Below are 263,359 nucleotides of genomic sequence, written 5' to 3' on the forward strand. Positions count from 1 at the left end.
TTTAAAGTGAATCAAATTGATTCAATTGGATATTTATTAGAAAATATTTGTCTTTGCTATTCTTATCAGATACATAGATACAATGTGTATTCAAAATAATAGTGACTATTGAAATTTATTATTTTCGCATTCTTTATTTAATACAATTCTTTTATTTTAGATTTATATAAATTAATTGATCAAAATTTTACGCTATTGTAATTGTTACTATTGTTATTATATTTATAAAATATCTTTCACATTTTTATATAGGACAGGAGTGAAAATAAAACGGAGGAGTGTAGTTGAAACATTTATTAAACGGAATAGTATAATCCCACACAATTATGATATAGAACATTGGCATAGTTTTGTAAGGCAAGAAACCCGCTATTACTGCAAACTGCGAACAAAATCCGATATATGAAAATAACATTAAGTAGAACAAAATCAACGATCAAGCTATATAAAATGTTCACTGAATTGACTTACTAACGCACCGCCCAAAGCCACACATTGCGCAACGACAAACTGTCTGGACATAAATGCGATGTGGCTTGAGTCGGAGTCCTACGACAATTCTATTATCAATTGTTGATTCACATTCATAAATGTTTTTGGTTTTTTTTTATTGTATTCAATTAAATTATAATCTAGGTCTAAATAAATACACAATTCTATAAAATATGTACAAATAAGCAAACTTATCAATAAAACCTATTTTTAAGATCTACTCAAAAAACAATAGTTTTGTTATTTATCATTAAGAGCTGCTTGATTCCAACTATGTACAAGTATGACGTTTTGAGGTAAACATTATTTACATGAAAAATCTTTTACAATACAATCGCTTCCAATAGATTGAGATCGGTTAGTAAAATACGTCCATAGTTTTCTATATCATGTGGCATATGAAACTTAACAGTTTATGAAGTAAAATTTGCTGCATGTCGCGAACGATAAGTCGATAAATAAAAAACGATCACAAAATTCGCATGTTTAATGATCTGACTTGTGTATAAAAAGAAACAAATAATCTAGTATAGACTACATTCTATATAGTATGTAAAAAAATATTTCTTCTAAAAAGATTTTTTTTTTGGCTATTCAAGACTTCAACCAAATCAACAACTTATGCTAAACATTCCAAACGTGCAAGTTTCTATGTGAAATCAACTGTATGATTTTGGGGGAAAAGGGTCACCAGTTATTAAACCAGTTGTATATAAATAAAATAAGTTAATAATAGTGGCTCTCAAACCAGTTGTATATAAATAAAAAAAAATCTTAAATTGCACATTCAAATTACGGTACTGGTTTGTTACCCTCTAGCCGGAATCAATACAAATTGACGATTTATTCGGATTACAGGTGATTGTTGATTTGAAGACGGAAAAGAATAAACCAAAGGAGTAAACAAAAAATTAATGTATATACTAAATATTGCAATAAAAATATGATGACGGGGAGAAAGTTACGCCTTGTATCCAAGATACGCCGCGTTAAAAAAACATGTACATAAAATTGAACGTAAAGCTTGAGAAAGGGACTGCAGACGTTTCTTAATTTGTATTTACATGGGGGAGAAGTAAAATAGCGCGACGACATCACGATTCGCCGTTGCCGCTGTCGTTGTCGTCTTCTTCCCCATCGTAATCGCTGCCCGCCGATAGATCATCATAATCTTCGTCGTAGTCGTCGTCGTAGAAATCTGTCATTTCGACCTGCGAATCGGCGGCTTGTGGTTTCACGTTTGTCTTGATGCAATAGTCTTCCAGTGTTAGCGGCACCTGGATACCGTCGCGTTCGGCCTCGGCGCGAGCCGCCATCGCTTGTTTTCTGGAAAATTATAAATAATATTAGTTAATTAATACAATATATACAAATGTGATACATTCAAGATGGACCTATTTTTTTATATTTTTATGAACAATAGCAGATAATAAAAATAAAATTTTTCTCCATTGAATTTAGCATCCTTAGATTTTATAAAAAAAAATATTGCAGCCAAGGAGCTGGTGTTAAGAGTTCAAGATCACATTCTTCTAATCAATTTATTTTTTTTAATCTACTTTATTATGGAATGGAGTGCCAAAATATATGAGATACATTAGTCCTTACAAGCATATTTCTGCTTGTTAAAATGTTTTCAAACATGTATGATCATTAGCAAATACAGTGCATCACACAAAAATGAATTGTCACATTTTTGGCACTACAATTTAACCTATCTATAGACCTTAAATTTCACGAAATAATTTTGAATACTTACAAAAGCAAACATGAATTTATTTTTTCTGATCAAGTTATCAATATCAAAAATAACTAAGAATATCAGGTCAATCAGACAAATAAGTTCCTTTTATTTTGTGTAATACATTTACAATGGTGGAAAATAGTATGGTATTTATTTACGAATGTTATTTAATGTTTTCCCTAATCTGTTGCAAATTTGAACAAATTTACTTTCGTCACTCCAAAGGATAGTGTGTCATTTTTCCGGAATCCAAGACAAGTGAGATTTTGCAAATGTCAGACGGGACCTTGTTTTTCTTTTATAGCAGTGTTTTTTTAACTGCAACACGGTCATGTAGTCACGCATCAATAAGGGAATTTCTCACTGTTCTGCTCCTACCACCTATAATAAATTATCGAAATTTCCTCCGTGATTTATCTTAATGTTTTGTGAGAATCTTTGAGGGAGAGCCTTTTTATAATGTTGTCTATTTTGGAAGTGTTTTTTCGTGGAGTTCCTGGCTTTAGTCGATTGTCAACACCACCTTGAGTGTGGAATATAAACCAAATCATCGAAACAAAGTAATATTTAACGTTTTTGTCACATTGGGCTCATTCTCACAAAGTAAGTAGTCCAAATGACCACAAATTAAATAATAGTCCATACTTTTTCCAAGTCAAAAACGTATCCTATAAAAAGACTTTCACACTTTTTTCTACACTCTAGTTTAATAAGCACTCAATTAATTGTCAGAACTAATACTTCCCTGTCTGATTTAAGTTTTTTTAATTTTTATTCCATCGTTTTACAGGTCAATGGAATAAATTCATCTGAAGAGTGTTTTTTAATTCTTTTCATATTTTTTATGAAGTGTAGTATATACTTGTTTGTATTTGAATACGAAATTCAATGACGTACACATTTTTTCATGCAAAATATCTTCTTTTATAATCATAATCTAATCAGATTTTTTACTATTAAAAGTTATCAGTAGCATAATACAAAAAGCAATTTTAAGATATTATTCATTAAAATATAAATATAAACAAAAATGGAAAATCTGAAAAATCAATTATAAAAAGTATTATCATTTAGTTTATAAAAGTAGTTAAAAAACCGTAACAGAAAAATACCTAATAATGTTTTCATATTCTTTATCGCGGCCCTTGGAGTCCCTCCAGCGTCTATACATGACAGAGGCATCAACGTTTGCAGGACTATAAGTGTTGGGCTCGTTGAGCAAAGATATCACGCTGAGCAGGATTGTCCTGACGTTTTGCGTTGGGTTCCAGCGTTCGCACGGCAACTCACCGGACTGTGGATCGTCGACTGGTGGATGGAGTATACTGATACATAAATCACCGTTCTGAAACAAAACCATAGAAATGTTAGTGGTAGTCCTCATGAACTTACAACAAACATTATGTACCAATGGCAGAAAACATTACAAGATTTACGAAAGTAACTAGGAGACTGCTTTAAACTCCACTGCCGGATTTTTAATAATTGTGCAATAAATGGGAGCACTGCTCAGGTATCAGGAAACAAAAATACTACATTTCTTTGTAACGTGTCATTAACAATTTGTTACACAATGTATATTGTGTTTGGCTTTCTTAAAGCGGTAATTAAACTTTTAAACTCTCTTAAACACATTCATCAAAAGAAAATTAAAGCAGTCATAAAGGAACACATACTTAATTAGATGCTTCGTTTGGACGTAAGTAAATTTAAATTATGTAATCAAACTGTTTAAAAAGAAAAATTGTAAATATGAAAATCTCTGACTCTCGGGCTTGTTTTAATAAGGAAATAATAATATAAATGTAAAAAGGCCTAAGGCACATCTGAATTAATTTAATAATCCATTGTTCCAGTATGTGAATGAGGAAGAACATAAAGGGTTAAAAATAAAAAGGGTCTAAGAGATAACATTAATTATCCAGTAGTTCCATAACTACGTTATCATTTAGACCCTTTTGTTTTTTACCCCTTCACACATAAACAGTGTAGCCCATTTAAAAGTAAGACACCCGCATAAAATTTGTATTTTTGTCCGATTCTGACAAACTTTTTTTTCAATTGTAAAGCATGAAAATATGTTCTTTGTAGACAATTTTTTAACCCAAACCTAGCCCTAAGGGTTATTTTTTCGACATGAAAATTGAAGAAATCATATTATTAATTTTTTTTAGAAAATCTAACTACACCAATTATTTATTTAATCTAGTAGTTTTGATTGTAGGTTTGTCAAAATTGAACAAAAAACACAAATTGTATGGTGTCGGGTGTCCCGTTTTCCAATGAGTCACACTGTATATAAATCAATATTTGTACGTATGATCTGTTCAACACTTTTACCAAGTTTAGTGTCGTTTATTTTACTTTAATTAGAGATTCATGTAATTGTTGTAGGATGGACTAAAATAGAAAAAAGTGTGTAATTAATGCATAAAATGTATCAATATTTAATTCAAGCAATCATTCGTCAATCATTCCCTAAGCAGGCAGACGACGAACAGCGGCCGGTAACCGAACAACCCCGTTCATTATTCAGGCCCCTCATTTTAGGATTTGGTTCGGCGAACCGGCGGCGGCGGCTGCTGCAAATCGAAGGTCGTTAGCTCTTAGCACGGCGCGGCGGCGGACACCTTGCGCCCGGTGTGTCCGGCCGACCCCCGGGTGGTGTCAATGTTCTCTGCATGTATGTATGCGTATGCACGTTTCGTATACTATGAGAGACTGGTCCGATGTTGCTCGCGCCCGTCTCCCGGCCCGAGGCGGCGTTTTATCGCTGCGTTCGGCTTAACGAGGACCCCGGTCCGGGTTTAACGGTCCGGTCGCAGCGCCATTGTACGGACGGTACACGTCGCTGCGACCGTTCGCAAGTCTTGAGAATTAAGCGATTGTGTCGGATCAATTTCGACTTCCTCTTTGACGAGCACATGCAGACGGTTTATGTGATGACCATTGTGAGTTTGACGGTTCCATTCAGCGCTCGGAGCGTTCGCGGACGGTTCCAAGCTGATTGAATGGTCGAAATATGAATCGGAATTGAAGAGGACTTCATTCAAACTCGAGCATCTCCACTTTTTACATGAAAAGGGAATTATGAGGATTGCGATATATATATTTCCCGGATTCTATCGATTTTCTCCATCATACTCGTTAAAAAGCGAATCCATTCAATTTAAAGCTACATGTAAATATCGATCTTTCACGGTTTATGATTTTTCACGTTAATATTTTATCAAATGTGTAAAATAAAATGAATGTTATTTCATGTTCATTTTCAATTTTTGATTTCTGTAGATAATTAAAAGCTTACGCTAAAATTTCTCTATAAAAAATAAATGTTGATTCAGATTTGTATGCTCTTCGAAATTATTTTAATTTATCTATACTAAACAGAGTTAATTTATCCGGATTTAGGAGTCGATAATTACCGTAACAATTATATCCAACATATTTTGTTAACATATACGTATATGTTGACCAGAAATTAATTTAATTCATTTATAATAATCAAGGTGGTATTTGTATCTTGATAATTTTCAAATGATAATTACATTACAATATTGTAAAAAAATTGAACTGGATATTTTCTTAATATTACGTAACTTTTCCATATATTAACTTAAAACATTCCCATTAATAAAGGATCTCTTATCTTGAATATCGTCATATTTATGTCGCGATATTTCTCAAGTGATTATCACAAAATTGAATTGGGCATTTTGTTCATATTTCATAAATTGTATACAAATTATTTTAAATCATATATATTAGAGTTCTTTTATCTTGATTTTTATCGTAATATTTATTTATGTTTTGATAATTCTCAAGTGATTATTATATCAAAATTGATACAGATACGTTTGGGTATATTGTCTATATTTCGTAAATTGTTTAGAAATTACTTTTATTCGTCCATACGGACCAATTTATTCACTTATCTTGATAATTATATCAATATTTCAATATTTATATGCCTTAATTAAAATAATCAAGTCCAAATTAGATTATTAAAATAGATCAAACATTATTGCATTCCCTTAAAATTTATCTAAAAAAATTCAAAAATAGTATTCCGAGGAAAAAATATCCATACTAAATAAAACACTTTTATTATTAATTTTGAAAATATATTCTGGCTTGTTTAAATATTTATATTCAGTGATGGCCATAATTATAGAAACTTATTATTATTTTAAAAAAATTATTATTATCATTTTCAAGAAATTGTGTTCTTGTTGGTTGTCTATACTGAATTGTGTAAATTTTCTTTGTTTTGCATTGGACAAAATTATAGGAACATTTCGTTTAGTAGAGGTATAGGTAAGTTAAAAAGTAATTTTATCTTGAATTTAATGAATCAGGACAATATTTTGACATTAGTTCTGAAAAAAATGATAATTCAGGTAAGTTAAAAAGTAATTTTATCTTGAATTTAATGAATCGGGATAATATATTGGCATTAGTTCTGAAAAAAATTATAATTCAGCGTTTTGAGGAGAATAAAGAGTAATTGGAGTTCTTCAAAATCAATTGTTCCTCAAATTATCAAATAATATAAAGTTATTAAGCAAGAGGAATGTACTAAAAATTCTGGACGAGTATGGAAGACCTCCACAAAAACGGATAAATGCATAATTCGCACAGCTAAAAACAAAATAATTCCAAGTATCAGTTCACACAAGTCTCAACGTATGAAGCGTTTTATGTATAAAAAAATTAAATATTGCCGAAACCATACCACTACGGAATATTTTGCAATGTGGTAACATCCAAAACACAAGTCTAAGATGGTCACTGACTGGTTGTGAGAACAAAACATGGATGGCACAGACATCAATTCTCAATCCTATCGGAAACTTATAGTATGATCATGCGGACAGGCAAATAAGGTCAATCTATCCAAATTTAAATGAACTCTTTGGGGCGTTTCAGGAGGTTTACAGAAATATAGATATGTCTCATATTAATCAAAATGGTTTGAGTATATGCCACGAAGATGCGTCGAAATAATAAAACAAAAGTGTAACAGAAAATATTAAGAAGTAAGGAAAAATAAAAGTGTCCACCTCAAAACCAATAATTATACGTAGATTCATTTAAGAAAAATATTTATTTTTGTCATACAATGATAAGGATAAAGGAAAGTAAATAATATGTTATACATATGCTCTGATATAACGTTGTATTCTTAAATTATTTTAATTTTCACAAAGTTCATATAATTATGACCACTACTGTACAAGTAGTTGTTATTATGTAACAAATACAAAAGAACTCTCATTATAGCTTCTATATTTCGTACTATTAATAATTAATTAACAGATTATAATCCCAGTTTGTCTTTTATGTAATGTTAATTTTTGAAAAAGAACGTACGTCGTATTATCAAATTATTTTCTTAATTATTTAGGTTCGTAATACTGTTTTTGTTGATTAGTTTAAAAATATTAGTTAGTATTTATTAGTTTTATTAGACAATTTACAAATTATTTAAACTATGCAACGTGTCTTTAAATTATATAAAATAATAGTTTTGAATACAAAATTTAATAATAATCTGGAGAAACATTTTGAATATTCTTGGAAATTTATAGAGAATATCGAATCTGTCAGAACCCGATCCTATCCAATAATCCATCAGGCGGCCTCAAGCACAAAAAAGTTATGGTGTCGGGAGCGTTAGCGATAAAAATAGAATGGGACATTCAATAATAATGACGGATAACAAAACGACGAAACTTTTATTTTCTTTTCAATCAAGTGCCATTGACGGCCCTCACGTTTCTATCGCCCACACGGCCACACTTTTAAGCGTAGTTAATCGTCAGCGATGCAACTTTGACATTTACCGTGAGACTTCACGTAGCACACGTCACCCGCGACGCCCACGTGTACCAGATAAAGACACGAACCAAAGCATCGATTACTGACCACGGATATTGCACCGGGATGTGCGCCGAGCCACATGAACACATCCTGACGATGACATTGTATGTAAAATGCAATTTGCGTTCAATTATCTCGGCCTTACAACGACATAACGATCCGTTTTCGTTGTTTTCTCCACCCCGTTCCATCGTCTCCCGGTAATTCGTGCATCTTTTATTGAATCGAAAGGCGCCCCCATAAGTGAAACTATCGATTCCGTCTGTCCTTGTGCTTATCTCCCGTTGTGGGGGCCTTAGGGGGGCGAGTCCAAGTCGAACTTCAAAGAGAACGACAGTCACTCGATATTATCGTCGGATTTGATTGAAATTAAGATGTTGTTTATTGAGGTTTTCGTTGCAGACTACGGCAAGAATAATCGGAATTGTTTTCAGTTAATATCAACCGTCAATATACATTAGGGTTGTGTCATAATTATCGTGATATTTATGCCTTGATAATTATCAATTGAAAATCATATCGAGATTGATTAAGAATTTTTGTATTTTCCCAAAATATGTCCAAAAAATCTCCAAAAATGGCAGTATCAATTAAACTTTTAATATATTTTGGTTGAACTAAAAATGTATATATATTTTATAGTTATGATGTAAGAAATGAAAATAAAGTTTTATTACGAACATTTACGTTTCTCATTAATAGTTTGTTTCTAAGTTTGTCTTTTTTAAGACTTATTAATGAATGTTCGATAAAAATTTCATTTAAAACAAAATATGATTTCTCTATCATTATTTTCCCTATGTATTATTTTACTTTTTTTGGTTAATTAAGTTCAAAATAATTGTTAAATTTTTTAATATATTGATTTTTAATAATGAACAACCAGTAATGATTAATTATAATAAAACTATGTAATAAAGAAAATTAAAACCTATTTCCATGTAATAGCTAATAATTTTAAATCTTTATTAAATAGTTCACCGCAAATAAATTTACTGGTTTGATTTCTAAGTGTAATGAAAAGCTAATCTGAGACACCATAGTTATGAAAATATTTCAGAAAACAGAGGGCGTTACATTGACAAAGGTCTGGAAGACCACCAACAATAACAAAATAAGAAAATTAATTGAACGTTGCGTTGTATATAATCGAGAAATCTAGATGTTGATTAAATGGTTTACCACAAATACGTTTACAGGTTGTAATTGTAAGTGAAATTAATAAAGAACCAATTTGTGAAACCACAGTTACGGGACCACTGCGGAGATTTCACGTAGCTAGAAGAGAGGCATTAAACATTGAAGACGCTCGAGAATTCTAATGATTATTATTATCCATTATTTTTTATATGTTCTTGCTTATTTAAGTTCAAAATATTGTTTTTCTTGATTTTTTTGTTTATAAATAGTTTTTTTAATAAAGAACAACCAGTAATGATTAATTATAATAATACTGTTAATAAAGAAAATTGAATCTAGATAATACAACATAGTTGCTGATAAAAATAACAACAATCTATGATGAAAATTTCATGACTAAATAAATTTACTGGTTCTATTTGTAAGTGAAATTTATGAAAAGTTAATAAGTTAATTTGTAATACCACAGTTATGAGAATACTGCGGTAATTTCAGGAAACAGGAGGCGTTAGACTGACGATGGTCTTCCAAATTAATTGAACATTGTGTTGTACATAATCGACAAATTTAAATGTTGATTAAATGGTTTACCACAAATACGTTTACAGGTATTTTTAAATGTTTCTCCAAGTAATTTTTAAGAATTGGTAAATTAATTTTAAAAAATTGGGAGAGATGCTAAAGAACATTTTCAATTAAACACTTAACGATTTACGATTCTTATTAATACTCTGATTTTAAATTTGTCTTTTTAAATGTTAACCAATGAGATATTATTTTACATAGATATATTTATTTTACTTTATTATTTATTTGTCCATAATGTTTTTGTTTATTTTTATTTAATATTTTTTTCAGTAATGATTAATTACAATATAATAATATTGGTAATAAAGAAAGTTTAATCCAGATAACACAACAGAGTTGCGGTTCACTCTAGCAACAATCGATTAATGTAAAAGAATCCGATGAAGATCTGAAAGAAATAGTTCACCACAAATAAATTTACTGATTCTATTTGTAAATAAAACTAATGAAAAGCTAATTTGTAATACCACAATTATGAGAATAATACGATGACTTCAAGAAACAGGGAGCGTTAGACTGACGAAGGCCTCGAAGACCCCAACAATAACAATTGAAGAAAATTAATTGAACATTGTGTTGTATATAATCGAGAAATCTTAATGTTGATTAAATGGTTTACCATAAATACGCTTTCAGGTTGTAATTGTAAGTGAAATTAATAAAGAGCCAATTTGAAAAACCACAGTTACGAGACCACTGTGGAGATTTCTGATAATGAGAATGAGGTAGGTTAGAGACTGAAGAAGGCATGGAAGACTAGGAACAATAACAAATGAAGAAAATTCCTTGAACATTGTTTTGGATGTAATGGTAAATTCTAAATGTTTATTAATTAGTTTACCATAAATAATTTCTAAGCAACAGTGATAAGAATACAAAGGATTTTAGAAAATAGGAGGGTCAGTCCAATAAGAATAATAATTGAAGAAAATGTCTTGAATAGCGTAGTGGTTGTACAGACAGTAATTGTTTGTTTTACTAAATAGTTTACCACACATAAGTTAACCGGTTCTAGTAGTAAGTAAAACTAATGAAAAGCCTATTTGTAATGAAACAGTTATACAGTATTCTCAGAATATTGCAGAGATTTCAGGAAACAGGGGACGTTGGAAACTGAAGCTCTAAAAGACCAGTAACCATAATAAATGAAGAAAATTTCTTGAAAATTATTTTTTGATATAGTCGAAAATTTAAAATATTTATTAAATTCTTTTCTAACATATTTTTAAGATTTGATAAAATAATTTTAGAAATTTGTTTTAATTTCTGATAATTATTAGTAAGTATTAATCTTTTATTAATAAAATTAATTTAAATATGGCTTTGAGAAGCAATAACTAATATGTAATAAGTTCAATGTGTTATTATATTATATTTCAAAAACAGATTAAGATGAGTGAGTGTGAGTGTTTTACATGCAATTTATTTAAAAATTCAAAAATGCAGAAAGACACATTGAATAATGCTTCTTTCAATAAAAATATTTATCTGATATTTATTATAGATATCGAATTTGTGAAGAACTCTTGTGATTCATAGAGGAAAAACAATTTCTGTTTATAATTGAATAGGATATCAGGTTGTTTATTACCCAGGATTTAATGATGTTATTCTCAGATTTTCATAACAAATTTCCTAGTAATTATTTCATATAAAGAATGAAACGCAATAATTTCCCAAGTGGTCAATAAAAATCGCCATGAATAAAATATTGGTCCTTAAGTACTATTGAGATGACATTTTGTATGCTAATTGACAATAAAATGAATAATGCACGTTCCACCTCCAAATCGATTTCCTTTAATTATAAAACGGCAGTTTCCCTATTACAAACCAAACAGTGCAGTCCATTAATTAACTTAAAAGAGAGTCAATTATGCTTGAAACGGTCTATCGATAGATTTCCAGGAAAATAATAACAATTGTCGTAAATTCATAATTGCAATGAAAGTACCCTTCACTTGCAGCAAGAGCAGCAAAGCAAACGAATCGGAGTGAAACGTGACGACCACAAAATAAACAGCGGCTTTTGAAGCCGACTTATTTATGTTAGTGCCGTCGAAAAATTAGGACGTCCAAACATCCCCCGGGAGACGCAACCCTTCTTTAGTGGGTCACCGCAAAAATAAGTCCGGGCAACACGGACCGTTTGTCTCAATTACCCCACTTTCACCGTCGTTCGCGTCGTCACTCCTCCTCCCACTCAAAGAATGAAAGAACAATAAACGGGATCAAAACGGGAGAGGTGCGGACGCGTTTCGTCCCGTGGAGGAGGTGAACGAACCGCAACCGCACGGACGCGATTTCACGAACCGCGAACGCAACGACACACAATGGATGCGAGCCGAGAGACAAAGAGTCGCAGGCAGACGGTGGCCGGGACCTTGAGGTGTGATTGCCAAAATAATAATAAAATAAAATAAAACGACGGTGACAACGACGACGGCGCAAAATTAACATGCGAACAATGAACGCGGCGGCGATCCAGAACTATTGGGACGAGCGGATAATTGATGCGGCAGAGAGAGTCCGGACACGGTTCGGTCGAAGTTGGCGAACTTACTGGGAAACGGGTTATTTATAATTTGTGTGTGCCGTGTTGTCTAGTGATCGAGTGGAAGTTTAACCTCGGTATAAAACACACACACACAAGTAGTTCTAGAAAGTTCTTACACATATCGCTGTGTCCATTGTCTGACATGATTCTAGGAAAACAACTATTGATGATTCGATAATTTCCAGTTATCGGCTGAAAAAATTATACCTAGTACCCATAATCTTATTTCACAACGAATTGTGACTGACTAACTGCAAATACCATATTCTTATTGGGTTCCAATAAATCCCATAGTTTCAAAATTATTTTGCAATTAAATAAAGAAAAAGTTTAATATATGTGATTAACAGTCTCATTTAAAAGTTCGCCCAGTAAAAATAGCACTCAGCAATTGACGTTCCTAAACTGTTTAGATTCTTAAAAGTAAAATTTTGATAATCTCTTTTTGAGTTTAAGATTAAAAGATTCAAAGTATGGACCAAAACCATCTCTGAAGACACACATCAATGAAACAGAGAATGTATTTATCCATAATTAAAAAATAGAATTTTCAAGCACGTTGTGGATATAAGAAGGAAGTTTGCAACTTCTGTAGTCAAATAAATTACAATTGGAATTACAAATTGTCGAGGACGACCTTCTAATAAGGTCATGTTCAGTCCAATATTTGTGCAAATTTTTTTAGTATTGTAACTATTCTGTTATTTTTTTTTAAATATTTGATTGTTTATTATTTTTATATAGTGTTTTTTAAATTTTATTATTAATTTGTTATTCTCACCAAAGACTTAACATTTATAACTTAATATTTATTATTTTTACTGGGTCTTTATCATTTTTAAGACATGTCTGAACCATTACCATCTTTGAAAACACGAACCATAAAAGAATGTAATTATGTAAAAAAGTCTTTGCAAGCAAATCGTGGATAGGGCTGAGCAGTAAGAATGCAGTTATTCCTGAAGTCCCATTGGAATTAAGACTTTGAGCACGACCTTTTAAATAGAAAATGAAGTTTTCATCCAATAATTGTGCTGATTTGTTTAATTAATGCGTTTATTTAAGTAACTAGTTATTGAATATTTTTTACAACATACAAATAAATTATTTTTACTGAATGTGTTTATTATTTTATAGTCTAACATAAGTTAATATTTTAATTGAGAATGTATTACTTTCCTTAAACATTCAATAAAATAAGGAGATAATTAATCAAATATTTATATATAATATTTAGCATTTAATTAATTGATGTTCAATGTATGAACTAACAATATCCTTGAAGACACGAATCGTTGAATAAAAGAATGTAATTATGTACAAATATTTAAAAAAAAGTATTTGCAAGCACATCGTGGATAGGGCAATAGTAAGAAGAATACAGCTACTCCTGAAGTCAAATCATTTCCTATTGGAATTAAAACGTAGACCACGACCTTCTAAAACGAAAGGGAAGTTTTAATCTAATAATTGTGCTGATTTTTTACTAGATTAATTAAAGTGTTTATTTAACTAACCAGTTATTGAATACTTTTATTTTTTATAATATAAAAATGATTTTTTACTGAATGTGTTTATTATTTGTGTATAGTGTAAAAGAATTTATTATTGTTAATTTATATCTTTTATGAATACTTATCATTAGTAACTTAATATTTTAACTGAAAATGTATTAATTTCACGAAAGCCTCAACCTTTACAATTTCCTTTAAGTTTCAATAGAATAAGGAGGTAATTAATAAAATATATGTTTATATATAATATTCAGTATTTAATTAAAAGAGATGTTCAATATATGAACCATCACCATCCCTGAAGATACGAATCAATGGATAAAACTTTAATGTGGGTGAAAATGCCCTCTTCCTGTAGTCAGATCATTCCCAATTGGAATTGAAAGACATCCACAACGACCTTCTAAACTGAAAGCCTGTTATTGAATGTTTATTATAATATTAAGAATAGATTATTTTTACTGAATGTTTACTATTTGTACAAAGTATTAAATCATTTTATTGTTGATTTATATTTTTACATTAGTGACTTAGTATTTATTATTTGTCCTGGGTGTTTACTACTTTTACAAAGATTATTTTTTAGTTTACTTAAACTTTCAATAAAATAATAAGATAACCAAATATATTTATTTATATGTATATAACAGCTTTAATTTTGTAGCGATTTTAATTTCATAACAAAGCCCTAAACGGGTGAATCATAATCTCAACAATCAAAATCTACAAGTATAATTACCTAAAAATTGATAAACTGAACAAAAAAAACGGTACATTAAAAATTTGAATTGTAGATAACAGGTATAATGAAGTACTGATAAAAAATTCGCACTGCGAATTGGACCAATGCATTGCAAAATTTTGAGACAATTTGTTATTGTAATAGTGTCACAATGTAAAAATACTCATTGTAAAATAAAATTTCTTATCAACGGTTAAACTTTTTTTGAATACCCCCCAAAAGTTAATAGATTTTTATCAAAAGAAGACAAAAATTGCATTTACTGTTAAAAAATTAAGTTTTCCACTGAATTTAGCACCTCACACTAAATTGTGTATCTGATCAAATAATCTAACTTTTCACGGAATTAATCTGAGAATATCAAGTAGTATCAGTTTAGTACTTTCAGAAGTGTATAACTGGATGAAGTCATTAGTCATCAGACAAAATTGAACAAAGAATTAAGCTCTGAGAACTTTAGTTTGCTATTTGCTATTCTCAGATATATATTTTTAATAAAGATGCATTGTTTTTCTTATGTTTTGCCGGCCATTAATTAATAAATTTAATTTATATTAATTAATTTAATATTGGATCATAAATAAAAAAGTGTTGTTAAATAGATCAGGTTGTACGTTACAAGACAAAAAATGCTGTAATTATAATAGATAGTTCATGAAAATGGACCAACTACAACATTTTCCAATTTCACTGGACAAAAAACTGCATTGTTTTGCAACCGAATGAATATTCGAAGTAAAACAAAGCATTAATTTTCCATTATTCATTTGATGTTACGTATTTAGGAACACACAGGTATTTGTTTACACATCAAATTGCACATTACTGCGAATATTATTCGGTGCCATCATATTTCAACGACAATTAATCATCCTCGTTTGAAATTAATGCTCCATCTAAAATCAGTTGAACAATGATAATTAATTTGGACGTTATCGATGATTTGAACACAAAATTCGTTTCTATTCTACAAAGAGCCACCACGTTAAAATTATACGAACAATCAATACGTGTAATAAGGGTCTCTCTTGTTTTGATCATTTTTAAACCCCTTTCATCACAACCCGGAAAAAAATATGTATGGATGATTACAACGTTAACACGTGCCATCGAACGATCGAATATATAAGTATAAAATCGAAACCGATTAAATCGCAATCCTCGGAAATTTATTCTTAGATTATTTTAGTATACACATTAAATAAAAAAACATGTTACATATATTTTTTAAAACCAACAAAGGAAAAAATAAAATGAAATTAATAAAACAACTATTACACCTTTGGGAGAGATGGAATAAATTCTAAAATTACAACCAACAGTAATAAGTTGATTTAAATAAAATTCAATGAATTCAATTTTTAAATTAACTAATATTTAATAAACAGATTATTTGTCTATAACGATTAATTAAGCGAACAAATTTATCAATTAACTAACTTATGCACACATTAATATTTAAGTGAATATAATTAAACGATCAACCAGAAATATAATTACTACAAACACTTCAAATTAAATGTGTAGGATGTACTAAAAAAAACGCTATAGATTTTCATTTAACCAGTCATTTTCTTTCGATTTTCCGTCGACATTTATGTGTCACTTTTAAACACGCGCCCGACAATTTTTTGTCGCCTTTCTCTATCGCTTATCGATACACGAAACGTGAAAAATATATCTGATCCATTTGTTAAAATTGAAAGCGAAGGACACAGTCGTATCGATTGACTGGTGATTAAGCCTCCTTATTAATGAAAATTGACTTTATTTACGTGATCATAAAAGGTATTAAGGATAATTTTGTTTGCATCACTGAGAGACAAAATTTTATCCATTGCTATGAATAAAAAAATATATTATTTTACAACCATCATTTACATACTGACAACGTCGTGTAAACCTGACCTTTGCGGTCAGGAAACTATAACAGGAACCAACTTAACATTCTGACCATTTAAGATGAGGAAGCGGGTTTTACGTTCGCACACGCCGCAAAATAAATTGCAAAACGAGAGGTGTATTAACTCCGTAAATGGCAAAGACCTCGCTGATCCATCCTCATTGATATTGTGCGGCAGAAAACAATCTCCCTCTATTGCTCTCCGCCGACTTTTTGAATTTGACTCAAAATCAAGTGAATAAATATATCATATACAGTTTACCTCAAAATGGAAATACCCATGTATGTACTTTATCTATAACTTGGTTTTAATGAATAATATCACAAAAAATTAACAAGGAATTCCTAATATTTTTAGGAAATGAAAAATATTTCTTATTTCTTGACTGGAAAAAATGGAGTGTACAGAAATTTTATTGTCTCTTTAGAGACATTTTTCATTAAAGTAGAGTAGAGATAAAATAAATTTATATCTCATACTACACTGCTTAAAATTACAAAATAATTACAGAATGTTAACTCCTCCATAAATCTTTTCAGTTTCCATTCTGTACTCTCACGTTTAATTCACACATGCCACTATAGTCAAAAGAAACATACTTTAGCACATATACTCAAATATTATCTTTAATTGTGAAAAATACTACATATATATTTCTAATATTTGAAGATATAATTATTTTTTGGGTATTTAAAAACATATTTTTTAAAACATATGGTTTATTCAAATATTAAATTAATGATATTAATATTAAAAAAATTAATAATGACAAAATATTTTAAAATAATTGAATATAAATAATTACTATCTAAATAACTCGACATTCGTGTAGGCGTCAATAGGATAACATCTTGCATATCCACTTTAGACATGCAAGGGCGTGAGAATTAACTGTCTGTATTATACCCCATATTAAAATTAAATTAGTCGGTGATTGATTTGAAAATTAAAAAACCAAATACTGTAGAAATATGTGCTGTAATTCTTCAATTAGATGACAATATACATGTTTATAGTTGTGTACATTAAGCAGCAGATCAATATAATTTTTTCATTAATCATACACAGCAAAAAAATTAATAATTCAGCGTTACTAAAACCGAGAGAAACAGTCGAGTTTGCTGTAAGTTTACGGCCATATAATCAATCATTTCTCGTATTATTAAAAAATTTAAAGAAACAAAGGAAGTGATAACTACAAACCATATTGGGCAAGTTCGAAAAACTTAATAACTGAACTGAATAATTCAAGTGAACGTAGAGGACTTATTGAAATTAGTTCAAGGACTACGAGAGAAATGTTAGTGGATAGGGGTTGGTTTGGCCGCAGGCTTGCAAAAAAACGGTGCTTTCTAGAATGTGAAGGTTTGTTTAGCACAGGATCACGTTCACTGGAACACAAAATGGAGAGGGCAGGTATTTAGTTTTCTAAAATTAATTTATTTAAAAATGGCGGTCCTGCTTATGTTATACATTCTACAAGGACAAAAGTACACAAAAAGTTTGTTATACCCACAATAAAACATGGTGGCCGTTCAATTATGATGATGATGCTTCAACTCTTCTGACGTGACTGAATTTATGTACAGGGATATATTAAACAACAATTTGCTTCCGTATAATGAAGAAATTGTGCTCTTAATAAATGTGTTTCAACATGAAAACGATTCCAAACACAAATACCAAATTGTTACGGATTGGTTAAAAGACCAAAGCATTGATGTTTTGAATACGCCGACCCAATCTCCAGACATTAATCCTACAGAAAACATAGGGGATCACGTTAATAACACAATTTTACAAATTTAAATCAACTCAGCACAGCAATTCAAGAAGCTTGAAGAATTACAGTATTGACCATAATTGAATGAATTGAATTTTTTAATTTTATATATTTTGAAATGTTCTAAATATAATAAACAAATTATATATTTTAACCACTCTGTATAGTATTCCGAGAATTGAATGAAATTTAAATTTTTTGGTTGGAGATGTTTTAAACCTTCATTTATACGTCGGAATGTGTTAATAACCTCATTAAAATGGGTAAAGGTAAATTGGTTGGTTTGGAGTTGCGTAACAAAATATTATATTTTTATAAAAGAAGTATTAAGCAAGTGAATATTTCGAGGCGTTCAGAATTAAGACTCAACATTATTTCGTGAATAATTCGGAAATATAGTGACATATTACGACCTTATAAATTTCCAGGCAGACTAAAAAAACACCAACGTCGGGATAAAATTTCTGATTTTATGAACATTCATGGACCATTTGGGATTTCTACTAAGACGTCGAAGACTTTTGGATTCTGGCTCTAAAATGTTGTAGGACAGCAAGGAAACCACTTTTACGACAGAGGAACACCGCGGCCAAACTACAATTTGCCCAAGAGCACATTGGGTGAACGACTGGAATTGTTTGAAGTGACGAATCCAAGTTTAACCTGTTTAACAGTGATGGTATTGTTCATGTTCGGCGTCCGAAAGGTGAACAAATGTGAATAAAAAATATATAAAGTCAACTGTCAAACATGGAGGAGGATATGTGATTGTATGGGGGGGTGGTTTTCTGCGTTGGTAATACACCATATAGTAATAAAGTGGCCTGCAAAAAGTCCCGACTTTAAACCGATTGAGAATCTGTGGGAAATTCTTGAACGCAAAATCAGGGATACTCATTTATAAAAAGTATTTTGTCAATTTCAATATAAAATTTTCAAAAACTCCAAGTATTATGGTCAATACTGTATACTCAGAAAATGATCTAGTCTTTGCCATAGAGATGGGCCCAAATTATAAAACAAAAAGGATATTATGCAAGTGTCAATGTTAAATTAAACAACACAGATTTAATTATTAAAAATCCTTTTTAAAATTAGTTCCTATATTAATGTCCAGTCCAATTCAGAAAGATTTTATAGTGTAAGAATATAGTATTTTTATGATACTATATAAAAACAACAATAGTAAATTTATATTGGCTAAAATATTTAACAAAATTGTTATAATAATGACCACAATTGTATATCTACAAGGACCAGGTATAATGAAGAAATTTTTTTTCTAAACTTTTTCCAGAAGAAATTACAGCTCCTCAGCCTTTTTCATTTTTTCGTAACCTTCGGCTTTTGACTTTTGTCGTAATAATACAGTAACGTAGATTCTGATGGATCCTCGTTTTCTCACTATTTTCTATACCACTGAATATTTTTAACTATTAGACTTTTCATATTCTTTGTACAATTTAAAAAATGGTACTTTTGATTAATTTAGATTATCCCAGCTGTTTTTGAATGTTTCAATTTAAACGTTTGAAGAAAGTTAAAGTGATTTCCATAAAATACAAATTCAAACAGGTATGATACGGTACTTTTTATTAATTTAACAATTAAATTTGAGCTAAGAATGAAATAACCTTTCCATTTTAAAGAAACCACTGCGTATTTCTAACATAACAACTAGTGAAGACGAAAGGAAAATTGTTGACAAACACATATAAAACGCAATGTCAACCATGCACATAATTTTAATATTCACACAATCGAATAACAGGTTGGTAGATATCGAATTTGCAATGACCCACCTCTACGTATAATTAACAGGAGTCATAGAATAATTTCTAGACAAAGAACAATTTGCATTTCAGTTGCCCAATGAATTAATGTTAATTGTATTCGCACACATTATGCCAACCTGTGCGCAACATCATCATAAAAACAAACGATTGCACCAGATTTGGGGGCGGCATATTTGGTAACGTAAAGGCCGCGGATTCGCTCGCGTTTTTTCTTTTTTATTTTGTATGCACATTAGATTGTCGTGTTGCCGCAATCTTCAATGTTTACAAACCCGGTTGTTTTAATTATCGCCGGTTTTATTATTTATTAATAACAAAAATATCAGAAAATGAGGCAACGTTATTGGAATATACGGATTGTTTACAAAACCGCTAATTCAGTCGAATCACCGTCAAACGTCACCACCGCGTGGTTTCCAAATCGTCACGGACGTCCAAGATTTGGTAATGACCGTAATTTCGGCGAGGTAATTAGAACTGTCCAAAAAGATATGAATTGCCCGACGCGGTCCGTTTTGACATCGACTTTCTACCAGTTTTGATTTACACAATTTTTAGTCTGCATCGACCAACAATGCGGAGAACATTGATACAGCCTTGAGAATAAATAATCGTACACACACAGACATGGTCCGCGTCAATTCCGCAACCGAACCCGTTTATCAAACGTAGATAAGAGTTGTGGGTACAAACCTTGCCGTTGTCGATGCACGGCGTCGAAAACAGTTTCGATTCCACATGTTCGATGTGAAAAAACGGGCACGTGTGTCGGGGATGGAGCCTCCCGCACGGATTAAACACATGCAGCCGTCGTTGGCTTGGGCACTTTTTTTTTTGTAAATTTGCGAGCGTTTCAGATAGGGTTACGTACCCGGGAGGCGGCGCAGATGGTCGATGAATGATTTTGTCGATTGAATGAACTCACTTTTTATTTATTTTTTTTCTTTGGAACCGTTCAATTGTAACCAGGCGATGTGGAAGTCCTGGCGAATAAGGGCTAGAATAATGCGTTTTCTTTAACGTTAAAACAAAATAAAATATTGTTTGTGGGAATTTCGTGTTCTTAAACTCTCTTCCAATGTCAATAAAAAATTGTTTATATATTTTTTTTTGGTACTCGATTAGCTGCTAATGTTGGAATATTCAGAATCTTAAAATATTTTTTAAGAGGTTCCATTTTATTTTTTATATATTTCTCAAAAAAATTTAAATAAACCAGAAGAAAATAAATAATCTTTTTAATTTAAATGAATTTACCCGTATATTTGGCATGATTAAATAAAAAATAAAAGATCTCTCTCGATCTTTTTATTTGGAATTAATATTTTCTGTTTTTCTTTATACACTTCACCACCAGACTGAGAATAAACACATTTTACTTTGTTATTTCAAATACGACCTCACGTATATTTTTAGATTTTTTAATTGAGTATAAAATTCAGAGTATATGGTAACGATCATACCATGATCTATGTCTAAATTTATTAGTTTTTGAATTATTAATATTTTCGTTAAAATTCATGAAATGTAAATAAATGTCAATTAAAACTAACTTATAATTTTCTTGGTACTAAATTAACTGTCAATGTTGGAATATTTAGAATCTTAAAATATTTTTTAAAAGGTTCCTGTTATTTTTTATATATTTCTCTAAAAAATTGAAAAGAAAACAGAAGAAAATAAATAATAACTTGAATCTTTTAAATTTAAATGAATTTACCCGTATACTTTGGCATAATTAAATAAAAAATGAAAGATCTCCCCTCCATATTTATACTTGGAATTAATATTTTCTGTTGCTCCTTATACACTTCACCACCAGACTGAGAATAAACACATTTTACTTTATTTCAAATGCGACCTCACTTATATTTTTAGATTTTTTAATTCAGTATAAAATTCAGAGTATATGGTAACGATCATACCATGACCTATGTATAAATTTATTAGTTTTTGAATTATTAATATTTTCGTTAAAATTCATGAAATGTAAATAAATGTCAATTAAAACTAACTTATAATTTTCTTGATACTAGATTAGCTGTCAGTGTTGGTATATTTAGTATCTTAAAATATTTTGAAAATTGAAGAGAAAGAAAAAACAGAAAAAAATGAACAAGTTTAAAAATTTTATTTTCGTTGAAATTCATCAAATGTAAACAAATGTCAATCAAAAGTAACTTTCTTGTTACCAGATTAGCTGTCAGTGTTGAAATATTTAGTATCTTAAAACATTTTGAAAATTTAAATGTTGGAATATTTATTTAGTATCTTAAAAAATGTTAATAAATAAATTTATTTTAATTGAAATTACTTATGTATGTTTTTGCATAATAAAATGAGAAATAAAAAATCTTGATTAGATTCATCATTCCTTATACTTAAAATTAATATATTCCGAGGTATTTGTAGTTTCCCATATACTTATAATAAACCACTACGATTGTGAAACACACTTTACAGTCATGAGACTTCATGCGAATTACCTTTAGTTCATGTATCTATCTAATATGGACTGACATATACAGTTTACACAAAAAAAAATCCGTTGAAACAATACAGATCTAATGAAATTCCAAGACCGATTCCATTTCAAACCGTCTTAATTGTTAATATAAAAAATAAACTCTAGAAACTCTCTGACTCAGTTTGCTCATTGATTGCTAGGTAGAAACCGTCTCCGCACGAAATTAAATTCTTACCAGTTAAATGAATCAAACTCCAAGAAAAGTACTTTGTATAATATGAAAAGTTTCGATTCACTTAACAACCACGAAATATTTATTAGGGTCAATGACTAATGGCCGGGACTGAAATTATTGATCAAAACCAAATCTATTTTCGTACATACACGAACGCACAGAAAAACTCCCCCGTCCGATCAAAACCAAGATACATTTTCCCGGTGCAACGTCACAAGCCAAACAGAACAAACAACAAACACAAAGGTTTTCAAAGGGCGTCGCTTCTTTCTACGCGACAACGGCATCGAAAAAATCAATTTCCTTAAAATAGAGGCCAGTGTCAAATGGCGACACTGCCGCTATTTTTAAAGCCACCGCGAGTGATCCGTACCGTTTTCATTTTTCACGACCGAATCGCAACGGTGTCTTTTCCAAGTGGCCGGCCCGGTAACGAGTGGGAACCGTACGGCAAATCATGCACCATGCAAAATTCGATGCGGTCCCGCACCAAATGTCACACGAAAACGAGACCTTTGCAGCAAATGCAAAGCGTCACGGGGCCCGGTCACGATGAAAAACCCTCGAGGGGGGCTTCCCGAATGTTTTGAACGTCTCCGATGTGCCTCACGCCGAGAACGCCGCGACGGCCCGGCCCTCGACCCCGATTTGACTAATTTAAACTTTTAATCGTGGTCGATGTACCATTATGCCGGATAACTGCTAAATTATCGTCCAACATGTTACTCACATGCGGTTATCTGTCGGAGACGCGGACATTGTGTATTGTTACGTGGGGGTGGGAACGTTTGGCGATTTTGTCCGATACACGGCCCGACTACTGGGAAAATTCGGTTTTCTTTGTCGACAACAGAAGCCCATGCGACACGTGTAAATCATTTTCCTTTAACTACCCGTCATTCGCAAAAAAAAATTCCTGCAATTCAATTGAAAAGAAAACATTTTGCATAGAATGCTGCAAACGCAACAAGCCATTTTCTCACGGGTATCAGTTGTTGTTCAATGTAAATTTTGATAAAAAACAGGGATACTTTACAAAGATTAGATATGGATTATTTCTATATATTCTTTCGAATTGTATTACCCATTTTGGTCATAATTTTATATTATAAAGCACTAAAATACATTATGTATGAAATTTTAAAAATTGTCTTTTTCGATCAAATATAAAATAAATAAATTTTGGTAATTCAGAAGCATTTTTATATACAGATGGCTTTTTATAGTGCCTTAAAAAGTGCATAATTTCATGAAAAACTAACGAATTTTCGTCGAACTTTATTTTTATGTGTGCAATAGTTCTTTCAATGGAAAATGACAATAATTAGTCGAAAATTATATATAATTTTTTAAGAATAAATTAAATTTCTGACAATATGTTTTTTTTTAATTACTTTTTTTGTCAAATTGTTAAATATAAATATAGTGGTGATAATAATAAATATTAATAATAATTAAAGCAACTTATTAAAATATATTAAAAATATGAAGTGTTCTAGTCGAAATGGGTGCCAATATCTAGAATATTTATTGTTTTTTTTTGTTATTGTTACATCTACTATACAAAATTTAATTTTAATCTTTAAAAAATTGTATACTTTTTTACTTTTCAATGGACCTTTTACTTTATGGTATTTATTTAATGTTGATTTAAATTCATTATGTATGAGCTATTCTTTGCTTATTATTATAATTATTTAATTATTGGTCGAAGTAAAAATATTAGAGAAAAGTAGCTACGTAAAATTTGTCTGAGTTCGAACAAAATGAAAGAAAATCAATAACTGGATAATTTGAATGTTAAGAAACAATTTAGCGTTAACTAAATTTAAAGCCAACCTGGAGGAAATGACCAGACTTACAGAGGCACAAACCCTAGTTTCTAGTAAAAATGTGGAAATCCAATTTTGTCCTTCTTATGATCACATTCACCGGACCACAGAACAGTGGGGACGAGTAGTTTTGAGAAAGGAATCTAAATTTAACTTATAAAAAATGGAGGTTCTGCTTATCTTAAACATCCTAAAAGTTGAACTACACAAAAAGTTTGTTATACCAACAATGAAACATGGTGGTGGTGGTTCAATTATGCTATAGGGATGGTTCAATTGTTCTGACGTAGACCTTCTTGGACTAATTTATGTACAGGGATGTACTAAACACCAATTTGCTTCCATATATTGAAGAAATAATGCTCTTAATAAATATGTTTCAATATATAAACGATCCAAAATGCAAATTCAAAATTGTGACGGATTTGGTTAAAAAACCAAAGTATCAATGTTTTGTCTTGTCCGTTCCAATCTCCAGACATCAACCCTATAGAAACATGTGGGATCACGTTTATAACCTAATTTGACATAAAAATTTTACAAATTTAAATGAACTATCACAGCAATTCAAGAAGCTTGAAGGAATATGTAATTGTCGTATATTCGAAAAATGTTCGAATCTACGCCATGGAGACGGGCCAAAATTATAAAATCAAAAGGATATTTTACAAAGTGTTAGTGATAAATTAAATAACACAAATTTGATCATTAAAACTCCCTTTTGAAATTAAAGTTTCTATATTTTTGTCAAACTCAATTCAGAAGAATAATGTAACATTTTATAGAATAACAAAATATTGGTTTTTATAATACTGTATAAAAACAGTTCTAAATTAATACTATTTTTTATCAGTCACATTGAATAAAAAAGTTATACTAAAATATTTAAGATTTTAAAAAGTTACTATAATAATGACCTCTGCAGTATATTTTTTAAAATTTGAAATTTTAACAATATAAATTGAAATATTAACATGATATAACAATAATATATTTATTTATACAAGTGAGAATAAATTCACGGATACGAAGCAGTGCTATCGCATACATTATTCTCCAATTTAATAATTTTTTTATAACTACCGTTTCACAGAAATTGAATAGTGACGTCTCTTGACTTTGATGTTCACTACTCTGTATTTCTTAAATATGCTATTTTTGTGACAACATTGCGTGTTTTCTTTAAGTAGAAATTATTTTGATTTAGATACAAAATGAATTGTAGAAGTCTTACACTATGAAAAATATTGCAGTAGAAAATTAGTATCGTTTGTAAAAAAAAAAAAATAAATAAACAAAAAAGTTACTACAATTTTTTGAATCTGGCAAATGTTAGTTCACAGATACCAAAGTATGGTCAGTACCAAGTAACGTTTTTAAAAAATTGAACTTCAACCAATTTAACACATCCTGTAAATCATAAAATTAAAACTAAGAGCTGTATAATAGATAAATATTGTAATATGCAATAATTACAAGATTATACAACATTAAACAAAGCCAAGCACATTTGCCAGAGAAGATTGGACATTTTTAGACGTCAACACCCATTTAATACAAATATAAATATTCTAAGATCGCGACGTCAATTTAAAGAAACAGAAAGAAAAAAAAACCGACTGACCCCAAGATTAAACCTTGAGGGGCAACGTACTCTCAGCACAGAGATTAATTATGTTTGTTATACCTTCTTGTGCATAGCACAAACAACATACGTAAATCTGATCCACGAAACATTCAACGTTCTCAGCAACAACTTTTTCCGCCGTCACACCAATCTCAATGACACACGTACGTAACTCATCCGATAATTGAATTAGGTCGTTGAATTATTGCCAACCCGATCATCGGTCGGTCAATCGAACAATTCACATTTTCTCAAGGAAACGGTTTTTCTGATGACGTCGTGTGCAAGTGGCGGCTCGAGTCGGTTACTTGAACCAGTGAAAGTTGCCCAACACATTTTTAATTAGACCGTTAATCCAGTTAGCCGTTCTGTTCCGTCCGAAACAATGGCGCGACGAGTCACGCACCGAATAAAAGAAAATCATATTGTTACGATTTTAATGGTTTTACGAATTTTAATTTGAAGGGGGCTGCACCCGGTGTCGACGAATTAGACAATTTTAGGCAAAAATAAAAACATTTTTAGGTACCTAAGGATTATTTTGATATTAACCATAAAAATAAGGCGACAAAAAATAGATTATTAGAAATCCATAAAAATTAGAGAGTTAAACTCAACAGTAAAACTGTGATCCTTAGAAAGATATACATCAAGATGAAATCGAAATTTCAATAGAATATTAGTTATTAATTATTGATAATTTTGAGAAAGTTTATAAACAAATGGGTTAGAGAGTTGAAAAATAATCCGATCGATTTGACAAGATTAAAAAACAATATTATTGAGGTCTTGCCCAATTTTTTGACCGGTTTACCCGAAACATTGTGCGGATCCGGTCGTACATTTCATAGAATATTTATTAAAAAAAAAGTAAGTTGAATAATTTTTTATTCATACATTTTTCTTACAGCAAACAAGGTAATTTATCAGAAAACAAAAATAGACTTTAAATACTGTATTATTAAGTGAGGGTATTATTAGGATTAGATGATATTTCTAAAAAAACACTGTTAGTAATTAATATTTATAGAGAGTCACACAAATAAATTGAAATACTGTAGTACATATAAGTATAGCAATCTATAATACCTATATAAAATAAACTGTGCCACAAAATATTTATCAAAGTTTTTTTAACGTTTTCTGTATTATTAAAAAATTTAGAAAACTGTCCATGTAGGAGCGCAAAAACTTTGAAAGAAAATCAATAACTGGATAATTCGAATGTCAAAAAATAATCCAAATCTTAGGGTCAACCGAAATTAAAACCTATAAGAAATGGGATTTGCTGAAATTAGTTCAAGAGTTGAGAGAAGATGGTTAATGGACTTACGGTCACATTCACTGGACCACAGAAGAGTGGACGAATATTTTAGTGACCAAACTAAATTTAATTTTTTAAAAAATATGATTCTTATGTTAAACATTTTACAGGGATAAAACTACACAAACAGTTTTTTATTTTATTCTTATGGAGATATTAATTCTAATTATTTATACAAGTGTGAATAAATTCACGGATATGAGGGCGTATATCACATAAATTATTCTTCTTTTCAATGATTTTTCTGATAAAAATGTCAAATTATTGACCCATCGCATTAGTATTTCACAAAAATTGAACAGTGACATTTCCAGTTTTAACTTTGAAAATCAATATCTTTATTTCCCAAATTTTTATAACACTACCATTGGCGACGAATATTAACAATGTGCCATTTCGAATAAAATACAAAAATTAGACTCACCTCATAAACGTTGGGATGCCATACTTTGGTCAGGAATCTAATTGACGGCGGTGAATAGGGATAGTCTGTGGGGAATTTCATTCGGGCCTGAAACAAATGGAAAATGTCAAAAATTTTCTGGTAAAATTCCGAATTTCAACTAGGCGACACAGTTTACCGCTTAGTTTGACACAGTTTAACTCTCGAGCCGTATCGCTAGACCTGTTTTACGTTTCCATCAGATATATTAATTGCGTACGATTTTTACAGTTAATACGAATGATAAACAGGGGAACTCGGAACATCGATTTCAGCACAAAGTGTTAACAATTAATTAATTATTGGGTCGTTAAATCAACAATCATGTACCACACAGCAACTAGTCCATGCATGTAATCAGTCCGTGCCTGTGACCTATTTTCCACCCCCCTTTCGAAACATTCTTCGATTCATATTAATCGGCCGATAATTGCGCAACGAGGTCTTAAGGAAACAATGGCGTATTGCACATGGGACCGTTCATTGTCCACTCGCCTGAAATTAAACAATCCCGGGAATTGAATCGACGAAAGAGGACAAATCCGGCACGCGGTCCCGGGAATTGGGTCAACACGGAAACATGATTTATCCGGCCGCGGAATCCGGGGCTCATTGCCAAGAATGAATGCGAGATTATGACAATCCCGAACGTGTGAAAGCTGTTAATAAGCTAAAAGCATATTAGTCACTTCGAACTAACAATTCATGATTTACTTAAGGTGTGATGCTGAGTCAAAACAATGATAACAAATTATTATTCCACTAATTCAAAAGCTTAAATTCATACAATGGCGACGCACTCAAATTAAAAACATTAATTAAAGTTAAAATTCAAAAATATTTCTAATTAATAATTAATAAACAATTTGTAGAAGTGCAACTAGACGAGGTTAGTACTAAAATGGGAAAAAACAAATATTGTAACTAGAGAAGCATCAGAATATTGTAAAGAATTTATTAATTTTAAAATGGGTTATTAAGAAATGTAGAAGTCTTAAATGAAAATTTGTTCCTAGTGTTTCATATTAACAACTATATAAACTTTGAACACAATCAGAACATGTTGAATATTTTGAAAGCATGTGTCAGTGTAATTTAAGATTCATTTTATTTAAAAATAAACATCTTGACTTATCAATTGGCAACAATCAAATATCAAAATTTTCTGATAGTTATGAACAAAACCTGTCATTTTTAACAAAATAACAAACTTAAACGCAGGAAATGGTTTAGACATAACTTTGTTAGTTGATATCAGTCCTAGGTCCTGAAAACCTTTCGAGGTATGAAATAGTAAAACTACAAAATGTAATTACCAGTTGATAATTATCAGTAAATACTGCCAAATGATATTTCAAAATATTAGGGAAAGCTACCATATGCTGAAGAAAATTTATCTATTTGGGGAAGTTTTAGCAAGATATCATACCAAGCCCAGGAAATGGTTTAGGGACAACATCGTTAACTGCATTTAATGACCTTCATGCCTATTGAAAACCTTTTGAGATATGTAAAAATAAAATTACAAAACTGATAATTTAAATTTAAATATAATAAATAAATTGAATAAAGTTTTATAGACTTAGAATTGGCTACTGGAAGATGTCTATTTAATAAAGTAAAAATATAAATTATTCAAATATTTATATTTAAAAATTTGTTTTAATTAATACGTGGTACAACAATTTTTTTTATAATTTATTTATGTTGCCACCCTTTTTTAATTTGATAAATTTTAGCGTTCTTTGGGATATTAATATACTTAGAAATCAATTGAGAAAGACTGTGGTTCTTTTTTTTTAATAACTCTTGGATTTTCTACGATTGATACGAAGGTTGAAATAATACTAATTACAAAAAATAGACATAAAACGCCAGCCAGAGAAAGTGTAACTATTTCGCCAACGCTTTCCATTATGTAGATAGATACAGTTGCGCAGAAAAGTAACGAGAACATCCTTTCAACTGAACTGGACACACTTCCTTAAATTATTATTTAATTACAGTATTAGCCTATAAGATTTCAACTGATTCTAATACAATTTTAATTAATTAAATGTTTAATTCAATGGGTAATTGATTTTCTAAACTATAGGAATTAAATGATACAATAAAATCAAATATATATATATATATATATATATATAAATTGTTTTAAAGGGAAAAATAAAAAATAGAATAACACCAAAAGTTTAAAACCTTACCTTTAAAAACAGGTAAGTGTCTGGGTCAAAGAAAAAAATATGTAAATGAAATGCACAATAAGAAGTTTTGACAAAACACGTTAAGTTTGTGTATTTATTTTTTATACAGTATATTTACATATTAACAATTATTAAAAGTTTTTATAAATAAGTTCCAAGAAATTGTTTATGTGCGTCAATGTTTAAATTACAATATTTTATATTAAAAGCATGTTCCTACAGGGATTTGGAGAATAAACCTGTTATGTATAATATTTTGATACCTACAAATAATATTTAAAATCTTCATTTGGTTTTTCTGTATACTAAATAAAAAAAATTGTACATTTGTAACAACTCGTATTTTTAAATTAAATGATGAAAAATGACAAAATGAAGCTAATTCTATGATTATTAAGAGTAAAAATATAAAATGTATTAGTCCTAAGTAAAGTAAGAGGCTACATATATTTTGTAAACAATCCGATAAATTCTGAATGAATCCTTCAAAATTTATCCAAAATACGTTTCTTCCTTTTTATGTGTTAAAATAACATTTTTGATTTACAAAAACACACATACAGTGGGACGCTTCCAACAGATTAAATACGCATTAAAAATTATGCATATTCATAATTCTGCGAAAATATTAAAAATAATATTAATTTCACGAATTTATTTTTTTAACAATTAATCTACTAATAATACTATAGTAATACTAATACCCAAATTTTATTTACTTCTATCAGTCCATCATTCAATTGAAAGCATATATTTTTCCTAAGTTATTTTTGAAAATTGTTGAAAATTGACATGTGCTATTTCTGACAGTTTATTCCCTGGACAAATTTAATAAAATTCAAATGGGTCATGCTGTATATTTTTGCAGTACTGCATCTCATCGATTGTTAAATAGATTACAATCAAATTGACCATTAATATGAGATCTTTATTAGTGACATTCTTAAATATTTATATATACATCTTATCACATGCAAAATATATTAATGCAAGTACTTTTTTTATAAATTATATATATATTTTTAAGTACATCAATAACAATCGCAATGTATAAGTTTATTTAAACTATTTGTATGCTTCGAATTCCATAGGATAGTGATTGGATATAATTTATCTTGTATAGTCCATTTTATTTTAATAAATTTAGCTTATAATATACATACATGTGGAGACAAGATTAATGCAAATACATATGAAGTGGTGGGTATAATAAATATTAGATTAAATATGACTTAACTCTGTATCTATTCGATTCAAATAATAATATGAACAATAAAGCTCACATATTGCTTTTTTTCATAAAATTTTGATTGTTTAAGTTGTCTGAAAGCAAAACTAAAATGTTAGATTTACTGTAGAAAGAAAAACTAGTAGAATTTTCTGTAAATAATGCTTATTAAAAGCTGTTTTTATGATTAATTGTTTAAAATATGGAAACAAACACTATATTTTCAATCAAAACATTTTTACTGACAAAACCCAAAGTAATTAATGATTTTTGTCGTGTAAACACCACAAATGTTCCATGTAGTTATAAACATAAATATTTCATACGAAACGACATGTGTACATGAAAAAGTATGATAAAAATCAATACAGTTCGAAACGAAAATCTAATCATTGAAAGTGGTAAAAAGTGCAAGTGTGTTATTAATAATTTTGCAGTTCACACAAACGCAACTGCTTTTGCCGTACGCAATCAATCGTTGAAAACGATAATCGAATCCTGTTTATTTTTGTTGCTCAGTGATGCACACAGAAAATCAGCTATTTACAAGGGAACGGCGAGATAACACAAACGGTAGAACGCAATTGTCTTGTGCGTTTATTTATATTCGCAGAGTAATTACTTACCTTGAAGCAACCACCCATGTACAAGGTATCCGGGGGTCCGAAAATAGCCACTTCCCATTCAAAAAGATTATCCTCATTGACAAGTTTCACACGGAATCCCTCGACGGGCTCCTCGAGCAGGCTCTTGTACTCGACGGCGAGGGCACGCAGGGCTCCGCTGGCCAGTTTGTTTGCCATCTTTGCTACACAATCCGCGTTACGATTGTCCACTGGTTTTGAGTTCTTTTCAAATATGTTCGAACGTCGACGGATGGACGATGGTCGTGCTGGAACGGCGAAACGAACTAAGACGCCATTAACACAAAATGTAAAATAAAACCCGAGAAACGTTCGCAATTAAAACTGAAACGTCAACTGGACCAGCCAATACTGACAGAGGACCGACGTGAGATGTCTTTGTGTCAGTAATTTGCTCGTTTTTTATTTTATTGTCAGTCTTCGTTCGCGGAACACGCACTACTCACCACGACAGACGCTGACGTTCGAATGTTCCCTGACCAAAACAAAGGACTGGACGGGGAGATGGAGACTTCACGCCGCGCCGCTTTGTCAGATTATGAGAAAACAGCTGTGTGTTGGCAGCGTTGCCTAGTTCAACGATCAATTTGTTGAAGTGACAGCGTTTGTTTGGTCATTTGTTTCTTTGTCTCTGCGATGATCATTTTAAGAAATATATTATTAAAAATGTTATTATTGTCCGGTCTTAATTTTATATAATCGGAAATTTGAGAAAAATTACAATTCGGCACGAATATAAAACAAATATTCTAGCAAAATAATTTAAAACTATTTCTATTTTAAAGTATGCAAATCAACTTTTGACAGGTAAGATACTAATTCTTGAAAGGAAGTCCCAGATTGTACCTACAAAAATTATATTAATGTTTCTTAGGTCTATCATTATCATTTTAGAAATGTACTCGATACTTTCGCTACAGCCTATTCAGATGAGGCAGTAGCTATGAAAATGATTTTATTGACATTGACAACGTTCATATTAAAAAATACATTTTTTAGGTTTTTATTCTTTAAAATAGAATATAACTTAACATTTAAACAAAAGTAGAATGAATATTTTGTGCGCAAGTACTCCATAGCCACTTTTAAATGTGCCAATTCGTTTCATAAGTAAATTTCGAATATTTATATTTGGTTCCAATATTCGCGCATGCGCGGGCTATTGTTCCAAAGGTAGGGGAGCTGAGGCATGCCTCTACTCAATAAGATAACTCCAAATACGAAATTACCGAACGTTGTCGATTCTTCAGTTTCAAAAACTACTTGATCGCGTGCTTGATGTTATGTGGATTCAGTTGAGGAATGGTTTTTAATAGTTCAATTTTATTTTATTACGATATAGCGTCAATCAATAATAACATGAAATAATTTGTTAACATAAGAAATGCCGTTGAATGGTGAATGTGCATTTCCAGTTCAAATTACTATGACAAAATGTTTATTTTTAAGGAATTAAACAGTCCAATTCCTAATTTGAGTACACACTTTAATAAATATTAGACAAAACAACATGGATTTAATATATCTCGGTACAATAATTTTGATTGGCTAACAAGAAGTATAGTAATGAATAAATTATTTTGCTGGCCATATCTGTTATTTTCAAAAGGTAGTGAAAATAGTTGGTATAAAAGGGTTTTTTGATCTTTAAAAATCTATTTAAAACTAAATTTACATGACAAAAGCACTGATTATTCGAATTGTATGTTGTTAATTATAGCTAAATAAATATAAAATTTTATTCTATATATAATGTACTCCACCAGACTCAAACTTCACATGCCTCCATAGAGAATAAATTAATATTATTTTAACAGTCAATATTAAATAAAAGAGTAATAGCTATTCTATTTATAATTTTAATATGCACTAGAAATATTGTTATTATTAATTAAAACAATTCCTATTTTAAGGTAAGATATTTTAAACTGCGATGAATCAACAATTAAAAAACACTTAATACAATGAATTTCATCAAAAAGTGGGACAAACGGATTCCGAATAAATTAAATGAAGATAAAAAATAGGTGTTTGACAATTGTTACTTCTCCTCTTACACAATAAAAACGAGCCTTTTATTGATTGTATTGATACATGCGATGAAAAATGGGTTAATAACGACAATTCTGTCCAGTCTGAACAATAGCTTGCAGCTGACAAACCTAGTAGAACAGTAGTTTAAAAAAACGTTATGGGCAAACTGGTAATGCCAATATATGTCGTATATATGGCCGTGGTTGACATCGAGGAAAAGATATAACCGTTTCATCCAGGCTTCCTGTAGATGTTGAAATAACCGTAAGTCAGAAGGTTGCGTGGAGCTGATCTTAGAACCAGAAGAGGTTTTCAACATCTTCTGTTAAACAGTGAACATAGGATGGATTATCGATCATCGTCTATAAACTGGATCCAAACAGAGTAATTGTTTGTTGTTCTAAGTACACATTATATCACTCGGATAACCGTATTTGGACATGGTGCGAACGTGGTGAGGAATATCGAAAGCAAAACATGGGCCTTTGGAGGTGGTTTTGTCACCATGTAACACTTATAAATTTGGCAATATAACACAAGATTGCAATCCAATTGAACACGCATAGATCGTCTTCAAAGACAAATTTATATTGGAAACCATTAAGTCCGCAATTTGGAGGAGCTTGCTTACAAAAGAATGGCTAGCTATGGATTAAAATTTAATCGTTTTCTAATTTTGAGTATCCCAAGGAAGGTGGAAATTGTTCGTAGATCAAGGGGGGTCGACCAAGTACTGACTGGAAAATTTAATTTAATTAATTAATCTTGTTTTATTTATTTCTCAAGGGATTTGATGATATTATTTTATTGCTGGTTAAAATGTTGTTAATGCAACTTATTTTGGTTATAAATTGGTTGAAATAGGAAATTATTTTATATTCTCAAAAAAATTTTCTCTAAGTAAATTATAATTTTTTAAAAGAAAAGTTTCTTTATACAGGTCCCCCTCAAATTCAACAATAATTAAAACAATTAAATACACTTGGAAATGAATAAGACTTTTAATATGAAAATATAATTTTAAATTATTTCAGATTCATATATGTTATAAAAAAAGTTAAAAAAGACTTTTAACGTGAAAATATTTTTATAGATTTCCCATTTTTATAAAGATGTTAAGTCATTTATAGAATCACATAATATAAATATAATTTACCTATACTTTTGAAAATGATAGTAATGTTGCGAAATTTAGTCAAATCTGACAACAGAGGTCTTGAAACAAAATGCACATGCGCAACCGCATTCGATAAATATTTTAAGTTCTTCTGGAGACTTGACAATTCATTTGATCGATTTAGTTGATTGTTTAATTACGGAGTTAATACAATAAGTTGTTAAAATATTACTTTGAAAGTCGAGCACTGTTGGCACACATACAACTATAGAATACCAACGTAGACCTGTACAAGGCACGACCTTGATGCCAAAATGTACAAGTGTACATACACAGAACACCCAGTACATACGTCATGGTAGTACAATATATGTGCTTATGTATGTATGTACATACATGTATAATGATGACGTATTTATATACTCTTGAATTGTTTACAAACAGCGACTATAACCTTAATTTAGGTTAGAAATTTGACCAATTTCTTACATATTTTTGTACATATTTAAGATACATTTATTAACAATGCATTCTAATAAATCTTTAAATCAAAAATAATTCCGTCAATTCCGTCGTGGCCATCAACTATACGGCAGTTAGAGCGACTATATAGATAGTCGATAAACAGTTTTGAGAATAAACATTCTTATATAAAGCATTAGGTAGTTGGTTACTTATAGCCCATAACTGTATTTGTTCACCTTCAGTATAATTTACTTATTAAAATTTAAATTTTTCAGTGGATGTAATTGAAGCAATAAATTAAAAACTTTTTATTTAATAATCACTGTATGGCATCATTTTGGTACTGAATATAGTAAATATTATTCAATTATTACAACGTTAAATATGAACAATTCGTTTTATTATTTTATTGTAATTTTGACATTATTATACCTGGGTAAAGTAAAAAACAAAAAGATATAATTTATGTAATACTTTATTAACATACGACAAATCCATATTTTTTTACAAACAATCTGCAAACATGAAATTTCACAACCTTTTTCAAGAAAAACTGTCATTCTTTAAATGAATTGCCTCAATTTTAGTATTAATTATATCTTGCATATACAAGTAATTAGCAAACATGCAATTATAATGAAGGGGCAGTTATAATTTTCTATGATCCTATATGTGTAGATATTATCCTTTTTCCTTATTTAAGTATGCTGTGGCGTTGTTTCAGACAATTAAGTCATGTCTGTTTCTGAAATGATTAAAATATCTTTTTGAAAATTAGCAAGCCATACTGTTGTTGTTTAATTTAAATCTATAGTGATATAGTTCCAACATTAATTCCTTACAATCTTTTGTTATAAATAACTATCCAATCCCTTTTTGGAACATGGACCATCAAGCCCTTAAAAAATATAATCAATTGAATCTCTAAATTTTAGTGAAGAAGTTACTTAATATGTTCCATAATCCTCAATATATTGTTAAGATAAATAATTTTTTGTTGCCTAATATTGCCCTAAAATTTAAAAGTAATATAAGTCTAATTTGAATTCAAAGTGTTTTGTTCTTGTATCTTTATTTGTTATACAATAATAGTGAGAAAAATAGTAAGTACTATACCAATAATATTTCTATACAATCATCACTGATGAATGCTTTCTTCTTTAATTCATTCATTATCACCTCTAATCAAGATGCTTTTGTCTCCTTTCATTGCCTGATTATTCAGCATCCATTCTTTTCACTTTATACAGAATATTATAATCAATCTTCATTTGGTGTTCTCCTAATTAAATAAATATGAATAGTATATTTAAAATAAATTTTAAATAATTAAATAGATCTTTTACTTACAGGTTGTTTCAGGTATTTAGAACTGATGGGACATACTCTTTATTTATAACTACAAGTTTGCATCCAAGCAGGGGGAGTCTTGTTAAATAACATACCAAATATTAAAAAATAATAACCATATTCATGTTATACTCTATCGTTGTGAGACAGTTATAATAAAATTGTTCATTATTTTTTGTTTTCTTCAAGTACACAAGTGAATAAGTTCTTTGATAAACTCAATATGACACCTTGTAACCAACATGGACAATGAGCTCATGTGCCTTATACATAAACGCTAATATATAATAGAACTATTTGGCATTATTTGAAAATGTTCAAATGTGTTAATATTAAAATTTGCAATTTTGACTAATTAATATCAATTAAATTATGTGAAATGTTCAGATTTATTATCACAATCGTTTTTGGAATATTTCAGTTCAAGAACTTACTATATCTTTTCATTATTATTTTTTAATTTAAATAGAATACAACCTATTTAATTTAGGGAAAATATTTTCTTTAGATTATCTCTTAATGTTGAACGTGTTCTTTCTGATCCCAAATTTGTCCATCTTACAACATTCGCATCAGCATCGTTGAATTCAATGTCTGAAATATCTTAAAACGAGGCCGCTGCGTCTTTGCCGCATTTATTTAATCTGTGTTTTTATTAATATGTTACATCGTATTTATATTGGAAATTTTCACAGGTGGTTTCTAACACTTCTTAAAACTGTTTTCAATACAATACAATTTTAAAAGTAGAAAAAAGTAATTTATACCTACCCCCAAAAATAATTGCGTCTGATAAAAACCTGCAGATTTTAAAATGTAATATTTATTTCATAATAACAACTTATTGTTTTAATGATACCTGTTTATTAATACTTATTATCAATTATAAATAATAACTTGTTTTATGAAACCTAAAAGATTCTTAAAAAATTTTATTTTCAAACCAATGCAAAAGTTTAAATATGTTTTTATTAATTTTTAGGGAAATGTATATTTAATCTTTATCAATACTCGCGTTTTATTTACGATCTACTTATTAATACAAAACAAACAACTAAACATCTAGTTGTGGCTTATAAAAGGAAACTTGATTTTTACATGAATTTATTAATCCACGTCGTTTTACTTCAACCGCTTCTACATTCTTAGAATTTCTAGAAGTTATTTTTTCAATTTTCATGGAATGGGTGTAGTACTGCCACAAATGATTAATTTTCGACAATTTTTGCCTCGTTTAAAGACAATTCAAATCGAAAAAATATATATTATATTTCAAAAATTGACATATCTACAATATGACTTGAACAAAGTGTCAAAAATTGTTGATTTTCGTTTCTCGTCATTGTGGTGAACTAGTTAGTTTTGGTCATATATTTTGTTTCAAGTTTATATAAACAATATGACTGTGCCGGTGGACGTGGTTATTGAGAGTTTTAAAAACATCATAGACCGTCTCTCCTATATATCCGAAGATTTGGATGGAGCAAAATTCATAGATATACACCAGGTACACAAAATTCCTGACACATTCTTTGTGCTAGATGAAGCCAGATGCAAGATTGCCACCAAACTGCACATTATTCCGACAAAATGTTTGCCTATAAATTTATTAGAACTTTCCGAGAGATTCAAGGGCCTGACAATGGAAGTTAGAAAGGACTACAGAACCTTTAAAAATTTTTTGAAGGGTCAGACTCAGACAGACATAGACGGTGAGAACATCCAGTATACGTTTAACAAAGTGCTGAGTGAAATAGACGAAATCCAAGAAGAAGTTTATGTTGTGATCAATCGCCTTATAAGATACGTCAATATTCGTCAGAACGCAATAATGGAAGTTATGAATAATATAAAAGATAACTCTTATTGCAGAAAGTTGCACTTTATGGATCAAAGGCAATTTTTTTATCTGCATAATTCTTATTCACTGATTGATAAACTATTTAATACTTTGCATGATACTGTTTCCTGTCTCTGCGATGGTTCTTCTACTGATACATTGTAAATAATTATTAATATTAATAATTACACATATTGTTTTCTGTTTATGTTTTGTTTTATTTATTTATTTATTTTTTATTTCCATAGTTAATTTCGAAGCAGGCTTTTGCATATGCTTCACAGAGTATATTCAATTGTCGCAGCCATCTAACGACTGATTGGAGAGTTACAATACGTCAAATGTTGGTTTAAGATGAATGTAAACTTTTGTAGGGGAAGTATTTCTAGAAATTTGCGAAAATATAATGTAGTGTTGAACAAATCTCTTTTAAAAAGCAATCCCGTACAAAATCGGCATATTTGCTACTCTCCGGTAGCATTTGAAAAGTCGTTCCTAACCTCAAACCAATTGTTTCTCACACCAAAGGACCATGAAAAAAGGTATAAAAGCTTGTCTGAAAGTGTCAAACGATGCTACAGCAGCGAAGAAAAACCCTCCGTCAACAAACTTCCACCGTTAATGAACTTCCCGAAAATTGTGTGGCCTTCATTAGTCAAATCGATCAGAAACTTCATACTAGCCACTTTTATAATCAAACCATATCTGGACCGAGAATTTAACTTGCCGGACTTCATAGCAGGTTCGAAAAAAGCTGTTGAGGTTTGAGTTTGTATAGTGTTTTGATATTGTTAATAACTCATTATTTTAGGTTGTGTCCCACAAACTCTCATCGGGAGAATTAAAGACTCTTAATGGATTAGTCACATCAGATATACTTCCCAATTTGCAGGAGAACATTTCACAGATGTCATTATCTCAGAGGGAACAAATTGCCATAGATATGGAAGATATATATTTTGTGTTTCCCTACCAGGTTCGTTCTTAAATTGATTTGAACATACTCCTATAAGTTATTCTGTATTTTAGGTGGGAATCATTTTTAATGACGAAGATGAAAGCACTCAAAAACGTTTTGTCGAAATTACAATGGTGTATCATACATTGAAAGGTTTGGCTGCAATGAGGAGTCGGGGAGAAGAGCCTCCCCTAAACATGGGCATGCTTCCAGAATACCAAAATAGGATATCAATTTGTAATTATCGTTTTATAAGAGAATTTACTAAAGGCGTTGAAAGTGAATGGACTGTGAATTCGTTAAATCATTTTAAGCCTATTGATGATCAATAAAGTTTCTGTTATAGTAATATTGTTTTCCCAATAAATTTTATTTGTATATTGGATATTAAATTTATATAGTTATAGTAACAGTTGCTTTGAATTATTAATAAGTAAGCAAACTAATTCGATTATAAAGAGAGCATTTTTACTAGAAAATGTTACATGTTACAATAAATTAACTGGTTAAAACTTGTAAATGTAGAAAAATTAGGCGGGAGTATTGTCTTCGTCATTTGATGAATTGTCTTTTGGATCACCCTTATTCGAATTGACCGTTTCAGAATCGGAGGTCGAAGATGTTATATTCTCGTTTGAAGACATGGATCCAAATATGTCCATTAGCAATTCCGCTCCGCCCTTTTAACATTGCTCAGTTTGTATTTGAGCATCTTTAAGTTGTTTTAGCTTTTGGCGCAATAATCCGTCATCATTTTCGCTTGAGGACGATTCGTTATTTGTCTGCAACTCTTTCTGCGGTCCATTGTTTGAAGGTTTTGAGTGACGCGGCTTGACTTTTGCGTCCGGCGTATCTGCCCGTTTTACTATTATTATATTTTTCCTTTTTGAAGTGGAAGATACGGGGGAACGGCTGCGCGCTTGTCTCATGACGCTCTTGTTTATGGCTTTTTGAAATCGTCTTGCCCTTCTCTGCAATTCATCTCTCATCGCTTGGTTTCTCTTTTTCTCCTCTTCATTCTCTTTAACCAACCTGCGCTTGCCTTGAAATTCATATGTTGGTGTCTTCTTATCTGCCATAGTGCGTGATTTGGTCTGCGGAGCTGCTGATTATCTGAATTGAAGCTTTCACTAAATGACTCTTATGACATATATGACAGGTCGTAAATAATAATGAACGAAATGTCGCCATGGTTATTAAAATATTTATTTTGTTGAAGGGATCCAAAAGAAATAGACAAAACATTTTTTTAATACTTCGGTGTTCAGCGCCACTCAAATTATGAAGAGTGTCTCAGCAGTTAGAAGTACAGTACAGGCGTTCCATAAATTATAAACATAAAATAATCTATAGTTTTTTTAATTTTATTTAATCTTTGGTATACATCGTTTATCAGTATTGAATATGATTTTAATGTATATTACAATTACAGTTTTCAATTACATTTATATGAATTATTACTTCAATATTAATATATTTGCGATATGTAATAATGAAAACATTTAAGCAACATTAAATATTAAGGGAACGCTGTAACGCACACAACAATCTTCATTTATTTTACTTGAATTAGTAGGAATTACAAATGATACGAATCAAAATAATATTTAATTTACAACATAAGGAGACTTTTAAAATGAAGTCAACACTATGCTGTAACAGATTTATCCATTTCCGAAATAATGACATTTATGTATCGATAAATAGAAATGTGGGGAATATTTCGCACGATAATTTAACAATTTTGGACAAAGACTCTTCTTTCGAATGTATTCAGTTGTGTTGGGTGTGAATGAAATATAGAATACTGTATGAGATTGTATATTGTATCTTCGCTATTATGTATGTAGATGTTGGAGAGATCAACCAATCTGGACACAGCAAATTGTTTAATAAATTAACAAATAAATATACCATTATCTAGCAGTACTGATTCTTAGAAAACTTATCAAAGTGATTGGAATCATTATTTTATATACAAACGTAGAAATTCTTTTTTCTGATTTATATTAATTGCATCGACAAATTTGTGTTTTGTTTAACCGTGGTAAAACATAATTTAGAAAATTATGCAGAGTTAAAACAGGGAGTGTCGAACTCCCAATTATTTTTAAAATAAAAAAAATCTTTCAAATTAAAAATTAAGTTTCACCTTTTTCAATAGCTCCGTACATACTTTTAAAAAGTATATAATCGTTTTTATGTTAAAAATATAAAACCGTTTTGGGTAAATTAATAAAACAAATTGATTCGTTAAAATTAAATTATCAATCTAATTTTCGTTTTAATTTTTGTATATTGTCAATATGCAACGCCATTATAGAAATTTACCTCGTGTTGAGTATACTCATGCTGTTTATTAGTGGAAGAAGGTTCAAGTTGTCGCAGCCCCAGGATGGATCCACTTTGTCGTGGTCCTGGGGCTCAGTATCACTCTACAAACCAGTGGCAGTGGGTAGCTACCGGATCCAACACCGCAATTTCAATCCATCCCCAGAAAGATTTCGGATCTTCCTCAGATTGGTCTTGCTCTTCCGAATCCAATTGACAGGAGGCTGGCATCTTTGCTAGTCTTACTTCTTCTGGTTCAACAAACCCGTATAATATAAGTCCTGTTTCCCCCATATATGAATTATCATATATGAGACATCATGTTTATGATCTTCGGATCGGTGCCCGGAAAGGGGTTTTTAGATTTTACCCTCTTTGTCCCAAAAAAAAAGTTGTCGCAGGATATCCGAAATGTTTAGTGTGTTTCATACATCAATTTCACGAATGTTACGATGGTATTTGGAGGCTTTCCACAAAACTAACAGTAACTGCAACAATGTTACAGTCGCAGTTAAAAAACGTGGTAGGTACTGAATCAATTTCACTACGTCTTAGGGAAGATAATTTACTACCATGTGTTCCTGCTTGATACGCAACATTAACCGTGGATCATCACGAAACATTTCGACGGCCACATGATATGCCCAATGTAACTACCTTATTTGATGGAGGCGTAATTATGGTGTGGGGAGGCATTTAGTTAACAGCACGTACTGATTGTGTGTTAGTTGTGTTAAATAGTGGCAAACTTGCAGGATAATGTTTCACCACTGCCATGTAGCCCAAAATTATCTTGTTTCATTTCGAATTGGTACAGCTCGCTCACCAGACCCCATCAACCGTATGTGGCATGATTGGAAGACGATTAAGGGACCATCCAAACCGTTCTGAAGACTTGGAGGAACTGGGATAATCTTGATCAAAACGAAATTCGAATAGTGATTTTGAGTATGAACAGACTGTGTGAGATTATAATTCGAAATAGAGGTGGAAATACCAAACATTAAATAAAGTACATTAATTTATATAAAAATCGAGTTTTATTAATTTTTCATTTATTTAGAATTATACTATTGTTGTTTTTTTTTTATAATAATTCAAAAGGAAACAAATTTCTATGTAAAAATATTAGTAGTTTAGATCTTAATATTTCCTATTTTCAAAAATAATAACGATCAATTATAATTGATGTGGTGCGTTAATTTTTTGTAGTGGTTTATTTATTATATAATATATTATATGACAAAAGTGAGAGAACTTCTGCATAATATATTATTAATTGATTTATTAACATTACATTATTTTAATACATGTAAAAGGGCTAAGAAGTGAGTAAATATATTAAATAATTATTTTTATAGTAAATTATTATTAATTGCTATAAATATGTTTGTATCATTATTACATTTCATAAGCTTTCTGTGGATGTATTTATTATTCTTATTTATATATTCTTTACTTCATTATTAATTTAATTGTATATCAAAGTTTACCGTTAAAATGTATTAATAACATAATAAAATGTAATAATAATTATAATAAAACGAAAACTTTACTGCGTACATTGTAAAAAGGGTCACGGGATAAATTAAGTATGTGAATAAATTTGAAACGCATTTGCGCGTTACAAGTTCATAATTTCCCGCACACAATACCCAAACAAAGAAGACCTCGATTCGAGCGCCCGCGTGTTATGCAACCAATGGTACACACGCCCGTCGAAATCTCATTCTCCGTTCGAATTCAGTCGCAGGTGTTCAGTGGTGTCCGATCGGAGCCGTCGTTTCCGATTTCCGCGCTATTATTTACCTCGACCGTTCTGCATTGGCACGTCCGCCGTGTCTGTCGCACTGTTGAAAGAAAACAAAGAAAAAAAAATAAATAAATAAAAATAAAATAAACGGACCGCCGCACCGAACGCAGTTTTCGATTCGCAGCCGTCAGTCGAAAAGAACGCTGTCTCAGATATCGACTGGCACGTCCAGTGATGATCGGTTCGACGGCGTCGTGTCGCGACAGTCGTTCAGTGCAGTGAATGAAGTGCAATCATGGCGAATCCGAGGAAGTTCAGTGAGAAAATCGCGCTGCACACGCACCGCCAGGCCGAGGAGACGGCCCGTTTCGAACAGATAATGAAAGAGGTGTCCGACGCCACGGCCAGGGTACGTAGAAACGGTACGGCGACGGGGCCGCTGGTCCGGCCGTGCCGCGGGTTCGCAGCTCCCGCCGCTCCAACGGCGACGTAAACAACGTCGCGTCGGAGCCCCGCACCGTCGGCCGCCGCGGGCCCCCCGACGCACGACACGGACCGCACGGACGGTGTCGAGCGACACCGTCCCCGGTGCCGTCGACACACCGCCAACAATCGATTCGCCACCGAAACGGTTTTTTGACAGAAGAAAACAACAATATAAATATAGTACATGATTTGCACAACCGCCGATTTTATTGTTGCAGCGAAATGTTGACGAGTGCGTTTAATTTGTTTGTTACTTGAAAACACGTGTTTTCGTCCGCGGGGGGGAAGAACGGTTTTGGGCGATTTAACGCCGATTGTAAACACTCCGTCCACCAACATCATTCCAAAATACACCGCACGAATTCAAAGATCAAACGATACATGTTCCCTCGACTCCGTCCGTTATCTTTGCATTTGTGTTGTTGTGTTTTTTCCGAACGCATTGCATCAGTCCATATTACGAATATAGTCGGTCCGAGACCCCCAAAAAACCTCGTTTACATAATGTCTTATAAGACTCATCCTCATTCTTGTAGTAAAACCATCAGAGTTAAAAATAATTCGTGAATGAGAAACTACTTGTTTATTTAGCTAAAACAAATATTTATACTCTCGTCCCGCACTCATTGAACCTGGCCGAATGTCTGTACAATTTTTTTTTTTTTTTTTGACTAATTTCCATCGAGCAATTAATATCCCGCTCGCAACTAATGAGTAATCGAGGAATCTACGCATATACGTCAAGAGGAAATGCAAATATGCAACTTATAAATACAGTCTTCGTAGTCCATTGTATTCGTATATTTGGTTACCACATGTTAATCGTTTTTGTATGTTTTCCCACATGTAACAGACGTTGTTTAGTTTGGCCGCAGACGGATCTAAACTGCTTAGCATAAAAAGTAATTTAATTACTTACCGTTATTGGATTCCAATTGACAGACGCCGATGGACAAAGGGCTGGTAATGACAGACTGTTCTCGAGTTGCAAACAATTTTTCCAACCAATATTTAATAACATATTTCCACGATGTATGATTATTTATATGTATAATTTTTATTATTCGATTTGTTAAGTACTTGGCTCAATATGTAATAAAACAAATATCATTTTTCAACTAATTTATAACTGCGCATTTATTACAACAAATTAATTATTAACAGATTAAAATTAAGTCGCAATAAAATGAAAATTATGCCATACATTCATCAAAAAGTCTTGTGATAAAATTTTTTAGTAGACTTGTCTGAAAATGTTTTATTAAAATTAGAAAATAACATCATTATAGTAATTTAAATTTTATAACACAGTAATGAGTGGGTTTTAATTTAAACAAAAAAACAATGCACAAAGACTAAAATGTTCAGCGTAACATCACTTTTATGTATTAAATTCTTAATTAGCACAGATAAAAGTAAAATAAACGTTCAGGGGTATAATTAATTAATTTTAATTCGTTTCGGCGAATTGTTATTTTTATATAATTATATGTTTTAATATTTTATTAATAATTAAATAAGTTTATTTGTTTTTGTAATAAATTTTAGATTATTTATGAATTAATATAACATATAACATAGTTATAATTATCAAGGACCTGTATGTTTATACAACTGCCAACAATAACTTGATAAAACAAAATCTCTGCAAACCAAAATTTGAGACAGTGCAACAAGCATTCTTTTGGAAAAGCCCTTAACAAATACCACATTAAAAACGTATAAAGATAAGTTATCGAATTACGAAATGAATGTCTTATTTATTATTTTAGCCATTATAAATTGGTAGCACGAAATCTAATAAGATAAAATTCAGAAATAAACAATTGGAAAAAAATACTAAATGTGTACATTTTTATTTATGTATAAAAAATAAAAATAATATTCAATAAATGACAAACATTTTTTCAAATATTTCTACCAAAACTGATCATGTCTTCGTGTGACAATATTCTTATTATAAATAAAATAATGCTAGAACTTAACGGTATATTGTTGTTCAATTAATAAATTAGGCATATTTAGATATTTCTAATTTAAGAGAAGTGTGGCTCATTTGAAAGCGGGACATCCCCATAAAATTATATTTTTTGTCCGATTTTGATAAACTTTTTTTTTCAATTGGAAAATGAAAATATTAATAGACAAAATATTAGGTATTTTGGTTCAAAACCAAAGGCATGAAAATTCTAGATATCATACTAACAATTTTTTATAGCAAATCTAAGTACACCTTCGGATTATACGGTTTTTAGGAATTTATTTTTTTATGGATTAAACTGTCAAACATAGTACAAATTATCATATTTTTCAACAATATTGGAATATTAAATTAGAAATTTTTTAGTATGATTTTTTTAATTTTCATTCCTAATTCTATAGGTTTTGGTTTTGGGTCAAAAAACGTTACAATTTTTATGTTAGTACATATTTTCATGCTTTACAAAAGTTTGTTAAAATCGGACAAAAAATACAAAATTTATGGAGGTGTTCCGCTTCCAAATGGGGGCCACACTGTATATTTTATGCCATTCATTTTATATGTTTATTTCCACATTTGACTAAAACAGGATAATGTAACGTAAGACAAAAATAAAAATAAATACGTACGAAAAACTAAAGTGTGACCGGTCTAACAGTAAGTAACGTTAAGTAATAATTTTGGTTAAAATATAAAAATAAAACTATTATTGTCACATTTATCACATTTCCTAGTTTTGCCAGGAACAGTTATTTGTTTTAAATAACAATTTAAAATTTAAATTAACTCTTTAATATGTTAAAATAATGCTAAATTTGTTATTATTAAAAGATTTATTTTCTAGTATTTTTCTAATGAAAATAAAAAGTTTGTATTCTAATATGACAACTTACCTCTTCAAATTGCGTTACAAATAGGAATAGAACTACATACATATATTTATAGAATGTGGTTACATCAATATTGATTTAAATATATTTTTACAACTTGCCACATAGTTTACAATTGTTGCAATATTTACAACTAGTTTTGTTTAATTTTACATACATTTTTTGGGATCCAAGACTTAGCTTTTATTAATGAGTTTAAATAATATTTTTTATGATTATAAATAGATTTTAAAAAGGGAAGTTATAAGTAGAAGATATATTTATTTATATTTATATGATTTTTTAAGTTTTCCTACTCAGTATATATTACTAAGTTTAATAATGATTGTGTTATATGTTACAAATATTTTATATTATATTAAATTTATTATTGTAAATTATTTCCCAAACATTGTGAACTAATAATTTTGAATGATTTTTTGGATGAATCATTATCATTTTGTGTAATCTTACACCTGGTGATGTCTATTGGAATTTGCATTTACATACATATATTTATTCATATTACACAAATTCTAAAAAATATATTTTACTGTAGTATTTACATATTACATCCTTGAACAAAACAACACAGGAAACTATTAAAGATGTAACTTCAAGTTCATATTTATTTAATATATGGCGTTTCCTTTGTTTACTTAATATATTTGAGAATTTACCGTTTTTTTTTTAATATAAAATTAAATTTAACATTTTTATTAATGTCAAAAATGAAGTTGTTGATTTGAAAAAAATCGGCTCTTGTATATTTATTCCATTTATATAATTTTAAATTAAATATTTTTAAAAAAAAATGAGAGAAACGTTAAAATTTAAGATTAATTTTTTGGCCACACAATTAGAATTTACATTTATTCTTCAGCCGAAAACAGTGACGTGATCCGCGAATAAAATAAACATAACCTGTCAAGCGTACAACCAAATTCACATTTATGCTCGTAGATTCAGATAAAGTTCATGGCAAAAGATTTTAATTTATTTCTTGAAGATGTTTTCCCACTTTGTAGGTACGCATTTTAAATTAAACAAAGGCGGTAATAGAAACTAAATAGATGTAAATGGAAAGGAAAAGTCCTTTTGTGTAACCAGCAATGCCACATTAAAAGTTCAAGAAGAACCGATGCAAAATGGAGCGGCGTCAGCGGATTTTAATTTTGTCTTAATCAAGTTTATCGATTTTGTTCTAGTTTATCGTAGTTCGGGCCGAAGAATTAATTAAAATTATATTAGAATTGTGAAGTAAAATGCCCGGTTATCTATTAATGTGATCGTTGGTACACGGCTAGAATCTTATCTTGAAGAATGTCGCAAATTTTTCGTGTTACACCGAAAGATAATTTTACACTCTTATCATGGCAATATCAAAACTAGAGCAAATAAATTTATTTCTGTTGACAATGGCTTTGTTAAATAAAATGTTAATAAAAAAAATCGTTGGAATTTAATTAAATACAATCTGCAACATTATACACATCTGTTATATAATCTGTGTTATCTTGAGGTTCGCAAGTGAATTATCTTGTTTGACATCAAGGGACGCCCTGGGGAATTTTCATGAACTTGTGTGTTATTTTAGTGACACATAAACACAATTGCATATGTGGTTAATTAAAATTTTACTCTGCACTAAATGATTCAATTCATCATAAACTGTGTGGATTTCGTGTATAAACAATGACTTGTTGAAAAATGATTCAAACGAACGCGAATTGTTCGTAATCTATGCGAGTTATTGAATTTCTTTGTTGTCGATTCGCCGTTGTGAATTTTTCAGTGAGATAAACGAAGCCACTAATTTTGAAATCATTCAACAATGTGTTTGCCGTTAACAATAAGTTGTGTTTTCCGATTGTTTAGTCAACATTTAATCTACAAAAGTGTGTTTTCTGGACGTTATTATTTTAAAATACGTACCATCATGTTTTGCAACACCTCAGAAATGAACCCGCTTAATAAATTGCGGTTGTCACAACAAAACAAGTTGGCAATCAATGTCAAATGTTTAATAAAGATAACATGCAAATTTGGACCCACCGACTGATTATTATTTCCCTCAAACGCCGAAAATTGTGTTCGTTACATTAGTACTATTTATTTTATTTTTTTGTTGTGGTAAAACTTTACCTTGAACCATTCCATCGTTCAATCCGCCCGAAATTTACTTGCCTACCGGAAAATTAAATAAATTAAATTAATGGTTGTTCGGGTCTATTGAGAAATCGTAATAAATTGCTTTTTAATGTTGTTTTCTTGGTTCTACAGTTCGTACTTGAGCCGATCCATAAAACTGTGTATTTCATTACGGATTGTGGCAGCTTTCAGTTTCTTAAAGCGTTCGTTTCAGCTTTTCGACTGCGACGGTTAAATTGGCGTGAAACTATTAAAACCGTTTGTCGTAATTTATATTTGCATTGAACAGTTACAGAACATATTGTGTTGCAAAGCGTATAATCACAAGTTGATAAGCATTGTTATCGAATATAAATAATGTAAATATCAATAAAAATTGTAATATTAATGTATGTAAATGATTCGCTGCGATTATGTGTGTAATACGATATTAAAAGTTACAGAAGTTACATCTAGGATCAATAAACATTGTTCCCGTAATACGTATCGATACGGACAGTTAAAATGCCGTAAATGAACGGTGACCGCACTGAACGTGAAGTGTTTTCATTTAAATTGTGCAGAAACATACAGAAGTCGAAAGATTTTATGTAATTTCCTAAAATCAACTGATAAACTTAATGTAACTTTGGTAACTAACATTCCTAACCACTGACTATTTTGATTCTAATTTTAGATTGCACACCAAAAATGCGGAGTACGTTCGGAATGTCTTAAAAATCACGTCTCTAAATACTAACCTAATTGATATTATTTAGTGAAACTTTTGTAGAACGGTTCTCTTGTTGTTCGTGCAATGTATAAATTTTCTGTTTCAAATAAAAACTGAAATTCATAAATCGATATTAATAATTTACAAACATGCATTAAAACTGCTACGAATTATTGAAGTATAGTTAGTGAAATGTTCCAACGTTACACATGGTTAATTTTGCAGTACGTATAATTGTTTTATTGAGTTGTGAAAACATTTTTCCACTAGGGAAATAAGTCAAGTTGTGATCAAGTGTCTTTACAATTTTTAGGAGAAAGTTCTCGAAAATAAATTCGTGTTCACCATTATTTTGTAAGAATCACCTTGATATAAGAAATAAAAAATAATTGTTTTTGTTGTATGGTCCAATTATTATAATAAGCATGCAAACAAATTGTACAATTTATTATTACAACCCTACATGATTTTTCAAGGCTGGAATTAAACAATTATTAATAAAAATAGAATAACGCCACACCTAGATATAATTGATTTATTTCAAAAAATTTTGTAGAAAAATATTAGCCTATTTCAGAATATTAATTGATTAAAAAATTAAAAAAAAAATCTTAAAGCATAAATTGTCGGAAGCTAATAACGAGTCGGACCCCCTCTTTGACCAAGACACTCATTGATGCGTCGTGGCATCAATCTAATGAGATTATTGATATTTTCTTGTCGTATCTCATCCCACACGAACTGAATCTGACGTCTTAGTTGATTAAGAGTCCGTGGAGGGTGCTGTAAATTCCTTAAGCGTCGCCCCATCATATCCCACACATGTTCGATTGGGGAAAGGTCTGAGGATCTGGGTGGCCAAGGCAGTAAATTCACATGGGAGGCATCTAAGAAGTTTAATGTATTCCTGGCAATATGTGGACGGGCATTATCTTGTTGAAAAATTAATCAGAAATCTCTTCTTATGTAGGGATGAAAATAAGACTCTGAAACGTCATCCACATATCGCTGGATGTCATATTGCCATTAATAATAATTGAAGGTGATCTACTACCATAAGCAATAGCACCCCATATCATTAAACCCATAGTGTTTTCATAACACATATTCATATGATGCTGCACAGCAAAGCGAGGATCACGTCTTTCTCCACGTCGCCGTCTTACTAACACATGACCATCGTGTATGCCCAAGCAAAAGTGTGATTCATCACTAAAGACAATGGAATCCATTCCTCATCCCACTGTTGACGTTCCATACACCTGTCATTACAATATTCACATTTCTGTTCAAACGCCGCTCTATTTCTCGACAGGAAATTTTTGCTTCATCCAGGTTCGCTATTACTACTCTATTAAACTCGTTTAATTGGCTAAAATTATTTCTTCCTCATACTCTAAGCATGTTAAACATTTAGTATAAATTATCAAATTTTATGAAAATATCTGAATGCGTTATGGGAGTTGCTTTTTTTTTATTAATTATACTATTTAATTTAAATGTTGGAAACTATTTTTTTGCCTCGAAGAAAAAACTAATTGAAAATATACATCACTGAAATAAATTACAATATTATTTTTTATTTATATTGTTGCAGGGTTGTTAAACTGAATTATATTTAAATAATCGATACATCTAATTATAAGATGAATAAATAGTTAATTTATTTTTCTACATAGTAAATTTATTTCAATCGAAGCGGGGAAATGTTGATTCATAAATAATAATCTTTTATTTTTTATTATTACAAGCAAATCGACCATATATTGAATTTTGCACATCATTTATCAATGAGAAAAAACTAGACTAGATATTAAATGAATATAAAATAAATGAGATGAATACAATGAAATAAATAACAACATTTACTTATATTTATCAATGAAAAAAACTAAACTGGATATTAAAATAAAATATTATTTAATTATTAATGGCAATTAACACACATTAAAAAGTTGAACAGAAAACACCAATTGAAAAAAGATTTAACTGAAATAAATAAGGAGAATATTTTTTATTTATATTATAGAAAGGTTGCTAAACTGGCATTTAAAATAAATAATCGTTACAAATAAGATGACAATTATAATTAAATAAAAGTACAAATCAACCATTCAATTTTTTTTCAGTTATTATAAAGATTTTTGTATGAAAGAAAAAAATTAGTTGAAAAAATAGTAATGAAATAAATAATAAAAATATTTGTATTATTTATATTATAGAGTTATTAAACTGATATTAGAATTAAATAATCGATACATCTAATTAGATGATTAAAAAATAGTTAATTAATAAAAGTATTAAAACATTAATAATTTATTATTCTGCATATACAATAACTTTGGACATGAAAAATCTGAATATGAAAATAAAATAAATTATTATTATTTAAGTATGAATTGCAAAATGATTAATTAACACGGATTAAAATAATTTTTTTAAAAGATGAAAAAAATTAATTGAAATAAATAATATTTTTTATTTATTGTAGAAGGGTTGCTAAACTGATATTAGGTCTTTAGATTTATTATTGTAATTTATTATTATTATTTATAATTGATACAACAAAGAAGAGGTTATATTTTCTAAAAGTTTTTGATTCATAATTAACAAAGTTTATTATTATTTATAATGCAAGTCAATCATATCCAATAATTTTTTTCAATAAACCAAAATAAAATGTTTTTAAAAAATAGTGAAAATATTAATTATGGAAGAACAAATATAAACTTTAATGAAATAAATAATTAGAAAATTTTTATTATTTATATGGTAGAAGAGTTGTTAAACTGATATTAGATGAATGAAATGAATTAAATAATGGATAAATCTAATTATCTGATTATACAAAAATATTAAAATATTAATAATTTATACATATGCTACATAGCATATTTATTTTCAGTCGCAATAGGGAAAAATGTTGACTCATAAATATAAATATTTATAATAAAGTTTATATTATTAAAAGCAAATCGCACATATACAATAAATTCAAAAACAAGACAGATATTAAAATAAATTATTATTATTATTCAATTATTAAGGGCAAAATAATCAATAAACACACATTAAAGTTTTTAAAAAAATTCTAAAATAGAATTTATCACAGTTTTCTGTGTATCAAAAAAAAAACTAGTTGAAAAAATATTTAATTAAAATAAGTAAGAGGATTATTTTTTATTTATATTATAACTAGAAGGGTTGTTCAACTGATATCAAAACTACAAATTCGATATAATTAAGATGAAGAAATAGAAAAGTAATACAAAATATTAAAACCACAATTTATCAGTTTGTCTGGCACATAATGTTTATCTTTTGTCATGTTTTTATAAAAATCCCAAATTATAGAAATTATGAAACTTGTTGAAATAAATAACATAATTATTTTTTATTTATATTTTCGAAGGAATTTAAACAGGTATTAAAATAAATGATACAACTAAAAATAACCGGTACAACTAAAAAATAATAATTATATTATGCTACTGAGTGTATATTAATTAATTTTCAGTCAAAATGGGCTAAAACTTTTGACACAATTTGCCACAAAATTTCCAATAACTGAAAAACTAGACATTGTAAAATGAAATAAATTATTAAGTATTATTATATTGCCAAATTTATATCAGGCTGTATGTAAAAGCAGTTTTGCGCAAAATCTGAGTTTATTTACTGGTAGTTACCGTGTTAAATTTATCTGAAGCTACTACGTCGCAATTAATTTGCATTTAATTAGTAAATATAATCTTTGCATAAGAAACTAATCGATTGAGTGGATTCTCTGTAGAAAATCCTTCTAAGGAAGTTGTTTCGTCGAAGTTTCCAGTCGTGTAAAAGAGAGGTCGCAAATTAATTTAAATTTAATTGATTAATACACATTAAATTTTTGTTTCGTTAATTTAAACCGAGTTTACATATTTATATATTTAAATAATATTTAGTGTTGAATTTCTTGTTAATAAACAACCATATTAACAATGGGAGTGTCACAATGAATCACTGATAGCGAGAAGTCGGTAATTCCATTTTGGTTTCCTTGATCTTCTCAATACAACCGACATTGTCTCATTTACACATAGTAAAATAAATAACAAAATATAAAACATGCGCGATTAATAACGATTTGCGGTGACAAATAAATATCCTGTCGTTGACAATTTGTATCATTTCAGTGCGCATTCCTATAAATAACGCGGCTAATAGTCCCACTGACAGGACAATACCGGGTCTTGAAAATTCGTAGGTGGCACGTGATCATCAGTCCCCCAGTTTCGATCGGACCCCGTTTTGTCGTTAATCGCACGTTTGTCGTAAATTTTACGAGAAGATGCAAACGTGCAATATTTTATTTACGGATAAATCATTTCGTTTTGTTTTGTTTGTCTCCTTCTGTGTTGAAACACTGAATATATAGATGCGAAACCGGTACTTAACCAGTTTCAAAAAATATGCTGCAACACATCTGTGTTTATGAAATTGAGCTAAATCTCTGTCAAAATTATATGATATATGCTTAATGATAATGTTAATTAACTTTTAAATATTATATTGTTGTTCTACATTTTATTAACGGTGTGGTCCGATTAAGATGAGTAACAATTCCCTCACTCTTTTTATTTATTTAAAAATCGATAATTTAGAAAGTGAGAATAATTGATTGATGATAATAAACAAAGTTTTCCATTGAATTTACTATACTTCTAATAAAATTAATATGAAATATAAAATTTAATAAAATTTATAAAATTCACAAAATTTAAATAATAAATTTATAAAATTCATGAAACTTATTATTAAAATGCATGAAATTTATTAATAAAATTCATAAAATTTATGAAACTTATTAATGAAATTCATCAAATTTATAAAATTTACGAAATTTACAATTATAAAATTCATAAAATTTGTAGATTTTCTAAAATTTTTTAATTAAAATTAAATATATTAAATTCATAAAATTTATATAATTTATAAAATTCACAAAATTTATAAAATTAATAAAATTTATAGGATTTGTAAAATTAATGAAATTTATAAAGCTTACCAAAAGCACAAAATTTATAAAATTGATGAAATTTTTTAATATCTATAAAATTTACATAATTTACAAAATTTACAACATGTACAAAATGTACAAAATTTATTAATAAAAAAATTATAGAATTTATAAAATTTACAAAATGTACAAAATTTACAAAACTACAAAATATACAAAATTATCAAAATTACAAAATTCGTGAAACTTATGATTAATTAAATAAAAATTTAATGTAATTAATTATATTTATAAAATAAATTTATAAAGTTCATAAAATTTATGGAATTAGTAATATTTAAGAAATTCATTTTAATATTTACAAAATTCACAAAAATTATAAGATATATAAAAATTACAAAATTTATAAAATAAATTTATAAAATTCATGAATTTATGAAATTCATAAAATTTACGAAATTTATAAAATGCATAAAATTGTAAAATTTATAGAATTTGTGAAATTTATAAAATTTATGAAACTTATAGAATTTATAAAATGTATTAAATATATAAACAATTTTACAAAATATACACAATTTACAAAATTTACAAATTTTTCAAAATTTATATAATTTACATAATTACAAAATTATCAAAATTTACAAAATTCATGAAACTTATGATTAATTAAATAAAAAAAAGTATGGAACATTTATGGAATTAGTAATATTTAAGAAATTCATTTTAAAATTTATAAAATTCACAAAAATTATAAGATATATAAAAATTACAAAATTTATAAAATTTATAAAACAGATTTATAAAATTTATAAAATTCATGAAACTCATAATTAATGAAATTCATAAAATTTATAAAATTTACGAAATTTATAAAATAAATTTATAGAATGCATAAAATTTATAAAATTTGTGAAATTTATAAAATTTATGAAATTCATGAAATTTATAGAATTTATAAACAATTGTAAAAAATTTACAAAATTTACGAAAATTACAAAGTTAACAAAATTTACAAAATTATAAAATTTATAAAATTCATGAAACTTATGATTTATAAAATTCATGAAATTTATAAAATTTGTAAAATGTATGAGATTTATTCGTAAAATTTATAATATTTATAAGGCTATTAACAAAATTTACAAAATATACAAAATTTATAAAATTCATTCAACAGTTTAATTCCTACAATTAGTAGGAACTACAACACAAATTTCTTAAAATTTTGTAAGTTTTGTCCAATATTAGATAATCACACACAGTCTGTTATACACTTTTAAATATATTTTAACAAGCACTAATTTGATAATTTAGTTTATAATATTATTATTATAAGTTTATTAATGAATATTTTAATTGCGCTACATATTTAATAATATGCAGTATTTTGAGACATGGTAAAAGTACCCAATTTTTCTTATTTTGTAACATTTATTTACTTCTATTAAAATCGAGTAACAAATAAAAAATTACGGGACTGTTTCTATCTTAACACATTGTATATTTTAATTAACAAAATAGAATGAGTTCCCGCTTACAGTTCGATTCATAACGGCCTTCTGAAACTCAGTTGCTGGTTTAGATAGAAAATCCATACCTGAGTTGTTGCGAAGTTATTTTAAAAACTGTTTTATAAAACCCGTCAAGAAGATAAAATGTATCTTTACATGTTGTTCTGCATTAGACTCCCTCGGATTAATTACCTACTAACAATGTTTCAAAGTTTCCCCCGTTGCCCTTGTTGCGGACGGGGGGTACTTTGTATATACGTCATGCCAAATGCAATAATCAAAGAACGCATGATCCGATGGTAAATGGTAACACAACAAACAAACGTGATTTGATTATTCCGTAGATGTTTATTGAGGGTGTTGCCGATATGTGCTGGTTGTGTTAAATTGGTTGGAGTATTTCAGGTGGCGCCCGAGCGACGCACGTCGTCGAATAAAAACACGCTGCGCATCAACACTCAGGCCCTGGGCACGTTCCGGGGGGGCTCGTTGCCGAACGTGTCTGCGGCCGAGGCCCCCCTCAAGCCGAGTGCGACGCCGCCCCAAAAGAAAGAGCCATCCGCCAAGGTGACCTTTCTTTACGACCCCATGTTTTCTTCTCTTTTCATTTTTCGTTTTTTTTTATTTAAATATTTTTCTATGTTGGGAGTAACCGCTTTCTGATCGTTTAAGGGAGATAGGGAAGTGGAGGCAGCTGGTGAAGGTGAAGTTTATAGTTAATGAGATGTGGTTTCATTCACTTTCACATGGTTTTTGCGTTAAATAATCTGTTTTAATCTATACCCACTGATTACTGGTAATGTAATTTTAGAAAGTACAGAAAATTGACTTGCGATACATATAATTAGAAATAAAAGTACAAATCAACAGTAATTTTACGGATGAAAATACAAATAACTTCTAAGACAGTGGATAAATGAATATTTAATCAAATACCCTGTTTAATAAATGTTGGTTTTCCCTAATTAACAGTGTACATAAATACTATTTAAATGCAGTCTGGCTCATTTAAAATGCCAATACCTCAATAATAGTTTTATTTTTTATAACCTAATAAATAATATATTAAAAGATGGCACTAAAGAACTCTTTTTTTATATCAAGTGGCCGAGGCCACTATAACATTTTTGATAGAAAAAACAAATTAGAAAAATAATATTTTATGAATAAAATATAATCTCTATTGAATTAAATTTAAAAATTTATTTCTAACTAGAAAATTTATAAAAAATAAAAAATAGTATGAGGTTATTTTCTCAGGTGAAAAGAAATATCAAATTATTGTTAATATTTTATTCCATAGTCGAATTGAACAGAATAAATAAACTTTTAGAATGTGGTGGTTTTTATGACGCATTTTTCAATATAGAACTTATTTCACTAAATTGTCATTTTTCTCTTTTTTAACTGCAAATAAATTCTGTATTATACGTCTCTAGAATGATACAGCAAACAATTTTTATGACATTCATATTTCATTATTCCTCTTTTGAGCCATTCTTTATTAAAATTCGCCATATAAAAATGAGTTTCCACCTTAAATTGACTACACAAAAAATTTCTTACATGGGAATTAAAGAAATATAGGATAAATAGTACATAATTAATGTCGTCAAAAATTTTTAACAAATTATCAATTATCCAGTAAAATTTGACTAATGTTTCATATTTTATTGTTTCTAATGAGTTGAAATACAAGTGAGCTATAACATTTTTTATACAAAAAAATTAGAAAAATTAATTAAGGCATTTTTTTACAATAAAATAAAATCTTCATCGAATTACATATCTTATCAAAAATTATTTCTAAATTGAAAGTTCTTAATTATCCAGTAAAATTTGACTAATGTTTTAGTCATATTTTATTATTCGTAATGAGTTGAAATACAAATAGAGCCTGTGTATTATGATAACAAAATCGTCTTAGTGGATTTTGATAATGATTCAGAAATAACACTTTGTAAACATTATCTGTCATAAATTTTAAAAAAACATTTTCGTCACAATTATGATAAATTAAAATTTACTATTTTGTTTACAAGGTTACGTATATTATATGTAAATAGAGTGTATGAAAATCATGATACAAAATTGTACTATTAATTCTATAAGTAAATTGGTCTAAACTAAATATACATATGTTTGTTTATTAAGAATTGTGACAATATTTAATGATTCAGTTTTAATGAGATTAGGCCGTGCCAAAACTAAAATTCATGAGAGGTCTCAAGAAATATTTATCTCTATTGTTGAGTTAAATTAATACTGTTAAATTAGATTTGCTCAGATTAAGAAAAAACAAATTAATGATATTTTTAGTATTGTTTCTATGTTCCAAGTTCAATGAGCTTTTTAACTAAATATCCGAGAAATAATACAAGTGTTTCAGTTATAAAAGTTGAGCGCAGTGCAATCCGTTTACTATCGAAATGTTATAGAACGACAATTTTCTTGGAGTGTCTCGTAAAATGTTCAATACACGGAACATTTCGTATTAACCGTAATTGAAATAAGCTGCCTCCACTTAGAGCATTTAATTATTTAAAACGCAACCGTTTTCATAGTAAAATCAATGAAAAACCGTTTAAACATTCCGGCGCACGGTGGTGCACACAATTAAATGAAACACATTTCGAACGAGACGGCCGTGTAATTGATCAATCCCCATACTTACACGAAGCCTTCAAATCGTTTATCGTTTCTTATTGACCATCGAAATGGGGGCGGGGATGGTCGTGTATGTAGTTTTTCGTCGTTAATTACATAAGTGGTTACTCCCTCGATTTGATGTTTTATTGGCTGTGAGTAGTAGTAGTTTTCATTGCTTTGTATCTTTTTTTTTTTAATTCGTCTAATGCTCCACATTCTATTGATTGTTATGGCACGTACGAATTTTTATGTCGTCCAGGCAATTTAGTGTCGCCTTATAACAACGTCGGACAAAAGGAGCCGGAATTGATTGGAGGTTTAAAGTGATTAGGGAGTTGATCCTTTTATCCGACGCGGCGTGCAGTTTTTCTTTTTTTTTTGTGAGCTGCTGATGTTTCCGATAAATGTAATTTAGTTTATGAAACTAGGTGTAGCCAGTTAGAATGGATGCACCAATAGCATGTTTGGATTACTTAAATTATTTTTGCTCGGTTGGCTATACACCATCGTTGCATGTCCTTTTGTACAATTGTATGGTTTATTATTTTTAATTCACCTTTAAAATAGAACACAACTGAAAACCGTCGTCTACCACTAAAGGAGAACAAGATAAATTTCTTGTTATTATGCACGTTGGTAAATAAACACGACAGATAAAAGATGAAAGAAAATTTAATTAAAAGTACATAATTTGTATTTCTACTCTGTAGACATTACTTTTAACTGACAGCATCAAACAAAGCCAGTGTAAATTCTTAAAACTTGATAATTTGTGTACTTTTTAATTAAGATATTGTGGTGTTCAGAAATGTTTATTTAATTAAACTGAATTGCCTTTAAATATCAAATTTCTGTCTATACATTTTTGTCACAGATTACATTTATAACCTGTGTTTTCGTATATATGAGTTTGTGGTTTTGTTCAGTAGTTTCGTACTTATCTGATAATAATTCTTCATTAGTGATTAAAATTTGGTTTTAACATTTTTGTTGGAATTAATTTTATACAATTTGAATGAACTCTTTAACAACAATTAAAAAACGTCATAATTTTTAATTTTTTCAATTAATAACAGTGAAATAAGTTAATAATAGAGTTGATAATATCTTAAGACAATATTATTGACATTTAAAAAATTATTTTCATTTATTAAATATATTGTTGGGGTCAGTTTTCCTAACTATATTTGGTTTGAAAATATTTATTTATCTTTCAATCAATTAAAGTGTATTAAGAACAAAAATATATTAAAATTTTTATTATTTCAAATATACAGTAAGATCTTAAAAAATCTTCGAATCTTATCTAAATTTTACCAATTTGCCCATTATGAACTATTTTTAATTAAAAAGGTTTTTAATTAATTTAAAAAAAATAAACTTGAATTGAAGTTTTAGGTCTCTTCTATCTATAAACGTTGTGCTGTCAAAACAATTTCTTAGGACAGTATACAGTTAGATCAGAAAAGGTTCCTTCATGGACCTCTAATAAATACCCTGTAAGGTGTCAATCTAATTAAAATTTGCTTTAAATATGACATGTTCCCAATTACCCAATATCATACTATAAACCAATTTTAATGGAAAGGTGGTTTTCTGACACTTTGGTTGAAAGGTATTTTTATTTTCTTTTTAATGCTACTTTGTTAGCTAAAATGATGAAGTTTTAGATGGACTACTAAAAATATTGCATTGTTTATTACTAAAAAATTCGTTATTCCTAAAAAAAAAATAAGTATTACAGGTCAATATTTATGCAACACAGACAGTTTACTATCCCGTTTACTTCTGAATTGTTGATTTAATCAATGATAGTTATCATGAGAGGGAGATTTCTGTGATGTCACTGTGTATTAGATTTATACTGAATAATTTTATTTTCAGTATCCATTACATCGTTTCTTTGTTTATAATTTAACTGGAAATAAACATTTTTGGTATTTTTATCATTGAAATAACTTGTGAAAAATTGGGAATTTTTTCATTTAAGGAGATAGAAATCTTAAACTTTATCTGTTACATTCTGATAATCACAGTACTTTTTCAGACTCTTTAAAAAATATTTTAATAATCCAATTTTAAAAATTTAATATAAATCAGAAGCATTTTCTATTCAAAAATGACATTTAAATTATTATTTTGACGTGTTTTTGGAATATAATACAATTTTATGATAATTAAGGTTATTTAATTTTGAATCATGTGAATTCGTTGTTGAAGATATATTTAATAAAACAAAAATAAAACTAAAATCAATTTTCAAATAATTTTCTTTCATGATTTATCAATTATTATTCATCTAACCAAATAATTATTTAATTAAAATAACATCAACATATTTTATCATATATTAATTTTTTCTTCTTAAGTAGAAGTAAGAATCGAGGACATTAAATTTAATATTTAATCTTAGTTAATTGTATTCAATTTTTAGTACACCATTTTTCAGCTTGAAAATTTCAAGCTAATGAGCGTCATTTATAAAATTGATTTTATTTGAATCTTGCATCATTGAATACACAGCTTTAAAATGTTGTCCAATTATTCATTGACGTTTTCATGTTATTGACTTAAACCAGTTTAACTCATGTATTCAAGAAAAGTTTAATACAACGTTAAATGTACAGACTTAATATTGATAATTGTTAATCACAATTAAACTCTGATCGACGAGATATTAATTTTGCCATCAAAAGTTTATCTTCCGGTCCTATTGTCTTAAATTTCCAATGCACAATTTGAATATCGGTTTCAGTTCAAAATCGAATCACGACACGCTTGCTAATGCGGTTTGGCGACTAATAAACATTCAATACACACAATCAGGCATGGTCAACATCGTTACCGCTTCTCCATTTCATCTTGCCACCAATTCAATTTGCAAATACGCGAAACTGTAAAATAAAAATCCTTCATTTCAAATTACATTTATCGACCGTGACGAAACCCATACCGTTGTCGTTCACTCACGAAACCGAAGTTTCTTTTTTTACTTAACTTGCATCTCTTTCGCAGCACATTCGAAAACGTTCGAAACGTGCGTAATTGCCTTGTTTCTCGTTTTCTTTGATTCGAGAGATCCGTGCGAGCGTTTAAAGTCGAGACGATGAGCGACAGACATCGGTCCGGGCATTTTTCCCGGTGGCAAAATGCATGTGCTCTCGCGCCTTCCTTTCGCAGGATTGTGCAAAGCGGAGCGCCCTAGCTAGAGCTGCATTGCGACAAATGACCGGCCGTGCAACACTCTTCGTCCGTATGTGTATGTATGTATGTATGTATGTATGTATGTGTATGTGTGAATGCGCTGCAACGGCCACTTTTTCAGGTTAATCGTCGCTCATTATCGATGGATATTTAAGTCGGCGGTATGACAATTAAATCGGACTTGATTGATTTATTACTGAATGCGGCGTTAAGATGGGCATGGCATGCATCGCCATGGTAAAAATAAGGGGCCGCCTGTCGCGGCAGGAACAACAGGAAGCGACACTTGTTTCTGAATTTAAAAATATGATACACATGTTTAATTAAATCGTTTTTTTTTTTAACAGAGAAGAGGCGACTTTGAAAACAGAACTATCGGGAGTGCAGTTTGAATTGCGACTGCATAAAATGCAATTATAACTTTCAGATTAAATAATATTTGCTCGGGACGTTTCTTCCGACTGTAACTAACGTGCATTCCTTTTTTATTAATATTTTTTTCGCTGCCTGATTTCAGTTTTGTCAATTATAACTTTTTTAATTTATTTTTAAATCACTAATTGAAAACGTATCTGCAAACTGTAATTCTTTAAATGTTCACAAACATGACCTTTGCTAAGTACCAACTTTGATACAATCACGTTACTTTTAAGTCAACAAAAAATTACTTAATTTTGCATCGTAATTAATTGCAGTTTGGGGACAAAAAATGGATGAATAACTAAGAATTTCAAGGAGTATTTTGTTGCTCTATATATTCGGAGAGGATTTATATGTGCTTGGGCCTTCTCTTTGAACTTTGAAAACTGCAAAAAATATTACACGTACAAAACAAATGACCTGCACCTTGGTTTGTCATAACATGTGAGTCACAAGTCAGTTTCACAAAAAGAAAGAACTTACTATTCGTTGTTAAAATTTCACTGACATAAATCTTAAATCGGCATCAGGTAATACGATTTATCTTCCTTTTATACTGCTCTTTCTTTGTTTCTAGATATTCTCGAAATGTAACCAACATAAATTATGTAACATGGCATATATATAAACTTTATATAGATTTGGCAATAAACATGATAAATAAATATTAGGGCTGGATCGATCCTTTGGCCGACGACGATGTTTTTTTCACTTCACACTGCTGATGATGATGATGGTCGATAGATTTAGAAAGCTAAAATAGGATCTAATTTATATACAAATTACGTGTTATTATATTACCACTTGAACGTAAATATCTTATAAAAGTAATCAAATATTACAAATTGTACAAATTTACCAAAAAATTTTGCTATATACATTGCAAATTACATTAATTGGCAAGACAAGCATTTACCGAGTATGTTAAAATAAAAATAAATTGCACATAAGGTAAATGTATAAATTACACATTACACAACACATTTCAGATTATTTTCGTCTTCGATTATTTTTATAAAAGAGAAATACCAAATGGATAAATATGAAATTAAATTAAAGTCACACAGATGAGATTTTCAGAACTGTTTTATACACTTTATTAAGTTAGAAAAAAGAAAGTAAATTTTGATAGAGTAGAACTGTAAAAAATATACATATAATATGAAAATAAGTAAATAAATAAAATAAAATATATAATAATAAAATAAATATGTACGTATATATTTTTTCAAATCTGGAAGAATATAGTATCTTAGTATTAATATAAAATGTGGTCCATTCAATTTGGAAGAATTCCGTGAAATGTTGATTTATAAATCAATTTTAATATACAATGTACTCAAAATATAGACAATAAAAATTTTATGTTGTTCATAAAAAATATTTTCTGTATCATCCACCAAGTATTATAAAGTAAATAATGTTGATTATGGTAATTTTTATGATAATAATAAAAAATTATAATTATAAACAAATTCTTAAATATGACATTAAATTCAAACGTGTAGCTTTGGATATTTTATTAAATTAAGAAAAAAATGAGTAATAAATATTAATTAATAAAAGTAATAATTTTATTATTAATAATAAAAATAGAGAATAAAAATTCAATATAGTCCATAAAAATTATTTATATATCATCCATGAAGAATTAATATAAAAACTGTTAAAAGTTAATTAGTACAGTTTTTATGACAATAAATTAATCAAATCATAGAATAAAATATTAAATCATGACGGTCACAAGTATTAATAAAATATTAATTCTTGGTACTAATGATATCACAAATTTAGTTTATTATTCTAATCTCCACTTAGTTACACATTTTAAAAGATATTATAGACAGTTTTGTCATTTTGATTTAATAATTGCTTAATTTTTTAAAGATACGAAAAATTATTTAAATTCACACGAAATATGCTAAAACTTTATAACCCAATTTTTTACCTGATTTACCAGGAAATTCATCTAATATAGAAAAAAAATTAAAAATTGATTGAATGAATGAGAACGTCTGATAGTTGATATTTATAAATATTAAATTGAGTAAAATTTCTTGTGTATTTGAAAACTGTCTTTGATCACTTTAGAAATTGTACAGTTTGGACTCGTCCGATAGTAATAAAAATAACAAACAGGTTGATTAAACTATTAAGAAAACATTCCCATGCAAATTTAAAAACAGTTCTGTTAGATAAAATATGTGTATGCAATTACATAAATTAAATAAGCAGTAATGAATGTCCGATAATGGCATAACAAATATAAATATAGTATAATGTTTATAATTGCCATATACATATAAACATATATTTTTTTTATATATTTCGAAAACTGGAAATGTGAAATACATACACAAATTAACATAAAACTAGATCTGTGATTATGTGAAATTGATTGTAATTTGTTAGAATTAGTGCATAAATCATAATTCTAATTTGAGAGATTTGAATGTTATTCCGTATAAATTATTTCAAACGCCTTGAGTTGCATTAATTTTAATTTTTTTTAAGTTGTTTAATTACAAGGATACGAGTATACTTTATAACCTTGAAACTATTTATTGTAACAAAATTTACGTTATATTTACAGATGTATGTATGTTTGTTTTTATTGTACTATTTTTTGGAAAATATTTAGTAATCGTTAAAAAATTAGTTTGACTAAATTTCTGGATTTTAGAAATAAATCTAAATATTGTTTAGACCTGGCTAAATATATATTTTTAACACAAACTGATAATTACAACAATTATTGTTTATTTAAGCTAATTATAAATTACTAAATTAGGTATCTGTCCAAGGCTATGAATAATCTTATTTTATATAGAAATCTAAAATTGTAAAAATGTAAATTAAAAATTATAAATAACCATTAAAATTAAAAAAAGGTTTATGATTTAAGTACTGTTATTTGATATAAAATGCGCTTGATAATTTTATTCTAGTAAATATATACTTAGAAAATGCAGTAGAGATCCTTGTTCCTAGTTAATTTGAGTACAAAGATTAAATTTGCGTTACAACTCATGTTATAACTATATTTAGTCATTGTGACGAAAATAATCTAAAAAGAGTGTTTTTTTATCATTAATTTTCTTATTCTATTTCAACAGAATATTTAATTGCTTGGTAAATATACAATAAAACGACGAATTTCCAGTTTTAGTGTTCTCGGGTTTTATTGATTCGGTTCGTGAACAGTTTCCACACAAAAACTTATAAGTAAGTAAACCCTCATCTCATTGTATGGCCTCTTGAGAAGGATCTCATGGATTTCCTATCCCTTTAAAAGCTTTAATATCAATCGCATTATAATAAAAACATCACAATTTATCAACACACAATCTCCGTTGGCGTGAATCCCAATTCAACTGAAAAATCACGAAACACCGCAGCTTTTTTATCACCGCTGAACGCCCGAAACAAAAACACGAACCGACCTTGATAAGCTGCTGGCATAAATTCAATTAATTTATTAATTACGCTTTGTCAAGTTCTTTGCACGTGTTTGAAAATGTGGCGAAACTATGCCGAATTATCCGGTACATCCATCTCAGTGCTTTTTTTTGTTTTCGAGTACAGTATAAGTAAATTTTCCGATGCCGATGGCTAGTTAAATTAATCGACTATGTATTTCTAGTTTATGTATAAATTAAATACATATATATTTTATTGTTCAAGTGTAAATGATTTATTATATGGAATAAATATAATATTAAAATATTAATGTAGAAATCTGTCAGAAATCTTTATTTTATATAACTTTTCAAGAATTTCGAGTAGTAAGCACACTTAATTCCCTTCCCATCCCTTTAGGTGGAGCAGAGAAAAGAGAATTTATTTTTTTGTTTAAAATACGCTTCAATTGTAAAAGATCAAACAGTCGTCGAAAAACTTTATTCATTTTCATATTGTGAATAACTGGATAATTCTTAGTATGAGGGTATTTGATTTATCACCCTAGTCTCATCGTCTTTCAATAAATATTACTGCTTAAAATGGAGATGTTCAACTTCAATCGTTCTTATTCCTCGAGTAATAAGAACGATTGAATAATAAAATCGCTTGGTAACATTGCAAGTGGCAACACAAGTATAAAATGAATATATCAAAATAAAAATAAAGTAAATGTATAAATTACATAGTATAATATAAAAACAAAAATTACAAATATATACTCCAGTTTTTATAATAAAGACATATTATCACACCTAATATTGAGAACGTTTTTTTAAAAATATAAAATAAGATACAATCATATAGTTGATTAAAATCTTAGTTTCTAAAATACTAAATTAATTTGTTAAAAAATTCAAAGAATAAAAATATAGTAAATATATAATAGTAATATATACACATATATCTTAGAATATGTTTCATAAATAATGAAAAATACAATAAAATTATGTATACAGAAAGGTCGATTCAAATAGAAACTTTGTGAAATATTGTCAAACTAATTAAATTTTGCCATAAAGTTGATATGTGCCAATTTGGTCAATTTCATTATGAGTACTATTTTTTTATGTAAAAAAATGGTATTGTGATATTTTAACTCATTATTTAATGCTGTTTTTCTGGCTAAAATGGAGTCAGCAGTTACAGAGTGATGATTATAACAATTTATTAAAATATAATTAAAAACTTGAAAGAATATCGATAACTGGATAATTGGAATGTCAAAAAACAATCCAATCTGATAGTGAACTAAAATTAAATTCAACTTGAAGAAAATGGGACTTGTTGAAATTATTTCAAGGACTGTGAGAAGATAGTTAGTGGGTGGGAGTATATTTGACGCCAAACTTACAAGAAAAACCCTGGTTATGAATGTGAATTCCAATTGACTTGCTTAGGATAACAGTGACTGAACCATAGAACAGTGGGGAAGAGTAGTTTATAGTGACGAGATTAAATTTGATTTATACAAAAATGATGGTTTTGCTTATGTAAAACATTCTACGGGGACAAAACTATTGTTATACCCACAGTGAAATATGGTGGTCATCCACTATACTATGGAGAAGCTTCTGTTCTTAATAAATGTTTTTCAAACACAAATACAAAATTGCGACTGATTGATTAAAAGACAAAAGCATCGATGTTTCGTCCTGCCTGTCCCAATCTCCTAATATCAGTCCTGTACAAAACATGGGAGATCACAATTTTAACCAAATTCGGCATAAAAATTTAGCAAATTTAAATGAACTCATGAGAAGAATTGAAGAAGCTTGGGGGAATATAGGCTTGTCGTATGCTCGGAAAATCATAGATGCCACGGAGAGGGACTAAAATTATAAAACAAATAGTTAATCTAAATTAAATAACATAAGTTGTACTATCAAAAATCCCTTTCAACATTCAAGTTGCTATATTTACGATCAGCTCAATTCAGAAAAATGAGTAAAACATTTTATAGACTAAGAATGTAGTATATTTTATAATATTTTACAAAACAGTAATAGTAAATTAATATTATAATACAAAATATAAATAAAAGAGTTATTGTTAAAATATTTAACATTTTAAAAAGTTTCTATAATAATGGCAACTACTGTATTTTACATGTAGAAGGAAACTACTTAAGTGAGTTACTCGTAATGTAAGAAAAGCAGATACAATGCAGTTTATGCAGAGTGTCTTTATTATTGAATTATAATTGAATTTTTTGATAAATTGGGCTATAAAATTTCACGTTTCAGTTCACGGAAGTAAAATCTAGTTAAAAATTGTTAGTACACTCAGCGGTAATTCAATCAAGTAAATCAAATAAAAAACCATCGGCATAAACATTGCCGACGGCAGATGGCGAGGCCGATGGTGGAATTGCTTGGCCCATCGGCGCTGATTGTATCGGTCGAGCCCTATAAATGTGTATTTACGTTTGCGTCGAACACGCAGAGCAAAATATGCCGAACCAATATTAGAATTTGGTAATTACTGATTTATGTGTAGTTTTTAATTCCATGTTATTACATTATCGCTTCTTATCAGACTCCGTAATTACCTACCGTAGCCTTTGGTCATGTTTGTGTTGCGCTCTTTGTGTACATAAATGTTATGGCAGAACCGTTAATAAATCATCCGCCATTAAAGTTTATTTTGATCTTTCACGGTTTTATTTATTTGCCTTATTTCAACTTGTTCCAAAACTAATTAATCATGGTGCAACCACATTTTTATCGTCTCACAGGATTAATCGACCCGGGGAGTTTTATTTGCTCCTCTTTATATCTCGGTTGCGTCTTCAACTTTTGAAATTCCGTTCTTCGTTATGAAAAATATTCGCACGAGCAACAACAAAACATTAGTCCATTAACTCATTGACAGAAATTTGCGTGTTGTTTATACTCTTAAATTGTAGGGTAATTATATTTTTTGTAGGTAATTGTTGTGACTGTGCAACGTTAACTTTTCTTTGGACTTCATTTCGTTGGGAGAATATTTTCATTTGAGAAAAAACGTGTGAATCACCCGAAATTCTTGCTGATGTTGTTGTTGTTGTGACCTTGGTGCCTTCACCAAAATTTTCGAATGTGCACACATTTCTCCGTTTCGGCTGTGTGTGAACTTTGACTCTGATTAACATTCAATTTCCCTAAACATTCGATTAGGAAACTATTAAGTATTCAGATCAACCAACACGAATCCCGTATACATCTATGATGTTTACGAATTGCGATAGATATATATATATATATATATATATATATATATATATATATATATATATATATATATATATATATATATTGTGTGCGCATAAAATAGTTGTTATTTAAACTATCAAGAGACAAACACAGATGGAACAACCTTTTCGTGTTGGTGATGTCATTCCGGTTGATTTGTATTCTTTCGTCGTAATTAATATGGACAGTTTAATTCGGCGTTTTTAAGTTGCCGGTTGGAGTCTCGGAAAACTGGAAATACATTTCCATTAATTAACAAAGATCCGCTTAATCATGACGGGGTTGGATTCTAAGGCGAAGACACAATTGATGAGTTTTGTTCAAATTGGTGCCCATTAATACTTATATTGTTCGCGGTCCTTGGTGTTATAAATTACTTAACTAAAAATTCTGTTTCGAGGCGACCATTAATCATCGTGAATCTTTAAGCTTTTGCGACCGATCGGGTTTACTATAAAGTCATGAGATTTGATGAAAATTGTGTGGCTGGTTGAGGCTGTCTGTGTGATTTTTATTGTAACTGTCAGAGACCGTTCAATAAATAAACCGTGGAGTCTATAAACAAATCGTGAGAAACGTTAAATGAAAACAAATCACACATGTGCAAAAAAGGAAAATAAACAAATTAAATCACTGAACAATGTTCAGTGAACATACGTTTTGCTTTACTTTTCTTATATGATTACTTAATGCGTCGATTATGTTTCCAATTTTGGACAAAATTCCATGAGTACTAGTTTTTTTTTGTTATTGCAGTCATGGAATAAATAATTATACTTTGTGTTGTAACCAAAGTAAAACTGATTGGTCTGTTTATTTTGTTCAAATAAGAAAGGAGGGAAAGGTGGCGAATTATTTTTAATTCATACGTGGATACTAATCACATGGCAACTAAAAACTAAAAGTTATATGTAAAATGTTTTGATTCGATTGCCTTAACCCTTGAAACACGGAGCGGAGTCTAGCTTTACGGTAAAGCTACGCCTCGCACTTTAAAAATAAAATAAAAAACGGTTATTTTTCGAGCCCAAAATTTTTACTTTTGGGTAGAAATGAGCCCATAAAAAGTCCGAAATTTCAGTACTGAGAACACTTCGGAATCGACAGAATTAACCGTGTAATGTCAATGAGAAAAGTGCAAGTACATAGAAAACTTAAAAAAAAGACATTTTTTGAGCTACATTGTTTTTCTTTCAACCATTCATTAGCCTATAAAGAGCCCGAAATACATGCATGTAAATTTTTTTTATTCGATAGTCCCCTCGGTGCGGGGTGTAGCTTTACGGTACAGTTACACTCCGCATTATAAAAATAAAAAAACGGTTATTTTTCGAGCTCAAAATTTTTACTTTTGGGGCGAAATTAACCCAAAATGAGCTCGAAATTCCCATGTTATATTGTTATGCCATTCTGGCAAAGTGCGGGGTGCAGCTTTTCTCACCTTTATTTTTAATTTTCTATTTTAGCGTCGTGTTGAAAATGTAAAATCATTTTTTTAATAATATTTTAAACATAAAAAATAATAATGTTATTTATAAATTTTATGGTAATCTTTAAAAATGAAACAAATTTTATTATTAAAGAAAATGTTTTACTTCTTCAATTTTATTAAAATAATAAGGAAGAAGAAATAATAATTATTCATTTATATAATAGTAAACATTGCTTATGTAATATTAAATAGCAAACTTTTTATATCAAATCTACACCGTTGGATTAAGAATTTCCTGAAATGGATATATACTAAATTTTATAAAAAAATGTATTCATAATTCTGTGCAAAATTTAAAAATATAATATTCTTATGAATTTATTTTTTTAATTGTGTAGACTACAACAATATTGGAATACTATACTACTATACTTAAACCCTTTAGGTTTTGGTTTTGGGTCAATAAACGTGACACTTTTTCACTTGCATACTTTACATGCTTTATAATTGAAAAAAAGTTAAAATCGGACAAAAAATACAAATTTTATAAGGATGTATATAATTATGTTGAATAAGCAAAAGAATGATTTAAAAATTTTACAAAAAATGAAAACATATTAACTCAATATTTTTAAAATTTATAACAGAAGTTGATTTTACAATATTATAGCAGGGTACATTAAATTTTATAATAATATTAGCAATTATTTATGTTTGAAAATTATATTATTAAATAGATTATTATGCAAAATTAATTCTATGTATTTTCATTTTACTAGTTTAATATTATTTGAGTAAAATAAAATATAGGTAAAATAGAATACCCTCATTTAAATTTTAATGTTCATAATATTGATGTTAAAATTTTTATACAATCAATTATTTAAAAATATTAAAGAATAGTTACATAAATGCACATTTAATTAATTAAAAAATAAAGGCAAGTGAATTGAAATTATAGATATTTTCAGTCCATAAAAATTGTGCTACATCTGAAAGATTTTAAAACAATTTCGAAGGGTAGTATACAGTGAAAGTAGTCCCTGCCTAATAACTTTTTTACACACCTCGAATAAATACCCTGTAAAATACTGTCAATTTAATTAAAGTTAGTTTACACGTTCCAAACTACCCACTACAATATAGGCACTATCAACCAATTTTTGCTTGTTAAAATTATAGTCTTAACTTATATAGATAACGTTAAAAAATAATTTAATTTATTTATTAAAAATTCGATTATTACAAAATATATAATCTCTGTCATAGAAAAAAATATATTGAAACAATTTTACGTTTTCTAATTTAAAAATTGCTAAAAAATATTTATCTATTTAAGGTTTATTATTCAATCAATCAATTATTAGAATATTTTTTATAAAAAAATAAGTGGGACATTTTTTGTGCATTTTTTTTATAAAATGTTCAGTTTTATAATTTTTTAATATAAAAATGTTAACAATAGATCTACTGATACAATTTTTATATTATACATAAAAATAAAGTTTATTTACATTTACAATTCATATTTTCCAAGTAGTTTGATTTAGATACGTGCAATACTTATTGTAAATGTTCGTTGAATAGCTAATAGTAGGAATGAACGATTTGTAAGGCAAAAAGTAAACGTGCCATATTTTGATTTCCAGCCAAATGAGGAGCAACCGGTGGCGTCGCGATCTGTTACATACAGGGCGGGAAGCAGGCCGTCGCGCAGCCAAACCGGACCGATGAGGCGACCGCACGATCGCCGCCTAGACTCATCACCATACTCGAGCGGTCCGTTCCTCTCTCCGCCGCCCGACACTAGTTGGCGCCGCACCAACAGCGATTCAGCTCTCCACCAATCCGCCATGCAGGTAATTCGAATGGGAACATTCATTTTTGGGAACGTTTTTAGTATACCATCCTGAATACGATGTAAAATTTTATGTATTTACTATTTACTGATTAATATTAACACACTATAAGCGGGTCGGGTAAAAATACCCGTCTCGAAAACTGTTGATTATTAGCTGGTCGGGTAATTTTTACATTTTTGAATGTACTTTCTTCAAAATCGGTGTGAGATAATTTTACTCTATTGGTTTACATACGGAACTGAAAGAATTATCTCTTATTTTTTGTTATCATTCAACAACTTAGTTTGGACTATTTTGCTGCCCGCCTATAGTGTGTTAATTATGTAATAAAATTCATCTAGTACCTAGTAGATTTATTGTTCGCGTTTAACATTTTCTAATTAACATTAAATCAACTATTTTCTACAATTCTTATATTATAATTATTTTTGAATAGAATTTTCGAGATAAAAAATATTTAAAATTTAATCAAAATACATTTAATTTGTTAATTTTCAAACATTGTTATGACAATTATCAAGCCACATAAAATATTTTATTTGCGTCATCTTGATATATTTAATCAATTATCTAATTATTTTAAATATTTCTTGCTTACGATATACAAATATTACAAATTAAATTTTTATGTGGAAAAAATAAACATAATATTTTTTTTTATGAATCAAATAATTTTCTTACATGAATAGTTTTGGAGTCTAATACTGAAATGTACTTTTAATTTTACAAGTTTTCATTTATTTTTATTATATTATTATTTTAAATGTCAAATATTTTCCATAAACCGTTTTAAATTATATTTTCGTTCTACATTAATTAATTTCTTTTGTTTGCAATTTGTTAATGAATGAAATGAAACAATGTTTGTGTTTTTGTTATTTGTTATTTATACAGTGAGATCGTAAAAAACTCCGCCCCTGATAAATATTACATGCACCATCACCAATTAAAAAGTAAACTATATTCTAAAACATTATATTAACTTACATCATTATTTCGTAATTAACTTTAATTTACACTAAACATTTATTTGATATTTAAGATATTTGAATTTATTTACATGTTTATCTATTTGTAAAACAACATTTTAAAATTTATTTATCAAGTTATAATAAATAAATAATACAAACCACTTTGATTGGATTTACCTCGAAAAATTTAATAAATATTTTTTTAAATTTAAAAAATGTATAGACAAATAAATAAATGTTATGGAGGCCATTTATAAATGCTAATTACGCTAAATACGAGATGTGGTTCTAAAATATAGTAAATCTTTCATTTTATGCATTGTAGGAATAACTGAATAATTTGAAAAATTGTTATATCAAAATATAAACGTATATGAAACATTCGTTAATCTGTTAAATCTACCGATCAGGAATTGGAATATATCAGTGTCAATAATTTTTTTGTTAATATGATAAAACTCGACGCATATTCGTATAAACGTAATCAACTGATCAAATATTTATATTGCAAATTTTGAAATATTTCAGTGAATTGTTTGTTTATCGGACCATTATAATTGTAGGGAATGAATGCGGATAGGAACGACGGTTCGAGTAGAGGGTGGATGGGACCCGTAATGAACGGACCCGATCGAAACGATGGCAGACCTAGGTCTAGCTGTGAAGTGCCGCGTGTACCTGGAATCAAGTGAGTATCGTGATTCCCCAGCAACATTTTCAAAATATGTTTATACGAATATTTTTTCCAGCATATTTCCGTCGGCCCACGAACCCGGAATGTTCCAAATACCGATTGGCAAGAACACCGGTTCGTTACCCGATCTGACGAACGTCGATTTCTCATCACCCATCCACGCACCACTCGATCAAGATCCTGACGGTTCATCCCCCTATAGTTCTGTAAGTATGGATGCGGTAAACAGTAGGTAGATTTGACATGGTTCTTCCTAGATTAGCGAGTACTCCTTTTGTCGCTAGAATTACAAGCAATACGCAATTCACCCCTACCAGGATTGTTGCATTTTGTTTTATTATCCACGTGGTGGTATACAGTTTGATTTTCACCTCGTGGAACTTCGATGATATAATAAAACAATGTTTGAAGTAGTGTTTTGGACCCCATTACGTAGACAGTTCCGTGTTTGTTCACAGAGTCCTGTAAATACGAGCCCGTCGACATTATCCCCCACGAGTATACCTCAGGGTGTACGACCCCAGGGTCGGTTTCATTTCACGCCAGTATCGCACGCACATTCGGTACGTTTGTTTGTTTTCCATTTTCTGTCTATCTTTTGTTGTTTTTTCTATTTGATTTTACCTCTGTTATTTCCAACTCCCTTTTGTATATGCAATTAACAGATTAAGAAACAAACATTAATGTTACCAGTGAAAACGTTATGTTTCTTTACTGATTATTGTATCAATATTTTCCTTTTATTGTTTTCGTGTTTTCCTCTGCTTGTTATTTTATCGATGTACTTGCGGCCATGCTTTTTCCTATTTTTATTTTGTTTTTATTTATTTTTTGCATGTGTTTTGTAAATCTGTTGCAGAATCATTTGTCAGTACCAGTAAATTCTAGGTATCCTAGGCATCCGAATAAGGTTTGTATGCTGTTTTGTTTTATTATTATTATTTTTATCTGCATGAAAATTACAATGTTTGTGAATTATTGTGTGACTAATTATTGTTTACTCGAATTTATATAATAATATAATGAATGTTTTCAGAATGTACAGTTAGATAAGAACATAGCGTTAGATGGATCTGATTTCTCCACACTAAGTAATATAACAGGAATATATCACCAGCAATGTTCATCTACATCAACATCACCAACGGTAAGATAATGTTCGAATGATAAAATCTGCGATTTAATCGAATCAATTCTCATAAGGTATTGAGTGTTCATTTTTATCAACCATTCACAAAGTGCACTTTATTTTTGTTTTGGAACTATATTTTCTACTTCCCATTGAGATTTACTAAATACAAATATTACTTGATTATTGTTATTTATCTTCCAAGAAAATCAGGATTCTAAAAAAATCTGATACTTCTGATAAATTTTATCAAAACAATTATTTTGCTCATTTTAAAGAGATTTTGCATAGTTAAATAAAATCTAAAAAAAAATAAATTTCTTTAATTCATTCGCAAATTTTCTTTATTTCAAATTATGATGACTAATTAAAAAAATATAATATCAATCATCTAACTATTGATGATGAGATATGCTACATTTACCCTTTTAATTTTTTTATGTATTTTTCATTATTACTATTTCTATTACTTAAATTGTCAGTTAAAAAACAAAAAACAAAACAGAGTTAACTATTTATTCAAAAAGTTATCCATGCAATCATTACTTAATATTGGTACCCGGATAAAGTGAATTCTTTTTGTTTAATCTGGATCTAAGTAATTCGGCAGGCTCCTTTGGGAGGTTCAGTTCACTTATTAGATTGTTAAGTTCTTGTTGATTAAATGGTTGAGGACTTGAAAATCTGCTTCAAAATCGCATTTTCTCCAATAAAGTGCACTTTTCGGGAGTGGAGGAAAACAGTAGAAAAATGGGAGTGATACATTTTTAGAATGAGGTAAAGGTTCAGTTGTTGAAAATAAATTGAGATGTATTTACTTAAATCTATTTTTTCTGTTAAAACCTTTGATATTTATGAGACAAAAATAAAATAGTTACTCATTATCATTAATACGCCAAACTGTAGATGCTGACTTTCCCACAGTCCTCTGTCTCAAATTGTCAACATATGCTTTAAATAAAAAATATGGAGCCTAAGTTTTATCCCAGTCTCCCAAATGAATACCAAGATATACTAGATAAGTGTTTTTTACAAAGTTGCAAATATGTTTTCTATTTTCTTTCAAATTGTACTCGTAACGTATATAATGTATGATTTACATAGCTATGTCTGCTTGTCTATGCCATGATTTTGGTTCAGTGTTCTAATACAATACCAAAAGTTTACATAAAGTAGTAGCATAACTTTACTCATCAAAACTCAGTAACAAACTAAGCCAGGAAACAGAGGTGGAACCTTAAAAGACATTTTAATTTCTTTACCAGAACAAAATTTAATTAACCTGTGTCTCAAAAACTAGACTTAATAGACAAAATTTGATGGAATTTTTGGAATCAGCACATTAAATATATATCCTAAATAAGTCCTTTGTTTCCACAAAAATAATTAAATAATATTAGTTTCGTTTAATATATGATGATATTCTTCAAATTCTCTTGGAATTCAATAGATTTGAAAATATATCCTTAGACACTTAAAACAAATTAGAGGTTTTTCAGACGATTTTAGAGGCAACTTGATACTTATACAGGCGCAACTGTGTAATAAATGATAATTATCAGCGAACCCTGACTAAAGAATTAATGTATCCTTACAGTTACAACAAGCGGCATCGTACAGAAGCCCCAGACCCAGTCCGCAATCAAGCCCCAGTCTGGGCGGCAGACATTCGGCGCCCTGCAGTCCCGGCGCTCCCAGTCCACTTTCCAACGACTACTCGATATTCAACCAAACGACGCCCAGCCAGTTCCAGCAACAGTTCGATCAACTGTCGATGGTGAGTAAGTGACGGAAACGGTCGCCAGCAAATTGCTAATAAACTTTTGTCTCGTCATTGACATTAAGCTCATCCTAGTCATTTTATAAAATAACAAACAGGACAGATTATAACTTACTAGCAGGGTTCAATGCGGTAAATAAACAATTCAGTGTTTGGTTTGGTTCATAAATTTTTTAGTACGAGGTGATTCAAAATTACCGGTTTTTCAGAGTTGTTGTACACGTTAATATAATAGGCTCTTAGATAATAACATGTTTGAAGCACCCCGTAGCAAATTATTCGTTTGTGTGTTTTTTTTTTCGGATGGTTTATGTTGTTTATTTACTAAATTTAGACTCTGGGTGACGTAGTAGAAGGAAAAGTCTAAAGCAGCCTTAATACACACATTGTTATATTGTTATGCTAACAGGGAGTGGTAAGTCATGTTTGTTATAATTCATAGTCATTGAAGGAAACCGAAAGTAATCACAACTTCACGATTACACATCATACATTATCTGTGCGGCACTCATAGTGTTAAATAGGCAAAGTTTATCGCTGGGAAACAATCGTACAAATTATGATTGTTATCTGGCGGGACAGATTTTTGTATGTTGTGCTGTTTATTGAAACGCAAATTGGAATAGGTTAAATATTATGTAGAAAACCGCTTTGAAGGACCCTAATAAAATAGCTTTTACAATTGTTTTAACGTGTAGAAGCTACGTTTATTACATGGATCTTGAATCGCTGTATTTGGATTGTGTCAAAGCATTCTTAACAATGCTTTTGGTGTAATACCCAAATATATTTGATGTGAAACATAGTTGAGGGTTTTAAACATCATTTAATCATAGCTCAGCCTCAATTATGTGTTATCATATTCATTATCAATTAAATGCTGAAATTGATAGTGTGTGAGTGCTTAAGCATGAAATAGTTTGCATTAATTTCCTTAAACCCAGTAAATTTATTCAATGTTTATCATACACATATTATAAATGCTAAATAAGAATCTGTCTATTAATATAAATGGTTAAACAGAAGCCTAATGAAATTTACAATGTAATAAGAAATAAAAGTAAGAGTGCAGAAGGTTTCAACATTCCATTTCCCTTTTTTTCTATTTTTTTGGTGGTCTTAATTTGGAGATTGATGCAATACCTTTTTGTTAAGTACTAACCTCGTGACGATGTATAAACGTTAAGAGTTTGAAAGCGATACATAACAAGAAAGAAACCCAGTGTGCATGTCTTGTGGTAGGATTGGGCGCAGCTGGTCGCCAGTCTGCTGGAGTCGGGCTGCACCTGGAGTGCGCAGCTGCAGGTGACTAACCTTCTACTTTCATGCCGATTTTTTATTAATTTTTATTGAATCGAGACTTTTAAATTGTCTATTTCTTGATTTTTTTTTGTTTTGTTGAGCTCAGTTTTTCTACTCTCAGTGTGGCTTTGCTTTGTCATGCGAACGGACTTGTGTTACTTTTCAGTTGACTACTGGTTATTTGACATGTACAACTCATCTGGCATCGCTTGGATTGTTTGCCAGATGAGTTAGCAAGTGCTTAATAAATGCGGCTACTTTATCACCTAATTCGCTGTCGTACAGTGAATGCGGTGATGGAATAAGATTGACGGGATGTTTCTTCGTCTTCCGCTTATGTTGTTGCTGTTACATTTTGTGGATTTTGTTTTTTGATGAATCAGGTTTCATTAAACAGCTCAACTTGTTTGCATGCGCATATTTTTCGTATTTGTTGGCATGTCTTAATTTCATTTTCATAAATCGTTCATGGACGGTGATTATTTATTAAATGCATCTCAATCAATTTTACAGATAGCGTTTTGTTTCCAAATTTAATCCATGTTTTGGTGATTATTAAATTTGGAACCTGTGTAAATAGATTATTTCTAGCAGAAGAATGTTTTTTATTTATAAGGATGCTTTCTACTTTAATAATTCCTAGAGTTTTATCAACTACAGTCGAACATCAATGTGAAGTATTAAATCTTTAAATTTGGAGCGACTATCTCTCATGGTATTTTATTTTTGTATTAAAACTCTACATGTTTGAACCTTGACGATCATCATCAGGGACTTTCTTAAAGATTATTTATATTTAATTTGTGTTGCTGATGACTTCTAGAGGTCAACAAGGTTTGAGGCTTAAAATAAAATTAAAACAGCAGTTAGAAAGTGCTTTTTTGTTTCAGATCATCAGAAAACATGTTAAAAATAATGTTTAATAATGATTTAGGTTAAGATTATAAATATATTCCAGACTTATTCACTTTTATGTTTTGACTGTGTCTAAGAAAAATCTTTAGAAAATCAAGAAATTATCGAGAATTAATATAAAATCTTTTGTATATATAATAAAACTCGACAATTTCTTGAAATCCCCTAAGCATCACTAGTTGAATTGTCCAGTATCGTCGAATTAAACACGGCCTTTACATAGATGGACCCGCCTGTGAGCAACATGTCGTACGTGGACGCGAGCGTGGGGAACAGCGCCGTCGACTCGATGGCGCAGCACCTGCAGCAGTCCGCGCAGGCAGCGGCACAACAACAACAGCAGCAGCAGCAGCAACAGCAACAACAGCAGCAACAACATCAACAGATGATGCCCCACGACGGCGGCCCGCTGGGCAACATCGATCTAACCAACTCGGATCCGTACAACACGTCACCCTCTCATCATCTAGTTTACAACAGCAACTCCCCCAGTTTGCACACGCCCAACACCCCCAACACACCCACGGGCATACCAAATATAATACTGACCAGTGAGTTTTATTGATTAAAACGTTTATTTACATTGAATAATTGTATGTTTTTTCAGCGGTGGACGATGTTTCACGCCAGGACCTGTCATCACACCTGAGCACCGACTTTTTCGTCGACGATTCAATACGGGATGACCTCGGCGTCCTCGACTTCGATGGTTATCAGATGTTGAGTAATCCCGGCATTACGCTTCCGGAGAGCGTTGAGGACCACTTCCGTCTGGACCGATCGTAACAAGTAAGACAACCTAAAAAACCACAAAACAATGTACATTCTACTATACACGAGGGACTTTTTTTAATTAATATAATTGTTAATGTTACCGCGAGCTTTGTCTTCGTTTCGGCATCTCGACGGGTATGCGACATTGAAAATTTGTATTTTTCATGTAAAATCAGTTTTGTAGCAGTTTAATAAAAGTTTATTTTTTAATTGTGGTGGGCTGTTAATGGTATTCCTGTATTTTACCCGAGTTTTATTCAAATTTAAATGGTATTATGGGCTATCGGTAATAATACCTTGACTAAACAATTTGCAATAATTAATTTTTAAAATATAATTACTAGAATTGCTGTCCAAAAAGTGTTTATTTTTTAGTAAAATTATAATTTTTAAACCATTTTGGTATCACATACTATAATTAAAGCAACATTTTAAAAAGGACAACTCAATAGTAGATGAGGACCTAGCAAAAGTAAGTTCTTTCTTTTACACGTTGACTAACACCCCGACATCATTATCATTCATTATTAACTGCTTCATAGCATTTCTTCGTTTATAAATTTTCAGTGTCATTTATACCTCTGTGATTATTTTTCCTTAACGGTGCATCTTTTGTTGCAGGAGTTCACTGCCGATTGTAATAATTGAATTGGTGGGAAGTAAAGCGTTTGCAGCAGACAATTTCGTGAACGAAATCGGAATATAAAACTGTACGTTCAGTGAGATTATTTGTAGGACAAAGTAGACAAAGAAAACAAAAGTACAACTGTTGAAACGCAGACGGAAAGAAAGTTAGGCCCGTACTTGACTATTAAAGATGATGATCATTGTTATATAGTTTTTGGTTACTTAATAATTTTAATAATAATTTCTAATTGTTTTAGGCATATGACGAATTATTACCACAAAAATATTCAAAAACATCAAATTATTCAAATTTTTTTAAATAATTTGATAAGTTTTTTTAATTTTATTGCTTAATAAGCGTTGCTTATACAGTTTTTTAGATTTTTACTAAATTAAGTGTTGTGTAATTCTATACTTTTTAATTAATATTATAATTTTTTTTTTCGTTGTACAACTGTAACAAACACAATGATCATCATTGACACTAATTCTTATCAATAAATTTGCATTTGCAATTATTTCAATATGTAAAAAAAACAATTATATACAAAGAAAGACTGATTGCAGTCCACGACTGTTAATAACGAATTTTGGAAAAAAAAAAATAAATCAATTTGTACCAGAACTTGATTTTCGTATGTCCGTTAGCATTGTGAATTTCGTTCGTGACTAAAGAAAATATATCAAAATTGATGTGTTTTTTGTAAAGTTTATTATGTGATACAATATTGCCAAAAATGTTATTCGAGAGAAAATCATATGATCAGTTTTGAAATATTTTTATTTGCAGAAATATCTTATGACTTTTGATACTCCTATTTGAGTAGTCATTGTAAGATGTTCTGAGTAGTTTTGTAATGTGTCATTTGTAAATTTTTGAGGTGTTTGTACAAAGATCATCGTTTCACATTGCAACCCGTTTCAACTAATTTAAGATTTAAAATAAATATATTAAGTTGGTGGTATTATTTTAAATCTTATATTTTTCTATTTACTGTACATATTGTGTAAATGTAGATTTTTTTATTTACTTAGCAACGTTAAGTGCAATATTTTTTACTGTTAAAGAATTTTATATTAAAAATATAAGCTGTTAAATCATTTGAAATTTTATTCTAATGTGTTTTGATGTCATATAATCCTATATAATGTGTATATTATTTGTTTATGTGTTTCGCACAAGTACACGAATCCACAATTTAATTACTGTTTACTGAAATTTAGAACGGTTAAAATTAATGTGTCGCAAAAGTAAAATGTAGCTTTCCTTCAGAGGCAGTCCATAATTCATTCTGCATATCACTCTGCTGTTAAAATACAACCTCTAACACCAATTTCTACTGACATCAAAAAATTGTCGAATAATATATTTTTGTAGCGACTTTTTTAGGGAAGTTTACAAAACCCAAATCGCATAGCTTTATTTATATGTTGTAGTACATTGTGGATTCAATTGTATCATTTCCTGATAAACAGAGGAACGGAAAGGACTGCATAGTATAGGTAGATATACGCACAATATCCAAAAGATGTTTCCATATTGTATACATAACTTTTTTTTATATTATACTAAAAAGTTTTGTAACGATGTGAAAACAAGATAAATTTAAAACAGTGTCAATTAATTAAGAATCCATATGAATGTAACTACCTTAGCCTGACAAAAGAAGACTAATGAATATCACAAGTGCAATAAATATTTTAGGCTGGGATATGCATTTTTTTGTTTGCATTTGTTTCTATTTAAAAACATCTTGGGGTTTGTTAAGAAATATTTTTGGGATTTTCAGAAAGCACTACTGCATGGACATTGCTGAAGTACATTATATACGAGTATGATAAAGGCATAACATTTGTATGCGATTCTTGATTAAATTTTTCGATTTTTGTACAGTTAAAACTAAATGTCTAGATGGTTCTCTTTGGCATCTCCCCTTTCTATATAGCAATTTGTATAGATTTGTAATACGAATCAATTGCACTTATCAGATACAATTTTTCCCTTGTGAAATTGTAGAAAGATTTTTTAGCTAATAAACTTGTCTGGTCCATATTTACACGTGCCTATCCACTAAATTTCGAAAATAGACGCCAATGTGAAAGTCATTCTAAAAGATTTTTTGGTCTTTTGACCAAATATGTTATGTTGGTATGTAAAAGGTGTATTGGTTTTATAATACATCCATTTTTAATTTGTAGAATTTAAAATATTGGTGCTATTTTTTGAAAAATGGAAATAATAGATACACGAAAATTCGTCTAATTAGAGGATTTTCGTTATCACTTTATGCCATGACTGACATTTGCTTTAATTAATTTTAAACGGTCGGTCATATTTAAATTAAATTATGATTTGCTCAATTTGAGGTTCTCTTTTACAATTTATAATCTCATAAAATTAAAGCTAGGTACAATTTTATACTTTCTTATTCAAGTAGAATTTACCCTATGAATGTGAAGATTTCATCATTGGACCGAAGTCGAAAGGTTTTAGTTCGTAAGATATCTGTTTTATTCAATGTAGGATCTACGCAGGCATAATTGTAAATATGTTTTTCATTTCCGTCCTAAATTGAATAAGAATTTTATAGGTAGTATATGTGGGAAAACATTTTCATCTGTCTTTAACAAATTTTGTACATATACGCGTTATACATCTCAATTTCCATTACATTTGTATTTGAATACATTTTAAAAATTAGTTTATAAAAATTTTATTCAGACACAAATGTCAATTGTTGCATGCTTCATTGTTATTTTTTTAAATTTTAAAATAATTATACATCTTGATTTTTTATAATGTTGTTTTATTCCCCTATCCTTCTAAAAAAGTACTTGAATTGATTTAATTAAGAGTACTGTAACTGGGTAACAGACTCTATTAGCTAGTTAAAAAAGTATTATCAAGCTGAGTCGGATTTTATACTACATTTTCTGATTTTGACTACGTAAAATACAGTAGTAGTACAGTAATATATGTATATATATATAATATAATATATATATATATATATATATATATATATATATATATATATATATATATATATATATATATTACTGTACTAATGTATATATATGTTAGCTTACGTCATCACCTTCACCGATGGACCGATGCGACGTGCTCACATCTATTTAGACTAGTTTTGTTTTATAAGCAAATCTGAAGTATTTGTTTACATTTAATAATCGGGGCAGTTCTTAAGAAAGAACCGAGCAGTCAAGCTTTAGATGTCGAGGGTTAAACTACGTTTGTTGTAATAAAGCGTATTATTGTGAATTTAGTGTTTTAATCAAACTAAAAAGACAGATTAACAGTCGCTAATCTATCATCAGAAGTGGGATAAAGGATATCTTCTCGTGAATTATTTCCGGAAGAAAGGACCTAAAAAAAATATTTTTTTTTTTTTTTTGTGTTTCTTTGTGAACGAACAGACAATAGTGAAAAACACAAACGCGCAGTGAGTCCGAACGTTGTGAACATTACCGAAAGTGCATCGGAGAGAGACTAGCAGCAAGAAAGTAACAACAGATTCCAAAAACAAAACATGGAAATTTTATCGACAATGGCCAACGCCCAAACTACTCAAGCAACATTGAAGATGGCTGCGCAGAAGGTTTAAGTGTGGCTGCAGCGCAGTTTCGACTTGTAAGATTTAGAAATTGCATTTGAGGAATATGACTTGAATTTGTCAGGAATGGACGAGTGGGTTACGAAAGAAATAAAAGAACAACCGAATGCCGTTTGATCTCATAAACTCTCCATCAGATTATCAGAGCGCCATCGTTAAAGCCCTTGGACCACTTAAAGACGATATTACGTTTGTTTATGTTGATGATGTGTTTTGCCCTGCTCGACCCATTCAAGAATGTCTTAAGAACTTAAGAAAGGACATTGACGCCCTTAAATATACAAAAATGTAACTTTTTCCAAACATCTGTGAAATATTTAGGTGTGATCGAAAAAGGACTGACTGGATATTTTAGACATCTTGTGAAAAACTTTGGAACTTTAACAGCACCGATATTTACACTGTTACGTGAGGAAAAATCTTTTGAATGGACATGTAAATGTGAAAATGTGCGATTGACTTCTTATCCGATTTTCAACATTTTTGATCTGGAATTGTCAACCGAACTACATACAGAAGCAAGTTCGTTAGGATTAGATGTCGTTATTAGCTGTCGAATAGAGGAAAGTTGAAACCAAAGTATCACGGACCCTTTGAGGTAACGCATTGTTTACCTAATGAGAGGTACGCACTCCGAAGGATTGGCAGCCGAGGTAGAACTACAATAGCGGCACATGAACAGTTACGAACCTGGCCAGATACAGAAATTCGATAAGGTATGATGGATATAGATTTATTTAATAAGATTGATGTGTGAATGTGTGTAAAGGTCCCTGCTTAGTAGGCTACGATTAAGGTCCCTGCTCGGCAGGCTATTTTTAAGGTCCCTGCGTCGCAGGCTATGTTTAAGGTCCCTACTTTGCAGGCTATGTTTAAAGGTCCCTGCTCCGCAGGCTATTTTTAAGGTCCCTGCTCTGCAGGCTTAGATTGTTGTGTTCTGTGTCTGTGAGACAAGCGGGTAATAGACCTGGTAGTGGTTGAACCGCCTCTGAGCTCCTGGCTAGAATATGGTATCTTTTGATAGCACTTGAGAGTCATGGGTGTAACAGACCTGTTGATGGTTGAGTCGCCTCTGTGCTTCTAGTGGTTGTTAACTGTGCCACATAACAGTCTATTTTGTTAAATGAAATAAGGTTTAGACTTAGTTCTTCGAATATATTTTGAGCTTGTACTGCTGTTATAATGTTTACAGATTACCGGTGTCAGGTGAATCTTTGCAAAACTGCGGAAGGTGCGAGGACGCCCCACATGTCAGGAAGGCCGTGTTAGCTTACGTCATCACCTTCACCGATGGACCGATGCGACGTGCTCACATCTATTTAGACTAGTTTTGTTTTATAAGCAAATCTGAAGTATTTGTTTACATTTAATAATCGGGGCAGTTCTTAAGAAAGAACCGAGCAGTCAAGCTTTAGATGTCGAGGGTTAAACTACGTTTGTTGTAATAAAGCGTATTATTGTGAATTTAGTGTTTTAATCAAACTAAAAAGACAGATTAACAGTCGCTAATCTATCATATATAATAAAAATGTGACCTGAATTTATTGTATTTTTTTGTTATTCTTGTATCTATTACGCAACTTGTTAATCTAACTTTATTTTTTAAAAAATTGCGTATTTTTTTATTATTAATAATCGAAATTACATTTTACTTTTGGTCATTCATTGCTCTTTGTGAATTTAAATAAATTATTTATTTACTAGCTACCTTTTGGTTATTATAATTATTTAATCACTGGTTGAAGAGAGAGAGAAAAATTATAATTCAGCCTTACCAAGACTGAGAGAAACAATAAGAGACAATAAGAAATTTGTCCGAGATCGAAAATTAATAAATATCACAACAATTCAATTTTATCGTCAACTGAAATTAAACTCAACAACAACATGGAGAAGGAGACTTACTGGTATTAGTTCAAAGATTGTAAGAAGATGGTTAGTAGATGGGGGTTTGTTTGATCCTAGACCTACAAAAGAAATCCTGGTTTTTACTAAAAAGTCTGATTATAACTTGCTTGGGATCATATTCATTAGACCACAGAACAGTGCTTATGCTGCTTATGTTAAACATCCTTCACACACAAAACTACCCACAAAGTTTGTTATACCCAAAGTGAAATATAGTGGCGGTTAAATTATGCTATGAGGATGATTCAATTCTTCTGGCGTAGGCTCCTTAGACTGATTTCTGTAGGAATATATTAAAAACATACTTATATATAAATGATGTCGTCAATAAATGTGTTTCAACATGAAAACGACAGTAAACACAAATTCAAAATTGTAATGGGTTGACTAAAGAATTGACGTTATGTCTTGTTCACCTTAATCGCCAGACATCAACCCAATAGAAAATATAAGAAATCACGTATATAATTAAATTCGGCACAAAAATTTAGAAACTCATCACAGAAATTTAAGAACCTTGAAGGAAACCAAAGTTGTATATTCGGAAAATGGTCGACTCTATGCTACGGAGGCTAAAATTATGAAACAAAAACGATATTATACATTACATTGTTACATCATTAAAAAACCTTTTCAAAATTAAAGTTGTTATATTTAAATTCAGCTCAATTTAGAAAAATATATTTATAGAATAAGAAAATAATAGTTTTTATAATACTGTATCACATTTAGAAAATATATATTTATTAAATAGTTTAGACATAATTAAAAAAAGATGATATCCTTGGTTTCACATATCCTTCTCTGACTAATTCCGATTTTGCTTAGATGGACAGAACGGACGAAAGTGAGTCAGACGACGTCGGGGTGAAACACGCTTAATATCAACCTCAGTTTGATATTAAGCGACATGTTCACCGAACAATGGGCGTTATGGTATGAGGTGCTATTGCTCATGGAAGTAGGTCACCTTTAGTCTTTATTAGAGACAACATGACAGTGCAATGTTATCTTCAGGAAGTAGTGGATCCGTATGTTCTTCCTTATCTTAATCGGCCCAAGGATCCACTATTTCAGCAATATAATGCTCTGCTCCATGTTGTCAGGTTTAGTTTAAACTTGTTTGAAGAGACCCATGTGAAACTGATGCCATGGCTAGCTAGATCATCGGTCTCGTAAAACATGTTTGGGATATGATGAGTAGAAAGCTAGAAAATTTACCCCACCCCCACGGACTTTGGAGGTTGTAAGACATGAAGTACAGGTAGCTTGGTATACTATACCTCAGGAGGAAAGAGACCATCTCATTGAATCAATGCCAAGACGTGTTGGGGAGTGTTTAGATAACTTCTTTGATATTTTGTTTCCAAATTCTAATCGTTTACTCCTTGCCATAACATCTATGTTTTACCAAAACAACAATTTCAACACTCCCTTCTTGGTGTTCCAATTTCTTTGTCACTGAGTATACTAACTGGACAAAATTCAAATTAAATCCTTTCACGAGATATCAAAATATTTGTTTAAATTTTGTGATATTTTGCATATTTCCGTTCAAATCAATCAATTGATATTTCATTAGTTCAGTAACTACATAATTTAGTATCGCTAGACCCATAATTGAATGGATCGTTTAAAAATAATCATAATTTTAAAAAAGAAACAACAAATGAGAAAAGAATTAGTATTAGTTTTTGTATTCAGTGCACACACATTACCTTAAAATATGTAGGTAGAAAGTTACTTTATTCTCGCTGTAAACTAGTATTACTTGATTCATATCAATATCCATAAATAGACAAAACATTCATTTATATTGGAAAATGTTACATTAAACAAAGGATCAATGATAGGTAAATATTAGTTTCGATTTTTTATGGAATATAAACATTTTTTTATATCATTTTTTTAATTTTCATTCAAGACAAGCAACTTGTAAGAGAAATCGTTTAAAAAATTACAACTATTTGAAAAAATAAACGTATGTTCAAAAATATATTAAAAAATACCACAGATTTATTTAGTAGGATATAGTAAAGTGAAATCCAATGGTTGATTTGGCATGAAATGCTAATACATATTTACTTTTTTTATAAATAAAAGAAAGATTTTCACGACCCTGTATAATATCACTAAGGTAAGCATCAAACTTGATGTTGAACTTACAGGACAAATGGAATTGTCATAACATACATCAAATTGACGTTTACTTATTAATATACAAACCGTTTTAGTATGAAACTAGAAAGTTTGATGTTTTATCTAGTACTAATGCCATTTTTGAAGAATATCATACTTTCTAAATCAATTCCGAATGAGTCTAAAGTAGCTACTGATGGGTAAAATGAATGGGCCAACATTTTTTCAAACTATATCGTGTGATTTCAGTTTCCAATATGCAGAAAACTATGAATTAGAGGAAGAACCGCGACAATCCCTGCGACAAATCCGAAAGTCACATCAAAATCCTAAACGTTACGCCATTGTTAAAAAACGATCTCTTCGATCGAACTCTATTAATCACAAAGGTTTGAAAAAGAGAACCTGTGGAATAATGTATCGTAATAAAGAACCGATTGGCATTCTTCAGGTATGTTTAGCATTTATGGTACATAAATCATTGAAAATACAAACAATATTTACAGCCTTTTGAAGAGTCCTACAAATTACTACCCGTAAATAATCAAAAGATCAATTTAGAAATTAACGACTCACCATATAGGCAATATTTTAATGGTCGAAATTATGAAGAAACGGATGAAGAAAATTATCAACGATCCGAAGACGCTGTAAGTGACCAAAGATCAATCACTGATAAACGTAATGATACACCCAAAAAAAAACGACACATACATGACGTATTTCGTTCAGCTTCCAGTTTCAGTGAACAAGCAAGTGTAGAAGATCAATTAAGAGATATATTACAAGACATGGGTTTAATAGATTACGAATACGTACATAAAAGAGAAGTAAAAGAAGATGAAAATTTAGAAAAAGGTGATAATTCTGTTAACATGGAAAAAGGAAGTAACTCTAAAGGTGAAACAAAAAGACATAACAGAAAAATTTCCCAAGAACCTGTTGAAAGTAATTTCTTTGTCGAAGATGATGTATCTTTTGAAGGACGAGATGGAAACGTCCAGAAACGATGTCAAAACAATAAATTTAAAGAGCACAAACGCAGTTTGAAGCGTTTAAACGAGGACGCAAGATTGAACGCTGAACGAAAATTAAATTTCCTCCTTAATTCTGTGAGGTGGAAGAACCAAAGGGGTTCCAGGATGCGACGGGAAGGTTTGAATCACAGACAAAAACGTAATGATACACAGCCCCAGAAGACTTTGAACCATCCTAGCCCGACTATTATTCAAAAATTTAAAACGCAGGAGGACAGTGATTTATCTGAGTACGAACAGCGTATACAAAGACAAATCCAACAAAAAATAAATGCCCTAAAAGAAGAGGTCAAAAGAGAGATCGCTTCGCTGGACGGACAAAATAGGATGAAGTCACAGGAAGTCAATGAGTTCATTAGAAAAAAACGAGAAATAGGAAAACGAAGTAATACGTTGATGGATGCGGAAACTATAGATTTAAATCCCGCTTTTAATATGGATCAAGATATAATACCTAAAATTCGCCGACGAAGACAAGCTGATTTCATGCCAAAGGATGACTTTTTAAGAGATCTGAATTACTTAAATATATCAACTAACGGTTCGTGTGTACAATCGACTGAAAATCCTTCAGCAACACAACAGTGTGCTAGTCTACCAAGCTTAAACATTAGTGAGCCTGTAATTATTCCTAACCAAACTTCAGGCGAGTTTCCCTCAAGTACCATTATATATTCCAGGAATATAAAATGTAACTCGAATGACGCCGATGTAAACATCACCTATCTGAATGGTCAAGAAGATATTCACATAAGCATAAACACATCAGTTCCGTCACGACAAAATAAACGACATATTTTCGATAGTTACCCAACTCCTGAGAAAATCGACAAACTCATACAAGAATCTAAAATTACCCATATCAATTCTAATATTCCAAGTAACGAGATCATGGGCATTCAGCAACCAAAATATGACAGTTTTGATACGGTGGTACACCCAGCTAAGAAAACTGACATCTACGTAAACGATGGACTCCCTTATTACATCAGAAAACGTTCGTGCACTTCGGGCAATTGTGGTAAGACAAATGCTGGAGAGAACTGTGACTGCGGTACTCCGGGTTGTTTGTGTAGAAAAGCCAGACTGGCTGTCAGAGACGACCGGAAAGTCAATGAACCAAGATATGATCCCGAGTTGGACGCTGCCGAAGAGGGAGAAGAGGAATTTGAAGAAACTTATTACGATGGAGACGAATACGCTGATCGAAGGGACGCGAGAAAACGTGTGCTAAGGGGTGACAAAGCGGCTGAATATTACATAGACATGAACCCGGAGATATATAAAATTACCCAGTTTAATGTGGTAGATGGAGATGAGTATGAGGAGATGGATGAAAGGAAGAAGCGCTACGACGAAGATGATTTTGTGGCATTACATGGTGGAACGGCTACCAGAAATCATATGGAAATCAGATCTAAGAATGGGCAAATTCATAACAGAGTTAGGCGGAGGATCGACGACGAATCGAATAACGATCCCATACAACTTATAGACATGTCCGAGGAAGATATTTTCGGAGCTTTGCCTCAAAGCTTCGATGGAGAATTGAATCGCTATAAAAGGGTAAAATAGGGACATTTATTTTGATGTCTTGGAAGTTCATTTTTGACAAAAGTGAAAAGGCGCAGTAGCTACCTTAGAAATGTAAGTCAACACATGGATTTTATGATGGAAAATATATTTATTTACATTGTGTATTTTTAGAAGTTAAGAACATATACATATTTCATATTAGTTTTAAATATATATTATACACATAGATAATGATTTTATTAATTCCAAGTATTTAATTTTAGTTTTATTAAACCTATATAAATATATTTTATTTATTAAGAGTGTAAGTTATCGGATTCTATAAAAATTAATTAACCCAAATAGATATAATAGATAAATTTATATTAAATTCATTATTGTTAAAAAATTTCAAAAATATATTTTAAAAATCAATATATAGAAGAAATATTATTAATTCAAGTAATAAAAAATTAAATCACTCACATCTTTTTATATTAATATATAATATTATATATTTTATTTATTAAGAGGGTAAGTTATCGGATTCTATAAAAATTAATTAACCCAAATAGATATAATAGATAAATTTATATTAAATTCATTATTGTTAAAAAATTTCAAAAATATATTTTAAAAATCAATATATAGAAGAAATATTATTAATTCAAGTAATAAAAAATTAAATCACTCACCTCTTTTTATATTAATATATAATTACTTTTCATGATCCAGAACCAAATCAGATGTTCTCTCTGACGTACTTTTAAATACATAAAGTATTTGTGACAACTATTTATATAATGACATGTTTAATTCAACAACTACCAAAAAAGTGACGTGTTTATTGACATTAATTTTCGTTTTAATATTGTCAATATGATGAGTGTATTCAAGTTGTTTTGTTAGTGAAATAAGATTGAAGTTATCGCGGGATAGCCGAAAGGCTTGATATGTTTCATACATCAAATTTCCGAATATTACAACGGTAGTTGGACACTGGTGACTACAACTGGAGACCAGAACGAAGCAGATGTCGAACTACAACTCCTTCTGAAGATTATTTTTGAGGTCTTCAACTTTAACACAACGGTTTATAACCACAAGAATGTTACAGTCGCAGTTGTTTTAGAAAATAATAAGGATCAGATAAGAAATTCGAACACTGGTTTTAAGTATGAACAAACGGTGTGAAGCTAAAATTAGAAATAAAGATGGGGATACCTAATATTAAATAAATTTCTTTGCTTTGTATAAAAATGGAGTTATATTAATTTTTCATTTTTCTAAAATGTATTTTTAAGATAATTTAAAAGGAATACTGTAGTTTATTTCGATATTATAAAAATATTATAAGAAGAAAAAGACCCACTTTTTTACCAAGACATAAGTTTGGAAATCCCATAAATTTCATTTATTTTGACTATGTTCCATCTACATCTAGTATTGTTTGGCTTCTCATTGTAGTGTGCGAATTAAAAATTTTGGTTTTAATTATGCCAAAGCAAAAGCAAATCCTAATGGCCTTACGAAAACAAATTGTAGACTAGGAATGAGGGTATGTTGTACAATCGAATTTCTGAAATTATGCACATCAAAAATGGGACTATATCCAAAATTGATACCTGTGGATCTATTGTGGATCGTCCTAGAGTGAGCATACCTCACAGTACGGATTCTTGATAGGCGCATAAAGCGTATATCCCAGAAAAATCCCAGATTGACAGCCAGTGATATCCATCAAGAATTACTGCAGGGTAATGTACAAAATTTTTTCGCCCAGTTCTGTGCAAAGAAGACTGCGAAAAAAGGGACTGTTTGGAAAAAATCTGCAAAGAAACCTTTTCTATCATAGAATAATAGAAAGAACAGGCTTAGTTTTGCAAGAGAGCATCTTTTGTGGTCCAACGAAAAGTGGGAATTGGTGTTATGTAGCGGTGAAAGTAAGTTTAATTTATTTGGAAATGTTTGCAAGGCAAACCAATAGGCAAACGGTTCCATCAAAAATACCAATTACCTACAGTTAAACAGGGAGGGGGCAGTGTTATGGCATGGGGCTGTTTCAATCGACTTGTGATTAGCTCAGTAGTCCATAGTACCGAAAAAATGGATCGATTTGTTTTGATGCTACCTTTTGCGGAGGATAATATGCCACTAAGATGGTTGTTTCAACAGAACAACGATCCCAAGTACATAAAAGGCTGGTTCGAACAAGAAAAAGTACCAGTGCCATTAGAGAGAGGCAGTAAACAAAGCTACTGAAAAGGCTTTAAAGAAAAGAATTTATTGCAAAACATTTACCATGTCACTAGGACGCATTATATTAACTGCTATTTTATAAATTTTTTTTCAAAAGGAAATTATAATTTACTGGCTAGTAATTAAATGATGTTTGTGATGACCTTGAACGGGTCATGTGAGATTATAAATTATTTAAATAAATATGCGAATGATTTATGTAATGCACACAGAAATGTAAATGAAGTCATAAGAATTGTTGAAGTTTCAAATAATATTATTAATAATTGTATTATTTCATATTACCTACTTGGCCCTTTCCAACTTTTGTCTTCGTTTTCCCTTTCATATACAACATGAGGAAAATTTGAAATTAGTCTCAAAGAGGAGAAATGTTAATTCTCTAACTACTGAATAAAATACTTGAGTACAAAATAATAGTTTATTCACGTTTTATTTACATTTCCCTTTACACCCACTTCATATAAGACGACTTATCTGAAGGTGCCTTCATGAACAAAAGTATGATACTCCACAAATTTTCATTTACATTATAAATGAGACTTGGAGTTGGAACACTCAAATACAACACAAAAAAGGAAAACAGTAAATAAATAAAATAAAATACTAAATTATAAATTTATTTGGGTTTTATACGTTCAATACAAGCAATAGTAAGCGGATTCACTTACAAAAATAAAAGATTCAAAGCAAAAATAAAAATATATATGTATATAAAACCCGTACCGTAAGCTTTTAATATATTTTGCAATTTTATTGCCTCTACCGTCCGAAAAATAATACATATTAAAATTATTAATGAATAACAATAAACAATATTATAATATCACAATGTTAGAATGTTAGATTAAACAGTCTTTAAATTATGAAATGAAATGAAAAACTAACTAATTTATTTTAGTTGTCACGGGTTTGTAGAACTTGTGAGACTTGGTGTCCCTGGTGTGCACAAACGGACCTTTGGGGACGTCCACGTATGTAGCTGGGCAAGGACCGACATTTCTTGGAGCATACTCCTTTTTATATGATGTCACTACGTGTACATTACTGTCACCTAGTGTGATATTCGAAACGTTGGATCTTCTAGTCACTCTCTCGACACGCTGTATGTTTTGCTGTTTAGTAAATTCACCGTATGATTTTGCCTCCGATTGTCCATAGAAGTGTCCTCCGACTGAGAGATTGTCTCTACGCACAATTTTCTGGGGTCTGTCGACAACTTGGTAGGTAGTTGTGTTCTGTAAGCTACGTCTGTTGGTCGCATTAGACTCCAGATTGGATCTGTGCATAGAGCTCAGACTGTGTCTTTCTGTATTTGTTACAGTTCTTCCTTGATCGTGCAAGTTACAAATGGACTTTCTCATGTCCAAAGCTGCAGAACTTGTGGCGTGTAACGCTTCAGTTGAAGTATGCAAACCTTTGCGGTGTAAAATCTGGTTGTTGATTTCTTCGGATGATAACACGCTCTTTCTGTGATGATTTGCCTGTGAAACATGTTTTTCTGTATGTTGTTTGTTCACATTGGTGTGAACAATGTTATTGTGGACCACATTCGTAGTTTGATTCGTAACGTGTGTTTGAGACGAGGATTTTTGAATTTGGTTTGAACCAGTTACAACTTCTTTGTGGATATGCTGATTGCGGTTGACTACATTGCGATTTTCAATATGTTGCTGGTTTTGATGAACATGAGTTTGTGATGAAGACCTGTGGACCTCGTTCGTTCCATTTACGACTTGCTGAGTACCTCCCGTGACATTCTCAGTGCCATGTCTGGTTGTCGTTACTTTCCTTGTTGTCACAACTACAGTGCCATCGGCCAAAGTTTTTCTATCGGTGGTGACATTGGTAGATTGTTGGCTCTTCATATCTCTATTATTAACAACATTGGTAACATCCTTCTGTTCAACAACATTTTGCCTTTTCTCAATAACTTTAACATCTTTGTTATCAATGATCTTTTTATCCACAATTTTAACATCTTTGTTGTCAACCACTTCTTGTCTCCTATCAACTTTTCTTGTGAATGTTTTGTAGTTGGTTTGGTTGGTGGTTTGCATGTTTGTAGTATCATCGCCCAGTGTAATATGGGACTCCATATGACGACGTCTGTTGACAACTGTACGTCCAGATGGTGTGACGGGACCCTCCTTCTTTGGAGTCTTTTCAAAGGTTTCCTTAGTGGTAGTAACAGTCTCCATACGACCAGTTCCAACCTTCAGATGATCTTCGTGTTTCTTAATCTCGGCCCTCTCTCCACGAACAACTGTATATTGAGATTTAGCAACAGTGGTATCCTGGAATTCGCCAGTAATTTTGAGATTATCTTGAGGTTTTCTAACAGGAGCTCTTTCGCCGCGTGTTGGTTTAAAATCGTCTCTGCTCTTTGGCGTGCCAGTGAAGTCTCCCTCGGGTCTAAGATTATCTGGATGCTTGACAATCTCGGCTCTCTCTCCAGGACCATACTTAGGTTTAGTGGGAGTTTCAAAATCGCCTTCTGGGCGCAAATTATCTTGTGGTTTCTTGGGTGTTGGTCTTTCACCTGGTTGATATGGTGATTTCTCAGGACGATCGAACGATCCTTCAGGACGCAAATTGTCATTGTGGCGAATTGGAGTTCTTCTTTCTCCTGGACCGACCTTACTGGGAGTGGGCCTTTCGAAGTCTCCTTCAGGGTGTAGATTGTCAGGGTGACGAATTGGACTTCTCCTTTCACCGGGGCCGATTTTACTTGGTGTTGGTCTTTCGAAATCACCTTCTGGGTGCAAATTATCTTGAGGTTTCTTCGGAGTTGGTCTTTCAGCGGGTCTGTATCCAGATTTCTCCGGCCTTTCAAAGTCTCCTTCTGGATGTAAATTATCGGGATGACGAATTGGTGTTCTTCTTTCGCCAGGACCGATTTTACTTGGAGTTGGCCTATCAAAGTCACCCTCTGGTTTAAGGTTGTCCTTAGGTTTTTTGGGCGTCGGTCTTTCAGCTGGCTGGAATCCAGGCTTTTCTGGTCTTTCAAAATCACCCTCTGGTCTAAGATTATCGTTATGTCGAATAGGCGTTCTGCGTTCTCCAGGTCCAACCTTCGATGGAGTGGGCCTTTCAAAGTCACCTTCAGGTTTAAGATTATCTTTAGGTTTCTTCTGAGTAGGTCTCTCAGCTGGTTGATAACCAGGTTTCTCAGGACGATCGAAATCACCTTCCGGATGTAGGTTATCATCATGTTTAATTGGTCTCCTGCGTTCGGCAGGTCCAACTCTTGTGGGTGTAGGTCTTTCAAAGTCACCTTCTAATTTCAAATTATCTTCGTGTCTAATGACTTCGGTTCTTTCTGTTCTAGTAACGAAGTCGTCTCGTTTTCTGTATTCGTTGATTTCACCTTCCATCCTAAGATTATCTTCACGGATGATGACTTCAGCACGATCTCCTCTAACTACCTTGAAATCGTCTCTTGTACGAACATCTGTGAATTCACCTTCCATACGTAAATTATCATCGCGTTTTATAACTTCAGCTCTATCAACAACCGTAACTTTCTTAAAGTCGTCTCTACGGCGGATATCCCATTCACCCTCCATTTTCAGGTTATCCTCACGTTTAATAACCTCAGCTCTATCGACCACAGTGACATTCTTGTAGTCATCTCTTCTAGTTATATCCCATTCACCTTCCATACGAAGATTATCTTCTCTTCTCACGACATCGACACGTTCACCACGTACAACCTTGTAATCGTCTTTTCTGATAACCTCCATTTTTCCTTCGGGTTTGAGATTATCATCATGTTTAATAGGCTTACGAAGTTCGCAAGGTCCAACTTCAATAATTTCTGGCCTTTCGAATTCACCTTCTGGTTTGAGATTATCCTCGGGTTTCTTTTGTTTTGGTCTCTCTGCTGGTTGGAATTTGGGTTTCTCTGGACGTTCGAAGGTGCCTTCTGGGCGAAGATTGTCATCGTGTTTGATTGGTGTTCTTCTTTCAGCAGGCCCGACCTTTGTTGGTGTGGGTCTTTCAAAATCACCCTCTGGGCGCAAATTATCCTCGGGACGTTTCTGTAGGGGTCTTTCACCGGGTTGGAATTTAGGTTTTTCTGGGCGTTCAAAGTCACCTTCTGGACGGAGATTGTCGTTATGTTTAATTGGAGTTCTTCTTTCAGCTGGGCCAACTTTAGTAGGAGTGGGTCTCTCAAATTCTCCTTCGGGTCTAAGATTATCCTCTGGACGTTTTTGTTTGGGTCTCTCTGCAGGATGGAATTTCGGTCTCTCTGGACGTTCGAAGTCACCTTCGGGCCTGAGATTATCATCATGTTTAATTGGAGTTCTTCTCTCAGCAGGTCCCACCTTAGTTGGAGTTGGCCTTTCGAAATCACCCTCGGGGCGGAGATTATCCTCTGGGCGTTTTTGTTGTGGTCTCTCTCCAGGTTGATATCTGGGCCTTTCTGGTCTTTCAAAATCACCTTCAGGGCGAAGATTGTCATCATGTTTAATTGGAGTCCTCCTTTCTGCTGGTCCCACCTTGGTTGGACTTGGTCTTTCAAAATCACCTTCTGGTCTGAGATTATCCTCAGGACGTTTTTGTTGTGGCCTTTCTGCAGGTTGATATTTCGGTTTCTCAGGCCTCTCAAAATCACCCTCGGGACGTAAGTTGTCGCCATGCTTAATTGGAGACCTTCTTTCAGCTGGACCAATTTTGGTAGGACTTGGTCTTTCGAAGTCACCTTCAGGTCTAAGATTATCTTCAGGACGTTTTTGTTTTGGTCTTTCAGCAGGTTGCCATTCATCTGGTTTACGTTTTTCAAAGTCACCTTCTGGGCGAAGATTATCTTCAGGACGTTTTTGTTTTGGTCTTTCTGCAGGTTGCCATTCTTCTGGTTTGCGTTTTTCAAAGTCTCCTTCTGGGCGAAGATTATCTTCTGGTTTCTTTGGTTGTGGTCTTTCTGCAGGTCTGAACTTTGGTTTCTCCGGTCTTTCGAAATCACCTTCTGGTCGTAAATTATCATCGTGTTTGATTGGAGTTCTTCTTTCAGCCGGACCCACCTTTGTTGGAGTTGGCCTTTCGAAATCACCTTCAGGTCTAAGATTATCTTCAGGACGTTTTTGTTGTGGCCTTTCTGCTGGTTGATATCTTGGTTTCTCGGGTCTTTCAAAGTCTCCTTCTGGGCGGAGATTATCACCATGTTTAATGGGACTTCTTCTTTCAGCTGGACCAACTTTTGTAGGTGATGGCCTTTCAAAGTCACCTTCAGGTCTAAGATTATCTTCAGGACGTTTTTGTTTTGGTCTTTCAGCAGGTTGCCATTCTTCTGGTTTGCGTTTTTCAAAGTCACCTTCTGGGCGAAGATTATCTTCTGGTTTTTTGGGTTGTGGTCTTTCTGCAGGTCTGAACTTTGGTTTTTCTGGTCTTTCGAAATCACCTTCTGGGCGTAAATTGTCATCGTGTTTGATTGGAGTTCTTCTTTCAGCTGGTCCCACTTTAGTTGGAGTTGGTCTCTCAAAGTCACCCTCTGGTCTGAGATTGTCTTCAGGTCTTTTCTGTTTAGGCCTTTCAGCAGGTTGCCACTCCTCAGGTCTACGTTTTTCAAAATCACCCTCGGGGCGAAGATTGTCTTCTGGTTTCTTCTGCTGTGGCCTTTCAGCTGGTTGCCATTCTTCAGGTCTGCGTTTTTCAAAGTCACCCTCTGGACGTAGATTGTCTTCTGGTCTCTTTTGTTGTGGTCTTTCACCTGGTCTGTATTTGGGTCTTTCAGGTCTTTCAAAGTCACCTTCAGGCCGCAAATTATCGTCATGTTTGATTGGAGTTCTTCTTTCAGCTGGTCCCACTTTAGTTGGAGTTGGTCTCTCAAAGTCACCCTCTGGTCTGAGATTGTCTTCAGGTCTTTTTTGTTTAGGCCTTTCAGCAGGTTGCCATTCCTCAGGTGTACGTTTTTCAAAATCGCCCTCAGGGCGAAGATTATCTTCTGGTTTCTTTTGCTTAGGTCTTTCTGCAGGTTGGAATTTCGGTTTTTCTGGACGTTCAAAGTCACCTTCGGGCCTTAGATTATCATCATGCTTAATAGGTGTCCTTCTCTCTGCGGGGCCTATTTTAGTAGGAGTTGGTCTTTCAAAATCACCTTCAGGTCTCAAATTATCTTCAGGACGTCTTTGCTGTGGTCTTTCGCCAGGTCTGTACTTAGGTTTCTCAGGTCTTTCAAAATCACCTTCAGGACGGAGATTATCTTCTGGTCTAACCTGTTTAGGCCTTTCCGCCGGAGACCACTTTTCTGGTGTCCGTTTTTCAAAGTCGCCTTCAGGTCTAAGATTGTCCTCAGGTTTCTTTTGTTTTGGCCTTTCGGCAGGTTGCCATTCTTCTGGTTTACGTCTTTCAAAGTCACCTTCTGGACGAAGATTATCTTCTGGTTTCTTCGGTTGCGGTCTTTCTGCAGGTCTGAACTTTGGTTTATCTGGTCGTTCAAAATCACCTTCTGGTCGCAAGTTGTCGTCATGTTTAATAGGTGTTCTTCTTTCAGCTGGTCCAATCTTTGTTGGAGTTGGCCTTTCAAATTCACCTTCTGGTTTGAGGTTATCTTCTGGCCGTCTTTGTTGTGGTCTTTCAGCAGGCCTATACTCTGGTCTTTCTGGCCTTTCGAAGTCACCCTCTGGACGGAGGTTGTCTTCAGGTCTAATTTGTTTTGGTCTTTCGCCAGGAGACCATTTTTCTGGAGTACGTTTTTCAAATTCACCTTCTGGTCTAAGATTGTCTTCAGGTTTTTTCTGTTTCGGTCTTTCAGCTGGTTGGTAACCTGGTTTTTCAGGCCTTTCGAAATCACCTTCAGGACGAAGATTATCCTCTGGTCGTTTTTGCTGTGGTCTTTCTGCCGGTCTATATTTGGGTTTTTCAGGTCTTTCAAAATCGCCTTCAGGTCTTAAATTATCTTCTGGGCGCACTTGTTCAGGACGATCAGCTGGTTTGTATCTTGGTTTTTCGGGTCTTTCAAAATCACCCTCTGGACGAAGATTATCTTCAGGCCTTATTTGTTTCGGTCTTTCAGCTGGTGACCATTTCTCAGGTGTACGCTTTTCAAAGTCACCTTCTGGTCTCAAATTATCTTCGGGACGTTTCTGTTGTGGCCTCTCACCTGGTCTGTATTTCGGTTTTTCTGGACGTTCGAAATCTCCTTCAGGACGTAAATTGTCCTCAGGTTTGACTTGTTTCGGTCTTTCACCAGGAGACCATTTCTCAGGAGTACGTTTTTCAAATTCACCTTCAGGTTTAAGATTGTCCTTGGGTTTCTTGGGAGTTGGTCTTTCAGTGAGTTTAGGCACATAATCTTCTCTAGACTTGGGAGTTCCTTCAAACGGTCCCTCTGGTCTGAGGTTATCTTTGTGTCTAACTACAGTTTCACGAAGATCTGTCGTATCGAAGTTTTTGTAAATCTCTGTGGTAGTGTCGAATGTCATATCCCCTTCTACGGTGAGGTTATCTTTTCGCTTGGTGATATGGGTGCGTTCTACGGTAGTGCTGTAGTCGACGAACTCAGTTTTACTGGTGGTGTCCGAGATAAATTCTCCCTCTACCTTGGTGAAAGTGTTTCTGCGTACAGGACTTGGTCGCCGGACTAATTCGCCGGTGAAGTCAGTTCTGGTAGTGGTTTCATCTAAAAAATATTTTCAAAAATTGTTTTATAATATACTGTGCATACTATGTTATTTTACCACAACAACAAACAAACATGAATTCAAAAAATTCAATTACTATTATCTTATCTTATCAGATTTATAAGTTTTACATCACTATTGCGATTCAAAGACATTGGAATCTATAACACATAAATATTTACTATTTACAATTCTTTTGTGATATTGTGAACATTGAATCAGTAATAAGTAAAAACAACTATTAACTATAGATAAGCATACCTATAAATTCGCCTCCTGTGGTTATATTGTCCCTGGGACGTTTCTGAACTGGCCTCTCGGCAGGTTCCCATCTATCGGGCTCGGGAACCTCAAAATCTCCTTCCGGCCGTAAATTGTCCTGGGGCTTCTTTTGTTTTGGTCTTTCAGCTGGTTGATATCCTGGTTTTTCAGGTCTCTCGAACTCACCTTCAGGTCTAAGATTGTCCTCCGGCTTTTTCTGCTTTGGACGTTCGGCTGGCCTAAATCCTGGTTTCTCAGGCCGCTCAAAATCACCCTCGGGTCTGAGATTATCTTCAGGCCTCTTCTGCTTCGGACGTTCTGCAGGTTGGTAACCAGGTCTTTCAGGACGTTCAAAATCACCTTCAGGCCTAAGATTGTCTTCCGGCCTCTTCTGCTTGGGACGTTCCGCAGGTTGATATCCAGGTCTTTCAGGGCGTTCAAAATCACCTTCAGGCCTAAGATTGTCTTCCGGTCTTTTCTGCTTGGGACGTTCTCCAGGTTGGTATCCAGGTTTTTCCGGACGTTCGAAGTCTCCTTCAGGCCTGAGATTGTCCTCGGGTCTTTTTTGCTTGGGACGTTCTGCAGGTTGGTAGCCGGGTCTTTCAGGTCGTTCAAAATCACCTTCTGGTCTGAGATTATCTTCCGGTCTCTTCTGTTTCGGGCGGTCCCCAGGTTGCCATCCAGGTTTTTCGGGACGTTCAAAGTCACCCTCCGGTCTGAGATTATCTTGAGGCTTTTTGGCTTCGGGTCTCTCGCCGGGGCGCCATTTCTCTGGAGTGCGCTTTTCAAAGTCACCTTCCGGTCTGAGATTATCTTCCGGTTTTTTCTGCTGTGGCCTTTCACCAGGCCTGTATCCCGGCTTCTCGGGTCGTTCGAAATCTCCTTCCGGACGAAGGTTGTCTTCTGGGCGTTTCTGCTTTGGCCTCTCAGCTGGTTTCCATTCCTCCGGCTTGTATCTTTCGAAATCACCTTCGGGATGCAAATTGTCCTGAGGCTTTTTCGGTGTTGGCCTTTCGCCTAGATTAATAGTTTATTTAGAAGATAAACAATAAAATTGCCGTGTAATTCACTTACCCGGTTGCCATTTCTCTGGGGTACGTTTTTCGAAGTCACCCTCGGGTCTAAGATTGTCTTGGGGTTTCTTTACTGGAGCTCTTTCGCCTATGGATCAATAAAATTGGCAACCATTTTTTTTAAATTGGACTATTATTTCTTACCAGGTTGCCAGGGTTCAGGTTTTCTTTTCTCGAATTCACCTTCAGGGTGAAGATTGTCTTGCGGTTTCTTGATCGGAGCTCGTTCGCCACGTGTCGCGTTATATTCATCCTTGGGTTTGCCGGTCCACGGTCCTTCGGGATGAAGATGGTCGTTGTAGTCTTCAGGGTTATGTGGACAACTGTGACGACTGGAATAAAGAAAAAAATATAATTAAAATCGAATAATCAATGTTAAATTATAGAAATATAGATTATTTCAGCAAGTGTAAAATAATAAGGTATATTGAACATGAATAATTACTATCGTATTGAAAATAAATTCCAGGAAATGTCAGTTTCAGTGAAAATCGAAATCGAATAGGTACATTAAACATTTTAATTCAAAACATACTTTGTCAAACCATTTGAATATATAAATTCTATATAGAACACAAAATATTGACGAAGTAATTTTCACTTTTTCTTGCATTATTAAATTTTATCTTTTATAAATACATGATATATAATACAATAGTACAATTAATTATGTTCAGATTTAATAACTCATAATTAGTTTTTCATTATCCAATAAGACGTAAATTAAAGCAAAACACTTGTGAATTAATTAATAAGAAAGAAAAGTTGAAAACGAATTAATTTCTCAATCACATTTACTAAGCTTTATAATATAATCCAATTTAATATTTAAATATTTTTATTTTGCATATAATAAAAATAAATAATACATGTAGGTATTGTATACGAAATTCATGTAATATAATAATAAGATTTGTTCCGGCAGTGAATAATACGATTAACCTGAATCCCATTGTGAGAAATTTCACAGCTTCACATCTGTCATGTGTCTTGTTTTTCAGCAGTAATTTCAACAGTTGTATTTTAATATTAATTTTCTTACCTCTTAATAGTATTGCTAATTTTTCTTAAGGCACTTTTATTTAAGTGTCGTAACCAATACATAAATTAAAGTTGTCGATAAATTTTACGATAACATAAAGAAAAGACAAAAAGCCTTGACTAATAGGACACACTCGAATTCGATTATACGATTAATGGGCACATGTCACATTTTAATGGGTCCATTCAAAAACACCGCAACAATAGGAGACGACGCTCGACGTCGAGTAACGTCGCGGGACGTACTGAAGCGGGAGCGTCGCGACGTACAAGGGGGTGGTTCGAACTGACACACTGCCCTACAAAACGCCCAATCCAATGCGGCACGGCGGGGCGATATCATCGCACGCGCCTAATCAATTTGTTAAGATTATCAAAAGCGGTTATCAAATTCGTAACAGACAATTCGTGACCGGTATTTTTAGCCGGGTCGAGGGTGGACTGAACCAATACTTGTTGCGGGATGTGAAACGTCCCTGGCACCGTCTTGACCAGTTCACCTTTGCAACCTCACATAATTTAACCGGTAATTGCTTTTGTTTGGTACGGATTTCGTTTTGTGACACATTTCACGATCGCGTTCGATCATAACTAAAACAAACATTGTTTTATTTTTGCTTAAAAACATTTCCAGACATGGAATGTTTAACATCCGATAATGAACACTATTATCGTTGGCGTGTTAGTTGCAAAACACGATTTGTTTAATTCGTTCATTTGAACACAGTATGATTCGCACTGGATTTCAATAATTAACCTTAATTATTAATTCAAAGAGTACGAGACTGTGAGTCCCGAGTTTTTCTGAGGGTGCGCTCAAGAAAGGGTCGGTTTAAGGCAAATATCACCAGTAGCTTAAAATAATTTATTACTTTTACGGTTTATTTTTAGATTATTGATCAAACTTTTAGTTGTGTTGGAAGTGTCAGTATTAAAATTTGGGACACAATCACATTTTTCTTTTAAATGTAGAGAAAACTGCGGTTTGTATGTGCAGTTATTTTTCAATTGCTGTTTGTGATTTATGCAATAAATTTAATTTATGAGGTTAATAAAAATTTTTGTTATTCGTATGTCATATGTATAGTTTTTGATAATGTCTAATGTGCGTGTGTGTTGTTTGTATACTGTAATATTTCAACTATGCTCTATTTACTAGAATATTGGGAGGTCAAGGAGAAACCATAGATGGCCAGGCTTGTAGTCGGTTTCAGGAAACGTGTTTGGTTTATTTAATCAGTACAGGAAAAATATAATTAGTCATTATACCACAAGTCCACAAGAATTATTTCAATATAAAATTAAAATTTAAAAATGTTCATAAACATTCAACAGGTGTATCGATTTTAAAAATTTAGAGACACTTTTCTGATTAAATAATTTCAAAACATTCGTTGGATAAGTTTAATCTGACGAATTCAATGTCATTATTAATCAGTTTTAGATCACCACATTCAGTGTTTTTATTTATTATTCGATTTTAATCGACAAACTCTATGTATGGGATAAAAACAGTTTTCAAAAAATAATAAAAGACTCACTTTTTATGAAAACAAAGTTTTCCACTAAAAAGGGTAATTTGGTAATAAAGATAATGAAAAAGTTTCTTAATTTTAACATGTAATGTAATTTATTAGTTGCTCCTTCAAATGAGCACAGGAATATTTTAAATTCTACACCACAAAAATAACAACTTCCAGGTTACATTTTAAAAATAAAAAATCATGCTAATAAAGACATGAAAAGAACTTTTGATAAGATTCTTCCCAAAAGAACGTACAAAAAAGTAGAACAGCTTTAGAGAATGAAAGGGGAATAGTCCTTATATTCTGAAAAATTACAATTAAGCGAAAGCAAAGAAACATTGTCTTGGTACTCAATAAAATGAAATGAAACTCATTTGAACTTCCATCAGGAAGCAAGATAATAGAAGAAAATTGAAAAAAACAGAAATTAGATCTAATTTTTTGATATCTCCTCAAGCCATATCTAAAATAAACAGTTCAAGTTTGACAAAAAAATAAATAGGTTTTTAGATATTTTAAATGAGTTTAAGTCTATATAATGTTTAAGGTATGGACCATTGTCATCCCTCAGGAAGTATACTCCTCCTGAAGTCAAATGATTTCAATGAAAAAGTTGTCCAGAACAATATTTTAACTTGAAAAGGAAAAATTTGACCAATAATTATGCTTATTTTTTTTTTAGTTTAATAATGAACTAAATAATTTAGTTACCATATACATCAAAATAAATTTTATATTAATAAATTATACATATTTTATGTTTATAATTTGTAAATAGTGTCAAATAATTTTACTGTTAGTTTATAATATTAATAAAAATTAAAAAATAGGTTTTCAGAGTTTAAGAGTGTAATGTTCCAAGAATGGGCCACCAGCATCACTTAAGACAAATCAATGGATAAAAGGAGAGTGTCATTAACCACCATTAAAAAATATATGTTTGTAGCCACGGTATGGATATGGCTAGAAAACTGAAGTACACAACTACTTCTCATGAAGTTATTTAAATTCAATGAAAAAGTTGTTGAGGACGACCTTCTAGCTTGAAAAGTTTGTCCAATAATTATTTTTTTTTATTAACCTAATACTGAATTAAATCGTTTAATTAAAATTTATATGAACTAAATGGTTTTTATATAAAAAATAATTTTACTGAATGTTTATTAATTTTACATTGATTTAAATAATTTTAGTATTAATATATATTTACTGGGGAAAATTAATAAATAGGTTATTAGATTTTTTAATGAGTTCAAGACTGTAATGTTCAAAGAATGGATCAACAATTTCCCTAAAGATAAATCCATGGATAAAAGGAGAATATCATTATCCACATTTAAAAGAATATATATCTATTTGTAGCCATGTTATGGATGGAGGGCGACTTTCTAGCTTGAAAAGAAAAAATTTGTCCAATAATTATGCTAATTATTTATTAGTCTAATACAAAATTAAATCGTTTATTTAACATTTATTCCTGTTAAATATATAAAAAATAACTATTTTTACTGAATGATTTACTTAGTGTTAAATAATTTTATTGTTAATTTATAATAATTACTAGGGACTTAGTACTTAATATTTTTAGTGAATTTATTTTGTTCTTAAACTTTCAATAAAATAACGATATAATCAAATGTGGAATACCCATCGTTTAATTTGTATTTCAAAATTGGTGCATATTATATATTATTTATTCTTGATAAAACTTTATAAGTAGGATGATAGAAAGATGTAGGAAACATAGAATTTTTATTGAATCTATTGTGTATTTCTAAGTAAATTGGTTAAGGGAGTGTTTCTATCTTATGTGGGCCATACTGTATTCCCCTTATTTATTGCGTTTAACAGTATGATAATAACACAGTTTTCAGTATAGCAGAAATTAGCTACAAAATCAAACATCTGCTATGCTATCTACTTTGTCAGTTAATTTACGAACGACCCATAAAATTGGATTAATAACTTTCCTCACAGAGATTTTCCGATAGAGTTTTTTTTAGAAATGATAGTTACTGTAACGAATTGCAATTATTACATTGACCTCAGAGTCACTTGGCAAGACTAGCCACCACGTAAATAACGCTATTGTGAATGTGGAATGGGCGAATGTGCTTCGTACCAAGTTATCATAAACCTCAGCCACGAGTCAATTTAAATTTCTGCTCGCATGCAACGATTAAAATTTATCGCCTGCATTAATTACCCCTCGCCAGTTGTCACTTTAAATTGAATTGTCGTGTCTCCAAGTCTAAATTTCAAATGTATAACTAAACAACAAATTACGTCATCGTATTTTTAATATTCCAGAGTAATCATTACATTGATTTCCCTCTTGTAAGGTAATTGCGGTCCGTTAGGTGTCCTCGTCCTTGCAATTGTTTTCTCGGTACTTGCCGCCTCGTTTCGAAAGACATGGAAAACGAACAATCGAGATAGGAAATATATGGGATTTGTGATTCATTTGTATCATATATTGTGGGTGTGGAACGATCAAGTAGGTTGTTATGCTGTGGGCCGACACTGAAGGGGAGTAGGTGCAAGGCAAGTGTAAAACTCTGCCATGGTAATATATTTATGATCGCCGCCATAAAACGCTATGAAAAATCAACGAGCATATGAGGAATTTTACACTTAAAAATTATAAAAAATGGCAATTGCCACACCCACCTTTGTGAAATCAATGAACTTATTTCGTAAACTAGTATTTGAAACATATTATAAATATTATTAAAAATAATATAAACTGTTTTTGTTTCCTTTAAAACACAACTCCAGTTTTAAATGTAAATACAAAAATAAATAATTCTGATAATCAAACTAGAGGGTTTAATATAATATATTTTGAGATAAATTTAACACAGAGATGAATACCGTTTTAAACACACACATATAAAATAAATAATATTAAGACGACAAATTGTTACAGATTCTTTGTGGAAGATGGTTTGAATTCAGTCACACAATACATACACGTGTATGTACTTGTTATGTATGATTATGCCACAAATTTATGATCGAATGCATAAACATGCAAACAGATCACCAAGGTTTTTTGCCAAATTCTGAGAAATTCGTACAATTAAAAAGATATTATAAACACAACAATATCCAGTTAACATTAAAATTTATCCTTGCTTTTGCCACTTTATAAACACGTTAATAGCACTTTTTGTATATATCAAAACTGGAATAAAAAAAACCGCTCTTAATTAAGCTAAATTTTAATCGGAACAGGACTGGCCTTCGCATAGATGAAACTCCACGCAACATCAAAATTTGTCGTTTATAGATGGTCTGAGGTCACCTAATTAATGGAATTAAAATGACATTTTTGGTATTGCCACTGATATTACTAATCAACAAGTTTTAAAACTGCAGTTTTGTCTAAAATATGTTCGTTTTGTAAAAATAAACACATTTTTTTACGTTTATAGATACAAGATAATCACCAGGATATGGTGGTTTCAATAACAATTGAGCATTATTTTGATAAGGAGTGATAAGCGGTGATCAAGTCGGCAGTCTACCGATGGTGTTTCGATGCAGTGGTTTAATAAATTCATCTCCCATTTTATGTTTTAAGTTTATCGAAAATTGCTTCATAAACAAGCATGTATTTAATTCTAAGTTATGGCGATTCTGTGAATAATTACAATGAAGGTAAGTAAGTTGCCAAATAAGTCATCATAATTTAGAATAAATGGTTTGATTAGAATTAAGTAATGATCTAATAAGATGGCATAAAATGTTTGGGATTAATTAAAAATTAAATCTAATTGTCCCCAAAAAGTAGCACCTGTTAAATAAACTAAAGTGGGCAGTCGTCTTAATTCTGTAAAAATACGACAAAATTATCAACGTTTCAAAATGTTATTATTTCATCACTTTTATCGAAAATGAAATTCCAAAACATATGAATTAATTAGCTTATTACTGTTACGTCTTTCCCATAATTGTACTGATAGTCATCTTTTGAGAGAAAATGTACCACACAGAATACACCTTCATCAATATATTTTACTTCTTATTTCACACTAAAACCGCATATTTTATGGTTAATTTCAGACATACCATTATTTCTTTTTTTGTTGGTTTCTTCCCTTTACGTAAATATTCTCCAACACTAACAACCTGATACAAAAAGTTTTTTGAGTTTTCCTCTACCTTATGTGGAAATCTGTTCTGTTTTTAATGTAGCTTCTCAGTTATTATTAAAGGGATATTGTGGTAGGACGTGGCGATGGTAACATTGTTTGAATGAACTTACTCATTTCCTATTTTTTATTTTATGGTAATGTAAAATAACTTTATAAATAATTATTTATGCAATTATAAATTATATTTATTCTTTGAACAATTACGTCATCACTCCAAGGGTCAATTCTAACTTTTAAATTAAGGTAAAGTTACCAACCACATAAGTAATCATAATTTAGACTAAGTAATTTCATTAGGACTTGTTAATAAAAGTGCTGATCTAATGTTTATGACTCTAAAACAAAAGTTTTGGAGGTGAATTTTAATTACCTCCAAATATAGTTCACAATATTTAAATTATAACATTAATAGTTATCTTGTGTAATTTAATTACACATAACACCGAAGTAGATAATTACAATTGTAAGATAAACAGCCAATTTATCAAAGAGCGTCCTATTTGTAAAAAAAAGGCAAGTTATAATCGATAGGGAGTATTTCTATAAGCAGAAATGACGCGATTTTCCATTAAATCGCAAATTGTATGTTAAACAACTAATTATTTAAAGTAAAACATACATTAATTAAAAAATAATGAGTTAGTTGGTTATTTTTAAAATTTGTTGTGTTTCGGTCACCGTTTGTTAGGACCTAACTGTCTGCTGTGTACTAATTATTGATTAATATTAAAAAATTAATAAATCGTTTACTTAAAACATAAATTGTTCTGTGTTGAGTAATATTCTATAATTGTTTTAATGACTGAACAAGGTTGCAAAAATTATCCACCTTCAAACAATAATTTAACAGTTATTTTTCCTTAATGTTTTATAATCTCATGACTTTCTCATTCTCATTTTCTCGTTTGAATAATAGAGTTTTGTATGTTGCCCACAATAAACGATGATTACTTTCATAAACCCCAATTAGACACTAATTTGGGTGGCCAATTCCTTCATTGTTTTTAATAATTAGTTATGTGTTTTTATGCAGATTCGTGAGTCATATTTGTCTTTCGATAACCTTATCGAACTTATGTACGTACGCTAAATTCGTTGCATTTTAAGATAAGTATTTTAAATTGTCTGACTACCGTTGTTTTGTTGCTGAATTTATAACGCTGATGTCAGTTTAATTGCGTGATTTCTTCTTAACTAACTAACCAGCTAACAAACAATAAACAGTGTCACATTGCGAGAGTGTGTTGACCACTTTAAGTCAACCTATCCTAATTGAAACACTGCTGAATAAATTAAGAACTTTCTAAATTAGCCAAGATTAAGTAGCATGCGTTTATAATTGGCAAACCGATCAAAGGATGGGGAAGCAAGGTTTTTTATAGGATTAATCTGTTGATTTTACGATGTGCGACAGGTTTTTGCCGAGCACAAAAATTAAATTGTCCCCGTTTCAAAATGTCACGTCTATATTTAAACCCGAAATGACAATTTCCGGAAAAAAACAATCGCCACATTGGTTGAATTGATGGTGAACAACATAAAATAATATGACCTCAGAACGCAGAAAATAACTGGGAATGCAATTATCTAATAGACGAATCTTGATATCAATTGTGTTCTTGTGGGCGGAACGGGATTCATTAGAATTGAATGAGCGTTATTCTTTTTTAATTGCGTCTGATCCAGCGATTGTAATTTTCAACGATTTACACGTGGTGCTAAGATGTTTCAAAAACATTATAATTTCACTGTTAACTAAAAAGGAATAAATCTTCGTTTCGTCTGTTTGTATACAAACGAAGGTCAACATAATATTTGGATGTCCTCGGTAATTCTAAATTGTTATTGTTATTTCGTTTCTTCTGAAGAAAACTGTGATATGATAGGTAGATGCATCAAGATTATTATTAGCTGGAAATTTGTGAAGAGAAAACAAAATTATATATTATATATTATAATCCGAATAAACATCGTGACCTTGTGCCAGATAAGTTTTTTATCAAATATTGACTATCTTCACTGTAGTATACTATGCTACACTATACAGGGGATTCGTCCAACAGATTCATTGGATGTAGTTACCTATTATCTACTTACTTAAAATACTTTAAACATGATGTCACTTCCGGTTGTTTTTTTTTCAAATTACTCAAACTCCATTATATTAATATTTTAAATCGTTTTCCATTTTTTCACACAGAATGACTAATGTTGAAAAATTCATCCTAGTTATACAAATTAACAAAAAAATCTTTTATTATGAACCACTAAAATAGTATTTCAAAACATTAAATAGAGTGTTTGATGTTTACTTTTACATTCGATGCAGAATTTTATTCTATATCAATCATCAATAAATGCACAAATGTGTTCTTTCAATATTTATAGATATTAGAATGTCTCAAAATCCTTTTATAATCATATTCATTAGACAATTTATTTATTTTATTTTTTATTAATTATTATAAACAATTAGGAAGACGTATTAATTTTAAAAAATAAAAATATTTATTTATTTTTATATATTTAAATTATTTTCATTATTCATATTTTATTAAAAAATATGTATAAATATATAAATTTTAAATCATTTTATAGCTTAATTTCCCTAAAAACTTTTAAAATTTTTTTAAATTACTGAAAAAAATATATTTAACTATGAAATATAAATAAAAAATTAATCTAAAAAATCTAACCACAAATTATGGCAAATTAAATTATTGAAATCGAATAAAATAAATAAAAATTTTGGTTGCTACATAATTATTGTTAAACAAAGATATTAAATTTTACAAAAAAATAATTTGTGGTAAATAAGAAATACATAATTATGTATTGTAATAAAACTTTTAGCATATTTGGAAACGATGTTAATTAATCATTAAATATAATATAAATAAAATTAAAATTATTTAAATTTCTTTTTTAATTATGAACTAGAAATCAAAATTAATTCTATAAATATTATAATAATAGAATAATAAAAAATATATATTTAAATTAAATAAATAATTAAAAAGAGCTTTATTAATCAAATATTATTTATGAATTATTAAACATAATATAACATAATAATATTAATTTTGTTGGTCCTTTTATAGTTCAATTTAATTAAGATTAAAATATTTTAAATTATGAATTAGAAATACAAAATTTTATAAATATTAAAACAATAGAATATTAAACAAATAAATATTTAAATCCAATAAGTAATTAAAAAGAATTTTAACATGTTTGAAGATTAAATAAAATGAATTATTAAATATGACATAAATATTTAAATTTAACTTGACGTTTTATAGCTTAATTTCTTAAAAAATATTATTTTTTTAATATGTAAAATTTTAAATATACAAATACAAAATTAATTAATTAATAGAAAATTTAAAAAAAACACTATTTATATTGAATACATAAATAAAAATTGAAAATATTTTATTAATTAATTGTCAAAGAAAATATGTATTTAATATTATGTAGACATAACAAATAAAATTATTTTTTTAAATAATTTGTTTTTAATTATAAATGAGAAATTCACTGCTTTGCGGTTTTACTGATCATCTTCAACCACATAATGGTATGCATGGTAAATAACTTTTAAAATGTTTAATTAACGAATTCTTAAATATAATACAAATATTTGATATTTGTTTGTCCTCCTAATTCTCCCAAAATTATTAAAATTTATTTAAATAAATTTCTTTAATATTTAACTACAAATTCAACTTTATAAATATTAAATAATAATAAATTAGTTTTAATTTTAATTAATTTATCATTACTGTAAAAAAAATTTAATTGTCTCTTAAAACATAAATCTATTCTATTTTTATAAGAATTATTTGTTTTCAATTCTAAATGACACATGCTTATTTATATTTGATCTCGTTGTTAGTCATTGCTTTGCGGATTTACTGATCATTATTAGTCACATAAATATGCATGTAGTAAGACTTTTAAAAAACCATAAATTGCATTGTCTCGTCAACATTGTTCTTGGTAATGTTCATATTATTATGTGTCAGTATGGCAGCTTTAATCAAGTCATTATTGTATCTTGAACAAATTAAACAAGTAGTATTTTTGGATCTCATTTCAATCTTCCCACATTATTCCCACATCAATTCTCCTTTAACCGAACCTGAATGTAATTGGAAATCCTTTGGAGCTGTGTTGTTACATATATATATTTTTGTTCCTGTTTTCTTGTGTTTAATTCTTTTCTGACATTCATCCCACGGTTCCTTCCTTTAAAAACACTTGTCGGCCAGGTTGTGTGTCTCGTCGTGGGTGAAATCGGCACAAAAGCCATATTTCGTCATCTCCACCACGTAAAAACAGCATTTATCAAAAAACAGGCCGGACAAACCGGCATCTTTATATGGTAAAGTCTGGCGGTGACCTCAGCGTTGTTGAGCCCGCGTCCTTTGCGGTACCCAGACAAGTATGGCCAGGATTTTTAAAACTAATGTTTACCTCGCCTTGGCCGGTTAAAGAAGGAAAAAGATGAAAGTGTGTGAGGATTTTTTGTTTCTTTAAAAAACTTCGTCCGCATATAATTTCAATGGCCTAGATATGGGTGTTACGAATAAGAGATTGCACGGCTTTTTCAATAGGAATTACGAGCGGTGACTTAATGACGATAATGATAATTAGAATTGCGTTAAGATTTGATGTTGTGGCAAAACGGACGGAGACAAGAATAGCCGTCTTCAGTCGGTTCGTTCGCACCTGATAAAGAATGAGTTGCATAATGGAGAAAGTGGAACTCATATCTGTTCTTAAATTGAGAATGGCAATTGTTATACAAAATCATTGTCGGATTCTCGACTATTTCAATAGTAATTATTCCGCTGCCAAAAGAATTTGCATTTCGTCCGTTACTAGTTGCTTTCGTCAGTATGTTTGTGTGACCCCGAAACATTCCATAATTTACGTGTGCGACTTAGTGTTGATGTTATGATAATTTACTTTAAAAATTATGCATGTTTCGCTAAATATGAGCGCACAAAAGCGGATGCAAAAACAATTTAGTTCTTCAAAAAGGTTTCGCTTCTAAATTCGTGGCACGTACTACATAAATAGATCGTCATTTGACCCGTTTAATCAAAAACAGGCCACATGACACTGACCTTACAAGTGAATTTAGTTAACAGTCCGTAAAATTGGACACGACACACATGAATGTCGTTTTTATTGTGATGTATGAATAGTTCGCGAATTATAGTTTATATATGCACCACGAGGCCCCTTGCAGCATGTAAACACGACGACAAAACCGCGTATGAAATAACAATTTTCATCGGTTTCAATGCAACAACACCAGGCCGGGGACAAAAGCGGTGTTTGCTTGAAGTGTGGGCGATTTTATAGAATTTAAAACTAGTTACACAACAAGATAATTAAGATCCCCAGCACCAAGATCAGCCAGGCGTAGATCCTCGTCGTGAAGCGCGGTCTAAAATAATTCAATTTGTCGGTAAAAACACTGTTTCTTTTCAATTCGGTGACCCATTTTATCGGATTCGATATTGTTGTCGACACAGATTGACGTTTCACTATGCCGCAATTGAAAATGCATCCAAAATATTTTTTAACGATGACGTGGAACATCGTTTAGAAACTCAAAGCTTTGTGTTGTTTTGTTTTGTTTTGGATGATGATTTTTTTTTTAAATACATCTTTTATTGTGTCGCATTTATTTCGCACACTGACATTAGATATTAGAATTGATAATCCTGGAGTTATTGAACTTTTTATTACACATGTTAATTGGTCAGTTCCTTTTACGAAATAGTTTTGAAGCAACGGTTTTTTATGTGTCATCTGTACGTGATAATAAATTAAAAATAATTCGCAGAGGAATACGACTGTGAAATTTTTTCGTAAATTAAATAAGTCTACAATTGTTAATGACCGTCTGAGTTGTTAAACGCAAACCTATAATTGCTTAATAATATATTTTGAATGTGTTATCGACATGTTGTACACTGACATAATGTGATAAAAAAGTCTACACGTATAGCATTTTATAACAATTTAAGTAAAGTAAAAATGTTGAGCCCACCACACGCCACAAAATTAATTAGAGCAAATGGCCATACAAAATATCATTTGATCTGGGAAAACACAAAACAATAACATTGTGAGCCCAGTGAATGTCTTTAAAAAAACTGATACTTTCCCGTGAGCCAAGTAATAGCAGTGTAATATGGAACGACGAGTTGAAAAAACCGTAATGTTGCTCGCTGTTGGTGTACAAGCCGGCCATAAGGAGGCAAACAGGTTTCTTGTTTAATGCATACTAAATTGGCAAATATATCTGTGGATGATGTCATCGGCGTCAGCTCTCGACAACATTATGTAACCCAGACTGGTACGGTTTCATAGAAATTGGTTCGAAATTGTCTTGAAGGGAAATGAATCCGTGTAAAGTTTACGTTCTATTAATAGAAAATGTCTGTGCAATTGAGGAAACTTATTAACATTATTATGAATTTGATAAGAGAAAGTTTTACACGAGATTAAACATGCTCAATTATTCTGAAATTGGTCGCAAAGCACACATGGTCACTCTACATCTCAGATTCAGCACATCTGATCCAAAAGTAGGGAATTTAGACACACTGTGAATATATTTTTGTATACATACCAACATTTTTAGTAGTTCCACTGTTTAGTTATCAGTTATGATTTACACCTCCAATTACAGATAACACATTTAGTGATAAATTTATAAATGAAATAACTCAAGTCAAATTTGTTTCCAAATAGAACCCACAATAAAAAAACAATATTTTTTGTTTTCAAAGATTAATAAATTAATATTCTATTCATATCATTAGTAGAAGTAGACCGCAAAATTCATTAAATTTTTTTGTTATTCAGTATCCAGAGGCCGGTGATTTTAAGAAGTAGAACTAAAATGTTTGTCATTGAACTTTGCAATATTTATTTATAGTCAACAATTTCAAACATCCGTTTCCCCTTGTAGTTTTTTTTTAGAAAAAATTACCTCACCGTTTAAATAAAACAGGGCAAATTGTTTCGACAGTGACAGACAGGATAATAATATAAACGCGCCTTTAAATGATCAATACAGATATTACAGTGTCACTAAAAAACTCTGTCGAATAAAAAATGGATACGACAGTTGTAAACACATCAATATTTACGTATTTAGATTTTCAATGGGTGCTAAATATACCAGCGAAAGCCAAAATAAAAAAATCAAAATTTACTCACCCACAAGTGCACAGTTCGCAGATGCATTGTTCCTTCTCTGGCGGTTTGTAGTGCCTTTCGGGGGCAGGCTCTTTGATGGTTTTCACAATATTAATCACCTTGTTGTCAGTAACCCTTTTGATGTTAGTAATGTCTTCGACTTCGTTCTAAAATTGGGGCGGGAATTAATCAATAACTAATAAATAATCATACTAAATCACTTACAATTTCTTTTACGTCGAGTATGTTCTCGTTAATTACTGTTTTATCGTATCTGTCCACAACATCAACATTTCTAATATCGGTGAATTTATTAACCGTGGTGTCTTTCACGTCTCGGATGTCGGTTATCCTGTTGACGGTAGTGTCCGTTACATCTTTTACATCAGTGATATAAAAATTGTCCACAACTGTTTTTTCGTCCACAAACGTCTTCGAGTCCTTTATGACGCTGGTTTTGACATCGGTAAAACTCTCGTTGATCTCGTAGTTGTCCACCGTGGTCACATCTCTTGGTCCCTTAGGTTCTTTGTCGCCAGGTCTTCTTGGTTCCTTATCGCCAGGTCTTTTTGGTTCCTTATCGCCAGGTCTCTTTGGTTCCTTTCCGTCAGGACCTTTTGGACCTTTTCTGTCGTCTGGTTCCTTGTCATCAGGTCCTCTGGGTCCCTTTCCATCTCTTGGCGTTTTATCATCGGGCCTTTTTGGACCTGGTTTCCTATCATCAGGGCCCCTTCTATTAGGCCAATCTTCAATTGGTTGCTTTAAATCCTTTGGTCCCTTAGGTTTGGCACTGTCGTAACTATCGGTGATGGTATAATGTTCTACAGATTTTTGATTATCCACAAATGTCTGTGAATCTTTTATTACAGTTGTTTTCGAATCAGATAAATTGGTTACGGACTCATAACTTTCAATAACAGTGCGAGAATCCGTAACTGGATATTTATCATCAGGTCCCCTTGGTCCTTTCCTGTCAGGCCAATGTGGTTCTTTATCGTCAGGGCCTTTAGGGCCCCTTCTGTCGGGCCAATGTGGTTCTTTATCGTCAGGTCCTCTGGGGCCCCTTCTGTCTGGCCAATCTGGTTCTTTATCGTCAGGTCCCCTTGGACCCCTTCTGTCTGGCCGACTTGGTTCTTTATCATCGGGACCTTTTGGACCTCGTCTGTCTGGAGAAGTATACGGTTCCTTATCACCGGGACCACGTGGACCTCGCTTTGGTTCTTGATCATCGGGACCCTTAGGGCCCTTGGGTCCTCTTCTTTCGGGGCTCTCTCCTAGTTTTCTTGGACCTTTGTCATCTAGTCCTTTAGGTCTGTCACTGATTGGATATTTGCCGTCTTTTGGTCCCTTTGGTTTGGCACTATCATAACTGTCAGTTACTGTGTAATGTTCTACAGAGCTCTGATTATCGACGAACGTCTGCGAATCCTTCGTAACGGAGGTCTTTGAATCCTTTAAATTAGTGACGGATTCAAATGTTTCGACAACTGTACGTGAGTCAGTGACAGGATATTTATCTGTAGGTTGTCGTGGTCTTGGTCCTGAACGACCGTCAACAATTATGGTTTCATCGATAATTGTTTTAGAATCTTTCGTAATGTTGGTTTTTGAATCTCTGACATCACTTCGAAACACTTCACTTGTAGTAACGTCGCTAGGTTTAGATGGTTCCCTAACAACTCTGGTTTCTGTGCTGATTGGTTTTCCAGACGAATCTAGGATTGTTATGGTTTCAGTTATAACATTGTCTTCGTATGTGGTGGATCCTTTGAAAACAGAAGTTTTTGAATCAGTGGTGGAACTAACATTTTCAATCAACGAAGTAGCCTCAAATGTGCTAACATCTCGGCCGGTTTTGTCTAAAGGACGAGAAGGGTGTGATTTATCCAGCGGACCTGTAGTTTTTCTAGTTGGACTTTGAGGTCTTTTGGGATATCCGTCCATGGTCTGAGTAATATTTTCATTTATTTCGGTCAGAAGGAATTCTTGCACATTTTGGGTGGGTTTCCTTCCTGTTCTTGATGGTGACTCTGGTCTTTCAGATTTTTTAGAAGGAGATTCCGATTTTGGACCTTTTTTTGTCGGTGAATCAGGGCCAGATGTTTTTCGAGAGGGAGAATCTTGTCTTGCAGGTTTACCTGGGGATGATTTCGAAGGAGAATCAGCTCGTTTTGGAGTTTTGTATGGTTCTTGTTTGTTTGGTTTGGTAGGTGTTTCGTATATGAATTCACCGTTCCAACCAGTTTTTCCGTAGTTTCTGTCGTACGAATAGATAACATCCTTTGATTCAATAATATCATCCTTTAAAATTGTTCCTTTAGAACTAATAGTGTTTTGCACTGCTTTCGTATCGTAAACATTTTTTACAACAGTACCTTTTGAATCTGTGGAATGACCATAGAAATTTCTTGAATCTGTTGTAGTTTGTGCGTTGCGAATTTTAGAAGTGTCCACGTAGTTTTCATCTACGTAATAAGTGGTCGATGAAACGTCACTTCCCGAAGGAGATGGACCTCTTTTCGAAGGGATTGTGTATGTAGAAGATGTAACATCACTTCTTGCTGGTGATGGAGGTCTGTCTGTTTGCACGGTGAATGTAGAGGATGTGACATCACTTCTGGCGGGAGATGGTGCCCTTCCTGAAGGAGATGAACCCTTGTATCCAGGTTGTTGTGGTTTTCTCGTAGGGCTTGTGGATTTTCTTGGTTGACTGGGTTTTCCAGCTGCGGGCATTGATTCAGGCTGGTTTGTTGGTTTTCCAGCTGCTGGGGTTGTACTGGATGGAGTTCGTGGTTGATTTGTTGGTTTTCCAGCTGCTGGTGTTGTTTTGGACGGAGTTTGGGGTTGAACTGATGGTTTGCCCGCTGCCGGTTTTTCATAAGTGAATTGTCCATTCCATCCGGTCTTTCCATAATTTCGGTCGTTCGAGTAAATAATGTCAGTCGAGTCGATTGTGCTATCTCTTATTACGGTGCCTTTGGTGCCGATGGTGTTTTGCACAGCCTTGGTGTCGTATACATTGGAAACCATAGTGTTTTTCGAATCTACGCCGTGTCCGTAAAAGTTCTTCGAATCAGTGGTCGTCTGAGAATTACGAATTTTTTGAGTATCTACGTAATTTTCATCTACATAGTAGGTTTTGGTTGTGGAATCTATTACGTGTTCATCAGATCCATAGAAGTTTTTAGAATCGGATGTTTGAGTTCTTCTGGTTTCGTCTGTTAATTTTTGGCTTTTGTCGTGAAATATTTTACTGTCGTCAATGATAACAGTTTCAGAGGAACCTTTGAAATCAGTGCTATCAGAAATTAAATGAGTTTTCCTTTTGTCAATGTAATCGGATTTATTAGTTTGATCCCTGTAAGTAACTGTTGAGGAACTGCCAGGAATGTTTTGAGTATCAACGTCTGTAAGAGTTTTGATGACGTTACCCTTGGAATCATAGTAAGTGGTAGTTGTGGTGATTGTGCTGGTACTGCCTAAATCTTTTGACGTTTTAGAAGTAGAAGCTGTGTTGCTGGAATGTTGAGTTTTCGACGATACATCTTCGCCATAGAAATTACTGGAATCTGTTTTGGTATGTTTAGATTTGTTTATATTTCTTATGTCAGTGTCGGTTCGCTCTGAATCTAAAAAATGGACCGTGGTGTCTCTTTTATTGGTTTTATCAGTAATTCTCTTACTTGTGTTGTGATCAAGGGTATTTTTGTCATGAGTAATATAAGCGGTGGATGAGTGCTGGTCACCTACCTGGTGTATTTCTCTTACGGCTTCTGAGCTTTGACTTTTTGGCTGTTGCAACTCCGGAACTGCAGTGTCATATTTTGTTGAGCTGTCCTTGGCCTTCTGTTTATAGTGCACCTCTGGAGTGATATTGGTACCGCTCCTGGTTGATAAAAATTCGTCATTACTAGAAGAGGTCGCATGGCCAGATTCGTGGTGCTTCTGATCAACAATGCGCTCTTTGCCATCTACAATTTCGATGACGTAGGAACTGGAAGAACTTTTTTGCACGGAAGAACTACTTTGATGTGAAGAACTAGTGGATGATTCCTCGACAATTGTGCCGCCGTCTTTTTTAATTAATTGATTTTTTCCTTTCTTACTTGTTGGTTGTTCCATGATGAATTTTCCATTCCAACCAGAATCATTTTTATTGTATGTGAGTTTCAGTTCTTCTAAGGGTTCAGTCACTGTGTACGTGGAACCCGAAGCTTGTGACAAGTTTGAGGTTGATTCGTTAAGTGTGGAACTGATTTGCTGAATGGTTGTGGAATGATCGATATTGGAAGACGAGTCTTGAGCAACAAAGTGTCGGTATTCGGTAGAGGTTGCGCCGGTGTCTTTGTAAGTTGTAATTTTTTCGCCACTACCTGTCGGTAAAGATTCTGTGACGGTGTATGTGACTACATGGGCATTAACAGGAAGATGTGACACATCTGAGATTTGTAAACTAGACGCGGAAGATGATTTTGAAACTGTACCGGCAACTTCAGTCTTCGTGCTGGACGTACCGACGACTTTTGAAGTTTTTGTGGTCTTGGAAGTGCTCGAGGTGCTGGCTACAGTCGTTGAACTGGAAGAACTAGCGGCATTAGAGACCGAAGATTTTTTCTTGGTCTTTGTCGTAGTTGAATTCTTGTTCACAGTCATTTTAAGGCACTCGTATAAACACTACTAACGATGAATAACTAACAATAAATGTAGCACTAGTGAGGAGCGGTCGGTGCGTTGTGTAGTGTTCGCGGTCGCGTTGAGATTGTGAGTGAAGAACTGTGTGTGGTTTTAGCTAGTACGGTGAATTGGTGTCCAGTGTTGACCGCGAACCACAGTAAACGTCACGGGCTGCTTCTCCCACGTTGTGTAAATCTTTTACTTATATGGAGACTGTGAGGTCTTTCGATTCGTCACTTTCTCGGCCGCTGATTAATGCCCGACTTTGTTTGATTTCGCTAAACCGTCTGTTCCTAGATTCGCGAGGTGACTGATAAATTTTAATTTAGCCACAGTGATTATTAACTAGTTTGATTTATTAAGTGGTAAATATTATGTAAACGCACGATTATATGAAATATATTGTGTTTACTGTCTATAGGAGAAGGCTATAATTGTCAGACGTTTTGATCCCACTTGTTCACAAAAACTGTTGTTAATAAATAGTCGCTTAACTAAAAAATAAATATTGTTATTCGTTGTACGGTTCAAAGTATTTTTAAACCTAAAAACAATTTTAATATTCACGTGAATGTAAATATTTATCCTTCGTTGTGTTATTTTGTTGTCTGAGTAATATACTTTATATATAATAATTTTTTGTTGCAGATAATTATAATTCACTAAAATATACAGATTACGATGTTCGTATTTAAAGTATATCCATATTTTATATTTCTATGTGCCTTATTTACACGAATTATAAAATAACTAACATTCATTATTCGCATTTTAACGCATAATGTCAAGGTCATTTCTATTTTACAATAATATTCATTTTTCCTAAATTAGATAAAAACTAATTTAAAAATAAAAGCCAATTTAAATTTATTGACGCATAAAATAAGATATGCTGTTAATGAGCGAGATTAAATAAAAATGTAATTTTTCTTTGGAATGTTATACTAAATTTTGTATTATATAAGTAATTAGTTAATTTAATTTTATCTACACCTACATTTACTGTATGGACATTAAAAAAATAAACACAAAACAAATTAAAAAAATAAAATGTTCGAGATTTTTTTTCTTATATTGAAAAGGAATTGACGAAAAATCCTTTGTATTCAGAGAAAAATATATCACATAAAAGATTAAGTATTTAATATGAGAAATTTACAAATCAAATGTAGTGGAGGTAATAATAAATAAGGAAAACTTGAAAATATTTGTCATTGTTCATAAGAATTTAGAATTTTTTTTATCTGATCAACATGTTGAAAATGTCTGTCTGTTAAACCCTAGAGAAACCATCGTTGCAGTCGTTTATTATTTTTATAATCGTTCGTATTTGGTATGATTTCCTACGCATAGAGTGACTCAGAAAAATACAACTCGAGTCTAATGATTCAGATGAACCCGATTGTACATTCTAGAAAGAAATTACTTAACATTAATTTTAGACGTAATTAAAATTTTTGTATGTTGATATAAATCAATGCCATAAAAAGAAAAAATATTTCAATATAATTCCATAAATTCAATTTCTTTAATATTTTCAAAGTTAAGTGATTAAAATATTTTTATTAATAAATGAGCGAAATTTAATCAGTGGTAAATATTTATTTCAAATCAGTAAACATTTAGCTAATTTGTTATTTATAGATTATTAGTTATGATGGAAAGAAATTACATACTTATTTTACTTTCTTAATTGTCAGATAAGTGCTTCCAAAAAGTTCATATCTTAAAATAAGCAATATTCTAAATATAAGTACTAAACTTTATTTACGACATAAATAATAACAAATTTTAATTAATCTCTCTAGTAGCTTTCAAATCTCTGTTGTTAAAAAATTGGGTGATATATAAAAAACTAAACACGTTGCAGCTTTTTTCTATTTATTTATTTATGTTCTTCTATTTAACATATATTAATAGAGAATGGAGTTATTACATTATACAGGGTGTTAAAAAGAGTATGAGGAACTTTAAAGGAATGAGAATGGTCTAAAATATAATTAAAAGACTTATTACTATATATCATGAAAATTAGTTTTATAATAGGAAAAATGCACTTCTTGTGTAAAATGTACTTCCGGCAGCAATACTATTCATTAGATATCTTTGCTTATTTGTGAAACTTTTTTTTCATGTCATGTCTTAGACTATACCAGAGGTGGCCAACCTTTGAATGATTATTTGTGGCTCTCGATAAATGTACTCGAGTTCCTTTTTCATTCCAGAATTATTAATAATTTTTAATATTCAAATTCAATACACATATTTCATACTTTTATTTAATGTTTTCAATCAATATAATTTCTGTAAACAATTTTTTTAATATTTTTTGGCGCACCTTTTAATTACTTATTTAATTGCGGCACGCGAAAAATTTGAAATTTTGAAAAATGGCTCTGAGTATCAAGGAGCTTAGGCATCCCTGGACTATAGTATGTCCTTAAAGTTTGACATTTTTTTAACACCCAATACTACTTTATATGTAACCAGGAATTTAATGATATTATTAATCTATTATTCGATTATTCTAATTTACAATGAATACCATTTGTTTCATATACTGAACGTAAAATAATAATGTAATATTTAATAATTATTATTATTAAAATACATTTTGGTATTTATAAAATAAATATTTAGTACTGTAGAGATGTAGTTTATGTGAATATGTTCATTATAAATTCGAGTTAGTAAAAGTACATTTATAAACCATTAATTAACGTCAAATTTCGGTTTTTGGGAGAAATTAAACACATGTTAATAAATTATTTATTACATTTACATATTGGTATTCATATAATGTGTATGCATATATATTAAAAATTCGAGTTATTAAATTGTAATATATAGGTTTCAAAAATATTTTTTGCTTATGAGTAAAAAAAGACTACAAAATTATTATATTAATTTCAAGATTACAAAAAATTAAAGAGATGATTAGATCTTTCTAATACTCAAACTATATCACAGACATTTTATATTATACATAATATATATTTTATTATTTTTTGCAACTTTAAAATTTTAATACATTTTGTTATAGGGTGGTCCAACCTAATATAAGAGTCGACGACTTTAGTCCGACAGAGATTCATACTACTTGAATACTTACAACTACAATTACATTTAACACAACTAATTCATTGCAGTATATTGACATGATTTGGTTTATTACATGAAAACCACCCTAAGTACTAATTTTTTATAATTCTTTTTTATGCACAACATTTTACAATAGGAACACACCATAAGAGGGAATATGTTATATTATCAAACACTGCAGTATAAGTAGTACTTTTAAAAAATATATAAAAATAGTACGAATTAATCCCGCACAACTCTTATAAATTATGCTTAATATAAAATTTGTCCTGACTGTACAGAAAAATATTAAGGCAACATTATTCGAATATATCTATCGAGCACATGTCGTGAAACTTGCAACATGACCACTAACTAAAATGTGCAACAATATATCATCACGTAAATATAAAAAAAAATTTGGATGTCCGCTTTCAGCGAGATGTATAATCAAGGACTACCATCACTCTATATACTAGTTTTACCCTTGACTAGTGCAGGCTAATTAATTATAAATATAGATATATAAATTGTAAGAATATAAAAATATTTATTTCTAAAGCACATGTATATATGAAAGAATTTTCTTCTGGTCACTCTACAAACATTTTAATACTACTTTAATTAGCACAATACGGACATTAATGTATTGTACTAAAATTTTGGGAATCGTTCATTTAAAAACAGAATCAACTCTTATATTTCATATAAACATAAACGAATTAATTCGTATTCAAGTTTAAAACATATAGCTAGAAATTTACATTTACATTTCAATATTATTATAAATTTTATGTAGAACTTTAATGAACAGCAAATATATACTGAAAGATTTGGAATTATAAAATTGCTGAGTAGAGGGAAGAATTTATAATTAATTTGGTTATTCAAAATATATGGCAAAAACATTAAGTAATTAATATCCCAAAACCAATAAGTTTCAAAAACACGGTAAATACGATGTATGTCGGATTATGGAATAAATTATCTATCTAAGATTTTGCAAGTTGTGCCAGCATTAAGCATGGTATAACACTGATGAAGAAATTTACTCCCGCTAAATTTAAAATGATTATCCTTTATACAACCTAGAAAAGGAAGTTAATTAGTTTAGTAAACAAAAATTAAACCATTCCATTACTATACAGGGTCATCTTGTTCTCTAGCTACATTAAGAAACACGTCTTCCACTGACACTTCATTGATGGTGTAGTCTTCAATTTCTTCATCATATTTACTCTTAATACTCTCAATTCTCTCATATATTTTACCCAACGTCCAGTTGTCTTTTACGGTAACATGAAACTCTAACGTATCCTGCAAAATTTTAAATATTCAGCAATTATCGCACATAATGATATGGAAAACTCACGTGATGATTATCTCGTAGTTTTCCTTGGCCAAAGTTTGCTATCTCTGTGATTAATTTCTCTGCTAAAGAATCCGAAACATCATTTGTAGCTGGCGATGATGCGCTATCCACTTCGTCGTAAGTTTTATGCTTGAGATTAAACGTGACTATGTAACCGTTTATTTCCTTCTTCAACTTTCCAATGGTAGCCTTCTTCCTTATGGTTCCCTTTTTAAGAATCGCCAATCTACAAGTACAGATAGTTTTTTTAAAGTATTCGTTAACTTTTTGTAAGATACTTACTCGTCGCACAGAGCTTCGCATTCGTCCATGCTGTGTGAAGTAAGGATCGTTGTTAAGCCGTTTTTAAATTGACAATTCTTGAGCACTTCCCAAAAGTTCCTTCGACTTTTAGGATCGACACCGCTGGTCGGTTCATCCAATAGGACAACATCTCTAATGCCAATAAATGATGCTGCGGCACACACTTTCCTCTTGTTACCGCCACTGTATGTCTCGATAGGTTTATTGGCATACTCCTCCAGATCTATAGATTATCCGTTCATTGAAATTAAATAAGGAAACTTTTTAACAAATAACTTACCAAATATTTTTATAAACGAATCCACCGTCTTGGACACATCTTTGACGCCTCGTATATATGCCATGCAAGTAAGTAGCTCCTTCGCAGTAAGGGTCATGTTAAGCAGATCAGCCTGGGGACAGTAACCGAGCCTCTGAAGATATGCGTCCCCACACTTGTTATCAGTGTCGCCTATAAGAATTTTTCCATTTGGATGGTCGTTCAGCATTTCTCTGGTGATTAGACGGAAGGTTGTAGTTTTTCCGGCTCCGTTCACGCCTAGGAAACCAAGACACGTGCCCTTTTTCACTTTTAAGTCGTTGATATTTACTATCATCTTGTTTCCTAATTTCTTCTGTAACTTTTCGGCCTTAAATGTCACGTCTGAAACATTTAATGTGAGTTACTATTTATTATATTTAGTCGGATTTGTTGCTTACCTTTGGGTTCAATACAGCTAGGGGCATCTGTAGCATCAGGACAACTTCCATCTAAAATACAGATTGAGTATATTATAGTATTTTTTAAGTTATTTTGAAGTGGTAAAACAATGATTATTATCTATAATACCTTTTGATAAATTAAAAATTTGCAGCTTTATTCTTTCCATTATTCGCTGGAATAAAGTATCCAAGAAAACATTGATGGCCCAATAAACTACCATACCGACAATGATCAAAGTTATGTCTAATGTTATTGATGTTTCTGGACCGAAATAACTTAAATACTCGTCACATACGAATTTCCCCAAATTTGCTAAAAATAATAACATTTAATTATCAGTTGCTTTAAAATTTAATTGGGCTTATATCATTTAATTAACCCACATGGTGGCCCATTTAAGATGAAGAACATCTCCGTAGCATTTTTATTTATAACTTGATTTTAATAATATTATTTATTACTTATAACATTTTTAAGACCAAAAAATGAAGAAAATTGATTATTACATTAAAAAAATAATTTTATAAAAAATATTGAATATTATAAATGTATGGCGAAGATAAAAATCACATTTTTAAATGTATTTCTTATAATCAAATAAATCATGGATGTATCATAGTTATATAAGAATCGACATGTTTATGCTCTTATTATTTAATTTATAAAAATAGCGGTGATGTTTCCATCATGGGCCATACTAATTTAACAACATTAATTCGATTAACATCTAAACTTTATTTTATCATCAGAGGGAAAAGTTACCGTTTTAATAATCTTACCACAACAAGGATTATTTTCGTTCCTCAGACACTCTAACCGTTTCTCCGCACTAGACATCACCTCCCAGTTATACAAGCGTGTTGTTTGCTGCGAATAAAAATGACTTAGTTTTGTATAACCGTATGGCGGGCACATAATGAGAAACACTTTGTCTAATGTATCGCTCATGTCTTTCCAAAACTTAGATGTCGCCAATGTTAGCAAGCTGACAATCGTGAATAGTATGACTCCCATAAACAGATTAAGTATTATGAAAAGGGCTACACCGGCTGACAGCGTCTTCCTTCTGCTAAATAGGTACGCATAAGGTAAACTAGTTACGCTTAAAAACCAAATCAACAAAAAGAACATGCCTGTAAAAAATGAATTTGAAATTAAAAATGAAAACATATTAATCATTACAACGTACCAAACACACGGCCGTGGTAAAAAATATTAAATTCGAATCCCAGTTGGAATAGTTGAATGAGACAAATGGGAATCATTGCTACGAGAATTATGATCGTATCAGTGAACCAGCTAGAAAGCCAGTACTTCCATGGTGGTATGCCCGACATAAATTGGATCCTTGTAAACTGCATGATCATTTCTTCAAATGGGAAAGTCAAAAATGGACAGAGGAACAAAATAATCCCCAAGGGAAACAGGAACGACCAAATTATTTTGCTTTGGGTTTCGTTTAACATTTCGGATTCATCTTCAACGACCAGAGGTGCCATGGGCCACGAGCTGACTGATATCGAATAGTCGTCGCCGAGCATAGTCTTCGCTAAAGCGTTAGTTATTAGATTCACGGACACAGGAGCACTGTGCAATGCGTTCAGTGAGTACAAAGCTATCATTGTGCTTGGATTGTAAAATTCTGCTCCCACAACAAGATGCTGTTTATAGTAGTCGATATCTGAAGTTCCTAATCGAATTGCAGCTGAAAAATTTAATGATTAACTTTAACAATTTTAAAAGAATTTTGCTTACCGTCATCGACATTCGGTGTTGGTTTTGGATGACTTCCTCCTTCCTTTATAAGTCGGTCGTAGGTACCCGAAATATTTTGCAATATAGGATTTTCACGGTAATGATAAAAAACAGTACCTTCCCCATACATTTTTAAATTTAATTGCAGTTTGTTCTCGTGCTGAGAGAGGTCCCCAAATAAGGATCGTTGGCATAAAGAAGTAATTCCTATTAGCAACAAACTTAATAGACAAATCTAAAACAAAATAAAATGTATTACTTGTTATTACCCATTTACTTTTTATCTAAATTTGTTCGCTTGTCAAATTACCATTGTTATATATTGTAACCATTTCCTTCGCAAACAGTAAAACCGTTTAAATATCATAGGAAGGAAAAACATTTTTTTGCCAAATTTTACACCTTAAATATAAATGAGTTATAAAGTAGTTTAAAAGATTTGATGAAGTCCTTACTTATATCATAATTCTTATCCAATGTCGTATGGTTTGCTTCATCTGTTTCATCAGTATCCATAGACCTAAAATAGAAACGTGTATTTTAAAATTCTTATTGGAAAATGTTGTTAATAGGACGGGAAATATGCGCAAATATTTTTTTGCTTTAATGAAATATTTCCTATTATGTTTAAATTAAAAATTCAATAAACTATTGCGGCAACCTTTTAGTAAGATTATCGAGTGGGGCATTTAATGTTATATACAAATTGTACTAAATATTCCAGCAACACTGCAAAATTTTCAGCAGGGTACTTACTTTAGATAAACATCCTCCAATTTTGTAAGCGTTAAAGATTGCCCTTCTATTTGCAATTCATCTTTCTTCTTATCTAGTTTATTTAGTAGCTCCGGAAAACGGTTCTTATCTTCAATTCGCAAGTTCAGTGTTATCTTATTGCCATAAGCTGGTAACTGTACAATATTCATTTCCATCTCGTTAAGTATTTTAGTTAATTTGGCTTGGATACCATTTCGTTCGTCATCGTTCTTGCTTTTTAGTGACAACGATAAATTGTATCCAGTTTCTGAAATCCACATGATAACAGATTCCAAAAAAACATAACATTCACTACAGAATAAAAAAAATAGTCTTGAAATAAAAAAATACTTAAGGATTATTTTAACATAAAAATTTCAATTATTAAGTCAGTATCGGATAAAAATAAATATGTTCTTACTCTGAAAAAATAATAAATGGTTTAAATTCGACAAAAAGTGTGTAGAATTTCAACTGTCATAATATGTAACTCTGTCTGTTTCAGTCGAACGTGATGTCGATTCAGAACCCTTACTATAAGTAAAAGCAAAAAACACAAAAGTAACATTATCTAAGTTTATGGTCCAAATAAGTAAAAGAGTAAGAAACCATTTCCATTTTTTGCTTATAAGCTATTACAACATATGACTTGAACATTGAATCCTTGTGATCAAAACTAAATGCCCAACAGTGACCAAATTATGTATCACTGATGTGAATTATATATATGATTACATACTGTATTTTCTTTTCAGTTCATGCGGCGTATCATGACAGAGGACCTTGCCATGGGACATTATCGCAATTTTATCACCAAGGACGTCAGCCTCCTCCAAGAAATGGGTGGTGATCAGAATAGTTTTGGATTCACGATCTTCCTTAAGCATGTTCCAAATCTCTCGACGAGACTCCGGATCCATACCGGAAGTCGGTTCATCCAAGATGAGAACTTTAGGATTTCCAATAATTGCCATAGCTAAACAGAGTTTACGTTTCATTCCGCCAGACAATTTACGCGTCATTTCGTTTCGTTTGTCGTCAATGTTCAGTTTCTTCATAAGAACGCTTGCCTGTGACTTGGAGGATTGGTAAGACATACCTTTCAGCTGAAAATTACGCCGTGGAATTATGATTGTCGACATATTTAATAAGTAAAAGACCTACCATAGCGAAAAAAATTAAATGTTCTTCTACTGTGAAATCTCTAAATAGCAGATTGTGCTGGGGACACAATCCAAGGCTTAATCGGATTTCTTTCATATGGGTCTTAACATTCAAATCGTTGATGTAAATGTGCCCTTTTGTTGCGTCTATCATACCGGTCATCATGTGCATTACTGTGGTCTTGCCTGCGCCATTATGTCCCAGCAGCACTGTTATCTGGTCTCGGTCAATGTTCAAATTTAAATTATCTACAGCTGGATGGCCACCAAACATTTTAGTTAAATTCTCCAATATAATGCCTGGCCTTTTGTTATGACCATGTACTGAAGCTCTTGGGACCAGTTGACCCTCTTCTGCTTTGTGGCTGTTCACTCCCACGCTCGACGATTTTGACGTTATCCACTACAATACAACTTGTTTAAAACTGCTATACAACTTTCACAGAAAAGTATATACATATATAGAAAACTCTACAACGATTATTTTGCTCTAATTGCACAAGTTATTACCTGTTTCAAATTTTGGAAGGGATAGGAAAACTGTTTTCGAATGCCATATTCTCCAGGGTTTATGTTATCGAAATAAACAGCCAAGACTACGAATATTAGCGTCTCAATAATGAAAAGGGTTAACACAGCAAACATGCATATCTCATTTTTCTCATTTAATGGTTTGTTAAACAAATTGTACCATTGAAGTCCCACCTCTGAAACAAATACAAATATGGTTAATGAATTATTGTAGTAAAAAATATAGAAAAGTACCTTTTGTCTCAAATTTCTCTATTATCTTGTAACCCTGACCAAGTACTATATTGGGAAATATACTAAAAAGCAATTTCAAATAGATGTTATCTCCATAAGCTTCCAAAATTTTTTCAGGAATAAAATATGAAAAGATCCATAGTAACATTCCAATTAACATAGCTGACGTTGCTGCAAAAAATAATTATTTCAATACTATATTATATTGTATAGTATAGTATATACTTTTAAAAAATTAATAACATACTTACGTTTACTTGATATTGTACTGATCACAAAGCAGAAACAAATAGTGCTAATACAGTACAACATTAAGAAGATAAAATATATTATTCCGTTGGTTAATTCAATTGGCGGATATTCAGTGCCCCAAAATGGTACTTTCATTAGAACAGTTATTATAATGTTGGAAATAATCACCGGGACTAGACCATGCACAAACCAACCCACCCATATAAGCCAACTTTCCAATCCAACCATTTTTTGTAATTCCTGAAAATAATAATTTCTCAAAATGTATATATTTACAAAAAAAAATATCCTTAGAAAGTTTGCATAGCAATATGGCCAAATAACAAGTAGTGAATATATTTATTATCAATTTGCTGACAAAATTTTAGGAATTTTGTAACATTCTATGTTAATTCTCAATAAATTACTTGATGAAAATAAGTATAAATTAAGCGAGCTTGAGTGTTACTAACTTTTTCATTACTGGAACTATTCCCAGTTCATAAATTTAATTGTTTCACATATATTTAGCTTGCATAATGTACAATGATGAACTTCTAACTGTACCAAACAAAAAAGAAAACAATCCACGTAAATTTCTGCATAATTTGAAACAATCACTAACACCAGCTATTCCATTCAAAAATAGCAGGGCACAAACGTCCATAAATTTCAAAATTATTCATTCGCCAAATGAGACATATGGACCACCACCAGGCACAAAGAGGGTAACTTCCATATAAATTCAACAATTCACATTGTAAATATAATTCTTGTATAGGATTTCAGCGACCACAAACGATGTATTTTGACAACTTCCCACGATGAACCAGTCGGATGATTTGAAAATTTTTTTTTTGTCTAGACCTTGTCTTGCCCCTGCTTACCTCTATCTTGATCTAGTTCTGCATGGTGACGTTTTCAATGCGGACTTCGTGGATGTGTTGTAGTAGCCTCTATGGCACTAAATTTCTAAGGTAACCAAGGACACGTATGGACAGCAAAAAAATTTTCATGAATCTGCGAGATCTATACCCACTCCTTTGGACTTCCTAGACATGTAAAATTTATATTGTTGTTGTTAATTCAAGTTGTTTCCATATCTTCCACGTCTTCATTCAATGGATTTAATGAAACAGCTGTTTATGATAGTGTTCTACAATAGCCTTTTCCCCAAGAACGATTGGAAACTATACGAAACCGTCCTTATATATTCCTATCCGGTACATTGCATTCTCTAACAATAAAGATTTTCACAAAATGCCAAGAAAATTGTTCGAACGAACAAAAATATATATACAAAACATTGCTTTAGGAACACCAAATTACAATTCCATCAAAATATACAATCATAACCAGAATTAAAGAGGTCGCTAAAATGGTAACTGATTTTAAAGACTATAAATCCCTGAGCACTAATTAATTTAAATATATTCAAAAGATAAAATCTTCTTTTCAAACATTGCACAAAGAGCAAATTGTGAATTTGAAAGAAATAATCATTGCTGGACCTCACGCAGTCTTATCACTGTAGTGAGGTCTAAGGTTGCCAACAATAAATAATGTACATTTCAAGAAATCGCTAAGATCATCAATACTACATTAAACTGTTAGAGTTAAATATAAATAATATAATAGTACATATAGAAAAAATTAATGATATAGTGCGTCTATGGTTTAAAAATTTTTCGATGGATAAACGCCATTTTCATAGAGTAAAGATTTGATTTTTTTTAAACAGATATTATTTTAATCTTATTAATTTTTCATATTTTTTATTAGAAATTATAGTGATTCACAAATTGTAAATCGTTGTCACGAAATTGAAATTTTACTCTCCAATTTATTTTCCCATATTTTCAATGAAATGTTAGTAATTGTTTGGAATTAACATAGTATTAAAAGTAACTATAAAACAGAGACTGATTATGAAGGAAAAATATTTTAATCATCAAAAAAATATTTTAAGGATGTGGTCTATGTATACATACACAACTAAGCGTCCGCTTTAGATTATTAATTTAAATAACTAACTAAATCAATTATGAATAATATGTTACACTAGATAAAGTTAATTATTTATTTATTCTTTAATTCTGAATTGTCTTTTACTAAACAAAATTTTATTATAAACTTTAGATTAAATGTAAAATTATTTGGAGTAAATTAAATTAAAAATACTTCAACGAAATCGATATGGAGTAACATACCCCTTAAAACAACACAACAAAAATATTTGTTTTTAATAAAATTTGGAGGGCGTTATAAAACCCTTACTGGATTGAACACAAAATTATTCACAATAATTATTCTAATATCTGAATGCATAAATATTTCTCCAATTAAAATAAATTGTCATTAACAATACAGTAACAAATTCAATGTCACAGTAGTTAGCTAGCATGTCTAATTTTAGAATAATTATAGAGGATATGACGCAATCTATCTATCAGTTCACATAAAATTAAATTATAGGTAGTTTCAAAAAGAAAGTCAATAATTTTTGATTATTTTGTACACCCACATAGTTTGACCTTGTGATAACTAAACTGAATAACAGCTATGTATAACATATCTTTCTATTTATGTGTACAAACTTATTTGTAAATAGGAGAATCCCCGATTAAGCATGTTACTCACCTTTATTCCACTCCGCTTTTCCTCGACAATTCTTTGCACAACAGCAGGTATAATAAACATGAAACTGATGATGGTTATTAGAGGTAAAAAGTCTCTATATATTTGGGATAGACCAACATCCTTGACTCGGGGTGGAAAAGCAATACCCTTGGTTAAAAGTTGAACATTGAGGGGCGATTTCGAGTTTTTCTCTATGAACGCTTTATCCAATGCGTATTGTACAGTTAGAAAACCGGAAGACCAGTAATTTGATTCCAACTCTAAATTCAAAATGTAAACATTTTGGTTTTCTACTGTTTTTGGGCACTTACCCGAAAATCCTCCATAGTAGAGGCGATCATTCATCCAAGGCATAAACTTTAAATAATATCGTAATGTGTAGTCGAAGTTTTTCGATATATTATTAAACACTATCCCGATTATACGTGTATGGTTTGACCTCATGTGGTGTTTAATCATCTCTTCTTCAGTGGCAAATGATAATACATCTGTTGAAAATAATTATGATTTACTTTGAGAATAATACAGCAAGTTTCAATGATTTTACAATAAAATAAAAGAGGGTAATATAATAAAATGCAAGTGAAAATTATATTTACATATTTATTTTAGAATGCAGTATGTTCTAGTCTGAACAAAAAATCTGATACTTCTTCTTCAGCTTCTTTTATAAATCATGTTATATTAGTCATAAATATAACAAAATAGACATAAACAGCTGTAGCATGTATCATAAAACTCTTAATCTTTTATTATAGAGTAATTTGTTAATATATATGAAAAAATCATTGTTTAATCAAATCAAAATAGCATTTTAATCAGTCAGTTAATTTTAAAAATCACTACTACAATTAATATTTAGAATCGGTTCTAGAAAGTATTTTTTAAGATATTATTTGAAAAAATTAATACTTTTTTTAAATACAATATGTAAACATGATTAAATAAGAAATTGAATTTGAAGATTATTGGTATATTCTTAATTTCAAGAGTTCAGAAATTCAAATAAATTGGATAACAAACTTACTGCTTGAAGGCATCTCAAATGTCTCTTTGACCATCTCAATAATATTTTCAGTGTCATTGTTAACCGGAGCATAGTAAATTTTCGTTTCTGAAGTCTCTATGGCTTGTAAATCTTTATTGGTATATATTTCAGCAGGTACATTGATTTTACTTATTATTTCTACTTTTGCTCGGCAAAATGCCAGTAAAAGAAACAGCAGAAAAGGTATACATATTTCAGCTAATGTTAAAAGATAATGCCGCTTTCTAATTAAGTAGTGTTTCCATAATACCACAGTTAACCGCATTTTTATGCATTACACCTAAAACAAATTTAAAATTGTTACTTATTTTCAATTATTTTGCGATTACTCACTACAAACGCATGCATACGCCTCGTGAATCACGATTATAATGAACTGTGTATACGGAAGCGACTAACTAACAAACAATACCCAGTGCAAAGTTTCATGTCAGTGCTGTCACAATTTACAGTAGGTGTTCTAGATATGAACCATAAAAACAAAAATAGAGAAACAAAGATTACCATAAATATATATATAAAAATAAAACTAGGTCTAATTTAAACATGTATGATCGGAAATACGCGTATACAAGGTTGGAAAATGTAATTTTTCAGACACTTGTCTGGATTGCTACAATTTTATCACAAACACGTCACAGAGTTTTGTGAGGTTCGATATTTATGGAAACTACTAATCGTCAAATTGCGCCGTTGCCATTCAACGAAAAACTTTGAGATGGGATTCTTTCACCTTTTAAAATAATAATTTAATTCTAATTAGATTTAAGTGTGTTTATTCAAATATATATTTTGTTTTTAGTTTAATAGTAGTTTTTGTTGTTCTTTAGGTTGCTTCAAAATTGTTATTAAAATATTTTTATTAAATACATTCCCTAATACAGCAAGATTAGAAACAACTGGCAATGCTGCTTGAATGTTATGCAACCATCAGTACAATCACTTCACTTCTCTAAAATGCAGCATTACTCACTCTTTGGGCATATGAATAATATTATTGTCTTTAGGTATGTGCATGAAAACCAAAATAGAACGGAATTCAACAGAATTAATCTTTGATCCGCCGTATTAAATTTCGACGCGTAATTGATGATTGGCGTCATCTGTAATAAAAGAAGTCATTCGGTAAGATTTAAATGTTTGATTCAAGTACATATTTATATTGAATATGATCACTTGATATTTTCAAATAATATGATATTTTCAAATAATTATAACAAATATAAAGGTTGTGCGTTGCAGTTTGTCTCCTTCATATGTGACTATGGCTTCAACTTTACTTTTTTAATTGAAAATATATAATTTTATAAAAGCATTTTAAATGTTACATCTACATGAAAATGAAATCTTGTGAATATATTTAGTTAATAAATCTACTATTTGAGATTTAGTATTCACATATCCAATATATATTATTTACATTATAAAATGATATTGTAAATTTACATGCTTAGCAGAATATATTAAGAAGTCATCAATATTAGGATAAAGTTGAATGACAGGTATAACTTATAATATATAATAAAAGTATGTAACAGATATTTACTAAATTGTATTGGATTTAAAATCCTAATACTAAATTGTCAATATAGATCATAGTAGAAGTGTCTTTTATTGTACAGAAATTTCTACCATATCAGTAACACAATGAAAAAAATAAAAATTATCCATATCCATAAAAATTATTGTTCTTATAGAATTAATTTTTCAACAGACATCAATGTTCGTGTGATTGAACTTTATAAAATTACTGTAATGTAAATTAATATCGCTCGCAGATTGTGTAAGTCATTTTTGAATTCTTGTGCGATTGTAGCTGAAATTTCGGAGGCGAATGTTTCAACAAGGATCATTCGTCGATCTTTTGCTGAAGCAAGTTTACCTATAGGAAGACCTGGCAAACACAGATTTCCCGTAAAAATGTACTAAAAAAAGTTGATCTGTGCCTAAAAATAACTTCATTGATCAATCCAACCAAAATTGGAAAAGAGTTCTATTGAATGACAAAGTTTCACATGTTTAAAACTGATGTAATGTATTTGTGTTAGTGTGATAAAGAAAAGTACAATGACATGACAACTTCCGCAGAGTGCAATGTGCCACTAAAATTTAAAAATCATGATCATTATATTCAAACTGTTTGAATGTATGTATGTACGAGTTTATCCCTTCAATTATGCCAATGGTGTCAACCGGCGGCATGAGGAGCTGTGGTTTTTCTTGAAAATTATTTGGATAGAGAAATTTTCAAGTTTCATTGTATAATACACAAAGAAAATCATGCCAAAATTCGAGCGCGGGCATTAAATCGGAGACAATTTCGACTTTCTAGAGGTAGTACTCTTGATAGGTTTTGGAATCTTAGAGAGACTGTTATAAAGTTTCTAGAAGACAAAAATGAACTCCTCAATGAGTGCTCACTTCTAAAAGACTGGTTGTGAGATCTTGCGTTTCTGGCAGACATTATATTACATTAAAATTTACTTCAGGGCAAACAGTGTATTTTTCCGATGTTTGATACAACAGTGTCCTTATTTACCTAACATATTACAAATCAGTTTCCCACCTATTGTTAAATAGTTAAAAAGAAAATTTTATAAATGTAAATTTTGTTTAATTATTTATTATGGGGTCCAAGCACAACGGTGTACTTTTCTTAATCTAGTGCTCTAGTTCTACATATCTATGAAGCTGGTTAAAATAGACACCTAAGACATCTATAAGTACTCCGTTGCACACTCATCAGAGATGGACCCCTGACCCAAAACAATGTGCGACAAGCGCCATGAACAGAATATTAGCGAAAACGGATGAGATGATACAGTGCTAAATTCTGTAACATGGCGACCTCCAACAATCGGATGAAACACAAAAATGGAATAGTTGCCAGACAGAACACACCACACCTTCACCCCTGTGGAGACATGAGATGTGGCGTACCTTGTCGCACATTCGACTGCGCCACTGTACAGCCGAATGACACGTTTGTTTGCAGGATTTTCGTCGATTTTGTTCTGCAATTGCTGCTGTAATGTCGGTGGATTTTATTATACTTGTTCACAAATTTGGATTTTAGAAATAAAGATTTCTTTCTTTACATTTATTAATTTGAATGTTAAAAATATATTTATTTTTGGCTCATTTGCTCTAATTACCTTTTTTTAATACATGAAATGTTGTTTACATTTATGTCTATTGAATATACACTCTTTCAAGAAATTAATGCGCCACCTATAATTTTGTAAATAAAATTTTCTATTTAAGTACTATCGCGTTCATAAGTGGTCTGCCACTTTCCGAAGCGCTTGACCTCGACCGTCACATTCTGTTACAGTCTATTATTTCGGTCCGCGTAAAAATTAAAAACTGAATCTGAATAAGTTTTGACATGGTAAAAGGGGTATCGATTTTACAAAACAACATGCTACACTATAAACAGGGTTGTAAGGATTGGATCACGGCAAATTATGAACTAATTTTGTAAACATTAGTTATTCAGAAAATATTTGTTGTGTTTTGTTGAAATTGTAATGATAACTACAATATTTTAAACGATTATTTAAATAACAAATATTAAATTAATCTTAATTAATATTATTTTGATTTTTTACTAAATAAATATTTTTAAAAATGATTTAAAATAGTATTTGAGCTAATGTGATATATTTTAAAAATATTTAAAAGATTACATACAAGAAATAAAAATTAACTATTTTCATAACAAAACCAAGTATTTACGATATATAAAATAGTGCATATTAAAACATTTCAAATGTTATGAAATAATACACACAGTTATTTTTTAAAAACTTTATTTTATGGACAATTTTGTTCTTAATTTTTTTATGTAGATTAAAATTAAAAGAATAAAATAACAATAGTTATTAATAATATAACATACATTAACAGAATTTGGATACATGAATTCAAAAATGACACTTTGGTTTGTTCAAAAAGATCCTCACTCTTGTTTTTCGTTTATTTGAACATTATTTGTTATTGTATCTTATCCATGATCCATGATTTGTAATCTGTTTCTATAAATGGTATTCTTTAAATGTCCAAACAAAATGTAGTCCAAAGGAGTTGAGGGGATCTCGGTGGCCAAATTTATCTACCAGTGGCTCATCAGAGTGTTCTTCAAGAAAACGTTTATTTAAATTGTTTGAGATTCTGTACGTAATATTATACAAATATATAGATATTTGAAAAAAAAAAAAATAAATAAATGGAATTACTAAATTATATACTACTTAATTTTTATTATAATTATAATATTTATGTGTATATGTGCATTTTGTATTCGGAACGTTACTGCTGTATATATTAGACGCGAAGTAAACAAGTGTTTCTTCTTGTCTTTTTTATATCGCATTATTAAAATTGAATATGAGAAACTAACTACGAATCTACAACATTGTTGTTGATACATAATTTGAAATTAATATATGATATATAATTCACAAAATTCATGTCGCGTTTCGATTCGAAAACCAATACGTAGTTAAACTAAAACGAGCACTCGTTCCTAAATCTAAACTATCTCAGACCCCAGAAAGTCGGTTTGCAGAACGGCCATAATGTTTCCCAGTTCACAATTCATTTTATAATCACAAAATTGTATTTATTTTATTGTATGGAACATTCATTTGCAATATAAATTTTTAAAATTAAAATACTTGATAACAAATGTTATATTATAATGAAAAACCTAAAACATTAAATTATATATAGAGATTCTCTTCCTTCGCTACATATAAAATTCACTAAACTCGAGATCTTTTTAAAAATATCATGCAGTTTATCCCTGAACTATATGTAGAGGCTCTCTTCCTCCGCTACATATACAGTTCCTTAAAAAATAAATAATAAAAATAAAATTGTTGTACCAAACCGAAAAACAAAAAAAAAACGCACCCAAACTTTCAACAAAGATATACAACACTGGGGACATAAACATATTCTCCCAATTTTAGTTCTTACCGAAATATTTAGCTCTCTAGCTATTTCAGAAATATTCTTTCCTTGTTGATTTAAAAAGACGATTTTAAGGCGTTTTTCCTCGTTTAAATTCATGTTCGCTGTACAAAGGTTCGCATTCAATTGACAACACATTTAGGAATCGCATCTTACGATGTGGTGGGGAGTCGGCACTGCCGAGACGGTAGTGCACGGTAATACAGAATGTGACCGTTTACGGCCTGACGTCAGGAAAGTGGCAGACCACTTATGAACGCGATAGTACATTGCCTGTGTCAACTTTGAAACACCCTCGTATATGACTTTTAAAAAATGTGTAAACGTTTACACGAGTTCTTTTGTTATTTGAAATATACCGATTCTGGTAAATTAGCACGCGCGTCGTTTCGTTAGAACTCATTTTCTTTTTAATTTAATTAATTAATCATCCCTATTTTCTTTTTAATTTTCGTTAATTGTCAATATGCAACGGCAATCTAGAAATTTAACCCACGATAAGTGTGCCCAAGCGATTGTTTTAGTGAAAGAAAGTTGGATTTACTACAGAATAGCCGAAATGTTTGGTGTATCCCATATATCCCTTTCCCATGTTACATGGAGACTGGTGACCATGTCAGGGTAGAATCGTGTTACAACTCCTGCTCAAGATCGTTTTTTGAGACTTTCATCTTTAAGACAACAGTTTGTGGCTACAAGAAGTTTACAGTGTCATGCCATATACCCCTTTTATAGTTTCAAATTTTTTACTAATGCAGGATAAATACATACAACCCATATTGTCCGAAATTGTATTGCTGACGTTGGGATTAATATTATGACATGGCCATAATTCAGACGTTATCCCAATAGAACATTCAAAATGAAATTTGAACCCAAATTTTGAGTATGACTGTTATTCGTAGTAGAGGTGGTAATATCCTATATTAAGTTCAAATTTTTATTTTTTATAAACATCAAAATTATTTAATTTTAAATTTTTTAGAAAAACAATATTTTTTTAAGAATTTTTGTAACAATTATAAATTAAAAGCTATTTTCATACAAATATACAAAGAGTGTATACTTTATTTTTCCCGTTTTCAGAAAATTTTAATGATAATCAATTATTATTGGCGTGTTGCGTTTCTTGGAACAGTGTATAAAAAGTAAAATAAATAAAACAAATTTTATGTACTGACCGTCTCACCAAACATTCAAATAATATTTACTGGTCAAAATATAACATTGGAAATATTTTTAAATCTGTTTAATTTAGGAAATTCAAATTACCCACATTAAAAGACGAATTAAAAACATTATTCTAAACGTCAAGTATACATATAAAACATTATAGTAAATTATTATAAATTTTAAATTATAAATATATATCATACATCTAAGAATTTCTATAAATAGGGGTCACACGATAGACATAAACACAGTCATAAACACTAATTTAATTAGAACTGAAATTGGTTCATGATAAGTGATGTAAAAAATTTTATAATAAATTCAGTGCAAGGACATTTAGGTTACAACTATCGAATCATAAGACGTCAACGAACAAAACATGTCATCTTCTCAAAATTTGAATGAACCTTCAAAAACGGGGAGTTTAAGCGATAATAATATAATTAACTATGGTAAATATTTTTGATACAACATATTAAAAATCAGTTGTCCACTTATTGCCAAACATAGTTTAAAGATAATTTTATATGTAAATTTTGTTTAATTATTTGTTATGGGGTCCAAGCACAGCGGTGTACTTTGTTAATCCTAGTGCTCTATTTGGCATTACTTCTACATAACTACGAAGCTAATTAAAATAGACATTTAAAACATTTATAAGTACTTCGTCGCACACTCATCAGAGATTGATCTCTGTCCAAAAACAGTGTGCAGCAAGCGCCATAAACAGAATATTTGCAAAAACAGATGGGATGATACATGCTACATTCTGTAAAATGGCGACCACCAACAAACTGATGAAACACAAAAATGAGTAGACGGAACTCACCACATCTCCCTCCATGGGAAGAGGAGAGACCTTGTCGTACATTCGAGTCTAATGATTCGAGTGGACCAGTCGGTGGATTTTATTATACTTGTTCACAAATCTGGATTTTAGAAACAACGAATTTTTTCCTTACATATATTAATTTGGGTATTTCGTAGTTAAAAATATATTGATTTTTGTTTCATTTGCTTCAATTACCTATTATACCTATATTTGTGTCTCATTTGCTCCGTTCACCTTATATCTGTGTTTTTCCATTTATAATTTTAGCTAGCTTCCAAAATGACTCGGAAGAAATGTATTGCTAAATATGTACAATTTTCAGCTATTTCAACTGCATAAAGAACTTGAAATCAGTCGATTTTAATTAATAATCTTTTAAACTTTAATCAGTCTTGAACTGTTGTATATAGGGCTCAAGTTCAGTAAGGTTCAGTAAGTCTCAGTGCTGCGTACAGCTGTACCGCAGATACAGTTGTACTCTAGATGTCGCGCCAGCCCAGGTCTTATCTAGAAGGATCAAAAATGGGCACTTCTGGAACCTCCAGGAAAAACCGATCCCTTAAGGCCCAGCTCAGAGCCGCCTTCACCTATACAAACCAGAATAGAATCGACCCTTTAACTAGTCAGACCTACCATTTATACTAACTATTCAATAAACATATCAGCGTATTCTGTGTCATTTATACATTAGTGTTGTGCAACCCCCGGACACAACACTCAGGTTCTGCAAAACGCCTCTGAAAATGAATGAGTTCTTCTTTTGCATAGATTACATACTTTAGTAATTAAAATTAATTCAATGAAATACAGATAACTCTCAGTTAACCGATTTTATAATACATTTATAGTAACTGTAAATGCAGGCGCAATGTTTATTAACGCCTCTACTTAATTTTGTTCATCCCTGATTAGTTTCTTGTCCAGTCAGTCCTTATAGACTTCACATGTCGTCGAAAGAGAACGTTAATTTCGAGCCCTTGGAGGTCTTTTTCATTTGGCTGCAATATTCTGCCCTGAATGCGTTTAATTTGCAACATTCCATCTGGAAAATCCAATTTATTTGTCGGAGGGTTCATGTGAAATGGAAGTAGTACTATTGGTTGCATACATATAGTACTTGGGTGAAGTCATCGGAAGTGCTTAGCAGGGGATGGTACTCGAACCGAGGGTGATGGTAGAGAAGACCTGCAAGGGCGGACAGTTAAGGTCCGTCGGTGTCACCGCTTTCATGCGACTCTATATATAAAATTATGGGAAAAACGATATGTCATGCTCTCAAGATAAAGAAACATGTAATATAGAAGCTGGCCAATTTACTGTTAAATTTTTAATTAGCCAACGTTGCAACCCATATTACATTCCTTATACTCGTAATTCAAATAGAAAAACATTATTGTAGAATTATTTGCTTATATACAGAGTGTACCGAGAGGGTGTTTTTACCAGACATTATGATGGTCGCACACCTTTACAATTCACTTAAAAAGTGTCACAAATCTAAAAATATTTTGAAAAATTCTAATAAAGCATTGGTGTTCTTTTCTTGACCGTCACAAAACATATGAAGAAAAGCCTTACTTTTATTTTCAACTATATAACATTATAGTATTCTAGTTTTCTTTTTTTGAAATAAATTTAGTAGAAAAAATAATTTTCAATATTTAATAAATCGTATATTTGCGTACTTATCTTCATTAAGATGTTTCGTCATATTTTAATTCCTCCTGCATCCTGTGAAAGTTTGTAACCCTTTTTTAACACCTTCTATGAACTTACTTTTCAATTTATACATATACAGTGATGACATACTGCCTATTATTGCAATATACTTAAGAATTAGAGTGACTGTGTTAAAAATGTTGAAAAAGTTTGTTGGACAAAATTCATCAAACGTATGTTGCTCTTAGTCATTTATCTTGATTATTTCTAAATTAATAGTTTTTACTATTTTTTTTTTTAATTATATGATATAACATAAACCACTTGATAAGGTTAACAAATTATTTACATGAATTCTTAAACAATTTCAAAATCTGTAGACAGATTTGTTGTATGTATTCTGTGTTGTATGCTCATAAGGATAAAAAATGACTTATTAATCAAATAATTTTACTAGTTTTGCATATAATGTTTCTCCCAAAAATTTTATTTATTTTAAACAATTCATTTAAAAGAACTTTCCTTAAAAACTTGATGTTATTTCAACCTTTCCACTTTTGTGCAATTAGAATTAATTTCGTATCAGCATTTTAATCAATAAACGTATAATTAATAATTCTATTCATTTATGAACAGCTTATTAGAATATTCGGATAGAATATCTAATATATATTATTAATAATTATCGTAAAAGACTGATGAAAAAGCCACACATTAAAAAAGATTTACAACTCCAGTTCTAAATAATTTATTTGATACTATAAAATAGACTAAGAATAGTACATACTACCTAATATTTTTTAGTATCAACATTTAGACAAAGATAAATTCAAGTCAATTAATTTATTTTTGATGTAGTGAATCGGTAGGAATTTCATTTGATTTGATCTCATTTGACGCCTCCAAAAATTGCTCTATATATATTTTTAATATATGTATATAATGTACTCGGTCCAAATTCTTTCCTTCACCCTGGTCCCTAGTTCGAGATCTCTTTTTATGTAGGGATTAAAATAAGACTTCACATATTGCCACTAATGAAAATTGAAGGTGACCTGCTTTCATAAGCAATAGCACCCTATACCATTAAACCCATATTGTTATGAATATGACTCTCCACAGCAAAGCGAGGATCACGTCTTTCTCCACGTCGCCGTCTTACTAAAACATGTCCATCGTGCATGTCTAAGCAAAATTATGATTCATGACTAAATAGAATGTGATTTCATTCCACATCCCACTGTTGACGTTGGAGCCTATGATTTGCTGGTAGAAGTAAGTCCAAAATGTCTAGACCAAAAGACCTTATACGGATTTAAACAGATCGAATACCAATTGGCCTACCTTCACCGACAAAAAATTCATCAGCAAGCATCCGCGTTCAAATCATCCTGTCCTTTACGACCAATAATCTAAGACGACGGTCTTGAGGCTCTGTGGTAGTTCCGGCTCTTCCGGAACCTCTTGCTCTGCCTCTTCAGTCGTCTTGACTAAAATTATTTTTCTTCATACATTTATTATAAATAACTAAGTAAAACAAATTGTGGCAGAAACGCTTGTTTGAGATACCTTAAAGATATGAAGAAAAAAGAACAAAAAACCTACAATACGTTTTCCGATTGACTTCAAATTTTAATCATTTCTTATTTCATTAGGTACCGAATTTTATGAAAATAACTGAATGCGTTATGGGTGTTTTTTTACAGTTAGTATATATTTTTGAGTGAAACAAATTAAAACGCAGCAAAAAAGCAAATGCTTTCATTTTTATCACAATTTTAATAAAAAAGAATCGTTTACTTGTGTTGCTAAATATTTAAAAAAATTCAAAAATTGTAAAAATGACAATATTTTTCTCTACATAGTATGGAGATTCAACGGGTTCCGTTGAAATTAGACTCGAAATTATACGACGTCCAAGGGTGACAACTTTCAGATAAGACAGATGGATAGTAAAATTGGTTATGAAAAATACATAGATAACTGTTAGCAGCCGCAGGAGCCATTATTAAGGTACACACAATGAAAAGCGTTTGATTCGTCTGAATCTTGAGAGAGACATCATGCCCTACATAGGCAATAAAAGTCGCGCTACGGGATAATTTATGATTGGGTGAGGGATGGTGATTGGTGAATAAACACTGTTGAATTCGAGTCTGGAGAGACAGATACACAGCAACGAGTTGCTTTTGTTAGTGAAATGGTTCCAGAAATGTTATGTTTTAGAGTAGAACCTTGTATGGCAGGGTGTTATAGTTCGACCTATTTTACATCTCAATTTAACATTTATGGACGGCAAGGCCCGCTCACCTCGAACACAAGCGATCGTAAACGTTGTTAGATAAGGTGAAATTGAAAAAATTGACTGTTCACCACTTTCCCAGGATATGAACCCAACTGAACATGTATGGGATTACTTATCCAGATTAATTGAAATGGTTTAACTGCGTTTAAATACTCTCTTGAGTGATACACAGGCGTGTAAATACTTTATTACAAAATAAGAGTGGAAATAAGAGGTACTCAATTAAATACTTATCACTCTTTTTAATACAGTTCGTTGAAGGTGAGGATATTTTATTACTATTTTTTAAACTTAATAACTCTCTATTTGGTATTAATATTAAAATGGTTTAAGGGTATTTTGAGCATGTGAAAATAGTTTAACAAGAGGTACAGTATAAGTTTTTGTCAATTTTAAATAAAATTATAGCGTTGTACAAGACTGAAATGAAAATATCGAAAAATTTAATATTTGATATAAACATCTGAAACAAACTCATTTCGATGTAAAAGTCAGAAAAGGTTATATAAATAAAACAAGATGGTTGATTTTCAAAATATTTTATCAATAATAGTACTATTTAGTCGAAGCTGCCATTTAACAATTGTGAAGTTTTGCAAAAAATAAACTGCCATCGGTAAAAGTAACTATACAAATAGACTGTTCCCTATATTAACAACTACTTTAATGTTACAGTACAAAAATATATTTTCGGTCTATTGTAAATATTCTGAAAGGACACTTTGAATTTTGTAATGTTCAAGCTACAGATTAAATGAAGAGGTACAAATTCCTAATGACAACTTCAAAAATACTGATTTCGGAATGTCAGTTTTAATTAAATAATAAAAATAATCTCAACAATAATTAATAAATATTTCTTTGTATAAATATATCAGCTGAATGATTGAAATGAATTAAATAAAGAATGATGATCAGACGAATTATTTTACCAGCCAATAAAATAATTCAATGTTGGGAAAAATGGAAATAAATTAAATACTGATATATTTACGTACGCGCGATTTTCATTTAATACTATGGTGATGTTCATATGTATAACTTTACATGTAGGCAAACGTTGTTTAACGTCATACATGTAGTCAGATCTAACTTTATCACTAAAACTAACAGAAATGTTTAAAATAGCTGAAAAATACTCCCAGATGAAAAATATATCAAATTGATTTGATTGTGCGCGACAGTTAAGCATTTCACGTGAAACTGACATATTTTCCATCCTCACAATATGAATTTAAATTTACATAGACCTGATTCGATAATGAATATTTGAATCTAAAGTCGTTCCATACAATTAAACATGGAACGACTTTAGATCGGATAATTCAGGCTACACCACTGACTTATAAGGGTACATAAAAAAAAATCTGTCAAAATATCTAAAATTATTTAATACATTGCCTATGGTGAAAGGAGACTAGACTTATTAGGACAACGCTGCGCGTTTACGTACACTCAATATCCGCTCAAGTACTCGATCGTTCTGTTAAATTCAGGCATCTCATCTGTCAATAACAAACTGTCCACACATCCTTGAAAATACTTGGTTGAGAAGCATTTGTTCCTAAACAGAGAAAACAACATTTTAGTATGTGCTGATCGGCCAACAGTACGTAGCATGCAAAGGACGGTTGCACCAATCCAAAAAAATCGTCGATCTCGTCGAAAAATCCTGGAAAAAATTTCTCAAAAACTTTTTTCCATCAAAAACGTGCAACCCCAAAAAAAGAAAAAAGGACTAGCCGTGGGTTCATTAAAAACGGGTTGGGTTAAGTGGTTGTGGGATCTTATTTTTAGGTTAGTAGGGTTAGATTTAAAAAAATAAATAATAAAGGTTGTTGCCTTCTACCTAAAGTTTTGGGTCAGCCCCGTGCAACTGTTTTATCCAAGTTTGCACTTGTTCCATTTCGTCTTGAAGTTGAAGTGTATCGAGGCAGCCTTTGAAGTACGATGTTGTGAAACAGTCTTTTCTGCAAGGAAAACAGTAGGTGTGTGCGTGAGTAAAGAGGAAAAAAAAACAAAACAAACATTATTTGAAACAAAAAGTAAAATAAAAATGTGAAATGCGGTGCAACCACGATGTTCACTTCAGGTTTGCCCTGAACATTGTTTTTGTTTTATTATTATTATTCTTTAAATGTGGAAAAACAATTTCAACTGAGTAACTTATTTCATTTCGTCTGTATTTTGTGGTAGCTTTTGAAGTACCATGTTTGTCAAACAATCTTTCTTGTAAGGGATGAGTCAGGGGGAAAAACGAAACGAAAATTCATTGAAACAGAAAATAAACATTATTAATGAATATTAAATATTACCCTGAACATTGTTACGTTAATATATTTTTTTATTATTATTTTTTAAATGTCGAAAAATAATTTCAATTGAGTAATATTTTATTTTGAAAAGGCTATCATTTAATTTATGACGTACAATTCTAGTAAATCTATTTTCAATTCAAAATAAAATTAAAACTATAGTCGTAACTATTAAAGCAAATTTATACCAGAAAACAAATTGATTCTGCATCCAGTACAATGAACGTGGACCTCGTCGGTGTCTATTTATAGACTTCTAGAATATCCGTCCTCAAAAATTCCACATTTCTCACCCTTCCCCGAATCCGATTAAAAAAAATGTGGCGAATTAGTAGACGCTGGTATGTTACTAAAACGCTGACTGACTGTCTTGCATTCCGGATACGGTCGAATGTTATTCGTAACTGACAGGTACGTGGTACCTCGTTTCATACCCGGAATTATTCGAAATTCAATTAAATGCATTTTTATGTTATTTTATACATCCGGTAGATGTTTGCTAAATGTAAACTCGGCCTTGTTAATTACTTTTATTGTATGATTAATTGATTGTCTTTAATACAATCATTAGAGCTCACTTAATAATTACTTAATTTTATTTTATTATGTTGAAATAATGAATTATTTTGAATTTAATTGTGATCGTTTTAAAAATATATTATTTGCTTTTACATGGGTAGTATTAGTTGTAATAATAAATAAAATATATTAGGGATTTAAAGAATATTATGGTTTATACCACAATGAGGTGTTTTGTATGTATTTATAGATTATCTTTCTGCTTTTAATATTTAGTTACACATATAAACAATAATATAAATCTTATCTTTATCTGTATCTTTATTGTTCTCAGAATAATTAATTATTTGTGTACTTATGAATGTCTCAGTTATAAGAGTGATAAATCAAAAAAAAAAAAAAAAAAAAAAACACACACAAAAACACTATAAACACAACAAGATTTAAATGTCGTGTTCATACGAGAAAAAATATCGATGTGCAGTACTGCACGAAGGCTGAAGTGAAATTAAGAATGTCTCAAGTGCCGCGTTGCAGATCACCTGACAGATGTTGCAGATCAGACCACATCTCGTGACGTCATTAAGAATTTTCAAGAAATCTTAACGGAGAAAAGAGTCTCCCTGAACCACTAAGCACTACGACATCGATAAATACGGTTTCGTCTGTTTAAGCTGTTAAGGGACCGGCGGTACCAACCTGCATAAGGAGTGTACTTCAGGCTCCCGGAAGAGACTGTAGCAGTCCTCGCAAATTCGGTCCAGCCTGGCGAATATGCTCTTGTCGTAGACGCCTTGGCACTCTATCGCGTGGAAGGACCTCTTGGTTAGATGGTGGGTCAACAGGGGCGACCGGGACGGGCTACCGACGACCACTTGGACGACCAGCGCCAATGCCATGCACACTCCCACGATCTGAGTGCTTCTTACACTCTGTGATAATGGGTGACTCATCTGGAAAAATGATAACGTCTCATTCAAAAACACGCTCGCACACTGACTCGTAAGATTATTCCGACTAGAGGGTCCCTCTTATTTTAGCCCGGTGCGTTTTGTTATTTATTGTCGCGTTGTCTGTTCGTTTCACCGAATTATTTAAATTACAACTGTTTTTTTTTACTCTCAAACATGAGTAATTTTATCTTGGGAATTATACGGCAAGGTCCTGAGCATTTTCGAAAGGAACAAGACATCGACCTCGAATACAAACCGTGTAAAATGTTGTCAATCTAATTATATTTTGTAATAAAGTTGTGCCAAATTGAGCACTACATATCAATTATATTGTTAGTTGTGCTTATAATAGTTAAAAATTAATTATACAAAACTAACGCTTTCTTTGTTCATTTTATTAGGGTTATAACTTTAAAAAGCGAGTAATACTATCATAACAATAAAATAAAGAAATAATTAAGAAGTAATAATAGTAATTACTCTAAAAACAAAAATAAATGTTTTATAACAAATACCTGTAATTTAACCTTACATCACACGCTATCGATAGTGTTAGCTAATATTTATTTATATTAAATTTTTTATTCTTATTGGAAATATTGCTCAGATATTTATATTTAGTTCTATTATTTAACATAACTAACACTTATTTATTATGTTTGCTGCTGTTTATCGGATAAATTAAATGTAATCATTTTTGAAATTTCAGTTTCTAACTAAACAATAAGTTTCTAGCTAAACAATATTTCTAATATGAATAGTCCTTTCTTTCTACGATGGATGTTTCCAATTAAAAGCATATTCGAGACATTTACCATATTTTTTATTATAATCTTCTTGTTATATTATTTAAAATGAAGTTGTATCATTCAAAAAGTTAAAACTCGAAAACAATTTGGCTGTACAGAAGTCGATAAACTTAGGATCAAAAATAGTTTTATACTGACATATAAATATTATAAATATAACATAAACATTATAAAAAAAAGTTAATCTAACTTATCATTTAAAAGCAATGAAAAGCAATGTTGAAAACAGACAGTCATCAAAAACCATCAAAGGGTTACCACCAAAAATCCGCTTCTGCTTCAATTAGCAAGACATTCGAGTTACCAAAACTGCCAGTTAACGTCGGCTTACCGAAGTTATATAATAAATAAGTATGTCAAGTATATATATTAGTTTTAATCATGGTTGGAATGAGTCAAAATCATAACTTGGCGTCATAAGTATCATGAATGGTAAAATAAAATTTTGTTTTCGTGAGTTAATTAACTTAAATATTTAAAATATAAATAGAAACGACAGTTTTGTATGAGCATCAGACAATTTTCTTGGAAGTTCAGAATCTCACTATATTTAACAAACTGCATTTACGGCGGATTGCATCATCACTGTTCGGCGTAACGATTTATCTTCGCTAGCGTTAAATTTTGTATTATTAACTGAAAAAAAATTAACGATTTTTAACAAATGTTCGCGGCAATTGACTCACAACACATAAATTACAATTGACGTATGTGTGTTCCTATTAGAATTATTAGCTTAATACAAACATTATAATTATAAATAAAACAGATTTTGCGCTTTTAGGAAAATGACGCACCATTCTAAAGTTACCCAGTGGCATGATTCCCATGAATTGCATTTTTTTAACGAGATGTAATGGGAAAATAATTTGTTTTATCTGGAAATTATTCTAATTGGAACCATGTAATTATTTTGTTGTATAATGTTTGTTCATTTAATTCAAACGTAAAACGGTAATTTAATATTTTAATTACTGACATGTCGATTACGTACGTTATTTGTATTCTAAGAATTGGCGAATGCGCCAATTTGATTAAAACCGTATGTTTTTTTAGAAAGCTGACAACGCAACGTTTTACTAATAAAATGTTATCACAATATTATATAAACCAGTTCTTTTGAAGCATTCAGTTTGAATGCAAAGAAACATTCGTTGTGATTGCGAATGGCGCATTTAAAATGTTTTATTATTACTTTATTTTTTTTGACACAATGGTAGTTAAAAAGAATTTAAGAAACTAGATCGTTAAAAATTAAGCAGCGTGTAGAATGCGTAACGACAAAAAGTAATAGTAAATTTAATAGTGAATATGTCCCTGACTATGTTCAGTGCAAAGGATATGTATGACCTAAAAAGAGCAAACAATGTTTCGTAAAATTGTCTTGGACAGAACATTCTTGACAGTTCGCTAAAAATAGATAGAACCAGTTCAGAAAGATCAGCTCGGTGCGATTGTATTGTTGGGGCGGTGCGAACAGGTGTTCGCTCAAAGACAAAAACAGAAAATTGTTATTATACCAGTTTACTATCTCATGCTTAACCGTTTTATTTATTAAACGATTACAGATAATTTCTGTCGGCTTTATTACGTTTTCTTTCTCGAGTTATGTCCGAGCGGTTCATACGTGCAACTCGAACCTACAATATTTTATTGTTTATTGTAGAAAGTTATATGTGCTGCTAGTAGTAGTCGTCGGTCTCTTTAAATTAAAACGCGGTATTTTTATGCCGTTTTTACAACGACAAATCGTCGAACTAACTTGTTACTTTCAATTTGCGTTCGCATTAAATTATTGTTGGCCAGTTTTGTCGGCCGGCCACACAAAGAAAAAAAAAAGGAACCAAAACTGAACAACACGACTATTGGCGCCCAACTTGGGACCACATCAAAAACTAATTAGCCCATAGTAATAATTTTATGACGCCATTTAACAACTGTTTGGTTACATATAACTGTAATAACAAAAATAACATTTTATGAAGAAATAAAATTGTCCATTTAAAATAAATATGCGTTATTTTTATGGTCCAGTAAATGGGTATTTTAGGCTCGTATTTCGCTTTTAAATGAGTTTATTTATTTTAAATTTGCGTAGATTCGTCGACATTTTATGCATGTTTCGATGTATAATTTTTCCTGGTTAATCACCTTTTTTAAAGACCAATTTTTATTACCTATTTTAATATTATTTTTTGAACTGTAAATATTATGTTATTCAACATATTGCGTATAACTGAAATGTTTGTTTACCGTATGTTTAAACATTTTTACAACGAGGCGGCTTTTATTTGAAATTAAAATATATTAGAAATACGTGTATTATTATTATTAAAATTGTTATTTTACTCTTATATATAATTATTAATTTGTATTGTATTTTTGAATTTTACTTTTTAATTCTGAGCCTAATTTCAAATTGCTTTTCTATGTATCTGCATTTCTTTCCAAATATTGAATGTTTCTTTTTTTGGAAAGTAAAATGTATATATTATCAACAAACATAATTTTGAAGTTCTTGTTATACACATTAACAAAAGAGTATCATTTTAGGAGCCATTAAGCATAGTCGAAAATATTTAACAGGCTGTTTGGCTATCCTATATCTACAATGAATATTTTCAGAAATAATACCAAGAATTTCAGATTGATACCTCTTTTAGTTCTCGATAAACGTCAAATGTTTCAGTTAGATGAATTACCGTGTATATATTTTTATTTACTAGATTCTTGAATTTTTCTGTGTACAATTAAATAACACAAACTCAAAACAAATAATCAAATTTTAAGAGAATAATTGACAATTGACTGATAAATTTTGATTTTTTTTTTAATAAAACAAGATGTTAAAAGATTCTTACAAACAAATTATTGACTATTAAAACATATTTAATTTATTAATGTAATCGAAAAAAAAGAAAGTTGATTAACATGTTAAAAAAAATAAATAAATATGTCATCTTTAAAGATTTTACAAAAAAATATTAATTAGTCTGTGGCAGTATTAAAAATCATATTTTTCTAATATTTAGGATAATTATTACAATATTTATAGAAAATAAAATTGTTGATATAATTACGTAATTTATAGTAATTTCAAAACAAATAGAATATTAAATTTTGTTTTTTTATTATTAGATAATACAATTTTGTGAAATTATTCATTTTTAATTTCCCTTCTATATTGAAATTATAAAATAATAATTATATTTGAAATATTTTTTACTTTAAAAAAAAGTTAAAATATTCTTACATACGTTTTAACGATCATTAAAATGAAATTAATTAATATATTATTAGATGTAATAAAATATTCTATATTTTACATTTACATATCTCTTTCGTAATAAACTACGCACCGTTTAAATAGTTTAGGAACTTTTATTATGTTCTTTTTAGATATAATTAAGTATATAAAATAAGGATGTTTCTTTTGGTATTGGCAAATTATTAAATTGAAATTAATTAATGTATTATCAGAAAATATAATTTTTATAATACATTACAAATAATTTAATTAGGTTAGGAACTTGAAAGACAATTGCATTATCTTAAAAAATTTATAAATATTTTTTACATATATGTTTATAAAATATACTACTATTTTGAAATATCAGATTAATTGAATGTATTGTTATACTATATACTGAACGTCCCAAAACTATGTTAATGAGTATTTAATTAAACTAAATGCTTAAATAAATTCTCTATTCAATGTTATTTTGATGGCTTAAATCGGACAAGCTACATTACATGATTGTTAATTGTGTTGTGGTTACTTTTTAAGACCTCTCTGTATATTAGATTCTAAATTCAATAAGTCTATTAGTTGTATATCTTATTGAAAATAGTATGAAAACATTTAATCAAGTAGTCATACGATTTAAATTGAATTTTAACTTAAAATGTTCTTAAAAAAATAAACATGTTTTAACATTAAATTAAACAGATAACACATTATTTCCCACGATCTTTATGCATGTCATTAATTACGGTTGGCAAATCCAAATAAATCATTAACAATTTCGTGGCACTAATTTACCGTTTCATATTCGCATCGAAAGGAATAACCGACAAAGCACATACCGAAATCGCAACGCAACAGAAGAAACACACCTACCTACTACCTACCAATGTCGGGGACAGAGAGAAACGTGGTGGCACTATAATTTCGGTAAGTTTTTGAGGCGCTCTGTATTTAGCGCGGACGAGTCCTTATTAACGGGGATTGTACGTGAACATATTCAGTTTGTAATCAGGCAAATCGTACGCTTGTTAAGTAGCCACACGGTGGTCCCGAGACATACGAACGAGATGAAGTCATAATTTGAGTCGTTCGGTATTTTTATTTTTTGTTTCCCTTTTTTTTTTTTCTTTCTTTCTTTACGTTTTTGTTTTCTTGTGGTCTCTTCTCTTCCTTCGGTGCGATCGCCCGACGCGCACACAGCCTGTGGTTATGTGCGATCAGTTTTATAACGTTAACGAGCCGCCTTTATGTGTGTGTGTGTGTGTGTGTTTGCCTTTCTGGCAAACATAAAACAAAAGTATTGAATTAAGCGTGATTACGGAAAAAAAGAGACACAGTCATTTTGTGACGTCGTCATTATAATCCACACGAGGACGATTTACGTCCGGGAAGATTGCGATTGTTGTTCGTTCGGGCATCCATTGAGCGTACAATTGACGTCTATTTATGGATCGCGTCCGATTTAGATGTTTTGCACATTACGGAACATCGTTTCATTCAATTCAACCCCCCACAATCCCGACGGCCTGTTAACGGATCGCATCGAGCCCCCATTTCAGACATGTTTTTTTCGATTTCTGTTGGTTTCGTTTCGCAAATAACAGTCGGAGGTAAAAGGGCACCGCAAATTAATGTGTACGTTCAACGATGAAAGTTACGTGTTGGCAATTAAGGTTTGCAACATTAAAAGGCGTATAATTGTTATGCAAAAGCCGAGGAGGAAGTGTACGGATTCTACGATCCGGGATCGATAATTGAACGTTTAACCGGAGCTGAGCCGAAACGGGCAACAATTAAGAATAGCAATTGCAACAGGTGTTTATTGTAATGAGTTGCAAATACTATGCCAGTTAATGCGAGTTATTTTTAGTCGTCTTGAAATATGTGGGATCTATTACGATTAATCGTTGTTACATAAAAATTAATTTATTCACTCTACAATTATGTGTGGAGCGTTCTACAATTAGATGGGTGGTAAAAAAACTGATATAAATACGTGTTCCTTTGTTTGCAGATTTTGTAGCATCGTAATTGAAAATTCGATTTTAATGAATAAAAAAAATAATAAATAAATGGATCATTATTTTTTTTTATAATTAGATAATACAAATTTGTATAGAAACATACGGTGTGGGTTAAGATAAAATATTCCATGTTTTCTAACTCACCGGAAGTCTCTTATTCTCATATTTTATAATAAATATATTTTTTTTATAAATTAAATTGTCATTGAAGTTTTTATTTTTCAAAATGGGTGTGTTGTGTAAAAATTTGACAAAAAAATATTCGATATTAATGAACAGAAATAAAAATTATATTTTTTTAATGTAGATACTAATAATTATTAATAATATTTTTGGAAATTGAAATTGTTGATATAATTAATTACGTAAATATATAGACAATTAAATATATCTTCTTACACTTAAATAATCAAAATTTCATATTTCTCTAATGTGTGTGTTATCAGAATATTTATACAAAATAAAATTGTTGATATAATTATGTAATTTCAAAACAAATGAAGCATTAAATTTTATTATTAACATTACACATGTGTTTTTAATACTAATTTTAAATTTAATTTACAAATATATTTGACAACAACCATTCTTTAAAAAAAAATTAATTATCTCTTCAGAAAAGTGTTTTTATATATTATATGTTTTCTTATTCATCTAATTATCTGAATATAATTAACCAATTAAATTAGGGAAATTTAAATTTGATCAATGAAATTTAGATAAAAAATTCGCATTTTAGTAAATTTTATGGTTCCATTTTATATTACAAAATCTTAAATAATTTTCATTATATTACAATGACAATAATATTTAGTAATTATAAAATGTGTATTAATAATATTATATTATAAAATGTTTATTTGAGTATACATCCAAATATTATGTAATTCATAGTAAATCAATTATAAACGACAATTAACAAATTATATTTTTTATAATTAGAAAACACACTTTCAAATATTTAATTACCATTTGTCACCCGGATCTGTTATAACAATTTATGTAATTAAAATATGGGAAAAATGTATTGCTTTTTTCTATTATTTATTAAATTTAAGTAATTTAATACTTTTCTCAAACAAATTTAGGAAATATGAACAATGTTTGCATAAAAATCAATTTCTTTTATTTAAAATAAAGACATATACTTTTTTAGAGACAAGAAACAATTTTTTCACTTGTTTTAATATTTATATTATATCTATTATATACATATTTATAATATATTATAAGTTTGCCAATAAGATCGTTAATAAAAATAAATTTGTTGAATTACTTATAATTCTTATATATTAACTCCATATTATATTATTAATAAATATAAAAATTTCAGTTTAATGTTGAAATATTCAACGAATAATGAGTATTTTAAAAATTCTTGTTAAAATACTAGATTGCAATGTAAATTAAATGAATAAAAAGTTTATTCAGAATGGGGGATTAGTCCCAGCCCTAAAAAAAACTTCCATCAGTATAAAATAGATAAAGAACATTATTAAATGTGTGTGTGTGTGTGTTGATGTGTGGTAATTACAGTTATTTCGAGAGTGGTCCACGTAGATCCGCAACATCCGAAGCGGTTAATTAAATGTGAGTCATCCGAAGAGAGAAGACCGGGGTATAAAAAGGTATGGAGCGAGGGCCGAGTTAAGTGTGTGGTGCGCCTTCGATGCGCGATGTGTGGCCGATGCGCGGCCGTTTTCTTTTCAAAGAGAGATGTTGCCGCTTTTTTAATCGGCAGCAAGGCCGCCGACGGCCAAAGCCTCATATCTTAATTTCAAAAACCCGCCTCTTATTGAATAAAACTCCGCCGAAGCCGTCCGGCTAATTGACACCGGAAAGCCGGACCGCAACAGATGGGAATTCGCGCTGGCTGGCCTTTCGATGGCTGATTATCGACGGGATTTATAATAATGGCCGGGATGGAATTAACGTCTTAAATAAAGCGGACGGCGGTCTCGCATGTTGCACAATATCGATGATTTACGGGCATGGCTGAATTGTTATGGGAATGGTGTTTTGCAACATAATATGTATGTGTGAACTACGAGCGGTTTATCTGGCTGGCATTTGCAGAAATTTCTTTTTACATGGAAACACAACAAAAACTTGATGTAATTCTTATGTGTCTTCTTGCGAACAATCTGCCAATTTTGCTTAACTTTGTTTACTTTAAATTTGTTCTTGTTCTTAATCTGATACTATTTTGTCTTAATTGTTTTAAATAAATAGCGTGACTTTATTCAGTTTATCAAATCCTTTAAATATCTATGGACATTTTATATAAAAGTCAAGACAATTTCAGAAAATAATCAAAGTTTACCAATATAAATAAATTCTTGTACAATTAATATTTTAATTTCTACAGTTGTTTAACAATAATCACAATTAAAGGATAGACGGAAAATTTATTGAATTAATATTGGATAAATAAATTCTTCTAAATTTTCATAACAACAACCTATTACATTTTGCTCAAAATATCTTTAAATTTGTTCTTATACTTAATATTAAGTTCCCACATTGTCCCATGTTAGTTTTTAAATTAATTGTAGATAGATGTCTTTTTAACCATATTAGAATTAAGGGATAGACGAATTTATAGAAATTTATATAATGATTATATGAAATTAATATTGGAAAAATTATTTTATATTTTCATACCAACAACCTGTTACATTTTACATAAAATTTCTTTAAATTTATTCTTGTTCCTATTATTTTAATTTCTACAGTTGTTTAACAATAATCACAATTAAAGGATAGACGAAAAATTTATTGAATTAATATTGGATAAATAAATTCTTCTAAATTTTCATAACAACAACCTATTACATTTTGCTCAAAATATCTTTAAATTGGTTCTTATTCCTGACGTTAAGTTCCCACAATGTCCCATGTCAGTTTTAATTGTTTTAAATTAATTGTAGATGTCTTTTTAACCATATTAGAATTAAGGGATAGACGTATTTATAGAAATTTATACAATGATTATATGAAATTTATATTGGAAAAATTATTTTATATTTTCATACCAACAACCTGTTACATTTTACATAAAAGTTTAATTTATAAAAAAAACTAAATTTTTAATCAAATTTTCCAAATAAAAATAAATACTTAATCACTTAATAATTTGTTCTCGAGATATGTTTGACAACAATGGATAATTGAAGAGTTTATAGAAATTATGATGATAGTTCCTGAAATATTTATGAACATTTCATATAAAATTTAAATTTCACAAATTTGTTTGAAAATCAAATAACTTATCAAATTATACATTATAATAGTATTTATTAAATTAATAATTCATCTTGAGACGTGTTTAAAATAATAATATTTAGAGTTAATTGAAGAATTTATTTAGATGAAATAATTAGATTAAGAATTTCAAATAATTTCTTAAATATTTTTCAATTAATTTTCACAGATTTAATTTGTTTAAAAAAATAATGAGTGTTTCAGAAAAAAATCAAACATCTGATAAATTATATAATACAAATAAGTATTTATTAAATTTATAAGATAGATCGAGAGCTGTTTAAAAATAATTATATTTAAGGATTGTTGAAGAATTTGTGCAGATGAAATAACCAAATTAAAATTATCTTAAATTTCTTTTAATTCTCTCAAAATATTTACGAATTTATTACACTACTACTAATTACTGTTACTTTTTTCATTAAAAATAAGTATTTATTTTTAAAATGTTGCGTTGCAAAATATTTATTTTCTGTAAACTTAACTTATAATAGTAATAATAATAAAGGTATGGTTAAAGAATTTATAAACATACAAAGAAAACATAAGATAACAGGATCAAGAAATTAGTTTATTAATTATATTTACCAGTCTTATCTAAATTTATCTTAATTTTTTTTGTTTCATTCCGCTGTTCACAAATTTAATTTATAATCTAAACGAAGTGCGTCAAAGAATTTAGTAATTCATATGTGGGTGACAAAACATGTTAAATAAAACTGCAACGATGATATGAAATTACAAAATTAAGAAATTAATCATTTTATTTGCTAATGTTGTCTAAAATTATCTTAAAACAACAAATCAAATATAATCTTTTTTCTAGTTATTTTCCGAGAAATAATCTATATTTCTTACATAATTTTTTGATGGCAGAAGATGAGTAAAAAGTTTGTCAGTTAAACGTTTGAAATATTACTCAGAATTTTTGGTTCTCCAAAATAACTGTTACTGCTACAGCAGGATATTTATATTATTTTTAACTATATTTACATATGAATATGTGTGTGAGTGTGCAACTTTGATGACAATTTATAAAGGTTCGTCGTTTTACTCACTATTGAGAGCTCTTCATGGAAACACCTTTGATCTACGAATAGTTTATTGTAAATTCAATTTTTAATACTATAACCACGGAATAATTGCATAACAAAAGATAAAGTTTGTATTAGTAACTAACAGTTATAATAAAATCTTAGTGTTGACTTATAAAATATGGCCAAATAAACCTGACAAAAGTAGCTGATTCTATAAATATAATATCAAGATCTATACGCGAATAATAGAAAGTTGTGTCGTAAACGTGTAAACTTATTCTTTTTTTCCAAGTTAATTATAACCATATTCTTAGAACCACCGATTGGTAAACGTAATTGGGGTTTTGGAAATTCCAAATATTGCCAAAAACTATAAACACCATTAACATTTGCAAGAATTTCACAACGCAACGTTATAAAAATAACCTGATCTAGATTTTATAATTCACAACATTTTCGAATTTCTCTTCGACGGATCGGACGACGTTGAGCGCACCGTACGGCGCGATTGTCACGTACAATTAAAATCGCCGCGGTTCTAAACGAAAACATTTAATAAAAATCGCAAATACACACCTGTTACAAACACAACACCATTTGCGGTCACACTTTTCGAACTCGGCCGGAGTTGGCACCAACGATCACTGTGACGTGCCGACTGTTTCCCAACCACCGTATCGAATTGTAAAGATTTTTAATTAAAGTGATTGATAGACTGGTACAGAAATAAATATTACTCATGATCTGTTTACGTGAAGAGATTTCGATTTGAGTGAGGAGAGAAAAAAAAACGGTTCACCGAAACCGCTCCGAGCACCAGTGACTTAAGAAATTAATTTATACAAAATATATGTTAAACGGTTTCATGAAGGTTGATTAGTTTTTTTATGGGCTTGTAATTGGGCATTTATTACTACGGGCTATGGGTAGATGGTTATAAATACCTTTATATATTTGTTTTTAATTGGGTTACTTAATTACCCGTGCGGTTTTACCATTTAAAGAGAGATGCAGTTTAATCGGGCAGATTTACATTTGGATGGTTGTCGGTGGGTGAGACCGAGAGAGAGAATGAAAAAGAAATGAAGCGACATAAAGAGCTAAATTGCATAAATAATCTGCCAATTTGTTAAGTTCTTCATCTTGTGCGATATTTGAAATCTCATCTCAAGTAGTGATATTTAAGCTATTTAAAACAAATTAGACGCGATAACCCGGTGAACTTTCATAATTTATTGCAAATAATTAGTCAATACCAGTCATATAAATCATGTTTAATGATATTTTTATTTATTATTTTTCTGGTTTGCTTATTATGGTACAACTGCTCCAACCAGAGTTTGTGTGTTACAAACTTCGTAACATAAAAAATGCACTTGGAAATTTTTGAGTGGCTGGATAATTTTTAATTAAAATATTGATTAGCGATGGAATATCACCATCAGATTTATCGCTGTTTTAAATTTGTTAGGGTCATGGCGGATACAAAAATCGATTTCTAATCAGTTAGTCGTACGGTCTTTTTTAATGTTAATATTTGGGTTATCAGTCTTTTGTAACTTCCTCTCGACAAGACTCGTTTATGTGCAGTCATGTAAAAATTTGTTCACTTTGTTTAAAATAACTTGAACAATCGTGTTAGTGTTTTTAAGTGTATACATTTTCTTTGTTGTTATTGTTCTTGTATTATTTTAAAAGTACTCGGAGATTTATCATTATATTTGTTTACAATGGCATTTTGTATACAAACATACGGTGTGGCCCGTTTAAGATCGAAACATCTATGCGACGTTTTTATTTATAATTCGATTTCAATGAATAATGGCTCAAAAGATAAACGATAAAATATTCCATGCTTTCTCGCCCAGCAGACATATTTTATAATCAAAAAATAAAAAAATGATTAAGATATTGTTTATAAATTAAATGGTTATCTTTCAAATTGGGTGTATACAATTTTTAACAAAAAATATTGCATTTTAATCCAAGTCTGTAGTTGAATTTAAAATTATATTTTTCTATTGTATATCATATATTTCTAGAAACTAAAATTGTTTATATAATTACGTAATTTATTCCAAAATAAATAAATAGATTATTAAATTTTTCTTTTTACAATTAGATAAAACAAATTTGTGTAATTCACTCTGTAATTTTAATTTCCAAAACATAATTAAAATTTCATTTGAAATAATTTTTAATAAAATAAGATGTTAAAAAATTTATATTAATTCCAAAATAAATAAAATATTAAATTTTGTTTTTTAATTTTGTATGATCAACTCTGTAACGTTAAATTAAATAATCAAATTTTAAGGAATTATTCATTTTAAATTTTCATTCTTCCCTTTAATTATAGAATAATAATTTGAGATATTTTTTAATTTTTATAATAAAACAAAAATACGTTAAAATATTCTTATATATGTATTTACAAAAAAATTAGAATAAAATTAATTAATGAATTATTAGACATATTTTCTATTTTATATTTTTACATCTGCTTTATAACAATCTACGCATAATTTAAATAGATTATAAACTGTTTATATTTTCTTAGTTTAGGAGACAATTTTGTTATCTTAAAAGATTTATGAGTATTTTTTATAATATAGTATCTATGTTTTTAATTTAATAATTAAACTTTCAAAAAAAAGTTTTTATATTATGTATTCTTTTTTAATTTAAATATTATCTTAATATAGTTAAACAAATAAAATAAGTACGCTTAGAATAAGATTTATAGCCAACAATATATAATTAAATTTACTTTTAAAATTGATATTTTATCATTTTATTTTTTGATTCTGTTTATTTTCATATTAAAAGTTAAAAAAATATAATACATTGTAATACAGTGACAGTAATAATGATAATGACGTTTTCTAATAATATATGTAGTAAAAATCAGTATTTAAAATTTCAAATCAAATTTTATCAATTTTTTAGAACTTAATTTGTTTTTAATACTTTTTTTGCACTTTATATTTGAAATATTATTTAATATTTATAATAAAAAGAAACAAATGTTAAAAGATTCTTATTATATTGTATATTAGTAAATTTTAATTGAATTAAAATGAATCATTTTTTTTTAAATTTAACATATTTTCTATATGTTATAAACAATTGAATCAGATTAGGATTTTTTAAGCCTTAGTTTGAAAGATATTTTTATTATGTATACATTTTTAACATCTTACATAAAAATGTAAAGAATCTCTAAAAATACTGTATTCTTTTAATTTAAATATCTCGATATCATTTGACAATTAAGATAGGGACTTTTAAAATAGGATTCGACCGAGCATTGAACGACGAAATCAACGTCAAACATTGGTCTAGTGCCGATCAAGACATTTATGTAGGTTATGTCAAGACCGATTGATCTAAACATGCAACTCTTCCCAAACATCTTTCACAACATTCGGTTCTGTAAGTCCACATACCTTTGCGCTACGATCCAATTTCCACGCACATCGCCCGAACCGGCGCACCAACGACGCATTTATTCGCCTTTTTACCACCGTCATCCGAAACTAAAACAATACGTTGGACACATTTTGATTCTGGCTACGCCACGTACCGACATAGATCAGCCTTCGATGATTCGCCGCACTCAACTAACTACTACCTTCTGTTTCCTCAAGTTAAAAAAATGTACCTACCAGAAACGGCACTGCACCATATGGCTCTGGGCAATAAAGCAGTCAATGTTCTTTCCGACTTCCTCTTTTCGAAAATAAGTCATTTCGAACTGAAGGGGTTAGGTTACCGACAAATAATATGTATTTTTATTGGGCATTATTTTCCTATTATATTTTTATTATCCGTCCATTAAATTTAACTGTTTTAATAATTAGTTCTTTGCTATTAATGGCCCGTTTAATAATAAAAGAGGAATTACTATTGAATAATTTTGCCAAATACAAAAGTTGTACTTATTATATTTTTATGACCTATTAATTTATTATAACTTTATGACTTGCACGAATATTTCAAAGGACTTTACCAAATTGAAGAGCTTTCAGAAAATGATTTTGCTTAGCATCCGTCTAAATTTGAATAAATTTTCGTGATATAAATTACAAAAACAACAGGATGCTAAAAGAGAAATTGTGTGTATTTTCCATGACGTAAAGCTTGCATTCGAACACAACGGCGAAAGAACCAATTTAGATAATAAGGCAATTCCGTTAATCCCTTTTTACGCGTGGAATTCCAGGTAAAAAACAAACAGCTCTTATCGACAAACATTCCCATTTGCATTAGTCACAGTAAAAAGGGCACTACCGCACTCCCGATCAATGCTCCATCGATTTTATGTGAAGCAAACCGATTAGTTCACGGCCAAGATTGTCAAAAAATGGAAAATCCGACTGAAACAAACCATCTAGAAACAAAATCGTCGGCTTACATCAGAAAAGTGAGAGCGTCGGGGTTACGAAATTTACGCGACGACGACCCCAACACGTATTTTTTCGAGCGATCAAATCAAAACTTTTGACCGAAATTTTCCACGAGTCATCAGCATCTTCTTGAAACGCCATCATTGGGAATGTTTCCGATCGTGCTGCCTTGTCTTACCTGCGTCAGCGGGACGACCGGTGTGTTTATGTTTTGTTAATTTATACATTTAATTCCCTCATTGTCGTTTTATTTTTAGATCTCTAAATGTTACTTTATATAATTCCCTCTCTCCGACGGACCGACGAATACGTGTTTGCACCGGTAAGTTTCCTTCGGCACGGACGCAAGAACAACAAGCTTCTGTTACTTACGATTAAAGGGCCAGTCGACTTACCTAAAACAAACACAATCGATTAATTTCACAACTCTAATTAGTAAAAGTAAAATATTGTTTGTGATTGCGAGGTCAATTATTTGCGTTAAGCTAATTGGCATGGGTATATTTATTAACCTTTAGTGCGTACAGTTTACTTTGGACCAAAGTTACTGGCAAACACCTGGTTCTTTGAAAACCGCATTCTAGGATGCCAACAACACCTGATTTCCGAGTTACGTTCGCGTGAAAATAAACACTTTAGAACTGTTTGAAATCGGTTTATGATATTAATTAACTTTGATACCTCAATTTACTTCTACTATATTTATGTACGGAGAAACGGCGACGTAAACCTTTCATCTTTCATCGTCGAAAGATGCTGATCAGACCATGGAAAAAATAGATTTTTATAGCAAGTAATAAATAATTCGTTTAACAATTTTGTATATTATTTTCCCTTTCTAAATATTTAAAAGACTTTTTTGTGTTAGAATGGTTCAAATGCTATAATTCGTGTAAAGCTACTTTAAGAGTTCAAAAATCAGCTTAACGAAACAGAAACAAGTCGCGTTGTGTTTGGAGAAGATGCTGCATGTGATAAAGTAGCACGATTTTGGTTTCATCGACTTAAAAGTGGCAATGAAATGCATTGAAGATGGACGACAACAAAGTCGTCCTAAAATCTGTACCAAGCAATATTTCGTACAAAATCCTCGTGTAACATCAGAACTATTATAAAGAGAATTCATGTAATAAATTTTATCAAAAATTAGACAAATGGTTTACACACAAATTAAGTGAGAAAACAAAATAAGGGATTGTCAATTACTAATTCTCTTCTTGTATGTAACGCAAATGAGCCTTTTATTATTACTACATGATCTTACTTAAAAAAAATATTAATCCAAGAAGGACTGCCTACCAAGGAGCCTAATGATTAATATGACTATCTTCTACTTCCAAATTGATTAGGTCCATGTAAAACTTAAAGACAGACTCCATAATACAAGGCGTTCTGCCTCTTCATGACAACGCACGACCACAGGCTCATTAGAACCTTAAAAGAAGCTTCAAAATGTTAAATGGAGTTCTAACACATCCACCATATTGTCCAGATATTCCTCCATTTTAAAACTGAGGTTGATCTTTTCTTCAATTCTAAGAGAATATTAGAAAGAAATAGGTAATTTTAATTATTAAATTAAAGTGATGCGTGTCCCGGCACCCAAAAATCAGCACGAAAACCAAATAAGTACATGAAGGAGGCCTGAAACTTTTTCATGGGCACATTTATTTGCTCGACGTGCGGACCGGTGCCTCTGGTGTTGGTAACAGGTCTTCAAGTGTCCTTTTTCGCGTTCGGTAAAGGAAAAAATGCGGAAACCGATTTACACGAAACCACCGGAAAAGCTATTTATAAAAGTTAATTTCACCTCGCGTTACCCTGTGCATGTAATTGATCGGGTCTCTGAATGTGATACGATTAAAATCTGCTCTCGGCATGAAACTTGTAAGAACATTCATGGTCAACTTGTCTTGATTGTAGATCGGAATCGCCCGTAATAAATCTATTCGCAGTTGCATTTTTTATTTATTCCTCGTCCGTTTTTATTTAGACGTCCGATAAATCCGCAGGCGTTGTTCGGCCCTGATGCGACGACACTCGCACTGCGTTTATTTTTCGAAGAACGACATTGGGTCAGGCTTGCCGTCCGTTCGCATAAATCTCGCACGATTAATCGTACGTAATAAAATTCGGCAGGCCCGATAATTGGTCGCGTTAAATTAACCATCTGGATTTGTCTAATGGGGACCTCACACATTCATGTGCAATGACCAGGCTTAACTTTGGTCTTATGAATGAATTGGACGCTGCCACGTATAATTTTATCTTCAAAGCGAACTGGCCGGATCAAAATTAAACGCCAATAATTCTTCGTATAAACTACACGATTTAGCAACAATTTAAGTGGCACCATTAGTTCTGGCTCTTCTTATTATTTCGCTGCGATTAAAGTGTGTTTTAACATAATTATTGAAATTAGTCTCAGATGAGACTATATTAACGTCCTGCGACCTGAAGTCGTGCCAAAAACCGCTTATTAATGCGTCTGGCTCTTCATGCAATAGATAAATTAGTACCTTTTAAAAATTTCACACTTGTTTGCTTTTTTCGGTCTGCGTGTGCGAGTCGTTTGCCAATTGCCACTTGCGGCCGGGGTAAAATTATATATTCGAAAACGAAACGTCCACTCACGTGGCGCGGCCACCTAAATAAAACTGTTTAACGAAAGTGCCGTCGTTGTTTCCGCCATCCTGATATATGTGCACGATGACAAAATATCATGCGGTGTGGCCCAGATGGAAACAACTCCGTAACTCTTTTATTTATAATTCAGTTTTAATGAATCACTCGACAGGAAGGCTAAAGATAAAAATTATTTTCTACATAACCCGGCATTGTTAATAATCAAAAAATGGGAAAAATTGATTAGGGTACTTCACCTTCAATAAAAATATTGAATATTGTCTGTGGTCTAATTTATTCCTTCAGATGTCAGACTATCAGATAGTGACTTAACACTTAAGGTTTCAATGTTAATTTAATTTTCAGTGTCAACAAGTACCACAAGTCCAATTTTGTCTGTTGTACTATTGTTTACTAGTAACACCACTCGGTTATACACCTTTAAAATTGCTTTAATAAGCACCAAACTAATTTTGAAGGCTAATTACATTAAGTCAGTAACTGATATTCTCAATACACACCTTTTTCACCGCAGTTCAAATAAGTGACGTTACTTTTTAATTAAATTTAAAATAAAACCCACTAATTCAATATATAATTTTCATCAAACTGTGAAATATGATGAAGGAGACAAGAAGTTAATTGAGTTTTTACAATAAATTTGTCACCATATTGGTTAAGTCATACAATAGAATAAAATGTATATATATTTCCCTATAACCAAAAAAATAGAGCAAATTCCCCTAAATAATACCATTTTTACAGTTATATATAAAACGGGAGCATTTTCGGTGAATGCGTATAAAACTTGTCTGTGGCAGTTAAAATTGTATATTTGAACCGAATGAAAGAATATGATTGTAATAATAGTGTTACCGATGTAAACATTCAATGTCAAAAAATTCAAGGTTTGCTTAATGATTTCGCTATTTTTGCAATTTTATTCGTTCGAACTTAATAACGATGACCTTTGTATTTTATTACCGCTATTATTGTAATTTCTGTATTATGTATGTACTCAAGTACTAATTTAGAAATACGCTGCACCGTCATACTATCACAACATGCGAATAATAATTGTTCAATAATTTACGACAGTGACAGTAACAATGATATAAAAAAATGTCTAAAAGGTCAAGTCATGATGTCAGTAAATCTGCCAGATTTTTATCTGATTCTTTAATAAAACGTAGTTCCATATAATGAATATTTAAACACCACATTTGAATAATAAATTACGTTTATGTTAATCTGATTCATACTGTTATTTTTAAAGAGCGATTCTAATTGTTTCAATTCTGAAAATCGAATTACATCGCAAAATTCCGACGTGTCACAATTGATCACCGTTTTGGATGGACGGCCCCCCAGGAAGGCCCCCAAAGGTACCGACTGTGATGGATGTGGACGGGTCTATTAATACAGTTTTTTCTTTGTTTTTGAAACCCGTCAATTATTCAGTATTGGCACAAATTTCGGAAACGAATCCCATTCAGAAATAGTGGCGTGACATAAGCAAGTCATCTAGTTGCCAATACCACGTGTTTGGAACGCTCTAATTCATTAACGGAAAAAGGTTCGAAGAAATTGTAACAATTATTTTCACATGGAACTTCAAACAGAAAAAATATTCATAAATAAAACCTTATGACATATTGGGGGCATGTCCACTTAGCATTGTTATTTTTAGAACTTCATGACTAGTAAAAATAATTGCGATTGGTAGCCGTTCTAATATGGTCTGGTACGAACATTACCTTGGGCGATTTCGGTGTACGGGGTATCCCAGAATATGTGAGCAATCAGTGTGAGTAAATCGATATGACATAAAAATTTCCTGGTAGTCCCTCTATGGATATATGAACATTGGTTTTCGAGGAGAACTATGATATTAGAAAGATTATTAATTATGGCAACATAATGAACAATGTTGTGGATCCAACAGTATCCAAATATTCAATTTTTCAAGATAGTCATTAGACTTGAAGGTGTCCATGTTGGACCGACAAAATGATATTTAATCATTTTTGGATGCTGAACAAGATTATCTTTATGGATCAAATTATTAAAGCAAAATAGAGATGTTGATCAACAAAAGAATATTTGATGCACTCGTCATTATTATCTTTGAAACTAGTTAAGTTTATGGATCCTGAACAAGAGTATTTTTATGGATCAAATTGTTAAAGAAAAATAGACCGACAGAAGAATATTTGATGCATCATTTTTGAGACTAGTCAACTTTATGGAAAAATAAGGGATATCAATTCAAGCAGCCCCAACTAGTATCAATCATGATTAGATGTTGTTTTAATGAATTCAGTGTACCCTGATTATTGCTTAAACTGGACGCCTATACAATAAAAAACAATTCACAAAATAATTACGTGTTTTCAAAAACGTAGATTACACCGCAATTGAACGACGTTAATATTCGACCGGCATCTGCTTGTTTATATATCGAACGAATGTGTGTTGTAAATTCGTCGATTTGAAATGCAGGACCAGTAAAAGATCAACAATAGTTACATGTTAATGAAGCATCCAATTAATTTAAATTCCTGCAAAATTTCCGTCTCGCAGAATGCCATCGACGACGAACCATTGTGATTTCTGTCAGCTGAAACGACTGAGACGGTTCAAGTTTCGTAACTGGTAAATTTAAATTACGTATTGTCATTGTCGGCTTCAGATAAAACAAACTAACATATTTTATAAGTCGATGCACAACACATGTTCAGCAACGCTAGCTGGAACAGTTGCCAGATTTATTAACAAAAAAAAAAAAATATTTCAATAAAAATTTTACGGTCTCCACAACTCTCGGAACCAAATTGAAGAAAGAATTAAGAAGTGAGTGTGTGATCAATTGCACTGGAGGTGTGTAATCTACATATTCTGAGCCTTTAAATTGTTCAACGGAACCCAACGTTCTTATTTGTACATGCAAGATATCTAGTTATGAAAAATTGGTACAAAATATAAATTTTTTCTTTTGGTTCTGTGCCACACGTACAACATATCCAGACATTATCTGACATTTCTAATGATTCGACAAGTTTCTCCCGATTTGAATTGATACTCGTGAATCTCTGTGACCCCGAATATTTACTAATTCCTTGTTGATAATACATTGTATGCATTTCATTGCAATTAATTATTGTTAGGCTCGTAAAAGTTGAATGAAAACTACATTTTAAGTTAAAGAATTAAGATTAAGATTGTTTCAAACGTCACAATACCCACGAAATATAAAAACAAAGCAACCAAAATGTGTGTTGTGTTTGCCCCTGCACCTGGTAAATTAGCGTCGGCAACGTGGCGTTGGCATAAAACCAACAGAGTGGTTTGGTTCTTGCCGCGCCAAGCAGTCTGTAGTAAATCGGCCTTGATTCTTCGCAGTTGAGAGCATTTGTTTTGAATAACACTCACACACACAGACACACACACACTCTCACACAGTCACCACTATCTTGATAGATCGTGGAAAATATCCTTCATGCCAATTGTGGCTTGATTATAACTCGAGTCATGCTCGCTGCTGCGATATAGTTAATCTAAATGAAAATTGTTTCAGATTGTAATTAATTCGAGTTGCAACGCATTTCTTGCTCTACGCCAGGACCGTATTCGATCGTGTTTCCGCATCGGTTCACCACCATCTTGGTGAACTCGCTGTGGTCGAGACGGTTTCCCGCCAAAAATCTTTCTGCGTACGATGAGGAACGAAAATGATGGGGGCGTTTTGTCGCGTACGGTCTGAAAATGATGGCCTGTCCGTGTGCTGTCTAAAACGAGGGACCAGTTTCACCGTGTCGTCCCTATTTATAGATCGGAGACACTTCCTCGGATGTCGCGTGGTACCTTCTGTTCAGGTACCATCGCATATCTGCACAAAATGTGCCTATGTTCGATGGTTGGAGAAAAATGTTTGGTTTTGGCAATGATTGGGGTAAAATAATAAAATAAACGACGCGGGCACGTTACGAAACAAAAAACCACCCACTTGATCGCGGTCTCTTGTGTTTCGTTTATAATTGGATTAAACTGGACTGTACCAATAATGTCAGTCGGCGAAATCAATATGAACGGGGGCTTAAATTTGTGGCTTGTCACGCTCATCGTTTTTCGATTCATATAAAAATCTCCTAATTAATACAATTTGCTTATTGCTATTAAAAACTATTGAACTAAAAATAAAATTTAACAATTTAAATTTTTCTTGATGTTTTTATCTTTTAATCGGTTTACTTTATTAATATTATTATTTTGAATACTTGAATAAAATTCTAAAACATTAAAGAATAATAACTTACGAAACAAATCTCTTAATTAATAAGTACTACTACTAATTTTATTAATTGATTAAATATCTTTGAACCTTATTATTGTTTAAAAAATGTGGACCACAAATAAAAATGAAGAGCTTTATGTAATTTTATCTTACAATTAATTTACTATTTTTTTTTTATTTATTTAATTCAAACCAATTTTGAATGCTTAAATAAAATCCTAAAAAATGAAAGGACAACTTAATGATAAATATTTAAAAATTGACTTATAAAACAAGTCTCTTAATTAATTAGATTTGCTCAAAATATTTATTAATTTAATAAATATCTTTAAACATTATGGCTGTTTAAAAAATATTGGACCACAAATAAAAATGAACAGCTTTAGTTTTTCTTGTTATTTTATTTTACAATTAGTTTACTATTGTTTTGTTTATTTCAGTATAATTTTGAGTACTTGAATAAAATCTTGAATGAAATGAAAAGACGAATATTTAAAAATTAAATTTTTATAAATTTAATAAAATAAACATATAAACATTATTGCTGTTTAAAAAATACAACAAATAAAAATGAACAACTTTAGTTTTTCTTATTATTTTATCTTACAATTAGTTTGTCATTGTTTTCTTTATTCCACTTACAGTTTGGAGTACTTTAAAACTGAAAGGACGGTATTAGACGATGAATATTTGAAAATTAAGACTCAGTAAAACTCTTAATTAATAAGATTTACTACTAATGTTTACTAATTAAAAAATTATACGAAATCTCTAGAAATAGGCCAAAATTTGTAGTGGTAAAAAATAAATAAATAACACAATAAAATAGTATTGGAAAATTTTTTGAAAAAATATACTACGCAGTTGTTACTTCCAGCCAATCAATCATGATAAATTGGTCCCAATTTACGCAGTTAAATTTCAGAAAAAAATAACAAACAATAGGCTAGACAGTTTACTTTAATTAAAATTTACACATTATATAATTAAAGTAAAATTTATTGGCGTCATCTCGGTGTTCTGGTCAATGTTTTAAAATTCCACATAAAAAACATTATAAACATTAAAATCGATTGATGTACATAAACATTGGCTTAGGTTAGTTATGCATAAATTTTAATGGAAACCCGAAAAAAGTGGTTCAAATAAAATTGATTTTAATTTTTTATTTATTGTGGTTATTAACGTGACTCATACGATTGATCGCATTCGAATAATTAATTTGGAATAAATGAATAAATTATAATTTCGACTTAACACGTGTATTAATGGTTTTAATGGCGCATTATGCATAATCGCCGTGTAGTTCGTTGTACATGTGAAAAATACAAATTAACAGAACTAACGTCATTTACCAAAATTATTGCATTATAACACCGGATGCGAGTTGGTCGAACCGAGCCGAACGGCTGCCAAAAAATTTTCGCCTTGTTCCAATCCAATTTTTGGACGGAGAGAAAAATATCGGTTTCGGTAGGAAATAAATTTTACCGCGAACGCGTCCATTCAGTTCTGCTGCGAACTTACGAAACGAATATTGGCATTCTTTTCCAGCATCCCACCTGCAACTTGTTACATGATAACTACCTTAACACATTATTTATCGTTGCCATTATAAATTGGTCGATTGTTTTGCACAAGTATGTGAAAGAAAAGTCAACATTGTACCGACACAAATCTCGGCAGCTTTCTGTAAAGAAATTCCTGCTGCCACTTTGTGTTATTATACATTATTCTCACGCCCACATTTTTTTTGCACCACACGTGAATTTATTATATCGCAGACAAGTGTCATATATTCAGTTTCCTGCATATCCGTTTCGATTATTGCAGGTAAATGTTATGGAAATGACTGGTAGGCGTATTTTTTTTAATTGTTCCAGATTGATGTGTTATTAACGGTCTAACTGGGTCTAAACGATCTTTGATTGAATCGGCTGCAACGTTTATTAATACGATTCTCAATATTTTTAAGATCACGTTTTATTTAGTAAATTGTTTCAATTAGTGCTAAATGGAAATAATATTAATCTAATGAATTGGCGGCAAAAATTATAAGATATTAGTTTATAAATAAACTGACATATTTTAACTAATCAAAAAATTATCATTAAATAAAATAGAAACTCTAGAAATTTCTCTTGTTGGCATAAACTACAGAAGTACTGAAATTTTATAAATAAATATTGTATGTATCAAATATTTTTATTGCCATATATATAAAACTAATAATGTTAAGAATAAATAAATCAATAGATGAATCAATGATAATTTTTATAAAAGTAATATTTTAGCCAAAAGTTAATCAATTGTTAAAAGAATTTACACATAAAATTTATAATAATTTAATATAAATAATATTTAACTTTAATTAGTATATGTTGTTTTTTATGATTTTTTTCATATTAATAATAAATATAATATTTTTACAATGAATTAAATTATGTATATTATTATTATTATTTAATGTTTTGAACATTGAACAAATTTCTAATAAATAATATATTTACATATACATTTACGTCATTAATTTTTTTATATTTAAATTATTTTATATCGAATAAGATTCAGTTTTGTTTTGCAGTAATATTGAAAATAAATTAATCACATTAAATTTAAATTAACATAATATGTTGATTTTTATTAATTTTAATACATTTTTTCAACAATATTGTTTAACCAACACATTAATAATTTATCAAATGAAATATGTTTTTGAAATAATATATACATATGTTGTTCAGTTTTACGACTACTTTTTTAATAATAAATATTATTATTATTTGTACGAATTTAGTCATTTAATTCTAAAATCTTAATAATTTTAATAACTACAATAGATTTGAAACATACTACTTCGAATAAAAAAAGTATTCTTACAGCTTTTACAATATATTTCGATAACTGAACTAAAATTATACTTACATTTTTAAAAAATTCTTAATAAGAACAATTAATACTGCAATAAACATATGTTATTCTTCATCACGAAATCTAAAATTACTTAATGTATATTTTTACAAGAACATGACATTTCCATCCAATTAACGAACATTAATTTACATTAAAATTCCAAATAGCACGTTATTAAAATTGTACTTTGACAATTACATGTAGTCGTTTCAATTACACACATACACACATACAAATACAACAAGTTTAAGTTGAATGCAAATAATAGTCCGTCACAAGCTCGTTATGAGAATTCGAAATTGGAACATCTAATTAGGTGTATTAAAACAGACTATGATTGTAATGGTTCCGTTATTGAGAATCAAAACAAGGAAGAAGACAAAATAACACGCTCAATAACATATTAAACCTACTGACACGGAAAATTGATTGTCTTTACGTCGCGTCAATTAAAACTGCTCCATTTATTATTGTCCTTGTAATCAAGCATCGCTGGAATCTACCTTCAAAAAAAAAAAGGAAAAAAGAAAACGCGGGACGCTCAGCAATTTAATTTTCCATAAATTCTTAATTTACAGGATTATCATTTATGTGGTTATGATTTAGAGAACTGGCTACAATGGGTATTGTTAAATAATAATTGAAGGAAGCAATTCATGCAATGCCTTTCCTTATTTGTCTGGTTTATGTAAGTGGCGTTTTTCAGTTGATTGTGTAAGGAATGATCACTTCCACTTACAAAAGTAAGCAATTCAAAGTACATTGTAATTTGGACATTTATTTTACTGAATATTCGATGCATTTCTGATCTACATGTTCCGTCTGGGATTATAAAGCTTTTGATGATAATATAATTTTAACAAGAAATTTTCTGTCTGTATAGACATATTTTAGTGAGAAAATTTATTATTAATTTTTAGGTAAATTCGATGAATATTTAGGCAAATTTAGAAGACTTGAACGTTTCACAAATAAGTAAGCCAAAGTTGGGAAATGAAACTTGAGTGTGTGTCCAACCTATAAATTCTTGTGCGTACCACCGGTTCAGTTGAAGAAAGCTGATGCAACAGAATATTTTAGTTACAAATAAAAATTACCTACCTATAGATGCTATCGTTTTATTAATTGCCCGTTTTCAGGCATAAACCGCGTACACAAATAAATTTATATGCACTTATATTCACAATTAATAGAGAAAGTAAATGAGCAGGCGAACTTGGACAGAAAAGTGGTGAAAGGTGGTATATTCCTTTTAACAAAACAGTTTTTGCGTCATTGTATTTTGATTCTGGCATTTTTACGTAGACGATCACGACTCGAATGTACCGACGTTAAAAACTATAATAACTACCAGGATATGTTTATGGTTCGTCGGATTTCTTGCGAATAATTGACCAAAATGTTCGTGTTATGTTAACATTTTATTTTGTTTGTTTACCGAGCGCGTGATTTTTAGTTTCCTTATTTGTAATTTACGATAATTCATTCGGACGTGTGGTACCATATTTAGAAATGGCGGATTCGCTCAGAAAACCCTCACTTTGGAAATTTTCAATTAAATCAATTCTAATGAAAACAGACGGGAATGTGTTGTACGATTTTCATAAATGCAATTAAAACGTTTTGCTCGATTCGAAAAAACCTAGTCTAAATCTAACGCCAAGCGCAATAGTTTCAGTTTTTGAAAATTTCAGCACGCTTTCAAAATAACATTTGCAAACTGTTAGAAAGTGAAAGGAACACTCTACAAAAGTTAAAACAATAAAACGGCATCGTAAACTAAATGAAATCTATAAAAATAAAAAAACAAAAAAAAAAAAAAAAAACATCGGAGATAATTTGAGTCGGATCATAGATCGAAAAAGGACAATCGAGGCAACTGAAAAACTCCTCGTGCATCCAAAAATCTATTCCGCAAATACAAAACAAAAAACCGGAAAAAATAAAAATCAAATCTTACTTGGTAAAAGATCTTTGAAGAGAAACTCACTTCCAAAAATAACGGCGGACCAAACACAGGGGTTACAATTTTTTTCGAATCGGCAATACCGTGGGCACCAAACGAAATCACTCGTACCGTTTCTGTGTGTGCTGAACGAAACTGTCACTTATGTTACGATCTCTCTCTGTTTATGCTTCAGATTGGTAGTCTGTGCTTCAGATGCTGTCTGGACTTTGTTGGAATTGGATGTTGGGATCGTGCTATATGTATGTCCGCGCTCCCCTCCACAGTCACAGTTAATTAAGTCTTCATAATAAATCGAAGGAAATATAGCAGCACAATTAATGGATATGGATTCGGGATACTTGAAAATTCTCTATTAATTATTAGATAAATAAACTTGATACAGATATTGTAATAAAATACCTTTCCGGAGATAAAAACAACTTGATTTTTTTACTGTTGATTTTTTATTATATTACTAAATTGAATTCTTGCAGCATTTAACTATTAACATTTTTGAATAATTTTATTAATTTTATTAATAATTATTATTATTAAAAATATGTTTGATTAAAAATTGTATATATTTATTTATATTAAAAAATATATAATTTAGTTTTTTCCGTATAAAATTTGAAAAAAAAATATTATTTGGAATAAAATATTTTCTCTTAATAATAATTAATTATTCTAAATTATTTTAATAATAATTTTATTATTGTAAATGAATATATTTAATAGAAAATTAATAAAAGTTATTTCAATCATTTTTTGTCAATCATTATAGTTATATCTAAATAAAAAATATGTAATTTAGTTTTCAAAAAATTGTTTGTTTATTGCAATATTTTTATATAACATTAGCTAATTTAAATTACTCTTGTATTATCAACATTTTTTTTCAACAATTGTTTATTTTAAACTTTTATTATTTTAATTCTTCATTAAATATTGTTTAGATTTTTTAATAAAGGCATTTTATTTATTTATATTATTATTTTTGTTTTTATAAAATTTTATTAATATTGTAATTTTTATGAAATTGTTCAAGCATTTATTTATATTGAAATTAAATATACTAATCTTTTCTGAAAGGCTCAATATAACTTTTTTTTCAAATTCAAAAAGTGTAAAAATTATAATTTAAATTAAAATATATTAAGAATGTTTTATGAAAAATAATTACTATTTCTTTTAATAATAATGATTTATTTCGTCTTATAATTATGTATTATATTAATATAGTTTTATAACAATTTATATTTTTATAAAATGTTGCTAATGCTGTAAATTTTTAAAAAATTATTTCTATAATTTTTTTATTTTAAAGTTAAATAATATTAAGTATATTTATTATAACTTTTCAGAAAGGCAATAATTTTTTTTCAATTCAAAAAAATAGTAAAATTCCAAATATATATAAGTTAAATATAATAAAAAGATTTTTTTAAATATAATTACTATTCTTTTAATATGATTAATATTTTATCTTTCATAATACATTAATAATTTTATAAAATATGATATTAACAAATAAAATGGTTTTGGATTAAAATAAATTTATATTTCTCCTTGAAAATTATCATATCATGTAATCAAACTTGTATTTTACATTAATTTTTGTTCCTAATTTTTGAAAGAATTAATTAAAACTTATTTTGAACAATTTCATAAATATAATTAAATATAAAAATTGTTTAAATGATGAGCAATAAAATGTTTGGATATATGTTAACATCAACATTTTAAATTTGTATTTAATTATCCATTATATAATTTCATATTTTTTCTTGATATTTATTGAAAATATTACAGTTTATTAACTACATATTTATTTTTTGTTAAGGACTTTAAATTTTAAAAAATAAATTTTATTATAATTCGACTACAACATTGTTTTTAATAAAAAATGGTAAATATTAATTATATTTTATATATTAAAAATAAAATATTATAGCACATGAAGTTTTATTTTTGTTTAAGTATATAAAATGATATTAATAACCTTAACCATTCAAGCGTTCATAATACAAATTAAAAATATTCGCATAAGTCGTAAACAAATTAGTATTTTCCTATATTTGCCCAATTGAAACGATTGCAATGACGTAATGTTTGCTTTCGAAAAATGGTCATTACTACTTGATTAATAATCGATGGTATTTATGTGATTGATTGGAATAAGTAATTCTGTAGGAGGTCAGTTTATTAGTCTAAATCAAATAAAAACCGAGGGTAATCCATAAAATTTCCACATTGTTGATTATTCTCCAACATGGGCATGTGGATAAAGCAGTATTAATGAATTGTCCTGTGTCCTCGTTCAAGAAATTGTCTGTTGAGTCTAACAATTATTACCGATAACACATTTATTTGTTGTACGCAATAAAAATTGACAGTATTTCTTCTCTAATTACTGAAAATCAATTGTACTAGTTAATAAGTTATTAAGAGAAATATACATAGAAATTCCTTAATCACAAGTAAATGAATCATTTTAATATGTTAATTAAATTCGGGTAAGAAAATAAAAAACATACTTCTTGGTAGGAACTGGCAGTACCTGCAGTTCCTGGATTTTCAAACAAAAAACCCTCATCAGCCTATTTGATGCGTGCGAGTACTAAATCTCTATCGAATGTTTTACGACCGACAACGTCGATCTTGTTCTCGGTAATTTTTCATCCGATATAGGATGCTGCTACATTTCGCCAGAAAAAATGCGTTTCTAGTAATCTTTTCGTTTGTGATTTCCAGCTAATCGACGAGTTCCCGTCTCCTTCTGCAGGTGCACGTCGATCGTTGGATCGCTTCAGCTCTCGGGACAAACTTTTATTTATTTATTTTTTATTTATTTATTTTTTTTTGCAATCTCCACCTGCGACAATGCAAATGCGTCGTTAATTTCGGTTAAATTTTGGCGTTGCATGCAAATAAATGCGGGCGACACGGCACAATTTTCAACCCACACAATTCCGCCTGAATTTATTGCGAACTTTTTTAGAACAATACGATGGTTGAATAGTAAATGCATTATCGGAATTTTTTGCCATATAGGCTCGAACCGTCCTGTTTCCACAGTCATCGGACCAGATGTCGAATAAGGGAAAGTACCGGCGCATTCGCCATAATTATTCGTCTTTAAACCGGAATTCAAAGTAAAAAATAAGGAAAAATTCCGTTAAACAAGCTAAATTACGAATAAATACGAGTAATTTTATTCGTAGATTTAAAATAATTTTCCACGAATGTAAGTCACATGTCTTAATTACTGATGAGAAAGATGATGAAAAGTGAATCCACGGGTACGAAGAAAATAATGATAAAGATCTATAAAAAGTAACTAATTTCCCATGAAATTGTGTAGTGGTAAATAACTACTTTAATAACTTGGGAATTAGATATGTCTAACATATAATTACATTCAATTATTTATGGAACACATAAATTTCCTTAACGTCATACATTAAACGATGATTTTTTATTTTTGCACGAGTTCCAATGTGAGTCACAATTACGTATTTGCTTCATTCGTTACAGTGCATTTTCAAAGACGTTAGTGAAATCAGTGCAATCAATATCGTTGTTGCTAATTAAGATATTTTAAAACGATTTATAAAATTTGTCACAAAAATATATATTAGTAAGATAATAAACACAATAGATAATGAACATATTATTAATATTGTTTGATTATGATGATAAAAATAAATTAATATAAATCAGTTATCGGAATCAAATATTTCAAAAATATTTAAATTGTTTTTTACCTTTAATAATTCACAATATTTCATCATCATCAACAACAATTAAAGTAGTTAAATCACTTAGTATTTTCCCAAGGCATTGGAGGGTTATACAATTCCAATAAAAATGTATTATAAAAGACGCATTTGTTTTTTTCAATCCGTCATGGATTGATTAACTTAAGTGCACACAATAATGCTTATATTTATATCCTCTATTATAATTCTTATTAAATATTTAAGATTAGATTTTCATTCTGATGATATAAACAATCTTGTAATCATTTGAGTTCAAGGTTCAAGAATATTCAGTTCTTCGAGCTAGGAAAACCCTCATGTTGAACCTACATAAAAAATACATACATTACAAATGATATTATTGTTGTCAATTTACTTATTTTACGGATCAAGATGTTTAAAAATAAATCGATTCTTTAGAACAGAAAATGTAAAGAAGCTAGAATATCATTTCAAGCATCCCTAATTATTATTTATCATATTAAAACCTATTTATTACGTCAAGTCGTTTAAAAGTTACTAAGGAAAACCAATTTTTGGAAAATTGCTTTAGGAGTCACTTATTCTTGGGAGATTTTTAGAGAAATTTTTCATGTTAACTTCTCATATATATTTTAATGCATAAATCCGGGAGACTGCGCCCATATATAATATTATAGGACATTGTGAACAATTTGATATACATAAAAAATTGTTTTTTGGCTTGATTTCTGTGAAATTGTTCAGTGGCTTAATTTATAATAATAATGATGAAAAATTATAATTGAGGTAGAAAAATTTAAATTATATTATTCACAAGTAATATATATATGGATGGATGAATGGTAATATTTTTAGCTTTAATTAGTGTTTTCAAGACGAGATTTACTTTAACATAGAGAAATCACATATCAGTGTTCCAAAAATAAACCAAATATGTACATAAAAAGAATGATCAATCTAGTAGTGGGTAGTATTAATCTACTCATGCTCGTCCTTTCATAACAAGAGGCAAATCAGAAGAATTTAATGCCTTTTTAAAGACAGACAAGTCTTAGTTACTGCAAACACAACACTTGATAATTTTTGAAACCAAATTATACGATCTCGACGCAAGAAAACCACTTATTAGGATAGAAAACGGAATAAATGTAAATGGAAAATATGAATGAATGCCGACTGATTTCAAAGGTCTGAAATTTTCCTCCTTTCAAAATTAGCTTACATTACAGAGGTCTTATTGAACCTACGTCTTAGTCATACGTATTTTTATATAAAGACCCACACACAATTGGGATATTTACCTAAGCTATTTAACCAGCAGCCATCGGCAGAGTAAAGTAAATCCAAGCTATACATGAAAAATTGTCACAACACAAAGTATACACCAAAACTATAAACAAACACGCTCAAAACCTTTATTTTTACCAAGCACTCAACAACGAAACAACAACACTTAACAACATGCAAAAATTCAAAAAGTGCTACAACTAAATCTAAGTCTAACAGATACTGCATGAATGGAGTCGTTATACACTGTGAGATCTGTAGTAATATTTACTCGTAAAGGCCTCATCATACAGGATGTAACCTATTAACTGTACAACATAGTCTCATGACCTGGTCCGGCCCTTATAATTCCATGTGATACCGACAACCAGAACAGTATTTGCCTAAATTCATTACGCGCTGACAGTGCAAAATAAATTGATTTTTTTAATATCAATGTCTTCCTGTCGTCAAATTAATTGACTAATGGAATTGTTAAGTTGATATGTTGATGTAGATGGATGCACAGGACTGGGGTTCATGGGTTTCGCTGGCACTTTAGTGCCAGCTTCTCCCGTCTCGGTCTATCGTTGAATTAATATAATCATTATTTATAAATCGAAATTGTTCTTTTAAATAGAAACTGGCAAATGTGACAATTTTCATTACCACTTCAAACTTATTTATGATTAAACAAACACAATTAAACGACGAAAGTAGAAAAAAAAGAACAGTATTTGCCTAAATTCGTTACGCTCTGGCAGTGTAAAGTAAATTCATTTTTTTAATATCAAAATCTTCCTGTCGTCAAATTAATTGATTAATGGAATTGTTAAGTTGATATCTTGATGTAAATGGATGCACAGAACTGGAGTTCATGGGTTTCACTGGCACTTTAGTGTCAGCTTCTCCTGTCTCGGTCTATCGTTGAATTAATATAATCATCATTTATAAACTGAAATTGTTATTTTAAACATCAAACTTATTTACGCCTTAATAATTACATGTACAATTAAATCACGTAAGTCGAAAAAAGGTATGCGTTTATAAGTTCAGTTAATTCACTTAAATCTTCCAAATTTATGGCATAGATCAAATACTTGTTTTGAAGATCTGATGAGAGATAAAAACTAGACTGCAATTAATGAAAATATTAACTCATATTCTATCACATAAGTTTTTGTTTTAAATGAAATATGTCTCTGATTACTATGTTACTTTTTTATGTTTCTGTTGAAAGTTTTTTCAAGTAGTAAATTAAGTGTTTTCTTAAACTTATTAATGTACCAATACAAATAAAAAGGTTTGAACCAAAAAATTAAGATCAATAAAAATTTTATACAATATTACCTGACCCATGTCCTACCAAAACTATAAACTTGTTGTCTTAGCTATAACAAGTATCTAAATACAGAGCCTAGATTGGCTAATTATAAATTCATAAATCAAAATATGAAATTCTCCGGGCAAAAAAACGAAAGTTTATAATGAAAAATGAGTAGATGACATCACCAATCTATGAGTGTATATGAGTCATACCCTCTCTGATTTACCTATTTTTTTGTCAACCTGTCAATCACCATAATGTCCACCTAAGGGCAAATTTTACCAACATTCAATTATAATTCCATAACGGGAGTCCAATGGTAGCAGGTCATTTGGTAAGCTTGATGAAGCCATATTTATTTTTAGTTCTTGTTATTTGCCCACCACCTGCAAAATTCTTATCTTTGAAAAGTTTCACCAATTCATCTTTATGTAACTCGATTTCTTCCAAGTTTTTCTATTTAATCTATTATATATTTAATTTTTAAGAATTTAAATATTTTGTAATACAAGTACACAACACTTATGTCAGGAGATATATTAATAAAAAGATAATAAAAATAAATAAACATTGCTTTTGTAGTTATGATATGAAAGTGGGTATAGAAAATAATATTACGAAGTCAGTTTTATGTGTCGTCAACCCACAATACATAACATAACCTATTTGTTATTTACACAATTTGTGTTTACCATCAAACTCGTACGTTTATTTGTAAGTAAAGTAAGTAAAATATAATGTGGATTTATAAGTGATATATGTAGTTATATTGTGTCACTAAATTTGCATAAAGTATTTTAATTTAAAAAGAAAATTGACAAATTATGGATTTGAAGTAAAAGCCACTATTTTTCTGGTTATTTGTAATATATCGTACGTGGCCCATTAGCTCAGTTGGTTAGAGCGTCGTGCTAATAACGCGAAGGTCGCGGGTTCGATCCCCTCATGGGCCAACTTTTTTAATCTTAATAATTAAATTAATATCATTTTTTATATATTTTATTATAAGTATTTAGACTGCCCCTTCCAAGCATTTTATAAAACACTGAAACTTTCGTTTAATTTTTAAATGATTAAGATTATAAAACAATTAAAATATTCACTAAATTTATCAGTGAAAACATCTATTAAAATATATAAGAAAAATTTATTCATTTTTCAAAATATACAATGGTCAGAGAAATAGCACAAAATTTAATATTTGAAGCATTTCCTAGATGTACACAGATTTAATTCAAAATTTGTCCAGTGAGTATATAAAACATTTCAATATTCCATACATTTTTTTTTCTTTTTTTGGCACACGTCTTAAAAATAATGGAGATATTACTTTAAACGGTTTTTGGAAGGCCAAAGAAAGGGCACATTTAAATACAGTGGAGGAAAAAACTATTTACTTATTACATATGTACTTAATATTTTCCTTAATCTGTCGCAAATGTGAACAAATCTAATTTAATAATCATTATATTTACAGGTTTTTACCTTTTTTATAGAAAATCAATTTTGTCTGGAAAAAAGTATGGAATATTTTATTAATTAACAATAACTCAAATATTTCAATATTTCGTGACGAAATCTTTGGTTTCTATCATTGCTTGACATCTTTCAGGCATAGAATCTACCAGTCTCTGAAATGTGTCAGCAAGAATTTGTTGCCACCGCTCCTGTATAATTTGAGGATATTTTTTGTTCGGGTGATACTCCGCGAAGGTTCTCAATAGGATTTAAATCACAGACAATTAAGTTTTTCATTAGAAACCACTCTTTAATAATTTTTGACGTGTTTGGAATTGTTGTCTTATTGAAATACCCAACTAAGTGGCATCTCTTCCTTGCCAAATGGAGACATGGTGTTCTCCAGTATGGCCCTCTATTAAAAATGATCCATTTTACCTTCTACCTGAATCATCTTTGAATAGAGAAATGTATCCCCAACTAAATAATATTTCCGCCACCATGTTTAACCGTAGAAATTTGGTAACCATTTAGTATCGTCCATCCATCCATCAACACATTAAATTTACTTTCTTCACCCCAAAAAACAGTGTTTCATTTTTCCTGAGTACATGGCAAGTGAGGTTTTGTAAATGCCAGACGAATTTTTGTTTTTCTTTGATAGCATTAGTTTTTTAAATTCAACTCTTTCACTGTTATACTACTAACATTTAGACTAAATTGTGTCAAAATTTCCTCCGTGATTTGCCTTGTTTTTTACAAGGATCTTTGAGGGAGAGTCTTTTTATAATTTTGTCTATCTTGTGAGTCTTTTTTTGTGGACGTCCTAGCTTACTATCTTGGATGTGGAATTTATATAAAATTTTCGAAACAATATTCTGAATTATAATTAATGTTTTTGCCATATCACATTACATTCAACCACTTTATTGAATAATTCGGTTTAAGTGGGGAAAACACATTACACTCCAGAGAAAAGAGAAATAATAATTAAAAATCGAGGTCCAACTCCTTTTATGGGACACACTGGAACAATCAGTAAACGAAACCCTTTCTGGTCTATAAGGTAAATAAATGAATTATTTGTTTCAGGATATCTAGCAGAGCAATCAGACGTCGTCTGAATGAGCAAAATTTGCAAAGATATGTTTCATAAACAAACTCTTGTTATCAAAAAAGAATATTCGAATAAAACCTTTCACAAAAATATATTAATTATCCTACAGAATAGAATATAATAGAGTAGGATCAGGATCACAATGATCGTCGTCTACCAAATCCTAGATATCCTAGATCCACTGGAAAAACTTTTAAACGCGGTGAAAGAAATGTTATGGTTTAGGATTCTTTTTTTTGCATGTATATAGTACCATTACAGAAAATTATTAGTTATTAAATTACTTGAATTTCTTTGAATGATAAAACAAGAATATGTGTGCACGTTTACGGAAAAAATATTGTTATTATATTAATTTTGATAATGATCCGATACATGTTTATAAAAGAAAATAGTTTTGAATAGAAAATGCGCATTTATTTTTAAAATTTAATTTTAGTAGTAATTGAATAATTGTAAAAAGAATATAGCGTAATTATTTCGTAATTAACATTGTGTTCTATTACTCTTGTCATCATTGTATTTGAAATAATTATTGACGATACAAAATACATAAACAGATTATTTAAGAGCACATACCTAAACATTTATTTTATTCGTAATATGACTCATCGATATTTTTTCTGTATCCTTTTAATCTCAACAATCTCATAAGAAGTTCAAATAAAATTGCAAAAACTTCATCCATATCATAATTATGTATTTCTTCTTTAAGCAATACACCTGTGTCGAACACCTGCACTTAGGAGGCATACCTTTCTTATTCATATTAATTATGCTGAACTCATACTGATTGACAAGTAATTATTATTAAGGACATTAGAAAAAATACGCCACAGAATTTTTCCATTGTAGCAGTCGCATGCATTGTAATTTTACATTATCAACATTAGAATCGTTTGTTTTTTCAGATAATGGATTTTAAAGTAGTATTAGTGGAAAATGAAATGTCCAATGAAGTGTTATGTTCTTCGGGAATACTCTTCGGTAAACAATATATTTTAGTGACGGGCAACATTTTATGGAAGTTATTAAATAAGGAAATAATACACCAAATTAAACAAAACGTCCTAAAAGATTGTCTGTCTAATATTAACAAGTCAAACCCAAAAATAAACGTAAAATGGAAAACCGGACAAACGATAACAATGAAGAGAGCTAAAATCATAAAAGTAATAGTGAATGAAGATCTCCTAAACTCTAGCAAAAGTATCTTTGAAGACTGGAATATCGACGACATCAACAATAAGAATGATGTGAACTTAATGTTATCGTTGCACTTTATCTTATCCCTATCGGAAGAATCATCACAACTACAACTGGAACAAGCGTTGAAATATTGGTGGGATGGGAGCTTGAGAGCAGATATTTACAAAGGAATCAACATTTGGTCCCTCTCGGTATTATTTGGTAATATAAACTTTATAGATTCGCAATGTCGAGGTATCATTTCTAACGTTGTGGCTAAGAATGATTGTCTCATTGTTAGCGATATACCATCGACTCCAGGAAGTGAAGGAAGTCCTATTTATTCCAATTCTAGGTAAGCACTTATTTGATAATGCAAAATAGTAGCTTATTTTCTACAAATATTTATATATTTCAAAAAAAAAACAATTAAGAAACTAAACACACATTAAATTATTTATTATTACTATACATTATAATATTGGTTTCCATATAATATGTACGCATATATATTTTTAGAAATTCATGTTATTAAACTGCTTAAATATAAATAACATATAATATAAAATAAATATACAGTGTGGCCCATTTGACAGCAGGACACCCTCATAAAATTAGTATTTTTCGTCACGTTTTTTGGAATAAAACCAAAAACCTACAAAATAATTTTTAGAAAGATAAAGAAATCATTCTAGCAAATTTTGTATAGCAAATCTGACTACAACAGAAGATTCATAAAAAATAATGCATATTAATAATTCTGCATATAATTAAATAATATTATTTAAGTTCTATTAAATATTATATTCTGCTTATGAATTTATTTTTTTTTTTTATCAAGTAGGGCAGGGAATAAGTTGCCAAAAATTGAAATATTATACTGATAATACTGTACTGATTATACTATATTTATAAACATTTTATCTGCATCCTCAAATTCACAGATTATAAAAATAAGATAATTTTGTGATAAAAATATAATAAAGAAATAAAATAATAGTCATTATTTTCAGAAGGTGCTTAATCTAGTAGATAAATTTATTTAAATTTGCTAGTGTGATTTCTTTAAGTTCATGTCCTAAAAATCACCCAATTGGTTTTGCTTTTTTACCAAACGAAGTGTCACATCTCTTTTCTTACTCTACATTTGAAAAAAAGTTCAAATACGGATGAAAAATGTAAATTTTATGAGAGTGTTCCGCTTTCAAATGGGCCACACTCTATGTTCAAAATATTTTAAGTGATGTCCCACTGGGTATTATTATTTCTTCTTTAAACTGGTGGAAGAAGGAATGGATAGGATGTACCCTAATAACAGACATACGATCAATCATAAAACAAATACTGTACCAAGAAACATCCATCAAACACGTAAATTTACAAAATTTCAAAGTCACAAGTAAGAAATCCAGCCAACCTGAATTAAATAAAAATCAAAAGATAAATTTATTCTCTTTTAGTTAGTACAGAATCTTCACTGGTGAAGATCAAATGCGGTCCTAGTTGGGGTACAGGTATAATAATAAATAAAGATCGTGGTCTAATTGTCACAAATTCTCATGTTTTGGTAAGGCAGAGTATATATGCCAAACATAGAATCTCAAAGAGATGATATTTTAGGAAGATATAGATAGATTCACATGTCTGGTGCGATTTAAAGAGCACCAAAGTACGGGAAAACTGATATACAAAACTAGTCACGAAGTTTATGATATTGGACTAATATCATGCGACGATCTTCGTAAATGGAATGTGTCCAACATTAAAATTGCTCAAATACATCCTTCTATCGGTAATTACTCGTGTATGTACTCATCACAAAAAATATCGCATAATTTTTATTTCAATCGAGCTTGTTTGGGACCACCTACAGAGATGCATAGAACCCGCAATATCGCTCAGACAATGATGAGATGGGAAATGTTTTAAATAAAGAATTGGAACATTTGTATATTGACTGCGTTAGAAATCTTATAAGGAGCCCCCCAAATAGATTGACAGATGTCATTAGAGTCGGAGGCGGTAACACTGCATTTTAAAATGATACAACTGGCGTTAGAAGTATTTTTTTTTCATCCTGATTTTTCTTATTTTTGGTGATTTACTGTTATTTTTTTGTATTTCTTTAATTTTTAATTTTTATGCAATAAACTTTTATTAACCATTCCTTTGTGTTGTGTTACTTGCCACTTCCGAACAGTTTTCAATCAATTATGCGATACTTTTTGTATATTGTCATTTAGAACCCAATGTTTAAAAAATACATGATGTCGACATGTTTGTTCATACATTAATTATCATATCTTATTTATACTCATTTAGTATAAGTAAACATACTTTAATAATTTATATCTACTTATCTTAAAAACAGGAGAGGAGATTTACGCAGGAGGCTTTTCATTATTCTCCGATGAATTCGGTGGTTCCCCTACAATATCTAAAGGAAATATTAGTCATGTTCAAAAATATATGATAAAAACTACTGCAAATATTAATGCCGGTGCCAGTGGCGGATGCATTTTAAATGAGAATGGAGAATTATTGGGCATTATTGTGTCAAATATTAAACTACCTGAAAATTCTGTGTATCCAAGAGTCAACATGGCGATACCAATTTCTGAAGTTAAGCCTATCCTTGATCTATATATGACACACAATGGTAATTTTTTAATATAATTTTTAGTGATTGATCACAAAAATACATAACTAATAATTAATGCAAAATTAAAATTAATGGAAATACATTTATTTTAGATTCAGGCTGTTTAAAAAAATTAGAAATTGATGACATTAAAATTGTATCGGAGTGGAAAATGCTTAAGGGAAAATTGTAATAGGGTTTCCTATATTTTACTTATATTATATTTTGATATTATTTTAAATTGATAAAATTATTTAAATGTAAATAAGACTCGTTTTAAGTAATAAAGTTCACGAAACTACATTTATTGTTGTTTTTATTCTTTCCTTTATGTTATTTATTAAAGATTTTCTATAATATTAGATGTTGGGTTTCAAAAGAGTTGAATTTTATTGTCGAAACGTTAATGTTAAAAAATCTTCTATATGTTTATTCTTTAAAATAGAACATAATTCAATATTTAAAGAAGGGTAGAAGGGTAATATGTGGTAAAACCAGAAGCATTTTTAAACGTACATCTTCGCCTCAATTCGTTTCATAAATAAATCTTGCGATTGCTCTTTAGGTCGAGCTATTGTTTCAACGGTAGGTGAGCTGAAACGTGCCTCTAACCAATGGCCTCAGTATTTAAGGTTATCTCATTAGATAATACTTTCAAAAACTACTTGGTCGTGTGTGTGTCTGGAGTATTCAGCATTACCATATGGCGTCCAGCATTAATAACACGAAATAATTTATTAACATAAGAAATGCCGTTTATGTAGTGATTTATTTATTAAATATATGTGTATTTTCAGTTTAAATTACTATGACAATTCATAATTTGAATACAGGACAAAGAACCCCGAATTTATTATATGATAGTACGATAAATTTGATGTGGTTAATGGGAAGTAAGGTCCTAAATAAATTATTTTGCTGACCTTATCTTTTATTTTCAAAGAGTAGTGAAAATATTTTATATAAAAGGGGTATTTGACATTTGAAAAATTTATCTGGCAGACTATTTACTACAGGTATACATTAAAGCCACACATAAGGATACAATTCATAAAATCCGATAATATTATTAATATAAGATAAGATACTATAATATCACATTTGTAGAACAGTTGTGCTAAGTTCGTCATGTAACGAATAAAAAACAAAGTTAAAAAGTAAGTAATTGAAGGATTATTCATAATAAGACAAATACAAACATTCGGAGCCAGTATTTGTGTATCCAGCGCGTTTGGGAAAAAGTATAAGGCATATAAAGTTTATGGACGAATCCAATTCGCTACTTTTAATATTTTGGCGCCTAACATATTATAACCCTTATATTCTTTTTCCTAAACGCGCTAGATATATCAGATATATGGAAATTACCGAGTATTAGCTATTTACCAGAAAATTGGTTGACTTCATGTGCAGCATTCATACAAGCTTGATACTTGTGCAACAAAATATTAATGCTTCTATTTGTTTTTGGTTTATTTAGTAAATAAAATTTCTAGAACTTTTATCCAAGAGTGTATTATCGGATGCATAAGTGGTCTGCCACTTTACTGACGTCAGGCCGTATACGGTCACATTCTGTATTACCGTGCACTGCCGACTCCCCAGTGGTGGGGAGTCCCCACCAGTGTGGCCATTTCGGAAACGGACTTTCTGCAAACTTTATATTTTCGTTAGACAAGTTCGGTGCCTTTGGACTCGGCAAGATTCGGTTTTTGAATCGGGTCCATAACTCCAGTAACGGAGTCATATCATTGCAATAAAGTATCATCCGATTAAATGCGAAGGGTACCCGTACGCGCCCGAAGTTCTCGTGTTCCCACTCAAAATTTTCACGCGTAACGTAGGACGGCTCGTTATTTAGGGTTTATTAAACATGTGGATTTTTTAATAATCAAATATAAATAGAAATTAATTTCGACGGTATATATTTAAGGGATTGTAAGCACTACTTTGAATAATCATCTGTTTGACAATAGTTGTCAATGAATAATGTAACAGTTGTATGAATTGGGTTATTAATCTGTGATTGATTTCTAAATGATAATTTATCACAGGGTTTAAATCTTAATATAACGTTAACATTTATAAAGTCAAAACAATTGGAAACTTATTTGTAGTACATTAATGATTATTATTTGCTTGATGTACAGTTATATATAAGGAACATGTTAATGAAGAATGTATGTAAATTAAAACATGTTTGGGTGGGATTAAAAGTAAAAAGCCATTTGTATTAATGTAATAATATTACTTAAAATTTGTAAGCAACAACAATTAATATAGTAATTAACAACTGACTGTTAATCAATCCTATTATTAGTAATTTAATTTAATAAACTAAATAAATAATAAGAAAATAGATCTAAAACTAGTAGACTAAGTTCACGTAATATCACCTTGGTGGATAATTTGAAATATAAAGATAATTTAACATTGAATAGTTCTTTTTTAAATCATTTTATCTTATATTGGGATACAATTACCAATAATAATAATCTGAAATATTTATTGTCATCTGCACAACAATCACAGCTTTGTAAAATAAAATATATTATTATATAATATTATATATTTAAATATACATATTATCTCTATTATACGGAGCTGGAATACTTATTAAAATCAGACATTTTACCAAATTTTTTTATATAATTAATTACCTTATTGATACAGATCTTGCTTCGTAATTATACACAAATTTAGCTTTAAACTTAATCCCGTGCCAAATTTCAACAATATGTATAATTAATTTTAATTCCCTCCAATTAAATGTCTTTTGTCACTGTACGAAGATAGATGGAGGAAAACCGGTGCTAAAATACATATTCAACTTAGATTTTTCAACAATATATTTTGTTAATTTTAATCACATTTAAGTTAGGTTAAGTTAGATTAGGTTAGGAGAGGTTAGATTAGGTTAGGTTAGGTTAGGTTAGAATTTGCTATACAAACATGGTAGAAAATGACCTAAGTTTGACCATTAATATCTTTGTTATTAAAGAATATTACGACTTCAAAACTATGTCATGTCAAAGATCAAACATTTATTAATACACACCCAAAATGTGAAATAGATTGATTGCGAAGTTTTTGAGAATTGTTCCAAGTCATCGACGGCGTTTGTATAGGGAATTTAACACAGGGAGACGCTGCTTTTTAAGTTTAAAATTATATTGATTACAATTACGTTACATTCTATGATGTGTTAATATTTATTAATTGACATAGTTTTTTCATGATAATAAAATATTCAAAATAATTTTATATATTACTAAGCTTTAATGATAAAATTCATAAAATAAAGAATTACTTTTGTGTGTCTGTCTATATTTAAAAAGGTTAAACTGCTCCGATTTTCCGTTATAGAAATGAAATAAATATTACAGTTTTTAAAGATTTGAACTTGAAAATATATGGATATATATAACACATAAACAAAATAACAGAGAAAAATTCACGAGATATTACTTACAATAATAAATAAAATTATTGTACGTAATATCATATTTGTTTTAAAATTTATTTATAAAATTTCACACTTTATACATAATGTTTCAAAAGTATTGAAGTTCAATATTTCTTTATTAAAATTATTAAACAAATTTTTAGTCTGGTGCAGTTAATATTAAAATAACTTCATAAACCGTGTCGTGTAATTTATAAACGAAAATTCTTCCTATGTTGACATAAACAATACTTAATTTTAGTCCAAAAAAGATTTATATCTGATTTGCATATTACAAAATATCTACGCATTTCCACCAGAATTACCAAGATTTGTATATTCTACGGTTTGCTATACTGAACACAGCAGCAGTCTTTGGTCGACAGCCGCCGGCTTTCGGATGCCTTCGCATTTATTCGTCAAAAGTCGAGACTTAAGCGAATGATATGGACCCATCTTCAACATTGCGGTTCATATATAATTTGAAATTAGTAAATAATATATAATTCGCGAAATTAACCGTCGTTTTTCTATTAATCAGACTTAGTTTTAAAGTCTGAAAGAATTGTTTTGAATTATTCTTAATAAAATTTTGTTTTAAGAAAATAATATCCATTAAACGTTCGTTAATTTATATTTATCAATTATGCGTTAACAAAAATTGATTTACTTTCATGACGAAATCGTAAACAAAAATGATTATACACAATTTAATTATAATTTTATATAATTTTGCCAAAAAGTCATCATTGTCGCGTAGTGTGTCTAGATGTGACAAAATCGCTGTAGCTGTGTACTCCAAAATGGTATTATACCCCAGAAAGTCGGTTTCCGAAATGGCCACACTGCTCCCCACCACATCGTAAGATTCCCAAATGTGTTGTCAATTCAATGCGAACCTTCACAGCAATCACATCACAAATGTGCATCCGATAGTACCAAACCGACAAACAACAGAAATCCTAGTTAATTAATTTTTTATATCTAGTCCAACACAAATATGGAATTGGACAATACCGAATTTATACTTGAGTTTTTAGTTTACGGCCCATGGATGCGTACATGTGATTCTGTTTTCGTGTAGTGTTTAACTTAATTAATGTAAAGAATTATTTTGAATAGTCATATGAAGAAAAGATTAAATTGAAAGGACATGGTGGAGAAACCATGATATTATTATTGAATAATCTAGTGCAAGTGGTGCAAAAATAAATTGATATGAGGATTTAAGTTTTATAATAAAATAAATAATAAATATTTATTTTTATCCAACAAAATTCATTTATTGGACAACTACCTTTATAAACTGCAAAATAAAAAAGTTGTGAACTGAGGACCACAAAGGTAGCAATAACGTCTTTAACCTGGCAACAATTCATGTCGACTCATGTCATAATAATATTGGGAATATGAAAATTTAATTGAACTAATCAGTAAACTAATAGTAATAGTAGAGAGTAAATCAACACAATCAACAATACCGGAAATTCTTCCGCATTCTAGTTTGGATCCAACCAGCGCAAAATGTAGAATATTTTAAACAACGAATGGTGATAAACAAATTACAACTTTACAAAATTAATCCTAAAGTCTGTTAATGTTAACCATTTATCAAAAGGAATACCTTGGTACATCGTGACAACGGAGTACGATCAACGCAATATTGAAAAACTATTGGAATCTTTATGAATGCATTTATTAATATTAAGAAGAAGACAGTTCACAGACCACTAACGAGAAAACCGTGTCCAGAGAGGTCTGAAAATACATACAATGATTTACTACTCCTTTAGATTGAAATATTTTGTCATATAAGTCGTCGGTGAATAGAAGACACATTAGTCAATTAGGAAAGAAAATAAAGGACACAATCTTGCTCCCTGAGAAATGCCGGAGAATAGAAAATACGAAAAAGATTTGAATCTATTAAATGAGACATACATTCTACGATTAGTTAAATAGAAGGCAATCAATTTCAGTAAGCATGGACCAAAATCCAGCCTATCTAATTTACCTAAAAGAACAGACTTTACCAACAGAACCGATTAAATTTAAATTACTTTAAATTTTGTAGAATTTTTGTTCTGTTGGCTGTTCGGGGACATATTGAGAACGACACATAAATTTAAATGATCACCTAAAAAATTCTACAATATTTAAAGGCACGATACATTACGACCTCTTACAGTATATGATTGAAGCCCGCCATAAACAAATAATTGAGGAAATTAATAATTCATATCTGACGATCATGGCGAACGTAACAACGTGCTACAAGAACTCAACTGATAGTTCCCAAATTTTTAGATATGTACGTGAGAGTGAACCAAGTGAACATTTGTGCAATTAATTAATTCCTCAAAAATATAATGCATAAACAATTAGTAAATAAATTTTAACTCACCTAAGAAACTGATTGCAAGTTATAATGGTTTGCTATGCCTACAAGTTAAATTTGATCGATTGAAGCTACATCGATAAATGAACAAGTATAGAATAAAACATTCAATATTTGTTCTATAGAATAAAACATTCTTGGGAGACGTAGAGGATGTTAGGCGTCTTCTATTCGAAATTTAGGAGAATTTTGACCAAAATGAAATTTGAACTCAGATTTTGAGCATGTGCAAAGTTTGGGCTTGTCATTCTAGTAGAGGTGTAAATACCCCATATTATGTTCAAATTTTTATTTGTATCTGTTGTACTATTTTATAAAATTTTTTTTATTATTTAAAATATACCAACTTCAAATAATAAAAAACTAAAACGTTTACACATTTTTTAAAAGCCATGTATTATTTACTTACTTATCACACATTATTTTTTTTTTAGGATGTTGGTTAATTTTTTTTGGAAACAATGCCGGATAGTACGGCGTAAACTATTGTTCTCCATTTTTATAGTGATAACTCCTGCTGCAATATTTTGCTTATCCAACCATTTCGTTAATCCGTGTTACCAACGTAATTTTTGCGACAAAATAGTTGTAGAACAAAAAATTTTTGATGCAGACACCATAATATCTATAGAAACTTACAGCACACAATTATTCTATACACCCTCTAACAATGTAACCGATTATTTAGTTGATATGATCCTGGAACATTTAGGCATGCCTTCGAGCAGTAAGCGTTTGACTTAAAAAAGTTATTAAACCAAAACTAATACAATTTTTTAGATATTCATATATTTCCCAATAAAACAGAATTGCAAAGAAGCTTCTCCATATCCACTTACGACTCTGTTGTAGCCATAATATTCAATAAGTACGACCAAGACTTGGACTATACAATTCAACATTACCGAGATGGCTTTATTTGGAACACCGATCAACTGTTTGGAATCGACGTTTTTCCAGGTGAGCAGTAAATTGTTTAAATAACAATTGTCTTTTCAACAGTAGTTATTTGCAGATGAAGAATCTCAATATTCTGTATACAATTCTATGGGACTAATGCATCTACAGTATGCCATCGAACTTTCTTACATACAATACAAAACACAGTCCGAAGAGTTATTGCATAATCAAGTATATATTAAAGAGATACCTCATTTAAAACATGCCATAAAAAAAAATAATATTAGAGCCACATTTTTGGAATACACTACTTTGTTTGTTTCGTGTGTCGCAACGTTTTTATTTATTCTACAAATTAACCGAGATAAAAAATTGCGTGTAAGTTACTTTAGAATAAATGATATTTGTATTCTTATTTTATGAATACTTTACAGGCCCTCGAAAAGCTGTCTGGGTTCTCCGACAGTTTATATTCGATATGTTGGTTCTTAATCGGAGCATTTAATATCACTATTACTGTAGTGTTGATTGTTATATATTTGCTATTTGGCAATACACCGTTTATATATACACCTATATATTTAATAGCTATATTTTTATTTCTGCACTTCGTATCTGATATCTTATACAGTATAATTATATCTCATTTTCAAGGAAATTATATATTATGGGTACTATTACTTAATGGTTTTCATATAATATTAACAGTAATAATCAAGATAATTGACAAAAATATAAACTCTTTTTTAATACACTTATTATGTGCAATATTTCCAAGTTTGACAGTCCATTATGGTTACAATATTATTTTCAACTGGGAAATGCAAGGTATAGTAGATCAATACTTCTTTTAAATTAATATAAACTAATTAATGTAACATATATGTGACTACATCAAATAACATATTATTTTCGTATGTTTCAGAAATTAATGTCAGATGGGATAATATTTTTGAAAACCCTACAGGCAGTTCTAATAGACTGACGTTGGGATATATTTTATTAGCAGCTGTAATAAACATATATATTTCAATTTTCTGTTCTATACTGTATACTACATGGCACTCTAGAAGAATAAGATTACAGGTAAAATTTATTATTTTTAATAATGGATTAATCCAACATTTCCATAGTAAAATTAAAAAACATTCTTTATACGAATTTATTTTTTCTAATGAAATATCATTTGTCTGAGAATACCAGATGGAAACGCATTAGTTTTCAAAAACAGTATAATTCCTAGTCCGAATAAGGGGCATGTCAATCTTAAAAGTTCCAACTGTATATTCTCAGAAAATATTAGACATACTTGTATGTAGACTATTTGCACAATCGAACATAATCAAAAGCTTAGACGTTGCAATAATCATTTTCTTAACCTTTCTTTAACAAAATTTGCATTTTTAGGTATTGTGTCTTCCAAAAGCTACAACAAAGGTAAGTTACCTGAATCATATGTATTCCAATATTATTCTTGTAAGTTACAAAATTTATTCTAAATTTAGGAAACTAGTTCTAACAATCCTAAAGATAAATTCAAACAATTACGCAAATTTATATAAAGAATATCTAATTTACTATTTGTTAATAGTGAGAGGAACCACATATTTTTTAAATTGTTTTACAAAACAACTACAAAATTAATTTCAAAATACCTTGACACAAGGAGCATTGGTATTTTCTTTGCTTATAACATACGAACAAGTCAATAAAATAAAAAAGACATAATCTAGTATGCTGTAGCGCCTTCTCCTCAGTTTTAAAAGGCCTTGATTGAAAATGACAATTTTACTGTATAAACTCTTAACTGTTCTAGAACAGTTCTGAATTATAATCATTTGTGCGAGATAGATTACAATTTAATAGAACTCAAATTATTATTTTAAATACCTCTTAATTATCCCATAAATTGACAATATGAATTAAGAATATTTTATTGAAATTATTGAATTTATTGTTAAGACTTTGTGTCATAATTTGTGCATTAAATTTTAGAATTCACTTCTGCATAATAAAGATTACATACTTAATGTAGAGGGTTTATCCAAAATATATGGAGAAGATTATGTCGTAAACAACGTAACGTGTGATTTTAAAAAGAATCGAATTACAGTTTTGTTAGGCCACAATGGAGCTGGCAAAACCACGTTAATGAATATGATAAATGGCATCGTACAACCAACGTATGGAACAATTTATTTTAATGGAATTAATAGAGAAGAAAAGCAATATAGAAAAATTGCACTATGTCCTCAACACGATATTTTAGATTACAATCTAACTGTAAAAGAACATTTAACTTATTTTGGACGTGTAAGTATAATATTAGTACGAAATATAAATTGACATAATACATGTAAATGATATTTTACAGCTGAAAAGCATCCCAGAAGACGCATTAGAAGAACAAACGACGGAACTGTTACAAAGACTAGCATTATTGGAAAAAATAAATATTTTTCCATCTAAATTATCAGGTGGAATGAAACGAAAGCTTTGTTTGGCCATAGCCTTAATAACCAACCCAGAGGTAAATTAAATTTAGAATAAAATAATTTAAAAGTTAATAAATACGTAAGAATAAAAAACTGCTAAGGGTGTCGCACATTAAGCACGTTTTCGAGTTTCAGTCTACATAAATGTACTATTTCGGTTATACGATTGAGTGTATAAATTGGCCATTCATTTACATAAGAATATTCGTACCTATATGTACGATTTTAATTGCCGTATATGTATGTATTCGTATCCCATGTACAGTGTGGGACAAAATTAGACCGACTATCTTAAATATTAAGTAAAATATTTGAAAACTATAAGACAATTATGTATACCCGTTACTTTATTTCTCTTAGTTCATTTATGTCTCACACATTTTCCACGTTTAAATAGGAGAGAAACAGTTTTTATTCAAATATAAACCAAAAAAATTTACGCCACAAAATTAAAGCGACTCGAGTATATTTCAGTCGTTTTTATCTATCAATCATGAATATTGTGTTTACATTAAGAACATTTTTCGGCGGATTTAAAAAATTATTGTGGACCGTAATTCAGGAATATCGCAAAAAGTTATAAGCGAACAGTTTCTTGTACCAAAACAAGTGGTAACTAAAATTATTAAAATGTTTCGAGTTAATGGAAGTGTGGAGAATCGAAAACGAGGTGGGCGAAACAGAAAAAGCTGCCACGATCCAATGCTCTGGTTAGATCGTGACATAAAAATGCTTATTAGAAATAATCCAAGGATGTCACAAACTCAAATTTTAAGAAATTTAGGAGATAAATCAATTAGTTCGAGGACCATTCAGCGTCCGTTAGTGAAACCAGGGCTACCAGGAAGACGTCCAACAGAAAAAAACAAAAGAATCGAGGAGCACGACTTCTTTTCGCTCATAGGTATCGGAACTGGACAGCAAGAGATTGGTAAAAAGTACTATTTTCGGACGAATCAAAGTTTAATATTTTCGGAAGTGATGGCACAATAATTATTAAACATGGAGGTGCAGTCCCCTATTATGGATGGGATATACCGTCAAAATTTATATTTCAGCATGACAATGATCACAAACACACTGCCAAGCTTATTAAAGAATGGTTTGTTCAACAAAAAATCAAAATCTTAAAGTGGCCTGCTCCATCTACCGATCTTAATTTAATAGAACACTTATGGGAGATTATGGATAAGAAAATTAGAGCAAATTAAGCAAAAATGTTTGGAACAATATAAACGAACAAATAATTCTCAATTTAATATCGTCTTTTATGAAGAGTTGTTCTAATTTTGTCGCGATAAAAATAATTAATTTTCTGGATTTAATATTTTTTTATGTCACACATGTCGTGACATATTTCGTAAGTAAATAACATAATTTATTATTTAATAAACCAACTATCAGTCTCGTAAGTTTATATTTTCTAGTATTTCAACAAAAATAAAGTCACTCTAATTTTGTCCGATACTAATACTAGTACTAATTAGAATTCGTTCGAAGACATATCACATGTGCGACCAACCCAATACTTGCAGTTATATCTGTATTCTTATTGAAAAATATGTTTAGATTTTAATATTGGATGAACCAACAGCCGGTATTGATGCACAGTCGTGTCAAGAAATATGGAATATACTAAAGGAAGAAAGAAAAACTAAAACGATATTAATATCAACTCATTATATGGATGAGGCTGATGCGTTGGCTGATATGGTACTAATTATGAATAAAGGACAAATCTTACACTATGATACACCCAACAATTTAAAAAAAAGATACAGTATGTATTATGTGTTATATTACACTACTATTTTATTATTAAGTAAAAAGTCCCCTGATAACTATTGAAAAACAAATTGCCTACTTTTTTTAATAGAAAGTGTGATACCTCATTTAAAACATATATTTATTATCTATTCAATGCTATTTTGCATAAATAGTTAATGCGTCATTTATCACCAAAAAAATCAATTTTCCTACAAAAAATATATATTTATATTTATTTATATTATAGGACAATATTTACACAAGAGAAAACAGTTATTTCCGTTATTTCCGCACTGGGGGACTTGTTATGTCCCTGTGTTGTTATTGTGTTATTTATTTATGATATATTAAATTTTAGAATTAGGATACCGATTATTTTTCGAAGTCGATGCAAATTGTTCCAAAGAAAAGTTCATCATGAATATTGTACAATATATGAAAGATCATAAGCTAGAAGGAGAATACGTTGGTTCAAAAAAAGATAATTTGGAGTTTTCTTTGGATTCGCCCGACAAAAACTATCTGGTTTCATTTTTAAAATTTATTGAGATGAATTTGCCGTCAACGGGCATGCTTGACTTTTCACTGACTACAAATACACTGCAAGATGTATTTTTAAAGTACGTTTACTTCTTACATTAATTCGTGTTGCTTAAATACTCAAGATTGATTTATTTAGGTCATTAAATGATAGCAGCTGTAAAATACAGGTTAATACTGAAACTAAAATACCAAATGAAGTATTTGAAGAAGTATCATTAGCGAAACGTATACGTATCTTATTTGAATACCGAGTAAAAACTGTTAAAAGCATCTGGAAATTTTCTCTTACGTCTGTATGTATCACATTAATATTAGTTAATTTTAAAATAATAAAAAAACATTTCAGATCGTTGTGGTGATTATTTTACTTGGGATAGTTACTGCCATAGTATTCAAAACACCGACGAACTTTTACAGACCACCAATACGATTATCCTTTGACACCTATAAAAATATAAATATATACTATTCTGGACATGAAAACTTATTTGAGAATCACGAACGTATTCATCATTTGAATACAGAAAATTTAGATTCAGGTTAGAAATTACCAAAATCAAAGTTCATACTAAATGTAGATATTTTTCAGAAATCCTAGATCGACATCAAGATGCCAGAGATACATATGTGCGGTCCCCAGTTCTTGGAGCTAAGGTAGACGAATCTGAAGGTTTCACTATTCTACACCACACAAACGCATATCATAGTGCTCCGATTGTGTTAAATACTATAATGAACGCATATGCAATGAAATTCTTTAATGGCACAATTACGTTAACAAATGAACCATTTAACCGAGAAAATTTTGGAAAAGAGACAAAAGTTATTGATGAAGAAGACTTTTTATTTTATTGGACTTTAGCATTTTTCATCGGTATATTAAACTCCTAACAATAGTGCTAAGAATATTTGCATGCATATCCTTATTTTAGGTAATATTATTTTGACGACAAAATTTATGTTGGTACCTTTTATTGAACTCCACTCCAAATTTTTGCTCATACTTAATTTGTGTGGTGTTCGTTTGTGGGAATATTGGATAGTTACATTGATTATGGATTTCCTTGTGTATACAGTTGAAACAATTATCATTATAATTGTGCAGAAGATTATGTTTTATCACCTTGAATTGACTTCTATAGATATCGGTAAGATTTAATATAGTATGACCATTCAAAAGCGGGACACTCCCATAAACTTTGTATTTTTCGGTCTATACTGCAAAGCAAAAAAAGGCAACACCCAGATATAATAGATTTATTCCAAATTATTTTTAAAAAAATATTAACCTATTACATAATAATAATTGATTAATTAAACAAAAATCTTAAAGCATAAATTGTGTAAGATGACGGTCTTGTGGCTCCGTGGTAGTTATGGGTTTTCCGGAACCTTTTGATCTAGCTGTTCTGCTCTCTTCACTCTTCACCATGACTACCAACATACTCACATTTCTGTTCAAACGCTGCGCTATTTCTCGAAACGAAATTTCTACTTCATCAAGACCTGTTCTATCTCTATTAGACTCGCTTAATTGACTAAAATTATTTCTTCTTCATACTTTAGACATGTTAAACATTTAGTATAAATTACTAAACAAAACCTAAAATAACTAAATGCATTCTAGGTGTTGCGTTTTTTTTACAGTTAGTATATTTTAACAAACTTTTTTTCAATTATAAAGCAGCTATAATTACTTGTAATACTCAAATTTTATGTGGGTGCCCTGCTTTTAAGTGGGACACACTCTATATACAACATACATACTATAAAATAATTTAATTATCTATTTTTAGACTATTTTGGACTCTACTTTTACTTAACTGGAATCGCCAGTTTTTCTGTTAATTATATATTATGTAATTTTTATCACAAAACACTTAGTGTAGTTATGAGTATTTACTTCGCATTTGTCTTATTTTTGGGATTTGTTCCAATTATATTTAACTATTTGGATGTAATTTGCGGAGGGATAGATATTTACAAAAATTATTTGCCTTTATTAACTTGGTTTGATCCATACATACACAATGGAACACAAAAGTTCTTTAACAATATGATAAATAAATACAACTGGAACGTTAGAACAGAAGAGGAAACGTTTAAGGAATGTTTGAGTTATCCGGATCATATTTGTTGCAGTACGTACCTACTTAATTTTCACATAAATAAATAAAAATTTGTATTTTTTCAGATTCTTCCAAAGACGAATGTTCAGAACATTATAACAAAAATATGTCGCCCAATATTACCATAATTCTAAAAAATCTATTTATATGGGTAATATTCTTTAATTTTAAAATATTCAAAAAAATTATTTATGTAGGGTCAATATCATATTTCAAATGTAAGTTGCAAAATGAAAAAACATTTTCATTATTTATTTGTATAATTTTGCAGATATCCTGGGTAAACCAGCAACGCAAATCAACATAAAAAACGGTAAGAGTAATATAAAAATAACAATTCAGTCCTCTCGCAAATATTATGTATACACACCGTCAAATCTCTTGAACCCCCTAATATTTTTGGGAATAAAAAAGAATAAGATGTTATAATTAATTGTACATAATTTGCTGCTTTATTACAAAGGTTTTTAGCATATTATTTGTTCGGTTTGGTGTGACACTGGTAGAAAGAAAAATAAAAAGATACTTGAACCAAAAAATTAGTTTATTAAAATTTGCAAAATAATGTACTTTAAAGAAACAGATAAATACTCTAATACTCTGTATGCCTTCCTTTGTTCTGAAGCAGTAAATTAATCCGCCATGCCCTTGACAGAATTATATTATTGATGTCTTCTTACGAAATGTTGGCCCATTCGTCTTGAACTGCTACAGTTACCTCCTGACGAATTGTGGCAATAGATACAGTCTCCTTAAAATTGCTTAACCTACCATTGAACGTGTGGGATACGTGCTCGATCGGATTCATATCTGGAGAGTTTATTGACCAATTCATTCTTTGCACATTTGCTTCTTCTAATGCATTTTAGACATTTCTTATGTGGTGTGGCCGAGCCTTATTGTCCATAAAAATTTTCTCCCAGTTATTGTCTCATGGGTTGAATAATTGGTCTGATAACATTTTGAAGGTAGATATCTCTGTTAATATATGTGGTATATGTATTAGTGGTGACCGTTGACTAAGCATTATACCACTCTAAAACATTTCAGTCCTTCCGTGAAATGGAACTACTTCTCTGGGAAAAAACAGTCGTGGTTCCCTCCAAACCCTCAGACGCCAAATCAAACTTGGGCTCGTCTGAAGAAAGGACGTTTCTCCACTGCCTGGATCTTAAATTAGCATCAGCAAGTCGTCGTCAGATTGTAGGTGCAGAAATCAGTCTACCCTAGGTTCTTCTAAACTGTGTTCTTACAGATGGAACAGTAACGTTACTATGTAACGATTCTCCATTGCATTTGTTGCTCTTAAACATCCATCACCTGATATTCTATACACATTTCCACTTTCTTATAATAATTGTACTATTCTGATCACAGATGATGTTATGGCAAGTATTTTTGAAATTCGGTGATTTAACCAACCCTGTTGATGTAAGATCGTTATCCTTGGTTTATCAAAATCAAATTGATATCCAAGCATTTTTAGTAAGTAAATACAAATTATTTTGGTAGCTATTTACATCAAACTGAGAAATTTTAATCAATGTTGTGTTAAAAGTAGTCGAAAATATTGTTGAACATTTTTGCACGATGACAAAAACTACAATTTGCATACGCCCATTTCTATAAAAACGTATATTGATAGTTTTTGTTTCTATTTTACGAGGGGGATCCAAGACATTGACATTGTGTATACTTGAATTGTCAAGGAACGTTTTTCATCATTAATAATTTTTGTTCCCCAAAAATACAACATATTTTATTTGATTTGAAATTAAGTTAAGAGGGTTTTTCGATATCATCGTAGTGCTAACATAAAGATAAACTTTTAAGGTCGTTTAAGTTCAATTATTAATGTTGCTCGCAAAATTAATATAAAATCCATTAAGAAAATCAAAAACGAATGTTTATGCATATTGGGACTTAATGGAGCTGGAAAATCCACAATGTTCAAAACAATTTCCGGTGAAATATTGAACGATGATGTGAACTCTGAAAATGTAAGTCTAATGACCTATTGCCAATAATTGTAATAATGTTACTTTTTCTTAGAATGATAATGTTTCTGTGGGTTACTGTCCGCAACACAACTATCTTAATCCTATCCTCACAGGCAGAGAAAGTTTAACAGTGATAGGGAAACTTCGTGGTATAACAAACATTAAAAATTCTGTGGACTTCTACATAGAATGCTTTGGTGAGTCTTACATTTACTCAGATTTCATATTTGCCCAATAATATTTCTCGAATCCTCTTCTTCCCCTACGGCACCGCCACCAATAATATTTAAATTTTAATTCGTCAGGCTTAAACAAATTCGCAGACAAGAAATGTAAAACTTATAGTGGTGGTTACAAAAGAATTTTAAGCTATTTAATAGCTCTAATAGGTACCAAAGATTTAAACATATTTGATGAACCAACAAACGGTGTGGATCCTCACAACCGTAAATTATTTTGGACGAACCTTAAGAACATGCAACAACAAAAAGAAATGTCAGTACTCATTTCTACACAAAGTATGTTAGAAGCGGAAGAGTTATCAGATAGGTAATATGTTTTTATTATTATAAAAATTATTTTCGAATATTTTTTATTTTAGAGTAATGATTATTAAAGAAGGAATAATTAAAAATTTAAATTCACTGTTACCCAAATCTAACGTTATTTATGTAAAAATCGATTTGCATAACCCTTATGAATGTTGTGGAGTGCAGAAATTAAAAGGAGAATTATCCCAACTTGACAATTCAAAACTAATTGATGAGTCCCCTGTAAGTACGAAATTTTTAAAAATTAAAACTACATATAATTATTTCTGAAAAATCCAAAACTATAGTTTTAAATTTCTTTAAGTTATTATTTAAAGTTGACCATTAATTTTTAAATCTTTTAGACCACTCTTCAGTATTCCTTTGAGCCTCAGAACAGAAGAATAAGATACAGCTATATATTTGATTCGCTGAATCGGCTAAGAAGTCAACATTCAATCATTGCAGACTTTAATGTTAGTGAATCCGCAATACAGGACATGTTTTCGTCAGAGATGCAAGAAAAGAAGGAGGTTCAAAAACTGAATCAGTATAAGTTATGACACTACCTGAGGTGTAACGTGTAAATACTATTCTTTAAATGTTCTTACATACAGTTTAAAAAGCCTTGAGTTTAAGATATTAAAAAATGTATACATTAGGTTTTCATGTTATATAATTTTGTAATTACTATTATTTAATTTTTTTATAATGAAACAAATAAATTAAATTTAATATTGTAAATGAAAATAAAAAAAATTATAAGACTAAGATATAATTTATTTATTGAGTAAACATATATAACATACAAGTTATAATAATGTTTATTCATTCTATCGTTTCCAGATTCTCAGTCACACATATTTTGTACTTTTTTATTTATTTTTTTATTTATGAGATTGTGTACGTAATATTATACAAATATTTAGAAATTTGAGAAAAAAATAAATAGAATGACAAAATTATATGAATTACCTGATTTTTAAAATTATTTTACACTTTCACTATTTTGACATATTTTTATCAACAATGGATTTTTTAAAAATTATTTATTCTCTTAATTTTATAATTATTTCTATGTAAGTGTGTATTGCTATTCGGAACGTTACTGTTTTTTATAATAGATTAGATTCATATTTGTTGACTTCTATTCGCAATAACAATTCACGTTGAATCGGCAACACATTTGGGAATCTCATCTTAAGATGTGGCGTGGAGTAGGCAGTGCACGGTAATACAGAATGTGACCATATACCGCCTGACGTCAACGAAGTGGCAGACCACTTATGCATGCGATAGTACGCTTACAATTTGCTCCGAACGATGTGTGATGAATAACCCTATCTGCGAACACTGGTTAGTTCGCCTCCTTTCAAAGGAGTCCTTTGATGGAACGGGAAAAAACAGACAACCGACGGATCGTTGCGAATCATTCGCTCAATTATAACAAGGCGGGAGAGCGCCCAATCACTCGTGGCGCAATTCGCGACGACAACCTGAAGTCATTCTAACACGGTTACACCGCACTTCCAAGTTAGATCTTACAATCAATAAATCATATGTATGAAGACTTGACCTAGGATGCACTTCATTAGAAACTACTCTTTAATAATTTTAGGCATGTGTTGGAAATCGCTGTCTTGTTGAAATATACAACTAAGTGGCATCTCTTCCTCAGCAAATGGAAACATAGTGTTTTTCATCATGTCCCTGAAAACGATCCATTAAAATCAAGGGTCCAACTTTGGTTCGATAGAAACATCCACAAACCATAATGATTCCGCCATCATGTTTAACTGTATGAATTTTATATTTAAAATTGTATCGCTGCCCCATTGGCCATCTGACAAATATTCTACCATCCGACCCAAACACATTAAATCTACTTTCCTCACTTCAGTTCTCAAGGTCTGTGTTCCATTTCTCTTGAGTTCATGACAAGAGGGGTTTTGCAAATGTCACACGGGACACTTTGTTTTCTTTGATAGCAGATTTTTCACTGTTCGCTACTAACATCTAGATTAAATTGTCCCGAATTTTCATCCGTGATTTGTCTTGATGTTTTGTGAGGATCTTTGTGGGTTAGCCTTTTTATAATTTTGCCTATCTTGTGAGTGGTTTTGCGTAGACGTCCCGCCTGTAGTCTATCGCTGCATTTCTCATTTTATTGTATTTCTGATACATGGAGATATCTCTCCAACTGTGAATTTAAGAATGTAATACACATTACACTTGAACAAGATCGGGTGATCTTGAGCCGGCGACAACCTCTCTGTTCAGCGAGTTCATCATCTTTTATATTAAGTTTATGATGATGATGTAACCAATATGTGTCGGTGTCCCTGGAATTCTCTTTCTCAACTCAAAATCAGTATGCTATTGGGGTTGTGTCCAAACATCTTCGCCCTTGTCCATAGTTAGGTTAATTTTGGGAGCACGTCTATACTTTCGATTTGTACGCATAACTCAAAAATATGCGCTCCTTTCCTATCTAAATAAAATATCTTACATGCAAACACTTTGAAAAATGACGCGTCTGGAACTTTACCTTTACCAAACTACCGTTTGGTATTCGACCACCCATTAAGTATAAATTTCGCAGTTACTGCTTCTGGCCAAAATGAGTTTGACAATTTAGATTTATTTTGGAGACACCCGGACATGTCGATGCCCTCTTTCCTCCATACCATTATGTTATGGGCTGTATAGTACTTTTAGACTTCGCGAGAATTCTTTTTTCTTAATTAATAAAATCATTAATTGTATTGTATATTCACGTCCATTGTCGGACTGTAGACATTGATGAAATTTATTGCATACATGCAATTTAATATTCTATTGGTAAAACATAGATGTTTAGCAAGAAGAAAGGGATTAAAATTTGGTAATGTTTGGTATGTTTTCTCACGTAAATTTATTTTTACCAGAATTCAAATAAATTATGTTATTCGTTTTTTTTATATTAAAAAATTAAACTGTTTGCTTGGATCCAATATCGATGTTTAGTAATGATAAAATACCTAAAATGCGATTACATGAAATTTATCGCCAGTTAAGCCACTAACATAAATCCAACTACTATTGAGATATTATCAAGTGTGGTTTGATAGTGCTCAAGATCGGAGAAGAGTAGGTACCGGACCTCGTAGAGGCACAGATGTGGTTCAAGATCGACGTCTAAGACTTATGCCCGTCAGAAACCGAACTAGATCTTTCGCTGATGAGTGGTTAGGAAAACAAGGGCATGTTGTGTGTCCGAAAGGTTTACCGCCGTATAAGATCATTTGGTCTGCAACATTATTGGCCCCATCTTTTGCTACCTCTGACCACCGAACATCGAAGACAACAACTACAGTGGTCTAGAGAACGACAACATTGCAATGTGGAATGGCCTCGAGTCGTCTTCTCTGTTGAATCCCAATTCTGCTTGAGACGTCAGACGACGTCGGGGTGAAACACGTCAACCACAGTTTGATGTTGAGCGACATGTACGCCAAACAAAGAGCGTTATAGTGTGGGATGCTATTACTCACCTTTAGTCTTTATTACAGACAACATGACAGCGCAACGTTATCTTCAGGAAGTAGTGGGCCCGTATGTTCTTCCTTACCTTAATCGGCCCAGGGATCCAATTTTTCAGCAATATAATGCTCTGTCCCATATTGCCATGATTAATTTAAACTTTTTTGAAAAGACCCATGTGAATCAGATCCCCCGATATGTTTGGGATATGATGAGTAGATAGTTAGGAAATTTACCCCAGCCCCGACGGACTTTTCTAAGAGGAGATTCTCATACATGAAGTACAGACAACTTGGGAAATAGATCACCTCTTTGAATCAATACCAAGGCCTGTTGGAGTCCAAATTTTAATGGTTTACTCCTTGCTATAACATTTATGTTTTACCAGATCAATATTAAATTTGAAGACCCCCTTCTTAGAGTTACAATTTCTTTGTCACTGTGTATATATTGCCACATACCGCTGAACTGAATCTAACTCTTATTTTTGATTATTTGGCTGATGAAGGGACACCTTCAGAACATCTTTTATGTGGATTGTATTTTTTGAAGATTCATCTCTTTTGTTCATGTTACTAGTTTAAATGATTAGCAGTTTCTTTTTCGGAACTACATGGATGATTTTGATTAATATCATATTAGATTTTCTTATATATGTTACTCATATATTTATGTTTTACTTGTTTCTGAAATTTCAAATTTTATAATCATGAACTTATATTGTTTAGATAATTTAATAAGTTGAATGGTAATTTTAAAACATACTATATTGTTAACTAAATGAATTTTGCTAGGATATTAAGGTTAGTCAAATAATACTCATTATGGTGTTAATATATGATTTTATATGCAGATGAAAAAACGAAATAATTTACAATTGATATTACATATACATCCATATATCTTTTTGCACGTGAAAAAGAACATATAAAACCTGAGAAGTTACAATTTTCCAAGCTGTCTGCGGTCTATCGAGAGTACTTGATACAGTCGCAAACCTACGGGATACAAGTCTGAATAAAATGACATTTCCTTATTGTATTTTGTGAAATATGATAAATAACTTTCCATCCACAACAGATGCCTGTTGTTTAAGTGTTCTGGTTATGTGACATATACCACTATCAATAAAACAATGTTATTAAATTTTACGTACTATTCAATTACAATTAATTTTGTATGTATCAATCATATTGTAACAATTTGTAAATATTAACTGCAATTATTTTTATCTAATTATTTTAACACCACAGGAAAAAACATCTACAACATATTTGAACGTCAACATAACTATAACAGGTAACACAAAATTTCAAAACAATACTGTTTATGCCACATATTTTATTACAGCCCATGTATATCTCTTTGTAGATTTACATAATCCTTCAACTTCTGAATGTAAGTTTTTTCCTCAACCAAAGCATTAGCAGCTTCGTGAATCTTATCCTCATTTCTTCTTAGGTACATTACAGCATCGCGTTTCAGTTGTTCCAATTTTTTCTCATCGGTCTCTACCATACTTACCATTTCAGTGAGATACGGATTAAAACGGTAATACACATTTGCCGGTAACAGGTCATTTAGCATTGTATGAACGGCTAAAATTGAAATGAAATAAAAATTGAGTAATATCGATGATGGATTTAAAACAAGGTACCTTCTGTGTCAGTAGCACTGTCTAGTATTTTGTAAAATTTACCCGCCCAGGAAGTGTTTATTGCATTTTCCGGCAAACTTATCATATCTGATGAAGTGGGAACTGTTCGACCAGTACCAAATGAAACAACGCACTGAATGGGAGTATCGGGCCAAATGAGTTTTACCTCATGGAGAGCTATAGCAGTAGGATTATTGACTAGAATGCCGCCATCCTGAAGAACAACTATTTTATATACATCATTTAAATTTATATGAAAATACCATACCTGATGAATTAAATTGCCAAGTTTAAATTCATCAAAATACGTAGGGGCTGCTGACGAAGCCCTTGCAGCCTGCCACACTTCATGGCTACTGCTTCCGAGATACTCAGACTGATACCGCCAGGGCAAAGAATAGTTTCGAAAAAGATAAGCTGATAGTCTGGTTTGGTTCACCACTGCTGATACGGCACATATCTAAAAAAGTATTTTTAACACAAAATAAGATGCATTAAAATAACTACCTTTGGACAAAATGGATCTCTTGCAGTGCTAATTAATTTAGCATCACCCAAATGTTCCTTAAGTTTCCTTTCCCATATTGAGGTGTCATAGTATGAGTGTGTGAGAACCAAACTTCCAGTACCCCACAAAGCGGACTGCTTAAATACTTCTCTACTTATGGACTCGTATCGTTCTGATATTACATCTAAAGGTTTCTGATGCAGAGCTATAAAACAGACATTTATATAATCATTTTATGAATTTAAATTAAAGTAACACAATACACATAAGAATATTTGTTGTTAAAATATATTTTCAGAACTGTAGTTACAAAAGTGTAACTAGAAAATGTGATGGTAACTCTTGAAAGACTGTAAATGAATAAATATTCAGTTTGTTGAAGAAATTAAGTCCTATTTCTCTTAAGAAAATGTTTAATAAATAATAATTTTAGACATACTAGTCCATACCTCTGGCCAATCAACTCGACTCGACATAACCACTGATTTTTTATGAAACATCTCGTCATTTAATTTAAATTATCCACAAACGTGAAATATTTTTATAAAAAATTAAATATATATTTTGATTATTAATCTAATTTAAGATATTTCAACTTCCAGTCAAATATCTAATATTACAAAGCATTTTAAAATACATTGTCTTACCCATTGAGTAGGCCAAGATAGCACCAGTACTGACTCCACAAAAATAATCAAACAATTCATGGACCCTTTTTCCTGTAACGTCTTCAAGTTTCTTCAGCAGTTCTAAGACCAGCAGACCTCTGATACCACCACCATCCATAGCTAATACTCGTATGCCTTTTTTTGGCACTGGATTCGCATAACCCAAAACTGCAAGACACTCATTGACACTACTGAGGACCCCATCGCTGGTTGCGGCTCTTCTTGTTCTTAACAAAAGACGTATGGCACCCAACTAGTATTAAAATGTTAAGCTGCATATTAACAATAAATATAACATGATACTTCTACTAACCCTTATAGCTCGACTTTTAGCTTCCGGATAATCTTGGATGTGCTTGATTAATATGTTAATACAGTGAACTAGTGACTCATCACTTTCTGCAGATTGTATAGATAATATTATACTTTGTGTTTCACTGGGGGCAGAATACTAAAAATTGAAATAAATGAATATAGGCAAAACTTGTTTTTTTTTCTTTAGTAATCACCTGTATATTTGATTTTTTCCATTTTGGGACGTCTTTTACTTTATCCTCCTTAGCTTTACCAATTTTATGCTTTATACCCTTAATAACTGTTGGTAAGTATCCTTCTGCATTACTATCAGATTTTTGATTTGTAAAATTATCAACATACTTCATTAAGTCATGTTTGAATATTGAAGGTGGTAGTTTTTGTAAAATCTGCATGAAATCCTTTGTTAAATTTGCCGGAATTGTTTTATCATTTGATAATTTTGAAATGGCATCCTTCAATTGTATAAATAATTTCCACTGATTTAAAGACATTATTTTTGCTATAATTTACAATCTAGAATTTAAACACTACATTGAATACATCTTAAGATTTTCTTCACATTGTTCATTTGAACAATAAAACATATTCAAGAGTTTGGATTTGAATTTAACTAATAAACCAGAGCACAACAAAACCCAACTGTCATCATTAACTGTCATGAACAGCTGTTTCTTGTTTATGTCGTGTCCAAGAACTGAAATCTACACATGCGATTACAGCGTCAGCTATGAGAAGTTGTGTGTAGCAAATATAAGTTTCAAATTTATTCAAAAGGTGGCTTTTGACCTTTTGCTATGTGCCTTTATAATTTAATTAAGTAATATAAAATAATAATTATTCATTAATATAAGCTACATCTTAACTTGGTACACTTTAGAAGCAATTTGTGTTAAATTTAAATAGACAAACAAAAATATTTGTTCTACATTTTTATCATTTGTTGAAGATTTTTTAATTAAATCATAAAATATTAATAATTATAATATATATTATTAATGGGAATAACTATTTTTAATAATCCAGATCATGCTTTTTCTCACAAAAGCGTATAAATTAATGATTTTTTATTATAATAATTGTAAATGTTTAATTGTATTAAAGCAATAAACGCATTTTCCATATTATAATTCATTATTATTATTATTATTATCATTATTATTATTTAGAATATTTATTATTATATTAAAAGATTTAATTACAAATATATAATATATATTTTAATTAAAAGTTAAGTATAAGTAGCTTACTTTTACTTTTTAGTTGTAGGTGTGCCTATTTCGAATCTTTATATCAATTAAATTATTTAGAAAACTTTCGGTTTCAATTCTAAATTAAGTACATCGTACGATGAGTTATTTTTAAAAAATCAGTAAACAGCACGTGCCGTCGTAAACATTCATCTTTTATCCACACGAGTATGAACTAAAAAACAATTTGTTGACACTTGTCTATTTTAATAATTTGATAAATATTATTTTATTAACATAGTAAAGTTAGTTGTATTAATTTAAAAAATGTATATATATGAACGTAATGAAATATTTGTAACGATCAGTTTTCTTTAATGTATACCGATCCAAAAACGTTTGATGCGACTGCATTTTAAGAGAGGTATATTCAATTCGATCATTCATTTTACTGAATGTTCAAAAATTATAATATTCTTTTGAATTTGGTTAATAATATCTGTATAATAGTATAATAAATATTATAATCCATTATAACTAAATACTGTAGTATAATCAAATTTATATTTTATTAAACTGTAATTGTAATTGTAACAAACAAAACTTAATGTGTACACTTCTACTTCTATGAAATTGAAAAAAGTGTGCTGAAGACTTTTGATGCTACATATTTTTTTTTTCAATTTTTCCGGGTGTTAAATTGATAAAATGAAAACACAATTTAATATATTTTTTTAATTTTGTTGTGTTTGAAGAACTATGACATCACTTTGTGACTACTTGAAATTGCCAATTACTGCTTTATAGAATAAAAAAGACACATACCAGAACTCGGACTTTAATGGCATTTGCTGTCTTATCTTAGAGCCTTCAAAATTCAGTTTTCTGAAAGTGGTTCCAACATTCCGATGTAAATTTGTTTGCATACCGAGCGCTAATAGGACCCGATAGACAAGACTTCGAAGTACATCCTTGGCAAACTTTCAAATTGAATTTCGAACATCAATTTGTTAAAATTAATTATACTTCTTTTTCTGTCATTGTCAAGAATCAAGAACCTTCCCCATAGTCTCCCAAATTTAAAAAACACTTAATTTATGTATATATCTGCCTCTTTATAATCAATAATTTTAAAGACGTCTAAAATTATTCAGTCAATAATAAAAATGACGATAAGCATTGACGAAATTATCAGTTTATCGTACAAAACCTAATATTGTTATATTTAAATATAAATTTCATACATACAACAATACGCATTTGAAACTTATCATCTTATAAAAATACACAGATATACAGAAGAACAACATTATGAAATAATAAATGACGTAAATATTATGATTATACGTTAATATTTATTATTGTTGTTTTAAACATATTTAATAGTTGTTATAATGTACATAACTTATTTTGCTAACATGAAAAAATATATTATTCACCTTTTATTAAAAATAACAAGTACATGAACATGTACACGTCACAGGATTTCAAAATTTTGTTCTCTATAAAAATTATTATTATTTTTTCTAATTTATTTGCTTATACACAAGAAAAGCCCAAAAATATTTTTATAAACTTTTCTAATTTTTTTTTCAAATTTTCATGTAAATAAAAATCAAAATTTAATATCATTCTGTATTCTAAAGCCGTCTAAATCTAAAGATGTTGAGAATATCCGTCATTTATGGAGATAATTGTGACTGAAATTTTCGCGAATATCACCAGCAAATGGAAGTGGAAATGGAAGAGTTGGACCCTCGATTGAAATGTACCGTAAAATGCATAGTTTTTAACACAGGAACATACTGGAATACATTATGTTTCCATTTGCCGAGGAAGAGACACCATTTGATTGAATATTTCAACAAGATAACAATCCCAAACACACGTCTAAAATAATTAAAGCGTGGTTTCTAATGAAAAACTTAATCGTGCTTGAATAACCGTCTCAGTCACCCGATCTAAATCCTATTGAGCACCTTTGGGAAACATTAGACCATCGTATCAAAACAAAGAACATCAATAGCAAACACGAACTTCTTCGAACCATTCAGGAGCAGTGGCAATAAATTTCTGTTGATACATTGCAGAGACCGGTAGATTCTATGGCTAAAAGGTGCTAAGCAGTCTTAGAAGCCAAAGGTTACTATATAGTTATTGTTAATTTTTTATGAAGATTAATAAAATATTCCATACTTTTTTTCAGACCAAATTGATTTTTTATTAAAAAGAGTAGAAACCTGTGAATATAATATTCGTAGTCTTAATCTTAGAGTAAATGAGATTTGTTCAAATTTGCAAAAGACTAGGGAAAACATTAAGTAACATTGTAGCAAATAAATAAATATTCGACACTTTTTTCCATCACAGTAATATTCGTAACAAAAAGTAAATTTAACCAATTTATTTTGATTTTTATGAAATATTCTTTTCTCCTGTGTTTGTATTAATATTTAGATATTAATAAGTCGCTTGCTGATTATATAGGCCTAATAAAATTTTCAGACAGTCGACCGTGACATTGATTCAAATTGGCACAACAAATATTAAGTAGAAAAGTTACAACGCACATAATTCAATGAACTGTATTTTGTTAAACCCGTTGCAGGGTCCCACAAGTTCCACGCGAACGTTTTTCGCGTCACATTCAAATTTAGAAACGTGTTTCGAACCGGTAGTGCGAGCCCTGTGAATGGTCTGATTCGGGAGGCGTGGCCTCAATCGTACGATTTTTACGCATCGCTTTGTTTACGTAGAACAGATGACCGTGTTGTTTTGCCTGTTTTTTCGTACGACGCACCACATTTTCCTCAGCTCATATAAAACAAACGCATCACGCCAGCTTCCATTTAATTAATCAGTTTCTACCAGATAATATCAAATAAGTGATAACTATAGTGAACCACATTGTTTATTATCGCAACTGACAGTATTAAAAGTGAATCGAAGTCAGTTTATTGTGTGCCTTGTTATACGTTTATTGTTCGATAAGGGAATGTCATTTAGCAAAAATATAACAAAATGCAGCAGAAGGTGCATGATCACCATCCAAAGAAGGTAAGTTTTACTTTTAAATATTTAATAACTAAAATCGATAAGGTTATGGTCACAGCCTGAACAATGTTGTGTACGTGACTCAAAACATGGTTCGTTTTAAGAACTGTTCTATTAAGGTTTTAAGGCAATTTCAATATTAGTGTTGACAAACAATGTACCCAAAATAAATATATTATTGAATCTGTCAAAGATTTGTACTGTTGAAATAAAGTGTCAAATTTGAATTTTAGCAAACAATCGTAAAAAATATGCTCTCAATAATAACTGCAGAACTTTAAAAACTTTTATATTATACTTTTGAAAACGTATAATATAAACACCCGCAAAATAAATCAAGTAAGTAGCATGAACGTTTGTAGAATACAGTAATCTCCTCTCGACGAATTCTCTCATTTTGTCATATGAAAAATTTGCTGCAAACTGTGACAAGTGCTATTTGTTCATCTATAGAAAAGGTACGGCATTAAATTTTTCAAGCGCCTATTTTCGTACCATTCCGCGACAAAATTCTAGATAAAAAGCGGATCTTATTTTAACGCGGCATGACGTAATGTATTTATTTAACTTGGCATCCGCACTTTTATCTTGACCGACCTTCAAACTCATTTTCGAATATTTTTTTGCAGAGGCTATAATTCTGGAGCATCGGACACCGTGGACACGGCCAAAATGCAAGCGAAGAGCATTATTCTAAACCAGTTGAAATTGATAACGCAACTGAAAAATTTCATATCTAAGGTGACGTTGGACAAAACGTTCGAGAATGCCCTCAACAAGGAATTTGCACACTTTCTACAAAAGATTCAACCGAAAACATATGGCAAGGATTTGATAAGATACTTTGAGTCGACGACGGCTATTCCGAAAACTTTAGATAAGCAAACTGATCAGGACACATCACCCTCCAGTATTTATTTGCCGAAAGTATTTAGTGGACTTACATTTGGAATTGGAATGAAAGTGGAAAAGAAAGAGGTCATACCTAAGTGGAAAATGGGCAAACCTACAGTATCCAAGGAATCCATCACGTGCAGGACGAGCCAAATCTTATCGTCGGTTATGGTCGCGGAGATGGTCAAATCGCGCCACTCAAGAATCGAAGATCTAATCCATCACCTAAAGCAATATCCCGAAGCCAAGCATAATGCTGTCAAGGTAAGTTTTCTACTAATTTAAATAAATATATTTTACTTGAATATAATTTTAGGAAGGTGCAATTAGAATGTTGCTTTATGTCAGAGAGCACAATAAAGATCCGGCCATCAGTGAGTCATTGCGTGAGGCGTTTGCCTTGTTGGGGTTCTGTGATCCTGTGAAAGGAAAGGGTATTCGTATATTGTCTGTTGACGGAGGCGGAGTTCGTGGCATTTTGGTGATCGAGATGCTCAGAAAGCTGGAGGAGTTCTGTGGCAAGCCAATATACGAAATGTTCGATCTGATTTGTGGCGTCAGTACTGGAGCCATACTGTTAACTCTCGGAGGTTTGTAATCCGTGAATTGTCCCAATCATTTTAATTAATAAATGTATGAAATTTTAGGACTGAAAAGATGTTCTTTAGACGAAGTATCAGAAATTTATAAAAATATAAGCACTCAAATTTTCACCCAGTCAACCATCAAAGGTACTAGCAATTTAGTCTGGAGCCATTCATATTACGACACTGCTCTATGGGAAAAATTACTGAAGGCTCAGTGGGGTGATAAAACGCTCATAGAGACTAATAGAGACGAGAAAGTACCGAAGGTATGTAATCAAACTTTATTTAATATTAAAAACCAAGACCAGTATAACTAATGTGTGGTTGCAATATATTTTTTATTCTATTTCAGTACTGTGCAGTGTCTGCTGTGGTAAACCAGACGAGATTGTCCGCTTACGTGTTCCGCAACTATTCACTACCCTGTCGCGTCCAGTCTAACTACTTGGGCGGCTGCGACCACCGCGTGTGGGAATCGGTGCGGGCGTCTGCGGCTGCGCCCACTTATTTTGAAGAGTTCCGTTTGGGGCGTATGCTTCATCAGGATGGCGGCATTTTGGTCAACAACCCGACCGCGGTCGCTGTTCATGAAGCTAAGCTATTGTGGCCCGATACACCACTCCAGTGCGTGGTCTCTTTCGGAACGGGGCGCACTGCCATCAATCCACCTACCGATTCGGAACAGGAAACTGCCACTCTCAGTGGGTCATCATGGAAGAATAAATTTTACACCATATTAGATAGTGCAACTGATACTGAAGGTAAATAATTCGAGAATATAATCTAAAAAGTATTGTCAAATTATTTATTATTATTATCCACTTCTAATATTTGTTTGTATAAAAAAATATTTTTGTAGACCAATCTTGAAATCCTCTTACTCAAACTTTTCGCCAGAAAAATGCCTAAAATTAATATATTTATTTACAACTCAAGACAAAACGAAATGTACTCTAATAATTATAATAGTTTACCATTTAAACATTAACCTAAATTAAAATATTTTATTTTTTACAGGTGTTCACACCATGTTATCGGATTTGTTGCCGGCAAACGTGTACTACAGATTCAATCCATATTTGACGGAGATGCTGGACATCGCTGAAATTGACCCCCATAAAATCGAGCAGCTGAAGAGGGACGCTATAATGTATTTACGCAGAAATGAGGACAAGTTTCATGAGGCTGCTCAAGCTTTGAATATGAAAAAGAGCAAAGCTAAACATGCTGTTGAATGGATTAATTTGAAGAAAGACATTCTAGGATTTAAACAAAACTAATTTTGTATCAATGTTATTTACACTCTTTTATATAGTTTATAGTTACCTGAACTCTGTGATGATTTAGAATTAGATTAGTTATTTATTTTTTATAATTATACAGACTTCACATGTGATATTTTTATAAGCAATATAGTCTTAATAAACAAAGGTTCTTATTTATTTTCCAAAGATTGAGTGACATTATTTTAAACTAGTTGAAATTGATAACGCAACTGAAAAGTTTCATATCTAAGGTGACGTTGGACAAAACGTCTGACAATGCCCTTAACAAGGACTTTGCACACTTTCTACAAAAGATTCAACCGACAACATATGGCAAGGATTTAATAAGATATTTTGAATCGCGCCACTCAAGAATCGAAGACCTGATTCATCAGCTAAAGCAATTTTTCTATGAATGAGATTAAACGTATTTTATTTGAATTTAATTTTAGGAATGTGCAATTAGAATGTTGCTTATTAGGATTTTCTCATACTGTGAAGGGAAATGGCATTCGTATATTATCTGTTGATAGAGATGGGATTCGGGGCATTTTAGCGATCGAGATGCTCAGAAAACTGGAGGAATTGTGCGGCAAAGCGATATACTAAATGTTCAATCTGATTTGTGGCGTCAGTACTAGAACCATACAAACCTTGGAGGTTTGTAATTCACAAAATATCCATATCATTTTAATTAATAAATGTTATCGGATTTTTTTGTCGGCAAAAGTGTACTATAGATTCAATCCATATTTGACGGAGATTATGAACATCGCTAAAACTGTTCCCCAAAAAGCTGCTGAAGAGGAACGATATAATGTATTTATGTAGATATAGAGCTTCATGAGTTTCATGAGGCTGCTCAAGCTTTGACTATGAAAAAGACCAAAGATAAACACTCTGTTAAATGGTTTAATTTGAAAAGACATGCTGGGATTTAAACATAACTAATTTTGTATCAATGTTACTTACACACTTTTATGTAACTGATAGATACCTGAACTCTGTGATTACTTAGAATTAAAATATGTGTGGCATATTAAGCAATATAGTCTTAATAAAAAAAAATGTTTTGTATTTATTTATCAAATAAGAAATCACTAAGAATTTATTCAACATTACTGACATATATAATAAACGAAATTACTTAGATTTCGTGAGTATATCTATATGTGTATACAAATGAACAAGACATATTTTTTAAAACTTGAGGTATTTCGCGGGCTTCTAAAATAAAAACCTCCATAATTCAAAATTGGTTACAAGTTTCTTCAACAAGTGTCAACTGAAAATTCATTGTATTGACTTATTTTTATGATTACGAAGTACGTCTAATCGATATTTACCTAGGTAACGAAATAACAAGTTGATAGAACCCACTGGGTAATTATTGTTTCAATATTATTTCAGCGAATTAAAATGATGTTTCCGTGAAATCGTAGCTGCATCAGTCACTCGTGTTAACAATAACACACACATAACTATTGTTTTGATTGTAGGCTGTCATTATAACTACTGGTCCGCATTTCGTGCCGAATAGTCATGAATCCTGAAAAAATGCAATCGATTTACCTTCAAAAACAGATTAAAGATAATGCAGATGATATGAGACTTTTCTGTGAAGAACTCAAACAATGGGGCGAGGATGCGAAACGCAAAGACCAACAACTGAGGACAGGATCGGTGAGCATAACCTCAAACTACATTGTATTGTTAAATTGAAACTATTAATTTAAATCAGTTATCCAATAAAGTGGAGGCGGTGAAGGAAGCTATGAAAATTGAAAAACCGTCAAGTAAAATTGGATTTACAGATTATTCTAAATGGGATAAGTTTGATCAAGACGGTGCGCCAGATGAGGATACCAATGCGAACTCTGTTGAGATTAGAAGGCATAAGGCCTTTATGGAAAAAGATCAGGTAATAATCTTATATGTTGGTTATTATGAGGTAATTTTTCAATGTTATTTGCAGGGTAACAATTATGTGCGAAACAAAGAATGGGATAAAGCTATTAGATGTTATAATAGAGCAATTGAATTTTATCCCCATGAAGCTTTATTTTATGCTAATAGAGCACTTTGTCACTTGAGAAAGGGCGAGTAAGTATTAATTAACTAGCTACATTTGGCTAGTTTTACATTATTATACTAAGAAGTCGATTGTTAATTGAAATATTTGGAAGTGTTATTCTTTGGATTTTAATATTTCATCTTTGTCATTATTATCCTAAATATCAAAATATTATAAAACTATAAAAAACAGTGAGGAGGCAAATAAAATGTTTTTAACATGCAACAAATATGGAATCTTTCATCTTGAAAATACACTGCATATTTTATGGAGTAAATAATTCAAATTATTTCAAAAAATAGAATACCAATGGCATTATATTGCAACAAATGTATTATCAAAATGAGTTTTAATAAACAATGTAAGGTCATGTTTATATTAAATAAAGTTGCATGAACAACAGAACTTTTAAACAAGTAATAAAAGTAATTTACCAAATTCCTGAGGAAATTAATAAACAAAATTAATTAAAATTAAAAAAAAAAAAACAATATATATTAATATTATTGGTCAAAATAAATAATATTATATTATACTTTAAAAGATGTGCATCTTTGAATATGAATATAAAATTATTAAACATAATATGTGTTATTGATTTTAGTGTCGCTAATGCAGAACATGATTGTACCATATCTATACAACTTGATAACAAATATGTTAAAGCATACCAAAGAAGGGCAGCAGCAAGGGAAGCAATGAATAAACTGTATGAGGCAAAAGCAGATTTGTTAGAAGTCCTAAAATTAGAACCGAAAAACAAGGAATCAATGACTGCACTAGATATATTGAAAACTAAATTGGGAGAATATGTTAATGTATAAATAATCAGTGATAACTTTAAAATTATTAATTATATAATTTTTTGTAGCCCCCAGATCTTTCAGAACAAAGACCAGTATCAAAGTTTACAGTAAGTAGAAAGAATACTGTAATTCCAAAAAATCCAATGAAGTTTGGGAAAGATGTTGATGACAGTAAAGGTACTTCTTGGCCTGAAAGGGGTAATATAATTGAGATCAAGGCTGTGCAAAAATCTCCTCATACTCGTTCTAAACGACCTTTAAAAAGGATCGACATTGAGGAAATAGATGTGGATGTAATTGATTCAAAACCTATTAACACATCTGGTAATACTTTTATAAATAAAAAAGTTGTAGAGAAGATGCCAAGTGATTTTAAATCGGCCTTGGAATTCGAAAAAAAAGAGAATTTAAAAAATTTAAAATGTAGAAAGTTCGATCCAGCTACAACAAGTGAAAGTACCGAGTTTAATATTAATAAAATGCAAATAATTGAAAGAAAGGAGGTAAAGAATGATTCACTTTCGAAAAGTGATAAGAACATAAAGAATATTACTCTTAGTAACAAAACGACTGGAAATCTGGTTAATATTGATTTAGTTCCTCCAACAACTTCTGTACAATTTAGGTCAACTTGGAACAATTTGACTACCAGTTTTCAAAAATACGTGTATCTTAAATTAATACCTCCTCCAAGTATTCCAAAAATCTTTGACGAGTCTTTAGAAAACTCTGACATCAGTAGTATTTTGGAGGTCCTTGTGGAACACCATATTGAGAAAAATGAACCCATTTTTGAAATTTTACAAAATCTAGCACAGGTCAAAAGATTTGATATTCTCAGTTTATTTATGTCGGATGACGACAAGAATAGTAAGTATTTAAAAACTTAAAAGCAAACAATTTTTGATACAATTTATGTATTAATTTTCAGAACTCGTCAAATTGATGTTTTATGCAATAGATAAGGAACAAACAACCAAAGAAGAAATTGAAACGTTAGTGAAGAGCTATAATATAAAATTGTTTAATTAGAAATATATTTATAGTTTCTTAAAATACTACAGTGTTCTGAACAATTGTCTATTCTGTTTTTTGTTCTAAATAAATAAAATAAAGAAATATAGTTTATTGTTTTATTTATATCATTCCTGTTATACACTCTAAGGCGCACGTTTCACATGTTTATTTTTCTTTAATTCTTAAAATTACGGGAAACATTAGAAAAAATAATTAAAAGTTTAACACAGTTTATTAATCCCTGTAGGTACAAACACGAATGTTAGTTTTACCCATAACTACAATCAGACCATCATCTTGCAAGTCTTTCAGGGCATCTTCATACTGTTCTTTTGTAATCATCTAAAAATAACAAATAACTTAAGCACTCCATAAATTTGAATTTGTGTTAATTTCTTACCATGTTTGAAGCTTCTTTGAGTTCTTGTAACAGTTTAAGCTGATTGATCATTTGTACTTTGCCTTTGTCGTCAATGAGTTTCTTGACGGCTTGAGCTAATTCAATTCTGCGTTTACGCGCTGCGCTGCTCATTCCCGTTGTAAGAATACCCACATCGATTTTTCCGGATAAAGGATCAGTGGCCGACTGCTTCAAAGCTTCACGATGCAATCTACAATAATTTGTTTAATGAAATTATATAAAAGGATGGTCACTATTAATAATTTTTTTAATTGCAATTTTTATCTTAAATGTTTTATAATCACCTATAGGCTTCATCAACGTCTTCAACTTCGACAGTTTCGGAGAATCTAACTTTAGCATGAGCTTCCGCCAGTCGAATAAGTGACTCCAATTGTCGAGGATAAGCAGAAATTTGTCCTCTGCCAGACCCCACTTTTCTCATATCTACATAAGCTTGAATTAGTCGTTGCGACGCTTCCTCGCTCAGTTTCGGGAAGATGTGCTCTTTAGCATATGCAATGTAATCTCTCAGAATCGACATGTCCTGGAAATCAAAATATAAATTGATTATTTAATGTTTGATTAAAAGTATATTTTTTTGGTTTTGTATATATTTTCTTACCAATATTTCATCTTCTTCTTGTTCTTGTGTCTTGTAGTACAAAGATACTAAATGTCTGGCCAGTCTTCTATCGAATATTTCATTTTGTGGATCGAGAATTAAGAAAATCAAATCAAATCTAGAGAGCAAAGTATGCGGCAATTGAACGTTTTCAATAATTGTCTTATTTTTGTTCCATTGAGATTCTGAAGGATTGGCGGCTGCTAAAATGGAAGTTCTCGCATTCAACTGGCAAATGATTCCGGCTTTTGCGATACTAAGAGTCTGTTGTTCCATTACCTAGACAAAAGAAATTAGTTTCCAAAGTCTTAAAGTCATATAAATACATACTTCATGGAGTACGCTTCTAGTGGAGTCGTTCATCTTATCGAACTCATCAATGCAACAAATACCGTTATCCGCGAGTACCAAAGCACCAGTTTGCAAAACAATTTGTCTAGTTTCGGTATCCTTTGTTACGTATGCAGTTAAACCTACTGCAGATGAACCTTTGCCAGAGGTATATTGACTTCTTGGAACCAAATTATACACATATTGCAATAACTGCGACTTAGATGTACCTATAAACACAAATAGTAATATATGTTAATATGTGTTAACAACTCCAATTAAACTGAAAATAATTTATTAGAAAGTTAAGCAAATTATACTTTTAACGGTACCAAATTCATTTCTACAGGAAGAAAAATAATTTTGATGCAGCTGTAGAAATCTCAATTTTCATGAATTTTTTTCAACCATAAACAGTTAACAAGTTAATGCTAAATCTTGATATCTGATGAAAAATAATTAATTGAATTCGTTGGAATTTCAATTGTATAAGTAGTATATTTAAATATAAATGAGTCAAAAACTTTTAATTTTCATTCATTCATTCAGAAAGATTCACTTTCCCTTCAGTTACTTGGTTTTCTTCTATTAAATTTAGGTGATCAAAGCGATTAATAAGATGAAAGGTTTCGCCAACACATGACTAAAATAAATACATGAAAGCTGAAAAAACGATTAAATAAATGATGGTGGACTATTTCGTCAGTGTGTTATACAAGCAGATAAGATCTCATCGAAAGAAATTCATTTTGAAGCTCACTGTTCAGCTCAATGTGTGAAGATATAGACATATAACAGTAATTTTTTAATATTTATATACATATATTTTTCTTTCTATAAACCTTTTCATTTCAAAGTTAAAAGTATTATTATAGAAAAAAATACTCTGAGAAAAAAATGAAAACTGAAACGTCAAAAAATGCATGAATTTTGAATTTTCTGCAGTTATGATAGTTATTTCTATTCCTACTGGAAAATAAATATGTATTTTTATCTGAGTAATCCAAATAAAAATAAAGTAAATTATTCCAAAAATGTGTAAAAGAATGTTCCACATTTTAGTTGAAAATAGCGAAAATTAGAATGAGAAATCTTACCGGGATCTCCGCACAACAAAATATTAATTTCTGCTCTGAAGTGACTCCTTCCAGATGTGACGTGCGTCTTTTTGGTACCTCCAAAAAGTTGCAAGAGGATGCCCTTTTTAACATCATCGTTCTCATATATAGACGGAGCAATCGCCCTCGCCAATCTATCATAAATATCAGGTTTCTGCGACAAAATTCTCAGCAACTCGACTCTTTCCGGTGGGAACTGATGGTCTTTGCCGTCCTCTTCTTCGTATAGACGTTTGATGTCGACCTTCCGGAAGTGCAAGACGTCAATGTGAGTCTTGTACACCGATCGGATGTTGCGCATTCTCGGATTCACTTGCAGAGGTTGAGCCCTGTAAATTCCAGTAACGGTTACCCTGTCACCAGGTTGAACCGCGTCAACGAGGTCGTTGTGTGCGAAAAGGACAACTGTGTGCGGCGTCTGACCAGCAGGCATGTCGTCCGGCGACTCCTGCAACTTGATCAGCTGCTTATCTGTGAACTGCGATCGGTTGTGGACGAGGGTGAAGCAATGGTTCGTGTTACAACTGGTACACAAGGTTGGCTCAGTGATACGGCCGCGGTCAATCTCCACGCTAGTTGTGAACTGGCACACGATGCATTTGAAGAATGCCTCGCGCATTTCGGGCATTATGTTTGAAGAACGGATTACCATACCGCTGATTGTGATTAGTTGGTCAATGTCTGTAAATTCAATAAATTAAAAGTGTGATATTTATGATTATTTCGCCAATTACCTTCTGGATTAAGACCTCTCATATTTTTGGTCTTTTCTGCGTTGTAGGGACGAACTTGAATTTGATGTTCAAGTACGGCAGCGGGATACCTCTCATAGAACATCTCATTAACAGTCATATCAAAAGTCGGAATTACTTCTTGAGGGTAGCATACAAGTTGTTTGTACAAAGTGGAATCATAGGTCTCCAAATGGGAGCAGTTGACATTCAAGAAAGGCTCCTCTAAAGTGTGTATCTAAAAATATTTCCACATTCAGAAAACTAAGAAAATTTTATTTTGTGTACAAACTTACTTCTTCAAGTTTTTGCAAGTATAGGGGTTCATGGACATTAATGTCTTCACCTCTTTCATCTTCAGCAGCATTGGTGTCGATAAAACGCAAAATAAACTGTTTGAATTTTTCCTTGCACTCAGCTACTGATACATTTGTGCCCCAAATAACCAAGTGTGGAGCTGTAGAATCTGTATCTTGGCTTTCTGGTATGGGTTCCAACTAGTAATAATAAAGAAAGAAAATGCGTTAAATTTATTTAAATTCAAATGGATAAAAACAATTCTATTCTACAAAAGTTAAAGAATATTCTGTTGATGGGTAAGAATAATTTCGATCATTTCTTTACATTAAGCAACAAAAATAAGAGTTTTAACTATATTTTGAAAGCATAAATGACATGATATGAGAACTTAATAAAATACATGTAAGAATCTACTCACAGCATTGTCTCCTCCAACATTAACTTGTCTGATACGTTTATCTGACCTGACATCAGGTCTCATGCGAATTGGTGTGCCTCTAATACCAGACCTTGGAGTCCTAATAGATCCCAATGAACTGGGTGTTCCATAATTTAAGGGTGAACTCAAGTCTATTTCACTCATAGCCAAACCTTAAACCATTTTATTTAATATATAAATTTTTATATACATATTTATATTAATAAAAATATTTTTTTATGGGTGACATGCTACTTTAAAACTAAAAAGTACAACTTGGAATCTGGAAATTAAAAAAAAAACAATGATCTTTTTTTATTAATATTTCAAATTGCAAATCAAATTTTACTTTTTATTCAGATCAAAAACTAATAGAATAATAGAATAGAATCATAATAATAAAAACTAATAAAAAAATATATTACAAAAATAGAAAATGGAAATGTATCAGTTATAATTCAGCTCAATATGAAATAATATATTTCATTTATTAGTGAAACTAGTATATATGATAGAACTATCTTTTGTTATTTCTTAAAACGTAAAAATAAAATATCATAATACTTTAATTTAGTTATAATGTGAATTGTTACCTGTTCCTGGACTTGTTGGAGCCAAACTTTGTGCCGGTGAAGAGGGAATCTCATTGTATCCAGCAACATCAGATTTCTTGCCTCCCCATTTCATTGGAGTGGAGACAGTATCAGAAACAACACTTTTGGCTGGCGTAGCTTTGGCAGGTGTTCTCTGGCTCCTTCTGGGCGTCCTGCTAGGAGTCTCAGGCACTTCATCTCTGGCTGGTGTTTGGAAACCTTCGGCTCGTCGTCCTGACCTGCCGGGTGTTCTACTAGGCGTTTCGGCAACTTCATCTCTTGCTGGTGTTCTAGAACCATCGGCCCGACGCCCCGATCTTCTGGGTGTGCGAGCTTCTTCGGCCCTCGGCGTTTGACCGCCTTCTCTTCTTGGAGTTTGACCGCCTTCTCTTCTTGGTGTACGAGATCCTCGAGGGGACGGCATTTTTTGATTAATACTTTTGAATACAACAAAATAATAAAAACAGAACTTAACAACACAATAACAAAATTATTTAATTAATTGTACACACACACAAAACATCTATTCACAACGAAATTAAATGAATCAGTGGTAGTCTGCGGAATGAGCAAAAAACGCGGGAAAACTTGTGAAGCGCGCTCAGAAAATAGTGGGGTTGATGTGTCACCATGGTAATGAAATAAATAAAGTGGACGATTTAATTTAGTTTTTCTATTAAGTAATGTCGTTTGTAGTTCTAAAATTCGATAATAATTGACTATATTAATATATTGGTGTAAATGCATGTTCCGTAAATAGAATAGAGGATTTCTGCAAAAAGTAGGACATGGTGCCTATCAGATGTCGCTGTGAGTATATATGTATACCACAAAGGTTCCTGCATCAATGCTTGTAAAATCCATAAAAAACAAAATATTCAAAGCTCAATAGTTATTGATTATTGAAATAAATAGTATCCTTAAGCTAAATCGCAAATAAAAAAAATATAAAATTTAACAAACATATTAATTTTAATTTGACAACAATGCCTTAAGATGACTTGTTCAAGGACAAAAATGATAACGAGATTTTATCTTAATTTTAAAAATTGTTTGTATACAGTCAATTAGTACGATATTTAAAAACCATAAGCAATTTCCGATCGAAGGAATTAAATTAATTGTGTGGTTTTTCATGAATCAAACAGAAACGTGTAAATGAACTAAGTGAACATAACATAACAATAAGTTTAAATGTCAGATGCTGTAAATTTAGCAATGATTTAATGAATTAATCGAAGGAATTAAGGAATATTGTGAAAAAAATAATGCGAGGAGTTTTACGATGTTAAATAATGGTATAAATATATTATTTTTATTTATTTTCGACATTTTGCAACTAGTAACAATTATTTAAACTTTTAAATTTGGTCTAATATTTTTGGTATACTATTTGCATATAATTCGTAAAATAGTCATACAAAACAGTTTTTGAATCAATAATGTTTGTAGTATACACTGGGCATGTGCAGAAATTTTCAACCCTATTTCTTGCTACACCCCTAAAATGTGTAGATCAATGGATTCCCTGATCAATATAAAGAATTAAATGCCGTGTATAAATACAATTCCATTAATTATGTATCAGTATTTTAAAAGTGGATTGCTGTGAAACGTTTTTCAATTTATAAGATTGTTAAATATTATGGAAAGTGTGAAGTTATTTACTAATGTGATAAAATGTGATTGTATGCCACCAGATGGTTGATTTATTAGTTATCAGATAGTATTTGAAGTCAGATTTAAAATGCAAACCCTTAGAAAGAAAACTAGTCCCCTGAAATGTGAGTACGAAAACTAATGCTTGACTTGGCACTCAGTCCGACATCTCCCATGTTTACATTGTTATTATAGGTAGCAATTCATACGAGAACATAGCATTCTCATAATTCATGTGCTCTATAATACTAATTATAAGCATATTACCTAATTTAACATAAATATTTAATTTTTTTAGACAAAAACGAAACTACCAGATTTTTAGGAGATGGGGTAAGTTTCAAGGCAAAACTTATTGGAATTCTGGAAGTGTCGGAGGCAAGAGGTGACAGAATGTGTCAGGAGGCTTTATCTGACTTGAAAATGGCTATTAGAGCTGCTGGAGAACATAAACAGAGGATCACAATAAACATTGCCATTGATGGTTTGAGATTAAGGGATGAAAAAACAGGGGTAAGTGAATTTACTTAATAATTAGTTTATTGAGATCTTCTGGATGAGATTCTCAGTGTATCGTAAAAATATATTTATTATTAAATATTTTAACATGATTTATTTATTATTGTAATGACATAACAATTGCTATTATTTTAATAATAACATAGAAGTAATATAATATAAACATATTAGAACATATTTTTTATTTGTTTACCAATACAATGCATAATACTCTTTTAGTTAAATTAAGTAATAAAATATGTTTTAAATTTACTAATATTAACAAAATGATAGTAAGAGTTGAATTTATTTTGGTTTATACTTTTTTATAGTATGTTATGTTTACTACATCTCTGTTTATATGTTTTTGTTATACTTTACTTGTATTTATGATATACTATTTTCTTTAGGACTCATTATATCACCATCCTGTCCACAAAATTTCATTTATTGCTCAGGATATGACAGACTCTAGAGCTTTCGGATACATATTCGGTTCACCAGATACGGGTCATAGATTTTTTGGTATAAAGACTGATAAAGCTGCAAGCCAAGTAAGTTTGAGTGTATTAAATTATATTATACAGTCATTATAAAAAGTGTATTTACATACATTTTCTTCTTGTCTGAATAATATTTTATGTTTCTAGGTAGTAATTGCAATGAGAGATCTATTCCAGGTTGTGTTTGCCCTCAAAAAGAAAGAAATTGAATTGGCAAAACAGCATTTAGAAAAGACTCGATATCCTTCCCCTATTTTCTCGGATTCCAGTTCTAGTTCCAAAGTAAGTTATCCATATAGATTGTAAAATAGACAAATTCAAAGTAGATTAACACCTTAAAATATTTTCACTTTATTTTTTTTATATTCTTACATGGTATTAATATTTTTTCTGTATCATCCCAATACACTGCTCCGAGAAATTAACGCACCACAACAATAACAATTAATCATTATCACTTTTTTGAAAATGAGAAATTTGTTTGTGTAAATTTCCAAATTATTCTGAAAAAAACTTTCCAAATTAATTCTAGAAAATGGAAAATTAATAAACTCTATTTGTTTAAACTTAAGAATTTATTTTCCCGTCTATTTCGAATCTGCAGTCTGTTCATACTCAAAGTCAATGTTCAAATTTCGTATTGATCAAGCTTATCCCAAATTTGGACGATTTAGATGGATCAATAACCGTCAAAATTGGGATGGGATAGAGTTAAGGTCTGAACTACAGGTTAATCACGTCATAGTACAAATTTCAAGCATTATCCTGCATTAGTAAAAATATTGGGCCAATATAATGAGCATATGGCACGACGTATTCTCCTAGAATGTAACGCTTAGTATTCACCTAATGTGAAATTTTGAAAAATTGAAATGTATTTCGATAGTTTAAAGTTTCAAAAGTAACGTAGTAAAATTTCAAATGAATATTTCAAATAGTTTTTGAGTTACAGTCTTCTAAAGAGTAGTCGTCCAACAGTTAGAAAGTTACGTTTTCTCATGGTCCACTAGTGTTATTTTTTGGGTTATAATGAGGAAAATATTGTCATTCAGTTTGATTCTGTTTTTTATGGAATTCCAATTGATGTGTAAAACTTGTAAAAAACTCCATATATCATATATATTTTTTTTACTTGTAGGTGAAGGTGTAGACAATACCTTCTAATTTAATATAAATTTTTTGAATTCAACCACGGTAAAACCCGCAATCACTGCAACATTGGAGGACCTTTCTTATTTAGTGATTTTTAGAAGATAGCGAATAACTCGTTAGTTACATTGAGCATATCTCTCATTTGGAAAAATGTGCAAAATCTAGAATCATTCGTAAATAAAACTTGTTACCAAACCGCTTCTACTCAGTTAATGTGAGTCCAATCAAGATTTTACTGGACTCTGCGAGGATCGAATTCAATACTGATTCTATCACCTTCCACATTTTCTAATTGCGATACTGAGAAATGGAGTTGATTACTTAGTTTTAACAAAACAACAATACGTGTTTTACTAATTTATGAGAATTGGTATATTTTGTTATGGTATGTTTTTAACAAAAAACTAAACCTATTGTAAAACCGATTATACATTTTTAAAAGTCATGTTCGAAGATGTTTCAGATTAATAGAAACAGTTTGCAATTTACTTTCATAGGTTTTTTATTTTAAAATTAATATATAGGGTATTAATTTCTTGGATCACTGTAGTCGTATCTTTATGACAACAGCATGTAAACCCAATAAAAATGTATTTATGCCTCATCGCCAAGTTACAGAGTATAACGCCGGAAAATGCGCGGGCGCCTACTGAAGCAAAATGCACCGCGTCCGCCCTCGAGGTGAAGAAACCAGGTGCCGCTGTTGCTGATCTTGTCGACTTGGAGCTCGAGCTGAACAGTTTGCAACAAGGCCTTAATCAGATGGAACGTATAACACCATCAGATCCATTCGGATCGAAAGACGATCCGTTTGGTGACAGTTTCATCAGCTATCCTAAACCCATACTGCCGCCGCCGCCATCGTCGGGTAGGGAACGTTCGAGTCGTACGTCCGAATCGAGTTCGGTGTTCAGTCCAAAGACACCCCACACCTCGACATCGGAAACGCCCAACCAAATCTCCATCTCATCCTATTCTAGAGCGAAGAGTGATTTTAGTTTTTCACAAGACGAGCCTGGTAGTGGGGATTGGTTCACACCTGGTGCCAATAGCTTGTTTGAAGACTCCCTGTTACCGGAACCCACTAAGGATGAGAGACACGAGATCGCCAAACAGGAGATTATGTCGCAATTTGATGTTTTTACGGAATTAGATCCGTTAGGTAAGTGACTGGATTGTGAGAGTAGCATGTGTGGAATCATGCTTTTTTGGATTTTGTTTTCATCTGTAGGTATTTTATTTTAGTTACTTAATGTTTGGTTATAACTAATATGGATTTAATTTGGACCATATTTTTCACGAACTAATTTTTTCAATAACTTAACACAATATCTTTAACAGTATATATCATTCTGATAAAAATATCTGTGTCACTGTACAAATCGCTTGGGGAAAAGGTTCATTTATAACACAAGTTATTGACTTTTGAAATTGCTGTGTCGCATATTAATTAAATGGTATTCACCTTATAAAATTGTTCAATCATTCCCTATCAAGACCCTTTAATTCTATAAGCTTTCTAAAGTAATTTTCGCTGCACATTTCATCTGGCATTTTTAAATCACGAAATTACGAACACCAGAAAACCGAATCACTATCTGTGGTAAAATAAAATAGATTGAAATATCGTTTTTCTCCTTATTTTGTTTAGCTTTTGGTTGCGTTACGAAAATTTTTCAGTTCAGTCTATTAAGATTTTATTTTACCGTAGGTACTGGTAGAAGTAAGCCTTATATTGATAAGAAACATTTCTTTCAAGAGCTCAAAAATCCACCCAAAAAAGTCCTCAATGATTTGGTAAACAGTACTAGCCAGTCGCACGTACAGGAAAAGCCCATGTTTAATACGAGTTTTAATCAAGTGACGTCAAAGGCGTCAGCAAACAATATGTTCGGCTCCGACCCGTTTGGCGAAGATCCGTTTGTAAAAGAAGATCCGTTCGCTGAGACTGATTTCTCTAAACAAGATCCATTTGAGACGGAATTTAACGATTTTAAATTGCTGGGCAAGAATGAGGCAATGAACAATTTGGACCAATACAAATGTGATACTAAGAAGTACGACAGCCTTCACAGTCTCCTGCAATCCAGTCTAATCAAGTCTCCAAAGGGGTCGACCTTAGAAAAACAAGCATCATTAGCGGGAACATCTCCTAGAAGCAGCCAGTTCACCAAACAAAATACTTTCGATGTGCAATTTGAAAGGCTGGAAGAGAAGAAGATTAATCAGTTATCCGAGCTCCACGAAAATCCCAGTTTGGACATGTCTTCAGAATCGGAGTGTGCACCAGAACCACCGCCAAGACCTGCCGCAACTCTCATGCAAATCAAACCACCGCCTCTGCCTCCCAAAAAGCAAAATGATTTAACCACGAAACCACCACCGCGACCACCCCACACAGAAGACCCCATCTACGATTACATGGACAATTACGAAACTGCACCAAATAGTCTCGAGTACATGAAGAACATCGAGAAAAGCCCACCGTTACCGGTGCCGGCACGTAAAAGTAAGTTCGATTCGAACTCCGGAGTTGCTCCGGAACGACCCAAAAAGCAGTTCAACGTACATTCCAGCGAAGAAGATTATCTCACTCCAGTGGTCCCCGATTATTTAGCACGAGTGTCGTTCAAAGACTTTGAAGAATCAGTAGTCGATAAAGACAGGTCTCCCGGTTCGAAGCGTGCAAATAACACAATTTTACTGCCACCGCCTCAGCGAAGTAGCAAAAAACAGTTAAATGTCGCATCTACGGTAGCCTCGTTCCTAGAATCCAAACCGAATCTCACTACTAGTATGGCTTCGGACAAGTCACTCGAGGGGTTGGACATCACGCTCAGTCAGCTCACGCTTAGCGGATTAAACGAGCTGGCCACCAAACTAAACATACCCCCTAGTCAATTAAGTAATATGACATTAGTTCAGTTGACCAATTACCTGTCCAATTTTATAAAATCAAAAAGCACCAATATAGTCCCTGAAAAGGAACCGGAAATCAGCGTAAGTAACAGCAACGAGTTTCCCAGCTTCCAGGCGGATTTCGCTGCCAATTTTAATAACCTGAACAACGCGGCCCCCTCTGAGGACCGTTACGCCGTTTTCAGGGAATTAATGGCAGAAGAAATCAAACAAACCAAAATAGATACCGAACCGGAACAATTACAAGAAGAGAAACTCTCTCTTGACAACAACATCAATAGCAACACCATCAATATGAATGTCAACGCGCCCAGCGACTCTGGTGGTGGAGGCCCTGACAAGTACGCCGCTCTCAGGGAAATCGAAATAGAATTCAGGGAGAGTGATCGACCAGAAGATGACGCCAACGAGAACGAAGACATCTCAAACCAAGTTAACGGCGGCAGCAACGAGAACCTGGCCGACACTACCACCACTAACGACATGGTGGATTTAGAGAACAAGCTGAACATCGAGGAGACGGAAAAGGAAACAACGCAGGACATCATTGAATACGAGGGAGAAGGAGTCGCCACCCCAGTCAAGTCACCCCGCTCGCCCATAAAGTCGAACGTGGTGAAGAGTCCTATTCCAAGCGCGATCACCGAAATTGTGCAAAATAACACCAGGTTGACGTCGGGCTCCCTATCTGATGTAATCAGCGGAAGTTCGCCGGAAGTCGATAATACCGGCAGCAACTCCGAGAAAAAAAACAACGATGCCGCAGGTGAGTCAACAAATCTATATTTCATTATTTGATTATTTAAATTTAGATTTACATAGTGTGCCTCTGTTCATTTTTATTATGGTTGAAAATTATGTTAATATGTAGGCGAAAGCTGGGCAATATTCGACCAGGCCAATATTCCAGTTGAGCCAATCAAAGAGAAACAGCAAAGCGAAGAGGGTGTGTCACCCTGGTCGAGTGATTCCAAGGAGTTCGGTAACGGTTCCCCGTCAGATTGGAAGCGCGGCGATTCGGGAAGTGGCGGAGATCAGTGGTCTAAAAAACGCAGGGACCAGGAGGGCTGGTGGGATACTTCAGCCGAACCGGAAGGTAAGAAAATGTTATAGTACATTTATTAATATCGTAATTTTGCTCAATTCTAGTACAATATTACCCGAATAATCGTCGATCGACTGACAGTTATGACGATGAGTATTATGAGTGTTACGAGAGACCGCAACAACAACGTCGTCGTCGTCCTGGCAACTGGGAAAGCGGTGGTAGGGCCGCCGCAGCTGCAGGTGGCGGCCATTCATCCAGCTCACGAGACGTTAGTCCATGGGAAGAGGAACCTCGAAGACGGGAACCGCCGCCAATGCGGGAGTCCAGGGAGAGTAGGGGTGAAACACGGGGTGGTGGCTGGAATCGACACCCCAGACAACCGTCATTCGAGCGTCATCGAGACCGTAGACACACTGACAGTTGGGATGATGAGGAGGATGACTATGAGTAAGTGTAATAATTGCAGTTATTAGATAAATACGAGGATGATTCGATAAGTACTTAGCATCACCGCCTGATGTATTGTAGAAATTTCAGCCAGATCGGATTCGTAGTTATGTTTTTATCGCGTGTAGAAGTGGGCGTGTCCGCGGATTTTAGGAAACTGCTGTCCCATCCACCATATTCTCCAGACTGGTACCCTTCACTTCTTTTTGTTACCAAACTTGAAAAAGTGACTCTCCCGGCAGAGTCGAATCAGGAGGTCATCGCCGACACGGCAGACCTTAAGCTACTTTTCAGACGGGTTAAAGAAGTTTGAGCATCGCTGGGTCAAGTGTATCGAACTAAAAAGAGAGTATATTGAAAAATAAATCGCCACTTTTCCAAAATTTTTGTTTTCCTTTTGTAGATCAAGTACTTATCAGACCATCCTTGTATGCCCAAATTAAGTTATATCCACACTACTATTAATATCTCTTGACACAGATACGAAGATGAAAATTTCCATTGGTCTGAGCGTCACGGAAGAGATACGGAAAGAGATCGTCATAGTACTGGGAGCCGAGAACACGATAACGATAGGTGGACCGATGACTGGAGTGAAGACAGACGCCACAGACGACGACGAGATATGGAAAGAAGCCGAGAGCGTTGGTGTTGCCCGGATTACGATCAAGGTAAATACGGTAAAACCACAAAATGGCAATAAAGAACAGTATAAAAGAAGTCTATGAATTTGCAGATAAGTTGAGATACGGAAGTGGTCGATGGTCAAGAGATAGGAAGCACGACGAAAGATATTATAGCAGAGACTCTCAAGAATCACCATGGGAAGACGATTACTCTAACGACCCAGATGATTCTTTGTCTCCTCACTACTTGTCAGCTAGGAGAAATTGGAAGCAACGACCGAGTAGCGCTTCCGAGATGGATAGGAAGACTGGAGAAATTAAATCGAGACATTATTTAGGAACAGGTACATTCTTGTCGTTATTAAATGGTACATATAATAATATAAATATTTCTTGTTTTTTAGGTGGTAGTGATGGTGAGAGGGATAGGCGTTACAAGGGTGCAAATCGTCGGTCACGTAGCCGCGATTCACAATACTCGGAGCCGCCATACAGGCATAAATCGACGGATGTCGGTAGTGGAGGAATGCTACCGCGGAACACGCACCGTACTAAGCCACATCATTCTAAACCACCGCTTGAAATGGAATTCAGTGATGGACCGCCAAAGAAACAACCTCCTGGAGCAGAAGGTCCCAAACTCGACACCAGCAATAAAAAATCTTCCACTCTGTCCCGCAACAAAAAAACGAAGGACAGTCCAAAGACTGAGGTTCGTTTATAAAATTTCATTAATTTTTCAATTCTAAGTTTGGTCATTTGTTTACAGATTAACATGGTGAGTACGTTTCCGAGGAAATCCACCAGCAGAGCCAAATCACTATTCGAAAACGATTTTGTACCTGCTGACGACAGTCCTGTAAATCCTCGACCAAACAGTAAATTTTCATTCGAAAATGATTTTGAAACATCTGAAGCGGAATCCCCCACGATATCTAGACCAGTTAAAGGAATACGACAACAAAGCATGTTTGAAAAAGGTCAGTAGTTTATCTTGTTTTTCAAATTAAGTAGTTAATGTCAATAAAAATGAATATAATTTTTAGGAAACCTCCCGCTTCAAAGAGATTCTGAGCGTTCTCGCGGTTCCTCCTTCAAAGAACTAAAGTTATCTCCAAGGTATGCCACCAAAGCAAAGTCACTATTCGAAGATGACTTTTCTCCAACGGAGAAAGCTGAACAACAAGCAGTCTCTATGGAAGATAATAATATTTCCAGCATTAAGGAGGAGACTGACATCAACGAGGACGAGGAAGAAGACACCTTTGCTACTGAATCGGCGACAGCAACATCGGCAGCAAACAACGGCAGTCGCAAGAAAAAGCTACTTGGGGGCAGGCTGTCAAACAGTAGGGGAGCGGATGGGCATCTCAAGAAGTCGGAATCCGTGAATATATTCGCACGAGAGAGCGATCCATTCGATGATGATTTTTTTAGCGGGGGTGGAAACGGAGGCGGATGCGCCGAGAGGCAAAGAAACACTGAACTGAGATGGACTGAAGACTTCGACGATTTCGATAATGAACAGACTAAATAGGTAATTGTGCTCGGAGCGGAGCGGTTTGGGGAGAACGGTTTTTCAAGCGTGAGAGTTAGTTGAAGGAGTTGCCGATAAAACTGAAATTTACATGGCTTCTGATATTGCTGTTCTAAAATTGCGAATATTCATTTTCCGTTCAGGAAATTTCAGGCAAATTAACACAACATTTGAACAGTCTAATAAACTCGTGTGTTACTTATTGAAGTAACTTCAGATAATGTAACAATTTTGAATACTAATCTAGATATTATTTAATTTTAACGACAATACGTCCTTTAATTTACGCCGAAGAACCATCTCCAAACCATCCCAAGTTCCTTTAAATTAATGTTATTGTTATGTATTACTAGCAAAATATTAAGTATGTACTTATTTAATTACGTAATTATATGTAAAGATTTGTGATTTTAAGTTAATTTATATTTTGTATATTTATTTGTATATAATTATATTATTGTTTATATTGTTGTGACTAATTTGGGAGTACTTTATTTTTGCCTTGTTTGATTATTTTTTTATACTATATTAGTTGTATGTAAAAAGTTTTTTAATAATCTACAAATTGTTCTAGAAAAGGTACAAATATTTTAATAATAAAATGAATTCTTAATCCCATCAATGTTTTTGTACAATATTATTTGTTATTAGGCGTACTATTTATTATTAAATCTATACCAAACTGACGTCTTTAGTTGGTTTTCACCCATCCCTAATAGCTATAGGTAAGTGTTCTTTCACTTATTAATTAATTACATATTTTCAAGTTAAATTTCATTTTTAAGTACCAAGTGAGAAATCTCTTTGTGCAACATTGAGTCTACTTGTGATTTCGATATAATTGATTCCAAATTTCAATTGTATATGAGTTTATTATACCTAGTTTGAAAAATAACATAAAAAATATCTTGGGATAGACCCAGCAATTTTCTATATCAAGTACAACCAGAGATTAAAATATATTTAATTTTTCATACAACATTAATATGGACCACACTGTGTAACATTTCAAAATTTGTACAGAATACTACGTTATATTAATAAAAAATTACAATAACATTAATTATTTGTTAAAAATTTTGTTTTCTTGCTTCTAGCAGACTCAATGATTTTTCCCTGTTCATAATTAAAAAATGTCTGTTGAAAACTCTTCTCCGTCATATTTTTATTTTAATTAAATAAATAATGAAATAAAGTAACCTAAGAAACCTTACTGAAAATCATCATGTATAAAATGAATTCATTCCATACATCATACACAGGTCCTCTATAATTATACAACAGCTCTGTACCCATGATTGGTACCATTGCATGTAACAAAAACATAACCTACAATTCCACACATGTTTGAAATAAAATGAGGTTGTTGGAGAAACGTATATTTATTAGTGATTTACCGGAAACAGTAACCCCGGACGAACTTAAAAATGCCTTCCAAGATTACGGAAATGTTAAGTCCACGGAAATTAAAGAAAGAAAGGAATTGGGACCTAAAAATTCTTCATTGTTTTTTGCTTATGTGAATATAGAAATTGATGATTTTAGTTTACAAAAATGTAAGTACGCAAGTTATTTTTATTTTTACCATTTTACAAAATAAATTGCTTTGTAGGCTTTAAAGATTTTAACAATAATGAATGGCATGGGCAATACGTTCAATTACAAATAGCTAGGGAAAGTTTTTTGGATCGATTAAAACGTGAAAGAGAAGAAAATCCCACAAAACAAGGCTCTTCTGTTACACACTCCTCAACAGAAGACTCCATAAAACCTATTGACCAACCAAAAATATTAGAAAAGCAAAATGAACAAAAATCAGAAAGTAGCGGTAGTGAAACAGAAATTGAAACAGAGAAACCTTTTAAAAACAATATTAACAAAAAAATTAAAAAGGAATCATCTGATTCCTCCAGTAGCGATTCAGAAGATGAAAAACCACCAATAAATAAAATTGGTCATAACAAACAACAAATTAAAAAGGAAACTTGTGAAAATAATGATGAACCTATGCTAGACAGTGATTTTGTAATAAAAAGTAATAAAGGAAAACAGTTAGGTAAAAATGGTCTAGTTATAGAATCTGTTGGTAAAGAACCCATTATTAAAATTGATTTATCTAAAAAGAAAACGGTGAATAATTCTGAAGCTAATCAAAAGAGATTGCAGTCAATGAATGAAATGAGAAAAGGATATAAGTCACAAAAATCCTTGATTTCTGCAGCTTTGGCTGGTGTTGATAAGAAAGTTAATAAAGTAATATTCGATGCCAATGAGAATGACACAAAGTTTAAAAAACCTGTTGAAAAAAAGAAGATACTTTTTGATGATGATGATGATGAAAAAGACTTATGTGAATTTAAGATTAAAGAACATTTTGAAGGTAAAAAAGGGCAAAAGGTATAATTTTGTAAAATCTTTTCTTATCATTGTCTAATCTTGTTAAATTTTAGTTATTAGAGTTGCAATCCAAATACAAAAACGACTCGAGATTTACGCTGGATGAAAGATTTCTGGAAGATGATCCTAAAGAAAGTGGTGAGGAAAATCAGGAGAATATGGTAAATGATGGAGATGACGAAACTAATTTAGAAGAAGAAAAACAGAAGGAATTTGAGATTTTAGGTGAAATTTTAGGGAAAACTATAGCTCCTAAAAATATTGCAAAAGTAAATGAAGTACAAGACAGGTAGTTGTCAGCTGAAAATAAATTAATAAGCAAGATATTTATTTAATAATTTGCAGGAAAAAAATGTTACGATTTGATCCAAGTCAACCAGATCATTCAAAATATGAACTACAAAATAACGAACCAAAAACCACTAAAAGGAAAAGAAAAGATTCTAATTCCGAGTTTAATGAAAAGAAAGCGCAAGAAACCCAACAACCTGAAGTATCCAAAGAAGTATTTTATAAGGTGACTGGTAATTTGAAAGATTCATTGAATGAAAAACAGGAGTTCAGTCTCTTAAGTATGTTTGGGAAAAACAGAACAGAGGAAGAGTCATTGGAAGAAGAGACTGTGAAACAGTTAAATCAAAACATTGTTGGACAGGATTCAAATCCATTTAAATATGATTCTTCAGATGATGAAGATGAAACTATTAATATTCCAAATAATAAAGAAGTAAAAGAAACTCCTTCAACTGAAAGGAAACAAGCTAGATTTTGGTCAGAAAGTTTTTTCTTCAAGGATGATGATTATAGATTACAGGGTAAGTTACACTTTCTACTTACCTCAATATACTTGCATATTTGTTAAAATAATATAATTATTTTTAGAGGGCTTTGATTTTGTTGAAAAAATTCAAACAGAGGAGAAAGGAGAGTTTACAAAATTGAGGAGGGATCTTAAGGAGATAGTTAGATCAAAAGTTAGAAATAACCAACGAAAAGATAAACCATTCAAAAAGAAGTTAGGTGGAAATAAAAAACGAAAAAATATAAGGATCAAGAAAGCTTTGAAAAGGTGATAAGTGTATAAAAATAAAGTTTTAAATTTTTCTCAGTTGTTTTTATTGTAGTTTTTAGTAATAAAAATAAAACATTGAAACATGGTTAAAGTATGTTTATTCTCAAGTGAAAATACAAACGTAAAACAAATATATAGAAGGGATCATAAAGAACAACATTATAACCACTAGATCTTTTAGATATATATCTTAAGTAGAAAAATAATCATTTGTTTTACTCAAATTACATGAGAATAAGGATACAATGTGAATTTTGTATTATATTGAAAAATCATATAAAATACAGTTATGAATTTATTCCTATACTTCTAATGACATATCAAACTAAAAATGAAGAACACATTTCTTTACAAAATAACCTACTTATTAATGAGAATCCAAATATTTAAATTTTTTTCTGGAATATAAGGTTACTTAAAAGCCAGATAAACTTTGCAGAAACAATATACAAGCATCGTAAATTATTACAACATAAGCAGTTATAAAATTAACCACTAGATATACTTGGAAAAAGTATTTAAATATAATTATTCTTTAGCTGGAACCTCAATTACTCGCGGCTTATCGATGATTCGGGCCGTTCTGTTGCCTTTCTCCACAATACCAATGATCCAAGCTTGGTACCCCTCTTGCTTCTCTATATCTTTGCAGTAGGCGGCTGCCTGTTCTCTGGGCAGGCAGATCAGTAGCCCTCCCGATGTCTCAGCCGAGTGTCCTTGCAAGAGTTGGAACATGTTTCCACACGCCTTTGCGACAGCTGCCATTTTCGCAATCACAGGCAAGTTGTGAATGACGAAGGAGACCTCATTCTTCTGATGGGAGGCCAGTGTCTGTGCATGTCCCAATAGACCAAAACCAGTTACGTCAGTTGCACCGTGAGCATTGTACTTGTGCATTAGACGGCTGGCTATGCGGTTTAGTCGGGCCATGGAATCCATGGCACGGTGGTAAGCTTTTCTGACGTCTTCCTCGCTCACAACCAGCTTGATGCGGTTCCAACGCTCCGGTTGGTCCAGCCATTGGTGGGCATTTACTGCTACTTGTGTGCCCAGAGGCTTTGTGAGCACTAGCACATCACCAACGACAGCATTGTCCGGAACGATGTACTCATTGGGCTGACACACCGTTGTCGCCACACCTCCAATCGTGCACCAGGGGTTCACCACTGTCTGGCCGCCAGTCACCGAAGTGTTGGCTTCCAACGCCGAATCCTTGAAACCCCGCATTATCAACGGAATGACGACGTCGCGTTCCTTCTCGGTCATCTTTGTACTAACGCCCAACAACATCAGCATGTTGTCGCATTCGGTTACACCCATGGCGTATAAGTCGCTCAACACGTTGGCGCACGCTATTTTGCCCATCATGTAGGGATCGTCCACCAAAGGGTAGAAGAAGTCCGTCGTCTGGACCAGGCACAAGCCACCATGTCTGAGCGGTGTCACCTACGAATAACAGAAGTGTTTCAATTAAAACTGGCATCTTAAGAATTAACAAGGGTTTATTTAAATAATATTATAACTCAAACTCAAAAACATACAGTATGGCCTGTTTGAAAGAGTAGGTATAGTATAATTATATTATAATCGACAAATTATTCAACAAACTAACTACTTGATTAAAAATAAATTCATAAAAAAGTATTTTTAATTTACCTACAGAATTATGAAAATGCATATTTTTGTATGAAATTTGGTGTACACCCACTCCAGGGGGTGCTTAATCCAGTGGTATAGATAAATTTTCTATAAAAAAAATTGCAAAAACCGTTATATTTTGTCTAATTTATAAATATGTTCATGCTTTACAATTGTTTAAAGTTTAAGTTTAAAAAGTTTATTAAAATCGGACACAAAATACAAATTTTATGGCGGTGTCCGTTTTCAAATGAGTCATCCTGTATGTAATTTGATTAATATATATATATATATATATATATATATATATATATATATATATATATATATATATATAACCATATTTTTTTTAACTTAAATAACTTAAGAGCCTTCATTCTCAGCATGACGGTTATCCCAGTTACTCCACAGAAATGATTCAACTAGTGGTTAAATTTAAATTTTAGTATTTTCAAATTAGATCAATAATAAAATTATATAAATAATGATTATTTTTGAAATTTAATATCAAAGTAAAAAATTCCATTATAAAAAATCAACAAGCTAAAAAATTAGGAATGTTTTTTCACAGATTGGTCAATAATTGAGTTTTATTAATGGACATCTTTGTTTTTGCTATAGAACAGGCTATTTACGACTAAATCAATTAATTTTTGATATATGTTAACTTTTTATTAGGTAGGGCTCTTCCCCTGAAGATCATTAAAAAATTCAAAAAATTAATGTATATTCTGGAACACATCATATATATTTTACTACAAAGGTAAGTGTTATAACAGCCTCTAAAAATCTAACAGAAGTTGTATTTAACTATAATAAAACTATACTAACTACTACTAACTATATATATATATATATATATATATATATATATATATATATATGTTTTAGTAATTTTTGGGTCACATGACTTGTTTCTGTTGACTGTTGGGAGCCATATTTTTGCTCATAAGCCTTATTGTTTTATCAAATAGTTACCATCATAAGAAAATAATGTAGAAATATATAGAGCTTTAAAAGACAATGACAAGTTAATTAAGAAACTTAACCAATAAGAAAAATTAACATTCAAGACATCAGTCCTCCCTTCAGTAAGAATTTGATTTTGCTTGAATAATATCATCAGATTGCTAGAACACAGTTCAGCAGTAAGAATTAGGTATTATAGGAATACTAAAGTGCATCTTTGTAAAAAATATAGGCGGGAAAAGCAACGACAGTATACACATACAGATAGAAGCACATGACAAATTAGAAAACAAAACTACAGGTGCCGGAACTTTTGGAAATCGAGCCCGTTTTGACGAATGTTTTGATAATAAGACCAGCAATATTGTAGAAGTCATCGGATGTAAGACAAAGAATGTTGTACATGTTTTGTTTATGTACGTCGACCAACTAGAAAATGAAACGAACAAAACCTACCGAACAATCGAGGCCGATTCCGATTCTGGGAATGGACATATGCATAAAATGAGCATGTTCGTGCTCCGCTGCGGCATTGTGGTCCTGTAGTAAACCTTCCACCAGCTTGTAGAGGACCTCTTGGGGCACTTTGCATCCGCGGCCTTTCAAATCCGCGAACCGCGTCAAACGGAAACTTGCCTCCAAGTCGTGGGCTAGCGGGTCGAAGGGCCGTCGCAGGGCCAGCGAATTTGGACTGCCGCCCAACTCCAGCTGTGCGGAGCCCAATGCATCCTGCTGCACACCTGCAACTAGGTAATCACCCATGCCGGCTTTTTGCGTGTAACTCCGTGAAAATACACTCGTACTACCGTGTTAAAAACACTGGCTCGGGAAGAGCGTTTCTCAAACAATCTCGCGACGCTTGCAAAATGGCGACTGTTCCTCTGCAAAAGGCAACCGATGCGCGTGCGCGGCCAAATAGCCCGCTCTCATTGGACGGACAGATCTGCGCACACAATGCAGGCAGTAATCAAAATTTTTCCAAATACACCACGAAACGGCACCCACCAACTGATTAATTCGAAAATTTACGACAATTTGCAAATGCCCACAATTAAAATACAATTGTCGACGCTTTATATCCCCTAAATTCACCCACTGATGAACCCTAACTCGTCTCGAATGGCAACGCTGCAATCAAACCTCTCGAACCGGTCGCAAATACAAAAGACACCTGAAATATAAAAGCAATAGATATAAGTCTTTAATTCGCAAGTCCTCGACCCCAACCTGATCCCACCAACGGTATCGCGAATTTCGCAATTTCCTAAACACCATTCAAACCCGGCGTAAATGGTGGGAAACTTCCACAAGACGAGTAGTAATTCATCGGCAACGTTGTCAAATCCATTGTCTCCTTTGATCGTTATTATTTACGAATATTTCCACAACAACATCCTAGCACAAACAAATAAATCGCACAAGTCTGAAAAACTTAACGATAAAACCCGATTTAGGGAATAATTAATCTGTTTCCAGGTCAACGGCAACGTTGCACTTTCGTTTGTAAACAATTCAGGTTATATCGTATTTAATCAAAACTTTGGTCAATTCTATCCGACAGAAAAACCGCAAAAATGTTTTAAATCCATCATCGACTGGCTATCCCACAACCTCCGACGTAATAATATCCAAAGAGTCCCTACTGGTTGGGCCAACACCAAAATGCTGAACTACTCGAATACTACTGGGCTACTACTGTGTTGAATCGAAAAAATTAGTATGGCATCGTCCCAGGATGCTTGGTACTTGTCTCTGCTGGGTCTGGCGGAGCACTTCAGAACCTCTAGTCCTCCAATGATCAAGTTATGCATCCAGTGTTTGCAGGCAGTCTTTAATTTCAAACCACCTCAAAGAGTCGAAGCCAGGACCCATTTACAATTGGGCAATATCCTTTTAACTCACACGAAGAATATAGACCTCGCGAAGACGCATCTAGAGCAGGCTGTACGCAAGTATAACAGTGCAATAGTGTGATTTTAATTATTTTGTTTTAGTGGCATCTATCACAGGCTATTAATTCTTTTGATGATGTTAAGTTTGAAGCTGCCAGTGTGTTGGCCGAGTTATATGAACAACAGGAAGACATTGCCCTCTCCAAACCTATTTTAAGGAAAGCTATTGAGTTATCACAGCACAATGTTTACTGGCATTGTAGATTAATTTTTCAATTAGCGGTAAGCTCTAACACTAACAGTCAAGTAACAGTAGTATATTTTCATATTTTTAGCAAATACATGCTTCAGAAAAGGACTATGCAGTTTCGAGTAGTTTATTAGGTGTTGGTGTGGATTATGCACACATATCAAATGCACTTTATACTCGATTATTGTTTTTACTTAGCAAAGGAATGGTAATATTTGTTATAATTGGACATCAGTTTGGCTGTAACAGATGTGTTTTAGTTGTTGTTGATTAGTAAGCAATTACAAGAAGTTCAACCTGTACTAAATCAAGCTGGACATTTAGTAGAAACTTGGACTGGCCCAGCTTATCAAAAAGAATATCTTAAAGTATATTACTTAGTCCTACAGGTATGTTAGATACAAATGAGACAATTAGTTTTTTAATTATTTGTATTTTAGGTATGCCATTATATTATGGCAGGACAGATAAAAAGTGTTAAACCTTGTCTTAAGCAGCTGCAGCAGAGCATTCAAACAATTATGGCTACTGAAGATGGTGAGCTTATACTGTTTGTGTTTCTAAGTATCATTTTCCAATTGATAAAACTAATTCTTCAAAATATGTTGTAAACACAAAAATATTTTTAAGTATAAGTAAGTAAATAAATTTCACCAAAATTTTATATTTTAGTGTTTACTGGACCAAGTGCTGGAGACATGTTTATTTGGATGCCAAAGGAACATTTGTATGTTCTGGTGTATCTTGTAACTGTGATGCATAGTATGCAAGCAGGGTATATGGAAAAAGCTCAAAAATATACTGATAAGGCATTAATGCAGATAGAAAAGTTAAAAAGTAAGTAGTTTTAATTTTCTGTATGCCAAATTAGTTTTTTAATTTCTCAGCTGTAATGTTAGCAAAATGTTCCTCATATGATTCTAATAAGTTATAATATTGTTTAATGTATTTTATATTAAGGAAAAATATCATGATTATTTTGTATGTTCAAACCTTTTAACATTATTTCAATACTACATTTTAATTTTTTGTACTTGTTTTAAAACTGAATAATAATTTTTAATATCTAAACAAAATAATTTGAAAATTAGTTGGTAAGCATTAAATCATAAAATCTTGTCTTGTATATTCTTTGTGACATCAAGAGCTAATGTGGAAGATTAAATTCATTGAACAGGAATTCGAAATATGAATTGACATATGTACCTTTTCCTCTCTGAAAAGATAAATATTTATTTAAAAATTAAGCATTCAGAGTAATTGTTCAGAGTGGCGTTCGTTTTATTGAATACACCATTCAGCACAACGAATTGTGGATTTGTGACACTTCATATTTTGAATGTTAAGACACATATATGCCAGGCAATTACATATAAGAGAAATGTTTGGATTAAAACATGACTTAATCTTGTACATTTCATCCTCTTTTTCAAAAATATTTCCCATTACAAATATTTATAAGTATCGTTTCGATAATATAATATTTCTGCCTGAAAGAACAAAAGTAAAAAGAAATAAATTGATTACTTACATTACAAAGTTGTTTGGTGTATTTTTAATAAATGTAAAAGATGACTACCAGTTATTAAGGAAATTTCGAAATCTATTATTGATAAGTTGTACTATTATATAACGCTCTGAATTGTACAATTTGCACTATAAATTCATAAAAAAATGGATATTGAACATTTTTATATAATAAAATTCTTATTTAAGAGTTATTTCTAAATTGCTTTTTAATCTTTCAGTTGTGGACAACAAACCAATCCTGTCGGTTTTCCAGCTTATGCTGCTTGAGCACATTATAATGTGCCGATTGGTGATGGGAAACAAAACCCAGGCTCTCCAGGAAATATCCGCTGCGGCAACTCTGTGTCGCCAAAGTCCAAAATTGCTGGAGAGGCACGGGCCCCAGTTGCACACTTTACTCGGCCTTTTCTCTATGAGCATGAACTCCATGGAGGCGGCCGAAGCCCAGTTCACCGCCGCACTGAGTGTAAATTAATATCATCCGAGCATTTTTCATTATTAATGACAAATTCATGTTTGTTTAGTCGTCCCAAGATCGTGAACTGTGGACTTTTGCCAACCTCAACCTAGCAATAGTGTACTTAAGGGGCAAAAGGGAGGCCGATTTTAACGCGCTGCACGACAGAATCAATCCGGAGAATTTACCTTCACACTCGCACAGTTTAAGGGCAGCAGCGTACTATGTGCAAGGACTCCAGGCCTTCTTCCAGGGGAAATACAATGAAGCGAAGTACGTTCATAATATTGAATGCATATTGTGTTTATATTTTTAATTCTTTTTTAATATATTTCATTTACATTATTAATATCACTTTCAGGAGATATTTAAGGGAAACATTAAAAATGGCAAATTCAGAAGATTTAAACAGACTGACTTCGTGTTCTCTCGTATTGTTAGGACACATATTTCTTTCACTTGGTAATAGCAGAGAAAGTATGAACATGGTTACACCTGCCATGCAACTTGCTAGCAAAATACCCGATGTTCATGTACAACTATGGGCTTCTGCAATTTTAAAAGGTAAAATATTTTCACAACTTTTAATAGGATCTACAAATTTGGTTTTACAGACCTGTATCGAATTTGTGGCGATAACCAGCGAGAAAATGAAGCCTTACAACGCCACATGAATTTCTCGTCGATGTTATTGAACGACCACTTCCAGGCTTCTCTAATGCCCGAGCACAGTTTAATAACGTGGACTCAGGGTAAACTTCCCAATGCGGCTGCCCCATCAAATGTTCTTTTGTAATTGGATACGTGTCATTGAATGCTAATCATTAAATTATTTTTATACTTATTATATTTACGAAATAAAGTATAAATATTTTAACAGTGTGTTTTACTTGTTATTATTTTTAATGGTTCATTTTATGATTTAAATGACTGAAATAAAATAGAAAATAAAACTTCCTTGAACACATACTGCCTACAATTATATACAATGATAAAACTTGTGTATTTGACAGGTGTCGATGCCGGAAAATTAATGAAATCGTACGAAAGTTTAGTCAAGTGACAAACGTAAAGTAGGGTTTGGAAAAATAAAATCAGTATATGAAAGGTTTATTTATTTCAAAACGTTCATAAACTTCAAATTCATTTTCTGTGTTTATACTATAAACTGAAAATCTATTTTTTTCTTTGTTCTTATTTCGTTTAAGTAAATAAATAAAAAAAATAAATATTGCAACAAGTAAGTAAAAGGATATAACAGAGACTACGGGAACAAACAATAACTCATCTTTGACTGTACGCAAACTCTTCTTCACCGATAGCTAAAATATTGAATGTATTAAAATTAAAAGTACTCATAATGTAAAATAAAACGGTTACTTACACCATATATTAGAATGTCTAATGTGTTGTTACTGCTCATTATATAAGTATGGACACTACTTTATTATTTATAATATACATCCAGTTAACGGTAAAAATGTAGTAAATAACTACAATGAGGAAAATGTTGTCCTTATCCAAATCACTCGTGATAAGTGATATCTCAACAAATAAAATTTTTAGTATATTTGTATAGAATTTCACATCTATCCGGTGAATGTATTACATCTATTTGCGTTTACCCTAAACATTATAAATCTTATGTGTGACATAAGACATTCAAAATGGGAAACACATTTTCAGACCCATATCATTAGCCCATTCCCTAAAATCGTCTAGCAGTTGTTGCTAGTTGGAAAATGAACAAACAGATAATTGCAGATACAACAAAAAAAATCTTGTTTTATTTAGAATTATTCACAATTTATTATTAGTATTCGCAGAATACACATTATGTATTTATTTTTTTCTTATCTTCTCTGGATTTCTAAAGATTTTGTTTAGAAAATGAGTTGTTGCGGTAATGTACCAGGTTCTATTCTGTTCCCATCTTTAAAAAACCAAATGATAAGATAAATAAATAAAATAGTTTCTTATACCCACTTAAATTGATTACGTACGTAAATAGTAATAAGTATAAGCTTATTAAGTTATTACAAAATTATATCAGATATTTGGAAAATACTGTTACTATGGACGAGGTATATATATATATATATATATATATATATATATATATACACATATACATATACCGTATGAAAAATGCTCTTCGTGTCTGGATGTTGTAAGAGATGGATGCACGACAAAGAGAGAAAAGTTTTGCCCGGTAGTAAGAATCCCTACTCTCAGAGACAATGCGCCGTGCTGGTGCGCGCCGGCGCACAATGTAAATTAATCTTTGCGAATGCATTTAGTAACTCTCCGTATGCGTAGGGATGTAGTTCGAGTTCTTCGGATGCTCCATTTAAATTCCGTAACTTTGTATAATTTTCAATCTGTAAAATGAAATATTTTTTGAGGGTATATCAAAAACAAAAATAAGTATTCTAAAAATAAACTACTTTTTTCAAAATAAAAATGTATCCCAAAAATTAAATAAAATTACTAAAAACAACGTCTGCGGAGACGAACCGCATGCTAAACGCAGCAAAACCAAATGATCCCCTCCAGTCAGTTCGGCCCGCCCACATAATTGCATGTATATCTTTCCTTTTTGTTTACAAAGGGGTATTGATGTTCCGTCTCAATATGCGAGTAGACACGCTCATCATTTTTGATACGGTATATGAAAATTTGAGCCCGATTCGATCAAATCCGACCATTTGAGAATTTTGTGAAATTTGAAAGAAGTCAATTTTTTAATTTAGCTTTTATATAACTCAGAAATTCCGTTCAAACGACATTCTTCTCTAAGAGAAGCTTTTAAGTCAAAAATAGATATTAGCATTAAATTCATTTCTGGCTTAGCTCGAAACTTACAACTAAACCACTGCACTAGCAAAATTTTACCTGTTTTCAAAATGCAGTCAAATCTACAGCTTCCAAAGTATAAGGCTAAATAACTGCTGTTATTTTTTGTGTTCTGTTGATATTTGTTCATTTTTTCCTTAATTGTCTCGTTATTATGTGGCTATCCAATGCTCATCGAATTTTTAAAAATCACTATTTTTACATGACTGTAACTTTTTTCTGGGAACTTTGATTTCCTTCAAATTTTCAGGGAAGTTACTCTATTATCTTCCCAAGCCCTAATTTCAAATATGGTAATAATAATAATAATAATAAATTTATTTATTTATTTATTTATGTATTTAATAAGACTGTAAATACCAGATTACATGTAAGATAACTCTGACGAACTTATATGATAAAATCTGGATAGTTTGTTTCTACATACATACAACAATTTTAGAAGTGTTCATATTTTACATGTCACGTAATACTGGTTCCCCATCTAATTTTTTCAAATTCGGTAGTCTCCTTGCCGCCTCCACTTTCCACGTTGATTCTTCATAATTTTCATATAGCGGATTTCCTTGAACTGAATATAATGCAACAGAAAAAAACAAAGTAAAATACAATAACTTACCGACAAATAATAGATCCTCTAATTGAGGTAATTCGTTTAACTTCATAAATTCTGGCCACTCTTTGATCAAATTGTTACTTATGTATAATACTTTAAGTTTTTTTAACATTTGCACTCCTTTCACTTTTTCAATGTAATTATACGAAATCCACAACTGTTCTAATGTATCTCCCAGACTTTCCTGAAGTAAGTTACTTGAAAAAAAGTATAATATTTAAAATTCAATTTTAGTTACCAATCCAGAGAATGATTTGATGTAATTTCTACTAAGTGACAATATTTTTAAGTTTTTCAAAGCACTAATTCCCGCAATTTTTTCTATCATATTAGTAGATAAGCTCAGTTTTCTGTAAATAAATAATGTTGCGGATTCAGCAAATCTGGTATTTTGCCAGTTTTATTTACCTACTGGCAGTTAGTTAGGGCAGACAAAGTGTTGTCCATTTTTTCAATTGGTGGCCACTGGAACTGAAAACCGACTTCGGGAGCTTCGGATATGTTCTTACCCGGATGCCTTTCTTCCCATTTTTTTATTGCATCCTTAATGGTGGTGGCTTTTGACATAGTATACGCATAGCACGCTGTCAACACAACCAGGGAGTAGAACGGACACCCGAAGGATTCATTTGTATTGATTTAACTTTTAAATACGTTACCATGGGGAATTAGAAAGAAGCCAACGTCTTGTATCTGGTAAATACGTTATCTCTTTCTCCTGCTCATGTTGCATTTCAATGTTATGGACTTTTTTTGATCAACAACTTTATTCAGACACTTTTTTAGCTACTTTTAAAAAAATTGTCACCTTTAAATTCATCCACATATAGTTTCGAATTTCTTGATTAGCAATTTTTAAGTAAAAATTCATTTATTCAAACTTGCTGCAGTTATAACTGGACAAATCATGCGATCGATTAAATATTTTTTTGTTTATTTTGTATAATGACCGTCCAATTTTTCGATTGATTAAAAAATGTAAGTATATAAAACATATTTCAATATTCTATACTTTTTTATATTGTTTATCACACATCTTATAAACGAAGGTAATATAACTACAAACTCACATATTAATTTGATTTAGTTGGGCAATGAAACGCAATAACTAATATTCCAGTTTCATGGATTTTTATGCATTATGATCTGAAGTGTCTTCTCTGTTGGCCAGCATTAAGACCAGATATAAATGGAATTGAAATCTTATGAAACTTAAGCCTCGTTTAAAACATTAAAAATCATCAAATTTAGATTCATTGTGGTTATTAATTGAAGAGTCGTCAAATTCAATTTCAAACGATCGTTGTCGACATCTCGGTGAATCTATGTTTCGTCATTTACAGACAAACAGACAAAGGGTGCTCAACAAAATATAAATAATTTAAGTCATGTATAAATTATTCAATAAATATATTTTTTGAATGTGTGCTATTCCTGTGATCAGCCACATTGAATAATTGTAAAAAGAAGTGTAATTAATTTAAATAAAATAAAAAATATTTTGGCCGGATTTAATTAGAGGTGATTTTTTCTAATTAACATTAAATAATAAGTCTCTGACCACCATGTTATAATTTGGTAAAGAAATGGTTGGAATTCATCAAGAATGAATGAGGAAAAATGAAGATTAATGTCTTTATTAAAACTTCCAGTTATATAAAATGTTTTATTTTTTTTATAGGAATGTATATCTCACATATAACATCAGTACACATTTAACATACCATATAACTCGCCTTTAACTAACAAATAAGTATCACAGATTTGTTATATGGCGAAATGAAAACAACATAAACTTTTATAATTTCTGATAAAAAAACTGAGAACATCAAACTTAATAATTTTGTTTTTATAACAAAACAAATCGTACTCATTTATCAAGATGGAAAAATATATATTTATATAAATTTAGCAAAAATAACCAGTTTGTATTGTATCTTCTAAATGAGTACGTACGTCTCTTAATAAGACATTTACTAATATTGAACTCATAAAAATTGAACTTAGAAGTGTAACTAAAAAAATAATCTTATAGTAACCAAGCTTTACCATTCGTCTAGACTTGGTACATGAGAATCAGTATTACGACCATAGTCGTTTCCTCTCACGTCTCGGCCACCGAACGCATCAGATGAACCGCCGCTGTAGCCTCCTCCGCTTAAAAAGTCGGGGACAGTAATTCCGCCTTGTTCTAAAATCTTCGACAGAGGTCCGGCGAGATTGGAATCTACATCGGGATCGTAGAAACTAGTTGCTTTACCGCGATTTCCGACCCGACCAGTTCTGCCAATGCGGTGTACGTATTCGTCGATGCTTTTGGGTAAGTCGTAATTAATTACGTGTTGGACACCTTCAATATCCAGACCTCTCGCGGCCACACCGGTCGCCACCAAAATGTTTCTAATGCCTTCCTTGAAATCCCTCAACGCCTGTTCGCGTTCTCTTTGGAATCTGCTGCCGTGCATACAGGTCGTTTGAATATCATTTTCGCTGAGCATTGTCGCTAGGAAGTCAGCGTTACGTTTTGTTTCAACGAAAACAACTGTTTTTTCTTTGCCACCCGCTGTAAGAAATAATCATTTAAAGATGGGAATACCGGTTCCACAAAAATCGCCCGCTCCACGAAAATACCGCGACAAAATAACGTTATTTTGTGGAGCGTTATTTTTATAACTATATCGTCTCCGAGTTCGACAGCATGTCGCGACTCGCGATGCGTTGTCGTATAATTGTATAATTAGTTTCATTAATAAAAACTATTATTCTAATAATAATAATAATTAACAAACAATTACAAGAAAATTAAATAATATATAGCAGTGGTGGCTACTTACATGTTTTTATTCTCTAAAATGAATATATCCTGATATTTGTGTGCAAGTATGTCTCGAATATTTCTATTTGGTTGTAACATTCGGTCATGCGCTTTATGTCGGATTATTGTTTAAATGCTGAGGCGTGCCTCTGGCCAATGAGAACTTCAAATATTGACACAAACAATGTTCCCGAACATTGTCGATTTTTCAATGTGTTTGGTCGATTCAATTGTGGAAAGGTTTTTAATACTACATCTCTTATTTATTACGATATGACGTCAACCAATGATAACACAAAAGAATTTATTACCAATTTCTAATTGGTACAGTACGGTACAAACAACCGCAGATTTACTATATCTTGGGACTATAAATTTGATTAGCTAACGTGAAGTACTATAATGAATAAATTATTTTGTTGGGCATATCCTTTATTTTCAAAGGATAGTCAAGATATCGATAGAAAAGAAAATTTTATGACAGAAGCACTGATCATTTGAATTGTATTGTATATGTAATATGCCTCACCAGACTCAAACTTCACGAGCCGCCACTCAATAAGAATATAGTATTTTTATAATACTACATAGAACAACAACAGTAAATTATAATTTTAACAGTACACATAAAATCAAATAGGGGTAAGATATAGTTGTTACAATGATCATTATTGTTTATAAAAATAATGACTGCTTTGTTTAGACAACTATAAAAATTCTTGACCAGTCTTGACAATTATCAATGATACATTTCATCATCACATCAGTGAGCTATGCGAACTAAATAATTTAAGTCTTTGTTAATAATACATATTCAATATTCTACTTCTAAAAAATTAATTAATTAATACTTACACTCTTTAAGCATATCAATCAATTTGGACCTCTTATCGAATTTTGACACCTGATAGAAAAATTGTTCGACATCAGTTGACGCACTGCCCACTATTCCTACTGCTACAAATATATAATTGTGCAAAAATTTCCCAGCCAAAACCTGAATCTCTTCTGGAAAAGTAGCGGAGAACATCAATGTCTGTCTTGTGCCCTAGAAATACAAAATATGTACTTTAATGGTGTGGGAGAAGAGTATCAACAAAAATTAAATCTTACAGTAGTCGTCATGGTCTCGTGGCTTAGCATCTCTTCGACAGTTGGTAAAAATCCCATGTCCAGCATACGATCGGCCTCATCCAGAACGAAATATTTACACGAGGCAAAAGATACATGCTTTCGGCTAACAAAGTCATTTATACGACCAGGAGTTGCAACTAATATGTGGCAACCATTGGTCACACGATTTTTTTGATGGTTCACCGACGTGCCGCCGTAACATAATTCAACTTTAACAATGGTGTTCAGAGAAAATTTTCTGGCTTGATCGTATATTTGGATAGCCAGTTCCCTTGTTGGAGAGATTATTATCACATTTGGTTCTGCTGTAGTCCCGTCAGTAATAGGCGATGATGATTCTTCCATCATTTTGTTAATAATGGGAAGGAGAAAAGCGGCGGTCTTTCCGGATCCCGTTTGGGCGCAGCCCATCAGGTCCCTGCCACTGCTAATAATAGGTATCGCGTGTTTTTGGATTGGAGTGGGTTTTTTGTAGCCGGATTTTGCGACATTCTCTTGCAAAAGGGGTCTAAGCCCAGAACTTTCGAACGATTCAATTTTTTCGGGCACATTCTCCCCGGAAACGTTAACCTCAGTGTCGGTTAATTTCATAAAGTTTACACCTACAAGAAAAATATATAACCCGATTGAAAATCATATAATCTTCAACATTGATTTACGCTTACCCAAAGAGATGGTGGATGTGAAAAGATCGTCGCCTTCGATCTGTTCTACTGGCACATACACTTCACGTTTCTTTTCTTCGCCATTTTCATTGCTGTTATGGCCACCACGACCTCTTCCAGCACCTCGACCCATACCACGACCCATGCCTCGACCTCGTCCACTTCCACCGCCTTCTTCCCAAGCGTTTTCGTTGCCCTGGCCGCCACCGCAGCCCCAAGAGTTGTCGCCGCCACAGACGCCCCATGAATTTTCGGCGTTCCCGCTTCCCCAATTGTCGCCACTATTAGCGCGACCTCCTCTGCCACGATCTAGTGCTAAATATGCAATCAAAAACATTAAATATCCATAAACTGGTAAAAATATTAATTCTCTTAAAGTCTACTTTTTCCATGATTAAAAAACCATACCAACCAATTATGTGTCAAATGAAATGACAACAACATAATTTTAGGTAATACTGTTTCTGGAATGACTAAAGAAATGTAAGAAGTTGTAAATAATAACTTTTTACTGAACGGAACTTTAATTTTTAATATGTTAAGTCATCTATATATTATATAAAGAGTTACCTCCGCCTCTAAGTCTCCACCTTACACCTTCTTCGTTTCTTCCACTCCACCCATCATCATCGCTACGGAATTTATCGCGGCTGCCACCGTGATTAAAACCTCGACCTCTACCTCCTCCAACAAAATAAATCAACATCTTATTTTTTTTACGTCAAGTTTTTGAAAATACATATATTAATAAGCAGTAATTTAATTTACCTCCCCTACCACCTCTTCCACCTCTAACGCCTCTACCTCCGCCGCTGCCTCCGCTTCCCCAACTATCGTTTCCTTCGTCCTCACTTTCATTGTGAGGATTTCCCCAGCCTCCACCTGGAAGTTATAAAATAAACGATAAATCGATAAATATTGTAGTTTAAAGCGAATGAAATAATATACAGTGATGGCAACAGAAATAGTACAGTAACTTCATAATAGAATTTAATTAAATTTTTTTAAATACAAAAAAATATGTATTTATACGCTTTCTTTACCATTCTACAATACTCTTAATAGTAAGAAGAGGGAATTAATAATTAATATAAAACAAGTTGCTCCCGAAAATGGTTTACAATGTTATTAACAATTAGGAAACAACACAATTAATTGAAAATATTTTAAGAAAACGTCCTAATAAAGAACTACTTTTATAAAGAGAAAAATTGAAAGAATCAGTACACGAAATCCTTTCTTGTCTAGGCAAATAGAAGATGAATCATACAATTTCAGTGTGTCTAGTAGATCAGACGTCGACTGATTGAACGAAACCTTTAGCCTAAAAGTTTTAGGTAAAGAAACCCTTGATATCAAAAAAAGAATGTTCAAACAAAATTAAAATTTGTACAAAAATGGATATTGGAGTGATGACTGATGAAGTTCAATAGAAAATGATTAATATGTTCCTCGCAGTCCAAATATAATAAGGATCTTATATACGCTATAAAAACTTTGAAACTCGCTAGAGGAAACGTTTTGGGGTTCCTCTTTTTTTGGCATGGTGTAGGACCATGGAGAAAATTATTGCTAAAATGGGCAGTTTCAAGTATTAAGATATCAAGAGAGATGTAATAGAACTATGTTCCAATGATAATTTACCAGTTACATAGATTTTTATGCATTATAACCAGTTCTTAATTGGCCACTATAAAGACTAGATTCTAAATCCAATTAAAATGATTAATTACATTAATTAAATATTTTTATGTGATATTTGGTTTAATTTTAAAGTAATATTGTTTAACCAAATTTAAAATTGAAATTAGTACGAAAAATGTCTTTCTTATATTCTGATAAGTTCAAGTAAGTGACAAAATGACAAGGCTTTATTGTATTTAGTGAAAAAAAAACTACTTATATGATTTAATTTTAAAAAAAAATAATGGATTATATGGAATTTATTTTTTTTTTTATTATTAATTCCTAATCCCGAAAACTTTTTGTTGTTAATTTAAACAGCCAAATAGCTAAATAGATCAACTTTGGTTATGGATTTTATATCTAATTAATAAGAGTTTACTGAAAGGAACGTTAACTTTGATACAAAACCTTTTGATATTTTTATTTAAACCTTTTATAATGTTGACATTGTTAAACATTAACAAAAATATCAATCACTAACTTAAAAAGACGGATAGATACAAATATTGACACCCTAAGAGAGCAGTAAATTTAAACCACTTGACGCCACAATTCATAAAATTTATTGGGGTACATCTGTTCACTTAAAGAGGGTTCTATAAATCTGTCACTTACTTGATGTATTATAGCACTCTTTAAATATGAAAAATAAACTACTTATAGCAAATGAAGGTCTTACCATAAACAATATTAAGTTAAATATAGTATATTTTAGGCACAATCAAAGGAACAATAGACAAAAATTACAATATACAAATGAAAAATAAATAATATGATTAATTATTTCAGAATTGTTTCAGATTTATTATTAATTGTTAGTTTTTTGATACAAAAAGGCCATTAAATAATGAATACAGTGAATACTGTAAATATAAACTGTATTGCTTACAAATTATTCTGTTTCTTAAGATTGTCTTACTAGACATAAATTTATCTTGTTTAAAAATTGTTTAATTTGAATGGTACCTTTCATTGACATTTATATAAAAATTCTTCATATAATTATTTATTAGTTTTAAAACAAATAATGTAGTGAACATATTTATTGTTTATTTGTTGTTTTATTTTTTCTAACTCTAAATTAAAAAGTCTAATCAGACACAAATTTATCCTGCTTACAAGGAGAGGGAAATAACTTTGTAATATTGAATTACAAAACTCTACAAAATTTGACAATTTTCTAATCAACGTGCTTTCAAAATAGTTCCAAAGCTATATAAAATTAAATACTTTTATTGTGTGTGAGGTAATTTCTTTAATATTTCATAATCAAACATTGAATACTTTTAAATCACATGAACTCTGCAATCTAATAATGCTATTGTATTATTAAATTAATATGTATAGTTTTAATGTCAGTCATACCTGATGGATATTGTGGTCTGTAGCTGCCTGATCGTCCACCTCTTATGTTCTTCTGAATGGTCTGAAGATCTACATTACACCATTCACTGTCATCTTCAGCACTCTGATTGCTGCTTCTCACTGGCCATGATGGAGATTTATCCCCAGTCACAGCCCTGAAACCCCTGCCAGCAGTGAATGTTGTGCCACCATCAGTTGCAACCCCAGAAGGCTGAAACATAAATAAAATGAAATAAAATGCAAAAGACGGATGAAACATGAAACGTACAGTAGAGTTGTCCTCGAAGTTGTCCCAATCGTCGCTCATGTTGAATCACCCGAAACTAAAATGAAAATGCATTATTAACAAACTGTGACAGGAGTGCAACAAAGGAAATTAACACGTGCTGTTGCGTTTCAAGGACCTTGACGAAGAACTGCACTTACGGACTTGGTTGTTAGAAGAGCTCCCGGTGTTGTGACCCGTGCCTGCGGTTTCCTATTGGAACCTATGGATTCTGTGGACTGACACTCAAAATCATACACGACACAATTCGCCGCGCACAACAGCCCGGACACAAACAGAATCTACCGGCAAAGTGGTGGTGGAAGCAGCATCGGTGACTTCAAACTCGAGAACTGTCAATTGCTGCAAAATAGCGCCAAAACCTTGCAGAGACAACCGGGAGATTTAAAACTTGGCAATCAACCGATTTCTGCTACTGCATAATGCAATTTTTGCATTTTGACTTGCTCTATAAATAAACCTCGTCGTCAACCAAAAACGGATAAATCGAAGTACGAATTTTGAACGAGTGCATCTCTAGACATAAGACTCCTTGAACGATTGTATTACAGAACATGTTCTGTGGGTTGTATCTAGCAGACGTTGATACGCATGTCTAGTAAATAAGTTTTTACACAAATTATAAGTAAATCCCCTGCTTATTTACTTATTTGAATTTGTCCTGTAGCGGCTTGCAACTGACAGGAACAAACTCAGGAGAATTCCCAAAATTAAATTTCAAAACGGAATGTATAGAATATTATTAGGAAAATCGTCTGTTTTTTTTAAGATTTTTAATGGTATATTAAAAAAATCAGAATTAAATTGATGAAATTAAAAGTAAAGAAAGTTTTACAAAATTTATATTCAACATTTTTTTAAGGATACATCTAAAAATCTGCTCACGACAGATTTTTTGAAACAAGCATTAACCTTTGGGCTAAGCTTATATTTTAAATTTAAGATTGAACATTTTAATTTTAAATTTCAGCTGTTCAATTCAGAATTGTTTCATTCTATTTAAAACTGTGACGTATGATCAAATTTCGAGATTATATTTTTAATTATTATTTAATTTTGATTTTCTATTAATTACAAATATTAAAGTTTCACTAATTCAAATTCAAATCAATTCATATTATATTCATATATTTTGACTTTTTCAAACTTTTTTACCTTGCTAATATTGTTGTCTGATAAATTTGAGGTCAATAGACGGCTATATTGACCTCAAATTTATCAGACAACAATATTAGCAAGGTAAAAAAGTTTGAAAAAGTCAAAATATATGAATATAATATGAATTGATTTGAATTTGAATTAGTGAAACTTTAATATATATATATATATATATATATATATATATATATATATATATATATATATATATATATATGTTGGGAAAGGGTCAGGATTTTGAGATTCTATATTGTTCATTTATAACGTCTATATACACTTTACTGGAATCGATACACTATTACTGTATTACTAATTAACAATAATGATATCAGCAAAACGAAAATGTGTCCGTGGACCGCGACAATCACTTTTCTAAGAGCGATTCGATTATCTGGCCCACAGCTACATTCGGCTACCCATTGGTGTCTTCGTTTTGCTTAGTTTGTTTATTATTTATCTTCATTCAATTCTCCGACATATACATAATACAACAAACAGACATATTCTTTGTTCATTTATTATAGCTAATATAAAAGTGTCTACAAACTGTTTATTTTGCATAAACAACTTTAATATTATTACAGAAAAAACTTACATTTACTTTACCACAAAAATCTTACAATTATTATATCTATTCTTTAAAACTAAAATATTTTCGTTAATAATTTTAAATCGATTAAAAATCAACAAGTACATGCATTTGTCGCTGGACAGTAAATATGTGGTGCAAGTCACAAACAAAATAATTAATGAAAAAATAAGCAAAATCAAAATATAATAAATTTTAAAAAACTTTAATTAATAAGACTATAATAATAACTATAAATACTGTATTATAGGTATATATGATCAGAATCTACCACCAATTTTTTTTTGCAACACACTTGGAAGCATATAAATAAAAATTGAGGTATTGCTTCAAATATTTAAAACACGTGTTTTTTGTGTTCATATTTACTTCAAAGATTTTTACATTCAAATTCCTAGATAAAAATGCTAAAAAAGGAAAAAAGGTCTTAAGAGCCACATGTTTTACTTCAGAACTACTAACAATGTGATATTAGCCAAGAGGCGTTGATTTTATTATGGCCATATGTTCCGGACTATTTCGTACCCAGTACCTGGCTATCTCTCTTTGGTAACAATTTAACTTAAAATATTTAAGACTGGATGTAAACAAATCGATGATTGTAAGGAACCCAACATGGGAACCTTTAATTCTCTAAAGAGATGTAATTAGTTATCTAAAATATCAGTCTGCATCAATGAAGCTGCCTAATAAATATTTCGTGACTTTATGAGAGATTACTCAGCCTTCGTCCCCAATAATTTCAATATGTGAACAGCAGAAGACTAGGAACACACAGAGAATAGTTTGTTTATAAAAAAAACACAGATCGTGTCAACATCTAACTCATTAAAAATTATATTATTAAATTTTGTTTAATTATTATATTTATATTATAGTGTCACCGAAACAAATCGCTATCGTATATTCCCTATTGTAAAATAGGTAATACAATTTAGTCAAACATATTTAATAATAAATTAAGAATTTCAAATTGAATACTTTTTTCTTAATATTATTTGTGCATTTATTCTAGTGATATGTAACATGAACAAGTGATCAATAATGAATCATCCAACATTTTTTCATCTAAACTTATTGTCCAAAAATAATATTATCAAAAAAATCAACAATTTTTAGTAAACTGTAGTATGTAATAAATTGTACAAATTACAAAAAAAAATTGTATTTAAAAAATACATACCAATTTTGGTTACTACTACTACTCTACTTTTATCTATACTTAACTTGACTTTTTTCTATGATTCAAATTCCATACATTTTACATTTTGGGTAACAGTACTAGTAAATTTCATGTCTGTGATCTTCTTTTAATTACTTTCACTTTTTTTCTTACTTATATAGTATGTAAAATCTGACGTCTAGAATGTTAAATAAATATTCTCTAGACATTTTTTGAATGACGTTAGTATCATACTAGACTCTAATTTTATGTTGTTCACAAACAAGACATTTTTGAAAAGAATATAAGAATTATATTGTTGACAAACAGTAGAAAGAAAAGAATTAATTTTCGTAGTGCACCTGAGAAATGCACAATTCATAAGTATTTGTAATTATAACGAACAAAACTCTTTCCTTTCAATAAATAAGTTGATTTAAGAAAAAAGGTTTTCAGCAAGGTCAAAGCTTACTAATATTTCCCCTAAAATGTACAAAACTATTTGAACTATGGCATTTTGAAAGTTTAAGTGGACTGCATCTACCTCCCTTTAGGCTAGTATTTCTGAAGTGCATTGTGAAAAACATGCAAGATTGGTGATTGCCAATTGATATTTCTAATGGTTAAATATATAGTTATTGTAAAATTGACTAAAAAATTTTGGAGTTACATAAAAGAGAAATCGACCTATATTTAGCGATCCCCCTTTCCAAATTGGAAAAAATATTGGAATTAAGAATAATGGATATGGATGAAAATGAGATGCATTCACAATTTATTAACAAATAGCTTGGAATTCTATCATAACCCAATGCCATTGTGTTTTTGATTGTTTAAGTACTAGCAGATCATCCTCTTCTGTTATAAAAGATGTAAAAACCAAGATATTGTATTCATCCAGAGAGTTGGGTTAATTGTTCTGATCTGAAAAATATGGATGGTAAACACTATCAAAATAATTACTGAACGCATTGCAGATTCTATATTTCTTTCTTTCTCTTTTAATCCATAAATCTTATAACCTATACAATAGACAATTCAAATTTTTTATTGTCTC

The 263,359-nt window shown here is 31.0% G+C and overlaps 19 protein-coding genes, 2 long non-coding RNA genes and 1 other non-coding gene across 49 annotated transcripts; 11 read left to right on the plus strand and 11 right to left on the minus strand.

Annotated features, from left to right (window-relative positions):
* Nucleotides 1–279: 279 nt before the first annotated feature.
* LOC109602819 (ubiquitin-conjugating enzyme E2 R2) lies at nt 280–32,730 on the minus strand. Its single transcript, XM_020019263.2, has 5 exons — nt 32,593–32,730; nt 32,129–32,394; nt 28,053–28,139; nt 3,349–3,581; nt 280–1,818 (listed from the first exon to the last, which is right to left on the minus strand). The coding sequence occupies exons 2-5, from the start codon at nt 32,303–32,305 to the stop codon at nt 1,587–1,589; spliced, it is 729 nt and encodes a 242-aa protein (XP_019874822.1). The 5' UTR covers nt 32,306–32,394; nt 32,593–32,730; the 3' UTR covers nt 280–1,586.
* Nucleotides 32,731–39,261: 6,531 nt separating this feature from the next.
* Nucleotides 39,262–40,320, plus strand: LOC109602813 (m-AAA protease-interacting protein 1, mitochondrial). The gene is made up of 3 exons (XM_020019252.2): nt 39,262–39,714; nt 39,764–39,928; nt 39,982–40,320. The coding sequence occupies exons 1-3, from the start codon at nt 39,307–39,309 to the stop codon at nt 40,240–40,242; spliced, it is 834 nt and encodes a 277-aa protein (XP_019874811.1). The 5' UTR covers nt 39,262–39,306; the 3' UTR covers nt 40,243–40,320.
* Nucleotides 40,321–44,081: 3,761 nt separating this feature from the next.
* On the plus strand, nt 44,082–82,273 carry LOC109602815 (CREB-regulated transcription coactivator 3). 3 transcript variants are annotated; one of them, XM_020019256.2, is made up of 11 exons: nt 44,082–44,403; nt 72,756–72,965; nt 74,503–74,627; nt 74,689–74,839; nt 75,092–75,196; nt 75,493–75,543; nt 75,670–75,780; nt 77,360–77,539; nt 79,983–80,310; nt 80,367–80,548; nt 81,155–82,273. In XM_020019256.2, the coding sequence occupies exons 1-10, from the start codon at nt 44,290–44,292 to the stop codon at nt 80,543–80,545; spliced, it is 1,554 nt and encodes a 517-aa protein (XP_019874815.1). In that variant the 5' UTR covers nt 44,082–44,289; the 3' UTR covers nt 80,546–80,548; nt 81,155–82,273. The 3 variants fall into 3 exon arrangements, with proteins under 3 accessions (XP_019874815.1, XP_049818080.1, XP_019874816.1); XM_049962123.1 differs by lacking the exon at nt 75,493–75,543; XM_020019257.2 differs by lacking the exon at nt 75,092–75,196.
* Nucleotides 82,274–88,912: 6,639 nt separating this feature from the next.
* Nucleotides 88,913–91,637, plus strand: LOC109602809 (uncharacterized). The gene is made up of 3 exons (XM_020019247.2): nt 88,913–89,039; nt 89,089–89,290; nt 89,346–91,637. The coding sequence occupies exons 1-3, from the start codon at nt 88,936–88,938 to the stop codon at nt 91,449–91,451; spliced, it is 2,412 nt and encodes an 803-aa protein (XP_019874806.2). The 5' UTR covers nt 88,913–88,935; the 3' UTR covers nt 91,452–91,637.
* Nucleotides 91,638–94,057: 2,420 nt separating this feature from the next.
* LOC109597965 (titin) lies at nt 94,058–121,324 on the minus strand. 4 transcript variants are annotated; one of them, XM_049961692.1, is made up of 7 exons: nt 116,789–121,324; nt 116,585–116,730; nt 102,754–102,941; nt 102,611–102,697; nt 101,537–102,553; nt 98,881–101,274; nt 94,058–98,706 (listed from the first exon to the last, which is right to left on the minus strand). In XM_049961692.1, exons 1-7 carry the CDS (start codon nt 121,214–121,216, stop codon nt 94,538–94,540), a joined length of 12,429 nt encoding a protein of 4,142 aa, XP_049817649.1. In that variant the 5' UTR covers nt 121,217–121,324; the 3' UTR covers nt 94,058–94,537. The 4 variants fall into 4 exon arrangements, with proteins under 4 accessions (XP_049817649.1, XP_049817650.1, XP_049817651.1 ...); XM_049961693.1 differs by having other exon boundaries at nt 94,058–98,619; nt 99,055–101,274; nt 116,789–121,323; XM_049961694.1 differs by having other exon boundaries at nt 94,058–98,880; nt 100,273–101,274; nt 116,789–121,322.
* A 2,668-nt stretch (nt 121,325–123,992) lies between these two features.
* LOC109597131 (phospholipid-transporting ATPase ABCA3) lies at nt 123,993–135,664 on the minus strand. 5 transcript variants are annotated; one of them, XM_049962587.1, is made up of 22 exons: nt 135,559–135,664; nt 135,034–135,334; nt 134,318–134,494; nt 134,007–134,266; nt 131,387–131,627; nt 131,136–131,306; nt 130,881–131,077; nt 130,372–130,773; nt 129,947–130,313; nt 129,208–129,475; nt 128,907–128,971; nt 128,762–128,853; nt 128,452–128,686; nt 127,886–128,401; nt 127,476–127,829; nt 126,823–127,008; nt 126,693–126,743; nt 126,274–126,636; nt 125,973–126,216; nt 125,691–125,916; nt 125,465–125,635; nt 123,993–125,406 (listed from the first exon to the last, which is right to left on the minus strand). In XM_049962587.1, exons 2-22 carry the CDS (start codon nt 135,317–135,319, stop codon nt 125,398–125,400), a joined length of 4,881 nt encoding a protein of 1,626 aa, XP_049818544.1. In that variant the 5' UTR covers nt 135,320–135,334; nt 135,559–135,664; the 3' UTR covers nt 123,993–125,397. The 5 variants fall into 5 exon arrangements, with proteins under 5 accessions (XP_049818544.1, XP_049818548.1, XP_049818537.1 ...); XM_049962591.1 differs by lacking the exon at nt 135,559–135,664 and adding an exon at nt 135,395–135,552; XM_049962580.1 differs by lacking the exon at nt 135,559–135,664 and adding an exon at nt 135,391–135,552.
* Nucleotides 135,665–146,523: 10,859 nt separating this feature from the next.
* LOC109598292 (ion transport peptide-like) lies at nt 146,524–181,592 on the minus strand. 9 transcript variants are annotated; one of them, XM_049970811.1, is made up of 5 exons: nt 176,400–176,563; nt 164,950–164,972; nt 149,534–149,787; nt 147,850–147,970; nt 147,374–147,564 (listed from the first exon to the last, which is right to left on the minus strand). In XM_049970811.1, the coding sequence occupies exons 3-4, from the start codon at nt 149,785–149,787 to the stop codon at nt 147,850–147,852; spliced, it is 375 nt and encodes a 124-aa protein (XP_049826768.1). In that variant the 5' UTR covers nt 164,950–164,972; nt 176,400–176,563; the 3' UTR covers nt 147,374–147,564. The 9 variants fall into 9 exon arrangements, with proteins under 9 accessions (XP_019869743.1, XP_049826768.1, XP_019869799.1 ...); XM_020014240.2 differs by lacking the exons at nt 164,950–164,972; nt 176,400–176,563 and adding an exon at nt 181,402–181,592; XM_020014191.2 differs by lacking the exon at nt 164,950–164,972 and having other exon boundaries at nt 176,370–176,563.
* Nucleotides 181,593–183,320: 1,728 nt separating this feature from the next.
* On the plus strand, nt 183,321–189,400 carry LOC109597662 (peroxisomal leader peptide-processing protease). Of its 4 annotated transcripts, none has more exons than XM_020013412.2 (7): nt 183,321–183,416; nt 186,180–186,811; nt 187,698–187,855; nt 187,917–188,023; nt 188,077–188,248; nt 188,828–189,115; nt 189,211–189,400. In XM_020013412.2, exons 1-7 carry the CDS (start codon nt 183,324–183,326, stop codon nt 189,288–189,290), a joined length of 1,530 nt encoding a protein of 509 aa, XP_019868971.2. In that variant the 5' UTR covers nt 183,321–183,323; the 3' UTR covers nt 189,291–189,400. The 4 variants fall into 4 exon arrangements, with proteins under 4 accessions (XP_019868971.2, XP_049821756.1, XP_049821764.1 ...); XM_049965799.1 differs by having other exon boundaries at nt 183,325–183,407; XM_049965807.1 differs by lacking the exon at nt 183,321–183,416 and adding an exon at nt 185,138–185,217.
* Trnai-aau (transfer RNA isoleucine (anticodon AAU)) lies at nt 183,573–183,646 on the plus strand. The gene has a single exon. It is a non-coding gene; the product is annotated as a tRNA-Ile (tRNA).
* Nucleotides 189,401–195,380: 5,980 nt separating the features above from the next.
* On the plus strand, nt 195,381–205,960 carry LOC109597474 (ATP-binding cassette sub-family A member 17). The gene is made up of 22 exons (XM_020013168.2): nt 195,381–195,667; nt 195,721–195,900; nt 195,956–196,218; nt 196,275–196,668; nt 196,766–196,926; nt 197,248–197,277; nt 197,836–198,153; nt 198,215–198,370; nt 199,905–200,115; nt 200,461–200,722; nt 200,782–200,938; nt 200,992–201,184; nt 201,235–201,519; nt 201,578–201,793; nt 202,442–202,786; nt 202,840–202,992; nt 203,046–203,087; nt 204,608–204,774; nt 204,827–204,971; nt 205,080–205,323; nt 205,376–205,547; nt 205,670–205,960. Exons 1-22 carry the CDS (start codon nt 195,634–195,636, stop codon nt 205,865–205,867), a joined length of 4,326 nt encoding a protein of 1,441 aa, XP_019868727.2. The 5' UTR covers nt 195,381–195,633; the 3' UTR covers nt 205,868–205,960.
* Nucleotides 205,961–209,648: 3,688 nt separating this feature from the next.
* Nucleotides 209,649–212,616, minus strand: LOC109597438 (calcium-independent phospholipase A2-gamma). The gene is made up of 7 exons (XM_020013122.2): nt 212,169–212,616; nt 211,973–212,110; nt 211,639–211,912; nt 210,991–211,196; nt 210,752–210,943; nt 210,484–210,697; nt 209,649–210,424 (listed from the first exon to the last, which is right to left on the minus strand). The coding sequence occupies exons 1-7, from the start codon at nt 212,466–212,468 to the stop codon at nt 210,171–210,173; spliced, it is 1,578 nt and encodes a 525-aa protein (XP_019868681.2). The 5' UTR covers nt 212,469–212,616; the 3' UTR covers nt 209,649–210,170.
* Nucleotides 212,617–215,930: 3,314 nt separating this feature from the next.
* On the plus strand, nt 215,931–219,129 carry LOC109597301 (calcium-independent phospholipase A2-gamma). Its single transcript, XM_020012954.2, has 6 exons — nt 215,931–216,221; nt 216,848–217,376; nt 217,429–217,702; nt 217,760–217,965; nt 218,052–218,460; nt 218,717–219,129. The coding sequence occupies exons 1-6, from the start codon at nt 216,160–216,162 to the stop codon at nt 218,977–218,979; spliced, it is 1,743 nt and encodes a 580-aa protein (XP_019868513.1). The 5' UTR covers nt 215,931–216,159; the 3' UTR covers nt 218,980–219,129.
* Nucleotides 219,130–220,023: 894 nt separating this feature from the next.
* On the minus strand, nt 220,024–220,422 carry LOC126266460 (uncharacterized). Its single transcript, XR_007548813.1, has 2 exons — nt 220,311–220,422; nt 220,024–220,249 (listed from the first exon to the last, which is right to left on the minus strand). It is a non-coding gene; the product is annotated as an uncharacterized LOC126266460 (long non-coding RNA).
* LOC109598163 (RNA polymerase II-associated protein 3) lies at nt 220,213–222,967 on the plus strand. Of its 3 annotated transcripts, none has more exons than XM_020014011.2 (7): nt 220,213–220,289; nt 220,464–220,647; nt 220,706–220,885; nt 220,940–221,067; nt 221,643–221,856; nt 221,910–222,714; nt 222,776–222,967. In XM_020014011.2, exons 2-7 carry the CDS (start codon nt 220,507–220,509, stop codon nt 222,874–222,876), a joined length of 1,569 nt encoding a protein of 522 aa, XP_019869570.1. In that variant the 5' UTR covers nt 220,213–220,289; nt 220,464–220,506; the 3' UTR covers nt 222,877–222,967. The 3 variants fall into 3 exon arrangements, with proteins under 3 accessions (XP_019869570.1, XP_049826409.1, XP_049826408.1); XM_049970452.1 differs by lacking the exon at nt 220,213–220,289 and adding an exon at nt 220,291–220,347; XM_049970451.1 differs by lacking the exon at nt 220,213–220,289 and having other exon boundaries at nt 220,369–220,647.
* Nucleotides 222,964–227,936, minus strand: LOC109598153 (DNA replication licensing factor MCM4). Its single transcript, XM_020013998.2, has 10 exons — nt 227,377–227,936; nt 226,784–226,956; nt 226,362–226,562; nt 226,069–226,303; nt 225,314–226,015; nt 224,217–224,446; nt 223,887–224,165; nt 223,567–223,808; nt 223,262–223,472; nt 222,964–223,203 (listed from the first exon to the last, which is right to left on the minus strand). The coding sequence occupies exons 1-10, from the start codon at nt 227,798–227,800 to the stop codon at nt 223,096–223,098; spliced, it is 2,805 nt and encodes a 934-aa protein (XP_019869557.1). The 5' UTR covers nt 227,801–227,936; the 3' UTR covers nt 222,964–223,095.
* A 520-nt stretch (nt 227,937–228,456) lies between these two features.
* Nucleotides 228,457–238,451, plus strand: LOC109598285 (protein disabled). 3 transcript variants are annotated; one of them, XM_049961545.1, is made up of 13 exons: nt 228,457–228,674; nt 229,334–229,548; nt 229,944–230,087; nt 230,184–230,318; nt 231,801–232,350; nt 232,900–234,873; nt 234,979–235,203; nt 235,257–235,602; nt 236,083–236,273; nt 236,339–236,572; nt 236,633–236,940; nt 236,998–237,208; nt 237,275–238,451. In XM_049961545.1, the coding sequence occupies exons 1-13, from the start codon at nt 228,662–228,664 to the stop codon at nt 237,763–237,765; spliced, it is 5,037 nt and encodes a 1,678-aa protein (XP_049817502.1). In that variant the 5' UTR covers nt 228,457–228,661; the 3' UTR covers nt 237,766–238,451. The 3 variants fall into 3 exon arrangements, with proteins under 3 accessions (XP_049817502.1, XP_049817503.1, XP_049817501.1); XM_049961546.1 differs by lacking the exon at nt 228,457–228,674 and adding an exon at nt 228,905–229,160 and having other exon boundaries at nt 232,948–234,873; XM_049961544.1 differs by lacking the exon at nt 228,457–228,674 and adding an exon at nt 228,905–229,160 and having other exon boundaries at nt 231,807–232,350.
* A 634-nt stretch (nt 238,452–239,085) lies between these two features.
* On the plus strand, nt 239,086–241,266 carry LOC109598191 (probable RNA-binding protein CG14230). The gene is made up of 5 exons (XM_020014046.2): nt 239,086–239,321; nt 239,378–240,162; nt 240,216–240,451; nt 240,508–240,977; nt 241,045–241,266. Exons 1-5 carry the CDS (start codon nt 239,123–239,125, stop codon nt 241,233–241,235), a joined length of 1,881 nt encoding a protein of 626 aa, XP_019869605.1. The 5' UTR covers nt 239,086–239,122; the 3' UTR covers nt 241,236–241,266.
* Nucleotides 241,267–241,315: 49 nt separating this feature from the next.
* LOC109598182 (inactive selenide, water dikinase-like protein) lies at nt 241,316–245,185 on the minus strand. Its single transcript, XM_020014035.2, has 3 exons — nt 245,069–245,185; nt 244,298–245,012; nt 241,316–242,680 (listed from the first exon to the last, which is right to left on the minus strand). Exons 2-3 carry the CDS (start codon nt 244,601–244,603, stop codon nt 241,763–241,765), a joined length of 1,224 nt encoding a protein of 407 aa, XP_019869594.2. The 5' UTR covers nt 244,604–245,012; nt 245,069–245,185; the 3' UTR covers nt 241,316–241,762.
* LOC109597366 (MAU2 chromatid cohesion factor homolog) lies at nt 245,162–248,847 on the plus strand. Its single transcript, XM_020013030.2, has 11 exons — nt 245,162–245,262; nt 245,318–245,785; nt 245,836–246,015; nt 246,069–246,191; nt 246,244–246,372; nt 246,424–246,520; nt 246,656–246,820; nt 247,732–247,979; nt 248,038–248,243; nt 248,332–248,534; nt 248,585–248,847. Exons 2-11 carry the CDS (start codon nt 245,561–245,563, stop codon nt 248,764–248,766), a joined length of 1,758 nt encoding a protein of 585 aa, XP_019868589.2. The 5' UTR covers nt 245,162–245,262; nt 245,318–245,560; the 3' UTR covers nt 248,767–248,847.
* A 217-nt stretch (nt 248,848–249,064) lies between these two features.
* On the minus strand, nt 249,065–249,681 carry LOC126264292 (uncharacterized). The gene is made up of 2 exons (XR_007547052.1): nt 249,355–249,681; nt 249,065–249,292 (listed from the first exon to the last, which is right to left on the minus strand). It is a non-coding gene; the product is annotated as an uncharacterized LOC126264292 (long non-coding RNA).
* Nucleotides 249,682–251,177: 1,496 nt separating this feature from the next.
* LOC109597741 (dynein axonemal light chain 1-like) lies at nt 251,178–252,594 on the minus strand. 4 transcript variants are annotated; one of them, XM_049961549.1, is made up of 4 exons: nt 252,102–252,594; nt 251,855–252,026; nt 251,681–251,792; nt 251,178–251,626 (listed from the first exon to the last, which is right to left on the minus strand). In XM_049961549.1, the coding sequence occupies exons 2-4, from the start codon at nt 252,007–252,009 to the stop codon at nt 251,282–251,284; spliced, it is 612 nt and encodes a 203-aa protein (XP_049817506.1). In that variant the 5' UTR covers nt 252,010–252,026; nt 252,102–252,594; the 3' UTR covers nt 251,178–251,281. The 4 variants fall into 4 exon arrangements, with proteins under 4 accessions (XP_049817506.1, XP_019869060.1, XP_049817507.1 ...); XM_020013501.2 differs by having other exon boundaries at nt 251,178–251,391; nt 251,446–251,626; nt 251,855–252,594; XM_049961550.1 differs by having other exon boundaries at nt 251,178–251,397; nt 251,446–251,626; nt 251,855–252,594.
* A 500-nt stretch (nt 252,595–253,094) lies between these two features.
* On the minus strand, nt 253,095–259,785 carry LOC109598380 (ATP-dependent RNA helicase vasa). Its single transcript, XM_020014277.2, has 9 exons — nt 259,534–259,785; nt 259,376–259,430; nt 259,108–259,318; nt 256,825–256,938; nt 256,627–256,740; nt 256,057–256,371; nt 255,371–255,993; nt 255,113–255,305; nt 253,095–254,005 (listed from the first exon to the last, which is right to left on the minus strand). Exons 2-9 carry the CDS (start codon nt 259,412–259,414, stop codon nt 253,488–253,490), a joined length of 2,127 nt encoding a protein of 708 aa, XP_019869836.2. The 5' UTR covers nt 259,415–259,430; nt 259,534–259,785; the 3' UTR covers nt 253,095–253,487.
* Between the last annotated feature and the right edge of the window lie 3,574 nt (nt 259,786–263,359).

Source organism: Aethina tumida, chromosome 1 (genome assembly GCF_024364675.1).
Source record: "Aethina tumida isolate Nest 87 chromosome 1, icAetTumi1.1, whole genome shotgun sequence".
NCBI lineage: Eukaryota > Metazoa > Arthropoda > Insecta > Coleoptera > Nitidulidae > Aethina > Aethina tumida.

Bases quoted from the DNA above. Each gene is read 5' to 3' on its own strand.
- LOC109602819 (XM_020019263.2), bottom strand. From the start codon at position 32,305: ATGGCAAACAAACTGGCCAGCGGAGCCCTGCGTGCCCTCGCCGTCGAG. The intron at 28,140-32,128 runs GTAAGTAATTAC...CATTTGTTTCAG, and splicing joins ACATGGGTGGTTGCTTCAAG to GCCCGAATGAAATTCCCCAC. The intron at 3,582-28,052 runs GTGAGTCTAATT...GTTTTGTTTCAG, and splicing joins GGCATCCCAACGTTTATGAG to AACGGTGATTTATGTATCAG.
- LOC109602813 (XM_020019252.2), top strand. From the start codon at position 39,307: ATGAATGTAAACTTTTGTAGGGGAAGTATTTCTAGAAATTTGCGAAAA. The intron at 39,715-39,763 runs GTTTGAGTTTGT...TCATTATTTTAG, and splicing joins GTTCGAAAAAAGCTGTTGAG to GTTGTGTCCCACAAACTCTC. The intron at 39,929-39,981 runs GTTCGTTCTTAA...TCTGTATTTTAG, and splicing joins ATTTTGTGTTTCCCTACCAG to GTGGGAATCATTTTTAATGA.
- LOC109602815 (XM_020019256.2), top strand. From the start codon at position 44,290: ATGGCGAATCCGAGGAAGTTCAGTGAGAAAATCGCGCTGCACACGCAC. The intron at 44,404-72,755 runs GTACGTAGAAAC...TTTGATTTCCAG, and splicing joins TGTCCGACGCCACGGCCAGG to CCAAATGAGGAGCAACCGGT. The intron at 72,966-74,502 runs GTAATTCGAATG...TTATAATTGTAG, and splicing joins TCCACCAATCCGCCATGCAG to GGAATGAATGCGGATAGGAA.
- LOC109602809 (XM_020019247.2), top strand. From the start codon at position 88,936: ATGAAACTAGAAAGTTTGATGTTTTATCTAGTACTAATGCCATTTTTG. The intron at 89,040-89,088 runs GTAAAATGAATG...GTGTGATTTCAG, and splicing joins TCTAAAGTAGCTACTGATGG to TTTCCAATATGCAGAAAACT. The intron at 89,291-89,345 runs GTATGTTTAGCA...CAATATTTACAG, and splicing joins AACCGATTGGCATTCTTCAG to CCTTTTGAAGAGTCCTACAA.
- LOC109597965 (XM_020013756.2), bottom strand. From the start codon at position 121,216: ATGACTGTGAACAAGAATTCAACTACGACAAAGACCAAGAAAAAATCT. The intron at 116,731-116,788 runs GTAAGTGATTTA...CCCCAATTTTAG, and splicing joins TACTCGACGTAAAAGAAATT to AACGAAGTCGAAGACATTAC. The intron at 101,275-101,536 runs GTATGCTTATCT...AATATTTTTTAG, and splicing joins CACAGGAGGCGAATTTATAG to ATGAAACCACTACCAGAACT.
- LOC109597131 (XM_049962587.1), bottom strand. From the start codon at position 135,319: ATGCGGTTAACTGTGGTATTATGGAAACACTACTTAATTAGAAAGCGG. The intron at 128,687-128,761 runs GTAATTTGACAA...ATTTTGTTTTAG, and splicing joins GGTTACAATATATAACAATG to ATTTGTCTATTAAGTTTGTT. The intron at 126,217-126,273 runs GTAAGTTATTTG...GATAATCTATAG, and splicing joins TTCGTTTATAAAAATATTTG to ATCTGGAGGAGTATGCCAAT.
- LOC109598292 (XM_020014178.2), bottom strand. From the start codon at position 163,701: ATGACGGTGGTAAAAAGGCGAATAAATGCGTCGTTGGTGCGCCGGTTC. The intron at 149,788-163,617 runs GTATGTGGACTT...TCATTTTTCCAG, and splicing joins AATTGGATCGTAGCGCAAAG to ATGAGTCACCCATTATCACA. The intron at 147,971-149,533 runs GTTGGTACCGCC...TTTTCCTTGCAG, and splicing joins GAAGTACACTCCTTATGCAG to AAAAGACTGTTTCACAACAT.
- LOC109597662 (XM_020013412.2), top strand. From the start codon at position 183,324: ATGTGTCGTCAACCCACAATACATAACATAACCTATTTGTTATTTACA. The intron at 183,417-186,179 runs GTAAGTAAAATA...TTGTTTTTTCAG, and splicing joins TACGTTTATTTGTAAGTAAA to ATAATGGATTTTAAAGTAGT. The intron at 188,024-188,076 runs GTAAGGCAGAGT...ATGATATTTTAG, and splicing joins TCACAAATTCTCATGTTTTG to GAAGATATAGATAGATTCAC.
- LOC109597474 (XM_020013168.2), top strand. From the start codon at position 195,634: ATGATCCTGGAACATTTAGGCATGCCTTCGAGCA. The intron at 196,669-196,765 runs GTATAGTAGATC...CGTATGTTTCAG, and splicing joins TTTCAACTGGGAAATGCAAG to AAATTAATGTCAGATGGGAT. The intron at 201,794-202,441 runs GTAAGATTTAAT...ATCTATTTTTAG, and splicing joins ATTGACTTCTATAGATATCG to ACTATTTTGGACTCTACTTT.
- LOC109597438 (XM_020013122.2), bottom strand. From the start codon at position 212,468: ATGTCTTTAAATCAGTGGAAATTATTTATACAATTGAAGGATGCCATT. The intron at 211,913-211,972 runs GTTAGTAGAAGT...TTTTAATACTAG, and splicing joins CTAAAAGTCGAGCTATAAGG to TTGGGTGCCATACGTCTTTT. The intron at 210,944-210,990 runs GTAGTTATTTTA...ATACTTTTTTAG, and splicing joins GAGATCCATTTTGTCCAAAG to ATATGTGCCGTATCAGCAGT.
- LOC109597301 (XM_020012954.2), top strand. From the start codon at position 216,160: ATGTCATTTAGCAAAAATATAACAAAATGCAGCAGAAGGTGCATGATC. The intron at 217,377-217,428 runs GTAAGTTTTCTA...ATATAATTTTAG, and splicing joins CCAAGCATAATGCTGTCAAG to GAAGGTGCAATTAGAATGTT. The intron at 218,461-218,716 runs GTAAATAATTCG...TATTTTTTACAG, and splicing joins TAGTGCAACTGATACTGAAG to GTGTTCACACCATGTTATCG.
- LOC109598163 (XM_020014011.2), top strand. From the start codon at position 220,507: ATGAATCCTGAAAAAATGCAATCGATTTACCTTCAAAAACAGATTAAA. The intron at 220,648-220,705 runs GTGAGCATAACC...AATTTAAATCAG, and splicing joins AACAACTGAGGACAGGATCG to TTATCCAATAAAGTGGAGGC. The intron at 221,068-221,642 runs GTAAGTATTAAT...TATTGATTTTAG, and splicing joins TGTCACTTGAGAAAGGGCGA to TGTCGCTAATGCAGAACATG.
- LOC109598153 (XM_020013998.2), bottom strand. From the start codon at position 227,800: ATGCCGTCCCCTCGAGGATCTCGTACACCAAGAAGAGAAGGCGGTCAA. The intron at 224,166-224,216 runs GTATGTATTTAT...TCTTTTGTCTAG, and splicing joins CTAGAAGCGTACTCCATGAA to GTAATGGAACAACAGACTCT. The intron at 223,473-223,566 runs GTGATTATAAAA...AAATTATTGTAG, and splicing joins GACGTTGATGAAGCCTATAG to ATTGCATCGTGAAGCTTTGA.
- LOC109598285 (XM_049961544.1), top strand. From the start codon at position 229,124: ATGCAAACCCTTAGAAAGAAAACTAGTCCCCTGAAAT. The intron at 235,603-236,082 runs GTAAGTGTAATA...CTCTTGACACAG, and splicing joins GATGAGGAGGATGACTATGA to ATACGAAGATGAAAATTTCC. The intron at 236,274-236,338 runs GTAAATACGGTA...ATGAATTTGCAG, and splicing joins TTGCCCGGATTACGATCAAG to ATAAGTTGAGATACGGAAGT.
- LOC109598191 (XM_020014046.2), top strand. From the start codon at position 239,123: ATGAGGTTGTTGGAGAAACGTATATTTATTAGTGATTTACCGGAAACA. The intron at 239,322-239,377 runs GTAAGTACGCAA...ATTGCTTTGTAG, and splicing joins TGATTTTAGTTTACAAAAAT to GCTTTAAAGATTTTAACAAT. The intron at 240,452-240,507 runs GTAGTTGTCAGC...AATAATTTGCAG, and splicing joins GTAAATGAAGTACAAGACAG to GAAAAAAATGTTACGATTTG.
- LOC109598182 (XM_020014035.2), bottom strand. From the start codon at position 244,603: ATGGGTGATTACCTAGTTGCAGGTGTGCAGCAGGATGCATTGGGCTCC. The intron at 242,681-244,297 runs GTAGGTTTTGTT...TGTTATTCGTAG, and splicing joins GAATCGGCCTCGATTGTTCG to GTGACACCGCTCAGACATGG.
- LOC109597366 (XM_020013030.2), top strand. From the start codon at position 245,561: ATGGCATCGTCCCAGGATGCTTGGTACTTGTCTCTGCTGGGTCTGGCG. The intron at 246,373-246,423 runs GTATGTTAGATA...TTTGTATTTTAG, and splicing joins TATATTACTTAGTCCTACAG to GTATGCCATTATATTATGGC. The intron at 248,535-248,584 runs GTAAAATATTTT...TTGGTTTTACAG, and splicing joins GGCTTCTGCAATTTTAAAAG to ACCTGTATCGAATTTGTGGC.
- LOC109597741 (XM_049961549.1), bottom strand. From the start codon at position 252,009: ATGTCAAAAGCCACCACCATTAAGGATGCAATAAAAAAATGGGAAGAA. The intron at 251,793-251,854 runs GTAGGTAAATAA...ATTTATTTACAG, and splicing joins TCTGCCCTAACTAACTGCCA to AAAACTGAGCTTATCTACTA. The intron at 251,627-251,680 runs GTAACTAAAATT...AACTTACTTCAG, and splicing joins TCAAATCATTCTCTGGATTG to GAAAGTCTGGGAGATACATT.
- LOC109598380 (XM_020014277.2), bottom strand. From the start codon at position 259,414: ATGAGCGACGATTGGGACAACTTCGAGGACAACTCTACT. The intron at 259,319-259,375 runs GTACGTTTCATG...TTTATGTTTCAG, and splicing joins ACTTCGAGGACAACTCTACT to CCTTCTGGGGTTGCAACTGA. The intron at 256,939-259,107 runs GTATGACTGACA...TATAACTTCCAG, and splicing joins CAGACCACAATATCCATCAG to GTGGAGGCTGGGGAAATCCT.